The 288,358-nt window shown below is 46.2% G+C and overlaps 4 protein-coding genes across 5 annotated transcripts; 1 reads left to right on the forward strand and 3 right to left on the reverse strand.

Moving 5' to 3' along the window:
• Positions 1–9,029: 9,029 nt before the first annotated feature.
• On the reverse strand, positions 9,030–17,929 carry LOC142817487 (uncharacterized). Its single transcript, XM_075894503.1, has 3 exons — positions 17,917–17,929; positions 12,965–13,094; positions 9,030–9,750 (listed from the first exon to the last, which is right to left on the reverse strand). The coding sequence occupies exons 1-3, from the start codon at positions 17,927–17,929 to the stop codon at positions 9,372–9,374; spliced, it is 522 nt and encodes a 173-aa protein (XP_075750618.1). The 3' UTR covers positions 9,030–9,371.
• Positions 17,930–23,379: 5,450 nt separating this feature from the next.
• Positions 23,380–80,790, reverse strand: LOC119174482 (transport and Golgi organization protein 6 homolog). The gene is made up of 17 exons (XM_037425400.2): positions 80,564–80,790; positions 78,501–79,087; positions 77,808–77,901; positions 77,501–77,664; positions 68,347–68,470; positions 66,649–66,779; positions 59,364–59,529; positions 51,162–51,235; positions 47,946–48,055; positions 45,075–45,263; positions 42,490–42,601; positions 30,841–31,035; positions 30,650–30,766; positions 29,221–29,932; positions 27,119–27,270; positions 26,912–27,022; positions 23,380–23,635 (listed from the first exon to the last, which is right to left on the reverse strand). Exons 1-17 carry the CDS (start codon positions 80,649–80,651, stop codon positions 23,438–23,440), a joined length of 3,324 nt encoding a protein of 1,107 aa, XP_037281297.2. The 5' UTR covers positions 80,652–80,790; the 3' UTR covers positions 23,380–23,437.
• A 9,408-nt stretch (positions 80,791–90,198) lies between these two features.
• Positions 90,199–238,309, reverse strand: LOC119173837 (uncharacterized). 2 transcript variants are annotated; one of them, XM_075894330.1, is made up of 7 exons: positions 238,161–238,309; positions 237,084–237,212; positions 217,863–217,910; positions 162,660–162,702; positions 96,387–96,581; positions 92,499–92,766; positions 90,199–90,704 (listed from the first exon to the last, which is right to left on the reverse strand). In XM_075894330.1, the coding sequence occupies exons 5-7, from the start codon at positions 96,427–96,429 to the stop codon at positions 90,392–90,394; spliced, it is 624 nt and encodes a 207-aa protein (XP_075750445.1). In that variant the 5' UTR covers positions 96,430–96,581; positions 162,660–162,702; positions 217,863–217,910; positions 237,084–237,212; positions 238,161–238,309; the 3' UTR covers positions 90,199–90,391. The 2 variants fall into 2 exon arrangements, with proteins under 2 accessions (XP_075750445.1, XP_075750446.1); XM_075894331.1 differs by lacking the exon at positions 217,863–217,910.
• LOC142817273 (presenilin-1-like) lies at positions 103,924–106,146 on the forward strand. Its single transcript, XM_075894329.1, has 2 exons — positions 103,924–104,038; positions 104,797–106,146. The coding sequence occupies exons 1-2, from the start codon at positions 103,937–103,939 to the stop codon at positions 106,093–106,095; spliced, it is 1,401 nt and encodes a 466-aa protein (XP_075750444.1). The 5' UTR covers positions 103,924–103,936; the 3' UTR covers positions 106,096–106,146.
• Positions 238,310–288,358: the final 50,049 nt, after the last annotated feature.

Below are 288,358 nucleotides of genomic sequence, written 5' to 3' on the forward strand. Positions count from 1 at the left end.
TCTGTCTGCGATTGCTTGTTGTGCGCTTCATTAGTTTTGTACTGGCTGGTTTAATTCGCGTAAATGTGACACGACCAATTGTTGGAGTATATATCAATATAGCATGCCGATTCGTGCTTTTAGAAAGCGCACCTTTGTTGGTGTACAAGTTGCTGCCTATTGTACAACCGTATTCATTTGTTACCGGTCTACCAGTGTCATTTATTGATGGATTTCGTTCAGATTCGGGGAAAGTCTTGTTTCGCGAAATTTCAGTAGCAGAGTAAATTTCAGAAACAATTGATTCCGGCCTAAAGTCGTTAGAAATGCCCAATGTTGTTGCATCATGAAGGCTTGTTTCGCTGCTCCATCTGGTTTGTGTACCACCATCTGCTTCGTCAACATCATTTCCCCTAACAGTATGGTTTCCTGCGGTAGCAACCATACGGACATTGTTCGTACTTCTGTTGCCAGTGCCTGGGCTTCTGGACTTTTCAGTTGAACTTTCGTTTGTGATATCGTGAAAATTAGTTAGGCCGCTAGCACGTGAGACGGTTCCTGCGATTTCACTAACGGAGCCGCCGGTCTCCCGATGCCCGATATGATCATCGTAATTAGCTGAATTTTTGCTGATAACCACATTTGTGCTACCAGAAGCAGAACTTTGATATTGGCTTGGACTTGATGACGTAGCATTGACTGGACGGATCGTATTGTCGATCGTTTCGTTGATTATAAACGTTTTGATGTGGGAAGTGACACCGGATGTTGCCGGTCCAGTACTGCTGAAAAGGGCTCTAGAGCGAAATTGGCCTTTCGGTATCGCGCTGTAGCCTTCTATGATCATATGAGCTGTGACCATTTTCCCAGGCGTTTCCGTTGTCATGGTTGTCTCTAAGCGCGCGCGTCTTTCCAACGTCGCGCTTGTGAGCACCAATTTGGCTGTCACGTCCATCGTTCCCGTAGTGCTTTCCTGCGGTTGTTCGGACGCCTTCATTGGCGTACTTCTAGCCAACGGCGCAGCTGTTCTCACTGGCACCAACGCTTGCTGTATCACTGCTGGCTCCACCGGTGTGATCGCTGTTGACGTAGTGCCTATCGGTGTCCCCGTACTCTCAGTATCACTGTTTGTTTCCGCTCGAGTGATTACCAGGCGTGACACAGGATTGACGATATATGTCTGATCTATCGTGCTGATGAAGGCGCTCCGGTTTTGGGTTGTGTGAACTTCGGTGGTTGCGGTTGCAACCAAGATGTCATCGTCGATCAACGGAACGTCGAAGAGAGTAGCTCCTTGCAAAACGGTGGTGGATGATGGGGCACGGGATGTCCCGTTGAAATAGCCTGCAGGGGATGGACCCGTCCCGTTTTGGGCTGCGTCAACGTTGGTGGTTGCGGTTCCGACCAAGATGTCGTCGTCGATCGGCGGAACGTCGAAAAGACTAGCTGCCTGCAAAACAGTGGTGTGCGTTGGAGTGCGGGATGTCTCGTTCAAATAGCCTGTGGAGAATGGTCCCGTGCCTCCGTCCCAATTGTTGTAGGGATCGAAGTGTCCAGTGAAGGCGCCAGACGTGCTCCATCCTGCAGGTTCAGCACCATCACGAACACCTTTAGCGGGTCTGACCGATATGCCAGAAGGTTTGGCACTCCCGGAGACGGCGATTTCGTGACCTTCCGCGCCGGTGACATCCCCCATCTTTGTTTCAGCGGCAGTGCGGAGGGAAGCCATTTTCCAGAAAGCGTCCATTCTTTCTGTTCCTGCAACAATGATATCAGGTGGTCGACGCTAAACGCAATCATTTTCCGAATTTCCCCCTACGTTTATTATTTCCAACAAGAACATCTAAAGCCCGATTTGGATGACTGAAATCATATATAATAAGCAACAAAGAGGACAAAATGACGCCATCTGTCGATCAACGACGTTCTTGCTCTTACGGTCTTTTTTTTTTCATTCTACTATTTTTTTAATTCTACGCTTTAGCTATGAACCGAATAGCTCAGTTAAATACTACAGTGAAATCTACGGTGCGGGGTTGAGGGTGTTCCCAGCCCGTTCTCGCTTGATAGCAAGCGATGCAAATGTGCCAGAAACAGGGAAATGTGCACGTGCAGCTCACGAGTGTGTCAAGGTGATGTGCATAAACATGTCAGATTTTACGAGTAGCCAACAAAAACAAAGACGCAATGTTCTGCATGAATACAGGCATGGATTGAAGCAGGAACAAGTCACCCGTAATGTGAAAACGAAATGCAATAAGCACTAGCGGACTGAAACGTCTGAAAAACCTCCCCCTCCCCTCCCCCCCAAAAAAAGACAAAAAGTGTTGCCCAAGCATTTCGTACACAAATCGTTAAACACCGAATGCTGAAACGTGCTGCCCCGGTGTTTAGCAGTGGGTTCATACCGACGTGTCACTGAAGCGTTTCCCAATTACTGGTTGCATGTTCGTGCTTCTTGATGAGATAAGACACACCTTTCGCTCGGGTTTACCACAGCGTTTATTTCACCTGCCGCACATTGTGTCTGGCATGATCATGGAGGAATGTGATGAGCGGTTAAATGCATTTCGCAATGAGGTAATCACGGCGCTTGTTCTCGAACCAAAGGCGGTTACAGACGTCGCCGCCAAAGCCAATGTGCCGCTGGAGAAACTCCCGCCGAAAGCGGCGTTCGCCCAGGCGAACACGCTCCCGCAATCATCACATTGGCACAGCAACGCCGCGTTGTTACAAGTGTCTGACATCGTGAGCCAACTCGGCGGGGATGGGAGCTTTCAGAAACTGTTGCGCGCGGGCTCGGCGCCACGGCTGCGACGACGTCACTGAAAACGCAGCCAATGGCGACCGTGCTTGGGAACGACGTAACTGATAACACAGCCAATGGAGAGCGCTTATGACACCACTGCCAGCCGGTTTTTCGTTTCTCCTAGCCATAAAGCTTTGGCTGCAAAAAAAAATATATATATGCGGAAAATTACTGATATAAACGTTACATAGGACGTATACAGTTATGTCTTGGTCTGTTTATAAGTGTCGTATTAGAAAAGCAATGTTCGATAAACTCATTCCGAGTTAGTTTAAATAACGTCTTTAATATCCTAAAATACAGTGTCATAGTAATAATTTTAAGCGTTGTGTATTCCGAAATATTGCTTCATTTTGTTTAATTTCTACTTGGCTTCATAGGAACGCAATTCATGAACTCCCGACCTAACACGTCAGTTCCCAGGATGGCGCCTTTTGATGATAACTATACGAAGCGTTAACGGTCCATCAAACCCCCTATTATTGGAATATGTAAAATGTTCGACATTGATTACAGAATTCATTTCCTGAACAATACGAAATAATAACGAAGTATAGATGAATAGTCCTTTATACGTAATGATCGTTATACATCACCACTGCAGCTTGCTACAATAATTTTGAAAGTGCATGTGGTATACACTTGGGATACCTTTGCTATCGTAGTCTGTACGCGCCGATCCCATGGCACGAACTGTGGTGGTGCTCGTTGTAGCACTGTCGACGCCGATGGCCCTGCCGCGGTCATAGTCGTCGATGATAGTCACTAATTCGGCAGGCGTTACTGCGCCCTCCGGGTCAGAAGCACTTCGGGTGGTGCCCGGCGCAACCACATCGTCCGCAGGTGGTTCAGGGTAGTAGTCGTCCAGAATCTTGGGCGCTGTGGTAATAGACCGCCAACCGCCTCCGACACGGTGACCTTTGCGAACGTAGATTTCGACAAACACGGGAGCAGTGCCGCTTGCGACCAGCGACTGAGACGCGTTGAGTAGCGCGGCTGCGCTTAGCGGTGTCGTTTCGGCGGCTATCGCTATCGCCGCTTCAGACGTGGCCGTCGATTGGTGGGAAATGTTGAGCACTTCCACGTACGCGGTCGCTACCCTCTCCACTCTGCGAGCTTTGGCGCGTGCCACCATCCTCACGATGACGTGGCTGGCTATGAACGTCAGTAGGCCTAGCGAAACGAGGATCAGGGGAACGGAAAAGGAGAGAATGAAACGTTCCCGGATGGTCAGCTGGTTTGTTGTCGCACGCCGTGACGATGAGCGACGTGGCGACTGCCTGTCGGAGTCCGTACCATGCTTCTTGTCGGGCGGCGTCTTGATGGTGACTCGCATCGTTTTCCGAGCGGCAGGTTTGGTGCGCGGCTGTCGCTCCATCTCGGCCATTCACGTCAAGCGTGGCCGCGTACTGGCGCTTTAGGCTGCAGTGACGAAGTGCCGGCCACTGCAGACGAAACAGTAACGGTGGTGTCGGTGGCTTAACTTTGCGATTCGATGAACAGTAGAGCAGTGTAGAGATGAACAGAAGTGCTCAAAACGGGCGCAAGATTCTTCTTCTCTCTTTTCTCTTCAGCCCCAATATTTTATGCCCACAAGTAACTTCACGTGCTTTGTGCTGAGATATTCAATTTTTTTTCATTTACGCCTTTTTTCGTCCTAAATAAACAAAATTTAAGCGTTTACTTCATAGGTGTCTTTAAAAGCTAGCCAGTTTTTTTGGCGAATGCCCCAGCATGGGTACTCGAATATTCCTTGTATACTGCGATCATTAGCAAAAACTAAAAGTGTTATCTGTGATGGGGTTGCAGCTGGTCGCTGGACATGTTGCTGGACATGTTGCGGCTACATTCGTTGAAGTCGCCTCACATAATCGCTTTGGTCGTGGGGTCTTGCTCCACCCGATTCGCATTTCATCAGATAACAACAGATTACGTTTAGACTTCTACAGAGAGGGGTTTACACATGTCCAACTAACATTTTGGCATATATGGATAAATCTCCTGACTGCCCGAACTACAGCTATACATGTGTGTACATTTGAGCACATCATGTTGGACTGTCCCGCTTACCCAAATAACTCAAATCGAAAATCATCTCACGACGAGGCTTTTATTCCGCAATCAAAGGTGCGGATCGTCACCGTCACCATCGGGCAACTTAAGGGGTCCATGGTGCCGCGGACAGGTACTCCCTGCATGTTACCTCAGCATGGGAGTGGTCTGCAGAGTTTAGGGGGAGGGGTTCAACTTTACTTTTCACCCGCTCTTCAAAGTATATGTGTCTATAAAAAATGAATGGCCTTAATTTCAGGTCTGGCAGTCTCATGCAGCCAATTGCCCACAGGGTGGGTGCCCTTTCAAGCGACTATGAACTTCGTTCTGCCGAGCACCAGGCCAGAAGTGTGCTTGTATGTTTATCCAGTGCCTCCTCCAGCAGCGGCAGATGCTCAGCTATTTCACGAAGGCTGTGGCTGGTTAAGGTACGCCCAAGGGCCTTCGCAGAACATGATGGGGATACCTATCGAGATGATGATAATGATGACCTAGATAGCACCCAGAAACAACTGAAACAGCCAGAAACAGCACCCAGAAACAGCCAGGTCGGTGTACTCCTCTACCCGTTAAGAAAAACCGGTGGTTTCCCGGTTGGCACTAGGAAACGAGCCCGGTGCCTCCTGCATTTGAAGCGAACGCTCAAACTATGTAGCAAAAAAAAAAAAAAGAGAATGACCCTAATTTTAGGCCTGGTGGTCCCATGCCGCGACTTTTCCACGGGGTGGATGCTCTCACAAGCGACTTTAACATTTATATAATAGGTTATAACTTTTATTAAAAAAGAACACCCCCGCAGCAGTGGCTGCACGGCTAGAGCGTCCGCTTTCAATACGGGAGGTGCCGGGTTAGATTCTTAGTCTTAACCATGAACCCAGCGGATTTTCCCATTAGGTATATCTAACGGGAAAACCAGGTCAGTGTATACTTGTCTATAGAGAAGTACACCAACCTGGTGCTCGGTTGTTTATGGGTACTATCTAGGCCACCATCATCATCTCGAAAGGTATGGAGATTATGGCAATGATGATTGCGGACAACGACTGACTTATGCAGTCGATGATGTCTCGATATGTTCTACGATGCTTTTCGTATGACTGCAAGCAACCAGCAACCCAACCACCAGGAGAATGTGTCTTCTTACCCAGCTTCAGGCTAGATCCGATACTACAAAGCAGTAATATTGAAGGCGAAACTTAATCCACAACTGGACACAGCGTATTAGTTTTGACCAATAAATATTGTATGTAAATGTACACCCCTCGCAACTCACTCACATGCGTGAGTGGTTAATGTCACGGGTGATTTACGGCCACACCGAACGATCCCACCACTTCGTCTATACTAATCATCATTCACTTCGTGGGTGTGCCGTGATTTTTTTTTTCATCTTGGAACGCGCGGGGTACTTTCAGTGTGGTTGCGATCACACGCGCGGCGACACGACGGTATCTCGCGGCAGTCTTGATAACTACGCGACTGACGATGCTCGATTCGGCCGATGGCCGTGGACTTTGAGTTTGCAGCTCGGTCACTTCGGTTTATGACATCAATTTACGGGAGAAGAGAGCACGGCTTCTGGCTAATTTGAGAATTGGGTGATTCCACGAGAGATCAACACGGGTCCAAAAGTTGATATTTTAGATTTCATTGAGTATTTTATATTTCGTGCGCCTCTCACCAGGTAGCCCGAAAGTCAACTTCGTTTTATGATTAACGGCATAACTTACGAAAAAAAAAAATATCAAACTTCACCAACACGGAGGCACCAACTTCGTCACCTGTCATTTTCAAAAATTGCAGATGCTATAAAAATACAAATATTTTTGTTTCAAGGAAGATATTTTTCACCTGAAATGCATGTCTAATGAAGAATGAATTCATACGGTTTCGAGTTTGTATACCTTAAGAAAGTAGCTTTTAAAAATGTCTAATTTTGCGACAGTTTAAAATAAGTTTTGTATTCCCCCTTTTTTTTTTCCTCCGAAGGTAATGCAAGCAGCGTTTTCTATCTTGACACGTTTTAAGGATATAGTGTGTTCATTAGGTACATAACTTATTGCTGCCGTTGGGCAAATGTAAATTTTTATATATTGCCTCAATGTTCTCATATTGTCAGAAGTGTACTCCACTGAAGTTTGAATAATAAAAAGCCCCCATCTTCGAGTTTTCTTAAAATCTCGTAAATAGACAACCGAAGGCCATCATACAGCAATATAGAAAAACATGTTGCATTATTTTGTTTTTAGCAACAATATTCGTGGTACAAATCAGAGCTTTTCGAGAATGCGCTGATAAGTTGTGAAATCTAGAAAGCGGAACGGAAACGCGGCAATTAGCTTCAAACGCGAGTAAACGTGACCGCATTTGGTGAAGAAAGGCTGTTTTAGCAGATAGGAGTAACTATTTTGAACACGGTATTCTACAGTATGTGAATTGACTCTTATACGTAGAGCACTGAGACTTCTAACATGTGGTGCCTCTTCATTACTGACACACAGATGGAGCTGCTGTGACGGCCATGTGTTTGCAACACGTTGGGTAAGAGAATTGATTGTTGAATGAGTTCATAAACGATTCATAACAAATTTTTATCATTGGGGGCACGAAGACTGCCGCATTAGACTGAAGAACACGCTTTAGGGCAAGTTGTCATCCGTCGTCTGCTCTACAGATGAATTGCTGTGTGCCGCATCTCGGAGGCAATGCTTTAGATTATATGGTTCAAAGTAGGGACAAAGATTACGCCTCCCGTGATTTTATCGACAAAAACATTGTGAAATTCGTTTTAACGCACTATACTTCAGTTTTGCATTCGCACTGTGTATACTTGCGCACAAAAATCCACAGGATATGGATAAAACGAAGTTGACTTTCGGGCTACCTGGTGAGAGGTGCACGAAATATAAAATACTCGATGAAATCTAAAATATCAACTCTTGGACCCGTATCGATATCTCGTGGAATCACACAATTGCAAATTGCAAGCCTTGTGCTGCGCTATAACATCTGGCTCATATGTACTCAGTCACCTCGACTACCAATCACCAGCGTTTTGTGGGCATGCTGGAAAAGTGTAGCAGGGACCCTTTGATTCAGTTGGTGGTTTGACTTCCAATCACGGCTGCACTTCCATACTACCTGGCATCTCCAAATGTGCCCCGTGTACCATTATAAAAGGAGGAGGAGAAATCAAAAGCGTGGTGAACGTCTCGGAACTGAAGTAATGAAGAGCAGGTGGGCGCACATGTGTTTGTACGTCGTTACCATAAGCGTGCGCAGGGCTCCCCTTCAAGTGGGGGTGAAGGACGGTTGGCGTGAACACGAGTGACACAACAATAGGATTCGCTCGGAGGATTTCAAGCTGGACGGTTGTGCCCTCGCGATCTCCGACTTCAGCGTAGCTCCCGCCGACTGGTTCGCCCTCCGCGGTCTCCTGACGCCGTGTAGCTCTCGCATTGTGGCACCCCGCCCTTGGACTGCTTCGACCGGATCCCCACTTTCCTATCTCCTTCTTTTTTCCTCTCGTTGGCTGTCTTCTTCTGCTTCTACTTTCCTTCTATTCTTTTTATCCCTTCTTCCCCCCACCCCTATAAGGCACTGCGCCGTGTCGCCTGAAGGCAGACAGAAATTAGGTGCCTTTTTCCTCTCCATTGTAACCACCACTGACACAACAATAATCATCGCATATGTTGACGTAATATGGTGTGGCGTCATGATAACGTCCCACATTGCCAGCATTTTGACTATCAGGTCACGTGACGTGACGTCATCAGACAACATCGTCACTTGGTAAAAGGTGTGTGGGTCACGGAGTCCATGCAAAAATATAGCTGATGTGCAGGAGGCTTTCAGAAAGGGGCGGGGTGGATCAATACATCGACCGAGATGAAAAAGAAAGCTTTAGCCTTTCAAATGTCATATAGGCGAATACATAAGGAACCCTGTGAAGTCTGTAATCAATCTTAACTGTTTATCATTCTTAAAGAATTACAGAAATTTTACCAATGGTCTACCTAATCTTTAGCAGGTCCCACTGAGGACCTCGGTGTTAATTTATTTGCTGTTATCACGTTCATAACGAGAGACGGCAGCAGCCAAATGCCGCCAATCACGAGAGGGTAATTCTCACACCACTGTTTTAAAACATTAGTAAATGTATAATATGGATCAGTGACTACATAATATATACTACCTGAAATAATTATTTTTATTTCACTTAATTAGAAACCCGTGCACGAACCTCTACGTAATGGGTGGACGGGCCTCCTATGCCCCGCGACAATGAGTTCTAGGCTCTATCGTACAGCATTGCATACACTGTCGTATTACCATCTACGAAAGTAGACAAGTCGCTGTATGTTACATTTTATGATCATCAGTACGGATCGTACATTGAACATAATAAACAACGAGAAAACGCAGCGGTGTTTGGAGGCCTGATCGCCCGCGACGGTGATGAAACAACTTCTCGTGCACACGCAACCGCAGAACTGCGATATCATCTCTCTAGAGTCGAATACGGCGTCCGCTACGAGGGCGACTCGTAGCCGGATTGCGCGTTCGCCTCGTAACTGCCGTTGAGCGCCACCACGTTTCGGTCGCCCGCGTCGGCGGCTTCGGCACCGCCCACATCGGGCAGGTGGATCATCCGTGGCTCGGTCGTCGTGTCCGAGTCGGTGGTGATGTTGAACTGGTCTGCCTCACGCTGATGGGCGCCGGATGCCTTGTAGGCGTGTCGGAAGAACAGGAGGTATCCCAGCAGGCCGGTGGCGAGCAGCAGACACAGCACGAGCAGTGCGACGCACGCTGCCTGCACGGGGCTCCACTTGCGCTGCTCGCGCGACGACCGTTTCCCTGGCTTATTATGACCGCCCTCGATTTCAGCGTGTGAATACAATTCTGCATACCTGCGAATAGCAGGGGAACAGCGGCTGTGAGAAATCTGTGGTTGATGTGAGAGTAGTACTATAGCAAGCGTTGTTTAGTCGGAGAAATCTATATGTACAGATGGAGCAAAGGTGTTGGTGGTAGTGGTTAGAAGATGAGAAAAGGCACCAAATTTCTGCAGCCCGGTCGGGAGCACGGCGCAGTGCCTATAGGAGCAAAGGGTGGTGGTGGTAGTGGTTAGAAGATCAGAAAAGGCACCTAATTTCTGCAACCCGGACGGGAGCACGGCGCAGTGCCTATAGGAGCAAATGGTGGTGGTAGTAGTGGTTAGAAGATGCGAAAAGGCACCTAATTTCTGCAACCCGGTCGGGAGCACGGCGCAGTGCCTATAGAAGCAAAGGGTGGTGGTGGTAGTGGTTAGAAGATCAGAAAAGGCACCTAATTTCTGCAACCCGGATGGGAGCACGGCGCAGTGCCTATAGGAGCAAAGGGTGGTGGTGGTAGTGGTTAGAAGATCAGAAAAGGCACCTAATTTCTGCAACCCGGATGGGAGCACGGCGCAGTGCTTATGGGAGCAATGGGTAGTGGTGGTAGTGGTTAGAAGATCAGAAAAGGCACCTAACTTCTGCAACCCGGTCGGGAGCACGGCGCAGTGCTTATAGGAGCAAAGGGTGGTGGTGGTAGTGGTTAAAATATCAGAAAAGGCACCTAATTTCTGCAACCCGGTCGGGAGCACGGCGCAGTGCCTATAGGAGCAAATGGTGGTGGTGGTAGTGGTTAGAAGATGAGAAAAGGCACCTAATTTCTGCAACCCGGTCGGGAGCACGGCGCAGTGCCTATAGGAGCAAAGGGTGGTGGTAGTAGTGGTTAGAAGATCAGAAAAGGCACCTAATTTCTGCAACCCGGTCGGGAGCACGGCGCAGTGCCTATAGGGGCAAAGGGTATTGGTGGTAGTGGTTAGAAGATGAGAAAAGGCACCTAATTTCTGCAACCCGGTCGGGAGCACGGCGCAGTGCCTATAGGAGCAAAGTGTGGTGGTGGTAGTGGTTAGAAGATGAGAAAAGGCACCTAATTTCTGCAACCCGGTCGGGAGCATGGCGCAGTGCCTATGGGAGCAAAGGGTAGTGGTGGTAGTGGTTAGAAGATCAGAAAAGGCACCTAATTTCTGCAACCCGGTCGGGAGAACGGCGCAGTGCCTATAGGAGCAAATGGTGGTGGTAGTAGTGGTTAGAAGATAAGAAAAGGCACCTAATTTCTGCAACCCGGTCGGGAGCACGGCGCAGTGCCTATAGAAGCAAAGGGTGGTGGTGGTAGTGGTTAGAAGATGAGAAAAGGCACCTAATTTCTGCAGCCCGGTCGGGAGCACGGCGCAGTGTCTATAGGAGCAAAGGGTGGTGGTGGTAGTGGTTAGAAGATGAGAAAAGGCACCTAATTTCTGCAACCCGGATGGGAGCACGGCGCAGTGCCTATAGGAGCAAATGGTGGTGGTAGTCGTGGTTAGAAGATGAGAAAAGGCACCTAATTTCTGCAACCCGGTCGGGAGCACGGCGCAGTGCCTATAGGAGCAAAGGGTGGTGGTGGTAGTGGTTAGAAGATGAGAAAAGGCACCTAATTTCTGCAACCCGGATGGGAGCACGGCGCAGTGCCTATAGGAGCAAATGGTGGTGGTAGTAGTGGTTAGAAGATAAGAAAGGGCACCTAATTTCTGCAACCCGGTCGGGAGCACGGCTCAGTGCCTATAGGAGCAAAGGGTGGTGGTGGTAGTGGTTAGAAGATGAGAAAAGGCACCTAATTTCTGCAGCCCGGTCGGGAGCACGGCGCAGTGTCTATAGGAGCAAAGGGTGGTGGTGGTAGTGGTTAGAAGATGAGAAAGGCACCTAATTTCTGCAACCCGGATGGGAGCACGGCGCAGTGCCTATAGGAGCAAATGGTGGTGGTAGTCGTGGTTAGAAGGTGAGAAAAGGCACCTAATTTCTGCAACCCGGTCGGGAGCACGGCGCAGTGCCTAAGAGCAAATGAAGAGGAAACTGGTTGCTAGCTCTCTTGCAGCTCGGGGCCTGTCTCTCCTCACCCCAAACAAAAAAAATAGCTTTCGTTCTCTCGTTGGCTGCTCGCTGCGTCTCGTCTCTCACCAAACGAAGAAGCTGACGGATGCTGCATAAAAAAAAGACGTCGTAGCGACGCCCTTTGTTTCGGACCAGATGAGAGACAAGGTGTCACCTTTCTTGCGAATTCAGTCTAACCTATGCGTCCTAGACACGCTTTATCTTCATCTCATCTTAATCTGAAGTGGTCTTTATCTTTTTTTTTCGTTAACAAAATGCCGTTTTAGATGTGTAATGAAATTATCTCAATATTACTGTTACTAAACTTCCTCATTCATCCATTAACGGCACGCAAGCACGCTTGCAGCACATGCATACACCTTTGCAACTTCTCTAGATAAATATAAATAAATAAATAAAGCCTCCACTGCTGGGCCACTGGATACGGCAGTTAATAATATTCGATACGATCAGCGTGACACCAGCTTTGTGAACACGTGATCACACAGATAAGGCTGACCGCTCTTATACATCTCTAAGCAAACTGCGTGGCAGAAAGCACTGCCGCACAAGTATGTAGGCTCTCTGCGCTTGAGCATCACGTAGGAAATCTTACTTGTTGCGCATACTATAAGCGCCACTTTATACAGCGGCCAGTGTTCGCGCCATATTATTGATTGCAGACGTGTACGATGAAATCCCGCAAACACTTTGTTCAAGTCTCCGCGCTTGATGTTTAGCACTAAGACTAACTTTTTATTTTCTTATTTTTTGGTCAACATTTTTATGACGGAAGGAAAGCGGACACATTATTTCTTAGTCAAAAGTGTCCTACAATTACTGATCTGAATAAAAGGATCGAGTTACTGATTACAGTGAAAAGTAATTTGTTGCTGCAGTGTCAGCGTTGTAATTTCATCACGGCCAGCCACGGGTAATCTAGCGGTTGTAGTGCTCCACCCGAAGTTCATGCGATGGATTCCTGGCCCGTGTGCTTAAATTTAGGCGCGCGTGAAAAAAAAAACCCTTGCTGGTTAAGATTTCTTCCGCTCCCGGTAAATGCCTCTTTCGTGCTCATATCCTGGTTTTGCGTCGCAAAACCGCAACCGTTATTATTATGGAATTTCGCTGTAAACTGCCCAGTCTGCTCAACGCTATTTCGTGCAGCATGTCTGTTATGTCGGCTCACCTCTGATCGCCGCCGGCCGTTGGCGGCTTGCCGGGCTGGGCCGCGCCTTGAGCGTTCCGTCCTGCGCCACAAAAGAGCCGACAGATGAGCACACCGGGGTGGAAGAGCGCGCGGTGGACGAAGCGAGCGCCTTAGTTGCGCCGATGGCCGCCTTTACTGGCATGGCGGTACACTCCAAGAAAAGAACCGCAGTACGTGCGACTCCTTATGAGTATAGTCCTGACTAGCCCCGTATGACACTCTCTTAAAAGGTACGTTAACATTCTTGTTGGTGACAAGATTCTCGGAAGCGAATATAATGACCCCCCATAGAGATTTGACGTGCCTCTCGGAAGGCCACCTCCGGTGATTTTAGGAGGTCAATAGATCTCTGTGAAATTCACTGGGTACGTTCATTTGCACGTTTGCGATATGCATGCCAATTTGCAGACTAGCGAGTTACGCATATTCTTTTCGAATTACTTTTACACATTGCCTCCAAACGGTCACCTCGCTTGCCACAATTAATGGCAATATTGTGTGCGTGACGTAACTATTGCAAGGCAGAAGTGACGGAACTGATATACCACTGCCGCGTCTCCTGTGGGTTGTGTGCATAGAGCTTTCTAATATACACTAGAGGGAACTCTGGCGCTAGTGTCCATGGAAGCTGCAACGCACGGCGCTTCAGCGAGCATAGGAATGATGCGTAGTATGCGTATTTGTCTAATCTTCGTACTTCTGGCCTGCTTCTGGCTCCGTGTGTGTTCGTGTGGCTTGGAGCAGTTATCTCACGAAACAAAAATAAGCAAATGTTCAGCGGTTGCGCTTCACCATTTTATTTTTTTAGGCTTACCATTTCGAATCAGGTCATGAAATTCGCTGAACTCAATTCGTCATGTAATCACCATAATAGCGTAAGCGTTTTAGCCGATCGCTGCAGGCACAAACTTGGACGGCCTGGACAAGCAGTGCCATCAGGCATAACAGTCCCTCTTGTCTCTGTGTCGTCGTTTTGTTCTCGCGCTATAACTATCGTCATGCCATACCAACTAGCACAAGCTGCCACACTCCTAAGCACAGTGCCATCTGGAACCTGCCTGGTTGTGCCATCTGGCGAAACCGGGCAGGTTCTGGCAAAGTATTGCGCCATACGTAGAAGCACACATGGTTGGGTTTCAGTTTTGGTATATATTGCGTTTTTTTTTGCTAATTAATTTTATTTTTTACTTGTTGAGCATATCAGCTATCGGGCGTGCGACAAGGGTGTTTCAAGAACATAAAATCACAATTACCATGACATGATTGAAAAATCGCAAAAGTTGGCCTCTAAAGACAGTCATCATTTGGAAGCCAGAACTCTTGAAATTAAAAACAAATGACTCTTTTATTTGGTATTTTTCTTGGAGAGTACTAGTAGGTGACGAACTCTATTTCTGAGGTGGATGCGAGGGCTTTGGCGGAGGCTGACCTGTGGGGCAGGCCAGCTATAAGTGCGCTAGCTGTCACGACTCGAACACTCAGACCAAAATGCTAATAGCATGTTCATCCCCCAATCGATCCTAGTTCTCATAATCATCAGTGTGACTACGCCTATCGTATGGGATAGAGGCATCTGCCATGTCTCGCCAATGAAGTCGTTCCTGTACTTTCTGCGGCCACGTTATTCCCGCAAGCACCTTAGAGGGGTCATGCATGACTTTTTCAAGTAACCACTATACTGCTTTATTTAAAGGAGGTTATTACCTTACAAATTCACTGCGGCAAAATCTCTAAAGGGGCCCTGCAACATTTTTTCAGCATGGTCAGAAAATGCTGCCGATTGGTAGTAGAGGCTCCTGACAACACGCGAGCCAAATGTTATAGCACAGCACGCGGCCTGGAATTCACAATAAATTATCAAAGTCAGCTAAAATTGCTTTCTTTTCTCTTGACAAATGGCGGAATATGCACAAAAATCACACGTGAATTCCCCATCTATCAGCCATTGGGTATGCCTGGAACGTGGCTCTCTCTTCAATTGAGAGCTTGCTGCCAGCACTAAATCTTGGAGGCTATGGCTCTACCCCGCGTGTTGCGACCGCTCGCCTCCAAACCGCTCTGTCACGTGATATTACCGTATTGCTCTGTCACGTGACATCACAGCTGCTTGGAGAGCATTGCTGTGTTCGCAGGGGGCGATCGCCACAGGCGTTCGCCTCCGTACCAGAAGGGGAGTGCCAGGCATAATTTTTCTAGGAGGCATTGTTTGAACTTGGCACGCTCACTCGCTCGTTACAGAGATCGCCGCGGGAGGCCGCGACTTGTCCACGCGTGCGCGCGCGATCACACCAAAAAAGCGGCTAATTCGAAAGAAAAAGAAAAAGATAAAAGTGCTCAAGGCCACGAGGCGCGTGTGACGTTTTTCTGTGGCCCTGCCATGCCTCCCTGCTTCGCTTCTAGCGCTATCGTCGGGACGAGAGGAGAGATAATGCAATTGCAGCATGCGACAAACCTTTGTAACTCTACTTCGTACTGGACGGATTTTTAAAAACTTTGCGGCATTGAATTCATGGGGCAATAAGCTTTTTCAGTGAATTTATTCCGTGGTTACTTGACAAAGCGTTTCAGGGCCCCTTTGAAATGCGTTACATAGATATGTCGCATGCTTCAAACTCTCTCTCGCTCCTTTCGCGCCAGTGAGTGCGCTGAAATCTACGCAGAGAAAACGACGAAGGGGCAAGAGGGCAGTTTCGTTCGTTTGCGCGCGTCCTGACCTTGAATTTTTTTTTCATACGTGCGCTTTACTTTCAGTGATACATCGCGTGAGAGGCGCTGGCTCGTTGCATCATCCCCCGGAAGCCGCTGTAAATAGGCAGCGCACGATGCTCACAAGGCTTGTAATTTGTTTAACTTCAGTAAATGTGCCGTTTCATTCGTTCTCACTGAAGATTTGCCTCGGTGATCTTTGCCTCAGCATCTGTACAGAGCTGCCCTGTAATACATTAATTTTACACATTGATGTCGGCATACAATGATTTCCCGTTGATAAGCACCACATGATCCGTGCGTTTCGTATTCATAATTATGATTCATGCGGAATCTTGCCTGAGGTGTTATATGTTTCGATGTGTAAACCGACGCGGCAACGTTCGATTAGGGTACTTGCACGCGGACGTTCTTTCTGGGCAGGGTTACTCAACCCCTTATACTTTTAGTTGACTAACATGCTTCACCGTACCTTTTGCTGCTTGATTGGAAGGCGCTGCCATAACGTCGACCTCTGTCAAGGTAGCATTGATCCGCAAAAATAGATGCCAGGAGGTTGAATAAAACTGGAAACAGAAGAGCAGCGGGCAAACAACGCGGGCGGTGCGTTATTTTTCTTCTTCTTCTTCTTCCGACGAGGGGAACGTGCCCCGAAATCGGGCAATAAGATACGCTTGGAGAGATGTAACCAGGTATGTTAAGGCGAAAACCTTAAGTGGTTATGTTGGTGCGACTCTTTGCGAAATTCTGCGAGACTTCTGTGGCCATGTGGTTTCGCAAATATCTCGCCAAAAACCCACGTAATTAACCCTTCCCGGGCGATGACCTGACATCGTGACGTCTGAGATAACCGATATTTTCCGCGCGATGACCAAAAGATAAATATATAGTCAACATTCCATCACTATGACTAGCGAGTCAAGTCTCGAACGAGGGTCCGTACTTCGCTCGCTGCACTTCCGGCCCACGCAAACAAAGGGAGAATATGGCTTCAAAGAAGCATACGCTAAATTTGAAAATTCTGTACATTTCATCAAAATTATGAGTTACCTCTGTGCCACGTGCCACAACCCTTTCCTTAGCAGCCACGATTATGATGATGGCGATGATTGTGTTGATGATGATGACCTACATCACTGACTCACACGCACGCTGGGGTACAGTGTAGCTGGGGGAATGGCCAAGAAGCGAACAAACTTTAGGGAAAAAAATGGCCACGTGCGCATTTTACGGCTACTGAGGAATTATGTAATAATGAACATAAAAAGAATGGCTTATGTAATCTTTGTTCTTCTTTTACCCTCCCCCTTCCCTTTTCATCACTACCTGGCTCGACTGGATCGGTGCTGAATGCGAAGAACAGCGTCGACTGGTCGCGCATGCAGGAGGTTGAAATGCTGGGCCTTTAGTTTGTGGCTGAAAATAAAAGTCTATTACTACTGCTACTCCTCCTTCTTCTCCTCTTCTCGTGGCTTCTGTTCAAGATCGATAACTTTTTTTTAACTCAAACAGCCAAATCTGGCAATAAAGTCGCGGTCTTTCAAGGAATGTTAATTTTAGTGCTTATCCCTCATAGAACATGACCTGCGAAAAATTGTCAGGCATATGCGCGGAACACGCAGCACTGTCACGGCCATAGAGTTTCTCACAAACTTGCGGTCACAGCAAAAACTACAGAACACCGGCCTTTAGATGTAAACTCTTTTGGAGGTGCCAAGTACAATGGCAGCTGCCGACTGCTCCATACATCCAATTTTCCACCCGACCACCTCTCTCCACTTAAAGAGCTAACTTATTCCGTCATTTTCATGATTAAGCATGCAGGACAAGGAGGATTGGCTCAATGTTCCTCCCCAATATGACGAGCAGTCACTGCTTGCTGTTCTCGCTAGCCAGTAGTAAAAGGGTAACCATTGTCATCGTTACCTGTATCTGCGACCCATTGTCAGGTCAAACGATGCACGCAACTGCCACGGCGCCTCGGGGAGGAGCTGTGAGCCAGTGCTGACCGTCTCGCACGCGTAATCGTGTGAACCACAATTGAACTTAACACCAGGGTCCCTTGGAGCACAGACATGCTAGAAATTTTTTTTCATGTGGGGCAGTGTACAAATGCGACTGCCTCCAACTTCGCACTACAAACACGCCCGCTTGCTGCAGCCACTAAAAAAGTTAGTTATTATATCTGTTAATTATGCAGCTAATAGTAGTAATTATTATCTCACTTTGTGTCCCCATGGATATAGCTCCAAAGGTGGTTTTCATGTTCTTCATAGTGCTGAATTTTAAGAAAACAATAAAGTTTAATTTTGAACACCATGTATAACCCATTTTTAACAATAAAGAACTTACATAAGTCCTACCAGCTTTCATCAAAATCCATGATATCATAGTGAGCTGGTGTAGGAACTTCAAGGTAGTGGCAACATTTATCTTTCCTATACACCCCTCTTCTGGCTTATTAATAATCTAATCACACCAACAATGGTTTTCATCATATTGGAGAATGGTAATCTACCAAGACAGCTGCACTCATTGGTGTCTTTAAACTTTTTCTTCCACCACACCGTGCTATTGATTGTTTGTGATGCCGTTTTCTAATCATTTCATGCCGTTAATAGACACACTGCTCCATTTGTCATGAAAGAAAATAAATATAGCTTTCTTCTTTGTGTAGGCTGTTTCTTTCTTGCGTGGTTTTAATTTTTCGATGCGCTCCAAAGTAAGTGAAAACCGAACGAAGCCACCACCGGGTGCAGCACATGCACGCGCTTCGAAAAGATCGCAGATGTTGGCATTGCGGTGTGTTTGCAGCTAATCTTGTTGATTTCACGAGCTAGAGGGAGTCTGAGTGTGCTACTTTTTGTTCGGACTTCGACTCTGAGAGCGGGGACGATGCAAACCAGCCCGCAACGTCGTTCATTCACTTTTTGCTTTGAGCCATCTCAGTTTGCCTTTCAGCACCAGTCTGGCATAATGGAAACTCAGGCTATTTTGTTATTTCTCCCCATACTAATTATTTATTCATTTTAATTACCTATTTTTAATTATGGGCTAGAGACTCACAATATGAACACTGATATGTAGAGCACTTTCAGAAACCACTGACAAAATTGTTTCCTTTACGATACGTCTAGGGCTGTTATCTTTTCCGCGTTGTATAGAAAGCCTATAGCAGCACAATAGCAGTGCACTCGCTGTTCGTCCCACGGCTTCTTTTCACGTTTCGCGGGCTTTCTTTACAACGTGGAAAAAATAACAGCGTGAGACGTACTGCACAGGAAACAATTTAGTCGGCTGTTTCTGAAAGTGCTCTACATCTCAGTGTTCATATTTTAGGTTTCCAGCCCATAATTTAAAAAAATACGTAATTAATAATTATGAATTAATTATTATGGACAGACATAAAAAATGCCGCCATATCCACGAAGTGAATGATGATGAGTGGGCGAAGCTCAGGAGGTAAACCTGGTAAACAATGAATCCTCCGTACATTTTGCCCACTCGATTTTATTGCAACGCTCCTCCTAGCGTACGTCGCCGCACTATATCGAACGATGACACGCGCCATATGTGGCATCATTCCTATTTTATAACACCTCGCATCTTTCATAATCAACTACACGAACCGCCGTCTAGTTTATAACATCTTGCATCTTTTGGACGGACGGACGGACGGATGGACGGACGGACGGATGGACGGATGGATGGATGGATGGATGGATGGATGGATGGATGGATGGACGGACGGACGGACGGACGGACGGACGGACGGACGGACGGATGGATGGATGGATGGATGGATGGATGGATGGATGGATGGATGGATGGATGGATGGATGGATGGATGGACGGACGGACGGACGGACGGATGGATGGATGGATGGATGGATGGATGGATGGACGGACGGACGGACGGATGGACAGATGGATATGGCCGTACCCTTTAGATCGGGCGGTGGCTAGCGTAATACTTAGAACTGAACGAGAGGTGGCTACATACAGGGGACGCACAGCCCACGTCTTAAGGAGCTTCGCTCCTAAAATGGCCTGAGTACCTACAGGCAAGTAGTATGTGTTTTGTTCAATTCGCCTACTAAGTGCCTTTCACTTTCAAATTCCTGGCTCATGTTTTGTGGGACACCCTGTATACACACACCCACTCAGAGTATTTTACTATGTGTGTATGAGTAAAAGTGCGTTAATTCGACACCTGCTAATTCTGAAAATAGGATAACTTGGGCATATTCTGTGGTTTCTGCAAGCATATGTATTGCTTATTGGCATCAAACTTTCGGTAACTTGGTCATAGTTGGTCACAACCTAATGTCTTGGTGGTGTACTAGTTCATGTCCCTTAATACCTATCTGCTCGAGCTCCCAGAAAGACCCAGGCTGAGCTGATATTTCTTTACCATTTTAGGGGCGAAGCTCCTTAGGGCGTAGGTCTGCCCATCCTCCGTCGTTGTCTTACGTAGCAAGCGGGATGCGAGATGAGACATCACGGTATTTGGAGTGTTCATTAGATGGATGCACAGACGGACGCATGGACAGATGGGCAGACACACTAGCAGACGGAGGGACGGACGAACGGACGCGCGGAGTGGGTATATACCACAGGGGATGCAAGATGGCGGTACTTGGAGTGTTCACTAGATGGACGCACAGATGGACGGACAGACAGACTAGAAGACGGACGGACAGACAGACGGACGCATGGATGGACGCACGGATGGTCGTGCGGACGGACGGAAGCAAGAACAAATGGACGGACGGAAGCACTAACGGGCTGACGGACGCTTCGTCCCACTCATGATCATTCACTCCGTAAATATTCTGTGATTTTTTCTTGCTCATTGGAACAGACTCCTGTTGACTTTATTTTAATGACCTGGCCCTCGACTGTCCATTTGAATACAATCTCTCCTGTCATCAGTTTGGAGATCAGGCACTTAGTGGATCTGGACAGTATCTCCTAATAATGATCAGCCGTAATCACAAGGTCAGTGTTTCTGCGTTTACCACCCTGCACAGTGTCTACGACTTGCAAGTCAAAGTTCCAAATTTAAAGCAGAATTGACTTCAGAAGAGTATCCATGGTATCTACACAAAACTGACTTCGAAGAAGTAGCCATGGTATCTGTACAAATGCAGTGAGCTTACAGAGCTTCCACTTATAACCTTTTTCCGTCATACTGGCTTCAGACCCGCAGCTTAACACGAGGCATCTCAGAGCGTGTTGTAGCTAACATGTAGCTGAAGGCAAAAATTTGAAATTTTTCTTCTTCAAGCACCTTTAACTACAGTGTTTTGGATAGACTGTGGTGAATAAATGTAATAACAACAATAATAATAATATCTCAGGTTTAACGTCCCAAAACCACAATATTACCGCAAGCTTAACCGTGTGACAAAGAAAGACGTATACTCATTACCCCGCATCAATGATTCACTCGACAGGCTGAGATATGCACGCTACTTTTCGTCAATGGACCTCAAAAGTGGGTATTGGCAAATTGAGGTCGACGAGCGAGATAGAGAAAAAACGGCTTTTGTAACGCCTGACGGGCTTTATGAATTTAAAGTCTTGCCATTCGGATTGTGCTCAGCCCCCGCAACATTTCAGAGACTGATGGATACCGTTCTGTCAGGCCTTAAGTGGCAGACATGTCTGGTCTATCTGGACGACGTCATTGTTTTTTTCAAAAACATTTGAGGAACACCTGAGCAGGCTGCTATCGGTATTCAGGGAAATAAGGTCTGCCGGCCTGACACTGAAACCCGAGAAGTGTCATTTCGGTTACAAGGAGCTCCAATTTTCAGTCCATGTGGTGAGCCATGAAGGTGTTCGACCTGATCCCGATAAGATTGCGGCCGTCAGAAACTTTCCAGTGGCAAAAGACAAGAAAGCAGTCAGGCGTTTCCTTGGCCTATGCGGATACTAGCGAAGGTTTATTGCCATTGTGACAATATGATTATGAGAGACGCTGTAGCGGAGGGCTCCAGCAAGTTTCACCATCTGGTGTTCTTTAATGTGCACTGACATTGTACAGTACAAGGACCTTTGTCATTTTGTCTCCATCGAAACGTGACCGTTGTGGTCAGGATCAAACCCGCGACCTTTGGGTCAGCAGCCGAGCACCATAACCAGTAGACCACTGCAGCGGACGATGAATAAATGTTCTCTAACTACCACCATTGAAGAGATGCCTGACAATTGTGCTTTTGTGTGGACCTTCTGCCTGAGCTCGTGCCGTCTGTAGGAGCAAGTGCTACCTTACAGTGCACATCGAGTTCTCTTCCGAGCCTAAGGAAAACTCTACACTGTAGCTTGCTCAGACACAGGTGAAGATGGTGCGTTTCATTGACAAATGCAACACTGTCATCTGAGATGAGTGTCACACATAGTCACCAGGTGGCTCCCAATACATTGATTGATATGTGGGGTTTAACGTCCCAAAACCACCAAATGATTATGAGAGACGCCGTAGTGGAGGGCTCCGGAAATTTCGACCACCTGGGGTTCTTTAACGTGCACCCAAATCTGAGCACACGGGCCTACAACATTTCCGCCTCCATCGGAAATGCAGCCGCCGCAGCCGGGATTCGAACCCGCGACCTGCGGGTCAGTAGCCGAGTACCTTAGCCACTAGACCACCACGGCGGGGCGTGGCTCCCAATACAATGGGCACACTTGAGCCATTTGACTTTGCGGCATTTTCTTGACGCACATGCCCCCTTTTTGTGCACCAGAATCATTGATTTTCACGCTCATTCATTTCACTATCAGCATTTCCATCTTATTTGCTACTAACATTTTTTTATCACAGTTACAGAGCAAGCATTTGGTGCCTTCTTTACAGCAGCAAATTACATTATATTAGCAATGCTTCAGCAATTTTCTACAGGCAAGTTGAAATTTCAGTCCCGTGGTGCTCTGGCCCATTGTATGAATTCTCATGCTTGAACCTCGATTCTCCAAAAGCACGAAAACGCTTCCAACTCATTTCCCCCAGTCACAGAATCCTTTTTTCTGCAGCATTCGAGACAAAAGTCAGCAAGATAGACAAGAATAGTATTACTACACTATATTAACACTGAAAAATTTTTGATCATTATAATTATATGATGACACACTCCGAGTCCGAAATACTATTTCAATGTGACTTCTTATCTATATCCCCTCCAGGCACGCATTATGATGCACTACCCATGAATGTGTAGAATTCCCAAGCTATAATTCTAAGGCACTCAATATTAGATTCCAAGAAAAAAAAAATAATGTGTTGTATTGAGTGAGCCTTAGTAATTATTTGCAGTAATTAACATGTAACTGAATATTTCATTATTCTTCAGTAAGACATGTTTCATTTTAATATTAAAAAACAAAAGTATAGACTCCCAATGTGTGCACACTTAGTTTTTGGTTGCATTCATTTCGAGATAATACTTTTGACCTTGTTCCTGGAGTGTGACATGAATGACCTGTCGAACATCATAGTGCCCTCATCGAACTGACGGGTAACTGAGGTTAAGTGACAACATACTGACTATGCAGAAGGTTCAAATCATCCAATAGGCATTGTATCTTGTTATATATTGGCCACAGGTTGACACAAGTAGCATAAACAAAACACGTACACATACGTAGCCACCACTGCTGAAGAGATTATAACAATGATGCAAAGGTTTCCATTCCAAGCAGTTTATTGACACTCAAATAATTTATATAAAGGCACATAACTAATCAGCTTCCACTGGGGCTGCACAAATCCAGTATTTGAATACGCTTTTCCATACGAGGTTGGGAGCGTAAAAATTTCTGTGTTGCAGCATTGAGGTTTTCGATAGCCAACTGCGCTTGTAATTTTGTCACACTGTCGGGCGTAGTTGAGTACAAATGCTTCAGATCTCGATAGATGTCTTTCACTTCATCGGGCATTACCTGTAAGATGCAATTGAGATGTCACACAAATGAGAGCTCTGTGTAACATTTCCTGACGTTTTACAATCTGATGGAAGGCTCATGAAACAATAAAAAATAGTACCTAAAATATGTCTTAGTCTTTCTGAAGGCAGTGAAGCAGGCCGATGTGAACCGGCTTAGGCAAAGTGCCACACATGTACTTTCAGCACTTCCAGGGCAATACACATGTGTATTGGATTTTGCAGAGTGAACGAACCTAATATATAGTTTGCAGCTTGTAAACCGAGAATAACTCAGAAGTAGCCTGTAACTCAGAGTAGCTTGTAGTGCCTGAAGATTCTGCAGGATTTGTCATCGCAAGTTGCACAGTAAAAGCTTGTTAATTCAAACTGACTTCTGGTCCGGGCACAGTGTCACAGTGCAATGTTTTCTTATGGGGGGGGGGGGGACGACTTTCCCGATAATCAGAAGGCGTCCGTAACTACAACGGTTCATTCGAACTGGGAGCGCTCGGGCTTTCATCTCTCCTCGCAGAAATCAGCCCAGGATGATCACAAATCAAGCCAGAACGATCACTCAAATTATTCATTACTTTAATCTGTGTAAAACAAGTGTAGCGATTGACTTCCATGCATGCTTTTATGGTTGTAAATGTGTGCTGGTTCTGCTGAATGAGTGGCGCAGGCCAGTCATGCATTATTTGCTTTTAGCCATGTCTCCTTGGACTATTTCAATATCGTTCTATAAACAAGTTAAGACAGAAAGACTATATTTTTATTACTACTTCAATGTCGCTTGTAAATGAACGTGTTTTAGAGCACAAATAACTTATTTTGACACTAAGGCTCGCTGTTCATGTGAATGCAAGTTGCTGCTTGTTTCTGGCATATGACTGAGTGATCAATAAATTCTGTTTGCTGTTAGAGCATGCACTTAATTTATGAAATTATCTGCCACAAATGAGTAGTATCACCTAATTTGTTTGAATCAGACCAGAGGTGGCTTCTCTGCCTCCTGTCCACACAGTGTGGCATGAAGTCTGTTCATTCTAGCGCCCGTTCGCTAATTTGAAGAATTTTATATTCCTCTTCGAGTTTAAATTAGTGAGCTTTCACTATACATTACAAATGGATAGCACAAATGTCTTTTACAAATGCAACACTGCATGCGCTTGTAGCTCCTTATTTTTTCTGCACATAAACTACGAACATTTATAAAACTGGCATAGGAACTGTTTAAATCTGAAGGCTCCATCAGGGTCTCTATGAAGGGTGATTACCAAAAAAGAGGGTTGCTAGCACAGAAAACATTTTATCCATAAATATAAACTGCACAATATGTCAGTAGTCTGCTAGTGAACAATATCAGCATCAATTTCATTGAAGAACGTCCAATGACATAGATGCAAGCGTGCACAGTTGTCGAAGAGCATTTTGAAGTCTTTTACATATTTGGGAACATGACACATTCAAAGATTAGACAAATGTCGTCTATGTACTATCAACAGCAAAAGTGTGCGGGACGCAAAATGCTTGATCAAGCTGAATTCCCGCTTTGTCTAGAAATGTAATTTCGAAATAAATGTTCTATACTGCACTTGGGATTCCGACCTATACAGTCACCAGCTTGATTACAAGCATTACGTACTGATATAGCAGAAATTTGCATTTACTCTGGATTTAACGTCCCGCGAACTTTTGCTGTTGTACAAAAATCTGCCATGTATGACGAGTGAGACTATGTGACTTGTCTTCTATTCTTCAGGCCATCTTCACAGGATATGTGGGGAAGACGTAACAGTTCTCTATACACCCACTCATCTAAGTTCCACAAGGCACAATATGGCAAACGCCGGAAAAGGGCAAGAATCCCCTCACACTCATCCTTGGTAAATGAAAATTCCATGCAGCAATTAGAAGAGATGGATGTGTCATTGGCACAAAACTCTTCTGCAGCACTCATGCCTTGTTGCTTCCAGAAGAGATTTAGGACGATGAATGGCAAGCAGTGTTTATGAAATGTTTGCAGACCGTGCACAGTGCTCCATATGTCAGGCAGCGGCTTTGGTAACGAGTGAAGTGAAACATTGTCGTCTGCTGAGGCACCAGCCCATTCACACAATGCCGCATTTTCCTTTACAAAATGAAACCTTTCCTTTGCAAATGATTTTCCTTTGCAAATGAAAGATTGCAGTAAAAAAGGTATATCATATTCAAAGCCTGTCTTAAAAGTTCCCAGAAATTTTTTTCTTATAATTTATTTACAATCAGTTTAAAATCTTTTGAGAACTTCCTTAAGTACTTTTCCCCTGCTTTGATGCACCATTTGCCAATGCTTTATCCAATCACTGAAGGCACCCTCGAATCCGTCAAAGGGAACCTCTTTCAGCGAGGTTGTCGCAGATGCCTTTACTATCTCCAGCATGCCATGCCAAATTCCCTTCAGAGCACTTTTGATCACTGGCAAAAAAAGAAAATCGAGTAGTGTCAGATTGAGGCTGTTCATTGGCTGGGGCAGTGTTGCCATGCCCATCTTGGCCGGCAGCAATTAGAAGACAATAAGCACGGTGTGGCTTTTCCTTAATGCCGCTCATCAGGACTTCTAGAATCCTTTTAGAGCAGACTTTCCTCCTTTAAAGATCCTCCATCAAAACATGATGAATAGGTGCTTCAATCATTTAACACTCTTCTGCGATCGTCCAAACACTTAACCACCGATTCTTGTCCAAAACATGATCCACTTTTTGCACAGAGCCGTCCATTTATGATTTCGATGGGTGCCCTGAGTGAACGTCATCGTTGACCAACTCCAGACATTCCCAGAAACTCGTTCCGTATGAAAGTCTGGCTTTGTTTTATAGCATTGTAACCGTAGGCTTTCTGAAGCGTTCTTAAGTGTCTGTCCCATTTTAACTCACTTGCACCAAAGAATACTTGATTGCATAATGCTGCTCCAAAAACTGGTAATTTTTTAAAAATAAGGTTGCAGTAGATACCTCTGTGAAAAGTGTTACCTGCATGAACAGCCCACATGCAGCCGAAACCAGACTCGCTTTGAAGCATGTATTATCCACTAACTTCTCCAGCCGAAGCACCATTCAGCCAGGCGGTGCTGCCAACTACTGGAGAAAATTCTGAGAACTTTTACAGACCCTGTATGCAATTTTATGCAGGAACCAAATGACTAGTTCTTTTTACTTTCAGATCTCTGTGGATTTCAGCAGCCCCAGCTGAAGCAGAACACAAACACTGCTGTGAGTAATAATGCAGGATATCACTTAATACGAATACTCACTTGAAATATCTTTTGACCCATTCCTTCAATAATACGCCCTAGAGCCAAGACAGAAGCATGGCAAACCATAGCATCAGGATCCCTGGTGAGGCCACGAAGACAATTAAGGATCTGGCAGAAGAGGAAAGAGGGAAGTTTAAGTACTTAAAACTAATCATTTTTTTAAAGGAATGTAAAAGGAAAGTGCTATGCACGAACAGCCTTTACCTCCTGTGTGATTGGCACAAATGAGTAACCAAGTTTTCCACACAATTCGCCCAAATTAGATACTGCTGAACATCTGATGACTTGGTCAGAGTGCTTTGCAGCACACAAAAAGCTATTAAGCAACAAGTTCCTGTACTTTGGAGCAATGTCACCTAGAAATAAAATGCAAATACATTCTGATGTGAAAAAAGCACAACAGAAATAAAGCATGTCACTAAGTTCTTCAATACAATAGACTCTGAGTAATTTGAATCTCTTAAATGAGACTGGTACCTAAAATGGAAGAACTGCCTCTGATACGACTGCTTTTATAATAATAATAATTGTCTGTATTTTTGTACGCTTTTGTATTAAAATTCCAGCCTCTTATTCACCTCCCAGTAAAGAGAACTCCTGCTGAACGGAAAGTATTTTCATGGTTCCTTCAGGTTCTGTTTAATGAGAACCTACCACATAGGCATTACAACAATGGGAGCAGAAATGTTTGTCCTTAAAAATAGTGCATGAGCAAAAACTTATTCCATATTGCAAAAACAAGTTTCAGATAGGTTAAATAAATGCACAGCAACAGCACAATCCCGACATATATCGTAATGCTACACCTACAGAGCTACAATACCCAATTTTCTGATCATACAAAAATGTTAAAATGTAAAAGCCAGTACAACTTTACTGAACAAGAGTAGGCAGCAACAGAGAACACGTTACTGTAGTTATAAAGAGAAACAAAAATGCAAGCCTCCTCTACAACTTCTATCTCTGCTCAAAAAAAAAAACAGTTCTTTGAAGTACTTATGTTGATCATGAGTGGTCTTCTAGTAGTCCCTGCAATTTCAAAACGTTATAAAAATTCCGAAGTCATTCTGAGACGGCTTCTATTCCACCTGGTCGAACAAGGAGTTCTGTTTAAACCACCAAATTTCAAGAGAACTTAAACAAACATGAACAAACAGCCAAAAAAAATGACTAAATATGGTGAATCACAGTACCTATGACGGATCCTGTCACAGTCACCAGCCTCAGGAATGACTCCATTGCCTATGCAATTTAACCTTCCCGGAAGTGCATTTCTGTCTCCCCAGACATTACTCTTGTTATACCATGATGCCAGAAAGGTTGCCATGTGTCTTAGGCCATAAATAGATGACATTCAGCTCGCATGCATGACTTGTAAGCTGAGCTCTCTTATGGGCCATCCTTATTCGCTCGATGTCAATTTTCTATTTTCCCTGACTCCCCTCATATTTGACAGTACTATTCATGACAGTTTTATTGCTCCTTCTAGAAATCCAAATTTTATTCACTCACTTCTCTAACTTTCTAAACATCTAACATGTAAGAATTTTACATTTACAATATGTCATGGGATTATTGTAATATAAGTGTGTGTCAACAAAAATATAACAAGATTGCTGTTTATGAAACCTTCAGAAAATATTCATGAATCTGCTGGAGTTGCATTCAAAAGTATGAAAGTATGTTTCCTCCATTTGCTTCACTTGTTTCACAATTGTCTATATTACACGTACAGCCTGTTTACATCTCGAAATACTTATAGTCCCTATTCAACATGATTATAAATCTATTGCACGTGAATACCACTACTGTATATCATGAAAGAAAGAAAGTTCATTGGCCAAATAAAAGGTTTTGAAAAATGTTTCGGCTTTCATTTGTTGATAATGAGTCCAATCTCATTGTGAACAAGTGTCTCAAATATAAATTTCAGCATGTGGGGCAAGTGTTGTGCGTAAGACCATAGAAGGTTTCTATCACTGAAATTAAGTGTGTGCCTGGTAGAAGTATCCCCAAGACTCGAGATCCCATCATCCTTTTTTTCATCATGTCTGATCCCAACCAGGTGAGTTTCAGTCAAACTTTAAATGTCGCTAATCCATTCCTTATGTTGTGCCTTTTTTATTAGGAGCCTTTAAGGTAATAAAATGAATTAAATGTGCAAACATGTGTTTTTTGCGTTACAAAATGGCCAACCTTGCAAATAAATCATTCAGGAACAGCAGACTTCTTTAACTATTTAACTATGAGATGAGAAAAGATACACTGCCACGTACAAATTGAAAGCATGCAGTGTGAGCACTCACCAATGTCTTTAGTGACCCGCAAAAGGACCTCTCCCAAGTTGAGGCGCGCCTCCACGGAGAGCTGCTCTAAGGATAGCTGTTCTGCCAGCCATGGAAGTAGATGATCCAGGTCTCTTTCAACAAGAACCGACAGAGCTTGAATGGCACTGAGATACACATAAGAATCTTCATCTTGAATGCCAACATGGCAAGCTTCAAGCAACTTGTCTCGCTGCTGCCATAGTTCTGCACTATTCTCCAGAAGCCTTCGGCGCAATTGTATGAATGCATGGCCACGAATGGGTGTCATTCCATCGTGCAGCTCACACCATAACTGCTCAAATTCTGTGCTTCCAGTAGCTAATGGGACACCCGATGATTGTGCCGCCATCCCAGCAGTTTCCTCTCCAAGCCGCTGTCGAGAGGCTACAGCAGCCTCTGCTTCACAGCCAAGGCTATCATCAATAGACAGAATGTTAAAACCAGCCGCAATAGCGGCCAACTTCTTCTGACGTTCAGCTCTGGCTTGCTTGTCGTCTGCCACCTGTGGTGCAGAGCAGCCGGCATTACTTGTGGCACCCATCTTCTGTGGTGGTGCTGCCACCCCTTGACTTGCTACCGACACCTGCAATTGGTGTGCTAAGTTCCTTATTTCAGTGCTGCTGTGGCTGCCTGCCAAGGATGCCAGGCACTTGTAGCACTGTTGCCACACTTCTTTATTTTCTCCTGCAGCCTTGAGAAGGAAAAAATGTAACAGTCAATACAATAGTTGAGTGCAATCCTTCTTTTAGATATGCTCCTAATATGCATATATGTAGTAAAGCTTCATCCTATTTTCTAAATTTACTCACAGGAGTAAAATACTTTAGTAATAACTTGCGCTTCAGCTTCAGCTGTACCCGTGATGCTATATGCTATGTACATATATGGTTATATCAGCTTGCAGCTATAGAAACTTGCTGCAACACAAAATTGGAGCCAGGAGAGTGTTCTGCGAACATCCACATGGCGCTCGATATTGATAAAAAACTTCTATATAAAAATAAAGAGCAAAAATAAATAAATGAATATCCTAATAGTTTTCTCATATACTTTTTTTTCTGCATGGTATTTTGCATTAGAACGATTGGAAAGTGGGTAATGGTTTTGTACTGCAAAGTGTTGAATGCGTGCAGGTGTACAGTCAAACTTTTCAACCTTGTTGAATGTGAGTCTACAGAATAAAAGAGGTTTGTTGTGTACAAATAAATATAAGTTTTCCATGTTTGCAATTTTCCCTTCATACCCATCTACTTTTCCTCCTCTCGTTAAGTTAGATACACCATTCCACGACAGCATCCTTCACAGTGAGCACCTTGGGTTTGCCAATCCTCATCAAATATTTTCCTTGAGCACATGCGGCTATTCAGTACCTGCCAATCACTTATAAACAGAGTCAACATGAACGTACCATGTCTTCTGTGGAGATCAGGAGGCTCAGAAGTGTAAGGCAAAATATGGTTGATTGCAAGACCAAACTGTCCATTTCAGTACTTTTTGATAGCTGGGTAACTCGATTTAATGTTTCCTAATAGAGCACAGCAAGAAATAGAAACATTTATTATCTTTTTTGTCACTGCGCATATTAGGCAACATACTTACCACAACAAATTCTAGGAGAGAAAGGTTATTTTCTAAAAGAGTTTCAGACAGTAAATCAGCAAAGTTTTCAACGAGGTGCAGGAGCAGTAGGTTATCCTTAACTTCCTGTGAGTTGAGCTTATTATGTGATGCTGCAGGTGACAAAACTGAGTCATTTGTGCCTCCTGGCAGGTCTCCAATGGCCCTAGTCAGTTTCTGCAACAAATTGTGCAAGATGATCACAGTTTAACATTATTTTAACAAACAGGCCACACACAGTTAAAGCTGAAGATGTTACTAAGTATATATGGCTCTGCAAATGCAACCATCATCATGATGTGTTAGTGTATGCTATCCACAAAGAAAGATAAACATATTACAGTGAAAGCTCATTAATTCACGCCACATTAATTCGAAATTTTGGGTAATTCGAAATGGTCGCTGCAGTCCGGTCCGCAGTGCATAGGAGACCATGTGTAAAACGATTCGTTAATTCGAACAGAAATTGCTGCCTCTACGGATAATTCGAAGCGCGCGCCGCCGAGCGTCATCATCCTCAAACACTAGTGGAAGCTTTTACGGTCGAACAATAGGTGGCACGACCAGTTTTTTTTTAGCTTCAAGTGGCCTCCGAGCGAAGGGCGAGCAAAGTATGCCCTCCAAAATTCAGGGAGCAATTATTTTTTTTTTTTTCGAAGCCCTCCCGCTATCTCAGCGCCTGGCGCCACTTGTACGCGGGACCCACGGGACGCTGAGGAGTCGGCGGAGTAGTCCTAGCAGTCCTAGGCCGCTCCCGGCAGCGTCACTTTGTTCCTCGAGCACGTTGTTCGTTCACGCCGTCAAGCCGTCTTATTCCGCATCGAAGTTGCAAGATCCCGCGGGGAAACTACTCGCGAAGACTGTCAAGGAGAAGGTGGAGATTTTGTGAAAGGTTGACCAAGGGAACTCGAGCAAATACGAAATTGCGAGGAAGCACGGCATACCTCCGAGCACGTTGTCAACCTACATACGCAACAAGACGGCCATTGAAAACGCCTATGAAGCCGAGGATTTTGGCGCCAGTCGAAAAAGACTAAGGACAGCGAAGTTCCCGGAACTCGAGTCAGCTTTGATTATCTGGTTTAAAAAAATGAGAGCCCAGAGTATCGCATTGAGCGGCCCTATCATCGTGGCCAAGGCAGCCGATTTCGCCCTGCGCTCGGACATTAAAGACTTTGTCGCCTCCAAGGGATGGTTTCATCGTTTCAGGGAGCGGCACAATCTCGTATTCCGCACGTTATCCGGCGAGGCAAAGGAAGTGGACGCCGAAACATGCGCTACTAGGAGAAGCGACACCCTGCAGCAGTACTTGGAGAGCTACTCACCACAGGATGTGTTTAACGCTGACGAGACAGCGTTATTTTTTAAGTTGCAGCAAGACAAGACGATCACCTACAAGGGAGACAGCTGTGCGGGCGGCAAGCGCAGCAAAGAGCGTGCCACTGTTCTGGTTGCCGCAAATATGACCGGTGCGGAAAAGGTCCCCCTTTTTGTGATTGGCAAAGCACTCCAGCCACGGTGCTTCAAAAACATTCGCTCACTGCCGACGGAGTACGCCGCAAACAAGAAAGCCTGGATGACAGGTGACCTATTCAGGAAATGGCTACTGAAATTCGACAGGCGAATGAAACTGGGCGGCAGACGCGTTCTTCTTGTCGTCGACAACTGTTCGGCGCACAAAGTCGACATTGAGCTGAGAGCAACTAAGTTGGTGTTCCTTCCGGCAAATACGACTGCGGCCCTACAGCCAATGGACCAGGGTGTGATAAGGAACATTAAGTGCTTTTATAGGCGTCACGTGCTGGAGAGAATAATTTTGTGCGCGGGCGACAGGAAGGACTTCGGCATTACGCTGCTCACTGCCATGCACATGTTGGTGCGCGCATGGGAACAGGTGACCGCGACCACAATCGCTAACTGTTTCAGCCACAGTGGATTTGCAGCTGGAAGTGCGCAGGATAGTTGTGACGTCGACGTGGATGGGGCTGAGGAGCTCATGCCAGCGGCGTTGCGTGACACTCTTCGGGGCGTACGTTTTGCCGATTATGTTGAAGTTCACACCGGTGCATCGGTGTGTGGTGCCCTGACTGATGAGGACATTATCGCTCAAGTAGCCGGTGCGCAGCCTGATGCTGAAGAGCCAGAAGGTGAGGAAGACGAAAATGACAAAGCGCCTGTGCGCCCATCAGCTTCTGCGGTGATGGAGGCACTTAATGTGGCGCGTCTCTTCTTCAGCATTGAAGAGGGTGAAAAGGATTCCCTGCGCCGCGTCTGCGCGCTGGAACAGGGAGCCGCAGCTGTGGCATTCAAAGAAAAGAAGCAGATGGTCATCACCGACTTTTTTGGCCAATAATTATTTTTCGTGCCCCCACCCCCGAAATCCACCCATTTTATCTCACTTTCATTATTTCGAATTTTGTTTAATTCGAAATTGCTCAGCGTTCCCGTGGAATTCGAATTAACGACCTTTTACTGTACTAGCACAAAGCTGCACATCACCAACTCGGATGTAGCTACCTGTGCAAACACAGGTAGCTAAATCCAAGTTTACTAAGGCAATAAGACATGTTACATTATTCATTATAGAAGACATGGCCGGCTCATTTACAATTTTCTTCCCGAAAATATAAAAGTTGACCTTTGCCCCTTCCAAAAAGTTTGTTCTAGAAATGCAGTCTTTTAGACATGGACCACTTACCTTGGAGAAAAAAAGAAAATTTCTATAACACACCAAGTCATTTGGCTCAAGAGCTAATTTATACAAAAATAAGTATGGGTACGCATAGAGTAGCTTTTAAGACCAAATTTAATGTCAAGTAGTCTTTAAACAATTTATGAAGAGTTTATACATTATATGAATCACAATTTCTTGAAAGCACAGACAAATAATTGGGAGCAACAACTTGAAAATTCAGGTCCTAGAGTACCTGGTAAAAAATGAAAGGGAGCCATACTGGCCACGTGTGTAACTTAAAAAAAAAAAAAAAGAGATGCATGATATCTGCAGCAATTGCTGGCTAAAAAAATGAATACAGTGGAATCTTGTTGATACGCTTTTCACGAGAACCAGAAAATAGATGTATGATGCTAGAATCGTATTAACCAAAGAGGTTGGCCAGGAACAAAATTTTTTATTATTATTTTTTGGTTAGAGATACTGCAATCTGGTACCAAATCTTAGCAGGGTGGTTATACACCAAAAAGTACAAGCAATTTAGAAAATACAAATTGTAGAGGTCGCCACCCTTCAGTCATTTAGTTCGGATGCCACTAGCATGTGGCGCCCCTGAGATTGTATATATTCTGCCCCGAATAAAGTGGGAGGGGCCCTTTTTCGTTAGCTGAGCAGCTGTCGTGCGTATCGTCTCTCTCCGCTCGTGCTCCGGCACGCTACCGTGGCACCAGTCACAAGACATGGTGTCAGAAGTGGCTGCGTAACGCCCCCTCATCCCGAACTCGCCCGTACCGCACGACGATGGCCCTCGACAGAGTGGCGCCGAAAAAGCTCAGTCTCAACCTCCAGCCGCCAGCACCGTTCCACTTTGTGAACCCGGGAACCTGGCCAGCATGGCTCAGCCGCTACGAGGACTACGCCGTCGTTTCCGGCCTGACTCAAGCATCCGGCGACATGCAGGTACGCTCGTTGTTGTACTGCATGGGGCCGGAGGCCCGCCCATTTCTTGAGACGTTCTCGCTCGACACCGCATCACTCGCCTCATTTCAAGCGGTTGCCGCCAGCTTCACCGACCACTTCGTGCATCCGGCGAATGAACTGTACGAGTCGTCGCGTTTTCGCCGGCGTGTTCAGTTACCCGACGAGAGCGTCGACGCCTACTACGCCGAACTGTGTAGAATGGTGAAGCAGTGCAACTATCCGTCAGCTGAGGTGGAGCAAAGGCTTGTACGCGATAGATTCGTCGTCGGCCTCCGCGACTCGCGCCTTTCAGACCAGCTTTGCCGGAACGCGAAGTTGACGCTCAAAGAAGCATGGATGCAGGCCCGTCAATCATAAGACGCCGACAAAAAAAAAACGTTGCCTCAAAACTGCACAGAGCACTCCCGCGAGCTACACCTCGACGCCGTAAGAGATAAGAAGTTCGCCTCTCGCCGCCGCAACTACGATAAGCGGCCTTCGCCCCCTCGGAAAGCAGAGCGCTCCTGCCAGCCGTCAACATGTGAATTCTGCGGCCGCGCGCCACATCCACGTTCTAACTGCCCTGCTCGAAGCTCCGTCTGCAACTCCTGCAAAAAGAAAGGACACTTTGCGGAAGTGTGCCGCGCGCGGCAGGCAAAACAGAAGCTCGGCTCCATTCAGCTACACGCTGTCGGGACGCTCGCCGCGGCAAAGTTTGTCGACATCACTGTTGACAACTACACAGCGCAGTTCAAGGTCGATTCTGGAGCCGAGGTGTCCGCCGTTCCGAGCGACTTCCCTGCATTGCCGGCCAAGCTCGACCCCGTCAACAGCCTGCTCACCGGACCTGGCGGTCAGCCGCTGCGCGTGCTGGGTTCGTACACGGCGAGACTTCGGTGGCACGGGAAAATGAGCTCTCAGCGTTTGTACGTGATCCAGTCTCTCACCGTACCTCTCCTTGGACTGCCGACGCTTCAAGCTCTGGAAGTTGTAAAGTTTCTCGATGAACTTCAGACTCCGAAAGCAACATTGCGTGCTGAGCTCTTCCAGGGATTGGGCACCCTCAAGGACGAGTACACTATCCTTCTGAGACCTGGCGCCGTACCCTTCTCCCTAAGTGTGCCTCGCAGGATTCCCATCCCGCTACGCGGGGTCGTCCGTCACGAGCTTGACAAACTGGAGGAAGGAGGCGTGATTCGCAGGGTCGACAACCCAACCCCGTGGTGCTCTGGTCTCGTTGTAGTACAAAAAAACGATGGTTCCTACCGGCTGTGCGTTGACTTGACTCAGCTGAACAAGGTTGTCCTTCGGGAACGCCACATCCTACCAACTGTAGAGCAAGTCCTTGGCCTCCTTGGCGACGCAACAGTTTTCTCCAAGCTGGATGCAACAGCCAGTTTTCATCAGGTTAAACTATCTGTAGTCTCCCAAGAGCTCACAACGTTCACCACCCCATTTGGCCGATACTGCTTCTGCCGGCTCCCCTTTGGCATCACCTCCGCGCCGGAGTACTTCCAAAAACAGATGGCCAGGATCCTGGAGGGCCAGGAAGGAGTAGCCAATATGATAGACGACATTCTGGTCTTTGGGCGCACCCGCGAGGAGCACGATGTCAGACTGAGCCAGGCGCTGTCTCGCCTTGCAAAAGCAGGCATCACGTTGAACCAAGACAAGTGTCGTTTTGGTGTCTCCGAAGTCTCCTTCCTAGGAGTCATCGTTTCAGCACAAGGCATCAGGCCAAGTCCAGACAAGGTCGAAGCAATCAAAGCCATGGAGGCTCCAACCGACATCGCAGGTGTCCAGCGACTGCTCGGAATGGTGAACCATCTTGCCCGGTTTTTGCCTTGCATCTCAGAGGTCACAGCTCCCATCAGAGCACTTCTAAACAAGTCTGCGACTTGGGTGTGGCAGCATGAACAAAATGCTGCATTCGAGAAAATCAAGGAACTCTTGACATCAGACCGTTGCATGGCCAAGTACCATCCATCATACGCCACCACAGTTTCGGCTGACGCAAGCTCATTCGGACTGGGCGCAGTCTTGCTGCAGACACAGCCCTCTGGAGAGCGCCACCCAGTAGCGTTTGCTTCGAGATCAATGACCGAGACAGAGCAGCGTTACAGCCAGACAGAAAAGTAAGCGTTGGCAACAACATGGGCTATCCAACGGTTTGACGAATTCGTCCGCGGCATCACCTTCGATGTTGAGACCGATCACCTACCACTCGTTTCTCTCTTCGGCAAGATGGAGCTGGACATGCTGCCGCCTCGCATACAGAGGCTCAGGTTAAAGACCATGCGATACCAGTTCTGAATGCTCCACGTGCCAGGAAAGCTGTTAGCTACTGCAGATACCTTGTCACGCATCACCCAAAAATCGTCCCTTCCCCTGGACACCGTGGAATTGTTTGCAGCTCAAGTGGTCAGCGGCATGTCAGAAGCCTTGCCACTAAGCCCAGAGGACGTGCGACAAGCACAAGAGTCCGATGGCGAATGCAGAGCCCTCACCTCCTTCTGCCAGAATGGTTGGCCACAGAAGTCCAAACTGCCACTGCACCTCTCCCAGTATGCCTCAGCAGCAGATGAGCTCTCTGTCTGCGACGGTGTTCTACTGAAAGGCGCCAAGATGGTCATCCCGCATTCTCTTCGGCCGGCTGTTTTGACGCTGCTGCATGAAGGACACCAAGGCATCAACAGGACGAAAGCTCTCGCTCGAGAGTCCATTTGGTGGCCTGGCATTTCGGCAGACATTACCTCTCTGGTAACTAACTGCGAGCAATGTGCTTCCACTCGGTGAACCTTGCAGAGCCCCTGGTCTCCACGGTCCTACCTGGACGTCCCTGGGAACTTGTCGACGTGGACCTGTTCCACCTCCACAGCCAGACATTCATCTTGGTGGTGGACTACCACTCCAGGTACCCTGAAGTTGTAACCTTGCGGAGCACAACGGCTCAGGCAGTCACCGACGTTCTCAAAAGCATCTTTGCCCGGCATGGGATTCCGCAAGAAGTCAGATCAGACAACGGTCCACCGTTCTCTTCACGCGAGTTTGCAGCATTGGGGGCATCTTACGGCTTTGACCACGTCACCAGCAGCCCGCACTATGCGCAATCGAACGGAGAGGCGGAGAGAATGGTCAGGACCATCAAGGAGTTGTTTCGCAAAGCAACAGACCCTCATCTGGCCTTGCTCAGCTACCGGGACACCCCCGGAGTCGATGGCTTCAGCCCGGCCCAGCTCTTGATGGGACGACAACTCCGAACCAAAGTGCCGAAACAGGACTCCCAGTTATGTCCTCACTGGCCGTCGAGGAAAGACGTGAGGAGAAAAGATGCAGCCTACAAGCAGAAACAGGCCGCTGACTTTAACAGGCATCACAGAGCTCAAGATCTGTCATCGCTCCGAACAAGCCAGTGTGTCTGGGTACGACCTGATCAGGTCAAAGCTACAGTGCTTGTTCTAGAAATGCAGTCTTTTAAACATGGATCACTTACCTTGGAGAAAAAAAGAAAATTTCAATAACACACCGAGTCATTTGGCTCAAGAGCTAATTTATACAAAAATAAGTATGGGTACGCATAGAGTAGCTTTTAAGACCAAATTTAATGTCAAATAGTCTTTAAACAATTTATGAAGAGTTTATACATTATATGAATCACAATTTCTTGAAAGCACAGACAAATAATTGGGAGCAACAACTTGAAAATTCAGGTCCTAGAGTACCTGGTAAAAAAATGAAAGGGAGCCGTACTGGCCACGTGTGTAAATTCAAGAAAAAAAATGAGTTGCATGATATCTGCAGCAATCGCTGGCTAAAAAAATGAATACAGTGGAATCTTGTTGATACGCTTTTGACGAGAACCAGAAAATAGATGTATGATGCTAGAATCGTAATAGCCAAAGAGGTTGGCCAGGAACAAAATTTCTTCTTATTTTTTGTTATAGATACTGCGATATGGTACCAAATCTTAGCAGGGTGGTTATACACCAAAAAGTACAAACAATTTAGAACATACAAATTACAGGCATTTGTAAGAAAACACTGAAAGGAACAAATAAAATAACACAACAAATTCATAACATATTCAGATGTTTTTCAGGTATTGCTAAAGATTATTGAGAAACAATTTCGGTATTAAGATTATACCAGTCCGTTATAGTCCTACGGAAAAAGGAATACTTAAAACAGTTATTCCTTATGGTAAAGAGAACTATGGTTAGAGCATGTATTTGCCTTGTTTGATTACCTGGCAAGTAAAAAAATAATTTGAAGTGTCGACGTTGTAATGACCATTGACAAGGTGAAATAAAAATTTTAATCAGCTGACACGGTTGCGCTCCATCACCGTGGGTAGTCCACTGCACTTAATTAGCGCACTCACATATAGATGTGTGGCCGTAGTATTTGAAAATAAACCGGACTAGCTGTAGACGTTCAAGTTTTTTTACTTTCTTTAAAGCGAATGGGTCCCAGATAATCGCTGCGCATTACAACAATGGTCGAATGTATAAATTGTATGTATAGAAACGAACAGTAGGTGTAGATGACTTCAATGTGCGTCTCAAGAAAAACAGTTTCTGCAAGGAACTACAAACAACAGTACCTATGTGCTTATTCCAAGAAAAATTATTACTGATCTCCAGGACCTAATATTTGTACTCAGTCACTTCTAATAGTGATACACCATTCACACCATATGCATAATGAAAAGGTATTTTTTTGTTAGTAATTCTCATGTAAACAGTTTTATCAAAATTAATTACCATTTGCCATTTTTCGTACCATGCAATGACATCTGTCAGATCATTATTTAGATGCACTTCATACTTTTATATATAATATATAGTCATTGCATAAAGTTTCACACAAACAGAAAGTTTTGCTGCAATGTAATTAATAAATAATAAAAATAAAAATGGTGTTAAAACTGATCCCTGGGGGACACCCGAAACAACCTCAAAATTTTCAGAAGAAGCATTGTTTGAGGCCACGAATTGGCGTCTGTCAGATAAGTAGGCCGTAATGCAAGTAAGTATCTGGTCATTTTTTTATACAATAACATAATTTATGAATTAATTTATTATGGGACACATTGTCAAATTCCTAGCAGAAATCCATGAATATGTTTGCTTTGCTTCATTAATTGACAGTGGGAAGTTATGCACAGTTTCAACTGATTGAGTACATGTAGAAAATCCATGCCTAAAATCATGTTCAGAAAGTTAATACATGTTTACGAATTATGTGTTCCGAAATTTGACACAAAGTAGAAGTTAGTGATATGGGTCGGTAGTTCTCAATGTATGATTTTTTGCCTGACTTGTGCAGAGGTTCGATTTCCAGTAAAGTCATCCGGTAAAGAACCATCACTTAAACGATCTGGTGAACACAACATGCAAGTATTTAGCACACCATTCCGCATATCAGTTCAAAAACGCGTTTGGAATGCCATCATGTCCCGGTGGCTTTTTCGTATCAAGGTTTGAGAGTAAATTACATACACCACTCTCGGAAATAACAACATCAGATATTCAAGAAAGCGATAAAGAAAAATTGTGAATGAAACCATTATCCCTTGTGAATACCGACTAGAAAAAATCGTTAAAAGCAGAACTGCTGACGCTCTCATTTTTTTTTTTTTTTTTTTTGCACACCTGCCACCTATCATCAGCTTACTAGTGGCAGAAGATTTAGGGGTTATTTGGCACTAGAATCTTTAAGAAGCCATTTGAATTAATGGAGGCAATAGTGTACCAAAATATTTTTCCTTGTCAAAAATTATTTCCGTCTTAACTTTTACGGAAGTTTCTTCAATGGAGGTTTTAACGCTATACTTGTTCTTGATTTTTTTTTTCCTTTTGAGCCTTCCTTGCAGTTACAACATCTCGCTGGAAGTCCATGAATTATGTTATACTGATTTTTTCACAATAATGGGCACAAAGCGCTGTGTTCACTCAAAGACAATATTTTTAAAGGAAAGTCATAAGTTATTCACCGAACAAGTACTGCTTTTGAAATAACCTAAGTATAAATCGAGCATATCTATAATAATTTATCATCAGCACGAGGAAAATTTGCAAATGAATGTATGGTCTTCTGGCGGTAAAAGCAAATGTTCAAAAAACACAACAGGACCGCTTTATGATCAGAAATGCCATTAGTGGCTTCACAGGTTATGTGACTTTGAATGTCACCACTTACAAAAAATACGTCCGAAATTGACCCTGCAATTCCCTCCACTCTCGTGGGGTTATCAACCATTTGCAACAATTAAAATGTTAACCTGACGTCCAACATTGTGTTTCCATCAGCATTCGATGAATGCGATGAGCAGCTCTGCCAATCAACGTTAGTAAATTGAAGTGCCCTGCTGATATTAAGTGATCGTCTGTCCTTACATGACACTGTAAGTATTCCCAGAAGTTTTCAAGGACCGCTACAGAGGAGCTAGGAGGCCTACAAAAAACCCCACAAACAAAGCGAACTTTGTTTATGTATGCTTTACAGAAGACAGAATCAATGCATTGTGCATCAGATATTCTAAAAAAATGTATTGACGATTTAAACAAAATAGTCACACCTCTACCTATTCTGTCATGGTCGCCATCAAAGACCTTATAGCCCTGAGAGACGCTATCAAATATTTTGCAGCTCAGCCAGGTCAATGTGAGCATGGCAACGTCTACGTCATGGGAAAACAGCATGCCCTCAAGTTCTACAGCTTTATTAACAATGCTACAACAATTTATGTTCAGGATCTCGAATACGCGATTTCTGTTATTCTGGTGTCATTTTTCGTTATTTGGAAACTTATACCTGAAGTTCAAACATATTATGCCCAAGACCGTATTATGCAGAATCGCATCAATGAGATTCCACTGTAATAATAATCAAGCATAATTTTTAATTCAAATAGTACTAGCAGATGATGCCACACTGCACAGAGTATGTTGCAATAAAGTATTTTTATATTTATTTTGATAAAAAAGCAAAGCCTACAAATAAAAAATATTACCTAAAACAATAATACCGATTGGCCGAATGAAAATTAACCAACATTTCAGATCGAATAGAGTAGCTCCCTGAGTGACACAGTATGCTCCCCCAGTTATGTACAAGGTGGGATTAAACTTTATTGCACTCATGTTTCGATTTCATTTTTTATGATGTATGAGAGATGAAAAAGTATTTTAAAGGCCATTGCAAGATTATTCAGGCTCTAAATTACTAATTGGTTAATGGATCAAAATCTAATAGTAAAAATATTCTTGTCATAATTGGGGATTTTCAAATATTACCAAACCGTGAGAAATAGGCAAATAACACCTCAACTTAAGTCTAACATCAATTACAATTTCACCTACATTTTACGTACTAAGACATTCAAAATTGGAAGCTACAAAAACAATATTTTCAGGTTTCTTCTAGCCCCTCGTACTTACGTTGAACTTCAATGCACACTCATTTTAGAGCTTTGAAAAATTGTACTCCAATATAATAGTATCTGGGGTTTTACATCCCAAAATCACGATATGATTATGAGAGAAACCGTAGTGAAGGGCTTCAGCAATTTCGACCATCTCGTGTTCTTTAACGTGAGCTGACATTGTGTAGCACACAGGCCTCTACTATTTCACATTGTAGTCTTTAAAGCAGGGGTCTTTAAACGACATCCTGCGGGGAACATTAGACCAGCCTGTGGTGAACCTTTTGATGATATACCACCATTATAGCTCCAAAAAGCCTCCGCTGCACTCTGCCCTGTGTGTAGCATTTCTTTATTCATGAAACGTGAAGAAAGCCAAGAAAAATGAGCTAAAATACCATGCCTTATGATGGCCTTCTTAAAATTGTTACACTATTCTACAGAGAACGACGCAAACAGTTGATATTATAGCTCCATTAAAAATAATGCAGTTCGAGAGATGAAAAAAAATTATAAATTTTCTTCTATCTAAACAGTGATAGGTGCTCACACAATCAACAGAGACACTTACCTTCAGCAGAGATATGAAAAACCTAGTGCATGACTCTTTCAAGCTGCCATGCTGGAAAACAGAGGAAGCAGCTAGGAAAGCTTGATCTATCCATTTTAGCCATTCATCATTGCTGAAACATGACACCAAATTATCTTATCACAGCACATCATTATAAAACTTGCATATCAATGCAATTTGGCACGCCACAAGTACAACAACTACAAGGCCGTACATACTTCATTTCATGGGCCCAGCAGCACTTTCCTAGAATGTCATGAAATGAAGTCACCAAAGGAGAGTATTGCCTCTTGAATTCACCGCCGCGAAAATTTCCACAATCCCTCCCTTACGAGTGGAGTTACGAAGAATTTGTCGCAAGCTGCAATCGCATTCTCTCGTCTTGGCGAAAGCCCTGCAAGCTAAGCAGGGAGGAATGGCACGGGGGAGGCAAATGCGTCACACATGCCTCGTGACCTCGAGCACTTCTTTCCTCTCTCTCTCTTTTCTTCCTTTGAGCATGGCGTGGCTTTTCAGTGCGATTGCACACACACGCGTGGACAAGTTACGGCCTTCCGCAGTGGCCCCAGTAACGACTGATCGCACGAAGCTTAAGTCAGTCAAAAGCTGATACCAGGCCTGAGACGCAGTGATTTTGAGCCCATAGCGTCATTTGTGGAGAGAAGAAAAAGCAATTTTTAGCTGACTTTGAAAATTTATTTTGAATTACAGGCTGCATGCTGCGTTATAATATTTGACACGTGTTCTCGGAAGCCTCGATTACCAATCGGCACCATTTGCTGACATGCTCGAAAAGCGTTGCAGGACACCCTTAAATACTGCAAAAAAAAATATATATATATATATATATATATATATATATATATATATATATATATATATATATATATATGTCGCAATTTATGCGCTACGCGGAAACAAAGGCTTTGTCAAGTGGCACCGCCGTTGAAACCGCACGATTCTTCATAGAAAATATCGACCCGAAGCACGGTGCTTTGACAATCATAATAACGGATCAAGGTACCGCTTTCACGGCCACGCTCCTGAAGACAGTGCTTGAGCTCAGTGGAATAGCCCATCGGAAAACCACTTCCTATCATACACAAACAAATGGCTTAACAGAACGCCTCAGTAAGACTATGCCGGCATGTTGAGTATGTACATTGACGTGGATCACAAGAACTGGGACGACATTCTACCAACATCACGTTCGCCTATAACACAGCGCAGCAAGAAACTACACGAAGAACGCCGTTCAGTCTACTTCATGGCCGTGAAGTAACGACGATGCTTGACGCCATGTTACTACATGACTGCAATGACATTGATTTGGACGCTGCATCTTTTACCCAACGAGCAAAAGAAGTGAGGCAGCTTGCACGCGTCCGAATCACCCAGCAACAAAATTACGACGCCCAACGTTATAATCTGCGACACCGACATGTCGTCTATCGGCCAGGCGAGAAAGTCTGGGCATGGAGTCCTATCCGCCGCCGGGGACTGTCTGAAAAATTGCTGAAGAGGTGTTTTGGGCCCTACATAGTTTTACAATGCCTGAGTGACGTTAATTACGTGATCGTTCCTGACAGCCCCTCGACAACTTGCCTGCAAAAACCAGAAATCGTGCCCGTTGTGCGAATGAAGCCCTATTTTTCGGACTGATTTGCACCATACATCTACTGCACCATCTTTTGTAGAAGAGCATCGGAACGCTGCTCTCTGGAGGTGGGCAAATTCCACATTGAATATACAGCACCAAGAGAGCAACAAAGAGCACGTGCAGCGAGAGAGAAAGACGAGGTTCTCATCTGAATCAGTTTGCCAGTGTTCTGGTACAATTAAAGAGAGTTGTCCTGTATTCAACTGCTGCTATTTCTGCATTGCAACACTGATGGAGGCGCTGGGTACATGTTCGGGATGCCTGACAACAGCCCTGCATCAAGTCCAGAAAGACTTCCGCACATCGACAGTCCCGTTCACCGCAGCAGCCGCCGCCTGTTAGGCCTCAGCCTGGAGTTCGCTCCATTGCCGGAAAGCGTGACCGTGCCAGAAAGCATGACGGCACCTGGAAGCACTGGCCACAACATGTCCAGCCCAAGCACGACACAGGTGACTGTTTTGAACACTCGACTTCCGGTTGACTTCCTCAGAAACACATATGAGGACACACATGGCTGGCTCGAGGAATTCGAGCTCACAGTGAATGTTAACGAGTGGAACACCACACAGAAATTGGGCTACGTGTATTTTCCGCTTCAAGAAAGAGCCCGAAATCGCTTTACGAATCGCGTGAGGTGGCCTATAAACCTGTTTGTTTTCCGTATCCTCTTGTCAGCGTTCGTTTCCTCCACCCGGTTACACCGCGCTACTACAAGAGACCGGGTAGACCCCCATCCCTAACAACTGGTGGCAGCGGTGGGATCCGAACCCACGCCTTTATCAGACTGGTAATAGTTGTTATAGTCAAGTCATGAGATAAAAAATATTGGAATGGCAATTAAATTTGCAAGGTTGGCAGCATGACTGAAAGTAAAAACACTCGGATCGACAAACAAGAAGCCTGCAAAGAGAGTACTACTGCTCACCTCATTGGTGACGATCGATGTATTGCTTCTACACCACCACCACTACCAAGCACAAAGGCAATGTCGTCACGCAATGTGGCAAGTGGAAGGTGATTTGTACCTTTGAAGAGACACCAGTGTAATAATTCCATTGCTGTTGTAGATGGCTGGCTGTGGTACACTGCACACAAGACTTCTTCACAAGGCTTCCTGAAACAAGTATCACAGTATCGATATCTTTCACCAAATTCCTTGACGAGGCTTGTGTAGCACACTTGGTACTCTTAAGACAAGCAGGCTGAAAAGCACCATTTGCCTTATACAGTCGAGCCCCTTTATAAGAGACAGTAATAGAAGAGAAACAGGTATGAGACACCAGTGTGCCTACAGTAAAATACGAGTTGGTAAAACGCATACGAGGTACCCTGCTCATAAGAGACATTCCATATAAAAGACAAGAAATGCTGCCTAGAGCATGCCTCTTAAAGGGGTTCAACTGTATAGAGCTTTAAAACTATATAAATCCTAGAACAGCTGTACTGTGTGACCAAACGACAGATTCAGTCGGGCTTGCAGCTGCTTTTAAATTGTTACAAATGTCACACGGACATTATGACTGATGAATTTTTTCAATACATATGCAGTAATTTATGAATACTCATAAAGCAAGTCTCAGTCAGACTGACATTATGTAAAAGGTGAGATTTTTACCAATGTGCATCTGTGCATAACTACTGCAATGGCACTTGTGACATACGTGACAGCAGACCAAAAACACAAGTTATATCACACTGAGATTGTCTACAAAAAGAAACCCACAGCAAACCCCATATACACATCAAATAATAATCAATCTACAACAAAATAATCGTTACGGCTTACTTCCACATTATGTTATATCGAAAAATGCCACCCGAATTATGCAGAGCAAGATGTCTATGTTATATTCTCTGCCAACCTTTCCTTCATTACAATAGCTAAAAGCTGCCTGCATACAGCAATGTTCAAATGATGCTAATAAATTTCACAGCAATTTCACTCGTCAGGCACCACTAAAGGAGACTGCAAGATTTTTAGATATTTGCTGAGGGCGTGGAGGGGGGAAACAACAGAAAAGCAAAATTGTGATATCTCGTTTTCTGTCCTAATTTGAAATTTGCCATTTTGGCAGCTCTCATAGATACAGTAGTTGTATGGCCTTTGACCACCACAATTCGCCTATTAATGTGCTTCTGAGTTTGGAATAAACAAAACTGCCACCTTCTGTATGAAATGACAAGAGGAAGCTTTTTTTTCCCTCCCTTCTACATTTAAGTCCTGCAAAGCTTAACACAGACATTTATATTGTATAATAGGTGCTTTAATTATTTGTGGTGGTCTCGTGAAATACATACATCATACCGTAATTATGGCAGTGAATAACTACCAAAATAAGCAAAATAGGCAAGACAAAAATTTGTGTGACAGTACCACTTTATCATCAAATAAGGAGTAGACAAATTGTGGAGAGGACACATACCATTATAAATCTTTGCCAGAAATACTGCTTTTGAATATCCAGCAAAGACAAACTTATCTTTCTTTAGAAGTCTGCAATTAATTTGTTTCTTTTAAGGTCATGAAATCCACACTCCGGAAGTACTACAAACACTTATTGTTTTTTCAGCTGCAGTAGCAACCTTAAAAACAAGACAATTACTATACGATTAACATTTAGGCAACAGCAAAATAACCGAAAATGTGAAAAAAAAAAAGTCGGCAGATCCCACATACCTTGGGAATCGATGTTATGCGAAGCATGCAGATGGAAGCTGATTGTGTTGTCATTTTTTATTGAGCGAAACATTATGAAGTGGCACTAAAGATATGCACGAGTGCACGCACAGACATGCATTAACAGCTGCACTTGTTTTACATAACAAGTTCCTTACAGTTGTGTAACAATGCTAACAGCAACATAGATATTCGCAACACCAGAAGTGCTAAGGTGATATGAAGCGCTGGTGCTCGCGAGGATGGTAGCCCTGAACACTGCTACATAAATATACTTCTGCAGATGGTGCCTAACTACAACTGACATTGACCCAAAATGAAGCCTGCGCCATAGGAGTATGTATATATACGATGTTTATAAAATTAGACACCAAGCACTGCAACCACAATTGATGTTTCACGAACGTTAGGGTCTATTACTTGAAAAGTAGTTCCAAAACCTGGCGTGGCTTTGTGGTAAATACTTGATTGCCATGCCGAATGCTGGGGTCCGCTTCCTGGTAGGACCCTGACATTTATTCCTTGCATTCGTGGGGTCAACGTTGCTGCCGATGTCAACTTTTTCTTAACGATCACGCGTAAAAATTACCCATGTGAGTTCCCGCCGTTCCTGGGTAGACATAAACTGTCAATCACCTGCGGCATATGCCCACATACCGATGGCACATGTGCACTCGCCATTCCTGGGTAGATATAAACTGTAAGTCATTTGTGGCATATGCCCGCATATCAGTGGCACATACCTACTCATGCGCATGTGTCACTGTCTGGCGGAAAGTGTTTGACAAGTATGCGACAAGATTGTGACATCATTCATGCCATAACAGCAAGTCATATTTGTCATTCATGAAACCATCTTACCCGCCCATACTAATTTTTTTTTACCCCACCTTAAGGGGTGATCACGAGAGCACCCGAATGTAGACGGCTGTCTGTCTCTGCAGACAGACAGACAGATGGGCGGACGGATAACAGACAGACACTGAAAGTGCCTGCAGTACACAAAGAAATGCCTCTCGCATTTCAAACATCAACAGGAAGTATACGGTGTAGCTTTTTAATGCCATAAAAGAAACAATGCTGCCCACTATCCCTTCAAGTAAAGCAGTACAAACTCACCGTAGGTAGGACACTGTGTTTTCAGTGCAGACGGCAATCTCAAAAATTACTGGAAAAACTGGAAGCATTGCTTCAAGAATTGGATGATTGGGGTCAAGGCAGGACACAATCTAAAAGAAGTAATCAAAGTTGGGTGTGCCAAAATTGGTATTTATGCAAGCAGTGACATGATTGACAAAAGCTGCTTCGGGGCTGCTTTTGAAGCGGCTGAAACTTTCTCACTAATACGTGAATACAAAGAGTGTCCTAAGGTCTAGCTAGGGCAGCAGTGCATGTTACCACATCTCCGAAAACATCAGCATGTGCACCCACACATGCATATAGACTATCCCAGAGGATAAAAGTGACTTACTGATTTTCATTTTCTAGTCAAGAGCCCCAAGTTTTTTCGCGTCATAAACTTACCTGTCTTAAAGTAATAAAAAAAATTACCAATACCTTTAATATCTATATGTCATACATGGAAAGCTTCTCCTATGCTTTATATGCAGTGTTTTTGGCCAGAATAGAAATTGATTTGAAGCAAGAGCTGCAATACTGAAAACATGGCATAAACTTCTGAGGGGTTATTTTTCGTAAGGAAGGTAACCTTCCTGATGATGTTACATGCAGGGCTGGGCAGTATTGCGACATGAGAGTATCATGGTAGTATTTCAGAGATACTTCTGAGTATCTGTACTGCTGTACCGAGATACTTTTCAAAAATGCATTTGTATCTCAGTAGTGAAATACTTTTACAATGTATCGCCCGCATCACGATACTATCCAGGACATGGGTATTTTTGTTACTTTTTTTTTTTTTTCGGAAATGAGCTGGAACCTTGACAGTCCACGGTGAGATATGTAAAAAACATTTCCACATTCCTGCTCAGGTCGGAACTGACACCTACCTTCTTGAAAGCAACCTAGTCGCTTTGCGACCAGCATCTCATCATGCACCTTCAGGCAGCACTGGAATGTGTTTGAATGATCGCCTGCTCGAACTTGCATACAATGTTATACTGCCATTTTGAATTCCAGCAGCGATATTTTTAATTGTGAGGAGCATTTTATACTACACAATGGGAGCCAGCCCACAGCGCCATTTTTAATATGTGTTCCCTCATGCCAATTGAACAGGCAGTGGTTTTATTTATTTCTCATTTTTTTTCCTCGTTTTTTTGCGGTCCCCATTAGAAAAACCGAAGCTCTTATCACGGAAGCAACAAACCACCCAAAGAATTCAGTGTGGTGCCGTGTGCCATCAACGATACTTCTTTCTCCAAAGCATTTATGGAAGACATTAGCGTGGCCAGGAGGTCTTTTTGTGTTTTCTATCACATTTCTTGCTTTGTGCGTTTCTTCTTTCTGGTTTCTCTATGTTTCTAGGAAGCACTAAACCTTCAACTGGAAGTAAGCGCTGGTATTCATTGTTCATGTGTTCCCCTCCTGCTTCACGCTAGGCCACTTTAGCAAAACTGGAAACCAACTGGCCTGAACCGCTAGTCTACTAAGTAGAAGGTCGTTGAAGTAAGCGCCGCCATTACAGCCGCTGCAAGGAATTCAGGAGCCTTACTTTCTGTTTTTTAAATCAGGCTGACTGCTATGATTAAAAGCATACCTTTTCTCAATTCCTTTGTTTATGGTTCCAGCGCTTCGCTTGAACTATGCTACTTCTAGCATAGCTAATACTGTTGCCGCCAAGTATACCGATTTTGGTGTACAATGTGTGTGACTCTTCCTCTCATACAGCATAGCTTTTTATTGCAACTGATATCTGTAAATATGTCATTAACAATTACTTGCAGTGTAAGCCTCCTTTGTAATGCCTTAATGGCACTTAGAGCATGATGATAAAATAATGAATAAATATAATTCCAAGTTTCAATGCGCTGCGCGTTTTAAATATTATGCTGCACATAACAAATGTCTGTACGGAGTATGACTATCGCCAACATAGAGAAAAGTATTTCAGTATCTGTATTGCTGTATCTGTATTCCGAAATAATTTTTTCGTCCTTTAGCAAAAGCTTCTCTGAGATATCCCCTTACATCAATTACAAATGTATCTCAGTATCTGTGTTTTAGTCTTCCAAACCATGTATTTCGATATCTGTATTCCGGAATACTTTTTCGAATATCTCTGCCCAGTCCCGATTACATGCTTTCAGTACAAGTTGGGTATTGGTACCCTTGCTATTAGCATGATATGATGTTCACACACACGTCTTTGTAGCACAGCTGCATGTTTGCAACACGTAATGATACCTTTCTACACAGTGTAAGTGGTAATTAGGCATACGATTATGATAAGCTGTGATCGTCAATATGCGACAAGTGTGATTTAACTGCTTATCACCATCTTAATCCAATAATGCTACAGTTGCACCAACATGAAGAATTAGTTGAAGTAGAAATAACCTTCATATTGCCGAAAAAAAAATGCTGTTCACACTTTTGTACTTAACATTTAATTTAAAAACTAGAACAGAGAATGAGTCACCTAAAGCCACCAAATTATATACCTAAATGGACTGGATCACGAGTGCATAATTAGGGAATACCAGATCAGCAAGAACCTCAAGGCAAGTTGTTTTTTTGTAGAAGCCATTGCTCAGTGGAATCAAAAAGTCACCTGAGCAAGCGTGTGGTGTCACTGAAGACATACTCTTTCAAGCTTGTAAACCCTTACTATAACAGCTTTGGGATAAGTGACGAAGTGTCTTGATAAACAATAAAAAATAAATGCCTTCTGTGCAGTACAATTATTGGTCATCAGATCCTTTCTTTTTCATTTTTCTTTCATCCCAGTACACTTTCGAATGACTGCCACAACTAATTCCAAGCACACGTCTTCTTTTTCTCAAACACACGCACATACAGGCACATACAAATGATGTATTAACCCAACAATAGAGCAAAATTATGCAACTGCAGCCCAAATGTATCCCGGTGCTGGAGGTTTTTCCTCTGGGTGCGATTTGGCCCAGCAATGTCACTTGGCATGGTAGCCATGCAAACATCGTGTAGCTACATTTTAGCTATAATTACAAATAGATATGTTAGTCAAGTATCTTGTGAAAAGTTTAAGCAATTTAACAGCATATAGCATTAAAATACAAAATAAGACATGTAAATACTGGTGGGCACTGCACAAAATTAGCTTTCATTTTTTCAAGTTTGGTCGAGTCTTACTAAATAAGTACCATATAGATGAAGGGTGTCTTCGGACTTTACCTTGTGAGTTAACTCAATGCAGTTCCCCAAATCCTCTTCCGATGCAATTATACCATTAGATTTCAAGGCACCACCTGGATCAGACAGAATATGATGTTTAGTCTCGCTCGACTCAAATAGCTAATATGCTGTAAGTGTTGTATTTTTCGCAAAATCAATCTTCTTCATTTGACTTCAGTGCTAGAATTACTGAATTACTCATTGACAGTAAACATTGTACAGCAATCATGTCACCAGAAGGATGCTCATATGTAAGAAATGATCATAAAAATGTTTGCAGTACCATTTAAGCACAAATTTTAAGTTGCTAACAAACAGAAATATGAATGCAGTGAACCATGAAGTTTGAAGTTGCCATGACATGGTCACCCAACAATTAACAGTTTTCAGCAAAAAATGAAGGGAGAGGGTTAAATATGCCTCTACATGTCTGAAAACTGGACTGAAAAAGATTATTATTTTAGTCCAAAATAAGCCGTACAAGGCATGCTGCAAACTACGCTCACCACCGATGAGCGCCATTTTGCCATGGCGTATGCGCCGTCACAAGCCGCAAGGAGCAGTGCCGTCATCTGCTACTGAACAGCACGTTCCGCACGCAGTCAGTGTGTTCACTGCATTGCTTGCCACATAGTCTGCACGTGTCAGTGTATCGCAAGTGCTGCGGCGTGTTGACGTACTATCCTTATGTTGTCGGCCCCATCATCACCTCACGATTCCGACAGCGGTTCATCAAGCAACAGAAGCAGCGACGATATCGTGTACGCTGCGCATTTTGCCTTCAATCCCATCGCCACTAACTCAAGCGTCCAAGAAAGCGTCAAAGATGAGGCGAACCCAGATTCCAATGACCTCAGCGTTGAGGCAGATGTTGCAGACTGTCTTCCGCAATGATAAGTAGCTTTATTTCAAGCATGCCAGGTTAACAAGTTAGTTCGTGAAATAGGGGTCTGCTGCATTAGCAAGCAAGTGTTGTTTTGCACAATGAAATTGGTAAAGCGTGCTAGCATACGTGCATGCATGCTTTTCAGTGCTGAACATAATAAATAGGTGGTTGTAAGAATGAAGCGAGTTGGGATCGTTGTTTTTCCATCAGTTGTGTGTGGCATATGTACACATTAGCCGAAGCACCAGAATTACTCATTATATACATTTTGGCCTAATCTTTGCTTGAACTCTGTTGATTGCTTTCAATTCTGGTAAAAAATAGCAAGTGTGGCTTAACCATGACACTGCCTGCGAAAAGTTTGAATAAATATTTATTCGTATTGGCAAACGAAATACGTGTTGCCCATTCACAGGACACTTATCGACCTCAGAAAGATTGACAAAAGTTGTTTGCTGCATGTACCAATGCTACTTGAGCGACGCTACACACAGCGCTACATGGGGAATGCGGTGGCAGTGTTTAAACCACTGCGAGTCATTCAGTTTCAATGGCTAGTTGAACACAAAAAAAGCTCGATTCCAAGTGCAGCTGACCATGGGACACAATCGTCCTCTGGAAGGCAGACCGTCCAGCAGCTCGCCCAGCAAGCGGCTCGTTACACTCATGGCCCACCATAAATCCATTTTTTTCTGTTTGCCAATTTTCAGAAATGATTGGCACTTTCGCATGGCCGTTCGATGGCACGCCGTGGTGACATCACAGTGCATTTCGAAGCTAGTGCGGTGTCTGGGATACGCAGCCGATGCAGCGACCGGCAGAGCGACGAAACGGACATAAGCGACTGTTCGTGATAAATGTGTACTGCGATGTGCTACTTGGAGAACACAGACACAGCATTTCTGAGACGCAGTGCGGTCGCAAGGAGCCGATCGTCTACTGGCTAGTACATCTACTTGGCAGGCACACCATGCCAAGTAGGATCGTCTACTTGGCAGGAACATCATGCCAAGTCGTTTGTGCACACTCCGCTTCAGACGGCGCACAGATGCAGCGAGAAAACTATTACGTTAACATGATGATGCGAGCTTTATGGAGCGGTGCTCTAGCAGTCCTGGCAGAAGACTGAAACGCGTTTGGGTTGTCGCCTTACGAAAGCTCACGTCCACACTTTTTTACGACTCATCTGGCATAGTTCTTTTTCTTTCCTTCTTTTTGTTTCTAGTTCTGAAGTGAGTTCAATTGTATTGATTTCTTCAACGCAGTTAATTTTGTGCACAAATTGTGCTAAATATTTTGTGGTATCACTATCTTCTGTATTGTTACAATGTATGCCTTTAGTTCTTTATCACTTGTGTACTAAAGTATTTGCAGCAATTTAGCATTTATTGTCATGTGTATTTAATTCGATAAAATATACCTTAAAAGCTACCCTGTCATTGAATTTGTGTATAGATTCATAATCATATTAACTGCACCTCTGCTCCTGACATGTAATAAAATAATCATGTAATAGATTGGACCACTGACTAGCCACACAGGCTAATGGTCCAAATACTTTTGTAACCATGTTTTTGTAAAAAAAAAAAAAAAGCGCGCTAAACTTGCTGTTTCAGTACCCGTGATCGACAACGTGAGCGACTGTTATTTCTGAAAAGCGGTTCACGCTGAACACAGTCCCGTACAATGATCGAGGGGGCAGTGATCGACGCCCCTGTGAGCTCAGGTATTTGCAGCTATTAAAAGTGTGCAGTAGGCTTAAAGCGGCGCTATGCCACACCCATAGCATTTTCATCGGCGATGTTATACTGGTGCACTTTTCGGTGGTAGCCACATCGTCTTTGTTCTTTGCCAGTGGTTACCAGAAAAAGCATTGCCCCAATTGTGCAGAAGTGAGAATAATTGTTTGGCCAATGCCTTGCTCTTGCAGCAGCGCAAGTGTACAAGACAGCGACCATCACGTAATGTCAGCCCATATACAAGCTGTCAATGTTAATTTCGGTTCCAAAACCACCTTGTAGCACAGAAATGGCACAAGTCAGACAGAAAAGACTTTTCTGAAGCACTATGGCGCAGTAATTTCCAGTTGGTGCAGGTTGGCACAGGTTTCTCACCACTGCTGCAGAAAAAATCAAAAAAGCCTGAGAAACTAGAGGCTAGAGCAATGCGTTCGGTTTATTTCACTTCTGATGAGCCTTTCATTTTTAAGGTGTGTGATCAATTTATGTGGAACAATTTGTTTGTTCAAATATAAAAAAATCGTTGAACAGGCAAAGTTGCTAGAGCCGTAGCTTTGACAAATGAATCTGACACGACAAGTGCCTTCTTGCAGAATGTTTTTTGTCCCTTGATCCCTCCCCTCCAACCTCGCCAGTCGCAAGGAGATTTAGGAACTTCTCTTCCTGCCCTATCTATATCCCTGTGATGTTAACACTGGAAGGAAGTAATTTCATAGGTTGTGAAGGCAAGCTCAGGAGTGGCCAGTCAGAGGTCACCTCCTTGTCTTCCTTTTTATTTCTACCTTGCAGCGACCAGCACGTGCACTTTTTTTTTTGTCGTTGTCCATATGCGCAACAATATATGCTTTTACTCTCATTTCACAGCCACAGACTACACAAGTTCTCAGACTTGTGCTCCTCTACGATGTCCTCAATGTGTAGTGAGTGTGTATCATGATTTGCTCCTTGATAGGCTTGTGCAAATAGTGAATTAGGTTCGAAGTGAATAGTGATTTTGGTCGAATGACTCTGAATGGAATTCGAATAGTATATACCTATTCGAGACAGACATATTATATAGTGAGACAGACAAGATGGGTGTTGTGGGTGTCTCACTCACTACAATGACGCAGTTCAACAACTGAACCTTGCGGCTGAAGCCACCTGTACGTGTCCTTGCAGGTAGTCGGCAGCGCGGGCTTTTCCACCCAGGAATGCCGTCCACGCTTCCTTGGCGATGGAGTCACCAACCCGACCACTGCTTCAGCTGCCCATAAGATCATCAGTGGACAATGTCAATGCCTCCCCTGCGGTACCAGGGCACGACCTAATAGACACCATGCTACAGCTTCGCCGCAGGAACATGCGCGGGCTCCTCTCCTTTGGGAATAACGTCCATGCTTCCCGTGGCCTGTGTTCCGTTCCCGATACTCTGCCCACATTCGAGCCAGCAAGAAAAGTCATCCAGGCTTACTTGCTATTGGATCTCAACAGAGTGCGTGCTGAAACGGCTGCATACTCAGAGGCTGCGATCGCCGACTCTTCGAGCTTCTCACCCGACAGCGTCGCAAACCTGTGGCATACCATCCCATAACTCTGCATTGAGACTAACGAACTAACAGCATCAATCACTGAGTGAGCTCCTCCCATGTTGCCAGCACTGCATGCCAATAACACAGCCGCCTCACCTCCTATGTGGCTCCTCCCATGTTGCCAGCCCACCCGAGCAACTTTGAGAGCATTGGTTTTCTGTCATCCAACTCTCACACCAGCTGGGTTGCTCTGTGCCGATGAGCTCTGCATTGCCACCTGCCACCCCACCATCACCAGCCTTCTACGGACTACCGGAATTACATGGACTCCAGAAGAATGCCGACAGCTGGGTGGCAATAGTCAACACGCTAGCAGTTCGTGAGGTCTAGATAGAGTCTTAGAGATGGTCCATAGCCATCGAACACTTTTGAAAACGGCGCCGTGGCGTGGCAACGGTATGAAGGCATGCGGTAGCAGTCCTGGGTAGAGTGGTGCAATAAGCTCATAGCTGCCTTTGGACAGACACTATGACCATGCTGCTACCATACAGTCTACGCTGACCGCAACCGAGGATGGAGCTCAGGAGGAGCACTACCTCGAGACTGCAACTGTGCATTCCAGCTCACCTTTAGAGAGTGTCGCAACCTGCCCAGGGACACAAACACAACTGAGCCCTTTTTCATGATTTCAGACCACATCTCATTCGCAGCCATTAGAGAAGCGATTCCGAAACTCGCCATCAGATGAGCATGCCCCTGCTACCATTTTGCAACAGTGACAGTCAGAGGAGCGGTCTTCACTTCTAGCACAGTCACACCGGCAACCTGACCTGCCTGTGAATTCCAGGAAAGAGGAGCTGGTCATGCAAAAGCATGGTCCTCAGCTGTTAATGCAGCTATTGGCCGCATGTGCAGACTCTCAGCTACTGTTGAGTGACACACCGCTAAAAGAAGTCAAAGCGACAGACGATGTCACATCCGTCAAGGATCAGCCCCTTTCATTCGGCGGGTATCATTGCATGACTGAGCTTACACCTCAGCCAGAAGTTGATATACATCAGCCCTGCCCCCTACCATGTGAGCTTATTCCCTACCAGAACCAGCTCATTCAGACTGCCACTAAAAGGAATGTGGACAACGACAGAGTGCTTTGTTGCACCGTATCCGTCACTGGTTGATCGGGCAGCGACAAGTTCGAAGGGAGAAACAGTGAGATCGAGATGGCTTTGGACAACTGCAATAATCTATATATATCATGACCTAACGAATCTGCACAATATATTTTACAAATTAAAATAATGCCTCTGTAAAAATGCTTTTTTTTAGTTCAAAGGCAGCTTAAACAATTTCCAGTAGTCGCATTTGGCTTTCGGCAGAATGCTAGTGGATGACCTGTAAAATATGTAAGAGTTAAAATTTACTATCCTTAGAGCTTATAAACTGGCATACCAAGCTTTTTAACTTAAAAAAGTTATGAATCAATTTGAGGGTAATATATTAATTTAAAGGAGCCCTGCAACACTTCTTCATGTAGCCATAAAATGTATTCACTAAAGGAGCTTTATTGCCTCATGAGTTCATAGCTGCAAATATTTTTAGAATCTGTCCGGTACGAGTGGAGTTACAAAGATTTGCACACACTGCGATTGCATTTTCTTTTCTCTCATCCCGACAAAAGCACTGGAAGCTAAGCAGAGAGGGCTGGCATGGGTAAAGAAAATACATCACACGCACCTCATGACCTTGAGCCCTCTTTCTCTTTTTTTTTTTTCTTCGAATATGCGGCTTTTCGTGCAATTGCGCATGCACGTATAAACAAGTCGCGGCCTCCCATGGTGACTTAAGAAACGACTGAGCAAGCCTTGCTCAAATTACTCAATGGCTAATACAATGGCTGCGACAAGCAATTTTTAAGCTTGTAGCATCACTTGTCGAGAGAAGAGAAAGCAAATTTTGGCTGACTTTGAAAATTTATTGTGAATTGCAGATCGCATGCTGCGCTATAATAATTGCCTCGCGTGTTCTTGGTAGCCTCGAATACCGATCAGCAGCATTTTCTGACCCTGCCCAAAAAGTGTTGCAGGGTCTCGTTTAACTTTACAACAATGCCGATTTCCCCTGAATAAATATGTGTTTTCATGGCTTAGCACTAGTGCACTGCAGTGAAACCACCTCTACAGGATGTTACATGCGAACTAATATACATTTATTCGTTCGTTGCGAATACTTTGAAACTTTCGATAATTTAAATACGAATTGAAGCGAATTCGAATACTCTACTATTCATTCAAATATTCAAAGCATTTGAATATTCGCACAAGCCTACTCCTTAATGAACACACTGCCAAAGGAAGGTGCTCGATACTTGTACATGGTCCTGTACACTGCATGCATAGGCAGCAATGCATAAAAAAATACGCAGGACTTGCACAAGTACAGACCTGTGATCACTCCAAATGTGTGTAGCATGACGATAGTTATAGCGCGAGAACAAAACGACGACACAGTGACAAGAAGGACACGAAAGACACGAGCAAGAAGGACACGAAAGACACGAGCGCTCGTGTCTTTCGTGTCCTTCTTGTCTCTGTGTCGTCGTTTTGTTCTCGCGCTATAACTATCGTCATGCCATACCAACTAGCCCAAGCTGCCACACTTCTAAGTGTGTAGCATGGCTGCCCAGAGCATATCTCACTCCAAGGCATGTCATGAAGGGTTTCGTGCTTCAATACTATGCTCGCTGTGTTCCTTCCATAAATCTGCACAATCCATACCTCCTTGTGCCTCTTTTGCGTGACAGGTATCACCAGACGTTCATTGCAAATGAATTGTTCTTTTAGAATTCTGGGTACAACCGCTCCTTTAATACACTACTTGAATGCTCCCATGGGAGAAAGCATGCGTGCACTGTAGTACCCTCGTATTTATCATAACCCTGTCCTACTGGCACTTAAAAGTCTTCTTCAGAACAGACTTCTCCCTAAAAGGAGATCTTGACAGCAGACACAAGGCAGAGAGTGAACTTCTTTTCAAAAGCAGTCTTTTTCGTAAACTGAGTTTATCTTTTTTGCGGTGTAGAATGAGTAGCCTGGGCGTCAGCCATTTCCAAGTCAAGAAAAAAAAAAGTGTATGCTTGTTTTTCTGTCATCAAGGCTCTTTATAAAAACCAATTTCATACCCTGCAGAAGATATAATGAACCCTTTACATGGTTATTTCCTTTTCTACTGTCTTGAGCATCTAGAACAAATCAGTGACATCACGTGGTAATGCTCCCCCTCGTGCCGTTTTGCACCAGCAGGAAAGGCGTGCTCGGCAGTCACGTGTGTACTCGGTAATCCAGTAGTCTGAGCGTCTATGGTCAACCCCGGGGACCGAGCAGCCGGCAGCGCCCGAAAAAAGCAGCGTCTACAATGGTAGGAGGTGGGCACCTGGAGTTTAATCAGACTATGGGACGGTGACCTGGACTCATTACACACACTGAAGCACAACGGCGAAGTGTACGCCAGCAGCGCCTGCCGCACTTTCCACAGCGAGAATGCAGGCCATAAGACTTGCGATTCTCGCTTTTTCTTAGGTATGATCGCCCATAACATGTCGAGAGCACCAAAACACAAATATAATAAATAAAAGCACAGTAATGCCAGACGGACGTGTACACGAAACTAGTTATAAAATGCTTCCTTAACTAATGCAACAAACCTTCACACTTCGGTTTCATCATCTGTTATTCTTAACGTGATTTGCAGAAACAAGCAAAACAACAAGTTTTACTTTTTGTATACCGCTACCTCGTTTTATTTTCATTGCTTCTCTTTTGACTGCTAGCATCACACTTCCAGTAGTCTTCGACGTAAAAAACTAAAAGGAGATTGTTGATGCCATGCACCTGTGCCACAACGCCTTTTCCTCAAGTCTTTCAACTTCGTAAAAGACCACTTATGGAAGACTTTTTGCACACCCTTGTGACACAGGCATTAGGTAACAGCTGACATGACCCTGCTATTTGCCTAGTGGTTGATACTCCTGCAAGTACGATTATGGTATGCAGATAGGGTTTTAGCTTACCCTGCTGGCAGGTGCAGATGTAAAGTGGTCTAAAGACCTTGCTGAAAACAAAGCTAGATGTTTTTTGGGGCTGCTCTTCCAGCATGGCACCCACGATAGCACATGTGACTCGAAGGATGATCTTGTCCATTATAGAGCCTTGTGGCCGAAATAGAAGCTGCACCACCTGTAATGATTGCATGTAATATCAGTCAGTCAAATGGCAAGCATTTCTACACAAGTATAAACCATGTTAAAAACTAATCTTGATTAAAACGTCTGAAAGGCCCACTTCACAAAAATACTAAATAGGTCGAGACAAACAGACTATTTTTGAAAGCTTCCCAAGCACCTGTTCTGGAGAAAAGAATAAAGTAAGACAGATATTGTTCACACTCCACCTAAGTCGCACTGGAAAGAGTTGTAGGCTCTTAGCACTCGCACTCACAGAAAGTGTTTTTGCAAATATCCAAGGCATTGTACCTCAATGCTTGGACGCTGAGACCACAATAAATGCATGTAGAAACACAAGGACTGCCAATCTACTTTATACCAGCACCATCAGGAGGCCACACAACTAAAGTGAATTTCTTTGAGAGAGCAGCTGCCTTGATTTCTCGCTAGAAGAGTCCCTCACCACCTACAACTTACTATGTCACAACACATTTGTTTAACAATTCACAATGTGACACCGCCTGATATGTGGAAGAGACACGCTATATACGCTGTGGGCTTTGAATACCAGCAGATATATGGGTGAAGTGCTACCAAGCCATGCTTCATGAAAGCTTTCATGCCTGGTCATTTAGTATTTGTGAATACTGAGCACCCACACAATAGGCCATCATGTATAAGGTGGTAGGTGTGGTTAATGGGATTTAACGTCTCCAAACAACTAAGGCTACGAGAGATGTTGTAGTGAAGGCATGCAGATAATTTCAACCATCGTGGGTTGAAACACAGTACCAGAGGTGTAGCCAGAAATTTTTTTTGGGGGGGGGAGGGGGGGGGGGTGTCACATCGACCCGACGGGGGGGGAGGGACAGGCATCAGCTTTCACCTGTGACGTTACTATCGGCAGTAGTTTAAACAGATGGCGTACATATATATCAAGTCCTGAGCTTTTTCCTCTCCCCATGCGTATGGTTCTGAAGAGAGCAAGTAAAAGTACTGTAAGAATGATTGATTGAAATGTGGGGTATAACGTCCCAAAACCACCATATGATTATGAGAGACGATGTAGTGGAGGGTTCCGGAAATGTAGACCACCTGGGGTTCTTTAACGTGCACCCCAAATCTGAGCACATGGGCCTACAGCATTTTTGCCTCCATTGAAAATGCAGCCACTGCAGCCGGGATTCGATCGCGAGACCTGTGAGTCAGCATCAGAGTACCTTCGCTACTAGACCACGAAGGCGGGGCAGTACTGTAAGAAGTAATCTAAATACAGTAAACGAGAGGTACAGTGACCATTTGGAGCAATGGCCTCTCGTCGCACCATTGAATGGACTAGTCTTAGAAAATGCGTTATTGCGATGATGCGCCCCATCGGAGAAAACATCGTTAATCACTAATTTCTATTAAGCGTAGATGGCCTAGTCGTCGTCGGGGCAAAGTGCGTTTCACAGATCAAGGAGGGTCTCGCTTACAAGGACTGAGAGGTATACGTAGCATATTTTTGTGCATTCGTAACTACATTTTGGTGTTGCTTACTTTGCTGAGTGAATTTCTTACTGCCGATGTCTGTGACTTCATGCCTATGGGAATGATTTCATGTTAATCTCTGTATGTCAAGCAGCCCTGACGCAGTAGTAGCTTTTAGTAAACATTTTTTCGCAATAAGTAATTTTTTTGTAAGATATGCTGCACGTTGGCAACACAATTCTTCACACGTTATTTTCAGGCAGACTTTAGTTGCACTGCGACTTTTGATAGCAATGAAGTACTCCAACCATAGAGGTTTTATTGAGCTATCTGCGAGGGCAAGGTAATCAGTGATGAGAAATGTTCACTTCGTCTCAATCAAAAGTGCATGTGCGACTGAACTATACCTACTCACATAAAACTAGCTTGGTCACTGCGTATATGGGGTAAAGCATTTGAATACGTGCAGAAAACTCGGAATGATATCATTTTTTTTTTGTAATTTTCGTCACTCGAATTCTTGAAACGATAGCATTGTGGCAAGGTGTCTTCCGTTGTTTGCAAGCATGCAGCTCACTTTTCCCTTTTCGTCAACAGATTCAAAACTGTACAGCATATTTCACTGCGCAGCTTATGTGCGTTCATGTTTCCAGCACTGACACCGGTGTGAACAGGAACACCCTAAAACCACCCAAAATTTTCAGTGATCAGTTCACCAGTGATGGAGAAATCAACTCCGCAATTGTTCAGGGCATAGTGCACCATAATCCATTTCTCAGAACGTGTGAACTCCGATGAGAACTGCTAGCACATGCAACACAAGTTTACGTATATGCTCTACTGTGCACCGTCCATGTCTGCTGGTTGTCTGTTTCGGGCATTCCGATGCGAGTCACTGGAATTTCACTGCTGCCATCAACTCCTTCGCATTCATTCACGTTTGTGGTATTTCATTATGACACGACGGAAACTACGAGCCTTTTGTATGGGTGCAATCACAAACGTGAGACATCTCGCGCGCTGAGTAAGATTCTTGGCGAGGGCAACCTTACTGGCACCTGAAGGGAAGCGAAGGAAATGTATACCCTCAAATCTTTCCACCAGGCAAGAAACGCACGCTAGTGTTTAAGGCGGCACTTTACCAGCCGACATGTATCGTCGCTAAAGTTCTCGTTTCTCGCACTCAGGGTCACTGCCCAAACATTGCTGAGCTCGTTGCTTCCTAAGAATCACCCCCTTGAAATATGCTGCCTACACGTATTGCTAAGTAGTTCATGTCTTGGGTAGATCAGCGCCTTTCTATGACACTAGATGGTCGCGCCGAAATGCCGTACTGTACAATACTTGATGATTATTTCTCGAAAGGCGACGCTGCTCCCAGTGCACACTTGACAACTGGCGAAAATGAGGATGCCGCTTGTCAGGCAGCTTCATCGAAGTAACGTACCAGTTGCTAGCTTTGAAGAGCACTTCAGGCTTTCAGTATTTCTGGCCTTTTCTGGACTATTTAATGGACTAGTCAAAACAGTGCTTTAAGGCATCGGCCCACCTTGAAGATTCTTTCTTCGCTTCTCACACAGAATATTCTCGAATCTGTCACTCTTCCCACTGCCGAAAAGTTTGCTGCCGTGCACTGGAACATCATCTATACTTTGGCATTGCAAGGAGAGTTAGCAGTATGGGCTGCGAAATAAAAGCGAGAAACACTGAGCGGGTATGTGATGCAAGCAGTTGGCAATCGCCCAGAGTATTCTGTGAGAATGTGAGAATTCTGCCGGTGAACACAGCTGAAGCAGAACGCTTTTTTTCATCGCTGAGGCGCCTAAAGTTGTACCTGAGGGCTACAACAACAAATGAAAGATTGTTTGGCATCGCTCTCTGAACATTCACCAAGAAATAAGAGTCCACCGGGAAGACATTCTCTCTGTTCTTTACAGGAACCTTGACGGCTTCAGCTGAATGTGTGTGTAATATCAACTATAGGTGCCTGCTAAAAATTAAGAAAGTCAACTGAAGTTATTATTGCTTTAAGATTTTCTGAAAAACAGAAGTAAAAACACGGCTGTTAATGATCAAGTGCTGGTGTTTAACAACCCAAAACCACGATATGATTAAGAGACGCCGTAGTGGGGCGCTCCGGGAACTTTACCACTTTGGTTCTTTAACTTGCATCTAAACCAAAGTGCACGAGCCTCAAGCATTTTCGCCTACAACGAAAATACAACAGGGATGCGAACCCAATACCTGCGGGTCAGCAATGTAGCACCATAACCACTGGACCACCCTGGCGGGTAGTAAAAAAGGCGGTTTTGGTTAAATCAGAATGCGCAACTTTTCGTCCAGATGTAAGGAAGCAAGTTCATCTGTATAAGACATGTTGCTGAAAATCACTCTGACAGCATGACAGGGTGATTCAGTTCTCTCCCTTTGCCTATTTATTGCTCTTCAGTGGCTCCTTTCATTTGCTGACGCGGTTAGCAGATACAAAATGGTCAACTAGCCAAACTTGCATGTGGCAATTCTCGCAAATTTTGGGTAACATATGGGGCATTTATTATGACATGTAACATGCAAGATAATCTTTGTGTCAAATGAAAAAAGATAATCAACAGCATTTCGCTATGTGATGTGTCTGTTTGCTGTGCGAGACATCGCTTGCACAGGCTCTCTTTCATTTATTCTAAAAAAATATAGTTGCTATGTACATTGCTCGTAACTTTACGCAATAACATGCCTACTCATGTTTCTTCATTCTCTGCATTTCTTATCCTGCGTCATGTTGCTAGTTGCAGAAATTACATTACACTAGTTACACTGACATGCTCTTCTAGTCATGTCAATGTAAAGAAACGAACAGATGAAGCGAATCAATATATATCATTTGTTGTATATTTTTTCAGTTTAATGTTCTTTATTCTTGTGCTATTTGCCACGGTGCAGAACAATAAAGCTTGTGCTCACTACAGCTGCCCACACTGCTTTTTCCATTGCACTGCTTCAGGGTTATGACCACCATCTTTTTATTTATGAGCCTAAGTTACATGAGGCCCTTTTAAGGCTCTAATTGGCCTGCACGTTTTGTACACTCGCATACAAGCCAAGTTAGGTGTATAAACCGAATATTCTGTTGCGCGTGTGTGCATGAGTGTTAAGATGTTAGCAGAACATACGAAGATTCAATAGCAATGTTATTTTCTGGCTTGAGTATATCTTAAAACGCGTACGAAGAGTCACACTATAATATGCTCAAACGTGGCCTATCAGACCTTGGAACCGTGTCTGAATTTTTCCAACAAAACGAACCTCTGCCTACTGAAAATTATCGTAGTGATCGACTCCGGCGAGATCTGTTCTGGCGGGTACAAGTATGACCACTGCTTAAGCATTAATCCTGTCGCCAAGCCAACTTAAAACACTCGCGGCTGAGATTCCTGCCCAAAATCTCACAGAGTGCGAAGCCCTGAAAAACACCGCGACAGGTTTTTCCGTATGCAGACATTATTCATTGTAAAAGCATCGAGGAATCATATTGTGATAGTAGCAGAACTTAGTTTCTTAATCATGTCAGCGCGAAGCGACAAAAAAAATTAACTTGGATAAGTGGCAAAGAGGGGTGTTGGACAAAAAATTTCAGGGGAGGGGTTTGAACCCGCCTTGGCTACGCCACTGCACAGTACACAGGCCACTAGCTTTTTTCACCTATAGAAATGAAACTGTTGTAGCTGGGATCAAATACACATTTTTCAGGTCAGCAGCTGTGCACCATAACCACTGAACCCTGAACCACAGCAGCAGCTTGCGTCCCAGTTGGTGAGCATAATAGTAACTTAAACTTTTTTTTTATTGAGTGCCAAATACTGTAGTAGCGGCATAACAGGGCTAAAATAATGTATAGGGCTACAGTGAAAAAAAAACACATCACAAAGCACTACACTATGCGCACTCTTTTATTTTGTAGTTATAATTCTGTCACAATGCTAAACCACCACACCAAGCAACCTACAATATTATGCTAGTACCAATAGCTAGTTGGAACTTCATTGAGTGGTTCAGAGAAAATATGTAAGGTCAGCAACTGAGAATAAAGAAAGCTTTATGGAAACACAGCAGCATATTTACCCAGGATACATGTAGCTGAATATACACAAGAGGAAACTGACGATGGCATAAACTACTATTTTTTCAGTGTTTGTGGATTATACATCATTTTTAAAACAAAAACAGAGTATTTCTTGCAAAAAGAGCTGCAACTGTGAACCAAAGATAAGGAAGTGAAATTGCAAGTTTGTAAGCTTGCGTTATTTACACACCAATCAGAGTACTGAAGATGTTCTCTGAATGTTAGCTAAGACACGTAAGAGAACAACATCTTTCAGGCAAGAGCCACAGTCAACAGGAGTTCTTTTCTCAAGCATCACTTGCAAAATAAATAAAACCTCGACAATCTCCGAGCATCGTGCCTAATAATAGTGATGCCGAGCATCATGCATAATTTTTTACATGAAAGAGCTGTTTTGGGATCTCATAGTGGTCTTCTCGTATGTCTCACTTTTTCACAGTTTTTTAGCAGATCAGACAACTTATTTCAGCAATGGTGACTACAGTATTTACTCAGTTCTAACACACCCTTTATTTTTACACGTGTGCCAACTTTTGTAGACCAAACTATTTTTTGGATTACTTAGTTTCAAAATGAAACTAGTTTATCATGAAAGTGGTAGCTACTAAGTGCCATGGCAACAGTAAATGTAATTCAAAATAGTTACCAATTAGACGGCACTGAAATGTGCATTACAAACTGAAGAAGAGTAGGTTTTATTGCTTTCAGACAAGAGATGTGCAGTAAATTTCTGTCACAAATATCCCATGGAGAAACAAACCTAAGCAGTGGAGAGAAATGACACAGCATTACCACCAACCACCGCATCTAAGCCTCTTGATGCACCAAGGGTGTCCCATAGCATCTTGTATCTCATAGAGTTAGTTGGTGTATGCAGAGGAACACAGACAGAAAGTTGTCTAGGCCAAGTGCCCTTACTGAATAAATTACAAAAACAAAAGTGGAGAGACAGATCCAAGGAAAGTTAAAAATTAAAACAGGAGCCACAAAGAATGGTTTAGGAAAGAAATAATGCTTTTGACAGCATATATTTTTATATCGAAGTACTGAGGTAGCGCTAGTCACTGAATTCCATATAAAAGAGAACCAGCGAGTGATGCATCTGTAGCTATCGCAGAGATGGCTGTAAAGAGCTGCCGACTCAACATGTGCTTCGCAGGAAACCCCGAGAAAAGCTGCCTCTGCGTTAAAATGGAAACACCAGATTTTTCTGTAATGTAGCAAGGTCAGTGATTTCTTGTCAAGCTTTGAGGCTGCTATAGGTAAGATTTAGACCACTATAGTACAAGGATGTAGAATAATGAATAAACTCTATCGCTCACTGGAACTACAGTATCATAAATCGGGAACTTTGAGATTAAAAGCCGAGATCCAAGATTGGGATGCCGCATGTGAGATGTAGATACAGTGTAATAAATTGCAATTTTAGTTCTGTATTTGGCTCAGGCTTTTGGAATATTTTTTTTAAACACTGAATTTAATTCTCATGCAGCTCTATCTAAAGCACAAACTATTCGCACAGGTATGTCCTCATTAACTCACCTGGTCAGATATCCTATCATAATAGCTTTCCACAGTAACAACCTTGGTGCTTGGCATCCTGGCAACAATCTTGGCAAATGTTTCACATTTCTTCCAGTCTTTCTCAGACACCACACCACCAGTGTCATCCACTGAAAACCAAGGCATACAGCAGATCTACATTCAAATCCAGATACCATACAATATCGAAAAGGAGTAGAAAATATTTGCATGTGTCTTAATTTCACATCTAAACACCTACTGCTCATCAGTTAACTTTCCTGTCACGAGACCTAAATAATCTACTGACATGATACACAGCTTGTCAACATGCTGCCAAACAATGACTGTATAATTTGACAACTAATGCAATGCAAGTGAAGGCTGCGTCAAGAAGTTCATGCTCCCGGTGAATCTATATACGAACTTTAGAGCAGAAATTACAAAGAACATTAACAATTTACACAATGAAAATTATAACTGATGCTTCCAGAAATAAAAAATTAAAACATAAACACACCGAAAATTAGCATACTTTCTGCTGTAAAACATGAAAAGTTTTCGCTTTTGCCCCCTGGTTTTTTGTCATTAGTAAGATGCCACAGATTCCACATTAACAGATTCAAGACAAATAAGTTGTAGCAGTTTGAGTGGCAAAACATGAAACAGCATGTTTGCACTTGCCATGGCATTTAAATTACACTCTAGCATTGAAGAGATCATTCACATAGCATTGGTGTGCATGTACCACTTATATAAACTTAGGACGCATGTCAAAGGTTTCATAATACCGTTGTACTACTCACATAATCTGGAGCCGAACAATGAGGGGATTTATAATGGCAACTACAACAAGATGGAAGTACAATGAAATCTCATAGATAGTTCTGTACAATACCTCTTTCCAGATGATATGTTTTTTCTTTTCCTCGCAAATGTAATTCCCCACAGGAGCAATACGGTTATATAAATCACATTTTCACCTAATATTGGATAATATGATTACAGAAGTGGGCTTCTACAGGCATTTCTAACAATCTACAGCTGTACACTCCAGAGGACTGGCTCAAACAACATTTCAACAACCCACAAACAACATGTTACACACCAGCATCTATGCAGATTTTGCAGTAACAGTGCTGATAAATTCCCATCAGAAGAGAGCACAGAGAGCGACATTTTGAAATGCCACCAAGTACGCCCATTTTCATACTTCTTGGAGCATTGTCTAGGCTAATACAGTTCAGAATGACATGCTTTATTTACCAGTTCTGCAAAGATCATATCAATGAGAATTCATTATAACTAATGTTCCACGTAAAGCCATGGTACTAGTACTACATATACAAAGATACAGAGCAATATGAAATTATTTATTGAAAATTTTCATTTAAACAACTAAGGTAAACTACTTACAAAGATAACTGAACGTGCCCCTGGTTACTCAGAAACAAGTCTACCTGTGCAAGAAGTGATTCTGGTCCCCCAGAACAGCGAGAGTGCAACAAAAATCTTCTGAGAAAGTGCATCTTATGAGCACTGCCAGTGCTGCACTGCCAACGTATAAACTGCACTGCCAACCTATATTAGCAAGAATATAGACATCCACCACTTTTCTCCATTGCTGACCCTTTTTATCTTGCTATGGCTAGATAATTCGATTTAATTAAAAATTTGTGCACCAGGATTCTTTCCTCTAAAATGATACTTTTTCCTCACCGCTCCATGCATCGAATATGCCAAGAATAACTTGTGCGAGGCCTCCTTCGTGCAGCAGGCATTCTGTGAGGAGTTGCCCACAAACGCCTTTTAGCCAATGTGGAGTGTTTTTAGCACCTGAAACCTAGAGAATGCAAATGCTATCAGCATCACTTTCCAGTATAAACATATTTGCTATGACAAAAGTCATAAATATCAATCATTTCTCAAAAAATAGCAAAGGATCAATGGAGCAGGTACGTCAATATTTCATATGAGTGTGCAAATATTCAAAAATTTTGAATAACAAATCGCATAGTGCATGTTTAAACTACCAAGTACTTTTCCAATAATAAGTACAGACAGCAAAACCCCGAACTAACAAAACCTTTGAAGAGTAAGAGATCATCTTTTCTTATTTTAAATCTTGCATTACCAAGATGCATGCCACCAAGCTCGTAGGGAATATTGACGTTATATTGATCACTGGATAAATACATTTTTGACATGTTGCCAATCCACTACCATCACCATGAGATCGGTCATGGGACAGTGGAGATCGCAGCTGCATTTGGATTCGGAAGTGCAGTTTTTCAACATGCTTATATGACTAACAATAGATGCAAATGTTAAGTTGATGTCAATTATTTTGCAGGTGGGATAATCAACATTGATGGCGTATTCGGTTGGCCACTCTGGTCCTCTGGCACAGAGTCGCCAGATGCAGAGGCAGCTCGCAATCGAAGCGCGAGAGGCAGTGTACCAACCGAATACATCGCCGATCTCAGAGCGCTTAGAGCAGAGCGCCCGTAGCACCACCACGCAACCAGCGCGGGAAGCTGCCGGGTAAACATTGCTGCACCACGTCAACAAATGGTGCCGATCAGTTCAGTGGACATCACTGACATCTCTGACCTTTCTTATGCTCTTTCTTTCTCTCTCTCTCTCTGATATGTCTGGACATAGCAAAAGCCTTCTGAGCTTAGCATATAAATTTGGCCATCGTCCTCATCTGAACTGCTATCTTCAAGGCGGGCTGTCTGCGAGCTGCTGTAACGACAGCATTGACGTTTCCTTCACCTTTGCTAGCCGCCTCGTTATTGACATGGAGCATTCATGACTTTATAGATGTGAATTAGCCCCACACGCGCGCAAAATCACCATTAAAACGCACAGGCATAAACTATTACACGCCCGGCGATTCCCTCATCCGAAATGCATGCTCGGGCTCCTCACTTCACCTCGTTTACCTGCCGGCAGCCACGTGATTGGCCGGCTTGTGTCATGTGATTCGTCCTCTTGGTCAGATCGCGCCACGCTCCCACTTCGAAGTCAGAGCGGTCGGCAGCTCTCCGAGTCAGAGGCTAACGCTCTGAAATAGCCAACCGAAGGTAGTCCGAGTGCTCAAATGCTACCAACCGAAGGCGCATCAACTTTTCAGAGCGCTCTAGAGCGCTTGAAAACGCCCAACCGAATACGCCATGATATTTTCCTGCCTTTGGTACTAAGGCCCGTGATAATGATACAAGTCATGAATACACCATAAAGGCAACGAAGATGACGATTAAACAAAAGCTCGTGTTGTTGTTGCCACTCCCCCATCTTGGTTCAAGGACACTGTGTACTCCGCGCACAATCTGTAAATATAATTCTACCCTCTGCCTACTCTAACCCCGTGACATTTTGGTGGTGGTGCGGGGTAACAAGACGGAGCTACGCAGCGGCCGACGCTTGGTTTCTTCCACGATGGCACAAGAGGATCCAGCTCAAGCTTCCGCAGCGGCCACCGCAAAGACGACAGTTGTTCTGCCCCAGCTGAAACACCCTGGCACATTCTGCGGGACCGACAATGTTGACATTGAAGAATGGTTGCCGCTGTACGAGCGAACAAGCAGGAATTATTGCTGCGACCAAACGCTCATGCTGGCGAACATCCTATTTTACCTGAAGGGGACAGCCAAAGTGTGGTTTGAGAACCATGAAGTGGAAATTGGCAGCTGGGATGCGTGCAAAGAAAAGGCGCGTGCACTGTTCGGCAAATCGACTGGCAGGAAGACAGCGGCCAAGAAGGAGCTGACATCTCACGCTCAAACGTCATCGGAGTCATACCTGTCTTACATACAGGACATGCTCGCCCTTTGCCACAAAGCAGACGACGACATGGAGGAGTCCAAGAAGGTAGCGCACATATTAAAAGGCATTCCCGATGACGCAATTAATCTGCTCATGTGCAAGGACTGTGACACAGTAGATGCCATTATCCGAGAGTGACAGGGTTTTGAGGCTGCCAAGAGACGATGTATTTCCCATCACTTCGCTTGGCTTACCAACACTGCAGTAACATGGTCGTGCGAAGACATGCCTGTACCACAGGCACCGCTGACTGCAGAGCACGTCACGAAGATCATCCGTCAAGAACTTGAAGCTATGTCTCCCGCTTCTACTTTCTCTCGTGCCTGTGAGCCCAGCTCCCAACTGGTGTCTTTAGCGCATGCCATCGTTCACCAAGAGCTTTCGAATGTTGGCCTGGAATCTGTATGCACCGCCGCCCCCTCCCGACCGACTGACCGTTGTCCGCCAGTTTCCTACGCCCAAGGCCAGAGGCTCCCAGCGCGCTCTCGCAATCCCACTGAGGGGAGGACTGCTAATGGCCGGCCCATTTGCTTTAACTGTCATCGTGTTGGTCACATGGCCCGCTATTACAATAGCAGGTGGTATTGGTGTCAGCCTTCCTATGGCTACAACCGCCGCGCAGAGGCAGATTATGGCCACTTCGGAACTCGCCGTAAGTCGCCTCGGCCAGCCGGTGGTGACGGTTCGTCGACGGTGCGTTGTCGGTCACCATCCCCTCCCGGCCAACAGTCCTTCTCAGCGCTGTCTCGTCGCCCATCGTCGCACTCACCCCAATTTCGCCGTCCTCCTTCGCCGACTGCACATCTGGCTCGGGAAAACTAGACGATGCAGCTCCCAGAGGTGATGCCGCATTGACGATTCGCCAGCCAAATCATCTGACTATGCTGACACAACGCAACCTCATAGACGTTTAAGTAGACGATGCACTTGTTGTTGCCCTTGTAGACACAGAGTCCCACATTTCAGTGATGAACTCGGAGCTTCGCCGCCGCCTTAAAAAGGTTTTAACACCGCTGACAGTGCTGCTCATCCATGTCGCCGACGGCATCCTTCAGGGACATCTTTGACTTGGGCGACAGCCCTTAACGTCAGACGTCAGTTGTTACTCACAGGATCAACACTGGAGACGCCAGCCCAATCTGACGACGTCCTTATCACGTTTGACATGCAGAGCGACAAGTCATCCAACGTGAAGTTGATAAAATGCTCACAAAAGATGTCACTGAACCATCTTGCAGTCCATGGGCCTCACCAGTCATTCTAGTGAAAAAGAAGGATGGAAAGTGGTGCTTCTGCGTCGACTACCGTCACTTAAACAAGGTCACGCGCAAGGATGTCTACCTACTGCCTCGGATTCACGATGCCCTCAACTGCCTGCACAGGTCTGGTTACTTCTCCTATATAGACCTGCGTTCAGAATACTGGGAGATTTCCGTCGACAATTTACACCGTGAAAAGACTGCATTTGTTACACCGGATGGACTTTTCCAGTTTAAGGTAATGCCCTTTGACTTTGCAATGTCCCCGCTACATTTGAGAGAATTATGGACTCCCTGCTACGGGGTTACAAATGGTCAACGTGCCTCTGTTATCTCAATGACATTATTGTATTCTCACCGTCATTCAAAAGTAACTTTAGCTGTCTGTCAGCTGTTCTGGAAGTTTTCAGAAGGGCAGGCCTACAGCTCAAGTCCTCCAAGTGCCGATTCGGCCGCCGAACAATTACTGTGCTAGGCCATCTTGTCAGTGCTAAAGGCGTGCAACCCGATCGCGACGAAATTCGCGTCATCAAAGATTTCCCCGCACCAAGTTCCACGAAAGATGAACGGAGCTTTGTCGGCCTCTGTTCCTATTTCCGGCGTTTTGTCCACAACTTCGCCGACATTGCCCATCCTTTGACACAGCTATTGAAGAAGGGCACGCCGTTTTCTTGGGGTCCCCAGCAAGCCAATTCGTTTCGCCGACTTACTGCGTTGCTCACTTCCCCGCCCATCTTAGGTCATTTTGATCCTTCAGCTCCCACTGAAGTTCGCACAGATGCCAGCGGACACGGTATTGGCGCTGTCCTCGCCCAGCGGAAACAGGGTCAAAATTGTGTGATCGCCTACGCAAGTCACCTCCTCTCCCCATCCGAGTGCAAGTTTTCCATCACTGAGCACGAGTGCCTCGCTCTTGTATGGGCAGTTGGAAAATTCCGACCATACTTGTTCGGCTGCCACTTTTCGGTCATCGCGGATCACCACACCCTGTGCTGGTTGTCCTCCCTCAAAGATCCTTCTGGACGCCTGGGTCGTTGGGCTTTAAAGCTACAGGAATATAGCTTTGATGTGACCTACAGGTCTGGCCGAATGCACCAGGATGGCGACTGTCTATCTCGCCATCCCGTCGATCCCCATGACCTGTCAGTGCACGATTCTGATGCCTGTGTCTTCGCCATTTCTGATTTCACGGACATACGTAGGGAACAACTCAGTGATGCCAATTTTCTATCATACGCCATGTAGCTTCTGACACCTCGGATCCTTACCTTCGCCTGTTCACGTTACATACCAGAATTTTCTATCGGCGCAACACAAGCACCGAAGGCCCAGAACTACTTCTGGTAGTTCCTGCAACGCTCTGTTCCACTGTGCTCAAACAACTTCATGATGCCCCAACTGCTGGACGTCTCGGAGCAGCCCGCACGTATCACCGCGAACGGCATCGATTCTTCTGGCCCGGCCTTTACCGCTCAGTGCGCCGATAAGTTGCATCTTGTGAGTCTTGCCAGCGCCGCAAGCATCCTTTATTGGCACCACCTGGGCCACTTCAGCTTATCGACATTCTAACAGACCCCTTCTACCGCGTCAGCCTCAATCTCATTGGACCATTTCCGTCTCTGAGTGGGACATGCTTTGTCATTACGTGAGCGCTACCAACAAGCTGTGCTACTGATGTCGCGGACTTTCTCCTTCATGACGTTATTCTCCAACATGAAGCGCCGCGTCAACTGCTGACCGACCTGGTCGTTCATTTCTCTCCAAGGTCGTGGACGACATTCTTCGCTCTTGTTCCACACATCATAAACTCACCACTGCCTACCACCCGCAAACAAATGGACTCACGGAGCGCCTTAACCACACACTGACGACAATGCTATCAATGTATGTCTCCACAGATCATCGTGATTGGGATGCCACTTTGCCTTTCGCGACGTTTGCCTACAACTCGTCACGACACGACACCGCTGGCTTTTCTCCCTTCTATCTCTTGTACGGCCGTCACCCCACTTTGCCTTTTGACACTCTTCTGCCGTCGCATACTGACACTCCTACCAAGTACGCTCGCGATGCAACTACTCGGGCTCGAGCGGCCCGCCAGACTGCCCGGGACCGCCTTTCTGCCTCGCAAATATCTCAAAAATAACGCTACGACAGCTGTCACAGAGTTGTCTCTTACTCCCCAGGATCGTTGGTCTTGCTCTGGACTCCCTCCCGTCTCGTTGGCCTGTCCAAGTTCCTCGCTCCCTACAACGGGCCTTACAAAGTCTTACGCCAACTGACCGAGGTCACCTATGAAATCGCCCCCTTGGACACTACATCATCGTCTCTGCCGTCCACTAGTATTGTACACGTCTCCCACCTCAAGCCGTACTTCTCTGCCTAGGATCGCACACTTTCTTGAGCGCTGAGACGGCGCTTTCACCAGCAGCGGCTATATAATACAAGTCATCATTAACATCAACGAATGCACCATAAAGGTGACGAAGATGACGATTAAACAAAAGCTCGTGTTGTTGTTGCCACTCCGCCATCTTGGTTCAAGGACACTGTGTACTCCGTGTACAATCTGTAAATATATTTCTAACCTCTGCCTACTCTTACCCCGTGACAATATAATAACTGGTTGATGTTTTTTTTTTCATTGTTTATCTGCATGTGCAGTGTACAGTTCAACATTGCTTAATTACTATGCCTCAGTTTTATTCAAAGGCTCACAACAAAGAGCCACTGTGCATAATGTAGTCGTTTCTGTATTTCAATGTATAGCAATGTATAGCCACAAATCATACTAAGTGCTCTAGTTGGCAATGCATATGACTTTACCTTATGAATAGATAATTGTACACAAAACTAAACATATATATATATATATATATATATATATATATATATATATATCTAAGATTGATTGATATGTGGGATTTAACGTCCCAAAACCACTATATGATTATGAGAGACGCCGTAGTGGAGGGCTCCGGAAATTTAGACCACCTGGGGTTCTTTAACGTGCACCCAAATCTGAGCACACGGGCCTACAACATTTCCGCCTCCATCGGAAATGCAGCCGCCGCAGCCGGGATTCGAACCCGCGCCCTGCGGGTCAGCAGCCGAGTACCTTAGCCACTAGATCACCGCGGCGGGGCCTATATATATATATAAGAAGCTTATACATACATTTGTATACATACATATTCAAAAGTACAAAACAAAATTATAACACAATGCACATTAAAGAAACTGAAAAGTACACGTCAACCACATGATCACAAGTTTTACAGTGCAGGTAGAGAATTCCATTCTGAAATGGTCCATGGAAAAGAGTAAAACTTGTATGTGTCTGTTGTAACATAGATAGGTGTTAGTGCATCAGAGTGACGGCGCTGAGTCTGCATTGTGGAAAAAGGGCTTAAAAGAAGTATAGGATCAAGGATGAACTTGTGGTAAATCATATTATGTAAAAAATCAAAAAAGTACTTGTCTTCTAAGTTTAAGAGAAGGAATCCGATTAGCCAACATTAGTTGTGATGGGAGAGTCTATACATTTGTATTTAGAAATGAAAGGAACCAACTTTTTTATATTCTATAAAAATCATTTTTTGTATACAGATACCATGCGACACAGGCATATTATAGTTTTGGGCAGATATAAGTTAGGTAGATGAGAAACTTAACGTTTGATGGGAAATTTCTCAGTATGTGTCCCAGATAAACTTGTCTGCAGCATGCAGCAGAGTATTTTCAATATGACGGTTTCATAAAAAATTGTTAAGGAAGGATACGCCAAGGTACTTATAACTCTCAATTTGTTTTAATAGAACAGACCCCCTTTTACACCACATAACTAAGGCGATTCTTTTTATGGGTTATGAGAAGAGAGAAAATTTTTTTTAGTATTTGCAGCCATACCCCGTTTTTTGGATCTTCGGCGAGTCGTCGGAATAGCTGGAGGGCAACATGCGCTCACCTAAAGACGAACACGCCATTTTGACTGTGAGGTGCACGTACAACGTGCGACATTTTCAGATGCTCAAAACTGCGAAATTACTCTTGAGAAAGCAATAACAAATATGAATATCTCCTTGGTGCATGCAGTGTCTCTTTAGAAACATAATCCAGCAAAAAATAATGTTATTCTTTTTCATTATTTTCCCGCCAAAAACAGGGACACATTTGTGGCACTATATTCTACAGCGGTGGCACACGGACACTTTGGCTACGTAGCCTTCCCTTTGTTGCCACAGAAAGTTGCACCCGAGTAGAGTTCCCTCTGATTTTACATAGACTTAATGGTACAAAACACGATGCAATCATCTATAAACCACCTTACTTGCGTATAAAAGAATGAGCAATTTAAAGACACTACCCTGGGGAACACTTGAAATGACTGGCAGATAGCACAAGCTGTGACTATCAATCATAACACACCTTTCTTATTTATAAATGATCACTTTTCTTAAAGACTTGGACAACTCGAGCCGTGCTCCAATCACTACTGACTGTTGGACATAACGAAGACTCTGAACAACAAAACCAAGAATTTGGCAATACTTTTGGCCTATTGCCTAGGGAATACACTTGGAAAGTTACCAGGGCTAGGAGTTGCATTAGCTTTTAAATTTAAGAACAGAGACACAATGCCGTCTCATGAGATGAAGTTTGCTACATGGTGTTGAAGCACTCCAGAGTCGAAAGATAATCCTGAACTTGCATTAGTAAATATATGATGAAAATAGTTAAAATTTGTGATGGCATTTAAATTGTTAATAATGGTTCTATTAATTGAGATCTTCATGACATACTTCTTGCTTTCACTATGGTGTCCCCGAAACTTATTCAGCATGTTTTTTCATAATGTTGGGCAATGTTGTAGTGAAATACAAACCTTTTGAATCACGTTCACCACATGCTAGCTTTATTTTGTATTTCACTGACAATCCCTGTACAAACATGCTTCTTTATTCATTTGATTGTGTACTTCAATTGGATTATACCATGTGTCATCCAAAGCTTACCTTTAGTGACTTCCTTAGATTTAGTGGGTATGAAGATATTTACTGCAAAACACCGCATCCCCCCTTCAGCAACGGATAATTCGACCAGATTTGAGAAGGGGCGCTTGCTTTGTCCTGGACCGAAATTCAAGAGGGCGGCGGGAAAGCCACCGAAAGTAAAAAACATGCCTGTCTATGTTTGTAATGTAATGCTACATTTATTTACTGTTTTTATTCCCTCTCTTCACTGGTAAACTCATGAAATGACTCCTCAGAGTCAGACACAAACAGAAACAATCACACTGATACAGTCAATATTTTTTCTTAATAATGTCAAAGAAGTTAAACTGACGCAAATGTCACCATTGAAGCAGCAACTGCTTTGACTGATATACAACCAGCCACATGACAATTTGATGAACAACTTAAGCTAATCGCTCGCAATATGTTGTTGCCAACAATTACAGCTCACTTTCTCCTCCTGTTACTAATAATGTGCCCCAGAGCTCTGCGTTTCGCCCTTCCCTTTTCCTTATATAGGGTAATAATTTACCCGATGATGTAACCTCTTTGATTCACTTTTTTGGAGATGACTGTGTTGTTCACAAAGAAATCCCCAGTGACTTCGACGGTAGTTCTTTGGAAACTGACATGACTAATATTGCTAGCTGGTGCAGGATTTGGTAGATAGACCTCAACACTAACACATGTAAAGTTTTGTGTATTTCACATACTACCAAAACTCCACTACTATTTGCAAACAATAAATTTCAGCACTGCTATACTTACGCTTTCTACCTTTGGTTTGGTTGCATTTGAAAGTAAAAGCAGAAGCTCTCGAACAATCAAAGGTTGATACGTATTTCTCAGCAGGTACTGCAAGTCAGCGGAGAGGCACTCTCGATCTGCCAGCATTTCTTGAATTAAACTGGCATCATCAGGTGGTGCGCCAGCTACAACAAGCACAAAAACAAGATGTCGACAATAATAATCTTTACATGCAGAGAAGGTCGTCAGACATTATGAATTTACAATTAAGTGTGCCAGAGGTAAAACTCAGGGTATAAAAATGAGCTCACAAAGTGTGATGACATACCTCTACATTTTGTCAATGATGAATTCAGATCATCATAAGTAGAAGGAGAGCTTTCCATACTGGAATGTGGTTTATTGTTTTTGTCACTGGCAATCTGCAATTTACAAAACATATATGGTACACAGAATTTTTATTCTGTGAAGAGGTGGACGCCAAGATGCCATAAGAAAAATATGCACCGGATTAATTTTATACTTTACTAATCATATACTGTGCCAGTAATACACCTGGTCAAAGCGAAGGTGAAAAACTATGCCTTAAAGTACTGAATATTTAAGTTGAACTAAGTAGATTTGGAGAGCTTCATGGAAGTGGTGCACCTCATTTGGTAAACACACTAGCCCAATGAGCAAATTTGCAAGCACAATTGGCCTTTATTAGTGCTGTGAAATAATGTGACATTACATGCATTACAACAAAAGAACTATCATAATATGAGAAATATAACCAGCATCATTTTCCTTTCTTTTTGTTTGAAGCTATATTTATAAACAGCTCCTTAAATAGGAAAGCTTAGAACATGCAAACAAAGCTTTTATTCTTCCATACTTAAAGCTCTAACTATCTTCATAAGCCGGCATTACTTTATTCATGTACATTCTACGACAGCTGCTGTACACTACCTACAGGTGTAAGTGTTGCTATGCAAGTACTGGAAATCCTGTACAAAGAATAGCACATCATTTAACTTACTTTGCGGATTGGTGCATAGCAGAGTTGTAGCAATGCTGCCAGAATATCAACAAGGTGATGGTGCAAAACCATGCTAGAAAGCACTGGGCTCCTTATGCACACCAGAAGTGCTCGCACAGAGGCTACTAGCAATCTATGTCTTTCCCATGGAAGCAAACATGTGCTGCATTCTGGCACGACACTGACTGTCCGTCGTTCCAACGCCAGTCCCACTCCTGGTAAGAGATTCGGATTAATCCCGAGGGCCACTACAAACTGGAGGAGGCTTTGCACAGTCTTCTGCTGCAGAGCGCCAAGGCAGGTAGGAGGCGCCGGTGGAGCGTGGCATTGCTGAGAAGAGCCTTGAAGTTGTGATGGCGTTTTGGCCATTGACGCTGTGTCTATACAATTTTTCAGAAGCATTAACAGCGAAATGCAGTGATCAAGAAAGAAACAATACAAGTTCTCACTGCCACAAGGCTGGAGTAAATGGGGTGCATTCTCAAAGAGAACTCTTGAAAGGTTGCTGTCAGCTGTGACTTTTTCGGTAAAATGGTGAAGCCTCTGCTTTAGAAGTAAGTCAAGGCTTCCAACTTGAGCATTGACATCTGAAAAGTACAGGTCATTTAAATGAGATCCAAAGCAAGCTTTTCCAAAGATGAGACAAAATACGAGCACCCCATTAGAGCTAGCATTTCACCTTGCCTTAATTGCAAGTGGTCCAATGCACCATTAAAGCAGCATGTTATAAGAAGCTTACTTCTTTTGTAAGCACTGCTGGTTATGTGCTCTTTTAGTACAGTTTTGCCCATTAAACCATGAAATGTTGGCAAGAATATCCTTAATAGCTATGGATAACAAAGCCGACACACACAAGCCTGAGGTTGTGTAGCTGCCATAGATGGAAAAAGTATTAAGTGTGAACTGCTCTTCTAATGGGAAAAGCCATATGAAGCAGACAGGTAATGAAGGCATTTTTTTTGTTCATAAATATACATCTATTTAAGTTATAAGTACATATTAATTAGGAAATATAAATAATGCTCATATGCTTTTCTAGTCTTCACATGCATCTCTGATAAAGGCTGACCCATGAATCACTTTTACTTGGGTAAAACTGAGTTCACATTGCTTCACATATTGTGCACTTGAAAACTGCATTTAAATTTGCTGTTCTCCTATGCCAGTGAGAGTGAATGGCTTGAAGATAAATACAGAAATTTGGTTTAGTTGAAGTGATGATGCATTAAGGGCAACGAGGGAGGGAAGCCTAATGGCTAGCAGACTCGGTCATAAAATGACCTTGTTGAATCTGATATGTAGATTTTCGAGCCAAGTCCCAAACTACTAACTCAACACTACCCCCCCCCCCACCTTTCCTTTTTTTATTTTAGCTTGTGATGTCCGAAGTCCCCCAACTGTATCCTTCTCTTCCAGACGCCCTTCACAGAGAAATAGGCGCATTATTCATGAAATTTCACGCAAAATTGACTTAAAAAACGCTAAACTTTAGTGCCGCACATTAACTGGTTTTCCTGCTTACTGTAGTGTGGAAAGTGTTCACAATATGTCCTCGAAATTCGTATGGCTCCAAGAAGGCATTTAATGATGAAAAATTTGTGAGCCACAACAGGGCTCGAAGCTTGCGATCAGAAAAAATATCAGTAAAACATGACCTATCACAAAAATTGTGCACGCAGATTGAAATTGCTACACTAGATAAAAAAGATGTTTAAGAGCATCTGTTAGAAGGCAAAGCGCAAAGAAATCCGTCCCAGCAAGAACACATCACCTCGAAATGAAGACTGCAGCGAGGCTTCTATCAAATAAGTCATCCTACGGACAGTTCCTGTGATCAGAAAGTGCGAGTCTAAGTGCGGCTCACAACCTTTTCTCACATCTAATGATTCCACGCAGAAATTAAAATCTTCAGATCACGTAGTGAACAATTCCCACGTTGACAGTAAGCAGGCAAGCGATGTGAACGTAGGACACACATTTCCCAGATTACCATGAAGCAAAGCTCATACTGTTAACGAAACGTCTATGATCGAGAGAGTCGGAACACAAGAACGGCAACTTACTCATGCGCTTCGTCGAGATCAGCAGTTCAATAATGTAGATAATCGCCTTTAGATCTTCCTCTGCCATATCAGCACCTCCACTGGACATGTTTAATCAAGACTAAAGACACTGACAACGACCATTGCGCTTCAACCATGCACACGCACTCGTGACCATGCCGTTGTCAGATAGGAAGGAAACGCGGCGCCGAAGGCGCTTTGTCTCAGAGTCGCACATAACTCATCAATCCATCATCATCCACACGACTGTCCCGGCATGTCTTCCCCCGCAGGGTCGTGTGAGGGGGAAGTTTGCCCACCATAACGTAAGTAACATGTAAACACCTTCCTCCATGCATGTAAACCACAGAACACATTGTAAACAATAACAGAGCCAGTATACTGGGCTGGATTGGATTGAATTGATATGGCTGTACCACAGAACACCTACACACCTACCGCACTTTAGATGAGTATATAGACAGATTGATGTGGCTTTACCCTTTAGATTGGGCGGCGGCTACCGCCACCTGGCCGTAATACTTGGTGAAGCATGGTACCACCAACTAAATTTATCCTGTTTTTTTCCTTTAAATAGTGAAGTATAGGACTGGTACTTTGCAGTGAATGGTTTAATTTTCACTCGTTCCTTGACTTAAGCCACCAATCAGATAACCTCCTTCTAGTTAATTCTACCCGCTTAAAGTCTATTTTGCCCTCACTGTCTCTAAAGTTCTATGAAAAACCCTGTGCCATCATCCTTAATGGGTTAAGCCATTTACAGAACATTTTCAAGTGTTCGGCAGTTTCCTCCTCCTCTCCGCATGCACTGCATACCATGTCTACCCCTTCGTATTCGGCCCGGTATGTCTTGGTTTGCAATACCCCTGTCCTGGTCTCAAACAGTAGAGAACTACCACGGGTATTATCATAGATCCTTTCCTTGGCGATTTCCTGCTTAAAAGTTTGATAGATCTCTAGTGCGGACTTCTTAATCATGCCAATTCTCCACATGTCAGTCTCTGTTTCCTTCCCCTTCTTCTTAACCGATAGTTCTTTTTGGTTTGGCCACCTGCTGTTTTCTAAGTATTTACCCGTCAATTTTCAGGTTCGCTTCCTCCATTTTGTATAGACATTGCGAGTCGTAGCGTTGAATTACTCCCGTGTAGGCGCGATCATGTTTGTGCAGACATACTTCCGGATGAGATTTAGGGTCTGACGCACTGTACTGACAACACCGCTGTCACACGGGTTCTTGTTTCCTATGCCGTACCCTTTTATATCGCAGTTAGATGACGGCTGCACCGTACTTGATCTGATTAGATTGGGCAGTTAGTGGTGACTAATACTGGTGTCACTCGAATACTTCTGATCGTGATCGACATGTCTGTCGCTGCTGCGCCGGATCGAGTTTGGCGCAGACGCCCTAGCTGATTGCAATCAAAAGTGCCCACGTGACACCGGTATGATTGCACGTGCCATTTGTTACTTTTTAATTGACAATCGCACAGCTATGAACGCTAAACCTTGAGCAATATTGGTGGGCGCTGCGTATAGGGTTAGCCGTTTGGTGCCGTTTCAGGTATCATTAGGGCAGACAAATGTACAGACAGACATCCACACCAAAATTTTTCCGTCGAAGGTCCCCAAGAAAAACTACCGTCTTTAAAAAAAGCCGGTGGTGGGTGTGACCATCCCTTCGATCACGAGAGTTGGCCCGCCATGCAAGCTGCCTAACCCTCGAGCTGCGCCATGCGCTGAGACGACGAGGAGTATTTCGAGAGTCGTACATATTCAGAAACGATCTTGAATTTATCTTGACTTGCCACAGCCTCCAATGCAGCACAAACGCGTCTCGAACCTGGTTTCTTAACTCGTTGCCAAGGCAGGAATCACAAACGCGTTCCAAACGCGCTGCATTGAAGGCGGCGACAAGTCAAGTTCAAGACAAAAAACAATCCTGAATACGGGGGAAAGATAGTGCACAATTTATTTTCTATTTACTTTGGCGGTGTTCAGCTTCTTGCGAATGCCGCCACGTAAATTCGACGCTTTGCTCGAGCTGCTGCGCCCCGCCATGGTGCCACAGAACCAGAGGAACGCGCTCGTTTGTATCTGGCGGCAGAAAACCAGCGCAATAAAAAAAAGACAAAGAAAAAAAATGGAGCATTGTTGATTGGTTTTAGCCGCGCGACTGAAAAATCGCCCAGGAAGCGACTAGTCAAAGCAGTCGCTTTGCGACCGTTTGCGACCGTTCGCGACTGTTTGCGACCAGTCGCAAATGGCCGTGTGACCGCTGGTAGTCGCCAGTGTGCCCAGTGTGACCGCTGGTAGTCGCCAGTCGCCAGTGTAGTCGCCTTAACATTTCCAGCTTCAGCGGGACTAACCCTTCTTGCATCTTCAATGGTAACTCTTCTTTTCCCAAAGCAGAAGTGGTAGAGGGCCTGACTGTTTCTGTGGATTCATCATTCTGCTCAGATAAATAGAGTTCTTTTTGCCGAGACAGCTCATGCTCAGTGAGCTGCTTACATATATGAGCCTCTACTTTACTGACTTCTTTTTTTCATTTCGCGTAGTGTTCCCTTTAGCGCGTGTATAAGCTCGTGTACTTGGGCTGTGCGACTTTCTTTGAATTTAGTTCCCACGTCATTAAGCATGCGGCCCATTAGCTGCGACTGCGCACGCACATCTTCAAAAATGAATGCGTGCGCATATCGCGCGCACGCATTCACTTTGGGTGTCGCTAATTTCGTGTACCACTTCCTGCATGTTGCAGGTGTCATGATGCCTTGAATGTTCAACGAGTTCATTCATTTGGCTCTGAAGTGATGACAGCTGATCACTTAAGGGGTCTCTGATAAGCATCTTCACTTCTTCCAGGCCAGCTTTCATTTGTCGAGTTATCGAGATGATATCCGACTCTATGCTTTTGATTCCAGCCTTGAATGTTCAACGAGTTCATTCGTTTGGCTCTGAAGTGATGACTGCTGATCATTGAAGGGGTCTCTGACAAGCATCTTCACTTCTTCTAGGCCAGCTTTCATTTGTCGAGTTATCGAGATGATATCCGACTCTATGCTTTTGATTCCAGCCTTGAATGTTCAACGAGTTCATTCATTTGGCTCTGAAGTGATGACTGCTGATCATTTAAGGGGTCTCTGACAAGCATCTTCACTTCTTCCAGGCCAGCTTTCATTTGTCGAGTTATCGAGATGATATCCGACTTTATGATTTTGATTCCACTCAGACAACTACTTTCAAGTGCACTGAGTGCACGGGTGATGATGTTATGGAGAATAAAGTATACACAATGAATATACTGGCGAGCAAATGCGTACAACGCTGCTGCACTCCGAGCACGTTCCCCTCAGCACTACGTCGTCGTCATCCTCAGGCATCTACTTAGCCCGCGACATTACCCGCCGGCGGCAGAAGCACCGTCCCGGTGCGATCAATTCTCGGGGCGTGAGTAGTATGCTCTAAGCCGTGAGACGTGCACTATATCAGTCGGGACTGAAGCTGGTACTGACGTGGTATGGAGTGGAGCTATCTCGTAGGTCACTCTGGTGACCTTGCGTATGACGCGGAAGGGGCCAACGTAACGGGACATCAGTTTTTCGCAGAGACCAACACGACGCGATGGTAACCACAGCAAGACGAGCGACCCAGGAGAGTATTGTACGTCGCGGTGCCGGCGATCGTAAGCACTTCTTTGGTTAAGCTGCGAGGCACATAACCGATCCCGGGCGACTTGGCAGGCGATGTCAGCTCGGGCCAGGGCATCACGAGCATAAGCAGTCGATGAGGGGGCGTCAGATTGGAGCATGGTGTCCATGAGCAAAGGCGGGTCATAACCAAACAGTAGGTAAAAAGGTGAAAATCCAGCTGTATCGTGACGTGAACTGTTGTATGCGAAGGTAACGAAAGGTAAGTGGATGTCCCAATCTTTGTGATCCTTGGAGACGTACATCGCTAACATATTCGTCAGGGTACGGTTGAGGCATTCCGTGAGGCTGTTGGTTTGTGGGTGGTACACTGTAGTGAACTTGTGGTGGGTAGAGCAGGATCGCAGGAGCTCGTCGACTACTTTAGATAGAAAACAGCGGCCGCGAATGGTGATCAACTGACGAGGAGCACCATGACGCAGAATGATGTCATGAAGAAGGAAATCGGCTACATCAGTAGCGCAGCTGGTGGGGAGGGCGCGTGTAACGGCATAGCGCGTTGCGTAGTCGGTAGCAATAGCAATCCACTTATTACCGGTGACCGACACGGGAAAAGGTCCTAGAAGATCGAGGCCGACTCGGAAAAATGGCTCATCTGTTACTTCAATGGGCTGGAGGGTACCAGCAGGTCCCAGAGCAGGTGTCTTGCGGCGCTGGCAGAGGTCGCATGCCACAACGTACTGTCGCACAGAACGGTAGAGGCCAGGCCAAAAGAATCAGCGGTGAACGCGGTCATACGTGCGTGACACCCCTAGGTGTCCAGCGGAGGGGGCATCATGGAGCTGGGACAAAACGTCTGAGCGAAGATGCGCAGGAACAACGAGTAAAAGCTCAGCACCATCTGGGCGGGCGTTGTAGCGGTGCAAGATGTCGTTGTGAAGAACGAACACTTGTAAGGAGTGGTCAGGGTGGGGGGAGTGCAGACCATTGATAATAGCACGCCAAGAGGGGTCGCGGCATTGTTCAGCAGCTATGTCGGTGAAGTCAGTAATTGAAAGAACGAGGACCTCTTGTCCATCTTCCATCATGTCAGGGGGATCGACTGGGTAACGGGACAATCAAGCAGTCGGCATCCTTGTGAAGTTGTCCGGATTTATAGGATACAGAAAAAGTGTACTCTTGTAAGCGCAGCACCCAGCGACCAAGGCGTCCCGTAGGGTCCTTGAGTGAGGAGAGCCAGCAAAGCGCATGGTGGTCCGTAATAACTGAGAATGGTCGGCCATAGAGGTACGGTCGGAATTTCGCAATTGCCCAGACGTTGCCTGCTCTGCCAGTAGCCTGAGCGAAGGTCTATTGAAGAGAAATATTTGGCACCGTGTAAGCAATCGAGTGCATCATCTATGCGTGGTAGGGGATATACATCTTTCTTGGTAATATGGTTGAGATGGCGGTAATCAACACAGAATCTCAAGCTATTGTCCTTTTTTTAACAAGTACAACGGGTGAGGACCAGGGACTAGATGAGGGTTTGATTATGACCTTATGAAGCATTTTATCGACTTCTCGCTGTATAATAGCACGCTACGGGGCTGACACACGGTAGGGCCATCGGCGAATGGGCCGAGCGTCACCGGTGTCGATGCGATGGGCTACCACGGATGTCTGGCCCAAATTACGGTCACCGAAGTCAAAGATCTCCCAATAAGAAGCAAGCACACGGCAGAGAGCAGAGACTTGTTCAGAGGTGAGCTTGTCAGATAGCATTGGCTTGAAAAGGTCGGAACCGGAACGTGACGAGAGCGACGTTGATGAAAAATCGGGTGGCGGATCAGTGGTTAGGGCGGAAACTGTGTGGTCGACCAGTGGTGTCAGATGCGCAAGTGACATGCCGCGAGGAATAACTTGCGCCGAAAAGCCAAAATTGAGGACGGGAAATGAAGTTCGGTTGTCCTTAACGGTAACCACCGTGTTGGGGAATGCAACACTACGTGTCATGGTGTCACAAGTCCCGATAATTAGGGAGGCGATCGCCGGGCTAATTCTAAGGGCCGGAATTCTAAGGCCCCCCCCGAACCGCACCACGAAAGCGTGGACAATTTAGAAGTGGTCCTTTTTGGCGCGCCAGCGGACGCCGGCTGTGGCCCAAAGAACAAGTCAGAGCCGAGAGTTGATAAACAAACGAAATTATATTCTCAATAATGGCAGATCAAAGCAACACACAAGTATGCACACTCCACAATAGTTGCATACAATATGTCACCAATCAAACAACATACTACACAGTACAATCAGCCACACTCGAAACAACGGACACAGACAACAATACGCACTACAATGCAGTCGCATGCATTGAACAAGCAAGACACTTAAAGACTAATGAGATAGAAAAACCTATTCAGTCCAAAGTTCTTGGAACATAAGTCTGGATGTGACTCTTCCGAGAATCACTCACTCAATGTCCAGTGTTGTTAACGTTCCGCTGCCCCCGAAGTTTCTCTTCCAGGAAACCTCGCCGAAGTTTCTCTTCCAGGAAACCTCGCCGAAGTTTCTCTTTCAGGAAACCTCGCGTCTTCAATTGGCCACTCTCCAAGCTTCAAACTTCTTCGCCGGAAACACGTCGGCTTAACACTCGCAGCAGTTGCCACGCGTCTTCGCTCGATAGCGTTAGACACACACTCTTGCCTGTAGCTCGAGTCGTCACCCCTCAGGTGGAAATCCTCTTCTTCTCCTGCTTTGTCACTATGGACAAAACCTTCACCGACAGACGCGGCGGGATACCCTACGCACACGGGCGTTAACTTCCTTCTTCTCCTGATCTCCCATCTCGGCTGCTCGATTAAATACCTTCCGCGAGAGATTCCAGAAAGTTCTCATCATTTCATCGGCGCGATACGCAGCGAAGGCTGGGGGAAAGGGCAAGACGATACGGGGGCCGTCCGCGATGGATGACTCGACCCGGCATCACCACGCCCCTTTCCATCGAGAAATTTCGAGGGCTTGGTCGGCCACCGATGTGGGGTGAGGAGGTTCGTCGGCGAACCTACGCTTCCGAGGGGAGAGGGACGCGTGCCCGGGGAGTCTTTGGATGCTTGTTTTCTTTTCTTTTTATCGTTGACCTCGCGGCGTCACTCCGGCGTTTCGTCGCGAGAATTTGGCGGCGCGCCCTTTTTTGAGCGCTCGTTTTGTGACACATGGCCACGTCAGAAATTGGGGCAGCAACATAATCACCATCGGGTACTGGAGGATATGGTGAGAGTTGGACTTGGACTGCGGCTTGCGGCGGAAGTCTGAGGAAATCAACAGAGCGTAGACGAGGTGGGCTGGTAGAGACGGTCTCTGAGAAGGATGGTAGTTCGAGCCGAAAAAGACCTTTGGAACAGTCAATGAGCGCAGCGTGTGAAGTCAGAAAGTCGAGTCCAACGATGAGGTCATGAGGGCAATTTTCCAGTACAGCAAACAGAACTGAAGTTTGATGCTCAGAAATCGTTATTCGCGCAGTGCACATTCCAAGGACAGCAGGAGTACTCCCATCCGCTGTACGAACGGTAGGTGCAATCGCAGGCGTGAGAACTTTATGGAGGCGGCGGCGGAGGTCTGAGCTCATCACAGACATTTGCGCACCGGTATCAATAAGAGCAGTTACAGGTAAACCATCAACGAGAATTGTAATAAGGTTGCACCGCTGGTCGGGAGTAATCAGAGGATTTGATGTCCGAGTCGTGTATGCAGCGTCAACTCCGGGGGTTGCACCAGCTAGTTTTCCTAGCGACGGTCGTAGGGAGACCGAGAACGGCGGGGTTGGGGCGAGCGGGACTGACGACGCACGGGCGATGGTTAGCGGCTGGTCCGACGTTCTGGATTATGCTCTGCACCTGTCTCAGCACGGTAGGACGGGACATAAGGTGCACGTTCGGAGCGAGGTCCCCAATCATAGAAGCTCGGTCGAGGTGATAAGGTCCAACGGCTGCGGCAATGGCGAGCGATGTGTCCTATCCAATGGCACGTGAAACATATGGGCCGATCATCATGAGTGCGCCATTCAGCTGGGTTTTGTCTTGGCGAGAACGTGCGGTTCGGAGTGGCAGCCTAAACGACTGAAGCCGAGCTGGAAGTAGCAGGGGCATTTTGATGAGGTGGCAAAATGCCCATATTCGCGATCTCTTGGTGAACCACGGCCTGTATCATTGAAACAGCATCGAGGTTGTGTCCTGGCGCGCTGACGCTAAACATAGCGGGTGCCATAGCCTCGAGTTCCCGACGAATTATTCTGGTGACGTTTTCCGGCGCTGGCGGTTGATGTAGTGTGGGCAAATCTTCGCAAGAGGACGTAGCCGTCGTGTTGGGAAGGCGGTCAAATCGGTGAACTATGCGCCTACTTTTCGCCTGTTCGAAGCGACGACATGCTTCGATGACCGACTCCACCACCGAGCAGTCCTTGCGTAGCAGAAAATTGAAGGCGTCATCGGCAATTCCTTTCAGGATGTGTCCAACTTTGTCCTCGTCGAGCATGTCCTTGTCGACCTTGCGGCACAAAGCCAACACGTCCTGGATTTACGCGATGTACGGCTCTGTGGATGTCTGGGCACGAGTCGCAAGCTCTTTCTTTGCGGCCACTTGACGTCCGATGGTTTTCCCAAATAGATAGCGCAATTTCTGCTTACAGATGTCCCAGCTGGTCAACTCTTCTTAATGTGTCTCGTACCAGAGTTTTGCCGTGCCATGCAAGTAGAAGATGATGTTCGCCAACATAAGCGTCGGATCCCAATGGTTGCTGCTGCTTACACGCTCATATAGAACCAGCCAGTCATCGACGTCTTTGCCATTTGTGCCGTTGAATGGGCCTGGGTCACGAGGTTGCGCAACAACGATCGGTTGCGGGGCTGACGGATCTTGTTGACATTGAGTAGCCTGGTCAGTCATCGTGGTAGCTGCAATGTGGCGTCCGCTGCGAAGATCCAGCTCGTGGGTCTGCATAGCGAGTTGCACCCAGCACCTCCACCAATGATGTTGCGGGGAATAAAGTATACACAATGAATGTACTGGTGAGCAAATGCGTACAACGCTGCTGCAGTCCGAGCACGTTCCCACAGCACTTCGTTGTCGTCATCCTAAGGCATCTACTTAGCCCGTGACAATATTATCGAAAAGCGCGTGTTCCGAATTTGCGGAGAGTCCGGACGCTTAACTCTCATAGGAAGACAACTTTCTCAATGTTGCATTCTCGTAACAACTGGTAGATGAACTGCCTTGCAAGTTCTGCTGAGCACCGCTAGCAGTATCAGCATCCAGGGAGCACCCAGCAACATGGTGCTCTGCAATGCCGGCGCGTAATACTCTTTGCTCGCAACGTCGACACTGGAGGGCGTGGAACGCGCAGTCTTCGTCGAAATGCTGCAGAATTGCTTCTATATGGTTCGCACAAACCTTGCAGCTTCGGACAAACCCCGTACGTGTTGTGTAAGCACAACAAGAGAGCCAATCAAATAATCGTTGTTCTACGGTTTCTGTCAAATTAATATTATAGCAAATCTGTATCATTTTTATGAACGAGAAGTTCGCGTAAAAAAAAAGATGAGAAAACGTATTAAACATCATCTTCAAGCTCATTTTGGCATATGTTGATATTTTTTCCGCCTTGCTTGTTTCGCTGACAAAATGATTTCCGAGAAGTATAGATTTTGCGATTAAGATTCGTACTTAGATAATGGCGAACAGACATCGCAAATTTAAAAGCGAGCCCATCTGTGCCGAGGGCATTGGCGGAAACGTCACTAAACTTGTTAATTTCGCGTGCGCCGAATCAAGCGTTAGATGGCAACGCCTGGTATACCTAGTATATTAGTATATCTGTTAATTTAACATCACGATCGTTGCGCCTAGTTATCTCAAGATGTCTCCCGCACCTGCTACCCTATTATAAGCAGGTTCGTTAACTCGTAAACATGGTTGGGCGCAGTTCTTCTGACTGTTTGTGCTATGAATGATACAGTGTCCTCGACAATTCTTTATTTCGGTGAAATTCAAACGACGTAAAAGTAAACTATGTCAAATAAGTTACATAACTGCTCTTTTTTTCTCTTAACTTAACTACTCCTTTTTTCGTCCCGCAGAGGCGGCGACGAGCTTGCGAAGCGCTCAGGCAACGCTCGCATTCATTCTCAAATATGCGCGTTTCCACTATACACTACGCGCCAGTCCCATTCGGATAGTCCGGCGGGGCGGGTGGCAGGGGAAACCACTGGGTCGTGTCTTCGCGGTCGGCGGTCACCGTCGGCCCGTGGAGGTGCGCGGCCGTGGCCTTGCGCTTGTCCTCGACGCGCAGCAGGACGTAGGCCAGCAGGGCGATCATGAGGAGCCCGGTGAGCAGGGTGAGCACGAAGCACACGGTCTGCATCATGGGGTTGCCGACGGCGCGCAGAATTTCCCACTTGCGCTTCTCCCGGTCCGTCGTCGGCGACCTGGCGCCGGGGTGGTCCGAGTCGCTCAAAGAGTGATGGCTGCGGGGCAAACAAGGGCCGTTGTGGTATGAACGGTATAAAGGAACATAGGAGTACAGTAGTGCGAAGTGAAGATCATATCCCCTACAGCTAGGGGTGGTGAATGTAATCGTACACAGGAACTATACGGAGGTGCGCGCGTCATGCAACTACAAGTTGTTGTTGTTGTTGTTGTTGTTGTTGTTGTTGTTCGCTTTGTTTTGTATTTTCTTTAAGATGGCTTTAAACGTAGTGGCAACATTTGAATGGGCTCCCCGAGTGGAGAACCAGTGGTGATTCAACTTCATCTTGCTGCGTTAACCCTTATATGCCTAAACTTAGGAAAATTAACAAAACTAATTTATTCCCCAAAATGATTGCTTCAACGACTTCAGAAAACAGAATAAGGCTTTTTTTACTCATTTAAATAGTGGTTTTGGAGCTGTCCTATATGTAGGACACCAATGTTGGACACACCATGAACAAAAAAAAAACATTAGCACCAATCACTGTCATACGTAAATTACTGCACACCCAATAAGTGACGAACAATTGACAAATATATCAGCAGCATCGAGAACAATTTGGCACTATATTACTTATATTTTGTTTTTCGTGGTACGACGCTCAGTTACACGCACGAGAAATAGCCATTTCGTGACTGCAAGCACGTGGTTATTTGTAGCCCAGCGATCAGCTAGAATTGCATGTGACGAGCACAGGGCATCATAAACACACCTTAAACACACACAAAAAAAATTCGAGTTACACTGAAAAGTTTCACCGTCCTACATGTAGGACACTATAGGCATATGGGATAACTTCAAAGTTATCAAAAACCGTCTTGTTACGCAGCCTATAGCAGAAGATCCTTGAAGACTGACTATGGAATATAGATAGAGTCCATCACTTTACTGAACTTGGTTACGTAGTGTGATGCCATCGTGCGTGCGAGTCCTCAAAATTAGAGTATGTATATTATTATCAAGTCACGCTCAATTATGCGCTGCCTATACGATGTAGAAGGCGTACCACGGTGGAAAGCGGCGCTGCCGTCGTGGCCGCCAGTGAAACAAGTCGAGCCATGGCGCATGCGCAATAGAACACCACACTCGAACGCGAACCCTCCGCACGCTCACTGTTTGCGCCATGTGAGCATACGACTTTCATATTCGCTGTAGATAGGAAAAGCTCTGAATACAAGTGTCTCGCGCCATTTTTCACTTTATCATTCCGGAATCTGATTCACTTACGGGTGAGACTTCCTTCATGCTAAGAAAAATAGTCACCATTGAAAACAGCTCTCGGTCTCTTCAAGCAGCAATGCTGGGGAAGCTAAGTGCTTGTATAGTGCGAACACTGCGGAAACAGTGGAGCTATTTAGTGTTCTAGTTAATGCAGCACAGCACGCGCTGTGACGCATTAACTATATATACTATACAAGGCAATGTTATGCAATTGGCCCTTCTTTTGCTTTCTCATCACCCTCACATAACCACTCACCACAGTCTTGCTTCCCTTTCCCATTTCCTTGCTATACCTTAACTATACGCATGAATATGCTAAGCTATATAGAAGTTACTTGGACCCCACCCGCTTTCCGTGGTGCATAATCATCGAGTTTTGTGCGGTCGACATACTTAATCACCCCAAGCTTAAACGGCTCCACGATTCATAGCTGCTGACTGCTTCCTGGAGTCAGCAACATAAGCTTCGCTCACGCTGTCGTAAAGCCCGTCGGTGTATTTTCAGTCTGTGCAGAGTTAGCTGGGCCACCCCGTGTATATATTCTGACAAAATGCCAAAATACCGCACCTGTGATGGCCCGCCGTGGCTTTTGACGACTCCTCCGACGCCGGCTTCTGGTCTTCGCTCTTTTCGCCGATCATCGGGCGCTTCGTGAAGAATCCCACCGTGGTCGCCGCGGCGCTGACGGCGGTCGACGCCACAGTCGACGCTGCGCCCACAGCGCCCCGCACTGCGCCGGCGGCGGTGTCAACTCCCCGCGTACGAGACGGCGGCAGAGCCTCGGGAGGAGGCGAAGGTTTGAGCACCGAGTGCAGCTGCGGCTTCGGGCCGTCCTCTTGGTTAGGAGAGACGAGCACAAATGAATCATACGAGCATCTTTTGCTGAGGTAAGTATTCAATGTAACGCCCCAAAGCCATGATTGATTATTAGGGACACCTTAGTGTAGGGCTCCAGAAATGCCAACCACCTACTTTAAAGCGCACCTCAGTATAAGACAGGTACTTACGACAGGTATACTTAGGTCATGCGTAGACTGCGTAGTCGAACCACGAGATTGAAATAGCTAAAAGAATAAGAATGGGGTGGAGCATATTCTTGAAGCATCCTCAAATCATTAATGGTATATTGCCGCTGCCACTCAAGAGGAAGGTATATAACAGCTGCATCTTACTGGTACTTGCCTACAGAACAGAAACCTGGAGGATTACAAAGAGGGTTCAACTTAAGTTTAAGACGACGCAGCAAGCGATGGAAAGAAAAATGATAGGTGTAACGCTAAGGGACAAGAAGAGAGCAGAGTGTATTAGGGAACAAACGTGTGTTGAAAACATCATAGCCCAAATCAAGAAGAAATGGTCATGGGCAGGGTACGCAGCGCGAAGACAAGATAACCGCCGGTTATTAAGGACCACAGACTGGATTCCAAGAGAAGGAGAGCTGTTGAAGGGGAGACAAAGTTAGGTGGGCAGATCAGATTAGGAAGTCTGAGGGTGTATACAGTGGCAGCAGCAAGCACAGGACCGAGTTGACTGGCGGAACATGGGAGAATGCCTTTGTCCTGCAGTGGGCGCAGCAAGGCTTATGATAATGATGATGATGTAATGCTAGACATGTCCTTGTACTGAAAGGTGTCAGCGTAAGTTGAACACATATGGTCGAAATTTCTGGAGCCATCCCCAACGGCGTATCCTAATACTCCTGTCGCACTGGAGGTGTGAATGCCATTAGGTTCAAATGTCATTTGGAACAATGAATGCCATTCGATCCCTGGTGGTGCTAGACAGGAAATAGTAGTGTCATTTGTTCATGATGTATTTTGTCAGTAATACAGAAAAAAAGAACTGGCTGAAGATGTTGAGCATCGTATACATGTAGAGTGATAGAAAAGTGAAGTTATTCGTCTTAGAAGACATGCGGGAAGTCAGTTCGCTAAATAAATATTTACGCATAGAAATTATATAACACGGAATATATGGCCATCCTATATAAGCCAAAACGATTCGCTAGCCAGTAGTCACAGCCGATAAAGACATGCGCGGCATGACGGGAGAAAAAAAATTGCCCGCAGCTTCCCTCGGGGGAACACTGAGGAGGATGCGGACCATATAATTGGTTAACGGGGTGTTAAAGTGCGACTTACTTGGGTCGATGGCTAAATTGGTTAACGTGGTTGTGAAATGGGGTGTTAAATTGCGACTTACTTGGGTCGATGGCTAAGTTGGTTAACGTGGTTGTAGGAGGGGGTGTTAAATGAGTGAACACGTACACACGTATGCGAAAGGGCGGCGCTGGTCGAAGGGACGTCGATCATTGTGTTTGTGGATTCGTTGGAATTCATCTCACCGCGACCTTGGACGTCGACGCGCCGTACAAATCAACCGACGAGCGGCAACTGAGCGAGCGAGCGCCGACCTTGAGTATATATACAGCACGACGGCGCATGCACTGTCAGCTGTTGAATGTTCTCGAAGCGCGACGCCACATGCGCGTCCACTGGAGAATCAGGAGAATTGTAGATGTCGAACGCGGTGTGTAGGGGAGGAAGGGTGCACAGATGGTGGAGGAGTGAAGCGCGCGCGGTGTGTAGAGGAGGAAGGGATGCACAGATGGTGGAAGAGTGGGCGACGGCGCGACGGCGCATGCGCGTGCGTCAGCTGTCGAATGTTCGAGAAGCGGTGCGGACGGCGCGGACGGCGCGGACGGCGCACTACAAGGCGCGAGTATAAGATGCTCCGCATCTAAAAGAAAACGGGTGAAGAAACGTATACGTCTTTATCTGGGTTTTCTAGAACGCGAAGTAACAGATGCACGCGTGGTATAGTTTGCGGTGCGAGCGCACACTTAGAAACCCACAGCGTTCCGCGTTTGTTCGCTTTAAAGTACAGTCTCTCATGCGTCCGTGTGGGTAAACAGCTTGCAACGGAATGACCGTAGCCCTATGAGAGCAAACGTCTCCACCGGTTCCTTGCACTCGTGAAGCCGGTGCTATCGCTGCAGATACAGGCATACACGGGCAATACGGGCTCAGAGGCGTCTGCTTGCTTACATCATTGCTGACAGCGCCCAGACGCCACTGAGGTAAACAGTAAAGACATTTCGCGACAGCCTTCTGTATTCCTATATATCCTCGTTAAAATGAGAAATGCCTTTTAAAAATCAGCATATATATAGCGTGTTTCCATGAATTCAGGTCATATTGAGAATGCCGAGTGCCACCTTTCATGTAGTCTCTTGGGTAGACAGAATGTATTTAGTTCAACTGCAACGGCGAATGTGTTTCTCAAACTCATTCGATTTCTTAAGTCAGTCGATTCAAATGACATGATGTACCGATGTGTAGAAGCCGCAAAATGTCATTATATGCGAATGTCATTCCAATCGAATGAAATTAAAACGCCCAGTGCGACAATACAAATCACATGTTGACTTTTGCACTTAAAACCCCATACATTATTATTGTCCTAATTTGCGCCTATAATTTCACAGTTACATCAAAGCATCAGAAAATTAGTGCCTTCAAAAAAGTAACTGATGTAGTCGTGTGCAGGTATGCCTTCATAGCTCATGTTGTAGGGTTGGTAACATACACACCGCGAAATGCGTGCGAGAAGAATAAGGGCTGAGGAATAGTTGCCACTGCAGTGCTTGTGCGTTTTCAAGGTTAAACATGGTTAATCGGGTATGTTCGCTTGAGCTACATAATTCTGCAATTTTTCTGCCTCAGTAAGTGAACACGTATTTGGACGAATGCTTGATTTATCCACACTTTCGCGATGTTCTTTAGCCACATTATAGACTCTGAACCATGAAAGACCGCACACGTCAGTGGCATTACAGCTCCTATGGAAATACGGTAATCATTCGCATGCCTTGGAGACATCTGTACATGCATGTCATCTTTCGGTGGCGGCAACAGCGCCCTGGCAAAACTGAATAGGAAATAGGCTAAAAAACTCATACCTGACGGAAAAATGTACCTATCAAGAGCCACTCCCAGATATCTACCTCAGAAAGCCTCTGGGGACACTCTGGTAAGATATAAGTACCCCGCTACAGAGCCTATGGCTTCCTAGGACAATTGAACACCGCCCATTGGAAACGCATAGACCCCCCGTTATTGAATAATAAGCACTCTGGGAAGCCACACAGTTTTTTAGTGCGACACTGCGATTTTTCGAGAAGATTCCAGTGGGTCTCTGCTGCCCATAACCAGGACTTGTTCTTGATAGCTAGCTTTTTTAGTGAGATATGACTTTTTTCGCCTCTTTCCCCTTCAGTTAAAATAGGCCACCGCTGTCGCCTATGAGAGATGGCCCTATGTGCCTATGTGTCCTAGGGAGCCTACATGAACGGCCGTCTTTAAAAACGGCCGTTCATGTAGGCTCCCTAATGCGTCCGAATCCTGGCCATGAATTTCATTTTCGTCTTGCATAACGTGCTGACGGAACGCTTACCATTCTCCACTATGATCGGGACGAGATATGATCGCTTAGGCATTTCTCCTGGCGACTCTTGGAGGTGGCGGGGACGCGTCGTCTCTTCGCCTCGGCGGTTCTTCTTCTGCTCACGTGCGTCGCGTGCTGAAGTTGGTCGGTTTGTTGGATCCCAGAAGAAGGGCTCTGCCCACAACGGGGGATAGGTCACGATGCCTGCGGCAGTGTAGTGAAAAAACAAAGAAAATGAATGCGTGAAATAGTCATTGATAGCAAAACAATTATATTGGAGGTTACATTTATTTATTTATGAAATGCTAATAAACGAGTGTCAGTGACGAATTAAATAAATAAATACAGGCAATTTAAATAAATGAACGAAATGATATTACTTACAGGATCAACATGGCAGACTCTGTTTATTTTTATATAGTTAAATACGGCAAAATATATGCCCATGTTGCATTGTCACCAGTGCCGACGCGACTCGGGAGAATAATGGCGATTTTGAAAGCTCTAGGCCAGCTTTTCGAAAAGGTGGTTTTCAGAAAATCTTGTTGTATCGCGCGTCGGACGCGACGCACGGAAAACAAAAAGAGGTCCGGCGCCCGAAGCGCCGGCCGAGAAGGAGGAAGTGGCACAACCGAGACCCGGGTGGAAAACTCTTCTTTACTATACTTACAGCGTCAAGCCTCGGTGGCAGCCGAGATATTGTGGCCGAGATACACTGAAGCAACTGCATATGGACAGTTACTGTAATACACAATTGTACAACGCCCTCTAGGGGGGCCAGAGAACTGGTTCCCAGACCAGAACTAGAACCGAAACTCCGACACCACAATGATAATGGTGATGATCCACCTCATGCATGACCCGTGCCTACAGTGAAATAATATCCAGACAATCGGTGGCCGGAAAAGGCATATTCACAGTCAGGAATATTGTACCGATGTCAAATTGGTTGAAAGCAAAACGGGAATCAAATAGAACGGGAGCAAATAGAACGTTAAGATAGACAAATACAGAAGCCAGTGAGAGTCTTTGTAAATAGGTTAGAACGCCAGGAAGTTGAACCGATTGGTATGACAAAGGAATTTTAGGCATGCTAGAACACTTTCTTGGCCAAATCCCCAGATTTGGCTCGAGCCATACATATAGCCCCTGATCTTCATCATCAGACACAAGGGAAGAGATTGACGCAGCAAAACACCGCGTTATATGCGTTGTATTGATCTCTTGCGTCTCGGTCGGCACGCTCGCCTTATTTTATAAAGGTGAAAGCCTTAGATGCCTAATTAAACGCGAAAAGTTACCGTCAGCTTATATATGGGTGATGCAAAAAAATTCATCATGTGGTGACGACACGTTGTCGCGTCATCTTGACGTCACAGGTAGCCAGAATTTGCGACGCTGTTAGATAAACATCGTCACTTTGTAGAAGGTGAGCCGGTCTCGGAGGCAGCGTTAAACCAGAAAAGGTGCAGAAAGCCTGCAATGCCTCTGATCTCAGAGGCATTGCACAACCACATTTGGTGCAGGAAGCTTTCGGAGGGGGGCGGAGTAATAAATTGAGAGGAAAAATAATAAGGAGGTCTTCACTTTCAAGTCGTCCTAGGCGAACGCATAAGGGACCCTTTCACGTTTAGCGTTTTTGGGGGGTCGTCCCTTCATAGTAATCGAGCGACAAAAGCAAAAACAAAAGTAGACCGTCTGTGTGAGAATAGTTGACTCCAGCGAGAACTGACAACGCTCAACGCCCCGCCCCCTCCCCACATGAAATGAGCTCATAACAAAAAAGAAATTTACGATATCTTCCCAAAGGGAAACCTGGTGGGATACGAAGCAGCCGCGTTGCGCACGGGTGGCGTCACGGGTTGAACGGCGCTAACGCGCGGGCTGTGGTGAGCGCTGGATGATTCCTTTAAAGCGATGAGCCAAAAGACTGTTGGCTTGATGTGCGCTCGAACGTTGCGAGCGGTGGAGGGTTAAGTGAGAGAGGTGACACGCGGTGAGTGGCGACAGGGTAGTGTAAGAGATGGGAAGGAAGAAGTTGCAGGTGATGGCATCCCACCGCTGCCACCAGTTGTTAAGGTTCGGAAGGAAGGACGCTGGAGGATACGGAAAACAAAACAGGTTTATGGCATTAGTTACACATATTTACAGCAAAGAAAGCTTAGTGGATTCCCAAACCACGAGCATGGTGGTTGAACGTTACATAGTTCAGAGCGACGTCCAGCACTCTGCGGCGTCGTTTTAAGCCCTGTCGGGCTCCTCCTCTCCGAGTGGAGCCCCAATCACACACACACAGGTGAGGGGGACGAGCATGCACGGTCCACGTGAACACTGCACTGCAAGGTGGCGCCAGCAGGGCTCTTCCTCGTCGTGTGTGTGCCGCTAGTCGAGAGTTCCCACGATCCTGGCAGCATACTTGAAAGGGTCCGCCGATTTGTTCGCTTCATTAGCGGGGTGATTTGCGGTGGCCGCCGTGGTCTCTTCCAGGAAGTTGCTGTCTTTGTTGGCTTCTCTCGAACGGTTAACGGCGTCTTGGCGACACGACGTCTCGTCCTCCGGCTAGCACGTACAATGCCTGACGAGCAGAGGCAGTCGGCCGGTCGGCTTGGTGATTGGGGATTAAAAAGGAGCGCCGCTCTCCTGTCAGCTCTGGCTCCGGTCACAACAGCTTCCCCGTCGCCAGATGAATCACCGAGGTCATCAGGCACGCTGCTGCTTGAAGGGACGACAAATGGGTCCGCATTTGAAGGACGGGAACTCGCCTTTGCTTGCTGCTTGGTCTGGATAATTGCTCAAATCTTCGACAGCGTCTGTCAGGCTGGGCGCCGAAGGCATTGAGAGCCTCCCCTGTGGATCGGCTTACGCACAAAGGCGTCTGCCCAGACGAATTTCCAGGCCAAACTTAACAGCTGGGAGATAGTGACGTCAACGAACGCGCACTGCGAGGGAAGGCGTGACCTACTTGGCACCGCCCTAACACTTGCGGCTAGGGGAGCATGGTGCGGATGGAAGGACAGCGTTACACGGGCTAGTCAAAGAGCTGCTTTGCATCTAAAAAACAAACATGCTTTGATATGCGCACCAACCTGTCCGAAGCGTGCTACGTTCAGGTTTGGGATGACCACTAAAATAATATGCGCGAAAACTGTTGAAGTACAAAGTTATCCTCTGTATTTGTTCCCTCAAACTCTATGAGACTGTATCTTGTTGCCGTAAGAATACGTTTCTGTACTAGTGTCACACAGGTCCCGTTAATTCGGGAGGCGATCGCCGGGCTAAGTCCAAGGGCCGAAGTATGGGCCCACCGAACCGCACCACGAAAGCGTGGACAATTTAGAAGTGGTCCTTTTTGGCGCGCCAGCGGACGCCGGCTGTGGCCCAAAAAACAAGTCAGAGCCGAGAGTCGATAAACAAAATAAAATTATATTCTCAATAATGGCAGATCCAAAACAATACACAAGTATGCACACTACACAATAGTTGAGTACAATGTCACCAATCAAACAACGTATTACACAGTACAATCAGCCACACTCGAAACAACGGACACAGACAACAATACGCACTACAATGCAGTCGCATGCATTGAACAACCAAGACACTTAAAGACTAAAGAGATAGAAAACCTATTCAGTCAAAGTTCTTGGAACAAAAGTCTGGATGATACTCTTCTGAGAATCACTCACTCAAAGTCCAGCGTTGTTGTCGTTCCGCTGCCCCCGAAGTTTCTCTTCCAGGAAACCTCTGTCGTTCCAATGCCCCGAAGTTTCTCTTCCAGGAAACCTCACGTCTTCACTTGGCCGCTCTCCAAGCTTCAACCTTCTTCGCCGGAAACACGTTGGCTTCACACACGCAGCTGTTGCCAGGCGTCTTCGCTCGATAGTGGTAAACACACACTCTTGCCTGTAGCTCGAGTCGTCACCCCTCAGGTGGAGATCATCTTCTTCTCCTGCTTTGTCTCCACGGACAAAACCTTCACCGACTACACGGCGGAATCCCTACGCGCTCTGGCGCTAAGTTCCGTCTTCTCCTGATCTTTCGTCTTGGCTGCTCGATTAAATACCTTCCGCGCGAGATTCCAGAATGTTCTCCTCATTTCATCGGCGCGATACGCAACGAAGGCTGGGGAGAGGGCGAGACGGTTCGAATGCCGTTCGCGACGGATGACTCAACCCAGCATGACCACGCCCCTCTCCATCTAGAAATTTCGAGGGCTTGCTCGGCCGCCGATGTGGGGTGAGGAGGTTCGTCGGCGAATCTACGCTTCCGAGGGAGAGAGTCGCGCCCGGGGAGTCTGGATGTTTGTTTTCTTTTTTTTATCGTTGACCTCGCAGCGTCACTCCGGCGTTTCGTCGCGAGGAGTTGGCGGCGCGCTCTTTTTGAGCGCTCTTTCTGTGACAACTAGGCATTCATGATTTTTATCCCCGACTGTGTTAATGATAACTTATTATTGTCTCATTTTGTTTGAAATTTCTGTTACCTTTAAGAATGTTATCATGTGTTTCACTTATTTTTAGCGTTGTTTTATGTAGTTCATTAAATTACTGCAATAAAATGTCACGCGTAGTGCTCAAACTATGCCCCCTGCCACAATACCTTCGAGGCAACGCGTATATCCACACGCGTTTCTTATTTTTTTTCTCTTGTTCCGTCCAGTTTCCGCCCACAAAACCTGTCAGGAATACTCAGCGCAAACGGTGCCTCCTTGATCAGGAAGGTTGGCGATTATTGTATATTGATCGTTCTGCTAAGATTGCTCGTAAGACGCGAACACACGAGATTATGGTAGAGCTTGCGCGCTGACCAGTGATAAAGCTGGAATATTCGACGTCACATTTATAAGTGCCGACGCGTTTCGTCGCTTGACAATTAAATTGATCGACAGCCGACGCTCTGTTCGCCGCTGCCAGTGCCACTGCCTTGCTGTAATCCGACTTTCCTTTTACGTAGCCACAAGTTCGGCCAAATAAACCATTTAGTCTGAACATCCAGTCTGGGTCCTGCGGCCACGTCACGACCCCGTGACAATATGTTCTGTAAACAAGCAAACAAACTAACAAACAAGCAAACAAATGGGTTACCATAATGGTCCTTTGTTGGGTGGATTTGTTCACGCTAACAAAATATATCATGAAAATTCTGCGCCTTTCTGCAGCAGTTTCATCACTATTCGATGTCACCTCTCTGGCATCTGCTACACAGTTTGGCTATAGTGATCCTCCTTCACAGTGTGAAATGGTGCTGATGGTGGTGATAATGATGATGATGATGAAGGTGATGTTCTTTCACATTTGACTCGTACCAACATTGGGGGATCGACCAAGAACTTCTTTCATATGAAACTTCAAGGGGGCGCATTGGCCAAGAATTGTTTATAAGAAATCTCAAACATCCGGAGTATTTAACAGGAAATAACTAGAAAGGGTAAACAGTAGAGAAAAGCGAACGTATCAAGTGAAATGGCTCGGTGTTATCTTTCTTCGTTTTCATTGTTACCATCACGGTATAACTGTCATCACTGTTATCACGAAGTGGTGTCACCGGGAGACAAGAAGAGAAAGAGAGCGAGGAAAGAGAAAGGTCGCATTGTCTGCTTTCTTCGGCGAGGCTTTGCAAAATGTCCGGAAGCGTCGAAAAAGCGGAGACACCGGAGGCTATTGGGCGGCGTTCGCCTGCAGCCACCACTCCTCCTTTGCCCGGGGCCGAAATGGACGCCGACGACGTCCGACGCCTTCTGCTGAAGCTGTACGATCACCTTATGCGCCAGGTAAACTTGCCAGGCGGCCGAAGTGGTTTCTCGCAGTGGCTGGTTCTTGTGTAGTAGGTGGAACAGCGCCTATTTTCTGAAACCCACGGGAGAATACGACGCATATAGTCGTTGTGTGAAGGGAACGCATGAAAAATGAAGGGGGCGAAAGATGAGTGGACACAACACGGAGCATGGTTATGGACAACACCAAGCGCTCGTCTGTCTCTTTTGTCTTTCATTATATGCGTACCGTCTACTGAACAGTTTGCTAGACCATTAACATAACACGAAGATGAAGTAGCTCTCTCCCCGTTAGAATAGAAATAATAATAAAAACTCTGCATGGATGCCAGACGTCATTGAAGATATAACCCAGAGCCTCAACCATCGGAGGCAGATTCTCAACCACTTGGCAACTGCTTAGTTCAACTGGTTGCCGTTAACGTGGCGAAATGTCTGATGACCTACACTAATCTTCATTCGCCGCAAAGGTACAATCACATTTTAGCGGGACACATTTTTGCTCTCCCATAGTTGAGTACGAATGACTCAAAATCGTTAAACATTTTTTTCTAAACACAGACCGATCAACAGGGGCACTTCATAGTTTCTAACAAATGTGTTTGAACCGCGTAGCATTTCATTATGCGTATAGTTATACAGACGCAATGCAGTGTGGCTCTGAAGTAAGAACGAAATAAACATGCGACAGATCCTCCTCCCGTAGTATACGTTCGTGAGCAATATGGAAGTGAACAGCTGACTCGTGTTTCAGCAACGATTACGTGCGACGCATTTATACCATTTTTACGCACTTAGTTTCAAAAGGTGAGATCAAGATACAGGAGAAGGTGGGGGTTTCAGTGATTTCCGAGAGGTACATTTACACTTGAACGCTTATGTTATGAACATGTTCATGCTTGACAAGTATACGTTTGCTTACGCAGTCTTAAGAAAATATCACTTCAATTTTCTATTTCACATAGCTCACGACTGTATCTTCAGTAGTAGTCACACCGGGATGACCCTCTTCCACTTCATTGAACTTGATATTCGACGCCATTCCATTCCACTGTGCCTGTTCCAATTGGCTTCTGTGGTGCCTTGCACGTTACACCCATGCTTACGTCGAAGTTGTGTAACTGATTTTAGCAATCATCCAAGTGCAGATACTTAAGTTGTCAAGTTGAAGTTTCTTATATGCTGCAGCAGCACAACACACAAGGGCTAAGTGGAGTGAGGCACTGCTTATTGGAAAGCGCAACAGTATTCGGCTGAGCCCGCGCTTAGCAGGCATTACAGTAAACATCTACAGTTCTTTGTACTGTGAAACTTTATGTTATATAACGACAAAGTTATTATTCCATGAGCACTTCCTGTCTTATGTATACAGTGCGCCGGTACATTCCTCCTGGTATGCTACTGGCATTCACACCTTCGAAGCATGAGTGCATTGGGCATGCGCAGGAGGGAGAAAGAAACGGCTGAATCAGTGATGCCGATGACAGAACTAAATTATGACCTAAAAGTATGCAAATTTTTTAAGATTCGTAGCTCAGTCGGTGCTGCATCATAATGGAAGATTGCCGCAAGCCCTTCGCCATTGGGAGGAACCGTTTTAACAATATACTGGTGTCAAAGCATTATGCCTGCATATGTTACGCAGGTTATCACGATCATCACGGCCGTCTCCATCTGCATGCTGAGCGTGAGCGTGCTCACCCGCATGCTGCGAGAGAGCCACAACGAGAACCAGCAGTTGGGCTTCTGGGGCTTCCCGGACAGCGCCGGCGCCGAGACCGTCGTGCTCATGAACTCCTTCGAGAACGCCTTCAGCTTTCTCATGATGATCGTGATCGTCAACTGCGCCCTGGTGTTTCTCTACAAAGGAGGCTATTACAGCATCATCCAGGTAAGCTGGCGTGGCCGTCCATGCAATGAGGTAGAATGGCTGCATATATACCTCGTGCCTAGCACAGAAAATCGTGAATTAGTTTCTGTAACATAGATAGTAGGCATTGCCATGAACGTGCAGGGTTATCCGTCAGGGGGGGGGGGGGGCGCAGATTTGTCTCAGCGCGCCCCCCTGCCCTATTATGTCAATGTATGGGGCTGGTAATGCACCCCCCTCCCCTCCCCGAGTCGCAGAGCAACCCTCTCTATTATGTGAATTTAGAGGGCTGGCTTGGCACCTCGTCCCTTTCTAGGCGACCAGTGTGAGCGGCCGCCACACTTGCTCTATAACCCCGCACACTTATATGCATTATCAAGCGCTAACGATAAACATCGTGCCTCAGAATGCTTCGAATCCTCTGTAGAAAGTACTATTTTTACAAAAAGCTAGGTTACTCATTTACACTGAAGTCCTGAAACCACTCTGGGTAGGACAGCTCAAACGCTGGTGTGCTTACTAGATTCCTCACCACTTAAACGTTTAGCAGAAAACCGACGTTTGCGAATAGCTTCTCATGTCGTACAGGAATTTACAAGAACGTTAGTAACAGCTAACACTTATTGCAGAGATGCGGTTTTCGGAAGTCGCCGACGCACGGGAAACGTATATAGTGCACACAGCGTAAAACTTCGCGACACATCACTTCAAGCCTCAACGCGGCCACGCGTAGCCATTCGCTCGTTCCGTGTACATGGAGATTTTGTGCTCGTATGCAGGCATGGATGGTAAGCGGCAGCGGCGCCCTTCTCTTCTTGACGGGCTACTACTACATGGGCCGAGTTGCGACCTATTTCAACGCCCCAATGGACTACGTCACTTGCTCGTTCATCATATGGAATGTTGGCGTGACCGGCATCACAGCGCTCTACCGCGATGGACCATTCTTGATGAAGCAGGGCTTCCTCGTCTACATATCCGTGCTCTTGGCTGTCACCCTGGAGGAGTCCTTCCCAGAGTGGACGTCGTGGATTCTTCTGGTGCTCGTCTCGGCCTGGGACATATTCGCGGTGCTCTGCGTCCTTGGCCCACTCCGAATCCTGCTGGAGACGGCCAAGGAGCGAGACGAGCCCCTGTTCCCGGCGCTGGTCTTCTCCACTTCGTCCGCCTGGTGCTACGCCATCAGGAGGAGCTCCGTGAGCTTGACGCGCGTCCGTTCCTCTTGTGAGGCTATTAGCGGTAGGGATAAAGAGCTGCCACAGTCAGATCTGGCGTTCGGGAATTCGGCTTTTAGCGGAGAGATGACTTCGAAACACGCCGGTCATGTGAGACAACCTGCGCCCTCTGTCCAATCTGGGCTCGCGTTGGCTGCGGATGAAGCACGAGCAAGCTCAGCTTCCCGGGTGAACGAGGAGTCGACGGTTTCGTACGAAGTTACATGGCTACGATTAAGCGTACCAAACGAAGCAACGGATCCACGTTATTCAAACGATAAGGCGAAAGAATGCTGGAACGAGTTCAACGTCACAACTGCTGCAGAGTCGACGGACGGCAAAGGGTCGACTCCGACTCTTGCGGCCACTGACACAGCCGTCCGGGAAGACCACGGAGGGTTGCACCTAATACAGCCGGTCAGTTACCACGACGCAGGTGGCGCCACCGTAGACAGGCAACCGCTGCAGGGCGCTGGGTTATCGGCGACGCCTCCGACTGCCCTCTCCCACCGCTGTCCCCCCGATGGAAGACCTCACCATCGACGCCCAGTCATCAGGAGCCAGGTGGAGCGGGAGTTGAGTGACGAGATGTCGGGCGACCGGGGCATGAAGATGGGTCTAGGAGACTTCATCTTCTACAGCGTGCTCGTGGGCAAGGCATCGCGGCACGGCACTGCGTTGACGGTGATCGCCTGCTACGTGTCCATAATCGTTGGCATCCTGCTCACCCTCTCTCTGCTGGTGTATCTGCAGAAGCCGCTTCCCGCGTTGCCTTTCTCGATAAGCCTGGGTATCGCGGCCTATTTTTCCAGTTCTTTTCTCACCGAGCCTTTCATCAGAGACATGGACGCGATAGTTTTCTGACTACGCATATAGCTGTCGCATTTGCCTGTCACAGCGTGCCAACAAGGCAGTTGTGCGACGACGGTTAACATCAAAAACAATTTAAAAACGAATTCTTTTCCCGTGAAAGAAACCACGCATGCACTGCACTTTATGCACGCCTGTATATACTCATATAAGGAGTCTGCACATCCAATTCTTTAAAAGAACGAACTGTATATGCGTAGCAGTGGCACGACTACTGCGCCTATATTTGCCACTTTGATACAAATCGGAGTGTGCGCCAAGCTGAGCCAAAACTGCGAAAATTGTCGGAATTGCGCCACAGTGCGCAAAAATGCCCTACTAGCCTCGTATTACTCATGCGCGCTAATATTGCAAGAAGTGAAGGCCCCTTGGGCCACCTGCGGTTTGGTAAGCATACAATCTATTCAACAGTGGCAGAAAAGGCGTCGACGAGTTTGTAAGAAACTGTATATGGGCGCTGGCGTTCTTTTTGTTGGGTGCCCGAAAACTTTATTTTCCTGCAGATTTCAATGCTGCTCTACAAAAAGATTTGAAAACTTTAAAGCGGAAAACTCGCGACAAGAAAATGATAGCGGGACATTGGGGGAATTCGACGGAAAGAGTGGGCATTTAATTGCCCTGCAAACTCGCAAACTCACGCGATCTCACGAATTATACAGGAAAAGCTGTTATGAGAATACAAAAGCCGCTTTTCGCGCCTCAGTTGCCCGCTGCCATATCGCCGGTGTCCGTAACCTTTATCGTGCGAAATAGAAGAAAAAAAAAACAAAATAAATAAGAAAATGCCCAGGATAGAACAGTAGGATATTATTTTCGGCTCACAGACTTGCCTGACCGCTTGTTCGTGTAGCAATTTCATGCATTATTTCCGACTTGTTTTTTTGTTTTTTACTTAAATTTCATTGCATGCTTTCAGATACATAACCCACTAACTTGAGGATGCTACCGCCCGGTTCTTGGCTGATCCCCTGTCGGCGAGTGCCAGCAATATGAAATGACCATCATCATCATCATCACGATTATTGTCATCGTCATCGTCGTCGCCATCATCATCATCATCATTCAAATCTGGGACCTCAGAGCGGCAGCCCGCATTTTTCTACAGGGCGATTCCACTGCTTGAAACTCCTTAGCAAAAATACCCTATGTACAGGCTTCATGCCGGGAAGAAATGGCGTTAACATATACAGCGTTGCAGAAGAGCAACATAGAAAGCAGCCGTCACACAATTTTAATTGTGTAGCCAGACAATCCGAATTGCGTCACTAGTTGGTCGTTGAATGCTTCAAACCCACTGTAAAGGGATCAGCCATAATTGTTAATCCTCATCAGCTGCTGCATCACGCAAGTGCACGTCCTGTCTGGCAAGTGTGCCACAGGTACCACAGTTCTCCCACAATGTCGAATAATGGCATAATGAATGCTTCCACACTTCACTAAAGTCATGGCTTATATCATAGTGGGTACCTTGCTATAGTGTATACTTACATTAGTACTTGCCAAGAAAGCCCATAAGGCCCCTGTGGTCCGTTTCCTCAGGATAACAATAATTTATTTCTCTCTCTCTCGTGTTATTACAAGTAAGACATTTTATTTTCTAATTTTACCCTTCCTGCCTGGACCCTGTGGGCCTGCAGCGTGTTGTAAATAAAGCATTCAACCCTTAACAAATGGCTCAGCCATAATTCCACATTGTCACCAGCCACCAAACAAAGTGCATTTAGTGATTTGCAGATGTGTAGCGGGCATCTCGCTTCTCCGTATAGTGACCAATAATAGCGTAATAGGTGTCTCTGAACTAGGAAAAAAAAAATGTGATTTATGGCGTACTCATGGGTACTTTGTAAGTGCATGCTTGTAATAGTCTTCCCAAGATAGTTCCTAAGGCGGGCTCTACATATCGAAATGCCGCTCTTCTATAGCTTTCTGCGGCGACTGTGCTGTGCTTTCCGCGCGGGCATGGTGTTCGTTCTTTTTATCGAACCTCCGTATTGGACATATGTCCATAATTCACCCGATAAAACGCCCTAAATCCATCGCGAAATAAAAAATCAAGAAAGAAAAGGGATAATTATTCTCCAATTTTCTGACCTTTATTCTCGCGTGAAGCACACATTTTTGAGCCACCTTCGCCGCAGTACATTGGTGCCTTCTGAAAACACGTACTAAGATTTCGATTGGTCAACAGCACTAGCTGATGCGGAATACAGCTCACTTTCTCGACTTCTCATACGTGCACACGCCGTATAATTACAAGAGCTAGTATGACTGCAAACGTCTAAAATATTACTGGCACTCATTCAAAACTGTGCATGACGTTTTTGCAGCGCTGAAAAAAAAACGGTGAATTATAAAACGTACGTTACTCTTCTGATTGCGCCAGCACAACTCACTCCTGCTTTACGAATTTTCCAAACTCCAAAATCACCAGATTGTCAGGTACACATTAGCATTTGCGGCGACTGTTAAATGATTCGACAGGCGCTGGAAATGCTAATGTGAACTTATTCATTGTTTGCACACTGGTGTGGTTCAACACACTGATTTCATTGGAATAGCGGTGCTCACAGTCTCTGTGTACTAGTTAGCTTGTGTTGAGTGGTTTGTAAATAGTTTAGTTTCATTGACTAGAAGTTATCTGGTTTTGTTATACTGCTCCAGATTTGAGCTGACAAATGGAAGCTTTTTTTTTTTCGTAACGTGTTGTCTTTGGTCGCAGTTATCACAGAATTCGATGCAAGCTCGTTACATCATGTGGCCCTCAACATGCCGCTGCAGCATACATGCACGAATTCTTCGTTGAAGAGTATATATAGTTGTATCGCCGAGCACGACGCGAAAGATGAAGACATGGCTTCTCTGCTAATGAAATACATCAAACGTTGATTATAACAGAAATTCTATAGGGCGTTATCTGTAAGGTATGGCGGGCGTAGCGTTGTTCTCGTAAACGGAATATCGATGGGCATATGTATTAATAATAGCCTCCGAGTCAAAGGCGATCAAAGGTGGGCCTTCTACATCAGTATCCGCTCGTTCACGATCGGTTTGTAAGTGGTTCCGTAGTAAAGTATCCTCCGTTTCGTGGCCTGACGCTTCGGTCTTCGAGCGTTGCGTCCATTCACTAAGTAGGCTGCTGATGTCGCCGAACGAGGGAGCGTCGAATTCTGCGTTCACGTCGGCAGTATCCACTCTGCTGAAGTTCGTGATGAGGTCGCATGACTCGTTCGCCATTTCCGTGTACATGACGAGGTCGGTCTGGTCTTCAGCAGTAACTGAGACTTCCGCGCTGTCCGCAGGCGTCGCTGTACTTTCGTTCCCAGGTTCTGGAAACACGGTGGGATCACTCGCAGGTTGGGGCATGATGCTCGTTGAATCGTTGTCGGCAGCTGTTGGCGGCGCGGTGCTTTCTTCGGCCGTCGTGAGGTTCTCTTGCGTCGCATTGCCATGCGTAGACGACGCATCGTCGGTCGCTGTGGGCTGAAGGGAGGATTCGTCCGTGGGGATGGCTGCGCTGCTCGCATTGCCCTCTGGGTACGTGTCGCTTCCTCCTTCGGGCTGAGTGGACGCGAGCGCGCTCGGCGTGGAAATTGCGTGCGCGGTCCAGTGCGTGGTACCATCGTGAGGCGTCGTGTCGCTTACCGCATCGGGAGTAACGGCGGTCGATGAGGCACTGACACTGCGGTCTTCGGCGAGCATGTACAAGACGTACAGCAGGACGCCCACTAGCAGGATCGCGCACACGGCGAGCAGAGAGACAAGAACGGCCACGGCGGACGAGCCATTGTACGCACTCAGCTTTTGAAGCAGTCCGTTGCTCTGGCTCCTCGTCGAGGCTGAGGACTCGTTCGTAGAGGTCGTGCTCCTGGCCATGTTTGCGCCGGGTCTCGCGGCGCTGAGCCCGGAGGCTCTGTAACCGCCGGAGAGGCTGTTCTTGGAGGTAACCGGAACCGAGACGCTGTGGTTGATGGGGAGATGGGACCTTCACAGTTGCGCTCAGGTCGCCTTCTCCGCGGATAACCTTCATACGTTTTGAGGGGGTCGCGCAGAATCGATCCTTGATTCCGGGCTATACGCGCAGGCTTCTTCCCCTTCTTTTTCTCTTCTTCTACAGGCTTCGGTCACTGTCGTGGAAGATCCGCCTCAACGGAAACTCGCGTGTAGTTGTAGTGATAGGTGTTGAAACTGCCGTGGGGCCTATACAGCAACTTCCGTACTGTGTATACATTTATGTATATATTGTTACCTGTGTAAACTTACGTGCAGCTCACGAGTCACAGTGGTCATGCGCTAACTTTCTAGAAACGCTAAGACTACAATCATCATCATCAATACCATCGTCGCCGTCGTTGGCGCCGTCATCGTAAGAGTGACAACGCCGAGACGCACACGAGAGAGGTTTCGGACAACTTGAGTGGAAACAATTGAATTAATTGACCAAATCTGGAAAAATGAGCGCGGCTGCACATCAGTGAAGCAGAGACTGAGCAATCAGGGAAGCTGGCGATTCTTTTTTTTCTCTCCGCATCACCTTCACTTCCCTTCATGGCTATTCCTTGCTTATATTACAACATACGCTTTTGGCACGTGTGTCAGCTTTATTTCGTCGCATTCCTGTTTCGCCCACAAAGGCTGCCAGCAATGCTATGTGCAGACCACGCCGCAGTGTTTCAGAAATTTCGCGATTGTTTCACATCAATCTGTTAATGTTACGCTTATTCCGGAGCTAGCGCGGTCACCAACGAAGAACTTTGAACCTTCTGTGCCACGTGTACAGATGCCGGTGCTCCTCACCGACCGCATTGTATGAATTATTAGTTCGACGCTATATCGTTATACCTTCTTCTTGACGGATAGTGGCAATCTACCTGTCATAGTTTGAGAGTGCTTGCCAAATGTGCTCCACCCCATTCTTATTCTTCTAGTTACTTCAATCCCACGGTTCGGCTTCGCGGTTGTTACCTGTCCTAAGTAAACAAGAGGAAGGTATATGACAGCTGTATCTTTCCGATACTTAGCTACGGAGAGAAAACCTGGAGAGTTACAAAGAGGGCTCAGCTTAAATTGAGGACGAAGCAGCGAGCAATGGAAAGAAAAATGGTAGGTGCAACCTACCATTTTTCAAGACAAGAAGAGAGCAGAGTGGATTAGAGAACAAACGGGGTTTAAGGATATCATAGTTGAAATCAAGAAGAGGAAATGAGCATGGGCCGGGCATGTAGCACGTAGACAGGATAGCCGCAGGTCATTAAGGGTAACTAACTGGATTCCTAGAGAAGGCAAGGGGGTTAGGGGGAGACAGAAGGTTAGGTGGACAGATGAGATTAAGAAGTTAGCGGGTATAAATTGGCAGCAGCAAGCACAGGACCGAGTTAACTGGCGGAACATAGGAGAGGCCTTTGTCCTGCAGTAGACTTAGTCAGGCTGGTGTTGGTGGTGTTGGTGTTGGTGGTGGTGTTGGTGGGTTTGGTGGTGGTGGTGGTGGTGGTGATGATGATGATGATGTTCGTAGACAGCGTGTATCGCTTGCGCTTTTTTTCGTTTCCCCAAATAAAGTCTTGTCTTGAAGACGCCGAGTGCTTTTCTCAACGTCATGACCATGTGACAATATATGCTTCAACCTGTTCCCTCCTCCTAACCTTGTATAGCGTTCCTTTCCCGCCGATTACTAATATTATACTAGTACTAATAAGGTATACTAATATGGCTATTATATACTTCATACTTTTCTCTCCTCCTTACCCTTAATTCTCTCTCCCGATTCCTCTGTATACTATACCATGACTATACTATGCGTGATGGTAATGACGATGATGAAGCTTCTAAGCTGGCTCATATCCACTCAAAGGGTTTGGCCAAGAATTGATTATATAAAATTTTTAGTCATTTCAAGTAATAAATATTGATACCGAAATTAAGAAATACGTATATAAAAACGGTAAGGGTACAATAGTTTTTTTTTACCCATTCATATCAGACACTGTACTCACTACCTTGAGTACAAATTAGTGATAGAAAAAAATACGAAAGTTTCTCCGTTTAATTTCTAAGTGAACAGTAGATGCGCTGTTTGGTGCGTTTGTTTCGGTGTCGCCCCTCAAATGAGCCCAATTTTATCGCCCCGCCATGATTGCTAGTGGCCGCCTTTTAGAAATATCTAAGTGGCTAAGAACTATTCGTGGGAAGGACTTGAACTATCCCATTTGACTAGTGCCCTTATTTCCACGAGTTAAAAGGACACTAAAGTAAAATAATAATTTACGTCAGAGTGAAAGCTCAACGTATGACAACACCTAAAACGACAATATTATCCACAATAGTGCCTTACTTACAGAGAAATTAAGCTAAATGCACAAGAACACAAGCTCCACAGTAGGTCATTTTCAAAATGATCCCGATGGCATCAGACGGACCGCCTACAATTAATCACTAGTAATCAATCTAACTGCACTAAATAAACAACTTTCCCTGCATCAAGACACGCAATAAAATGCTGCTTGTTCGTTTCTGTTTGATTCATGGAAAAAAGAACCGCCGGACGTTACTATGGGGAATGGCGCGAGTGGTTCAAAAATTGAATTTCGCGTGGTTACATGGGACAGGTAGTGCCGTCTAGCGGGGCGCAATTGAAACAAAGGCGTCTTCAATCTCGGAATCAATGGAGGGAAATTGATCAATGGTCATTTTTGCTGCTGTGGCTCGCGCTGCTTTCGGTATGCTGCTACTAGCGCAATAAAGCCGGGCAACGTTGTGCACGGCAACAATGACGTGAGGCGGACCGGTTGGTCCGCTTCTTGAGGCGGGTAAGTACGCTAACCCGATGTGGGACATTAACAGGTGATTTCATTTCAAAATAAGCCCTTCCTTGGTACAAAAGTAACACTACGATGTTTCTGGATCACCATTTCAACAATGAACGTCGATAGTTGACTTTAGTGGCCCTTTATAAAGTTAATTTTTAATTTCAATAATTACTGTCACAATTAGTGTTTTTACGCATCAGAAGGTGCTTTCAGCGAACGTAAAGGAAAAGCCCCAGGTAGCACGCGGATACCTACTTTATGTAATTTTACAATAGTGGTGGACGCATTTCTTGATTTGATTGATGATTGGGGTTGAACATTCCAAAACCACCATATGATTATGAGAGACACTGTAGTGGAGGGCTCCAGAAATTTTGACCACCTGGAGTTCTTTAACGTGCATCCAAATCTTATCCCATGGGCATACAACACTTCCGCCTCCATCGGAAATGCAGCCGCCGGACACATTTCTTAAAACACCGTGTACATAAAAGGCTGTGCATGGTATAAAAAAACTAATTGCATCTGCAATCATAAATCATAATAATGAAAATCGTTATAGATACTATCGGCGCAACTCAGTAATTTATTTCGTTGACCATAATGAAGCTTAGTAATTGAAGAAATCCTACATCATAAAAAAGCATGTTGTATTACGGTAAATTATATCGTTTGGCCGAAGTCCGTCATTTCGAAAAGTTATAAGGCACGAGTAAAATATTGCGACAACCAATGTAATTCATCACATGTTCATGATGATTACTGGAAAACCCACGTCTCTAAGATTAGCTGTTTAGAAGAGTTGAAGTCACAAATTCACGATCTCACTAGGCACTGTGTGAATTATCTCCGTGAGATGAGTCCGAGTTCTCATCGGAGACAAGTTGAGTTAGGACTGTCCAAGCGATGGGTACTCCTAGATGCGGAGTGCCCATCGCGCAAGGCGGCCAGAAGGGTCTTTCAAAGTGGAGAGCCAACAAAGCGCGTGGTGATCAGTTACTAGATCGAACGGGCGGCCGTATATGTATGGCCGGAATTTTCCAAGGGCCCACACCAGAGCCAAACACTCTTTTTCTGTCACGCTGTAATTAGTTTCGGCTTTCGTCAGAGTGCGGCTAGCGTAGGCTACAACGTATTCTGAATAGACAGCGCCTAGCCCGACGCCGCTGGCGTCGGTGTGCACTTCGGTAGGAGCCGTCGGGTCGAAGTGGCGAAGAATAGGTGGGGAGGTGAGTAGACGGCGTAGAGTAGTGAAGGCAACGTCACATGCAAGGGACCAGGAGGAGAGGTTCACGTCACCGCGAAGAAGCTGGGTTAATGGTGACATGATAGATGCAAAATTGCGAACAGAGCGCCGGAAATACGAGCATAGGCCTACAAAACTACGAAGTTATTTCATGGTCGTCAGCTTGGGAAATTCTGCGACTGCTCGAAGTTTTGCCGGGTCAGGTAATACGCCGTGTTTGGACACGATGTGGCCTAGTATGACGAGCTCGCGTGCAGCGAAGCGGCATTTTTTCAGGTTAAGCTGCAGACCAGCGTTGGTCAGGCAAGTCAAAACGGGCTTGAGGCAAAGGAGGTGCGTAGGAAAATCATGCGAGAAAACCACGACATCGTCGAGGTAACAGAGGCACATATTCCACTTGAGGCCACGTAGCGTATTATCCATAAGACGTTCAAACGTGGCAGGCGCGTTACAAAGCCCAAAGGGCATGACGTTAAACTCGTATAGTCCGTCTGGTGTAATAAATGCCGTTTTTTGGCGATCGGCTTCAGCCATTGGGACTTGCCAATAGCCAGACCGCAAATCTAGCGACGAGAAAAATTTCGCTCCGTGAAGGGTGTTGATGGCGTCATCTGTGCGCGGCAAAGGATAGACGTCCTTGCGGGTTATCTTGTTCAAACGACAATAGTCCACGCAAAATCGGATAGATTCGTCTTTCTTACGCACGAGGACGACAGGAGACGCCCAGGGACTGTGAGATGGTCTAATGACGTCTCTACGAAGCATATCTTCGACTTGATTGTTGATGACGCGGCGCTCTTCAGCGGAGGCACGGTATGGTCTTTGACGCAGTGGCTGGTGTAGGCCGGTTTCTACATGATGTTTGACTTGTGACGTGCGGCCCAGTTGAGGCTGCGACACATCGAAAGAACTCCTAAACTCTTGCAGGTGATCCAGCAGGTCGGCATGTTCGGTGGGAGTGAGAGTGTCGGCAATGGCGTTAGAAAACGTATCCTTGGACGACTCCTCGAGTGCCGACAGTGATTTTGGGTGGTCGCAGTAGTCATCCGGGACATCAACCAAAGCCGAAGGGTCGAGATCCAGCACGCGGCCGAGACATTCCCCCGCAAGCAAAGTGACAGGTTTGGAAAGCGGATTGCTTACGAACATGTTGCTTCTTCCGGCGGCAAGGTCAATTGTTGCAAAAGGCAGCGGCAGAGCTCGACGACTCTTGAAGATATCGGAAGGCATAAAAAGGCATGTAGCGTCAGTGTATAGGCGTTGCATGAAACGGGAACAAGGGCAAAATTTCCAGGTGGAATATCGGTATCTTCATGAACGAGCAACTTCGCCGGCTGATGAAGAGCGTCAAGTAATGGGACATCACACAAGGGTGAAAACACAACTTCGGCGCGAGCGCAGTCGATGACGGCATTATGGCGGGATAGGAAGTCCCACCCGAGGATGACGTCATGCGAACAGACAGCGAGAACAATAAATTCCACGATGTAAAGATTGCCTTCGATGGACACTCTTGCAGTGCAGGCTGCGAGAGGCGTTACTTGCTGTGCGCTTGTGGTGTGGAGCGACAGTCCCGAGAGCGGCGTCGAGACTTTGCGCAATAAACGGCAGAGATTAGCGGAAATAACAGAAACAGCTGCGCCGGTGTCCACAAGGGCGAAAGTACAATAACCTTCAACAGTTACTGCGACCACGTTAGCAGGAGAGGGGCGAGGGCTTAGACAGTTCGAAAATGGCGCAGTTCTTGCCTCTTGAACTGCGGTGCTTGGTTTTCCTATTCGGAAGGTCCGGGCCGGTGACGCATGGGGAAGGGCGATCGCCGTCGAGGAGACGGTGCGCGCTGCGGCTGGAAGTCAAGGTGGTCAGTAGGGGCACAGCGAGGTGACGAGACCAGCCCGTATTGGTCGAAGGGTTGGCTGCTGGGTTGCGACGACCGGGCATAGTTGCCGAACGTCTGAGGTCGACGGCGGCAGTAGCGGGCAACGTGTCCGGGAGTGAAGCAGGCGTAGCAAATCGGTCGGTTATCGGGAGTCCTCCATAGATTGGCGACTGGTGGTGCCGCCCAAGCTGTAGTATAAGCAGCAGGGTGTGCGTGCTGTGAGCGCGTAGTGTAGGGCGGTTGCGGAAGCCTACGCACAGCGTCTGCATATGTGAGCGGGGCGGCTACGGGCTGCATCTCTTGCGAACAGGCGACAGGAGGAGCCACAGGCTGCGCTGCATACGTTAGGGGCACGGCCACAGGCTGAATCGCTGGCGGATAGGCGACAGGGGCACCTACCGGCTGTGCGACACGCAGGCAGTGGACACGGCTAGATAGAGGTGGCTCGTAGTGCGCAAGGAGAACAGCTTGTCCAACCTCTTCCGATAGAGCAGTGCGAAGCGGGGCGGGTAGACGGGCGGTGGTCTCGTGAGCAAAAGGCACTAGGGAAAGTTGGCGGGCGACTTCCTCACGGACGAAGGCTCGGACTTGCTGAAGCAATGGTGAATTGTCAGGCATGGTGTCGAAACTGGACAGCGACTCACCACCACGCTGAGGTCGTCGAGTCAGAGAGCGTTGCTTCTTCAACTCGTCGTAGCTCTGACATAAGCTGACGACTTCAGAAACTGTGTTCGGATTTCTAGCCAAGAGCATTTGAAATGCGCCATCGTCTATGCCCTTCAGGATGTGTTTGACCTTGTCCGACTCGGGCATGGTGTCATTCACGCGTTGACAGAGGTCGACGACATCCTCAATATAGCTGGTGAAACTTTCGCCAGTCTACTGAGAGCAGACGCGCAAGCGCTGTTCTGCCCGCTGCTTGCGGACAGCCGGCCGACCAAACACTTCAGCACATGACGTCTTGAAGACGCTCCATGTGGGGATGTTGTGTTTGTGGTTGTTAAACCACAATTTTGCGACGCCGGTGAGATAAAATATGACATGGCCGAGCTTGTCGGCTTCATCCCACTTGTTATTGGCGCTCACCAGCTCGTAGTGCTCAAGCCAGTCTTCCACGTCGGTCCCATCCGCACCGCTGAAGACCTTCGGGTCCCGTAGCCTAGGATGGCTGGGGCAGTTGAACTGGGGCGACGATGCCGATGGGTTGGCGTTGTCAGTCATGACGGGCGGTAGCGTGCGGCTTCGCAGTTTCAGGGTGTAGCGACGGGGATGAACAGCACTCTCCACCAAATGTGACGAGGTGTATTAGTCAATACCGACAACGGCAAGACAGCGTGAAGAACCGTCCAGCAGAGATCAGCACAGCAGCGAGGCGAAGCACGAGCCGAGAGAGCCGGGCGTTGGCGATGCTGCTCGCCACAGGCACACCTTTTTCTTCACAAAACCATCATAACAAGCTTAATAAAATGAAGGATTGATTTGAGGGTAAGAAGTTCCTTTAAAGGGGCCCTAACACTTTTTCAAATATCCATGGAGCCAGTAAGCATGCTTGTCGCCTCACAAATTTACCGCCGCAAAGTTTTTGGAATCAGTCCAGTACGAGCGAAGTTCCAAAAATTTGTCGCATGCTGCAATTGCATTTTCCATTCTCGACCCGTCAAAAGAGCTGGAAGCTAAGTAGGGAAGGATGGCACGGGAAAAGAAAAAATTATCATGAGCGCCTAGTGAACTTGCCCATTTTTTCTTTCTCTTTTTTCCTCGAATACGAGGCCTTTGAGTGTGATCCTGCACGTATTTGTGGACAAGCTGCAGCCTCACGCGGTGGTCCGATAATGACGAATGTGTCATGCTCAAATCAGCCAATGACTGGGACCAGAGCCGTATTTTCTTTCTTGGCTGTGACATGTAATTTTTGAGCTAGTAGTGTCATTTGCCGAGGTAAGAGAGCAATTTTTAGCTTTGAAAATTCGTTGTGAATTTCAGGCCGCGTGCTACGCTATAATACTTGCCTCGCGTGTTCTCAATGGCCTCGACTACCGATCGGCAGCGTTTTCTGACCGTGCTCAGTAAGTGTTGCAGGGCCCCTTTAAATCTGAAGAAGGGCTTTCCGGCAAAGCAAATTTCTCTTGAGTAGATGTTATCACGATTTTGCATTACTACATTGAAATGAAACCACTTCTACAGACGGACTAATGTGCATTTATTTGTTTACTGTGATTACTTCGAAAATATTCGATAATTTAAATTCGAATCGAAGCGAATTCGAATACTCACCTATTCGTTCGAATATTCGAAGCATTCGAATATTCGCACAAGCCTAGAGTTAATTATTCCCCGTAGCTTCGTTTTGTCGCCGTCATTCACTTCGTAGATATGCTGTGATTTTTTTTATCTATTTTTTCACTTAGCGCCTGCTCTCTATCTTCAGTGGGGTTCGGCTCTCCTGATTTTCAATTCTCATACAGAAGCTTTTGCGCACTTAGGATGGACAAATTCTGGTTTCGCCTAACCGCACACCGCTTCGCTGCAATAGCAAGCAGCAGAATACGCGGTTCGGGGAAGGCCTGCGTTCGCCTTTCTTTTATTTTTCTCGTAAGTTTCTGTGTGCGTGCACCACTGTAGCGCTCAGGTATACGCCTCCGGCAGTCACTGCGTGTACCACATCACATGGTTTCCGCTTTCTGTTTCACACACGCACACATACACGCGCGCACGCACGTGCACACAAACACACACGCACGAGCGCACATGTGTGCGCTTTTTTTATTTTTATATGTGGTTCGCTGGTTCTAAAAGAGAGGTTTACTGCGCTTATTGCTCTTTAGTCGGGCAGATGATTGGAACTTCTTATTTGTTCGGCAAACAAAACCACACCACTCTTATTTTTTTTTTCCATCACCATGTGCAACAAACGACACGATCAAACAGACGGGCCGTCACTGCATGGTACTTGCGCGCTGCTCTGACAGGCGTAGTAAAATCTCGCACTTACGTCAAGCGTGTCCCGAGAAAGGATTACACAGTCAAACGCAAGCACATTTCCGGTGCAGGGTCAGCGTTGCTAATTTTCGAGCCCACAATCTAAACAGCTAGCACCTATAGAGTATACTTATCACACGCACCCCCCTTTCCCAATCGAGATCTTAAATGCACCGTGTACGAACAAACATTTGATTCCACGTGCGATTAGACACACATAAAAATGGCTCGCTCCGTCTGTCGCTCCAATAATCACAAGGGCTGCCGTAAATGACGTACTGCGACGCACCATTGTCTTTTGCCTGCTGCTGAAATGTATTTGCTCTGTTCACCCTAGTACGGGGCCTCTGCTATAGTAGATCGTGATGCCCCCCCCATCTCAACACTTGACTGCTCCTTACATTAATTCAATCACAGTTTTGTGCGCTTTTTTTCTAACGGAAGAACTGTAAGCACGAAATTCCAGGGCCAACCTAAGTCAATGTTTGAAGTTCCGACGTAGACGGTAATGGGACGGTAAATTTAATCTGGCGTTGTTTTATTGATTGAAGAGCACACCGAACTTTCACGCGTGCTTCGAATAGGGCTTCAGATTGGAGCCGCCAAGACTGCCACGCATCTGACAGCTAGAATGATTGTGAGTGGCGATTTTGGACCAGCACTTTTTGAACAAAAACACGTGGAACTACATGGTGTACACGCCCAAAAGTGTAAGACCTCTGAGGCCAGAAGCCCATGGCAGAGGTTGTAAAAATTGCTTCTCAATCACGGAGGTTAAAGTGTTAAGGGCTATATTAAGAAACAAGAAAGCACATAATTGCTTCACAGATTCGAGCAAAAGAATGAACAGACGTAACGGTTTCTGGTAATTCTCTGTTCAAATTATAAAATCACTGCCCTAACCTACAATGTTCTCCAAGCTAGGCTTCTTGTCCTAAAACACTGCTTTTTAAGCCATTTATATAAACTTCTCAAGCCTATAAATATACATGTATTTGCCTGAGCTTCCCTCTTAATTTATCACGTGTATGTTTCATCTTCAAGCCCGTCACCAAGCTGTGGTAATCAGCAATTATCATCCCTTTCCGTGCCCCACGCCTCCTGAAGCCTCTTTCTACCAAAAGTAACGCACAACATCCGCCTGACCAGGCCACACTTCCCAGCCGAGCACTCTCCTCACTTGCCACACCCTGCCTCCATTTCTTTACTGAAATAGTCCCTGCCTGCAAGGTTGGTCCCGAAAGTGATATGGCACTGATTAAAAAAATTGTGCCTAGTTCTGACTCACAGAACTAATAGTTTTCAAAATACACCCATTCTGCATCAGCGACGCATTTCCAGCAACTCTGCCAATCAATGAAGGCTCCCTGCAACGCAGAAATTGAAATGCTCTTAGCCCCCACGTTATGGCCTTTTAAATGGCGTAGATGGAGTCGTAGTGGCATCCTTTCATGATCCTTTTTTTTTGTCGAGGACAAACGAAGAAGTCGAATCAAAGTGACATCAGGCCTTAGGGTGTCTGGGAAGCTCTGTGATGTCATGCTTTGTCAGGAAATGCGTTAGAGGAATGCAGCTAGTGCGCATTCATCTGACTTTGCTAAAACATTGTCGTGACTTCTTGCCGTCGAACGGCGACGTGACCATTGCTCCCCTTCAACTTGCTCTATTCCGTCCAGAAACAAGTTGCGCGACTCCACAACACTTGACCGACACATGGCGTCACTCCCATGAGTTGTCTCAATCCTTTGCTGCGTCTCACGCGCTGTTTTACCCAGTTTCCGTGAAACTTCTCCGCGGAACGCTGCTCCAGCAAAACTCACTGTAGGGCTGACAAGGCGCCTTGATAAAGGTTCACCTTAATCTTGACGTACACTACGCTCCGCGAGGACTCGGGGACGTTTTGGCGACTGGTGCGCTGCTAAGTCCCTCCACCACCCAACCGGCACAGGAACACCTCCCTCTTTCACTAGTTTCGGCGGGGACAAAAATCAGAGCTAATACGTTCCGGACAAAGCCCGTATGTATCTGTTCACTGGTTTTACCAAACCAATGAATCAAACTTCCCAGTAGAGCGAGTTTACGATTCCGCCGATTTACTGCCGCCACCTGCTCAAAGCCTCCTAAAGCTAGTATGGTCGAGTTATTTGGTCGCTCTAGAGTTAACTGAATATCCGATGAAACGCTCGAGCAGAAGAGGCGTGTGTTAAGAAACACCTTGTTGTTGTGCAAAGAAACACCTAGTGCTTGAGTGACCCTCTTAGACCAGTGACGTTTTAGCACTCGAAAGAGAAGAGAAATGTGAAGGGCCTCAAAACAATGAGTCACGCTTCTTCCATCTATCTTCTCGACGCCAAAGCCACCACGCGTAATCGGCTAGCTATGCCACCTTGTGCCTCTCTTTTTCTAAGCCGAATTGATAGCTTCCCACTATACAACGAAAAAATCGGGGAGAGAGAAAGTATGGAAAAGCGGCCTTATGTGCTAGATCTTTAGCCCGATTCTGTGCTTCTTCAAGCACTTGAAGTTCCACGTAAGTCCATCGACTCGAGTGGATCCTCGCTTGTTCAACTATAGCGCACTGATGGCGCGTGCTTGAGTGGCGTGTCTTTTTTACCCCTTTTTCTTGCTTTCCCCTTCTCTCTCCCTTTTTTATTCCCTTATTTCCTCTTTGCCTCCCCTCTCCGAAGGAGCAGGCGGGCGTTGTGCCCCTGTAGGCAGCAGTTGTCAGCCTGTTCCCTCCCTATTTCCTCTGTCTTCGTGTTTTCTATGTACTCAAACCAAATAAATAAATAAATAAATAAATAAATAAATAAATAAATAAATAAATAAATAAATAAATAAATAAATAAATATCTCAGTCCTTTTCTGAACGACATTTCGACCACTTGTAGCACACTAAAGAAATCCGCACTGTTTTCTCAGGGCTATACACCGCGGGGCAAACAAATTCATGAAATTCATTCCGCGCAATACGCGAAACAAGCCTTCTTCGTTTTTGTTTGTGTGAATATTTTTATTGCACACTTAAACACAGCGGTCGCGTTTCAAGCGCGGCAGGTGCGATCATTTTCGATATTGCTGTTACAATTCCTTCCTGAATATTGAAAGTCGTGGGGAAATTTTTGTCATTTCTAAAACACAGGTAAGCCATAAATTGTCAAGCACTACAACTTTGAACGCGGTACCGTTAAGAAGCTCGTTTCACAAGTTCCTGAGTCGGTGTGGTTGTTTGTGAGCGAAAAATGATCTTTCCGGGACCTGAAAATCAAGAGAGATGCACATAAAAAAATAAAATAACTCACAAATTCTAGATCTCCGTGGGGATCAAACCCGGCTTGCTTGCGTGGCAAGCGAGTGTCCTACCACACAGCCACACCTCTTATTTTCTTTTTTTTTTCATTGTACTTATTCAACGTTAAACATGGCTGTAATGCAAATACACACAAGGGACTGATATGTTCATTATTCCTCTATTGTGACACAATAGTGAGCACACGACACCCATGAGCTTAACATCTCTAGAACAAATACATCTACAACAACCTTTCCGAACATACCGTAGAATAGGGGTAAAGATAAACACCTCAAAAATACAGCACACTATTCTGGCTGAAGCATCATTTCTTCGTATACATTGCAAGCTGAGTTACCATTTAAATAAAGTGCATTGCTTAGGATACCACTGGCTCAGCATTATTTTGCAACATGCACGTCTTACAAAGAATGCATGCGCATTCCAACAAATAGAAACCTGTCGAGTGGTACACATCATTGTACCTCGCTGGCCGCAGATATCACACGAAATGTGAATTTAGCGCGCGTCTCTGCTTGTGAATACAGTGAAAATAACTTCCTCTATTTGGAAGGGCTGTGAAAATAGCTTTCATGTCTTACAAATACATGCATCCTCTATATACATGCTTCACAATACAACATGAAATATTGCCGTAGTAATGCGTCGTAAGAGTGTACATTGCCATCGTGGGTCAAAACATGGGATTATCATAATGACTTCATAGTTTAAGGCCAGCCACCCACTACTAAAGGAAAACATGCTACTGCACTTTTAAGGGCGTGGTGCATAGCAAGTTCGGAAAGCTTTCATAGGCTAAGCGTTTGAAGTACGCATAGGAACAAAATATTGTTATCACGTTGAACTACTAACGGCGAAGCTTAAGGGTCACCCAATTTTTTTTCTTGTACAAATTGCCATCAACTTGACATATATGTTGGTAATAAGTTTTTGATAATTAGTAGCTTCAGGAATTTCAGCTACGGTAAAATATTTTCACCTCGACGTAGGTTTCGTGTGTCGAAACAACTGGGGCCTTCCTGTCAGTATTAGGGGCGAAGCTCCTTATGGCGTGGCTTGGGCGTCCCTCGTATGTAACCACCAGTGGCACATACCCGAAATAGGTGTAACACTTGACCTCCAAGGTGGTGCCAGTGAGAGATTTCTTCTGTGCGTTGTTTAACAATAAAAAATAGTGCTCAATGTACATGCCAATGGCTGCTAATGGGGAATGAGAGACATGAGCATTCGGCATTTAGTCAACGCGCACGCTGCGATCCCCATTAGCAGCCATTGGCATGTACATTGAGCACTATCGGACAAGAAAGGGATGCTACATTATACTCGCTGGGTGTAACCTCCTTAGCTTTAGAAAGGTTTAGCGAGCGTTAAGCCGCAGTGCTATGAATACAATGAACTTGTATATACCATGAATGAACTCAAGGTGGTTAAAAATGAGAAGTAGATACGAAGCGCAAGCCGTAAGAAAGTAAAAGCCGAATTCTCCTGTCTCTCATTTCTCATTAGCAGCCATTGGCATGTAAATTGAGCCCTATCTGACAGGGAAAGGTTGCTACGTTATACTCGCTGGGCGTAACCTCCTTGGTTTTCGAAAGGTTTAGCGAGCGTTTGGTCACAGTGCCATGAATACAGTGAACTAGAATATACCATGAACTCGAGGTGGTTAAAGGTGGGAAGTGGACCCAAAGCGCAGGCCGTAAGAAAGTGTGCGTGTGCCACCTCTCGTTTAGTCCTTGGAATGTCCGCTTGATGGCGGTGCTTCTATATGGGGAATATATGATAAAAAGATGCGAGATGGTGGGACTTGGAGTGTTGAATAGATGAACGAACGGACACACAAACAGATGCATGGATGGACGCATGAACGGACGCAGGGGCGGATGCATGAAAGAACGCAGGGACGGGCGCACAAACAGACGCATGGACGGTCACACAGACGGACGCATGGACGGACGAATGCTTCGCCCCACTCTCCATCATTCACTCCGTGGATATGCTGCCATTTTTTATGTATATATCTAATAGAAAAACGCCTGCCCATCACCTGATATGCCACAAAGGAAGCCTGTTAGACAAGATCAAGTTTACTTAAACATTATATCATTCGTTTTTGACCCACCATTACCTGTGTCTCAAATTGCATCTGATAGCCTGAATCGATCCCTGCTGAGATATACTCCTTTTTCGATTTTTGGCGTTTCTGTCAATATAATTTTTTTCAGTCCAAAATTACTTTGTTTGAAAAACTATAGGCCTTTCACTTCAGATCCGACCGCCCGGTTCTTGGCTGATCCCCCTTTGTGGGTGTGCGCCAGAGTAACAAGGATCATCATCATCATCATCATCATCATCATCATCATCATCATCATCATCATCATCATAATTGTCAAACATATGCGTTTATTTCGCATATTTTCCACCAAGAGCCGCATGAGTTTTATCTTTTTGAATCTCGCGCGAAGCCCTCTTTCTTTCCTTTTTTTTTATTGCGTTGCAATAAAAAAAGGAAAGAAAAATGGTCCAGGACACGCAGCTTTACGACCTGACTTGGTTCCGCCACTCGCCTTTAACGGCGACAAAGATAAGACCTCTGAGTTGGAATGTTAAGGGCGTCAAGTCATTCTCCGTTTATTACGTAAACTCATACTACGCTTCAAAAAAAGAAAAATGAAAACAGCACTTGACTGCATCAGAGATTTTGAAAGGGCAGGTAAACGCATCCAACTACTTCCTTATTCAATGTATTTTAGGGCGGAGCTCCTGAAGGCGTGGGTCTGTCTTAGTGGGTATGTATACGTGACCGCCTATAGTTCCACCTTTGCGTTCTGCCCACTACTTCGTCCTTGCAAACATTCCACAACGCCCCGTCACGGATCAACCACTTCATCGACCATCAAGCAAATACTGTTGAGAAGTGGCCAATATGAAATGCAAGATGGTCGTGTACTTGTATCCAGGTGCCCGTTAGAAAATCATAGATTGTCCCATTGTGTCAATCCCTTGTTAGTACGTGACCACCTATAGTTCCACCTCTGCAAACAGCCTACTACTTCGTCCTTGCAAACATCCCACTACGCCCCAACACCGATCCACCACTTCGCAGACCATAAAGACGTTAATATGAATGGAGAACGGAAGCGACGTATAGCTACCACTTACCAATAATAAAATTTCTTGTATAAATATATACAGTGTTTGTCACGTCTCTGATGATGTATTGGGCGATATTCGTCGTAGGTTCTCGGTTTAGCGACGAAACCTATATACAGCGCTTCGCCCCCCTCATCACCATTCACTCCATGGATATGCTGCGATTTTTTTTCTTTTTTACAGAATAGCTGTTACGCGCGCTGTTTGTCCGATTAGCGAGCAAGAAACCGATCTGATGGTCCGAACTTGTTCATTGGGTGTTTGAATTTTTTCGATGTTTTTTTTTATTTTTCAAATGCTCTTTTTTATGCCTTCAATGGTTTCAACCTCAAACATCGTTCCGCCTGGTTCTAGGCCCATTCAACATTTTGGGTGGTCACAATCAAGTTGAGAACACCACCATCATCATCGAATGCCCTTCCGTGGAGCAGAGTTACTTTGGATTTGGCTAAAGCGTACGATAGGGTTGAGCATTCAATTTTATGAAAACAGATGGCATATCACCACTTTCCCAACTACATCACTGCGTGGGTGTCGGAGTTTTTAAGAGGGAGAAAATATTACTGCTTTAAAGATGGGTACTCATCGAATAGATATAAGCAGACACGTGGCGTACCACAGGGGGCTTTCCTGTCGCCAGTTTTATTTGACATTTTGTTAAGCTCCATTCCATCAACTTAGATATTCAGTTATATGTGTAGGCGGACGATATTGCTTTCTTCGCAAGTAATACCGACCTTCAATCATTATACGAGAGTCTACAAAATTATCTCAATATGATATAAAGATAGCTTAAAAATATTCATATGACCCTGAACGTAAAGAAAAGTGTGCTCTTTGCATTCTCTTTTCTGCAGCCTATCAACATCTCGTTAATGTACAGTAATGAGCTCATTCCGCCGGCGAATTCCCTTAAATATTTGGGCATTATATATAATGACACATTAAATTGGAGAAGTCAGATTGATGATGTGTACTCCAAGGCAACACGGGCCATGGGGTGGCTACGGAATCTTGCAAACCGTAAAGCGGGGTTAAGAAGAGATGTGCTAATAATGATATATAAACTTTATGTGCAGCCCATCATGGAATTCGGATGTGTACTATTTTCTGGCAGCGCAGCCTATAAAATGAGACCCCTAATACTGCTGGAAAGAGAAGCGTTGCGTTTGTGTCTGGGTCTACCAAAGTTTGTTGCAAATAACGTGTTGTATATGGAAGCTCGCCTACCTTCTCTGCTAAATAGGTTTAAAATTCTTACTGTGCAAGCATTCTTAAAGATATACAGTTCACACCAAAGACTCTCATTTTACGCTTTCATTCAAGAACCGACTTTATTTTTCGAAACCCATTGGTCGCGACTACACACCCCGAAAATAGTATTTGCACAAGCGCTACTAAAGCAACTGAATGTAAAAATTAGACATATTGGTCCAATACACAACCTACAGTCAATGCTTAGCATACAATTCCATGATATAATTCCTCATAACGCGAAACAATTGGCATATAGGTATATAAATGACCAGTTAGTAAATTATCTAGCCCACCTAGAGATAAGCAATATCATAGCGACTGATGCATCTGTGTCAAAAGAAAAAGCGGGGGTTGGCATCTTCTCTCCTTCTTTGGACTGGTCTTTTTCGATTCGACTCCCAGATTATACCCCGGTATTCATGGCAGAATTATTGGCCATTGTTCTTGCCCTACGCAAATTACCCTCAAGCGAATCATTAGCAGTTATCATTACAGATTCGTTATCAGTTTGTAATGCACTTTCTACGGCAGTAAATTCAGAGCTGATGAATACGTTTCGGCATTTAGTACCGAAAAACGTAAAAAAACTGCATTTGTTATGGGTACCAGGCCACCGCGGATTATATTTGAATGAAATGGCGGACTCTTTAGCAGCAGTATCCTTGAGTGGGCCCACCATCCCACTTTTGCGAGATACGGCTTGTATACGTGACAGCACTAACGTTTCGAAATGCTTGTTTGCGATGGGGACTAGGTAATTTGGATAAATCTAAAGATTTCGAGCAGTTGGGGTATTGCTGGAATAAACAGTGATGTGTATCTCGCCAGTTAGAGGTCACTTATACTAGATTGTGCTGTGCAGTTCCACAACTATAGATTATTACCTTAACAAAGCTCGACTCAAGGGGTCACCGCTGTGCATTTTTTGCAACGAAATCGAAACAATTGAACATTTCTTTTTATTCTGTCATCGTTATTCTTATCAGAGAAAAAGATTTTTAGTAGCCCCATTACAAAAGCTGGGAAAACAAGTAAATTTACCAGTAATTTTATCACTTGGCGGAACTTCATTTGGTTACTGCCACAGGGATGTATGCTCCGCTGTGTTTGATTACATCAACGCAACTAAAAGATTACCATGCTAGTGAACCACTACCTTTTCAGATCTTTAGTTTAAAATTCGTAGTTATGTCTTTCAAAAACAAAAGATGGTTTGACCGCTTGCTCAGCACACATTTTTGTTTTTTGGTAGTATTATTTTAAGCTACTTTTTCAGATTGGCTTCATTTTCAGTTTAGTTTCATTTAAGTATCCTGCCGCCCGGTTCTTGGCCCATCCCCCTTTGTGGGTAAGCGCCATCCATCAAAGGTCATCAGCATCAGCATCAACAAGCAACAAAGGTCGGCCGGTCAGTAGATCTGTTCAGCGCTTCGTTTAGCCTGCTGAAGTTTGTGTTCTCAGCGTCGCACACACGTCGTACCACGGGCCAGCAAGGCCGATAATATGGACGCCTACAAAAACTACAAGGATGACGTCGCGTTGGTGAAAGGGCAAGCTTCCCATGACGGCACACCTCATGGCGGAGCCGAGCATTACGGTGGTGCCACGCGCTACAGTGGCGCAACGCCATATAGTGCCGATCCGGCGGCTCCATACCCCGATGCATATTATCCTGAGGATGTCCCACTGGCGAACCCGGGAGCGTTTGGTGTGGTCGGCGTCACTCCCGCGGCTGCCGACCCCACCTTGGCTGATGGCAACCAGGACGACTCCGACGATCACTGGTTCGCCATAGCGTGCTGTTGTCTCGTCCTACTTCTCTTCTTCACTATACTGCTCATGCTGCTCCTTGGAGTACTAGGCATCGAGTTCGGTCCCAAGGATGACTATGACAGCACCACAACGATCGCCTACAGCCCCTATCGAAAATTCAAGACCCCCAGTCGACAGCCTATCACGCGGGCATCACTTCCGACAACAACCACGACTACAGAGGACAGCTGGCATTACAGCCAAGACTACACGCAACAAATCTGGACCTACCTGCACAAATATTTATGTCCCTTCTGGGCAGACAAGCAGGGGTTCCTCAGTCATCGCCGCACATACGGCATCGCATTCTTTCCGTACATGTTTTGCCACTACGCCATGTACTGCTGCTATTCCCTTGACGACAACATGGAGCTGCAGCCAGAGCTGCCACATGTGGACCTCCCGCCGAGAGACGCCGTGCACCGCTTGGCCAATTTCAAGGCGGAGAACCCGTACCTGGAGGTGTGGCTCGTTGTTCGGGGCCGCGACTCAGTGTTTTACAAGCTGCTGGCGAATGCCAACAACGAAAAGGCCACATTTCAAAACAACGCGATCGCCTGGATGAGAGCCAACAACTACGACGCCATCCGCGTGTGGTGGACCAATGCGCCCGACGCTCTCAATGGCAGTATGGCAGAGTTTTATAATGAGACCAACGACGCATTCATGCAGCACAATTACACGTTCGGCTTCCTCTTTCCGTACGGCTACTACGAGCGGGCATCTTACAACACGAGCAAACTGGCGCACAGACGGGCTTACCACACCATCGTGTTGTACCAAGAGTATCCACGCAAAATCAGCAACCGTACCAAGGCGACGACTTACACAATTCAGGAAATGAGGACCTACTCAAGAAAACTGAACCAAACAGACCGCCCTGCCTTTTGCCACCTCTTTCCATTCGTGGCACTGACATACAAGATCGACCCTGCGAAGTGTGAGAACACCAGTATTGCCAACGTCAAGCCATACAACATCCGTCCCCTGGGATACGGGCCTCCAGGACCACTGACCAAGATGGCGGGCATACTGTCACTGCCCGAGGTGTGCGACATACTGGACTCGTCGTGGAACCAGACCAGTGTCCTGACGGACAGTGCCAATACTCGTCCAAGTTTCCATTTCGCCTGTAAAGGAGAAGACGCAATCGCTTACACCACTGCCGACGACGCTTATGACAACATAGTCGCTCTGGACCATGAGTATGAGGAAGAAGTATTCGGTGTAATGAACCCGGAGTATGACGACTTCCCAGGCGTTTGTTCTCCACCCGTCGGGTCAAACGATAACTATCCCATTATTAAGGGTACATTTCGTTTAATAAAGCACTGATTGTGTGATCGTTAAGAACGTAATAGCTGTAGCTGACCTATGAAAAAGATTCCTACTGTTTGCCTAACGTTTCTTGAGTCCAGGTCCTTGTGATTCAGAGGCATGTTGGATATCTATCCATCCATGCACCTGTCTGTCCCTCCGTCCGTCCGTCACCCATTCATCCGTCCGTCCACACACACACACACACACACACACACACACACACACACACACACACACACACGCACACGCACACACACGCACACACACACACACACGCACGCACACACACACACACACACACACACAAACACACACACACACAACCATTCATAACTTCCATCCATCCATTCCATACCTATCATTCCATCCATCCGTCGCATTTCATTCCATCCATTCCATTTCATACATACATCCATCCATCTAGCCAGCCGCCTACTTGTGGCTGATCTCGTGACAACCTTTTTTACTTAGATTGTTCGAAAGGGTAAAAAATTTCAGTAATAAGACCTTCTGGCCACGACATGACCAGAGTGAAAATATTGTTGCGTACGCCGTCAATTCCTTTTCTCCAGACACGTGTGACAGATATTTCTTCATCGCGGGTTGCGGTGCGTGCATGTGCGCCACAGGTTATTGAAAGTTTACATCTACTCCTGAACGGCGAGGACGGACATAAGTAACTTGAATGTGATAGCAATAATAAAAAAAGATCACCGCTCATGCGCTCCGTACACGTCCAGTGAAACTTAAATTTGCGGCCTCATGGGCTTGCAGACGTAGCAGCCGAAGCTGCGCGAAAATATCCCGGCCAAAGCGTGTGTAAGCCCTGGTGAAAACGTCAAGGCGTTAACGTCAATGATTACCTTGCTGACGTTTGTCTGCTGCAACCCTGTTTTCCTGGCTCACCGTTGTCGCATGCATTCGGCTCAGAAGTAGACCTGTGCGCCGGTACCGAAATCGGCGGTGGCGGCAGCGCCGGTGTTTCCGCCGTTGGCGGCTGCGCGTTCTACGACCGTAACATTATTGAAGTTTTTCGGGCTTTGTGAACGGGACGAAAGTATTTCGACGCATTCCAAGCAAGAGCGTGCCGTCAAGATGGTTTGAATTCCTCTCGGCAAAACCGGAACGAGGAGTTAGGGACTTGTTCGCGCAAAGGAAACGCATCAGCCAAGAGAGGTCATTGTGAGCTCGACTCAAAAAAGGCCATTGTGTTGCCAGAATAATCTTGGAAACCATTATCATCGGACGTGCGCGAAACTTGGTGACGTGTGCGAAAACGTCGGTGCAGTGCGTTTGTGACCACATTTGGGCATCGTGTAGACTGTGCCCTCTCCGTATGCATTGTGTGGTGTCTTTCCTCTCCTTCGTGGGTGGAGCACCTAGACCATGGAGCACCCTATTGGCGGAAGCCACTGACAATACGCCCAGGGTTGGCGAAGAGGCGCTATATAAGCCGAAGACTTTCCTGTATTTGAAGTTCTACAATTCAACTGCTCTCATGTACATATTTTTACTTCTCGTTCTCCTTTCTAAGTTACTAACCATGTAAATAAATTGTCGTTATTGCGAGCGCCTCATCTGACTTCTTCGACGATGGGCCCTAGGACGGGGGCCCAATACCAAACTGAGACCCGCAGGATCCGGAGTCGCAACAGCGTCAACGGCGCGGGGTTCATGTAACAGGCGTTACTTCCGCCATTACTCCACGGTCAGAAATCTTCGTCAAAGCTTTAGCCTCCAGAACATTTATTAGCTATATTATAAAACTCATATTCATATGTCACGTTATAGTTGTCACTCAAACAAAAATTTAAACCAAAATACTAATTCAAAGTGATTTGCATGAACAGGGGGTATCTTTGCAGCATTAAATTGACCTAAAGTTGCCTTGTACCCTGTTGCACATGAAGAAGCTATTTGAAGGGTTGGTTCAATAGGTACAAAGTGATCGATTCCTCTAACTATGCTGTGCGATATCGCTGAACCAGCTTGCAGTAATTACGGTGGCTAACTTCTACTTAAATATATACACACAACTTTGTAGCAATTAAAAAATGCTGAAATTACATAAATCGATCGAAAAGCAATTTAACACATCGCAGGTGAAATTGCAAAAAAAAAGAATGGGCAGATCCCACGTACAGTAGCAATCGATATGCGAATCACGAATGAGAATTGTTGATATGTCAATTTAAAATCAGCACAACGTTACGAGGTGAAGGTAAACGATGCCGTACATCACTTCCGTGTCATGATTATTATGTCTGGATGTGTCGTTTACCTTCGTCATCTATTCACATCACGTGACACCAAATTAAGTATATGTGGAGCTATAGCGAAACGGTCGCGAGCACGCTATGAGCGTGGTATGTTGTCATGCTCTTACACGACACGCGTGTCAGAATTATCATGTTTGCACCAGTCATATATTTCATCGTCTATTTACGTCACGTAACACCAAATTTGGTGTATGTGGAGCTTGCAAAACGGCCGCGAGCGCATCATGAATGGCCCAATATATTCCAATGTAGCGCTGACGCGCGCGCACGCTAAGAAGAGCGACGCTACGTAAGCAAAACGCGAACACTCTATGGCCTGACTTCAGGCGCAACCAGCGTCCGTCGGCGCGGCCCGACGGTAACCGGCGCGAAATGCGACATGCTGCATTTCGCGCCGATGCGTTACGCAAACAATACTTCGTATCCATTTTTTTTTTTTGTGACGGAGGGAGGCCGGACGCGCTGAAACGTGCATGCGTCAAAGCAGCGCAGCGCGGCGCGCGCCTGCGAGTATATGGCAAGACCGGAACCTGGCGTGGCAATGCCGGCGTGACGCGACGAAATGAACGCCGGCGAGCACGTGCACCGCGTCACGTCGAAATGTATTGGCGCCTTGACTGTGGTATGCAGTCATGTTCTGACAAGACACGCATCTCATGGTTATCATGTTTGCACCAGTCACATACCTTCGTCATCCATTGGCGTCACGTAATACCAAATTTGGTATAAGTGAAGCTAGCGAAACGGCCGCCAGCGCATCAGGAGCGTGGCATGTAGTGATGCTGTTACATGACAAACTTCTCATGATTATCATGTTTGCACCGGTAACATACCTTCGTCATTCGTTCACGTACTGTAATACCAAATTTGGTATATGTGACGCTAGCGAAACGGCCGCGAGCGCATCATGAGCGTGGCATGTAGTCATGTTGTTACATGACACGCATGTCATAATTCTCATGTTAGGGTCTGTCGCTTGTGTTCGCCATGCAATCATGCCATACCATACCAGTTTTGCAACATGCCATGGGAACGAAAGCACCGCAAGAGCTACAGGACCATTAATAGTAAATCATGACATTCATGGCATACATGTAATGATTTTCATGTTATCACTAGTCAAATATGGTCTTCATACAGTCATGTTATGCCATACCAAGTTTGGTATCGATACCATTATCGAAACGGCCAGGAGAGCTAAAAGTCGTTTGTGGCTAGCTAGATGGATACGCTCAATGTCGCCGAAGTTCGCTAAGAAATGCTTCGCATTTATTTAAAAGCAACTTGCAAGTTTCTTGACTTTCTTTTTTTTTTACCAGTACAATTCACCGCAAATACTGCGATGGCGTATGTTCAAGGTCAGCTTTGCTTTCTCAAGATTTAAAGATATGTAGGGGTCGTTGAAAACTAGAAAGTGTGATGAGGTTTATTAGTCGATAACGACAACGGCAAGACAGCGTGAAGAACCGTCCAGCAAAGATCAGCACAGCAGCGAGACGAAGCACGAGCCGAGAGAGCCGGGCGTTGGTGATGCTGCTCGCCGCAGGCACATCTTCTTCTTCACAATCGCCCCCGCTGAAAAAGGAGCCATCCTGGCGACTTAAGAAGTTTCAGACAGAGGCTCATGGTATGGTTTCAGTCGGGAAACATGGACGATGTCACGTGCGCGCTGGTGCATGTCGTCCGATCTGGAAACTGGCTGAATTAGGAAATTAACCGGAAAGGTTTTCTCCAAAACGGTGTAAGGCCCTTCGTACCGTGGGACAAGTTTCGAGGAGAGTCCCGGTGTTTGGTATGGGATGGCAAGCCACACAAGAGACCCTGGGGCATAGCTGGGATCCGGAAGAGAGGTGCTACGGGTTTCTTTCTGGCGTTGTTGCTCTTCCGAGGTGAACGCACGGGCGAGCTGGCGGCACTCTTCGGCTTGTCTAGCAGCATCGGAGATAGGTGGACACTCGGAAGCATCAGGACGGTAAGGAAGTAGGGTATCAATTGTATGGGAAGGCTCACGTCCGTAAAGAAGAAAGAAAGGTGAGAATCCCGTGGTGGTTTGTATTGCGGTGTTATATGCGAACGTGACGTATGGGAGAACACGGTCCCAGTTGCTATGATCAGATGCCACGTACATTGAGAGCATATCACCTAGCGTGCAGTTGAACCGTTCCGTTAGTCCGTTAGTCTGCGGGTGGTATGCTGTCGTTTTCCGATGAATGACGTGGCATTCCGAAAGCAGAGTTTCGACGACCTCGGAAAGGAAAGCGCGGCCTCGGTCACTAAGGAACTCTCGAGGTGCACCATGTCGAAGGATAAAGCGTTGCAAAATGAAAGAGGCGACATCCTGAGCTGTAGCGCTCGGCAAAGCGGCTGTTTCGGCGTAGCGTGTCAGGTGGTCAACCGCCACTATAATCCACCGATTACCATCTGGTGACAATGGAAGGGGACCGTAGAGGTCAACGCCGACGCGATCAAATGGCTTGGCAGTGCATGGAAGTGGCTGCAATGCGCCAGTAGCACGTAGCGGTGTTGATTTGCGTCGCTGGCAGTCAGGACAGCACTGCACGAATTTGCGTACAAAATTGTACATGCCGCGCGAGTAATAGCGATGGCGAAGGCGTTCATATGTTTTGAAAACCCCGGCGTGGCCACATTGCGAATCGTCGTGAAGAGAGGCACATACTTGTAATCGTAAAGTGCGTGGAATGACCAGTAGCCACCGGCGGCCATCGGGAGCGTAGTTGCGTCGATGAAGGAGTTGATCGCGGATGGCGAAATGGAAAGCTTGACGTCGGAGGGATCGAGATACTGGAAGGTTGGGCGTGCCAGATAGATATTCGATAAGAGATGCGATCCACGGGTCACGACGTTGTTCGGTGGCAATCGAGTCGAGATTTTGCGATGACAAGGTCTCGAGGCGAGTGTTTCCGCACGTCGGATCTGGTGATAAAGGTGAGCGGGACAGGGCATCAGCGTCAGAGTATTTGCGTCCGCAGCGGTATACGATGCGAATGTCGTACTCCTGGATGCGGAGTGCTCATCACGCAAGGCGGCCAGAAGGGTCTTTCAAAGTGGAGAGCCAGCAAAGCGCGTGGTGATCAGTTACTAGATCGAATGGGCGGCCGTATAAGTATGGCCGGAATTTTCCAAGCGCCCACACCAGAGCCAAACACTCTTTTTCTGTCACGCTGTAATTAGTTTCGGCTTTCGTCAGAGTGCGGCTAGCGTAGGCTACAACGTATTTTGAATAGCCGGGCTTTCGTTGAGCGAGGACAGCGCCTAGCCCGATGCCGCTGGCGTTGGTGTGCACTTCGGAAGGAGCCGTCAGGTCGAAGTGGCGAAGAATATGTGGGGAGGTGAGCAGACGGCGTAGAGTAGTGAAGGCAACGTCACATGCAGTGGACCAGGAGGAGAGGTTCACGTCACCGCGAAGAAGCTGGGTTAATGGTGACATGATAGATGCAAAATTGCGAAGAAAGCGCCGGAAATACGAGCATAGGCCTACAAAACTGCGAAGTTTTTTGATGGTCGTCGGCTTGGGAAATTCTGCGACTGCTCGAAGTTTTGCCGGGTCAGGTACTACGCCGTGTTTGGACGCGATGTGGCCTAGTATGACGAGCTCGCGTGCAGCGAAGCGGCATTTTTTCAGGTTAAGCTGCAGGCCAGCGTTGGTCAGGCAAGTCAAAACGTGCCTGAGGCGAAGAAGGTGCGTAGGCAAATCATGGGAGAAAACCACGACATCGTCGAGGTAACAGAGGCACATATTCCACTTGAGGCCACGTAGCGTATTATCCATAAGACGTTCAAACGTGGCAGGCGCGTTACAAAGCTCAAAGGGCATGACGTTAAACTCGTATAGTCCGTCCGGTCTAATAAATGCCGTTTTTTGGCGATCGGCTTCAGCCATTGAGACTTGCCAATAGCCAGACCGCAAATCTAATTTTCAGTACGAAGTTTACGTCGAGTGCTTCAGTAATGAAGCAGCTTCCTGGTGTAACTACAAGCCACCAAAATCAAGCAATAGGTTCATTTCAAAGCTTCAATCGGACAGCTTGGCTCGCTTATTATCAAACGCGTCCTCATCTACACTGAATGGAAGATAAATGGACGCACAAGATATGGCGCTGCTGTATCCAGTTCAGGAAGAGCTGGTAAAGGTGTGCAATGTTTTCCTTGAGCCCAGTGATGACGACGTCATGGGACACCAATGGTACCAAGACTGCTGCTTATCTTTAGGTGGCGATTATGTTCAAAAGATATTTGCGAAGAAGTCATCCTTTATTGTTCTGGTATCTAGATGTCCGCAAGCAGAACAGATCTCGACAGCTCACTCTAGAAGATTGCAATGTCCGCATTGTGAATCACTTCATTGACGAAAACTATAACATTGACAAAAAAACTATAGAAAACCCATTAAAATTTTCAGCTATTCGCTCCCCATATATATATATATATATATATATATATATATATATATATATATATATATATATATATATATATATATATATATATATATATATATATATATATATATATATATATATATATATATATATATATATATATATATATATTTATATATATATATATGGTGAGCAGTTTCGTGCAGTTTTCATCTGCATTCGTCAAATGAAATCTTAGACTGCCATATTAAAAAATAGGATACTAATTGTTTAGGTAAAAGAAAAAATACTGATCATAAATGGAATATACTGTAGAGAGTAGCGGTATGAATGCGCACATGCAATAACTCTTCAACCTGTCATATCTTCGTGATGCGATTTGAAATTTCCCGAACCCTGAACTACGGTGCCCCTCATAATCAAATCGTGGCTCTGGAACGTTAAATCCGAGATTTTATTACACGAACAAAACTTGTGCTCCAAGACAATATTTTCCGTGCAGCGTGAATCGAACAAAAATGCACACTCTAAAATGCGAAAACCATTCCATTCACGCTCCCTGAAATTTGATGAATCAGAACATAAAGAATGCTACCGCATTTCGATTTATTTATTGGGCAACATTAGCAAACGTCGTGAACGTGCGTTTGCCCTATTTTTTATACATGAGATTTTTTCCAGCAGTAGCTCCGAATCCAAGCCCCGCTGCGGTAGTCTAGTGGCTAAGGCACTCGGCTGCTGACCCGCGGGTCATGGAATAGAATCCCGGCTGTGGCGGCTGCATTTCTGATGGAGGCGGAAAAGCTGTAGGCCCGTGTGCTCAGATTTGGGTGTACGTTAAAGAACCACAGGTGGTCGAAATTTCCGGAGCCCTCTACTACAGCGTCTTTCATAATCATATGGTAGTTTTGGGACGTCAAACCCCACATATCAATCAATTAACTCCGAATCTAAACGTGAAAGGTGCGTATAAGCTGTCGTACGCAATGGTTCATTGTGCAGATAAGTACACGTCAACGAACGCCACGTGTGCGCGCGTTAACGTACACGACTGAAACGTGGCGAAAACGGGATGCCAAGTGAGTGCATTCAACCTTCTGAAAGATTGGAAAGAGAAATTTACTAGGGAAACCAACGTGCGCTACATCCATCGTTAACTGCAGCAAGCATGCCATTTTCAACACTTGGCGGCGCTTAGCACAGTCTAAGCGAGCCAATGCCACGCATCGTAGCGTTTGAGCTAAAGGTGCGAAGCCGTGCGAGATTTTATTCAACAGTTGAAGAGATTAACTTAATATTCTAAACACCAAAACTTCTCAGTTGACCAATGTAGGCTACAGAAAAATTCTCTGTGATATCAATCATGTATTGTTGTTTCAGTAGGAACTGATTCATTCAATCTTTTTTTTTTCTCCAGAATAATTTTGAAAAACATCAATACTCGTACAGAACCAAAAATTATTCTTTTTGCCAGGATATAAATAAATAGTTTGAGTTTGAATTTAATATATATAAATTCCTTTTAAAGCTAACCTAGTTTTGGCAAAATCGCCCAGGGTGAGTGTGAGCCGAAAAGCTTTTACATCTACATCTAGGTGATGACGGATGCACACGCATCAAAATCGAAGTACACTAAAGTTTTCACCTCCTCCGAGTGCTAGAGCATGGCCTCTGAGATTGCGGGCATGTGCAGTGCACGCCCGCGATCTCGGAGGCCATGGCTAGAGACGCGGTCAACATCAAACCCATGTCCTTTGGATCAGCAGCCAAGCACCATGACCTGCGAGCGTAATTCTGTGGGGGAAAAAAAAGAAAAAAAATGACCCGTGTCTTCGTGTTTTTTTGGAAACATCGTCGAAAGACGATAGTATTGCGCCTGGAGAGAGTGAACGAAACGTTTATTTGATGTTATGTGCGAAAAAAATGGTGAATTGTATTCTGGAGACGCTGCGTTAGAGTCTCGATCCGTGCAGCGAAAGCGAACAAGTGCATCGAGGCACGTGAGACACGAGCGCTCTCTGACAGTTGTTTTCGAAACAAAGGAAGGCCTTCGCACCAGTCTTGGAGGTGATAAAGCGTAGAACGCAAAGCGATGGACAGGTGCCACCACCATGTCGTCTCATAGCAAAGCGATAGAAACACTTGCCTTTTTGAGCATCGCATTACACTGTCAGCGCACCGTGATAAACGCTAGGGTCGTTAGAATTACTTATGTATGCCTTCTCTAGTATAAAGACACATACAAAATAATGACGTGTGGTTATGGTGTTTCAAATATGCGCAATAATTGCTTTTTGATTGACAATCACACAAAGATGAGTGCTGAAACTTGAGCAATATTGGTGGGCTCTGCGTGATGGGGTTGGCGTTCGGCTTATTTTTTGGGGCCGTTTGAGGTATCGTTACGGTGGGCAAACAGACAATGTACGTACAGACAAAGAGACAGACCAAATTTTTTGCGTCAAGGTACCCTAAGAAACACTATCATCTTTAAAAGCCAAAAAAGCAGAACAAAATTATACGCAATTCGAAAGGCACCACGCCGACCACATAAGCGCTGCCACTTCGGACGCTCCACCAACTCAACCATAATGCCCACCGGGAGCGCAATGATAAGATGGGCGTTATCAAAATACTATGGTCCAATACGCGAGTCGAATAAGCAATCGTGTTGTAGAAAATTGCGTTTTGGAACGTGTATTTCGTCACGCAGAAACATGAATGCGAGCTCAAATGAAACCTTCGTTTTCGTACTACTTACATATCCGCGAAATCGGCAGGTTCCCGTTTTTTTGTTTTTTTTTTTTCAGGCGGCCCATTCTCATCCGATTTAGGTTGCTTTCATTGCAGTTTATTTACACCTTATTTCTCGTGGGAACAGAATGCGACGCCTCCATGTCAACGATTCTGCATTCATGTATTACACTACAGCTCCTATATGTATATAATATATATAAAACATGCCCCTTGAACAAGTTTTGGAATTAGCGGCTCTATCATACTTAACGCCGAAAAATGACCCTGTCCCACTGAAAACGTTAGAGCTTTCAGCCATGGCCGCTAGGAGCGCCGATCATTCAGTGTACCTGAAAGCAGAGTATGCCCATCTGGTCAGCATATCTGATCTTTTGTTCGTAGAGCGTTTCGATTTCTTCGGTGTTTTTTTTATCCTTACTTTTTCTCGTGTTCTTTTTTATGCCTTCATAGGTTTTGACCTCAAACATCTTGGCGCCCGGTTCTTGGCCCATCCCCATTTTCGGGTGGTCACCAACAGGTAGAAAACATCATCATCATCATCAAATGTCCTTCTGTGAAGCAGAAAAGCAACGAAGGTCGGCCGGTCAGTAAATCTGTTGAGCGCTTCCTTTCGCCCGCTAAGACTCGTGTTCTCAGTGTCACACACACGTCGTGCCTCAGACCAAGAAGGCTGATAGTATGGACGCCTACAAAAACTACAAGGATGACGTCGCGTTGGTGAACAAGCAAGCTTACGATGCGACCAGGCCTTACGTTGGTGCCGAGCCGTACGGTGGAGCCACGCCCTATGGTGGTGCCACGCCTCACGCAACAGTGTATGGTGCTGAACCGGCCGCTCCCAACCCTGACGCATATTATCCATACGGGGATGTACCGTTGGCGAACCCGGGAGCTTTTGGTGCGGTCGGCGTCGCTCCCGGTTCAGCCGAACCCATCTTGGCTAGTGGCAACCAGGACGACTCTGGCAATCGATGGTTCGCCATGGCGTGCTGTTGTCTCGTCCTACTCCTATTCGTCACTATGCTGTTCATGCTGCTCCTGGGCATATTAGGCAGGGAGTCCGATCCAGACGATGACTATGACAGCACCACAGAGGTCACCTACAGGCCCTTTGGGGGAGCCCAGCTACCCACTCAGCAGCTTACCACTCGGTCATCACCTCCAACCACAACCACAACTACAGAGGACAGCTGGCATTACAGCCAAGACTACACGCAACAAATCTGGACCTACCTGCACAAATACTTGTGTCCCTTCTGGGCAGAGAAGCAGGGGTTCCTCAGTCATCGCCGCACATACGGCATCGCCTTCTTCCCGTACATGTTTTGTCACTATGCCATGTACTGCTGCTATTCCCTTGACGAAAACATGGAGCTGCAGCCAGAGCTGCCGCACGTGGACCTCCCGCCGAGAGACGCCGTGCACCGCTTGGCCAACTTCAAGGCGGAGAACCCGTACCTGGAGGTGTGGCTCGTTGTTCGGGGCCGCGACTCAGTGTTTTACAAGCTGCTGGCGAACGCCAACAACGAAAAGGCCACATTCCAAAACAACGCGATCGCCTGGATGAGAGCCAACAACTACGACGCCATCCGCGTGTGGTGGACTAATGCGCCCGACGCACTCAATGGCAGTATGGCAGAGTTTTATAATGAGACCAACGACGCATTTATGCAGCACAATTACACGTTCGGTTTCCTCTTCCCGTACGGCTTCTACGTGCGGGCATCTTACAACACAAGCAAACTGGCGCACAGGCGGGCTTACCACACCATCGTGTTGTACCAGGAGTACCCACGCAAAATCAGCAACCGTACCAAGGCGACTACTTACACGATTCAGGAAATGAAGACCTACTCAACAAAGCTTAACCAAACAGACCGCCCTGCCTTTTGCCACCTCTTTCCATTCGTGGCACTGACATACAAGATCGACCCTGCCAAGTGCGAGAACGCCAGCATTGCCAACGTCAAGCCATACAACATCCATCCACTGGGATACGGGCCTCCAGGACCCCTGACCAAGATGGCGGGCATACTGTCGCTGCCCGAGGTGTGCGACATACTGGACTCCTCGTGGAACCAGACCAGAGTCCTGACGGACAGCGCCAATACTCGTCCAAGTTTCCATTTCGCCTGCAAAGGGGAGGACGCAATCGCATACACCACTGCCGACGACGCTTATGACAACATAGTCGCTCTGGACCATGAGTACGAGGAAGAAGTATTCGGTGTTATGAACCCGGAGTACGACGACTTCCCAGGCGTTTGTTCTCCACCCGTCGGGTCAAACGATAACTATCCCATTATTAAGGGTACATTTCGATTAATAAAGCACTGATTGTGTGATCGTTGAGAACGCCATAGATAAAGCTGACTTATGAAAAAGATTCCTACTGCTTGCCCAACCTTTCCTTAAGTTTCTGTGAAGATGTCCTTGTGAATCAAACCCACGTCCGTACGTCCATCCGTCTGTCTGTCTGTTCAAACATACACACACACAAACACACACACACACACACCCGTTCATCCGTCCGTCCGTCTGATCGTTCACCCACCTTCCACACACCCCCACACACACCCCCGCCCACACACACACACACCCGCCCACACACACACACACACACACACACACACACACGCCCTCCCCCACACACACACACCGTGCTCCTGATCAAGCACCAGTTCATACAGGTTAGCCCAATGCATACGAGAGTGCTCCTAGGTCTCGACGTCGAAAAAGCTTTTGACCGCATAGAGCATAAGGCCATCCTCGAGGTCCTATCCATGCTGGGTCTGGGTGAGAGGCTGTTCCGCATAGTCAAGTCGTTTCTTAGTGGTAGACAAGCGAGCCTCACACTAGGAGAACTAAAATCTAAGTTGGGGGCACTGGGCAACACAGGCACCCCACGAGGAGTTGTGCTCTCACCCATGTTATATAATTTAGCAATGACCAGAGTTGCGAGAGATTTGGAGCGGATAGAAGGTATACACTTCGCAACGTATGCCAACGATATAACCTTATGGAGTGCCAACGGAAACATAGGCCAAACGGAGGCTAGACTTCAGGAGAGTGTAGACATCGTGGAAAGCACTCTCGGCGAAATAGGGCTAAATTGTTCGGCGGTGAAGTCAGAATTTTTGGTTATAAAAAATCGAGGTAGTGGTTGAAGACCCAAGGGCTATGTCCCAGGTGAGGAACCCAAAATTATCTTGCGCTGTCAGGACGGATCCGCGATCAAGCAGTTCGAAAAAATAAAAGTTCTAGGAATCTGCGTAGAAGCGGGAGGTAGCAACCTCACTGCCATTCAGCATATTTCCAAAAAAACTGACCAAATACTCAGGCTTCTAAGGAGAATCACCAACCGACACTAATAAAAGCATTAAGTAACGGGCCTGAACCAACACAAAGAAAGGTTACTGAAGAAAATTGTGACAAATTCTGGATTAAGTGCAAGTTATTATTCAAAATTTACAAAATAAAAAAAAACTAGAAAAAAGTGGACCGTAATTTTCGCCGTTAAACTTCTAGAACGCTGCTCTGTTGAATGCCAACATGTTTTCTTCTTTGTTTCTGGATCTCCTGGCGCAATTTCGACAAAACTTTATAGAGGGCACTAGCAGATGTCCAAAATATTGGACAACTGGTTTTTGAGGAAGAAAGCATGCTGAGATCTTTGTAGTGATAGAGTATTTGATGTCCAATATATTGGAGCAATCACCATTGCTGAAACTCAGGAGGGTATCAAGGAACCGCTCGTTTCATGGTCGATACCCTATGGTGGATTACGCCACGTTAGTAGCCAACCAACGAACTCCAAATTTGCCCTTAACTATCCATGGTCTCCCAGGTTCACGTATTCTGAAACATTTTTAGTGTGGAACTCGCGAAAATTTAGTGGCCGTTTACTGAATTATTCACACGAGAACTTTTTAAAATAATAAGAAGCAAGGACATAAAAAGCTACGTGAAAGTGAACAGAAATATATCAAATACTCAATAAAGTGTTGTGCATAGCTGTAGGTTGCTGTACATCTTCATCAAACTATTTTCCCTAAATATCGCCAAATCAAACTGCACGTATAGGTAAGCCCACATTTCCCATTATGACGTTCCGTAAGGGTAGGTAATTTTTTTCTCTAAATTTCGTTTTTAACCTGGTAATTCAGTTCCATTTTAAATACTGTAATGTATGTGTGTGTGTGTGTGTGTGTGTGTGTGTGTGTGTGTGTGTGTGTGTGTGTGTGTGTGTGTGTGTGTGTGTGTGCGTGTGTGTGTGTGTGTGTGTGTGTGCGTGTGTGTTAGATCTCATCATATATATATGATGAGCTCTCAGGCAATAACGCAAGGAAAGTATAAGGAAAGATATTAAACCTCATTGTAATGTACATATTGTTACGGTGAGATGCCTTTATTTACAAGAGATGATGAATGCGAGAGTGCAGGGATCTGGCAGATCACCTTTCGTGCCAACCTCGTTCTCCTCTTTTTCCACGCGTCCCTTCAGTATCGTAGCTATTCCCCTTTTGCAGACGATACCCGCCGGGCGAGTTAGGCTTCATTGCGATGATGATACCGTTTTAGACGGGCAACATGAACGACGTTGGTTTTGCTTGATCGGCGGCCAGTTGACAACAGCTGAAATACCACGTACGTGACATCGCTGAGACGTTCCAGGGCAACAAATGGACCAGTGTAGTGGGCCAGAAACTTTTGGCAGAGGCGCTTGCGAAGCGGCATCCAAAGCCACAACAAATCCCCTTTCTCAAACAATACGTGCCGGTGACTTCTGTCGTAACGTTTCTTAGAGCGTTTCTGGTAGACAAAAGTTCGAAGACAGGCGATGCGCCGGGCCTCTTCTGGGCGGCAAATGGTTTCGGCGAGAGTAGGTTGATCAGTCTCGAAAAAGGAAGAATAGTGTCAAGAGCTGTGCGGGGTTCGCGTGCGTAGAGCAGATAAAATGGACTGTATTTCGTTGTTTCGTGCTGTGCAGTGTTGTAGGCGAAAGTTATAAACGGTGTTGAGAAACGGCGGACCGATCCCGCCGAAGCCACCACTGTTGCGAAAGACGGCGACGCCAACACGGCCCCGGAGGCGCCACTGCTTTCGACTCCGCCGGGAAGGTCACCAGCCGTTTGGTAGCGTATGTTTCTCAGCTCGCGACTGCTTCTGCGCAGAGCTGAGGAGACGAGCGGACGAGACGACGGTGAGTTAAACAAGGTTTATGTACAGCATATATACAGAGGCGTTACAATTTCGGCACTGGGGCCGGCAGAGACTCGAAGAGCCGAGCTCCTCTCTCTAACACATAGGTCAGCCTTTCGCCTTAAACCGCTGACTCACACACATGTCGGTACTCCGACACGGGGACTCCTCTCCTAGGATCTCCGATCGCGACGCGCCGCAGGGCTTCTTTTATTTACACCGGGCCCAACTAAAATGTCCAATCAGAAGCGCCGCTGGTCTTCCGAGCAGGCTCCTCCAATGGGGTTCGCCGCGCGATGCGTCAGGCCACCAGACATGAGGACGCCGGCTCGCTGTCACGTGCGCAACTGACTCATTGCACGTGGGCCACAGATGCGCCGCGCGTGTTCACGCCGTGGAGTTGTTCGCGCCCGGCGGAGTGCGGGCTGGCCTTGACCCAGATTGCCTGTTTCAGAGGCACGGACGTTTGACGAGGACTCGCTGGCATAACAGCACCCCCGCCGCCAGACAATGCACCGGAAAGACGAGCTGCTTCCACGGGGCTCGGATGTCAGGTGCGCTCGTTCGCCAGGTCCCTCCAGGTTCGCCTCCAGGGCCATGGGGAGAATACAGCTCCAGACTGTTCCGGGAACACATCCCATTTTTGACGACGGATCCCAGCTCCACTGGCTTGTCGCCACAACTTGTCGACCAGCTTCACTCGTCTCTTCTGACCATCTTCGGTTTCAGCCCTTGTCGATGGTTCTGCAACTTGCTAAGAACGGTTCGACAACAGACAACACACGACACAAGCAAGTGCCCTCGGTCACCCAACAGAACACCAGACAAAGTATAGTACAAGATATACCTATCTACGTGTTTATCGGAATTTTGTTCCCTCTACATCAAGAGGCACATGTGGGACAAAAGACCCCTAAAATGACAACTCAATTTTTTTTTTCCACGTACAACAACGTAACGGATTAGAATACCACATAAAGTTGGCCCCTTGAGATCACTCTGAACGAGAGCGCTCAGCCCAGGTCGTGATGAGGTCAAAATTTTGCCCCGAATCGCCAGCCAGAAACCGAAAGGTTAAGAAGTTACTAGCTGGAACGCACTGCTCAATGCACCTGCATTAGCGTATAGCTTTCTCTTTTTTTTTTTTAGCGAACGTCAAAGTTGCCCTGCCGGAGTACCACGCTCCATCTCAGTAACCGGTCACTTTTAGGCGACGATACCTATGCGGTACCAAGAGCGGCTCACACTTGCGACGTTCCACAGGAGAACAACGATACGGCTTGCTATGGATTGGCTCCTCACCGCTTAGCTCGATATCGTGTTCGATCACCCTCGTGTTTCCGGGGCGGTCCGAAAACACGTCTTCAAACTCGGAACCAATCTTTCTCAGGTCCTCTTTCTCAGGTCCTCCTTCACTTAAGCTAGGCTCTAGGTTTATCTGCTCCCGGATTACTTTCGATCCCCCTTCGATTACTTCACTAGAACTCAAATTTTCTGCTTCCTCTTCCTCCGAAGCCTTCAACAGCTGATTTACGACCGCTTGATGTTGAACATTGGGTTTCATCAAGTTGTAAATTTTGTTCTGCCGCCTTCCTACTTGCACCTCATAAGTTGTATCGCAAGGCTTCGATAATACTGTGGCGGGCCCTTCCCAATCAACCTCAAGCTTGTTCCTTTTTGGTGGCTGCAGCCGCATTACCTGATTATCAACTTCAAAAGCGCGCTTCTTCCCCGATTTCTCGTAGTGCTCCTTCGACAGCACTTTTGCCGCGTTTTTCTGGCTTTCCACGAGCGCTTCAATTTGGCTTTCCACTAGCGCTTCAATCGAGAGATCCTCACTCTGCCCTCGAATGAGCGTCTCTCGATCAACTCTCGGCAGCTCGCTCCAACTTTCCGCTACAGGCGAGAGCGTTGCAACCCTCTCGCTCTGACTCAATGGCGCCACGTCGTCTCCCCCAGCGCATACCGCGCCGGCCGCTCCCGCGACGGGCCGCTCGCGTGACTGCTCACATGACTCATGCGGAAACTTTCCTTTCTGGGGTTCCGTCGACCCGCCGACAAGGTCACTTGAGGGTTCACCGCATTGAACCAGATCAAGCTGCCGCGATAGCTTCCGCGCTTGCGATCGCGTGAGAGCCATGCACGCTAAGTTGGGGAAGAACGATTTGCCCTGCTCTTTGAGAAGCTGCTCCGAGTTGTTGGAGAAAAGATAAGAAAAACGACCATTCAGCGCGGCAGACACAGCCGCTTCGGTGCAAAGCTTACCGAACGGGCCTTCAATGACAACGGTGGCGATTGGTAAGCGAACACTCTGCTCCTCGGCGACTTGCCTGATCCACGCGCATTCTCCTGTGAAGTCATCCGGAGACACCAATGAAGGATGGACAACGTCCATGGTTGCCGCTGAGTCTCTAAGTGCTCGGCACGTTTTCTCATTGACCCTAATTTCTTGGAGATACGGCTCCAACAACCGAATGTTTTTTTCTGATTCTCGGATCGTTGCGAAGGCCAACTTTTCCTGACAGTTTCTCGCGATGTGCCCTTCCTTTTTACAGTTGTAGCAGATTAGCGGCTTCCGTTTGTTTTCCGATTCAAATGGCTGTGTGGTAGAAACCTCACTCGATTTCTCCGCTTCTGCTTGCCCTTCCCCTACACTGTCCTTAGTAAGAGACGGGTCCTTTTTGAAATTACGGTGCGGAACGGGTTTCCGTTGATCAGGTTTCCTTGAAAAGCCCTCTTTTCTCTCCTCTTTTTCAACGCGCACTGCCCTGCTGTGCAACGTTCGGCGAGTATAATACTCCTCAGCTAACTCTGCTGCCTTGTTTAGCTGTACTTCACTAAGTCTGTCCTGCAGCCAAAGTCTGACATTATCCTCGATGCAGCGGTAGAATTGCTCCAATGCAACGCATTCCACCACTTTATCGCGATCATCATAAACACCTTCGCCCTTGAGCCATTCAATTAAATCGGCTTTAAGACGAAACGCGAAGTCAACGTGTGACTCATTCCCCTTTTCAGCATACCGGAACCTTTGCCTGAAAGCCTCAGGTGACAACTTATAACGTCTCAAGAGCACTTCCTTAACCTCGTCATAGCTCTCAAACGCTTCCCTAGACAAGCAAGTTATCGCGTCGGACACTTCGCCGGGAAGAAGAGCTAACAGGTTCTGCGCCCAAAGAGACCGCTCCAAAGCGTTTCGCTCACAGACGTGTTCAAACTTGACGAGATACTTCGCTATGTCCTCGCCTACTACGAACGGTGGCAGTTGGTCCCGAATTCTAAAACCGCTGACCTGAACTGTTGGAGAAGCTACGCTAGGCGCCTGCGAACACTGTAGGATTGCCAATTCTAGTCGTTTCAACTCGAGACGCTCCTGTCTCTCGGCCTCCTCGCGACGTTCGCGCCTTTCAGCTTCTTCACGTTCGCGAGCTTCGCGCCTTTCAGCTTCTTCGCGAGCTTCGCGCCTTTCAGCCTCCTCACGTTCGCGAGCTTCTCGCCTTTCTTCACGTTCGCGAGCTTCGCGCCTTTCTTCACGTTCGCGAGCTTCGCGCCTTTCAGCCTCCTCACGTTCGCGAGCTTCTACTTCTCGCCTTTCAGCCTCCTCACGGCGTGCTTTGATATCCACCCAGGCCTCATCGACTTCCTCAGCCGACACTCCCTCATCCTTCATGATCTCAAGGATCGCTTGCTTTCGTTTCGCACGGCCCAAAGTAATGCCGAGTTCCTCACAAATTTCGATGAGTTCCTTCACTTTAAGGTTCTCCATCGTTCACACTAGCCTCTTGCTGTTTGCCCCTGTTAAGAATCTACTTGCCGTACCCACTATAAGCCTACTAGCAAGACGCGCAAGCAATTTTTCACCCTCCCGTGTTTACCACCTCCGCATTAACTTTGGTTTCAAAGCACTTCAACTTGGCTTGAAACGATCAAAGCTCACTTCAATGCTTCACACAGCCCTTTCTCTAAACTACTACAACCTGAGCTAGAGTAGTCTGGTGAACTGAGGGGAAAACATCAGGCACTCACCGCATCGATGTCGCTGACGCCGGCCGATCCCGCAGCTGCCAACCACTGTTGAGAAACGGCGGACCGATCCCGCCGAAGCCACCACTGTTGCGAAAGACGGCGACGCCAACACGGCCCCGGAGGCGCCACTGCTTTCGACTCCGCCGGGAAGGTCACCAGCCGTTTGGTAGCGTATGTTTCTCAGCTCGCGACTGCTTCTGCGCAGAGCTGAGGAGACGAGCGGACGAGACGACGGTGAGTTAAACAAGGTTTATGTACAGCATATATACAGAGGCGTTACAATTTCGGCACTGGGGCCGGCAGAGACTCGAAGAGCCGAGCTCCTCTCTCTAACACATAGGTCAGCCTTTCGCCTTAAACCGCTGACTCACACACATGTCGGTACTCCGACACGGGGACTCCTCTCCTAGGATCTCCGATCGCGACGCGCCGCAGGGCTTCTTTTATTTACACCGGGCCCAACTAAAATGTCCAATCAGAAGCGCCGCTGGTCTTCCGAGCAGGCTCCTCCAATGGGGTTCGCCGCGCGATGCGTCAGGCCACCAGACATGAGGACGCCGGCTCGCTGTCACGTGCGCAACTGACTCATTGCACGTGGGCCACAGATGCGCCGCGCGTGTTCACGCCGTGGAGTTGTTCGCGCCCGGCGGAGTGCGGGCTGGCCTTGACCCAGATTGCCTGTTTCAGAGGCACGGACGTTTGACGAGGACTCGCTGGCATAACAACGGCAAGATCGCCTCGCATGTTTTGTGTCCGGAATCAACATACATCGAAATCATGTTGACGAAAGTCCTATTAGTTCGTTCCGTCAAACCATTAGCCTGCGGGTGATACGGGGTATAGTGTGACGAAAATGGGACGAAGCAAGACGATGGAGGTCTTCAACTACATCGGCAACAAATTGCCGCCCGCGATCACTGATGATAACACGGGTGGATCCATGGCGTAATATAACGTGTGACAGCATGAACTGTGAAACTTGAGTGGCCGTTGCCGCAGCAATCGCCGCAGTTTCGGCGTAGCATGTGAGGTGGTCAACGCCCACAATAACCCATCGGTTGCCGTTCGTTGATCGCGGAAAAGGGCTGAGCAAGTCCACACCTACGACGTCAAATGGTGAATCCGGGGGTGCTACGGGATGAAGTTGTCCGGCTGGCGGAGTTGTAGGACGCTTGCGGCGTTGACATTGCTCACAGCTCGCAACGCATACAGTCACACTTTTACGCATCTTCGGCCAGAAGAAGCGTTCTTGCGTGCGATAAAATGTCCTAGAAAACCCATATGGCCAGATGTTGGGTAGTCATGCATTGCTCGAAGTACGTGTTGTCGCAGAATTGTAGGCACACTGACTAGAAGTAGGCGAGGGCCAACGCCGGAATAATTCTTTTTGTAAAGAACGCCATCAATTACGACGAAACCACGTTGACCATTCGTTTCGGAAATAAAGAAACAAGCGAGACTGTTGTCGCTGCGTTGCTCTGCTCGCAGTGACAACGAAAAATTTGTTAGGTCAGGAAACAGAGCATCCATTACTGCCAAATATTTATCAAAGTTGTCAGCGTTACATTCGGTTGTCAGAAGGGGAAGCCATGAAAGGCAATCGGCGTCGGCATGACGACGGCCGCTCTTGTAACAGACTTCAAAGTCGTGTTCTTGCAATCGTAACGCCCAACGAGCAAGATGACCACATGGGTCCCGTAGTCCAGTGAGCCAACATAAAGAATGGTGGTCTGTGATGATCAAGAATAGGTGCCCATAGATATAAGGGCGAAACTTGTGCACGGCGAATATGACCGCGAGACTTTCCTGTTCTGTGACAGTATAGTTTCGCTCTGGTTTACTTGAACAGCGACTGGCGTAGGCAACGACGTGTTCAGCAGCTCCATGGCGTTGGACCAAGACGGTGCCAATACGTACACCACTGCCGTCGGTACGAACTTCTGTGGCAGCAGATGGGTCATAGTGGCGAAGTACGGGCCCTGACGTGAGAACAAACTTGAGTTGCGAAAAAGACGACTCGCATTCCGCTGACCACCGAAAAGGTGCATTCTTGTTGAGTAAGGACGTGAAAGGGTAAGCGAGGTCGGCGAATTTGGGCACAGAGCGACGGAAGTACGAGCATAGGCCCAAAAATATTCGCAACTCTCGTACCGACTGAGGTTGTTCGAAGCTGCTGACTGCAGCGACTTTCTGGGAGTAGGGTCGAACGCGATGCCTGTCCACCAGGCGACCGAGAACGAAAGTCTCACGGCTGGCGAAGTGAGACTTCAAAGAGTTCTGAGTGAGCTTAGCTCTCTCAACGCAGGTGAGAACAATGTCTAGACAATGGTTGTGCTCATCGAATGTACGGGAAAAAATTATAAGGTCATCCACGTAGCAAAGACAACCTTCCCACTTATATAGTCCACGTAATATAGATGCCATGAAGCGCTCAAACGTGGCTGGAGCGTTGCATAGGCCAAAAGGCACTACATTTATTTCAAATAGACCATCTGAGGTTATAAAGGCCGTTTTCTCTTTGTCATTCGGGTGCATGGGGCAGTGCCAATAACCAGATCTCACATCTACCGAGAAGAAGTGAGATGCTGAATGTAAACAATCGATGACGTCATCAATCCTGGGAAGGGGGTACACATGCTTTTTAGTAACAGAGTTGAGCTGTCTGTAGTCCACACAGAATCACTATGTACCATCCTTCTTTCGGACAAGAATCACAGGGGCCGCCCAAGGGCTACACGACTCTTGTATGATCCTTTTCTTTAACATCTTTTCTACTTGTTGAGCAATGACCTTGCGCTCCACAGATTAGACACGGTATGTTTTCTGCTGAATAGGGTGAGCGAATCCTGTGTCAATCCCGTGGCGAGTACGCCACTCGGGTACACTTATTTGCTCTTCATTCTGCGCAAGGTCAAATATAGTAGCGCGCTTCGCAGGGACTTTGACCAAAGCTTGACGTTATTCTGACGATAGCGACTTGTTTACCATACTCAGAAAGTTGGCTTCTGTATAGTGCGTTGCACGAATAGGATCTACGCTCTCGTCGCTTAAAGATGCTATAAAACTGTTCGCATTTTGCTCGAAGAGGGTGAGTCGCAATCCGTTGGGTAGCATGACAGGTTCATTTGAATAGTTCGATACCCATAAGGCCGATCGCCTATCAATGATCGACAGAACTCAATGTGGAACAAGCACATTCTTTTGGTGCATTAGGGAGAAATGGGCTCCACAAGAACATCAAACGTGCCAGCGTCCGAGGCACAGGCGTCTACGCGTACGTTCTTCATCGAGTTGGGCCGCAAGACAACATCCTCAATGACGGTGACAGATCCTGGACAGCGCCTGGGATCGTCAGTAAATGCCGATAGCATAATCTCGCCAGCACCGCAATCTACAGTAGCACCGCACTCGCGTAGAAAATCGATCCCCAAGATGATGTCATGGGTGGAGCTGGTCAGGACAGCGAATTCTGCCTCGAACACCTTGTCACCCTAAGTGACACTAACAACACACACACACCAGTCGGGCACAACGTCTCCCCACTCACTGCTGTTAAGGGTCGGAAGGAAGGTCGCAGGAGGAAATTGCTGATGGCATCACACCGCTGCCACCAGTTGTAGCGAATGGGGGTCTACCCGGTCTCTTTTGGTAGCGTGGTGTTACCGGGTGGAGGAAATGAACGCTGACAAGAAGAGGATACGAAAAACAAACAGGTTTATGGCACTATTTACACATATTTATAGCAAAGAAAGGTACGGGGTTTCACAAGCCACGAGCGTGGTGGTTGAACCGTTACATGGTTCAGAGCGCCGTCCAGCACTCTGCGACGTCGTTTTAAGCCCTGTCGGGCTTCTCTTCTCCGAGTGGAACACCAATCACACACACACACAACAGGTAAGGGGGACGAACGTGCACGGCCCACATGCACGTCCAATATTGAGTCGTGATCACTGCACTGCAAGGTGGCGCCAGCAGGGCTCTTCCTCGTCATGTGTGTGCCGCTAGTCGAGAGGTCCCAAGATCCTGACAGCATACATCAAAGGGTCCGCCGGTCTGTTCGCTCAATTAGCGGGGTGATTTGCGGCGGCCGCCATGGTCTCTTCCAAGGAAGATGCTGTCTTTGTTGTCCTCTCTGGAACGATTTACGGCATCTTGGCGACACGACATCTCATCCTCCGGTTAGCAGGGACTATGCCTGACGAGCATAGGCAGCTGGCCGGTCGGCTACTTGACTGAGGATTAAAAGAGCGCCGCTCCCCTGTCAGCTCTAGCGCCGGTCACAACAGCTTCCCCCTCGCTAGATGAGTCGCCAAGGTCACCAGGCACCGCTGCTGCCCGAAAGGACGACGAAAAGGTCCGCATTTGAAAGTCAGGAGCTTGCCTTTGCATGCCGCATGGTCTGGGTAATTGCCGAAATCTTACAGCGTCTGGCACACTGGGCACCGAAGGAGTTGAGAGCCTCCCCAGTAGACCGGCTTACGCACAATGGCGTCTGCCCAGACGAATCGCCGGGCCAAACGTAGCACTGCACGAAATGATGCACAACAGTCTCAGTGAAATATTACTTTATGTCCTAGCCGCAATTTGAAGCTAAGACTCATCACTGAAACAGCTGATCCAGTATCTATCAAAGTCATCGTAGGAAGTCCATCATTAAGCACGGGGACCTAATTTTGCGTCATAAAAATAGGTGGAGCATAGGTGGATGTAGTGAAAAATGTTCGGGGACCTCACCTCCATTGGTGGCACTACCTAGTTTCCCGGAGGCGGGGAGGTGACGCGTCGACCAGGAGATGGGGAACGGAAACGGTGTGTAACGGGGGGCGTCAAGCTTCGCACGGAGGAAGGCGAGTCATTGCGTAAATTCCCGTGAAAATTCCGTCCCACATGTGTATCACTGTAGGTGGTTTGCTGGAAGCCGTCCCCAATGTATACGCGTCCCGCATCGAGCGCATACCACCGCGCCAGCGGTTTTGTCGTTAAGCTAATGATCCCTCGTAATAACACTGCTGGGGGCGACGCCTCTGACCATAGAATCGAGACACATTTCCACGGAAACCACAGTTATAGCACACAGGGGCCTCACGCACGTCGCCAAACCTTCCACGAGGTGCCATGTACCCATGATTGTCCCCCGAAGACACCATCGTAGGTGGTTGGCGGGAAGCATTCTGGAAACCACGGCGATGATGTAGGTTGTCGGTTGGGGGCTCTGGTGCTTTTGATTGGGGCACATCATACAGCGTGGCATCAATGGCAACACACATTGCGTCGTATGGCGGGGAGGCGTTGGTAGCATCTGTCCTCGGCGGGTTGAGAACATCACGTCTTCCAAGTTCTTCGCGTACGATTTTCCGGATCATTGAGGCAAGATCACAGGATGATGCTGGAGAAACGCCGACACTTGCAACGGTGGTGACGTTGGCATGTCTACCAAATTCGGGAGTGATGCGCTTAGCCTTCAGAGTCTCAAACGTGTGGCAGTGTTGGATTACTTCCGCTACAGACGCCAAGGTGTCCTTGCCGATGAGAATATTGTAGACATCCTCAGCAACCCCTTTGAGGAGATGCCCAACCTTGCCATCTTCTTTCATGCGTGGGTCTACAGACTTGCACAATTTCAGAACCTTTTCAATATAATTTCACGGAATGTAATTTCACGCACATATAATTTGTGCGTCTCTCATAATCATATGGTGGTTTTGGGACGTTAAACCCCACAAATCAATCATAATTTGTGCATGTTTCACCAGGGACTTGAGCACGCTGCATCAAAGTTGGCTCAGCGCGCTTCTTCTTCATCGATGGGTCCCCGAAGCAGCTCGCTATTTCTTTCTCAAACGCTTCTCAGGTCGTTATTGTTTCTTCGTGGTTTTCAAACCACACCAATGCCGTCCCTTGAAGAAACAATCCGACGTTGGACAACCGCGAGGCCGCATCCCAACAATTGCATTTACTCACACAGTTGATGTGTTTCAGCCATTCGTCGACATCTTCTCCGACCCTCCCAGAGAAGCTTCGTGGTACCATGTGTCGGGGCCACGTAGCGCCAGACGAAGAGTGCAAGGCGTCGCCGTCAGCAACCGGATCCATAGAGAGCGGTGGTAGGCCAGCCAGTCGGCGGCTTCGGCGTAGTTCTTGAGGTAGCGCTTCCGTGATCGTTCGCCTGGGATCGCTCCGCTGTACCCCGCAACTTCCACCAATCTTGTTACGGTAAGACGCCTTTATTTGTTGTTGTTGTTGTTGTTCTCCTATTGTTACAAGATTGGTGGAATTTACAAGAGGTTATGAATGTGAGAGACAGGGATGATGATGATGATGATGACGATGATGATGATAATGATGATCCTTGTTACCCTGGCGCACAACCACAAAGGGGGATCGGCCAAGAACCGGGTGGCAGGATCTTAAGTAAAAGGCTTATGGTTTTTCAAACACAAAGTAATTTTGGACTGACAAAATTTATATAGTAAGAAAAGCCGAAAATCGAAAAAGCAGTATATCTGAGCAGGGATCGATGCAGGCTATCAGATGCAATTCGAAACAGAGGTAATGGTGGGTCTAAAACAAATTATATATATATATATATATATATATATATATATATATATATATATATATATATATATATATATATATATATATATATATATATATATATATATATATATATATATATATATATATACAAAATGTGTATACCTAAGGGCTCGTTTTTTCGCGTTTTTTACACAATATTAATGAGATCTAACAGACAACAATGCCAAGGAAAGTATAGGGGGAGATATTAGACTAAATTGTAATGTAAATATAAAGAAAAGCAGGTGAAAAGATAACTTTCCGTGATCTCCTGCCCACGGCAAGTTATCTTTTCAGCCACTTTTCTTCATAATTACATTACAATTTGGTCTAATATCTTCCCCTATACTTTCCTTGGCACTATTGTCTGTTAGATCTCATATATATACATGTGTGTGTGTGTGTGTGTGTGTGTGTGTGTGTGTGTGTGTGTGTGTGTGTGTGCGTGTGTGTGTGTGTGTGTGTGTGTATGTGTGTGTGTGTGTTTGTGTGTGTGTGTGTGTGTGTAACTCGTCACAGTTTTCATACTATAGCGTTCTGCTTAAAATTAACCGCAATGCTCCTTTGCAATGTTGATCCACGAATATTTGTTTCAATGGCAACGTGGACTTATAAGAGTGTTCTAGCCGTTTCCTTAATACTCAAAAACTATTCTTTTAGTATTCTCTTCTTAATCCATTTGGTGTGATAACGCAATATTCGCACTTTCCCTATTATTCACAGTTATGTGTTGATCGAAATGCACCGCGTACTTTTCAGTAAGGTCACTATAACCTTCCGCCTCTACGTCGCAATTGCATCAACATGCGGGCAGCCCCCCTCCGGAGCTGGAATAATCATTTGCCCCATATCAATATGCTAATATCTGTCGGGAACTGCACGGCAAAGCCGCGCATTCATACCATTACGACGAGATAAGGGTCTGCAATTGTTCAAGCTTCTTTCTCTTCTTCTTTTGTTATCTCGGCAGCCCGACAAACACCACTGAACTCCCCAATTCATCTCGCAGCAACGTCTATCATAAAAAAAAATTCCGCCATATCCACGAAGTGAATGATGATGAGTGGGCGAAGCTCCGGAGGTAAACCTGGTAAACCATGAATCCTCTGTACATTTTGCCCACTCGATTTTATTACATTGCTCCCCCTAGCGTACGTCGCCGCACTAAATCGAACGATTGCCTTCAACCAATGACACGCGCCATATGTGACATCATTCCTATTTTATAAGATCTCGCGTCTTTCATCAACTACAAGTACCGCTTTCTAGTTTATAACATCTTGCATCTTTTCATCATCAGCTACAAGTTCCACCATCTAGTAAACACTACAAGAACTAAACGAGAGGTGGCTACATTCAGGAGACGGTACCGCCATCTAGTGAACACTGCAAGAACTAAACTAGAGGTGGCTACATACAGGCTACAGGAGACGCACAGCCCACGCCCTAAAGAGCTTCGCCCCTAAAAGGACGCAGGCGCAGAAAGCACGTGCAAAGAAACCACAAAAAACAAGAAAACTGCACAGTCGTTCGAACCATCACGACTTTAATGAACATTCGCTGGCGTCCACCATCAACTTTGCTGCTCGCTTGCGGCGAACACAACTCGCTAATGGCCTTCGCCGCTGAATACGTAGGAGCGTTTTCTTTCGACGAGAATGGAGAGCAGTGACTTACAATGCTTCTTCCACAATGTCTTTGTCTCGTGCTATCTCTACGGTCCTCCCGCTGGATGTCGGCAGTGTGTATCGTGCTTCGGAAGCGGGAGCTGCACAAAAGACCTCGAACGACTCTATAACGAGAGTTTGCCTTAGCTAACGTGCGTTATATAACTTTTTTTGGACTAACGTTAACCAATTGGACTATTTTATTAATTACATTTTTCATATGATAAAAGTAATTACTACAGACTGTATATCTTACTTTGACAGAAAAGTATCGATGACCGAACGACTTGGATGACTCATAACCGTACATAGCGCGATCTCTTTCCTCTTTATGTTTTACGCAACCAAGAGCACCCGGAAACCGCGCTGCTCAGCTCTGCCTTCGACGACCAACAGACTAAGGGCTCAGACTGTTGGTCCGAGCACTTGGACTTACATTCCCAAACCGCCACAGCTCGACTGCTCGGTGCCGACGCCTAGGCCCAAATCCCCGAGGAAGTTTCCGGACCTTTCAATAATGATGTTTCTCCATCTGTGGCAGGGTTCTTAATTAGGGGAGGGAGAGGAGGGAGGGCAAGTGCAGCTGTAGCAACCTATCCCTTCCAATTCCTTGGCGTCCTATACATGTGCAAGATTGACAAACTCCGATTCCCGAACAAATGAAGGGACCGTTGAAGTAAGCAGTTAGCAGTACATTGATACTCTTTCGCAGGAAAGGCGATGATTATTATTCTATATAGGAAAACTTCACGAAGGGGCCTCGATCGGTGGTATGTCGGAATTCGTACTTTACAAAAGACGATAACGACCCGTCCACTATCATCCACGTTGTTCTTATGAAAGCAATTCCCAGTAAGTCTCGGGCAGCCAGTTTACTACTATTATTATTATTATTATTATTATTATTATTATTATTATTATTATTATTATTATTATTATTATTATTATTATTAACCTTCTTGGGATCACTACTTTCAATACGTGCCTTTTCAACATGTTTGACTTGTTTTCCAAAACATCTATTTACCTATTTATTTTTGTTGATTTATTTTCTTACTTATTATATATTTAAAGCAACGCAGCTGCAACAGCATTCAAAGAAGAAAACATAAAGGCACCAGGTAGCATCCGAAACACAATACATGCGGATATGGGTGGCGTGAGCCGTTTACAATCGCACCACAAACATATCACACTGTATCACACTTGCTCACTGCATACAGCCACAACTTACACTATCTGTCGTTATTGAGAGGATCAGGGCCTGGTCGCGCAGGGCGCCGACCTCTTGGCTTGCCGCTTAACAGAGGAAACAAACAGCGTCAAGCACCCTCGTGGATAACTCCCGGGCATATAAGTGCTGAGAAAGACAACGCCTGCATCCACGTCAGCTTTCTATACAGCGCGCAAAAACCAAAATACGATTGCTTTTTCGCAAATGGTCCGCGTATGTCTTCGTGTGGTGCAGGCGCCTTTCTTGAAGGGACGCTAAACTGCAGTATTAGGTTGAACTGTGTAAGCATGCTGTTTGGAAAAAAAAAAGAGTTCAAGTGGGAATAATAATCATTGAAACAACAGACTTTCGATGCCTCGCATCTCATTAGGTGCCAGTTGATCTATAGTACTCGTTAATGTGTGTAACTTGTGGGTGCGTAGAAATAAGCAGACAGTGTTGCGTTGTTCTATTTTTTTCTAAGCGCAGCTCTTAGCAAAGTCGGACTGGAAAGCAGCGCGAGAGTTTATTATAAACTTGTTCTTCCCTTGTGCAGTCATGTAACAGGTTTTGGATCTCAGGGAGCAGAGTTCTCTCCTTAGAGACAGAGAAAAAAATGAAGCGTTTTAGTTGATTGATTGATTGATTGATTGATTGATTGATTGATTGATATGTGGGGTTTAACGTCCCAAAACCACCATATTATTATGAGAGACGCCATAGTGGAGGGCTCCGGAAATTTCGGTCACATGGGGTTCTTAAACGTGCGCCCAAATCTAAGTACACGGGCCCACATTTCCGCCTCCACCGGAAATGCAGCCGCCGCAGCCGGGATTCAATCCCGCGACCTGCGGGTCAGCAGCCGAGTACCTTAGCCACTAGAGCACCACGGCAGGGCAGAGTTTGTATTACGACAGCATTTGTCAGTGTATTGCGTGAATATCAATAGCCTGTTATAAGACTTACGTACTGAATATGTATAAATATATTTATTAGGTGCACAAAACACACCTTCTACACTTGCTGAAATTCCAAGAAAAGTAGCATTTGCGTCTGCAAATCTCCAAAGTTGGATGGCTCATTTGTAAGCCACGACACTGTCCACATTTCTTCTAGCGCACCTCTGTTGGCAATGGAACGCAGACGATAACTGCATTTCCTTTTCGGTTGCTTTATCGATAGAACCAAGTTCGCCGTCAACAACGCAGGTCAGTGGGCTTGGGCTGAGGATTACACTTGCAGGAGCGTCATGCCGCGTGAGTTGTGTGGGTGAAAAGCTGGTGGAGATCAATAACTTCGAAAAAATTATAAAGTTGAAAATAACACTTTTTAGTAACTTCTGCTATTTTTATCTAATAAGTGGAGCTTTTAAATGAAGTGCCGTGCGTATTTTTAGTCCGAGCATCCAGTCAAGTTTTTTGACGCTGCATACAGAGCTTTTCTTTTAATTTCTCGAGTTTTTCTCAGACTATCTTCTGTACCTTCAGCGCCTAAGTTATTTTCAATTAGTAGCATGTCAAACAGGCCACCAGCACATATTTTGTTTGTGCCCTTTGAAATTGCCATTTCCACAAAAAAAAACAAAAAATCAAATGTGTCAACTCTATTCAATGTTGCTCGCGCGAGAAGTCCTCTATGAATTTCTATACATATAAAAGACATTATTTTCAGATTTACGTCACTTCGTTAGCTCACCGCAAATATGAATTTATTAAGTACATTTTGAAAACGTCTTTTGAAAAAAAAATGTCTTTAACGTCTTCTAGAGACCAGTCGAGGGGAAACCTATTGCCAACAGAAATAAACGAGCAGGACGAGTTTCGCACTTCGACAGACATGCGGATTTTTTTTTTTCAGCCATATTCGTGCAGGTCGGATCAACGCTCGTCGATTTGACATGAAATGACCCTGCGCTGGAGTGGCGTCACCATTCCCGTCGATGGCGTAATCGAGCAAATGAATATGTGCCACAAAATTATGGCAAGTCCCATTACCGTGTGCAGCAGGTGCAAGTATGAAATCAAAATTAACAGGTGAAAATGAGAGTGAGGGAGAGTGTGGAGAGAAATAAAGGGAAGAAAGCGATAAACATATTCGAAGAGACCAAAAAGAGTACCAGAGAAAGAGAGACAAAGAAGCAGAAACTGTGAGCGTGATAGAAACGACGGCCAAACACAGAAAGATGAACAAATGGACATGGAGAGATACAGACACGCAGAAGAGAATGAAAAGTCAAAGAGCGAGATAAAAATAACAAGATATATTAGGGGGAAAGAAAGCAAAGTAGTAGAGAAAGAAGGAGAGAGAAAAATAAAAAAGGAAGGAACAAAACAAGGACGAAAGGGCACATGCAAGGGTATAGAATTATGTATTGCGAATCATTCTAAGATATTTGAGAAATCTTATTGTTTCTTTATTTTTATTATTTTTACTCTACGTGCCAAAATTACCATGTGCTATTAGAAACAAAGTAATCACCTTTTCTTTTAAGCCTGCGGAGTCCTAAATTGTTCACTTGCATTAACCGCCGGCTTCTTCGCCAATTAATTGATTGATTGATATGTGGGGTTTAACGTATGAAAACCACCATATGATTTTGAGAGACGCCGTAGTGGAGGGCTCCGGAAATTTCCACCACCTGGGGTTCTTTAACGTGCACCTAAATCTGAGCACGTGGGCCTACACCATTTCCACCTCCATCAGAAATGCAGCCGCCGCAGCCGGGATCCGAACCCGCGACCTGCGGGTCAGTAGCCGAGTACCTTAGCCACTAGACCACCGCGGCGGGGCAATATGTACGGGATGTTACATTGCTATCTGCTTATAGCGCAAATTTCAAACAATTGACGTTGCTGAAATATCTAACTGCGCTCGTGATTCCTATTATGGAGTGTCGCATTCGCCGACAAACTTTTATTTTATTTTCTTTGCTCTTCGTTTTTAAATGTGAAGCATTTCTTAGCGAACTTTGGCGACATTGAGCGTATCTATCTATCTATCTATCTATCTATCTATCTATCTATCTATCTATCTATCTATCTATCTATCTATCTATCTATCTATCTATCTATCTATCTATCTATCTATCTATCTATCTATCTATCTATCTATCTATCTATCTATCTGAGCCGCCTACGACATTTAGCTCTCCTGGCCGTTTCGATAATGGTATCAATACCAAACTTGGTATGGCATAACATGACTGTATGAAAAACATATTTGAGTAGTCACAACATGAAACCATGACATACATGTCATGAATGTCATGATTTACATTTCACGGTCCTGCAGCTCTTGCGGTGGTTTCGTTCACATGGCATGTTGCAAAACTGGTATGGTATGACATGATTTCATGCCGAACACGAGCGACCAACCCTAACATGAAAATGATGACATGCGTGTCACGTAACGACACGACTAAATGCCACACTCAAGATGCGCTCGCGGCAATTTCGCTAGCGTCACATACACCAAACTTGGTATTGCGGTATGCGAATGGATGACGAAGGTACGTGACTGGTGCAAACACGATAGTCATGAGATGGGTGTCATGTAACAACATGACCACCCACCACGCTCTAGATGTGCTCGCGGCCGTTTCGCTAGTTTCACATGTACCCAACTCGGTATTACGGGACGCGAATGGACGGCATAGGTAAATGGCACATCCAAACATGATAATCGTGACATGCGTGTAATGCGACAACATGACTACATGCTACACTCATGATGCGCTCGCAGCCGTTTCGCTAGCTTCACATATGCCAAATTTGGTATTACGTGACGTCAATGTATTATGAAGGTATGTGACTGGTGCAAACCCGATAAGCATGACATGCGTGTCATGTGAGAGCATGACTACCTGCCACAGTCAAGGCGCCAATACGTTTCGAATTGACGTGGTGCGCGTGCTCGCTGGCGTTCATTTTGTCGCGTCATGCCGGCATTTCCACGCCAGGCACCGGTCCTGCTATATACTCGCAGGCGCGTGCCGCGCTGCGTTGTTTTGACGCATGCGCGTTTCAGCGCGTCCAGCGTCCCTCCATCACGATAGAGGGAGACGCAGTGTTGTCTGGGTAACGCACTGGCGCGAGCATATCGCATTTCGCGCCGGTCGGGCCGCGCCGCTCGCGCCGGGCGTCAGACTACAGAGTGCTTGCGTTTTGCTAACGTAGCGTCGCTGTTCCCAGAGTGCACGTGCGTCAACGCTACATCGGAGTATATTGGGCCCTTCATAATGTGCTCCCGGCTGTTTTGCTAACTCCACATATAGCAAGTTTGGTGTTACGTGACGTCAATGAATGACTAAAGTATATGACTGGTACAAACATGATAATGGTGAGCGTGTCATTTAAGAAAATGACAATCTACCACGCTCCTAGCATGCTCGTGGCCATTCGTTTCGCTATCTCCATATATACTAAATTTGGTATCATGTGACGTGAATAGATGACGGGAGTAAACGACACATCCAAACATGATAATTATGGCACGTAAGTCATGTATGGCATAATTTACGTCCACCTCGTAAAATGCGCTGACTTTAGAGTGAAATATTAGCCTCCATCATTCGTGCTTCACATATAATTGATTCCCACTGCACGTGGGATCCGCCAATTTTTTTTCTAACATATCTTTTCTAATATCAGGTGACGTGATAGAGTTAAAGAGCTCACCTCAGGGAATTTATGGCGTTGGCATAGACGTTGGTGTCTTTGGCTGTAAACGAAAAATCACCGTTAACCACGGCCATAAAATATAGAAAAATATGTGAATGAAAATTAATGGAAACCACTTCAAATGAATATCAAACATACGCTTTCTGCCTGGCAAGCAGGTGTTCTACTGCCGAGCTTGAAACGGCATTGATAAAAAAATTCTAAATAATAATAATAATAATAATTTGCTAACTGCTACGTCCCAAAATCATAATATTAGGAGACAGCAAGTAGTGGAGGGCTCCAGAAGTTTCTACGATCTGCTGCTCTGAAAAGAAAAATAATAAGTTGGTCACGTCAAGAATCTTACCTTTTCGGAAAAAGGCCAGCTGAATTTTCAATTTATAAGGCAAAACGCTGTTATGAAATTTCGACAAGCCTTAAGTGTTTCCAGTTATTTTGACGCATACGCTTTTTCTCTATCAACTTCCGTTACACACGCTGATACTGATCGAGACATTGCCGTTTAATTCATTCGGTTACGTGAATCTTTCCAACTAAGCGAAAAATCCAAAACTTTAGATTATCAAATATTTTCCTTGCGTACTCCAAACCCATCCTTAATTAAACCAGCCAATGAAACCACATGTATTTCTCGTTTAAAAAAACTAGTAAAACAACTTCTCATGTATCCCACAAATGTACAAGTTTTCAATAATCATAAAATGCTGATGTTTTGTTTACCATTTGGTTTGTATTGTATGTGCTTCATATGCAAAGATATTTACTTTCTCTATTACAGTTTGTAAAAAAGTTTTCCCTATACGCATATCAAAGTGTTTCTTTTATTTTGATTTGCGTACTCTGTAATGAAGACTAAATTATTTCTTTTCTCTGACATTTTTTTCACTGCTTTTGTTTCTAACTTTTGTTCCTAGTGGTAAAAGTTCCGTCAGGAGACATATGAGTCTAGTTTTGCCTTACATCGTGGACATATTTCTCTTGTATATATGTCTGAGATAAACTAATTGAATTAAATTGAAATAAAAAAGTACAAAGTGAGGTCAGCATCCCCGATTTCAGTAAACTAAACAGGCTGAGCACTCCCCTGGTCACCTATGCTTGTAAACCAAGGCGTTCCAGCTTTCCAAGCGTTTTAATATTTAGGGTCGTTCACTGTTGCATTAGTTTGTAAATCGTTTACTGGACGTAATGATGTTTGCTAAGACCCTTGACGTCGGCTGCACAACGAGATTGCTTGAAAACCCACGTATGGAGGGAATCCACTCAAGTACTGTTCATGGTGGGGATTAATTATTCTAGGAGTTGCCCCGGCCGGCTATCACGTAGAGAAACAGCGCTTCTTGCGGTGTTTCTTAATACCACAGTCAACCCACGCACTTCTGGACAACGAGGTTAGTTTAAAACCCACGCATGAAGAGAATACACTTAAGTACTGTCCATGGTGGGGATGAAATATTCAAGGAGTGCCCCCGAGTAGCTACTAAGTAAAAAACAGCGCTGCTTGCAGTGTTTCTCAATACCATAGTCAATCTACGGGGTGTTTAAAGGTGGCAGCGAATGAAAGCAGCGTTTTAGGTTTACACTGAATGGCATCGAACGTTATCCAACTATCCCATTTCCTGAGTTACACCTCCTAGACGCACATTTATGCATTGAGCACTTGAATTTAGCGTCTACGCTAACGCTTCTTATTGTTAGTCAAATGTTTCTCTCAAGTAATAATGCCACGAAATCTCATGACATTAAACTTGGTAGATATACGTGTTGTAATAGCGAAAAGTTAGCGTTGTGCATTGTTTTAGCACGACTAGTATAATACCAACGCGTGGGGTGAAATAGAGGGCTGCTGCCCAGGTGTGCGAAGACCAGCCTTGCTTCTAAGGACTGCCTAAGTGCAACTTATAAACGTGAATAATTTAGAATATACGCGTTACATTTACCGGAGCCTTATTTTGCCCGACGTACGCCTCGATGGTACAGCGGCTGTGATGCTTGACTGTGACAGTCTCCGATTCAATCCTGGCCGCAGTGGTCGAATTTTGACGAAATGAAAATGCTAGACGCCCGAGTACCATGTGATGCCAGTGCACATTAAAGAATACCATATTGTCGAAAACAGCATACCTCATATATTGACACACCGAAGCCTTGATATTACAATCAGTATAGTTATTTTCTCCGATGGCAGTTGTTCTGGTGCACTTTCGTCCGGACGTAGAGACTGGACGTATACAGTCTCGTCCTCAGAAGCAAACGTGAAACGTTTGCGTCAATATAGCAGTATCACGTCTATATATATATATATATATATATATATATATATATATATATATATATATATATATATATATATATATATATATATATATATATATATATATATATATATATATATATATATATATATATATATATATGAGATCTAACAGACAGTAATGCCAAGGAATGTACAGGGGAAGTTATTTCTAAGTTAGTTCTAATAACTTCCCCTGTGCATTCCTTGGCATTACTATCTGTTAGATCTCACTAATATTGTCTCAAAACACGGAAAAACGAGCCCTTAGGTATGCACTTCTTTCCCATATATATATATATATATATATATATATATATATATATATATATATATATATATATATATATATATATATATATATATATATATATATATATATATATATATATATATATATATATATATATATATATATATATATATATATATATATATATATATATATATATATATATATATATATATATATATATATATCACATCTTGGTATCTTTTTTTAGTCCAACGTGTTCTATTTTGACATGAGTACATATACCTACTGTGAAAGAGACCACTCGCCTCCATTCGACTGACGTCATTGAGAAGGCTCAGAAAAGCAATGCATCAGCTTGAAACTGGATCTGCGCTAAGGCTATTCTAGTCACCGAACAAAAATGTACTCGTGACAAATCGCGCGTCTGTACATACGATCCATATCTTACGCGCATAGCTGCGAGTTCAGGCTGTTGATCATAAAGCAACTGAGGGAGCCGCAGAGCAGGACACAAAGACCATCCTGCTTTACGCACGCGTGGGCATGGGACCCCAACGAAGAATGACGTTTTCCCCCAAGCATCTGCCTCGGAGCACAGAGATCTCTGCCGATTCAAAGTCGTCTTCGAGACAATCATTTGTCATGTGGCCAGAAGATACACAACTTCGACGTCTTGCACTTGGCTAGGCAGAAAGCCCCGCTGGATATTCGGGAGGGAGGAGCATTCGAAACGAAAAAAATGCTGAATCCAGGTCAATCCAGTTCATACGGCCGCGACGCTGAAGTCACTGCACTCGTTCGTTCAATAACGTAACATCGATGATCTTTTGTACAGCGAGAGCTGTTATGAGATCACAGCTCGTGTCACGCGCGGCGCTGCACTTGTCCGCCGCCGCCCATTACCACTTCGCACAAAATAAGAGGAAAAAAACTAGCACCAAAAACACAGTGGAGCTCGAATCCGGGTCCGCTGTGTGCCAGCCCAGTTTTTTTTACCACTGAGCCACGCTGGGGCTTCAGAGTTGTCCGCAAACTTGCCTTAAGCAGGCTTGATGTCGGGAAAGGAATCGCGTTAATGCGCTTATGAAAAGTTTTAAAAACAGCGAAAAAAAACAACTAGTCATCGCGTAGTGCGAATAGCGTAACGAATGGGTCGTTCAATGCTCCAACCCATTACAAAGGCCTGTTCTTTTTCCCCTATTAACTGTGGCGCACCCACTTCAGTCACAATTCCTCATCGTCTTCAGCCACTGCATGAGCCATTGGCACAAAATTTCTTAAAAGTGTTTAGCGCATATCACACTTATCAGAAGAATAACGAAAATAGCATAGCGAATGCTGGCTTACTACCAAAAAATGTATTAATAATACCTTAGTGGGTATCAAGCATGTGTACTTGCAGTAGTTACCCAACGACTGTCTAGAAAAGGCTATGAAAGGCCGCTCTTCTAGCTTTCGCTTTGACTGTGCGGCGCCTTCCACGCAGCCCTGGCGTGCTTTTCTCCCCCCCCTCCTCTCTCTCGGCGTAGTTTCTCAGTGAACAGTGATCTTTTATCAGAGCAGCTGTCACCTTCAGACACTTCATTATATAAACGTTTTGTATCGTTGACACGGAGAAGTATTATCCAGCAGTTAACGTCTCTGATTCATTTAGCCTACTAATTTCGTTTCAGGGGCGAAGCTCCTTACGCCGGTGGTCGGATGTCCCGTGTCGTCGTATCTAGTTGCATTGTATTGCATGTCAATTAAAACGGTGCCACAACATATCCACGGAGTGAATGATGATGAGTGGGGCGAAGCGTCCATCAGTCCATTTGTGCTTCCGTGTGTCCATCCGTCCATCTGTTCGTCCGCTTTGCCCCACTCGTCATCATTCACCTCGTGAATATGCTGTGTTTTTTTTTCTTGTTTTTGTTCACACCTTCTCTGAAGAAACTAGATCATTCTGATTCAGCTCCAATCAGCACATATAAAAGCAGGGAATGTTAGGCCTTTCGTTTCCTCCGAAAGATAACAGCTTCAGTGCACTGCAAGTGCTTACGGGGCAACAGCGATAAGATTCCAATAATTTAATATCTAGTGTTTTGCGTACCAAGACCACAGTATCATTACTGACGCATGCCAAAGTGGAAGGGCTCCGGATGTTTCAACCATCTGGTATTCTTTAACATGCACTGACATCGCACAGCAGGTGGGTATCTACCATTGGTGAGTATCTGGCCTCCGTGGGTATTTGGGTATCTGGCCTCCGTGGGTATGTTGGCATCTGGCCTCCGTCGAAATGCAACCGCCGCTGCCGTGATTGAGCCCGGTACATTGTATCAGTTACGCGACCTATAGGATTCAAAAGAGTTCGTGACAGCCTCCCTTCGTGAAACATTTCAATTTGTTGCTATAACATTAATTGCTGCGGCAACCAATGTGTGGCCCATATATACCCATGCGGTGAAACTATTCCTGCGTGAGGAAAATAGTGTCAACCGAAAGGTGATGAGAAGTACGTCGAAAACACTATCAGCGTGATGGCGAGGGGGCTGAGGTAGTGACGTCTGACGGTAAACAGGAAGTAACAACGAGTGTTTAAGGTGAAAAGAGATGCCCGTGATTTCATTCTACCAAAAAAAGAAGACGTCGCAAAATAAAATGTCGGTTAAGTATACGTGTTGCAGTGGAGCGCTTATTCATATGACAACCTGTAATTCTCTCGCTGTGGTATAACTCTCGCGAATGAGGTAGCCCATTTATTTACTGCGTCAGGCTTTGACCTCGCTTGCGCCCGACGTTACGTGATCTGTAACCACTTTAAAGCATGGGAAAGTAGCGTGCTTCCACGAAACTGCCAGCGCCTTTCTGTTTTCTTCTTTCTGGCTTTCTTTGGAGACGTTTAGGTTGATACCCTCTAGAATATTTCACATCTATTAGCATTTCAATGCTAGCTCTAAATCAACTACAAATTCTCTCTTTAGAAAGCTTCACCTCTGAGGTAGTCACGGCAACAAGGGTGCTCGTGGTAAGTGTGCGCAGTAAAAGAAGACTTTAGCGCAGAAATCGGTAAAGTATACCAGAAATTCATGTAGTACTATGTTTTCCGGAAAACATATATAACGTTTTTCGCCATACCTTATTTCGTTATCAATCTCCGCGGCTTTGAAAAGCATGCATTGAATCGCTGTCGTGGTAAAAAGCACTATTAATGAAGAATAAATTGACTGCAGCTTGCCATTTCAGAACCTGTAAGCTTACCAAAAAAGATATAAACGCGGTATACGCGAAGATCCCAACTCTGAGTCAATAAAGTCATTCGAGTAAACCGACACCCCACGCGTAACTCCGGAGACTGAAAGTTCACATAGCACACAAAGCGTATACTACACTTAGGACATGAACCATGGCCTTTCGACGACTTCGTTAGCGGCACCACGTCATTTGTCTGTCGGCTTCGCCGTATAACTATACCACCATATCGAAACTACACGTCGTCATACAATAGTACACTATCTGTGCCAGTTCCTTCTTTGGCCCTTTCTGGCGTCGTTCACGTCGAAATAAATGGATTAGAAACGAAAAGCACGTGTTTTTTTCCGCTCCAGTTCATTTCTTTGGGCGTAGAAGAAAGAATTGACCGGCATAATGGCGCAAGACGACAGTTGTCCCTTGGCTGTGAAAAGCTACAGGAAGGCAGAAGAATGGCCTGAGCGATGTGTAGGCCTAATCCGTTGCCAACGCATAGCTGGTGCCGCAAATCGTATGACTGAAAACGGGTATACAGGAAACAGCCGATCGAGTGCCCCGAAAGCTGCTCACGGAGCGTACAGATAGATAATCGTTATCCCTTGCGGAGCGGGAACTGCTCCACGGCCTTTGTGTAACACTTGCAAATGTGGAAAGAGCCGTGATGAATACCAGAAATAAGAAAACTTTCTACGCTGGTTGTTGGGACTGTTTTTCAGAAGTGTTTTTGGTCCTTACATTGCACGTGCACAGTGCTTCTGATTACACTATCTCGTTTCACATTCCTCTAAAGCTTCACCTTGTCACGGAGCCGCCGCGTGTGAAACTACGAATGTTCGAGTGTTAAAGCCGGTGTAAAATGAAAATCTCTTGGACATGTCGTGTTCCTATAGAGCAAGTGTTTTCATAATTGATCTTGCCTTCTTCAAGGCTGAAACTTGAAGAATGGGCAGGATACCATCTGCCCCCAAATTTCTAGTTTTCTTGGAAAGCCTTTATAACGATACATGCACACATTGTAGCCTCGACATTTACCACGCGCACTAAGTCGGACAGACGATTTTGTGTGATATCAAGAGAAGCTCTGAGCACGTATACGCAGCCAGCCGTTTCCATTGGCTGGCTGCCTGATGAATGAATGAATGAATGAATGAATGAATGAATGAATGAATGAGTGAGTGAGTGAGTGAGTGAGTGAGTGAGTGAGTGAGTGAGTGGGCACTCCCGCTGGTCAACTAAAACTGAAGCAAGCAACAGCTAGCCCTCCTACAAAGGCTGAAAAGCGATGCCTGTGAGCCGGAGACCTCGCGTACGTACAACAAGAGCATACAAGATGACGGGAAAGGCAACGGCGAGGAGATCCCGAAGCGATATTGTAGGCTTACGCAATTGTAGGCTTACGAAGCGATATTGTAGGCTTACGAAAAGGTTGGGACGCCGAATATATCGTTTCAGTCGAGAGACGTGGGCGATCTCGGTGTGGTGGCGACGACGATCAGAAGCCGCGTTGACAGGAGCAACGCGATAGTTGACTTCAGATGTTCGTTCCAGGACGGTGTATGGACCGAGATACCGGTGAAGGAATTTTTCGCAGAGCCCAGGTACACGAACAGGTGTCCACAAAAGGACTTCGTCGCCTGGGCGGAACACAACAACTCGACGCTTCGCATCAATGTCGATTTTTCTCTTGTCCTGAATGGTAGCAGTGTTGGCGCGGGCGATTTCACGGCAGCGGGCGACGCGAGCGGCGAACTCTTCCGGGAGAGATGAAGATGGATTGGAAGATGTGGACAAAAAGGTGGTGTCCAGAACAAAAGTCGGTACACGGCCATACACGAGAAAAAAAGGGCTGAAATTCGTTGTACGCTGTATGGCAGTGTTATATGCGAACGTGACAAAAGGAAGTATTGTGTCCCAGTTTTTGTGATCTGGTTGCACGTACATAGAGATCATGTCGGACAAAGTTCGGTGAAAACGCTCAGTCAGACCATTAGTTTCTGGGTGATACGCTGATGTGGTCTTGTGGATGGTGTTAGAGGCCTTTAAGACTTCAGCAAGGACATGTGAAAGAAATGTCTTGCCACGGTCACTAAGTAGCACACGCGGTGCGCCATGTCGTAAAATAATGGCGCGAAGGAAAAAATCGGCTACTTCAGAGGTAGCACCAGATGAAAGAGCTGCCGTCTCCGCGTAGCGAGTAAGGTGGTCTACGGCAGTAACAATCGAGCGGTGACCGGCTGGCGTAAGCGGAAGAGGTCCGTATAAGTCTATGCCCACAAATTCAAAGGGAGTGGACGGGCACGGCAGTGGTTGCAGTGGCCCCGCGGGAAGAGACGTGGTACGTTTTCGATGCTGGCATGACGCGCAGGAAGCGACGTACTTGGCGACAAAAGTGGAGAGGCCAGGCCAAAAGCAGCGAGTCCTGAGGCGGTCGTAGGTCTTGTGGAACCCTAAGTGGCCAGCTGTCGCATCGTCATGAAACGCTTGTAGAACTTCCAGACGAAGTGAGCGAGGAATGACGGGAACCCATTGGTTACCGAGAGGATGGTAAATTTGTCGACATAATGTTCCCTCTTGAAGCTTGAAACGGGCAAGTTGTCGTCTTAGGCGGCTGTTTGGAGCACGCGATAAGCCAGTGAGCCGATCGATGATTGTGCGGCAGTAGGTATCGGCATGTTGGAGCGAGGCGAGATCTGTGGACGAAAGAAGGTCCGCCGAGGCAACTAACTGTTTCGAAGGAGCAGCCGTCTGTTTGGTCACTTTGGCAGGCGGTGACGAACAGATGGAAGGTGACACTTCGGCGCTTTGGGAGAGCGGGCAACGGGACAAAGCGTCGGCATCTTGGTGCTCTGGGCCCGACCTATATGTGACGCTGTAGTCATACTCTTGCAATCGTAGTACCTGACGGCCAAGGCGTCCTGACAAATTTTTGAGAGACGATAACCAACACAGAGCATGATGGTCAGTCACTATTGTGAAATGCCGGCCGTATAAGTAAGGACGAAACTTTTGTATGAACCACACGATGGCGAGACATTCTTGCTCAGTGATGCTGTAGTTTCGCTCAGCACGTGACAGAGTACGGCTCGCGTAGGCCACGACTTGTTCTTCGGAAGCTTGGTTCCGCTGAAGAAGGACAGCACCGATGCCAAGTCCACTTGCGTCAGTGTGTAGCACAGTAGGTGCTGCTGGGTCGAAATGGCGAAGCACTGGCCGTGATGTGAGGCATCGCTTGAGGGTGTGAAAAGTGGCTTCGCAGTCATCCGACCAGACAAAGGGTGCACTCGTGGTCAGAAGTTTGTGCAGAGGAGCCGCAATAGTAGCGAAATCACGTACAAAGCGGCGGAAATACGACGCTAAGCCAAGGAAGCTGCGGAGGTCTTTCTGTGTGGTTGGTGTAGGAAAGTGCAGCACCGCGGCAACCTTGTCGGGATCGGGCTCAACGCCATGTTTACTGACGACATGACCTAATACCTTGATGCTGTGACTGGCAAACCGACACTTCTTAGTGTTGAGCTGGAGACCGGCCTTAGCTAAACACGTGAGGACTTCGTCTAGCCATTCCAGGTGCTGTGAGAAGCTCGATGAAAAAATGACAATGTCGTCCAGGTAGCAAAGGCAGGTCTTCCATTTTAATCCCCGCAGTACCGTGTCTATCATCCGTTCGAATGTGGCTGGGGCATTGCACAGGCCGAAAGGCATTACATTGAATTCAAAGAGCCCATCTGGCGTAGCAAACGCAGTCTTCTCTTTATCAGACTCATGCATTGGAATCTGCCAATAACCGGAGCGCAAGTCGAGACTTGAAAAGTACTCGGCACCTTGTAAAGTATCAAGAGCGTCGTCAATGCGAGGCATTGGGTAGACGTCCTTACGAGTGATTTTGTTGAGTGATCTGTAATCAATGCAAAACCGTACCGAGCCATCCTTTTTTTTCACTAGTACGACAGGAGAAGACCATGCGCTTGTCGAAGGCCTGATGACGTTGCGCGCGAGCATGTCGTTGACTTGTTCTTCTATAAGCTTGCGCTCAGAAGCCGACACACGGTAAGGGCGGCGGCGAATCACACGGGATCCGTCGGTGTCGATACGATGGGCGGTCACTGTTGTTTGACCCAGACCTTCGGAACAAACGTCAAAGCAAGTTTTGTGCTTCATTAATAACGCTAGCAAGGCATCCGTTTGCGTTTGGTTGAGATGTTCACACAAAGTGGCCTTGAGAGCAGGAAATGCATCTTCCGCTGGCATACACTTTGAGAATGACGAAGCAGATGAACCAGTGACGACACAAAGCGGTGCTTCTTCGGTAATGCTGGCAACAGTGGTCCCCTCAGGCAAAAGAAGTGGTTCTGGCGTCGTGTTGCAGGCCGTGATGCTTGCATAACCACGGGAAAACCGCACTAAACAAGATGCGATGGTGATCCCTCGAAAAATGCAGCGTTGGCAAGGAGCAACCAGAGCGTCACCATCTAGAATGTCACGTGACTTGATCGTAAGGACACGTTCTCGTCCGGGAGGCAGGAGGATATCCGCAGCTGTCATAAGGTTGGGCGACAAAAGGTCGGCAGCCGAAGAAAGCTCAGTGTCCGTAATACGAATGAGGGGCTGACCACACGAAATTACAGCAGACGCCGCTGACAAGAAGTCCCAGCCTAAGATTATCTGATGAGCGCACGAAGACAGCACAGCCAATTGTATGTGATGACGGATTCCATTGATGAGAATACGAGCAGTGCACAACCCGGTCGGGCGAATTGGACTGTCATTAGCACCGCATAACATGGGACCGGCATAAGGAGTTTGCACTTTATGCAGGCGAAAACAGAATTCACGATCAATTACCGAAATTGCGGCTCCAGTGTCTATAAGGGCGTCAACAAAAACACCTTCCACAGAAACAGGCAGTAAATTAGCTGGACGAGACGGAGGAGTTGTAGCGTTCCGACGACAAGCAGTTTCCCCTCCAAAAACTGCACCTTCTAGTTTTCCGAGTCTCGAGAGATTGGAGCGGGACGCAAGGGTGATGACGTACGCCGAAACGGTGACGGAGAACGGCGGTGAGATGAACGAGACGGATGAGGCCCAGCATGAGACCGTGGAGGGGAGGGCGACTGACGGTAGGTGGATGGATACGGTGCGGGATCGTATTCATCGGGTCTCGGGGAAAAGTCTCTCTCGTAAGCTGAGTAACCACGTCGTTCATCCTGCTGACGGTGGCGGCAGAAACGGGATATATGACCCCTTATGCCACAATAGAAGCAGATGGGGCGGGGAGGACGCCATGTAGAATAGTGGCGTAGCCTTGGCGCTTGCGTTGTCATCGCAGCCACATGGTCGCATTCGACGTCCGCAGGCACGGTTGGAACTGGTGCAGGGACCCGCGATGCAACATCTGCGTACGAAGGCACTGGGAAGCGCACAGGAGACGGGGCATGTGCAGCGCTTGTCATTGATGCCAGTTCGTCCTTGATTATCTCTCGCAGGTTTGGAGGAGGTGTGTGGAGAGACGCAACGGTAGGGTTGCCTGGAATAAGGCCGTGAAGTTCTTCTCTGACAATTGTGCGGATAAGGGCCCGCAATTCATGCTCTTTGGTAAAGCGAGCGTCGCAGGAGGCGTGTGGAAGGCGCATGGAATGAAGCGCGTCCAGGCGTTGGCATGTAGTGATGACGTCCCGGACGGTAGTCGGGTTCTGTATCACGAGAGCATTGAAGGCCACAGAGTTGATGCCTTTCAGTAGATGTCGGACGCGATCGGCCTCCGTCATGTCATTTTGTGCTCGGCGACAGAGAGCCAGAATATCTTCAATGTAGGACGTATACGATTCGTCGTCCCCTTGACTGCGGGTTGCAAGCTTCTGTTTTGCTACTACAGAACATCCTGCAGACGTGCCAAATACCTGACGGAGATGCCCCGTGAAGGCCGACCAATTGGAGAAGTCGCTCTCATGGTTGTAATACCAGGTTTTAGCGACGCCATCGAGGTAAAAAGGAACGTAGCGCAGTTTGCGCGCCTCGTCCCAATAATTACAAACGCTGGTTCGATCATAACTGTCGAGCCTTTCTTCGACGTCTTCGTTGCGAAGGCCGGAAAATACCGGAGGGTCTCGATAAGAGGTACTCACGGTGTAGTGAAGCCTAAGTGGCTGAGAAGGAGCGGTTGCAGCAGTGGGCGGGTTGGGTTCTGCCATTGCTGTTGCTTGAGGGCACAACCGTCGACCAGACCGGAGCTCCAGGGGTGACGGGTAGAGCAGGAGGACGTGGGAACCAAAGCACGCTCCACCACTTATGAGACCACGTCCGGTACGGCAGCAACCAGGTTATCCTTTTTTTAATCCAGGCGCACGAGCCAGAGAGCCAGCCCGCGTGACATACGATGATGATCACTACAATGGTTTGGTCATGCAGATGAAGATGAAGTACATAGTCAGCGTCACAATATATATATATATATATATATATATATATAATATATATATATATATATATATATAACATTTTTATCATCGATCAAACAAGGACAGTTCAGAAACAATGATATCGTGCGCAAGTCGTCAGCCACTACAACTGCTTCTCTAACTCAAACAAGTTGTGCTTGTTGAAATCGTGATTCTTATATCTTGTTTGTTTTCTCTACGGACAAGCGTACTGAATGTACAAGCTTAAAACGCAGTACCGCCATCAGTACCTTAGTTTTGATAAACTTAAGCTTGAGGAAAGTGTATCGAGTTCTTTTTCACGGAGGTTGAAAGTGGGGTCCAAATGTACTTGTAGCAAGTCAAGTGCGCTACGGTTGCGTTGGCTTTAACAATTCAATTTGCTTATTTTTTGGTTTCTCAATTCTATTAAGATCCTTAAAATGAAAAAAAAAAGATTGAGATGTTGCAAAGCTATTTGTCTCTGCCAACGGCACTTCAGCTGCTTTCAAAGAAAAAACGATGGCCGGAGTCTAGACACAATCTTCGAGCTTCAGGGGAAATTTGGAGACGAATGTCACAAACGGCACGAACAGAGCTACACGATGCTAAGAGCAATCGCCGTTTGCAACAGGATGTATTTGTTCGCGAGCTCCCTCGTAAGTACCTACGTAATGGATGAAGTCGTGAAGACAGTATACGGCTGAAAAGGCAAGTCGAGTGAACTAGGAAACCAACAACATATTTTCTGATAGCATAGGTAATAATAACATATGGAGTTTTGCGTCCCAAAACCAAGATATGATTCCGAGAGAGACAATTAAATAGACGGCTCCAGAAATTCCAACCAGTGATATCAAGCACTGGCATATCACACAGAACGCCAACCTCCCCCATTTCTCCTCCATCGAAATGCGATTTCCGCGGCCGGGTTCAAACCCGTGGCACTCGGCTCAGCAGCCTAGCGCTGTATACCCGCTGTTCCACCGAGGTGGACGGAAAATCGGAATGCAAATGGACTGATGTTTTTCGCTGTCTCACGTCTCTTTATCAATCGACATTCCCTCTTCACGCGGCTTTCCTCGTCTTCGGCGCATTCCGCGAGAAACTTTTGCCTCCATCAGTGGAACAAGCCCAACGAAACCAGTAAAGACCAGTTTTCGTATCACTCAAGCATGTCTGTATTCGCAACGCATGCAGAATTACGAATAGCGCGTTCCGCACCGTCTCCGAGCCAGGTTTGCAGTACGATTCATCACGGTGTCTTTATTGATATGTGGGGTTTAAACGGCCCTGTGTGCTTCAATCAAGCTGTCAGGATATGAGTGCTTTATGTCCTCCACTCACAGAGACTGCAGCAAAGTTATTGTATTCATGCGCCATGACCTCACTTACGTTCACCACAGAGTCTCGCCTGATGAAGGGAATCAGTATGTGTGCCTTACTGTGAAGAAGGATAAGGTTGCTTTCACGATTATCGGAGCTTACTTATCTCCATCAAGCCGCCTTGACTGCGAGCGCTTACGCGGTATTCTGACATTGACTCCAAGGCCATGGGTGATCACTGGCGACTTCAATGCCCACCATTTCCAATGGGGAAGCTCCAGGGACAACTCTAGAGGAAGAAAATTGGTGTCCCTAGCCTCGGAGTATGAACTCTGCGTTTGTAACGATGGAAGCCCTACATATTTACGCGGATCAGCCTATAGCAGCTGCCTGAACCTTACATTGGTTTCTCGCTCACTTACCAGGAAAGTGCACTGGTTTTCGGATCTGGAAACGCGGGGCAGCGACCATATACCAACTTACCTGTGTATAGAAGGTTTCACCAGCTCCAAGTCCTCAAGAGGCCTCAAGTACACTGATTGGCGGAAATTCAAAATGTTAATGGAAGACTGCTGTACCGACGGCTCATCATATAACCTAGAGGACTCGATAAAGGATGTCCTGCAGAATACCACGCATACACATTTGACTAGTCACAAGCGCACCGATTTCGACATCGACCTTGAGAAACTTCGCGCAGTACGCCGTCGTGCAGAAGGAAGGTACCGACGGACAAAGTGCATGGATGATTTGAGGCTGGCTAGACGCATTCAAAAGAAAATGCAGCGGCACATGGATAAACTGGCTAGGCGACGTTGGACATCCTTTTGTGAGTCGTTGGATCCACGAAAGCCCCTATCACTGATATGGCGAACTGTCCGGGGTCTTAGCACAACCTTGGGTCAGCGACACCCGTTTACATCTCTGGCACTTCACCTTCGATGCAGAGAGATTGACGTCGCAGAATCTTTCTGTAGAAGAATTGCTGGTGATTCCGATTTCACAGTATCAATAACGGGAACATTTGACAACCCACCGCCCTCACGTGATCCCCGTATGGAATGCCAGTTTTCTATGTATGAGCTAGAGGCGGCACTAGCTCTGTGCAGACGTTCTTCAGCACCCGGACCTGACGGCATTACCTATCGTGCCCTTTGTAATCTTGGAGACGAAACTCGAAAGGCACTCTTACGCCTATACAACGACTCCTGGCAGACTGGTACGGTTCCCCAGGCATGGAAGTCAAGTCGCCTCATTCCACTTCTAAAGGCTGGTAAATCTCCTTTGGATATTGCCTCATACCGTCCTATCTCACTTGCCAGTTGTGTGGAAAAACGATGGAACGAATGATTCTAACACGATTGGAGTGGTATTTAGAGCACTACGAAATCTATCCAGTATCCATGACTGGATTCAGGCGCGGCCATTCGTCAATTGACAACGTTGTTGATCTGGTGACATATGTTCAACACCAGAAAGCCTGTAAGAGACTGTGCGCCGCCCTGTTTCTAGACGTTAAGGGGGCTTACGACAATGTCACCCATGAAGACATTCTTAGTGCTTTGGAAACAGTAGGTCTTGGTGGCAAGATGTATATGTGGGTGTACAGCTACTTACAGCTGAGATCATTTTACGTGATGACAGCGAATGGCCCAACACCTGATTATTACAGCAGCCGAGGAATTCCTCAGGGAAGAGTGCTAAGCCCTACCCTTTTCAACCTAACTCTCATTGGTCTAGTCGAGCTGCTACCCAGCACTGTAGAACTTTCTGTCTATGCTGATGACATCTGCATTTGGACATCAGGTGTGACAAGGCCTCAGCTTCGCGCCCGCCTTCAGAAGGCTGCTACAACGACGTCATGCTATCTTCGTAAACAAGGCCTCGAGGTGTCCTGCGGAAAATGTGCAGTGGTAGCGTTCACGCGGAAACCAATGTCTGATTACAGTAAATCAATTAATGAAGAATACATATTGTTCAGCAGAAGCCACAGGTTCTTGGGAGTCATAATAGATATAAACCTGTCGTGGACTCCACACGTAAACTATGTGAAGAAGCGGCTGATCGCAACATGCCACATGTTCAAATTCCTTGCAGGAAAGAATTGGGGAGTGCCCATACCATCCATGCTACAACTGTACGGAGTGCTGTTTATCGGATTCTTACGGTACAGCTTACCTGCAATATCTAACACCGGCAAGACCAACCTGCGCGCGATTCAGAGCATTCAAGCCTAAGCACTAAAGATATGCCTTGGATTACCCCGCAGGGCTTCGACGGCTGAAACCATTGCCATCGCTCAAGATCACTCGATAAATACGCATATTATTACCGAGACAATGCGCATGCACCTCAGGCATTATGCCAGGACCCCTTCTTACCACCTGGCGAGCCTAGCTGCTGAAAGGCCCCGCACGACATACGGCACTACTGTCTACAAGCATCGTTCATCGTTTGCTGAGACATACGCACCTGCATCAAAACCACTGCATCCTCCTTGGAGCTTGAGCCGGCCGCGAGTTCACTTAATGATTCCAGGAATTAGGAGAAAATCGGACTTACCGACACATGCCCTGAAAGAACCGAGTCTATTCCTAATGGAACAAAACTACAGTAACCATGTGCACATTTATACGGATGACTCTACTACGCCGTCTAGTTCAGGTGGAGCAGTGGTTATACCATCACAAGGGGTAACTCGGTGTTTTAAGACTTCACATGTGACAACTTCAACGACGGCAGAACTCGAGGCTCTGCGCAATGCCTATACAACACATCAATTCAGAACACATCAATTCAGAAGAAAGACCAGGTAAATGGGCTGTGTTTTCTGATTTCTGACTCAAAACCAGCGTTACAGTGCCTGATATCAGTTCTCCGATGCGGATGCCACGACCAGTTGACCTACCAAACCGTGAAACTTCACCACCTTTTAATACAAAAAGGCCATGACATCGTCTTTCAGTGGTTACATGGGCATTGTGGTATAGGCGGCAATGATTCTGCAGATCATGCTGCTCGCACGTCACATAAAGAAGCGAACAGCGTTCTGATTCCGCTTTCAAGAGCGGATGCGGCGAGGCAGATTCGTCAACTGGCCCGCAGTCTCACACTGACTGAGTGGAACACACCAAGCATACGACGTACAAGACTGCACGAGCTCGACCCTTCACTACAACTCCGGCCTCCGTCCGGCCTACATCGACGTGCAGCTTCGCTTCTCTATCGCCTTTGGCTGGGAGTTGCTTTCACGAAGGTTATAGCACGTTAATCGGAATTACTGACAGTGCGGTGTGCGATGTTTGCGGCACCGACGAAAATATCGAACACCTGCTGTGCCATTGTTCTCGATTTGCCTCTGATAGACAAATACTTGCCAACGCAATGCGGCGACTGGATGATCGGCCTCTTTCTGTGCAGGTGCTATTACAGCAACGTCCACATGCCTCGACAGCCCACAAGGCAGTGAAAGCCCTGCTGTGTTTCCTGAGAAAGACAGGCTTGTGTGAACGCCTCTGACATGCGGTAGAGTTCTACACGCTGCAGTGAAATTACTGTCAGTCTCTCCCCCACCTTTTTTTCTTTTCCCTCTCTTCTCTCTTTCTCATCTTTCTTGTCCCCTTCCCTAATCCCCCAGTGTAGGGTAGCCAACCGGATGTCTTTCTGGTTAACCTCCCTGCCTTCTTCCTTTTTGTTGCTTCCTTCCTCCTAAACGTCCCAAAACCACCATATGATTAAGAGAGACGCCGAAGTGGAGGGCTCCGGAAATTTCGGCCACCTGGGGTTCTTTAACGTGCACCCAAATCTAAGCACACGGGCCTACAACGTTTCCGCCTCTACCGGAAATGCAGCCGCCGCAGCCGGGATTTGATCCCGCGACCTGCGGGACAGCAGCCGAGTACCTTAGCCACTGGACCACCGCGGCGGGGCTCATCGCGGTGTCTACAATGTCGGCCGCCGGGCCGCTAGGGCTAGGTCGCTCCTCAGTTCCGCCGCTGCCACCCCTGAACTTGTGGCGTTCGTTGACGCAGCACAGTATCCCGGCACATCCAATTTCGTGGCTGTGGTCACTGACTTTCACGGTAAAATCCTCACAGCAGCATCTCTTCGAGATACCATGCCGGCTAGGGCAGAGCAGGCTGCTATAGCAATGGCCTTGACGATTCCCATGCGCACGCGCATTTTCACTGATTCTCGAGCTGCTGCACGAGCGTTCATGACCGGGTCAGTCTGTGAGCAGGCGGCCCATCTTCTTACCAAAAGACCACATTGCACCGAAATCGACGGCCACATGGGCAAGCATGTCAACCCTGTTATCCCCAATGCCATTGAGCTTGCCCATGCCCGAGCACGCGAACTGTCCCACCGTGACGGGCAATCGGCATCTAATTCTGGGGATGGCATTCGGCAGCTTGATTCGCTCCTCACCTTTAACGAAATTTGCAAAAATTATCAATTGGCCAGGCGTAGGTTTCCGCTCCCGCACCCGCAACTCTCTAGGGCCCAGTCAGTCACTTTAAGAATGCTGCAAACGGGTACTTACCCGTCGCCTTTAGTGTACAGCAAGTTTATCGACAGCATAAAGCCGCAATGCCCTCATTGCGAAGAGAGACGTTGCACGTTACCCCACATGCTCTGGCAATGCGCGGCGCTGCGCGATGGCGAGCCTCTCAGCACAGAAGCTGCCTGGAGGACGGATTACCAGCTCGGACCAAGAGGTCCAAATCCGGGCTGTCCAGAGGGCCCGCAATTTGGCGGAGGGGCTCGCTCTTCCTGTCCCCACGTGGGTGCGGCCCGCAGCCGACCCTCCCTCTTGAGGGGAATCGGCTCCTCAGGACAATTTGTAAATAAAGTTCATTGACTGACTGACTGTCGCGGTGTCTCGTATACGATGTTCTATGCATTTCAGGGGTGAAACTCCTTATAGCGGCGCTCGTTCGTTTCCCGTAGTATGTAACAAGTATAACATTTTGACCTCCAAGGTGGTGCAGGTGAGAGACTTCTTCTGTGCGTTGTTGAACAACAAAAAATAGTGCTCAATGTACATGTCAATGGCTGCTAATGGGGAATGAGAGACAGGAGCATTCGGCTTTTAGTTAACGTGCAGGCTGCGATCACCATTAGCAGCCGTTGGCATGTGCATTGAGCACTATCTGACAAGAAAGGGTTGCTACGTTACACTCGCTGGGTGTAACCTCCTTAGCTTTAGAAAGGTTTAGCGAGCGTTGAGCCGCAGTGCCATGAATACAATGAACTTGTATATACCATGAATGAACTCGAGGTGGTTAAAAATGGGAAGTAGATACGAAGCGCAAGCCGTAAGAAAGAAAAAGCCGAATTCTCCGCCTCTCATTTCCCATTAGCAGCCATTGGCATGTCCATTGAGCACTATCTGACTGAAAAAGTTTGCTACGTCATACTCCCTGGGCGTAACATCCTTGGTTTTCGAAAGGTTTAGCGAGCGTTCGGCCGCAGTGCCATGAATACAGTGAACTAGTATATAACATAAACTCAAAGTGGTTAAAGGTGGGAAGTGGACACTGTTACGACCGGCCCCAGCATTGGGATTCTTCGAAGGTTTGCGAACCCCTCTGGGAGATCGTCAACGCATTCCGGGGTAGCCTGCACCTGAGACGGCCTTGCAGCCAAGCGAGAACAAAGGTCAACGCACTGGTTTTGCGCTAAGGGACCGAGCAAGAGGAGTTGCGGGGAGAACTGGTTCCTGACCGACTGTGTCGTCGACCCCCACCTCCCTATTCAGACTCTTCCCCCTCGTCGGGAGAATTCCGGAATCTGCTGTGTGAAACGCATTGGAGCTGTGCGTTCATGACCATGTTTGGGCATCTTTAGGGCGTAGTGACCATATTTGGGCATCGTGTTAGGTTGTGCCACTCCATGTGTTGTGTGGTGTATTTCCCCTCCCGTGTGGCCGAGGTGCCGGAGCCACCGTATTGGCTGAAGATGCGGACAATGCGCCCAGTGTTGGCAACGCGGCGCTATAAAATGCCGAAGATGTTTTGTATGTCTCTCTCTCTTCTCTCTTTGGATCAGTTGATCACTTTGCAACATGTAAATAAATCTCTGCCGTTCGTTCGGGCGCCTTTTATCGCTGAATTGTCGGACAATGGATCCTGCAACGGGGCCAGCTACCGAAAACGAGACCGGCAGGACCCGGAGTCCGAACAGCTGGATGGCAGTGGCGGGATGCTGATAACCCCGAAAGCGACCACTGGACGGAGTTAGCCCGAAGTCCAACAACGAGACGACAGGAGAAGAATGACACGAGCTCATCGACTTCCAGAGGGAATCGAACAGCACTTCTGAGAGAGGCACGACGCCGGAGACATGACTGCGAACTGGGTGAGTGCCGGCTTTCTCTGTTAAATTTTACCAGGCATTTACTCTATGTGTTAAGTAAAAGCTGGTAGAGAGGGGCTGTCTTGGTCATTGGGTTAACAGGTAACTTGCGTCAGGCAGAAATTGTGTGATAGCTTGGTTAAGCTCTTTCTGTCAGTGGCGTCAAGGTTAACAGTGGCAGGGCAGGATTCCGTATAAGAGCTTTTTGAAGGTTTATTTGAAGACTAAGTTAACGGAAAACTTGAGGCAAGGCAGGAATCTAGAGCTGTCGTTGCCGTCAAGGTTAATTAGTTGCAGGACAGGAATCTTTGTGGAGCAGAGACAGTGGTACTGGAGGCAGCCATGAATCTGAAATCCCCTGGAGTCCATGTTGTTGCTACTTGCAAGGGAGTTGAATCTGGAGGTGTCGGACTCTCAAATAAAGCCAGAGCTGACAGAGGCGATTCTCGCATTTGGGGCGGAGGATGACGAGCTGTCAGAATGTGTCAAGGAAATTCAGGAGAGTGTCACAGAACGAGCGCTAAAAAAGAGCGCGCCGCCAAATCCTTGCGACAGGAGTATCGGGAGTGTTCCGATAGACCGATTTAGGCAGATACTTTTTGCACGCGGCAAGGTTTTATTTGCGAGTTGCGAGACACCATGGATCTCGAAAAGTTAGTTGCTCTGGGTGAGAAGATGGGTCTTTCTGGCGCCGAACTACGGAAGTAGGTCACCCAGAAGGAAAAAGAAGAAAAAGAGAGAGCCAAGGAAGAAAAAGCAGCCGAGCTGGAAAAAGAGAGGTTGGCGGTGGAAAGAGCCAAAGCGGAAAAAGAAGCTGAGTTTGAGAGAGAGAGAGGTTGGCAGCTGAAAGGGCGAGAGAAGAAAGAGAAGCAAAAGAGCGACAGCTGAAAGAAGAAAGAGAGCTGCAATTGAAGTTGGAGCTGGAGAAAGAAAGACTGGCAGCTGAGAGGGCGAAAGAAGAAAGAGAGGAAAGGGAACGGCAGCGACAGCACGAGATAGAACTCGAGCGGCTCCGTTTGCAACAGCGAAGTGAAACTCCGGTCCAAGCTAGAGTTGAAAGCAGCGAACGAGAGGATCACGGCTTCCGCTTGAACCCAAGCAAGCTGCTCGTAGCGTTTGATGAAAGGAAGGACGACCTAGACGCGTACCTCCACCGATTTGAGACGATTGCGAAGAGCCAGAATTGGCCGGAACATCAATGGGCAACTGCTTTGAGTACTTGCTTAAGTGGTGAAGCGCTCAGTGTGTACGGTAGGCTGACGCCGACCGATGCAGCCAACTATGCAAAGGTGAAAGCTGCTTTGTTGAAGCGATTTAGATTCACTGTGGAAGGATTCCGGGACAGATTTCGGACAGGAAAGCCAGCTGATGGGGAGACGGCTACGCAGTATGCCGCCCGACTTTGCCATTATTTCGACAGATGGATTGAACTTTCAGGGACAGCACAGGAGTACGATGAGCTTAGAGAGCTGCTAATTAGAGAACAATTTCTTACTAGTTGCCACCCAAGCCTGTCGCTGTATTTGAAAGAGAGGAAGGCTGAGTCACTTGAAGGAATGCTTGAATTGGCTGATCAATTCTTGGAAGCGCAAGGTGGCACTAATTTGGCCAAGGTCAAGAAGGATTGTCCCGATGATTCGAAGAAATTGGCTCCCGAAGAAAAGAAGCGTGCACCAGAGAGCATTCCGCGATGTTTTCTGTGCAACCGAGTGGGTCATCGCGCGAAAAACTGTCGAACCATCTTTACGAGCCCTACGGCAGTAAAATGTTTCAAGTGTGGTCAGACTGGGCACAAAGCAGATGCATGTCGGAACGGAGTGAGTCAAACTCACCAGGTATCCTGTGTGCAAGCAGCACCGAAATCTGATAATAATGCCGTCACTGATGGATTCGTAGAATTGAAAAATGGGGAGAAAATTCCTATTGTTGGTGCTGTAATGTCAAAACAGCCAACCGGTGCTTCGAAGGGAATGCCAACGCTGCCTGGAAAAGTTGCCGACAAAAAGATTACGGTGTTAAGAGATACCGGTAGCTCCACTGTTATCGTGCGGAGAGATTTGGTACGGGAAAGGGAGTTAACAGGCAAAACGAAACCGGTTTGCTTAATTGACCGTACAGTTCAGATGCTTCCCGAAGCAGAAATTGAGGTTGAAACCCCGTACTTCAGCGGGAAGGTTACTGCTCTATGCATGACGACCCCCCTGTACGACCTTGTCATCGGAAACATCGCCGGGGCGCGAGGACCGAATGATCCGGAATGTTTGGGAGAAGGCCCGAAGATAGAGCCCTCGCCAACCCAGCGACTGCGAGATACAGTTGAGGAGCATCCCGTGACGGATCTCACTAGAGCCCAAGGTGAAGCTGCGGCGCAAGAAACAGCGAAGAAGAAGACGATCGTGTCGAATAAGTTCGCGGGCCGAGCAACCGGACTTACGTCGGCACGACCTCAACCGACCGACAGTGTAAAGGAGACGGAGTTGGCCAGCCGGGCAAGATGTAGAGGCATCATCAAACGGGTAAATAAACAGACAGGACTCGTCGAATGTAATGACGCATTAACGGTGTCGGAAGAGACAACGATGGCTGAGACAACGCCTCAGATATCGTCGTTGGAAAGGGCTCGCCGAAAAAGAACGTGGAAGCACAAGAAGAGATCGAGCGAGCACCGCAAAAAGGGGCGCAAGCGCTGTTCGAAGTACTCAAGATAGGTGCTGAGGTGGAATCAGAATGTGTTTGGCAGGGCTGAGTGACATATGTTGTGTTAATGTTCTTGTTATCCTGTGTCACAAGTGTCGAAGTGTTGTGCTGTGATGTGATGTATAGTGTTGTATAATTGTTGTAATGAGAGAACTTTGTACGTTTGTATTGTTTGGAATGTGTGATGAAGTGTTGTAATCATGTGCCTGTGGTTATATTTCATGTGCTGTGGAACTGAACTACAATGTAAGATTGTATTGCGTGATATATTGTGAATGTGACGTGTCACGAGCGACGGATTGTGTTACAGTCTGTGAGAGAGTGTGGTGACTTTTCGCGCTCGTTTGTGTGGTTTTGAATATTATGAGATAATATTCTTAAAGTGGGGGGCAGTGTCACAGAACGTGCGCTAAAAAAGAGCGCGCCGCCAAATCCTTGCGACAACGGGCGGAAGAAACGCCGCAAGGTAAAAAAGAAAAAAAAAAGAAAGCAAACATCCAAGGCTCCCGGGCGCGCGCTCTCCCCGCAGAAGCACGGCTTCGCAGACGATCCTCCTCACCCCACATCGGCGGCCGAGATAGCCCGCGATGTTTCTAGAACGAAGGAGGCGGGGTCAGACCGAGTGAATCATCCTCCGGAGAGGGCAGTCGAACCGTCTCGTGCCTCTCCCCAGCCTTCGCTGCGCGTCGCGCCGACGAAATGAGGAGAAACATCTGGAAAGTCGCGCGCAAGGTATTTAACCGAGCAGCCGAGACGAGAAATCAGGAGAAGACAGAAAGTTAGCGCCGGAGCGCGTAGGAATTCCGCCGTGTAGTCGGCGAAGGTTCTGCCCGTAGTGACGGAACAGGAGGAGACGGAAGTGAGCGCCAGAGTGCGTAGAGATTAAGCCGTGTAGTCGGCGAAGTTTTGGTCCGTAGGGACGGCTCGAGCTACAGGCAAGAGCATGGGTTTACCGCTATCGAGCGAAGACGCGGGCAACAGCTGCGTGTGTGAAGCCGACGGATTTCCGGCGAAGAAGTTTGAAGCTTGGAGAGTGGCCATTTGAGGACGCGAGGTTTCCTGGAAGAGAAACTTCGAGAGCTACGGAACGACAACAACGCTGGACTTTGAGTGAGTGATTCTCGGAAGACTATCATTCAGACCTTTGTTCCAAGGACTTTGGACTGAATAGGTTTTCTATCGCTTTAGTCCTTAAGTGTCTTGGTTGTTCAATGCATGCGACTGCATTGTAGTGCGTATTGTTGTCCGTGTCCGTTGTTTCAAGTGTGGCTGATTGTATTGTGTAGTACGTTGATTGATTGGTTTGACTGGTGACATATTGCATGTAACTAGTGTGGAGTGTGCATTTTTGTGTGTTATTTTCGATCTGCCATTATTGAGAATATAATTTGTTTGTTTATCAACTCTCGGCTCTGTCTTGTTCTTTGGGCCACAGCCGGCGTCCGCTGGCGCACCAATAAGGACCACTTCTAAATTGTCCACGCTTTCGTGGTGCGGTTCGGGGGGCCGATACTTCGGCTCTTGGAATTAGCCCGGCGATCGCCTCCCTAATAAACGGGACATGTGTGACAGAGAGGCAAGCGGCAGAGGCCGAAAGAAAGGCAGCGGAGGCCGAAAGGAAAGCGACAGAAGCCGAGGCAGATAAGATACGAAAGCACGAGCTTGAAATGAAGCGCCTCGAGCCAGAGATTAGCCATAATAGTATAGCGGGAGGTAGTGAGGCATCCGGTACAGCAGAGCGGGTGAGGTTAAAAATGACGGACCTAATGAGATCGTACAAGCTAGGGGAGGACATTGGGCTGTTCCTCGTCAACTTTGAGAGAACTTGCGAAAGGCAAGGTTTTGACCACGAGACACAGCCCCAACGCTTGTTGTCCCTACTTCCGGGGGAGGCATCTGAAGTAATCGCGCGCCTGACGAAAGAAGAGGCCGACGAATATAGTCAAGTAAAATCGAGCCTTTTTAAGAAATATAGGTTGTCGGCTGAAGGCTTCCGGCAAAAGTTCCGAGATGCCGTAAAAGAGAAAAGTGAGTCGTACCCGGAATTTGCCTACAAGTTAATGGCCAACATGGGGGAATGGCTTAAGAAGGCGAAGGCGTATGGGGATCATGACAGGGTGCTTGAGTGTGTTGGTCTGGAACAATTCTACCATAGATTGCCAGAAAATATGAGGTTCTGGGTACAGGACAGACCAGACGTGAACACTGTGGCGAAAGCCGCCGACCTCGCGGAAGAATTCGTTACGCGCCGCGCTCTCGGGGCAAGCGTAGAGCCTAGATGGGAACTGAAGGGAAGATTTCAACGGCCAAAGGCGGCGTCATTCTGAGAGGAGCCGACCAGCCTCGCGGAAACTTCTAAGAATGAGGGTAACAGGGTACCTCACCATGGGGCGTCGGCAGAGGCCAAGAAGAGGTTTGAGGCGAGGAAATCGGGAGCTTGCTTCAATTGCCAGGATACAGGGCACTTTGCGGTCCATTGCACGAAGCCAAAAGTGGTTTTCTTCTCCTTAAATGAAGGCGACGAGAACGTGAAACTGTTGGAGCCCTATATGTACGACCTCACCGTGAACGACAAGCAGTGTCGGGTTCTTAGAGACTCCGCAGCCACTATGGACGTCATTAATCCGTCATTTGTGCAACCCGGACAGTTTTCCGGAGACTGTGCCTGGGTTAGGCAAGCCTTTGAGGCAAACAGTCAGTACCTTCCCGTAGGTAAAGTGGTCCTTACAGGTGCATTTGGCACGTTGGAGACGGAAGCCGCAGTGTCGCCCAATCTCCCACCTCAGTATCCTTACTTGTTCTCAAATAAGTCGGATCAAATGCTTAAAAAGAATAGCTTCACATTGGGAGAGGGCATAGTACAGACACTAACCAGATCAAAGGCGAGAGAACTGGCCACAAAAGCCACAGTCACGGAGGCAACCGAGCCTCACACCGACAATGAACCCAGTCCAGAGTTAAACGTTGAGGTTGACACCCCGATGATAGAGCAACTAGAGATCGCCGTTGCAACAGAGCCATTTCCTAGTAGCACAGAGGATAGCACAGAGGGTGACTTACAGGTGGAAGAAAATCAAAGGAGTTGTGAGTCACGCCAATATCGGATAGCTTAAATCGGCTGCTGGGCGTGAGCACTTCCTCCTTATTAGCGGAACAAAAGGGTGATCTAACTCTAAAGAATTTCCAAGACAGTTCGAAAGAAGGGGTCGCTAAACGGAACGTAAAATTCCAATAAAGGGGCGGCATACTCTATCGGAAATATCTGGACAGGAGAGGAGTGGAGTTTGATCAGCTAGTTGTACCTCAGGCGTATCGCCCGGACCTACTTTATTCGGTGCATGGAGGATCATGGTCAAACCACTTAGGAGTACTTGTTTTGTTATCGGTATTCATACCCTGTATCGATTTCAAGTTTTATGTCTCCTCCCCCCTACTGTAATGCCCAAATTGGACGCTGTAGGTACTCGAATAAATAAATAAATAAATAAAAGAAGACAAAAGTCGTCTCTTGCAGGAGTACTATTGGCCCAGATGTTTTAAGGATGTAGAAATATTTGTAAAATCTTGTGATGCTTGTCAGCGAATGGGTAAGCCAGGGGATAAGGCGAAGTTTCCAATGAAGCTGGTGCCCGTAATCAAGGAGCCCTTTCGTCGGCTGGTTATTGACACCGTAGGTCCCTTGCCCAAGACAATCTCGGCCTACCGTCATATGCTGACAGTAATCTGCCCAGCTACTAAATTTCCGGAGGCGGTCCTACTAAAAGAGCTAAGTTCCGTAGAAATAGTAAACGCACTTCTGTCCGTGTTTGCCCGTGTAGGCTTTCCTGCAGAGATACAGTCGGACCAGGACACCGTTTTCACTAGTGCCTTAACTACAACCTTCCTAGAGAAGTGTGGTATAAAGTTAATACACAGTTCAGTCTACCATACACAATCAAACTCGGTAGAGAAGCTTCACTTCGTGGTGAAACGAGTGCTGAGAGCCTTATGTTTTGAACAAAAAACTGACTGGGAAATGTGCTTACCTTCAACGATGTTTGCACTAAGAACTGCAACACATGAAACAACAGGGTTTACGCCAGCGGAACTTGTTTACGGCCGCAGGCTGCGATATCCTTTTTGTATGCTGAGAGAGTCGTGGGAAGGTCAGGATGATGATCCTGTAGTAGTGGAATATGTCCTCACCTCTTTGGATCGTCTAACAAAAGCCCAAGAACTGACCGAGAGTGCGATGACCAAAGCACAGCAGAAGGCTAAGCTTTACTACGATCGAACAGCTAAAGCGCGACACTTTGCTGTAGGAGACAGGGTCATGTTGTTGAGGCCCTCCCAAAAGAATAAGCTTGAAGTGCAATGGGTCGGCCCGGCCGAAATTACTCAAAAGTTGTCTGACACCAACTATGTGGTAAAATTACCAGGAAGACGTAAGGTGCACCATGTGTATCACAGCAATTTGCTCAAGCCGTATAAAGAACGGGAGGCAATCGTGAACATGATGTTGAATGTTCCGGAACAAGTTCCACTAGAATTTCCTTAATTGGCTTCAGAATCTGGTGAAGTCAGGGTCGAGCAAAAGATCGATGACTTAGTACTGAAGGCGCAGCTGACGACGGAGCAAAAACAGGAATTGCATGCTCTCTTGACCGAGTTTCAGGACAGATTTGTAAGCGAGCCAGGCCGGACGTCCGTCCTCACTCATGACATAGAGCTTACCTCGTCGGAACCGGTAAGATCTAAGACGTATCGTGTGTCACCTCGCTGGCTTGAGCTAATAAAAGCAGAGGTTAACAGGATGCTGGAATCGGGCGTGGTTGAACTGTGTGAAAGTGATTACACTTCCCCGTTAATTCTTGTGGAGGTACCCGGCAAAGATTCGCGTCCTTGCATAGACTGTCGTAAGTTAAACCTCATCACCAAGGATCAGATATACCCAATACCCCACATTGAGGAACGCGTCGAGAGGGTAAGCAGCGCGCAATTTATCTCAACGCTAGACCTAGTGAGAGGTTACTGGCAGGTGCCGCTCACCGAGAGGGCGAGCCGGTACGCTGCATTTATTTCACCATTGGGGCCATTCCGCCCTAAAGTGTTGAATTTCGGCCTAAAGAACGTGCCTTACTGTTTTTCAAACTTAATGGATAAGGTTTTGCGGGGTCAAGTGGACTTCGCATTGCCTTACTTGGACGACGTAGCCGTGTTTTCCTCGTCCTGGCCAGAACACTTGGCGCATTTGAGAGGAGTACTGACACGCCTACGCGAAGCAGCTTTAACGGTAAAGGCGCCCAAGTGTCAGCTAGCACAAGCAGAGGTACTCTATCTCGGGCATGTTATCGGTCGAGGGTATCGCCGTCCCTCTGAAATGAAAGTGGCAGCTATTTGAGACTTTCCCCAGCCCCGAACGAAAACCGATATTCGGGCTTTTCTTGGAATAGCTGGTTACTATCGTAGGTACATCCCTAGATATTCCGACATTGCCAGTGCTCTTACTGACGCGTTGCGCAAGACCGAGCCTCAAATGGTCGACTGCGATGAGGAGAAAGAAAAGGCTTTCCGCGTTTTGAAAGTGGCCTTGTCGAGCCAACCTTTGCTTAGTTCACCGGACTACTCGAGGCCTTTCATAGTCCAATGCGACGCTAGTGATAGAGGCATGGGGGCAGTTCTTAGTCAAAGGGATGAGGGAGATGAAGAGCATCCCGTCCTCTATGTTAGCCGGCAACTCACCCTTCGCGAGCAGGATTACAGTGCTAGCGAAAAGGAATGTGCGTGCTTGGTTTGGGCAGTCCAGAAACTGGCTTGTTATATTGCCGGAAGCAAGTTCACTGTGGAAGTGGGCCATTGTCCTCTCACCTGGCTACAGACCATGTCTTCTAAGAACGCCCGCCTCCTGCGTTGGAGCCTCCTTTTGCAACAATATACATTTGACATACGCTACCAAAAGGGTGTACTTCATGGCAACGCTGATGGCTTGAGTCGATGCCCCTGACGCGAGAGGATGTCTCGAGAACTCTGGCATATTTTTTTTCCTGACCTAGACAAGGGCTAGTGATTGTTTTTTTTACTCTTTTAGGTGTACTTGTTTGAAAATGTTGAAGACACGGCTATCCAGGGTTTCGGGTTTGGAGTGCTTCCAGTGTTGTTGTTGTGTGTCACCTTAACGTATGAGTAACATTTTGAATAAATTTTGTATTTCCTTTAATATCAGTTAAAGGGGAAAATTGCCTGGTGTAGTTTGGCGGAATTGTGCGGCGCTCACCGGCTGAGTAGTTGTGTTTTCATGTGCGTATGTGATGTCTGTTCAGCCCACAATGAAGCAGGTGGTGCACTCTACTTCATCAAAGACGGTCGTCACCAAACCAACTGCCGGTGCTGATCTCTCCGGACTGTGGCTGCAAACCTCAGCCCATCGAGATCTTTACCTCCCCCCCCCCTCCTGGCGAGAAACTGTTACGACCGGCCCCAGCATTGGGATTCTTCGAAGGTTTGCGAACCCCTCTGGGAGATCGTCGACGCATTCCCGGGGTAGCCTGCACCTGAGACGGCCTTGCAGCCAAGCGAGAACAAAGGTCAACGCACTGGTTTTGCGCTAAGGGACCGAGCAAGAGGAGTTGCGGGGAGAACTGGTTCCTGTCCGACTGTCGTCTTCCTCCACCTCCCCATTGAGACTCTTCCCCCTCGCCGGGAGAATTCCGGAATCTGCTGTGTGAAACGCATTGGGTTGTGCGTTCATGACCATGTTTGGGCATCTTTAGGGCGTCGTGACCATATTTGGGCATCGTGTTAGGTTGTGTCCCTCCATGTGTTGTGTGGTGTATTTCCCCTTCCTCGTGGCCGAGGTGCCGGGGCCACCGTATTGGCTGACGATGCGGACAATGCGCCCAGTGTTGGAAACGCGGCGCTATAAAATGCCGAAGACGTTTTGTATGTCTCTCTCTCTTCTCTCTTTGGATCAGTTGATCACTTCTCAACATGTAAATAAATCTCTGTCGTTCGTTCGGGTGCCTCTTCTCGCTGAATTGTCGGACGATGGATTCTGCGACGGGGCCAGCTACCGAAAACGAGACCGGCAGGACTCGGAGTCCCAACGACACGAAGCGCAAGCCGTAAGAAAGTGTGCGTGTGCCACCTCTCGTTTAGTCTTTGGAATGCCCGCTGGATGGCGGTGCTTCTATATGGGAAATATATGATGAAAAGATGCGAGATGGTGGTACTTGGAGTGTTCAATAGATGGACGAACGGACACATAGACAGATGCATGGATGGACGCATGAACGGACGCAGGAGCGGCTGCATGGACGAACGCAGGGACAGACGCACGAACAGACGCACGCGTGGACGGGCTGATGGACGCATGGACGGTCACACTGACGGACGCATGGACAGACGGAAGCAAGAACGAATGGACGGACGAATTCTTCACCCCACTCTCCATCGTTCACTCCGTGGATATGCTGCCATTTTTTTTTACCAAAAAAGGGCTTTTCACAGCGTTTTCCTTTCCTTTCTCGGCCAGTCGCTACTATGCTTTCTTTTTTGTTGCTATACGCCAAACACATCAAGAACAAAATTGGTTGTAATAGCAGGTGTCGTGAATGCGCACTGACCACGCTGTCTCGCTTATAAGAAATGCTGATGGCTCGTGACCATGCACAGTGTCTCACCGCGTAAAAGTTGCTCTCTTGGTACAGAAGGTTGCAAGATGGAGACCCCGGAAACACTGTACAACAGCCTAGCAATGCGATATCTTATACCACATCCATGAAACAGGAAGAACTGTTCGATGAGCTCGTTTTTTTTTTTAATCTAATAGACAGTTAGGGCATAGGACCCATTATATGTTCTTTTTGCGTACACAGTGAACCTCATGGTGCCTTCGGGATGGTTTTACCATGTCTATAACTAACACACTCACAGCCTAGAAAAAAAAAGCATTCATAAAAATCAAACACCCGAATCAGGGGGTTTATCAATCTTTTAAAAGCTTTTTTACCGGAACACAGAAAAAAATGGAGGGTATTTGTTAGGCAAGGCCCGATTGCTTCAGCTTCGAAGGATAGCATAACCCGCTTATAGACGCAACCGAAGATTCAGATAAAGCATTGTAAAACACGACGTGGATTGAGCAGCATATAACAAATATTTTGTACAAATCACCCCACTATATTTAGCCATCGCTCAGTGTTGGTGGGGATATTTCTGTCCTGAAAAAATGCATCGCTAAACATTCACAGAATACACGTCAATTTTAGGTGGGCTTACGGATAGTCGTTAAATGTAGCGAACTATCAATCAGAAGCCGCATTATATTTAACGTCTGCTTAATTGGCCAAATTTTAATTATCAGCTGGCGCTTATGTCGTATTGGCCACAGGTGCTTCAGCAACACATACCATCCTCAGCTGGTAAAAGATGTTTTAAGTAACACCTTCCCGTTAACGCAAATCAAGAGTTGATTAGAAAAGGAAAACAACCTAACATTTTGGAGCATTGTTTTTGCTTATTCTGGTTAGACAAAAGCGTGTGTCGGTTGCTTAAAACCACTTTATCCGTGCAAAGTATCCTACGATTGCGTGTTATTGATAGAATTATTGAAATAAATTCTTTAGAGCAAATGTACGTCCAACAATTTAGAGTACAATGTGTTCAACTATGAGAGCTCTAGAACAATAAGCAGTCGAAGCCCCTTCGTTTACGATACCTTAGCAAGGTACCTGGAATAACAATGTTTAAAAAACGTTTTTAACAATATAGAGCACTCGTTACTCTAATGGGGAGAGCAGAAGGCCGTTCCAGCAAGAGATGTAAAATTGCCAGTCCCTTAGGCCCCCTTCTCTAAAAGGCACTGCGCACCGTACGTACAGCGTACCGGAACGAGGCATGTGTTTAGAAAAAGTTATTAACGATTCAGAGTACTTGGTACTCTGCTATGGGAGAGCTGAAAGCCGTCCCTTGGAGCCTGTACTTGGCGCAGAGAGGGGGGGGGGGGTTAGAAAAAGGGGGTAACGATTTGGAGCACAGAGTACTCTACTATGGGAGAGCTTAAAGCCGTCCCGAGGGGGCCCGAAATCACGTAAAGTGGATGCTCAGAACGTGAAATGAGTCATACCATATTTAAGAAATAAAGGTTGATGACGGCTAAAGCAGCGCATCTGATCAATACCCATGGCCTCCTGTATTGGTCTGGTTAACAGCTTTGTGTTTTGTTCTTGTTAACCTTATGCTCTGTTGTGTGATTTTGTAGATGGATGGCTAAATGCCAATGTGTCGTTATATTTCGACCTTTTATTTTGCTTGTCCTGCTTAACAGCATTTTGGTAGCCTTTTTTTTTACATATGCTTCAGATAGTTCACTTGCATATGCGCCAGATTGGCCGTACACAACGGCGACACTTGGGCACAGTGGTTTTCAGATGCTTCGCTACTGAAGGAAGGAAGGAAAATAGGAGGAAAAGAATGGCAGGGAGGTTAACCAGCCTATAGGCAGCCGCTTGGCTACCCTGCGCATGGGAGGGGGTTGGGGGAGATGCGAAAGATAGAGAGCAGAGAGGGAAGAGAGACAAACACAGTACATTCGGCAGCACACGCACGCACACTCAGTCGTAATCCAGTCTTGTCTTTCGCGGTGTGGGACATTGCTGTTACAGCCGCTTATTCAAGTTCATGTCGCGTAGGAATTTCAACAGAGCTTTTGTCGCCTTCTGTTGCAATGTCTTCTCTCAGGCACTTCACAGAATAGTGTCCACAGATATTTGGCTGTTGTCGATGCGCGCAAGAACGGACGCCAGTGACTGTCTCTATATGTCATACAACGGACAGTCGCACAGGATGTGGTGTAGTGTCTCTTCACAATGACAGGAATCACAGAGAGCGTTGTCGGCCATTCATATGGCAAAGGAATAAGATTTTGTAAGTGCCACTCCTAGCCATAAGCGATGAAGAAGTGTGGCTTCTCTTCGGTCGAGACCAGTGGGCGTGTGGAGAGCCATCAAAAAGGACAGGTGGTGTTGACGATTCGTCTCGTTGCTTTGTGTTCACCATAGGGAAAACGTGATTTCACGCGCAAGTCGTCGAATATTAGTGGCTGCATCGGTCCGCGAAAGGGGTATGGCTTCTTCTCGTGTTCCAACAAGAGCTGCCCGCGCGGCAGTATCGGCATGTTCGTTCCATATGACGCCACAGTGACTTGGCAGCCACTGAAACGTCACATGATGCCCTTTCTCGTGTGAACTGTGGAGAAGGCATCGAATTTCGAAAAGAAGCTGTTCGTACGGCCCGCGACGCAGTGCTGAGAGCACAGATTGTAGGGCAGCCCTTGAGTCACTGAAAATCGACCATTGTTGCGGTGGTTCCCGATTGACCACACAAAGTGCAGCGCGCAAAGCAGCTAGTTCCGCTGCTGTATGTGCTTTGGAGTGGTCAGTCCTAAAGCTGATGGTAACACTTCTTGCTGGGACAACTACTGCACCTGACGAACACTGGCGCCATCGGTATACATATATATATATGTACACTGTCTGAATATTTCTCGTGCAAAAGAAGAAGAGACAGTTTCAGCACGAGCGATGAAAGCTCAGATTTCCTCCGTATCCCTGGTACACTAAGATGCACTGTGGGTCGAATAAGACACCAAGGGGGTATCGATGGTTTAGATGCAGGAGTGAAGCCCGAGGGAAGTTTCTCGTTGTACTTCACAATCATTTTGGCGAACGATGCTTGGTGCCTCTCTGAAGGCAATAGTGCAAGGTGATGACAGGGAGCACGTGCGAAGTGTCTGATGTGCGTTCTGAGGACTTCTACAACAATGTGAGTTTGTATCAGATATTCACCAGCAATTGCAATTGTTGCCTCTGTTGACGTACATCTGGGTAGACCAAGGCACACTCTCAGTGCTTGGGCTTGTACTGCCTGGAGAACACGAGCATTGGTCTTGCAGGTATTGCTAAGCACGGGCAAGCTATATCTCAGGAAACCGAGAAACAGGGCTCTGTAGAGTTCCATCATTGCGTCTACTGACATCCCCCACGTCTTTCCTGCCAGGAACTTGAAAAATTCGGAAATAGCGGTCAGGCGCTTCTTTATATAGGACCCATGCGGACTCCAACATAGGTCCCTATCAATAATGATGCCCAGCAACCGGTGGGTTCTGGCGAAATAAATCGGTCACCCGCTGATTGAGATGACATAAGGGGTCATTGCTTTGCGAGGGAAGGCCACCAGCACGCATTTTTCTGGTGATATGCTGAGATCTTGTTTTAACAAGTAGTTGTCAATCATAGCTGCTGCTCTTTGAAGCCGGGAACGTATCTGAGGACGTGTGACTGCCGAAGTCCACACACAGATGTCGTCTACGTATATTGATAGTTTAATGGTACTTAACAAGTATTCAGCAAGGCCAATGAGTGCAAGATTGAATAGCGTCGGGCGAAGAACTCCGCCTTGAGGAACACCCCTGCAAGTACAGCATCGCGTAGTTGGGCCATCTTCTGTTAACACAAAGAATGATCTTGCAGCCAGGTAACTCGCAATCCTCCGAAAGACTCGACCCCCAATGCCAACCACCGCAAGAGCACCCAAAATGGCTTTATATAGTACATTATCATACGCGCCTTAAAATGCCCTTTCGGTCAAGGAGATAAGCGCTCGGAACTTTCGAACTCACTGATTCGCTCGGAAGATTTCAAGCTGAATGGTCGTGCCGCCGCGATCCCCAATGACAGCGTAGCTTCCGCCGACTGGTTCGCCCTCTGCGGTCTCCTGGCGCCATGAAGCTCTCGCATTGTGGTGCCCCGTCCTTATACCCCTGTCACACGGGCACCCATGAAGACCATTTAAATCCCTCGTCTTTACGACAACGATGATGCGGTCAGTGTCACACGGCCACCCTTACGCAAACGAAGGTGAACGGAGCATTTCGCAAAGGACGTTCAACGATCTCACTTCGCAGCGAAACGAGGTACTCTCGTCCTCAGCAGTCTAGAGGTCGGAGAAAAATTTCGAGCAATAAGTGGCCGCAGTGAAAGAATAATACATTTTAGCAATATTAAACGTTCTTTCGTTGTAGTACCCATTCGCAACGCGTGTTTGTTTACATATATTTACGCTCACCAGAGTTCACTTACTCTCAACACCGATGCCCTACACACCGTGCCTCGCGAGTCGGGCCGGCCGGCGCCAGCCGATCAACGTCATTACCAGCGCAATATCGCACCACTTCCTCACGTCGTCCGTTCTGTCACTCATGGCTGAAGAACACAAAATGTGTGCTCAGGAGGCAAGGAAGCATAAGAACTTTTGTACCGGGCATGTACACAGGCAACAAAACAACTAAAAGCACAATGTGGCCAGCGTCACTAGCAGCATCGCTACATTTAGCAAATGCGTTTTTATTTGAAATTATTTTAATGGTTTGTTAGTCGCGTACTTACTTAATAGTGCTTTTTTGTAAAAATTGCATAACGAGGATTCACAAAAAATCAATACAGATGAAGTTATAATACTTTTCCGAAAATCAAACATTGCCCGCTGAGCCCCCTCGCGGCAACTGTTACAACCTTGTCGCTGCCGTGTGACACTGCCACAACTCCTTCTCCGTCGAACCCCCTAGGGGAGATTTACGTTGACGGTGTTCAACGGAGTTTGGTGGTGACCGTGTGACAGGGGTATTAGACTGCTTCAACCGGATCCCAAATTTTCATATCTCATTCTTTCAAAGACGATAGTCTTTTTTGGGGGAGATACGCCCGATACGCGCTAAGCACGTCCTGCAGGACTGAAATAAAGTATTTTCATTCCATTCCATTTCTTGGGGACCTTCCACAAAAAAATTTTCGTCTGTCTGTCCGTCTATCTGTCTGTTCATTTGTCTGTTTGTCCGCCTTTAACGATACATCAAACGGCATCAAACGGCCAACCCCATCCACAGCGCCCACCAATATTGCTCAAGATTCAGCGTTCATACTTGTGTGATTGTCAATTAAAAAGTAACTATTGCGCATATCTGAGGCACCATAACAACACGTCGATGCTTTTTTTATGTGTGCCTTTATACTACAGAAGGCAAAAACAAGTAACTCTAAGGACTGTAGCGTTTATCGCGCTGCGCTGACAGTGCAACGTGATGCTCAAAAAGGTAACTGTTTCCAGCGCTTTGCTACGACGACATGGTGGGGGCACCTGCTTGTCGCTTTGCGTTCTCCACCTTATCATCTCCGAGACAGGCGCGCATCTTTCCCCTTGGCCGGGCACGCCTTCGTTTTCGAAGATAACTGCCATTGGCCCTCGTGTCTAACGTGCCTCTATGCGCTCGTTCGCCTCCGCTACACCCTTGAGGCAATCTAACGCAGTGCCTCCAGAATACCATTCACCACGGATTTTCTTGCGCAGAACATCAAACAAACAATTTTTTCACTCTCTCTATAGACGCAAGACTATCGTCTTTTGACGAAATTTGTAGGGTAACATGCAGATTCGGGGCCAACTTTTTTCTCTTCCTTGCTTCCATTTTCTCTTTTATTTCTCTTCTTATTTTGCTATATCTTTACTATATTCTTTTACACCCCCTCCCATCCTCTACAAGACGCTGCGTCATGCTCCCTTAAGGACTGCAGAAATAAGCGCCTTTTTTCCTTTCTTCAATGAACCACTACCACCACCAAGTTTGTTTTCACAAGCTGCTCATATAAAGACCATGCCGCATCGAAGCTATTCACTTCAGGGCTCTTCAAATGCTCACGTTCGGGGCGACAGGTAAAATCGTGAGTAAGAGCGTGATGACTGCCAAGTATCTCCTTCGTTCTGCCCGAAGGCACGGATGAAATGTGCATGAGAGAATACACAAAATGTACAGCGTGCAGCCCGCATTGCCAATAGACCTCCCAATATCGGTGATGCGGCGCGCGCGTTTCGCTGCCTTTCTTGCAAAAACCAGTCGCTCGCCAGAGACCCGCTCAAGTTTGCCCACTGACGCCAGCACTTGCCTTTCCCCTGCCAAAAAAAGCGCACAACAGTAGCGTCTTCTGACCCTTCCGCTCCCTTTGGCTTCCACGCATTTGTGAAGCACGAGCTGCACGTGAAACGTCCCTCGTTCCGCGATGTCACCCCAACAGAAAGGGGGGAACTATTGCGGCGTCGTCAACTGTCACAATAACCATGCAAACACGAAGGGCTCGACTCCACCAGTGAAATTCTACTGATTCCCAAACCGATGGTACGAAACAAGCAGACGACAGGAATGGATTCAAGCAGTGCGCCGAAAAAAGTAAGAAAACATTTTTGAAATAAAATTAGCACGCGCACAATGCATTCATCATAACGGGTGTTAATTCCTGCGTCACCGTTCCTCTTATATATTGAGTTACTGGGAGATGCGCATCCCCATTTTAAAAGTATAAATAACCATAACACTTTCAACTTCCGTCTTTACAGCAATGTTATAAAATTGCGAAGGAATGTATTTAAGCTGCTACTATTATTGGATATTGTAGGGGACGTAGTAGTTGAAGCTGTGTACACATGTGGTATTGCTGATGTGTAGTTATATATACTTTTATATCTACGCAGCGCCAACGGAAGTGTGTTGTTGCCAAAAGCTTGGACAATGATTTGTAGCAGACATTTTGTGGGAAACTGCACAAACTAATGTTTAACACGCGGTATAACGTCGAACACTTTACGCGTAGTCCGTAATTAGCTATATTATCAAAATGTCCTTCCGTCAGCTCTCGTATGTACGAGACCACCGCATGTAATACATATCACTAACGATGCTACATTCTACGCAATGAAACTGAATGAAGTTGAGTTAAATTGACATTAAAATAAATGTAGTTACAGTTTTCTGTGCATGTATTCAGCTTGTTATTCCAAATATTTAATTCTTACTGCTAAACGCCAAGAGTGTTAAAGCGTGTTTCCTGAGGAACGCGACTCCAGTTCGTTGACCTCGTCAGTGATTTCTCGGGCACCTGCGGCACCCACGCATGCGCACCTGTCACCGTGCTGCCCGAGTCGCACAGGATGAACTCCCGCATTTGTATGCGACGTGCCAACCAGAAAATTCTCGAGCTGCTTCTCTTTGTTAAAGGATTTATAAAACGTAGTAGTGTGCTCTTTCATATCTGTCTTCCTTCTGAGACGTTTTCTATACGCACTAAGAAAGTATACATATATATTTTAAATATGCAATGCCAAGCAGGCCAAGTATAGCCACTATTTTGCAGAACGTTCGCTCGCATGGCTTTTGCAGCACGCCCACACACACCCTCGTGTCGTTAACGTTGGCAGCGTTCGATCTCCGTTGTGCGCAAACAGACGTCGCCGACACAACGCGAGGTTACCGCATACACCCGTCTAAGGTCCTCGTAAGTTCTTCAGGCGCGAGTCGTTAGACAGCTCTGCATAAATGTGCCCGGTTTATTCAGCAGTTTCGAATGTACCGGCTACTTTGTCGCAGAAGAATAGAGTAATGTGATAGGATTAAATTCATTTCTTTTTTTTAACGCATTACCAAAGGATAAAGTTAAAATATATACTTACTAACGCAATAGCGTTAAAGAGCTCGTTTCACGGAAATTCCGCTGTCGGCGTCACCGCCGGTCTCGTTGATTGTGTACGAGAAATCTGCGCTCCGAGTCATTGAGAGAAACATCGAAAAGGATGGTAAATGAATAAATAGATAATAAAAGTATTTCGTTCGGACGATAGTGGAATCCCGGACTTTGTGGTAAGCAGATGCTTTAGCACAAAGCCAAGTCATTGCATGAAACTACGTTGGAAATACATGCTATTTGAATATAAGGTAGCAGGGTGATTGACCTAGACTAATGAAATACGTGGCAGAGACGTAATGTCTTACCAGGCGTCAAGACATGTGAGCTGAGAAGCGAGATCTTGGTTTAAAGGCTACTAATTACAAATTGCTTGGGCGTAATTAATCACCATCAGCAGCAGCAACAGCACCAGCAACATGTGCAGCAGCGCAGGTGCGCCTGCCACCTTGCGGACGCATTGGGTACCTCGCCAACTCTCAAAAGGAAATAGGGGAAGTAATTTTGCGCCGATTGTTATCTAGACGCGAATGGACGAAGGGGACACACACGCAGGCGCGCTAACTGTGTGCACTTCTTGGTCTTGTCCCGCCTCAGTAAATCTAAGCTATAAGCCACTTCAGGTATGTCGTACCAACAAGGCCAGAAGTATAAGGAAAGTTATGTCATAGTGGGCACTTCGCAGCTCTGCTTACAGTATATTCGTACCAGGATAGTTTGAGATAACCAGCTTAGACGTGCATGGAAGTCCCGTTCCTTGTGACATGATTGACTTGCTCACGAGGTCCTCTCGCGTTTGACACTTGAAGGCGGAGCTCAAGCGTCTAAAAGCGTCTTGCGTTCACACTGTATATCTTGTTCCACTACCAGTTTAGCCGAGAAAAGTGTTCTAGGCCCCACTCGACAAATTTCACAGTGAATCACCGAAAAAAAAATTGGCAGATCACACGTACAGTGGGAACCGATGATATGCGAAGTACGAAGGAGAAATATTAATATGTGACTTCAAAATCAGCACAACGTTACGAGGCACCGGTAAATTATGCTGTGAATTCCATGTGAAGATTATCATATTTGCGCGTGTCATTTACCTTTGCCATCTATTCACGTAGCTTCATACCAAATTTGGTATATGTGAAGCGAGCGAAATGGCCGTGAGCGCGCTATGATAGCAACATGTAGACATGTTTTACATGACACGCATATCATGATTACCATGTTTGCACCTGTCTATTACATTCTTCGTCCTTTCACTTCACTTAAAAAATTTGGTGTACGTGGAGCTATTGAAATGGCTGGCCGCAAGCACATTATGATCGTAGCATGTAGTCATGCTTTACATGACACGCATATCGTGATTATCACGTTTGAACGCGTCATTTACGTTCGTCGTCTATTCGCAACTTTCACCGCCTAGAGAGGGCACCAGTGCAAGCCCAGCATGGCTTTCGTTTGGGGGACCGTGCAGCCGGAATGCCAGCAGCCGCCGCCGGTGTGCCCGTCACTTCGAACTGATAGTATTTTCGGCTGCAGCCACCGTGTTGTCAAGGCTTTGTAGAGAAGGTCATTCACTCTGGTATGTAATATATCCCACACTGCATGTTGAGAAACGCGTGTGCGGTGTATATTGAAGAAAAAGAATTTTTGAATGCCGAGTGCATCGTCTGCTACGGTGTGGAGGAATGCACGTACAGCTTTGTGAACGCTGCTCGTGCCACGGCCGGGGAAGATCGAGCAGCCGTGCTCCTGCAAAGCAGGAAACCTCGCTTTTGACTGCATGGCGTCCGCACAGCGGCATCCAACATATTTCGCTATTTTTAGCTCAGCAAGCAAACAATGAGTAAATCATTGCTACTACGACTCGCAGTACCCGTCCGACTTCTGTAGTTCACTACCGAATTCCGAATAACAGTAATAGAAATTACCAGCGACTAAATATAAAGCACCAGTGAAACGCCAAAGTGAGGCCGGCTCAACGATGACATGGGCTAGCTGCGAGGGCATCCCCCAAACGACAGTTACGATAAATGCCGCATGGCGACGCCACCATCTGTGAAGGTTGCGAGTTCACGTCACGTGATATCAAATTTGGTGTATGTGGAGCTAGTGAAACAGCCACGAGCGCATTGTGAGCGTGGTATGTTGTCATGTTCTTACATGGTACGCGTGTCATGATTATCATGCTTGCACCAGTCATATAGTTTCGCCATTCAGTAATGACACGTAACACCAAACTTGGTATATTTGGAGATAGCAAAACGGCCGCGAGCGCATCATGAAGTGCCCAATGCACTCCGACCTAACGTTTACGAGCGCGCACGCTGGGCGCAGGGACGCTGAGCTAGCAAAACAGACGCCCGGGGCGACCAGCGTCCGTAAGCGCTGCCCGGCAGAAATCGGCGCGAAATGCAACATGCTGCATTTCACGCCGATGATGTTACCCAGCTCTACCCAGACAGCACTGCGTCTGCTTTTCTTCGTCATGAAGGGTGCCGGGCGCGATCAAACGAGCATGCGTCAAAGCAACGTGGCGCGGCGCGCTTCTGCAAGTAAGATCGGCGCCTGGCGTGGCATCGGTGGCGTGACGCGACGAAACGAACGCTGGTGCACCCGCCCGCCGGGTCACGTCGAAGTGTATTCGCGCCTTGAGTATGACATGTAGTCATATTGTTACATGACACGCCTCTCATGATTATCATGTATGCACCAGTCACACACATTCGTCATCCATTCACGTGACGTAATACCGAATTTGGCATATGTGAAGCTAGCGAAACGGCAGCAGCGCATCATGAGTGTGGCATGTAGTCATGTTGTTACGTGACATGCATGTCATGGTTATCATGTTTGGACGGGTTCTTCGCCTATGTCGTCCATTCGCGTCACGTAATTCCAAATTTGCTACATGAGACGCTTGCGAAACGGCCGCGAGCGCATCATGAGCGTGGCATGAAGTCGTGTTACATGACACGCCCCTGCACTGATGATTATCATGTTTGCACCAGCCACATACCTTCGTTATTCATTCACGTCTCGTAATACCAAACTTGGTAGATGCGAAGCTAGCGAAACGGCCGCGAGTGTATCTTAAGCACGGCATTTAGTCATGACTAGTCATAACATAAAAAACATGACATACATGTCATATTTTCTACGTTAGGGCTTGTCAGTTATGTTCGTTATGCAGTCATGTCATACCATGTCAGTTTTGCAACATGCCATGTGAAAGAAACCACCGCAAGAGCTGCAGGGTCATAAATTGTAAATTATAACATTCATGACATACATGTCATGATTTTCATGTTATGACTGGTCAAATGTGTTCTTAATACATTCACGTTATGACTAGTCAAATGCGTTCTTAATACATTCACGTTATGACTGGTCAAATTCGTTCTTCGTACATTCAAGTTATGACTAGTCAAATGCGTTCTTCGTACATTCACGTTATGACTAGTCAAATGCGTTCTTCGTACATTCACGTTATGACTAGTCAAATGCGTTCTTCATACATTCACGTTATGACTAGTCAAATGCGTCCTTCATACATTCACCTTAAGACTAGTCAAATGCGTTCTTCATACATTCACCTTTAAGACTAGTCAAATGCGTTCTTCATACACTCACCTTAAGACTAGTCAAATGCGTTCTTCATACATTCACCTTAAGACTAGTCAAATGCGTTCTTCATACATTCACCTTAAGACTAGTCAAATGCGTTCTTCATACATTCACGTTATGGCATACCAAGTTTGGTATCGATACCATTAATGAAACAGCCAGGAAAGCTAAAAGTCGTAAGCTGATTAGACAGACAGACAGACAGATATATGGATATATATATATATATATATATATATATATATATATATATATATATATATATATATATATAGATAGATAGATAGATAGATAGATAGATAGATAGATAGATAGATAGATAGATAGATAGATAGATAGATAGATAGATAGATAGATAGATAGATAGATAGATAGATAGATAGATCTTCCCCGATAAGGGGAAGCAATGAACGCGACAGCAACTAATTGGAAGGTCACGCGAAGAGTGGCAAGCAGATTGAAACGTGCTGCGCGTATAACACGCACAAATGCCGCACGAAACATACTCACAGGTACGGATGAACGAGAATAAATATGTCTCAGTTTTTACTTCGGTGTCTCTGGAAAGCGCGCTCTTTTCGCAAACGGAGACTTTGCAACGAGTGCAGTAAACTTTGTGCGCCTTAACGTAAAAGTAGTGCGAAAAAAAAACAACACGGGAAAGAAAGGGTACACCGCAAGCGCTTACTCACAGCTGAAAGCTTTAGTGCTTGAACCAAAAATATTCAACACTTGTGTGCCCGGTAACTACAACAGAATCTGTTTGGAGAAAGCCCAAGGCGTGCGATTGTCCCCACCATAAGCGAGTCCACGCGTGAGCGTCCGCTCTACGGGGGGTACGCGTGGGAGATAAGGAGCCTTGTTTATTTATTCATTTATTTATTTATTTATTTATTTATTTATTTATCATTTATTTATTTATGCGCCGAATTAATTTTCAAAGCGGCTACGCTGTGCTTGTGTTATTTCTTTCGCATCTATTGTACCATTAGTCTTTATTCACGTGCGAATGCAAAGCAGGTCGATTAACCTCGCTTGTCCTACGCCTTTTCATTGCCCTCTTTGTATTAAGTTTCAAGAAATTGGAACATGTATTTGCTTTATTAAATGTATGTAACGGGAGGTTGGTGCGAGTGGCTAGAGTGCCGGCTAATAATCTCCTGTTGCAGAGCAGTAGAGCAAGGTATAGAACAAACCCAAAACTAAATAAAGGCGCATAAAATAACACTTACACAATAAGTCGCAGTTTTTCCATACAAAAAAAAAGATACATAACTTTGGAAGTACCACTGTAACAGGAGGTTCCTGACCCGACATAGTAATTATAGAACCAATTATGCAAATGCAACTAACTCAATCAGGTTCAGCCAAAAGGTTCGTACCTCATAGAAAGATTAGCGTCCCTGCAACCTAAGAAGCTAGTAACTATTTCCGCGTATGCTGAAAACGTTGGCGCTGACGTTATTTACACGATAACCAATTCCGGAAAAATAGATTTAAAAAATCGAAACAGAACAGCGCAGATGACACGCCATTAGTGGACAAACGTTGGTTGCACGACCACCGTCACATTTACAACATTCAAGCATGACGTCACTGGAACCACGTCCTTTCATTCGAAAACTTCATTACCAGGACTTACGTAATTGCCTAGTTTCATAATAATGCAGTCGTTTTAGAAAGTGTAACTCAGCGTTAAGAGTAAAAGCAGAGCTGGTAGTTACCTAATCTTGCGTACGTTTAATCTTGCCTCTCATAAAACATCCGCTACAAGTATACGGTAAAACAATCCGTGCATCGATGTCATATCTAATGTGGCTGGAACTCCACGCGCATAGGGCGACCACTGTATACGCTGGCAAATGAGTTCAAGCAGTGTTTAGTTCTTTCCGGAAATAAAACAAAGGCTGGGTACACAGTTTTCTAAATCCCCAATATGTTATTTCTAAACAGTGTTTTCTATATATCATTTAGAATCGCAATACACTCTAGTGTTGTTCGAGTGGGCATTACGTAATAACTAAAAATAAATTACGCTTGCCGTGGTGACCTATATATATATATGGTCAAAGCGCCTGACTGTTGACTCAAAAGTCGCGGGGTTGAATCCCGACCCCGGCAGCCGCCTTTCGACGGAATAAAATGATAGACGCCCGTGTGCTGCACAGATGTCGGTACACGTTGAAGAAACCCAGCTGGTCGCAATTTCCAGAGCCTTTTACTACGGCGTCTCTCTTAATCGTATCGTGGTTTTGGAACGTAAAATCTCGACAACTATCATATCATGAAAAAAAATTTTTGTTGCGGACTACAGACGGAGAGAATTTCTTTCGTGCTTCGTTGTCAATGCCTCGCCTCTGCCACATTAAAATATTTTCTTGTTGCCATGAATATGAACAGTAAGTAGTTAGAAGTTTCTCTGCTAATTTGTATTTCAACAAACACGTGGTCGATCCAGTTCTTTTTTTTTCGTTTGCCATGGTACACAATCCTGCCGAATAACCTACCGCACCACGTGGAAGTGACATCGAGGAAGGTTGGAACCAAAAAGACAGCGAGCATCATTTTTCCTTTTTCTGTAGCACATGTCACCAAGCGATAACCTTCGAAGAGGATGCTCCTAGCTTTTTTCGTTAAATGCGTTACGTCAGATAAAAGTCAATACTCTTTGCGTATCCGTAGAATAGCACTGATATATGGGGTTTCCCATGCCAAAGCCACGGTGTCGTCATGATGTACGTCGTAATAGAAGGCTTCGAAATTTTTCAACATCTGGAAGGAAAATAGGAGGAAACGAACGGCAGGGAGCTTAACCAGTTATAGGCAGCCGGTTTGCTACCCTGCGCATGGGAAGGGGATGGGGGAGTTGAAAGATAGAGAGCAGAGTGTTCTTTAACGTGCAATGGCATCGTACAGCACAAGCGCCTCAGGCATTTCACTTCCATCTATAAGTGTGACCCCCACGACCGGGATCGCAACCGCGACATTGGATCAATAGCCGAGCACTACGTGTGACCGCTAGACCACCCAATGCAGGCTGCAGCAGAGTGCGTAGCCGTAGCATGTAGTCAATGCATGTGCACACTTAATTTGACATTCTTAGCAACGCCTGTCCAAACCAAACGCTGCTGAGTACCCAATTTCCCAACGACTTTAGCAAACTCCATGGGACATTCATGTTCATTCACCTATGAAACCCATAATTGGGCATTCATGTTCATTGATTTATGAAGCCCATTATTTGGAAGCATTGTAGGGTCTAAGAGAGACGGTCATTGTTGTGTTCCAGTAGACTAATGCTGTGATTGTGTGAGAAGGCTTCGAAAATTTTGAATATCTGGTGTTCTTAAACGTGCAGTGGCATCGCACAGCAAGCACACGTGCCTCAGGCATTTTGCTTCCATCTGTAAGTGCGACCACCACGAACGGGAATCTCTAAACGATCTCAATCGCATATCCATCACAATTACCAACTAAAGAGTTATGTAAGCCAAGTTTGTTACAAATTTCAGCCTAACGTGTGTCAGTAAGGGAAGGTATTAAGTCGCACAACTACCTGCTAGTAAACCATCGTACATGAACAAAGCAAGTGCTGCGCGAACAAGAAACAAACGAACGACGTGTAATGGTGCTTTAATTGTTGGTTTCGGTGTTGCTTTTTTGGCTATGCTTCCTTTGTTCAATAAACGTTACATTGGTATCAACCGTTTCATCTATTAGTATCACTCAGGCAAGACACTCGTGATTTATTTTAGCACTTTGCTGGGCTCAATCGATACTTTGCTCGGGAGTTATCTGGTGGCTGTCGGTTTGTTCTTCTCTCCATGACTTGCTGCTAAAGAGTACGGGTTTATGACCCCTAGGGGACTCCATTTCTATAAGTTATGAGGTTAAAAAAATGAAATCGTAACCCCCCCCCCCCCCCAAAAAAAAAAAGAAAACTGTGCAGGTACAACAGATGTACAGCTCACTGAAACAAATAAAGTCAATAACATGGTAATGGAGAGTTCGCTTGCGGGAGTTCACTTTGCAGTATAGTCTCGCTTGAATCGCTGAATTCAGCCTTCCACGGCCCACGCGAATCGCCGAGTTCAGCCGTGTACGACCCACGCGTGTTTCCTCGCTCTTTCGGGGGGGGGGGGGGGGGGGGGGGATTAGAAAGGGCCATCGTTGCTCGAGAAGCGGGAACATGGGTGACAAGCGCAAACAAAGTTCCGCACGCCCACGCCGTCCCACTGCGCACGTTTTCCTTTTCTTGTTTCATTTTTTTTATTATAGCTAAAAAAAATGTTACCAGCACTGTAAGTCGCGTTCTGCTTCTTATTTCGCGGTTATGCGGCGAAATGTTCTGTCCGCACGCCTTTCGCGGCACCCACGCAGTTCTCTCGGCTACACCTGAACCTCGCTTCCTCCTAAAAGGTGGTCGTAGTACTTGTTCGTGGAGAAGGTATGTTTCTTTTTTAAACGCAAAGCATTTCTTAGTGAACTTCGGCGTCTTTGAGCGTATCTATCTATCTATCTATCTATCTATCTATCTATCTATCTATCTATCTATCTATCTATCTATCTATCTATCTATCTATCTATCTATCTATCTATCTATCTATCTATCTATCTATCTATCTATCTATCTATCTATCTATCTATCTATCTATCTATCTATCTATCTATCCATATATTCCATATATCCATCTGTCTATCTATCCATCTATCTGTCTATCAATCTATCAATAAATATTTATCTATTCGCCTACGACTTGTAGTTGTCCTGGTCGTTTCGATAATGGTATCGATACCAAACTTCGTATGGCATAACATTACTGTATGAAGAACATATCTGATTAGTCCTAACATGAAAATCATGACATGTATGTCATGAATGTCATCATTTACATTTATTGGTCCTGCAGCTCTTGCGGTGGTTTCGTTCACATGGCTTGTTGCAAAACTGGAATGGTACGGCATGATTGCATGGCGAACACAAGCGCCAGACACTAACATGAAAATCATGCCGCACTTCGTCGGTTGGTCCAAGGTTGGTCATGACCGCAACGACGACCCTTCGTGATAGTTGGCGACTTCAACGTCGACGTCATCAAGGACGATTGGGTGGTCGACTACATGGAGTCGCGGCACTCGCTGAAACGAGCAACGCACGACGGCAAACATCATCCGACCACGGTTCGCGGGACGTGCATCGACTACGTCTTTGCAAATTTCGACCTTCGACCGCTGCAACAAGACCCACTCAGCCTTCACTTTACGGACCATAAAGCCATCTTGCTCAAAATACCCAAAGCGTCTCATGAATAAACATAGTCTTTCGCAGCATACGTGCGTGCGTGTTCACTCATGTTCACTCATAACACACGCTTGTCGTAAATTACAAACCACATTTATCGCAGTTCAACATATATGCTCCAGTGTTCCCACTCGGGAAACTGCAGTCATTTTTTCTTTGACGACAGAAAACTTCATTATCAGCAGATACAAGCTATTCCCCGCTTCGATGTCCACTCCATAAAGATGGCTGCTCATATTAAAGATATCGAATAAAAAATCATCGCTGCGGAAGAAACACATTGCCTTTTTGCTCAAGGTTTGCAGTATAGCTGAAAGGTGAAAAACACTTTAGAGAATCGTAGTTATGTTAGCTGGTCGTATGGCAAGGCCCTGAAAAGAAGAATGCAGACTGTTTACTGAATAAACGTGCACTTAATGTATACTTACGTGCAAGATCTGGTTCTTTTTTTTAAAGCAACAAGATGACACTTTATTAGTGTCAGACGAACGTGGGCAGACCCATGGGACGGCTTTCAGCTCTCCCATATAGTCGAGTACCATTACTCTAAATCGTTCACCACTTTTTCCAAGCACACAAGTGTTGAATTTTTTTTTCGCCATGTCCACTCGACCTGTCCTGGCATAGATATGTTGAACAACCACGTAGTTGAGACAACTGCTGCTTTTTTGCTTCAGTTGGTTCCTCCAGCCCGCCATGCTCGCTCTGGTCCGGCGTCTTGGACCACGTTAACGGCTTCTTTTCTGCCTAGGCACCTCCGAGAATTCACGTGGCACCTAGTAGGGGGTGTGCTTCCCGCTCTCGACCACCTCGAAAGGTGGAGAATGGTCCAGTCAGCAACATGCCCGAACTGCTCCCTTCGGGAAACAAATCAACATTGGTCGTTTTTTTTTTTTTTGAGAGCCGCACATGCTTGATTTCGCTGCCTCGGAGTAAATCGCTTCGTTTCTTCTGAGCGTCATTCTCGAGGCGGCTTTGCTTGTCTTCTCATTGTTGCCGGTTCTTTCTGCCTCTGGCGCAACCACCGCGGGGTGGTTACAGCGGGACACCGGCGCCGCGCGCTCTTCCCGATAATAGAGCGACTGTACTCCGAGTTGTTGTGTTTTGTCGGAGGAGCTCTTCTTTCTCGGTGAAGAGGAATTCCTTCGGCACTGGTCTTGCCCTTTTGTGTCGGCCTGTGACGAACGAGTGAAAGTTGTCTTTCGGCAAGCCTGGTAATGGTAGGCTGATGTACCGATACAACCGATGAAATGGCATGCCAACATATAAATATGCGAAATGGGCATATTCATGTTTTATTCGCGCCTCTTATTCACCTTGCAATATTCATGTGTGTATCTGTCTTTTTGCGACGCATTTTTGTGTGCCTGTGTGTGTGAAACATCGAATGTGTATGTTCCTTCCCCGTCATCTCATATTTATGTTCATGTAAATGAAGTCTGTTTTGTCATCATTTTTAATGTATGTCTAACAAAAACATGTTTTGTTGAAATGTTATTGACGTCTCCGACATTATTTTTAACGCAGACTCATGACGGCTTCGCACAATTAGTGATCGTTTGAATTGTGAGAACATATTGCTCTCCTATAGTAGAGTGCATCGTACTCTGAATTGTTTAACATTTGTTCTAAGCATCATGTGCATCATTTTCATAGTGCAAGCAATAGTGACTTGAGTAATTAACATGTTTTAAGTGCGGAGAACGTTTGGGGCCTGGTCTGTGGTTGCTTGGCGACACACTCAAACTACCAAAATACCGCAAATACCTCTACGACAGACATAAAAAAAACTTTATTAGCAAGTGTGTTTGGACTCCCCTTTGTCCCTGGATCACCGCGTGGGCCCCCGCCATGTCTGCACGGCCATGCCTCTCGCCGCGATGGCATCGGTAGCCCGAGTCATCGCAGCAAGCTGCAAAGCCGGATCCTCCGATGAGAGCAGGACCTCCAAGCTTGAGATGACAGGCTATCCCTGCGTGGGAAGATCTGCAGGGCAGCCGAATACGATGGAGGAGCTTGTTCGGAACTGATCGGGAGAACCCGTGAATCCTCTGTACAATCCTCTGCACAAGTCCTCTACCATCATATAAAGACGTGACGTATTATAGGGGTGATTGTATATACACCTACATATACACGAGATGTATTCATTTACATATCGATGCATTTATGTATGTATACAATGATTACACTACAAACTACACAGCTGTAGGACGCGTTTTATTTTAAGGATTACGATCTAGTGATCCATGAAGTATGTGGCGAGGTGATCTTGAATTAGAGGTTGGAGTTTAAAGTTGGAAAAGGCAATGCCGATACAGTTCCCAAGTCCTCCTCAGCTTCGGGGTCCGCCTGTCGACGAGCCTTCGCAGCGGCGGAAAGTGCACATATTGCCCTACAGGCGTGTAGTGGGTGCCTCGCTTGTCAGCAGAATGACAGTGAGTGCTTTCCTTCTTCATAAAAGTTCCAGTGGGCGTGTAATGGCTGCATTGCACAGATGCGCCTCAAACGTACACTCTAAGGGACCCGCCCCGAGAATAAAAAGCTTGGCGAGCAAGCTCCAAGCCCCTACCTAAAAGAGGCGCTGCAGGTCAACTCAATCAAAATAAGGTGCCTGTATGGTTTTCTTTCCCACTAAGGACGTCGAGCATCCTGCAGGTTCCAAATGCCAGCCTCTCCGAAGACTAAATCGTTCTGTCCGAACCAACGAAGCTAAAGCAATTTTAAAGGTACCAACAACCATTTTTTATGGTGCCTATTTTCTTTAGCGCAACGGAAAGCTTACCGCTAGGGGAGTCTCATCAAGAAATGGTAGATTGTAAAACGCCGCAAAACATTGGTAATCAGAGTTTTTCTATCTGCAGCAAATATGAAGTCCTATACTCTATACAGTTTCCTAAATATACACTAGAGGGAACTCTGGCGTTAGCGTCCATGGGAGCTGCAACGCATGGTGCTTTAGCGAGCATGGGAATGGACACGGATTTGTCTAATCTTCGTACTTCTGGCTCCGTACGTCTTCGCGTACGTGGCTTGAAGCTGCTTTGTCATGAAACAACAACCGACAAATGTTCAGTAGTTGCGCTTCACCAGCTTAATCATTTAGGCCTACCATTTCGAATGGGGTTACGAAGATCAAAAGGGTTAGTTTTTTTTTTCTTCGAAACGAAACCTAAACACAGCCATAAAAGAAGCCCCAAGTGCGATACGCCGCCCGCAAGTACGAATACTATATAGGCAAATCCGTGTACGATACCCATCATTCCCGTGGTCGCTGAACGATCGCAGCGCCGGAGTCCCCTCTAGTTGATTTTAGGAAACTGTATGGTATACCCTTATGTTGCAAACACTTCGTGCGGGAGCGCTAAGTGTTCCAGCGTGGTCGTTTACTGCGCACGAGTGTACAATGTCCGCATGCGCCGTGGCTCTACTTAGTTGATCTTGGTAGGAGGCGGCCAGCTTTTACATTGGAACACACGACCCAAGCGCTTCGCTTGTATCATGTGTTCCTGTGTAAAACTTGGGCGTACAGACGCACGACGTAAGCGCTTGTGTCGTGTGTTCCTGTGTAATAGCTGGGCGCTTCCTACCAGGATCGATTCATACCAACTGGCCTGTTATAATTGTTTACCGACTCTGTGCACGGGCGGCCGCAACGGCAGCGTCGCTTCTCACCATGAAACTCCTTTTATGTCGTAAGCAGCCCAGAATCAAGCCCCGGGGCTTGATACTATTATAAACGCTCCAACTTCGAGGACTGGTGCGTATGACAGCATTAGACTACTCAAGAACGTACTATCAGCGTCAAATTAAACCCGACCACCGGCAAGAGTTCACGATGGTATAGTGCGCGCCGGTTTTTGGCACGCATCTTTCGCGCCTGCGCTTTGACTGTGCACGGCACTCGAACGTACTGAAGCCGGATGGACGTCGCGGGGGACCAAAGAGCTTCGCTCCTAAAACAGGTTTACCTTCGGATCCAGTACCAACCAGCCCAAGCAGCTAAGCTTTTTCAAACACACACACACACACACACACACACACACACAATATATATATATATATATATATATATATATATATATATATATATATATATATATATATATATATATATATATATATATATATATATATATATATATGTTAACCACAAAATGAAATATGTACAGTAACATATTCCTGATATTCCTGGCGAGATATAGGTATCTTCGAGCCGACCCGAAATGTCATATACTGTGGGCTAGGCAAATTAATATTCAAGAAAGAATCGTTTCCAAAAAAAACTTTTAGCTACACACCAGCTCATAACCTGCAAACGTCATAAATGGAAGCTTTCAGAGAGCTTGTCCATGTGAAACACAGAGGACACGATTAAAAGTGAAGCAGCGTGCAAGACTACTTCGAAGACAGGCGGGCTTTCGGTTTCTCGTCGAGCGTCATTCGCAATAGCTGCGCTCGCAATAACTGTCAGTGCCGACAGAGTTCGCGGATCAGGAGTGCCGTTCGCGCGTAAGTGCACCTTATCTATATAAATGACAGCATCGGAGAAGACTTGGACACGGCGGGAACGCTATTTGGCAGCTCTGAATTTAACGTTCATTTATTGCCTCTTCACTTGTCTCCCAGCAGCAGCTACCCAATGGCCGATGTGGCTTTCTTTTCGCTCTGTTTTTTTCACGTCATTTCTTGCGTAGGCGCGAAATAATTGGTCGCGCTCGGCGCAAGCCCTTTTCAGTTTCGTTCTCTTGGAGACATTCGCACCGAGTATTTCATACTGTATGAATGGCTTAAGGTTATTGCAGCTGTGCCAGATTTCTCTCGACCGTGCTTTCTTAATCACATCCAGCCTAAAGTTCTAGATGTAGACAGAACACTGAACCAGCACTAATTAGGATTCTTAACAAGCTTCTGCTTTCTCGACATCACATTGTCCTACAACGCACCTACAGATGAAGCAATATTTTTCATCGCATACATTTTTGACCATGGAGGGACCTAATACATTAAAAAAAATCATGAAATCTTACTTTAATAGGAATTCGCCACATCAAAGCTCACATTAAAGAATTAGTTTCCTACGCTTTCATCTACAACGTCATAAATGCACCACCTTAGTAGCTGTTTTGCAATGATCATATTTTAGTTTGTTTTGTAGCTCACAGAAAAGAAACCTGCACATATACCACCGGTCTTCATGATATGCAATTGCTTTGTCCGTGCAGTTTTAAAAAACTCTCAAATGACATATTCTGTGGTTCGCGTGTCGTGTTGGTTACTGTGCATTGTGCTTACTGCGCATGATCTTCAGATCTATTCTTTCTTGCAAATGTCTGTGCCAGGGGGTGTTACCACCAGCTTTAGGACTGACCCCTCCACGGTCTACAGCAGCGGAACAAAATGCTTTGCGCGCTGCACTTTGTGTGGTCAACCGGGAACCACCGCAACAATGGTCGATTTTCAGCGACTCAAGGGCTGCCCTATAATGTGTGCTCTCAGCACTGCGTCGCGGGCCGTACGAACAGCTTGTTTTTGAAATTCGATGCCTTCTCTACACTTCACACGAGAAAGGGCATCATGTGAGAATTCAGTGGCTGCCAAGTCACTGCGGCGTCATTGGGAACGAACATGCCGATACTGCCGCGCGGGCAGCTCTTGAAGCAACACGAGAAGAAGCCATACCACTTTCACGGACCGATGCAGCCAGTAATCTTCGACGACTTGCGCGTGAAATCACGTTTTCACTATGGTGCCCACCAAGCAACGAGACGAATCGTCAACACCACCTGTCCTCTTTGATGGCTCTCCGCACGCGCACTGGGCTCGACCGAAGAGAGCCCGCACTTGTTCATCGCTTATGGCTAGGAGTGGCATTTAAAAAATCTTATTCCTTTGTCATAGGAATGGCCGACAACGCTCTCTGTGATGCCTGTCATTGGGAAGAGACGCTACACGACATCCTGTGCGACTGTCTGTTGTAGGACATCCAGAGACAGACACTGGCGTCCGTTCTTGCGCGCATCGACAACACCCAAATGTCCGTGGACACTATTCTGTTAAGTGCCCGAGAGAAGACATTGCAACAGAAGGCGAAAAAAGCTCTGTTGAAATTCCTACGCGACATGAACAAGCGGCTGTAACAGCAATGTCACACACCGCGAAAGACAAGACTGGACTATGACTGAGTGTGCGCACGCGTGCTGCCGAACGTGCTGTGTTTATCTCTCTTCCCTTTCTCCTCTCTCTTTCATCTCCCCCATCCCGCTCCCATGCGCAGGGTTCCTTCCTTCCTTCCTTTCTTCCTTTCTTCCTTTCAGGACCACTTACAGAAGGCCCTAGCACCTTGGCCGACGGTCTGGAAAGCGCTCAAAGCCACCAAGTCTCTTATGTGCTTCTTAAAGACCACCGGACTTCCCGAGTGCCCGTGCAAAAACCGCGTGAGACCATGCTGTTTAGTCTCGAGCTGACTATTTATCTATCTCCTTCTTACTCTTCTTCTTTCCTCTATCTCTTTCTTCTCTTTTACTTGTTTCCCCCCATCCCAAGTGTAGGGTAGCCAACCGAGCCAAGTTTGGTTAACCTCTCTGCCTGTTCGGTCCATTTTTCTCTGTGTGTGTGACGCAATAACTGATGTCATCTGAGAGTGTTTGCGGTCGTCATTCCTCCGTCGCAACAACTAGCCCGTCAATGCATTGTGTTGTTTTGTTCTACAGGAAAGATACTTGCGCTTTGTGAAAGCGCTATTGATGTTGAACAGACCAACACTTTTTTCTCTTTCTCCAGGAAGACTTGCTCGCCTAAATGGTCTGCGTATAATATTGGATGCCATTTTACCACGATGTTGATTTTCATTTCTTTTTTCCACTTTTTTTCGTGCAGTGCTTCCCTCGGGTATATACCTCGAGCCATGAACACGGGTCAGAGGAGAACCGGCTGGGTCGTTAATTTCGCCGGACCAAAAAGCTAACTGTAGTTGGTGGATTTTTACAGCCAAGCCCCGAGTAATCAATCGCTTTGATAAGAGTTGGCGACTAATCATCGGTTAGCTTATATAGGTGAAATGGTTTTACACAGTATAGAGAAAAATAACGCTGCATTTGAGTTCATTAGCACTGCATTTAGAAAAGCCCCGTGGTCTCTTGTACTTTTGCTAAAGACGACCGCGAAGGTGAAATCCATAATCCACTTCTCGTTTCTATGTTTAGTCGATTGTATTCATCAAGTACGATGATTGATTTGTGGGGTTTAACGTCCCAAAACCACCATATGATTATGAGAGACGCCGTAGTGGAGGGCTCCGGAAATTTTGACCACCTGGGGTTCTTTAACGTGCACCCAAATCTGTCATCAAGTACGATGAATCAAGTACGAACGTAGGGGCCGGAATTTGTCGCAGGCATCAAGCGCTTTCTGTCTTACTTCGTACGAACGAGCGCGCTAAAAACTACAGATGAAGGAAGCAGGGATGACAAAGGAACAGGAAGTTACGTCCGTTTTAGAACGTGCTACTCTCTGTGTGATCACGAGTGAACGCGCGGGCATGTGGCGGGCTCCCGTGGTGGCCACGGCAACTACGTAGCTCACGATGGCCCTCAAATCAGCCAATGGCCGTGAACCTTGTCTTTTCAGCCCTACCTTGCTCTGCAATTATATAATGTATGTTGGTTCTTAGTCAATTTAATTGCATTCTACTGATCTGAGAAATCAACTCCACTGTATGTTTTGTGTTTTGCGAATGTCGCAACCATGCACGGTATTCCTGTCTCTATTCCCTGCTGTGCTAGGATTTCCAAGGTATCCTTTCTTATCAGACCTACTTACTAGCTTTTGGCTACAGGTACAAGTGTTTATCCGAGTCTGTATGTAATATGAAATAAAATGCTTCTTATTCTTCTGTGTCTTCTTATTCTTTTTCTTTATTGCGCGGTCATTGGAGTTTATGGCATCATTTGCCAAGAATCGACAGAGCTATTTCTTTTAGAATAAATTGCAAATTCCAAGCCTGATGCTGAGCTGAAGTGTCTGGTTCGCATGGTCTCGGGAGCCTCGACTTCCGACCAGCAGCGTTTTTTCACCATTCTGGAATAACGTTGCCGGCCCTCTCTAATAAGACCTAGGGTGCTTAAGGCAATTAAGACGCTGCACGCAAAAGAACTCACCCTTCTTCACATCATCGTAGCCGGCACGCCATGGAGGTCAGGAATCTCCTGCATTTCGCATGAAAGTAATTGGATATATCAAGTCAAGATGCACTCGCTTAAGCTCCTCATGGGAAGCCGGAATTTAAGTGGCTCCTGAGAGGGGCCTTTCGTATTCATCCCGGGTACGAGAGAAAAAAAAAAAGGTTGATGGTAAGGCAACCTCATTAACGGTACACCACTTAAAGCAAGCGATAACGATCGATAATTAATTAAGGAGGAGCCCGTCTGTGCACTTGATATGTGGCACCTTGAAAAGAAAAAAAAAGCCATATACAACGGGCACCGCAAACAAAAAATATTTCATGTTGAGAGGTAAACACTTGCAGTGAGCAAATAAAACCGGCTTTGGTTTAGTATTCAGTCGCGTGGCGTTTTTACACAAGTATTGCTACACATGAAATAGTAACGTAAGTGTTTATTTGTTCATGTTATTTTTTCGATTATACAGTACAGTAAACACCTACATATAGAGACCACTAGGCCTCAAAAAGAAGATATAGAAATAAGCGTATAACCTCCAAAACCGTGTTCTGAGCAAGGCCCATGTCACCCTAAGGTTGTTCCTAGTGGTTCGCAACTGTATGTTCGGCCTACCTCCATAGCCCTTGTTAGCGCTTTAGCACGTTTTAGAACAGGTCGGAACACTGCTTTGGTGCCGTGAATATATATTCACGGCACCAAAGCAGTGTGAATATTCAGCTCTGCATATTTTCTTGTGATCCCTTAACCTTTGCCGATAAGTGGGTGCTTCCTCAAGCATGTGGCTCAGCGGAGACAATTTTCCTTCTCTGCGAGTGTCCTGCTCGCATCTTGTGTCCGTCGTGTCGTCGCCACCGCCACCGCCATTCACTTATACATACATACATACACACACAAATATATATATATATATATATATATATATATATATATATATATATATATATATATATATATATATATATATATATATATATATATATATGAGAAAGACGTGGATACTTAAGGGCTCGTTTCCCCGTGCTTTGATTTGACGGAATATTAATAAAATATAACAGACACTAATGCCAAAGAAAGTATAGAGGAGGTTACTAAACCGAATTGTAAGGTAAATGTGAAGAAAGGTTTTACCAATGCCTCTAACAGCCTTGTATACGAGGTACATAAGTGTGCTATGAATACTTTACCGGTACAGTTCCGCCACCAGATCTCGCTTGGAGGCCGAACTGTTCCTTCGAAGCTGACAAAGGGCGTCCCGTGACGCACGTCCGATGACTCGCAGCTCACGAAGCACAGCCACAAATATTCCGTGTTCTCGTCACCACATGGTTGTGCCACTTCGGTACGGTGACCTTTCTCTCTCTCTCTCTCTCTCTCTCTCTCTCTCTCTCTCTCTCTCTCTCTCTTTTGGTACAGATGTAAAAGAGTTTATATTAAGGCGGAGTGAATGACTGTGCAGCACCTCGGTACGCGGCACCTGTCAAAGAAGTTGGCATTCGGTCGCGCGGCGTGTGCTGGGCAAGAATTAAAAAAAAGTCTGTTCGAAACTCAACGCTGTCGGGACTGGTTCTTTCTCATGTTAGCGCTGACAGTTAATGGAGACCCGGGCGTGATTTTTTTTTTTAGGGGCGAAGCTCCTTAAAGCGGCACCCGTTCGTCCCTCGTCATAGTGCGTAAACAGTCTTACGCTTTGACCTACAAGGTGGTGCCGGTGGGAGATTTCTTCTGTGCGTTGTTGAACAATAAAAAATTCGCAGCGTGCGCGTTAAGTAAAAGCCGAATTCTCCTGTCTCTCATTCCCAATTAGCAGCCATTGGCATGTATATTGAGCACTATCTGACAAGAAAGGGCTGCTAGGTTATATTCGCTGGTCGTAACCTCCTTGGTTAAATTTAGAGAGGTTTGGCGAGTGGCCGCAGTGCCATGAATACAGTGTATATACAATGAACTCGAGGTGGTTAAAGGTGGGAAGTAGACACGAATCGCAAGCCGTAAGAAAGTGTGCGTGTGCCACCTCTTGTTTAGTCCTTGGAATGTCCGCTGGATGGCGGTGCTTCTATGTGCGGAATATATGATGAAAAGATGCGAGATGGTGGTACTTGGAGTGTAGACTAGATGGACGAACGGACGCACAGACAGATGCATGGATGGGCGCACGGATGGCTGCATGGACGGATGGACGCATGAACGGACGCAGGGGCGGATGCATGGACGAACGGAGGGACGGACGCATAGATGGACGTGTGAACGCACGAACAGACGCACGCACGGACGGGCCGATGGACGCAGGACGGTCACACAGACGGACGCATATATGATGAAAAGATGCGAGATGGTGGTACTTGGAATTTTGACTAGATGGACGAAGGGACACACAGACAGATGCATGGACGGACGCATAGATGGCTGCACGGACGGATGGACGCATTTTTCTTTCCTTTTGTCATTGCCGCTTAATTTTCATTCGCCGACTGGCCTAGGAGGCAATTCAGGTCAATCTCGCGTACCGGCTGTCAGTGTTCCGCATACGGGACACTGTGACGTCACGAAGTAATTGGTCACGCGAGGATCCTTAAAAGCAAATTTGCGGAGGGATAAAAAGGGGTCGTCTTGGTTCGCGCTTCCTAAACAAACGTCATTCGGTGTATTCCCGTCGCACACTTTTTACACGCGCGATCCTTTCATACTTCATGCATGCTCATCGTAAAATGCGTAGTTATGATTCCTCAACTTACGCATAAATATCGCTATTCATAGCTCCTCGTGTCTCATATTTTCGTACAGCGAAGAAGCAATCAAGGAATTCAAACATCTCTTCCCGTTGGCAGTGAGGAAAAGACTGTCTTCTACAACTTCAATTGCAGCGAACTGGTAAATACTGTAATTGCGTTAATTGCCTTATTCACTTCTTTAGGTAATCGGTAGTATCAAAGCAGTATGATTAGAATGACTGTGATTGGACGCGTGCGCACCAACACATCGCGTTATGGAAGTGCCCTTGACCAGTGAGAATCGACCACTTTTTTTTTAATGACCAAGCGATACCACCGCTGTCTTTAATGCTTCTAATTTTAAGAGAGTATATAATTCTTTGTCGGCCAGTGAAGAAGATGTGGGAACGCGAAGAAGACGAGTTTAATTTACGAATAAATGAAACGTTCTTTAATTAATAACTGCTAAACTTCAACTTCTCTACCACAAGAAAGTTGGAACGAAAGTGCCTGTTCGGAGAAATATTCCTCACCACTTATGCCGAATGAAGTTATCAACCATACGAAGTTACTAGCGTTTTATAGCTAGAAGAAAAGGTACGAAAACGAAAACCTGCAGCGAAGCGAATCGCACGAAGAGCTTTCGTATGTTTTTATACTTTGAAGAATATCAGACACGATGCCGCGAACAATTCCCTCTGTCTAGGCGCTCCGTAAAACGTATCTTCACTTGGTGTTGACAATACAACAACACCTATTTTTGGAGCACGTTGGAGATCAGGTATAATAAATAACCTACAGTCTCATATAAGAGTGCCGTTTTAAAACGTAATACCCCACAATTTAAATAGTTGGCTGCAATCTATAGAGGAGAATTATTGCTTCTCAACGAGACTCCGCTACCAAGGAGGAAAGAAGTATAAGTTTAAGGGTTCGTTTTCTTTGCTAGACACGAAATTATTGAAAACTAATAGACAATGATGCCAAGAGAAGTACACGGGATGTTATTAGGAGTAATTGAAATGCAAACGAGCAGAAATAAAGGTGAACAAAAAGATAGCTTGCTCTCTGCCAGGATCTTGCCGGTAGCAAGCTATCTTTTCGCCCACTTTTTCTTTCTTCACGTGTATATTACAATTACTTCTAATAACATCCCCTGTACTTTTATTTGCATCATTGTCAGTTAGTTTTCAATAATACTGCGAGAGAAATAATTTTAAGCAAATGCTGTGACTTTAAATCTCGGTGCGCGAGTTGTCTTTATTTTATCGTCAAGGCGCTAGAACTGTATGCTTTTCTTGGGTGTTTACAAGCTGTCTGACACATCCTGTGCACATAAAGCAGAAAACAGTTTTCTTGCACTCACTACGCTACACGTAACTTATCCAACGCAAACAGTGGCAACGTAGCCCTTTAGCCGAACCTCTTTTTGCTCAAAGCACTTGCTGCACAATGAGTGCCAGACACGCTCATAACGCGACACCGTCTAGCGCCTGACGAGGGCATGGACAACATTGGCCGTAGACGACGCAAGCGTTAGCTTTCTCCGTGCGTAATGACACGTTAAGTTAACCACTACAGAGGAGGCACTGCTACCACGTGTTCCCGAATACGCGAGCAAGGGGCGACTGTGCTTTCGTCTGCAAGGCCAGCCTGGGCGTAGCTTTGGGTGTCGTTCGCGTAGAATTGGCACGTGTCATTAGACTATACCACGTGACACCCCCTTCTGAGAGTCCTCCGCGAAGTCTATGGCATGAATCTATGATTAAAAGTGGTCCCATCATGCGTAGTAGCGATCTTGCTGGGCGCGAACAAGTGGTACAATTTTCACCCGCGTAAGCCCGTCTCTCCACACGTTCACGGAAAAAGACATCAGAATGCGCGTGCTAAAACAACAGTGTCCTCCAACGTCACAAATATGTGGACACACGCGACAGGGTGTCTAGAACGTCTCATAAACAACGCTTCGGTTTATCCTCGGCCAGCACACTGCGCCGTGGCACGGTATAGACTCGATCAGAGGCCAGAGCTGTCATTACACGTGTCTGAGTATCGACGCAGGGCGCCTGGCTTGTTCGTGTGGCCTCAATAGTAGCTTTAGCTCGTTTTTTTTCCTCTTTCTGCACTTACTTTTCTTCCTGCCTAATTCCTGTGCCCATTTACTTGTTTTGTGCAGTTGCTGTCACCGACATGGGCCTGTAACTCGCGTTGCACGCTGTACAACTTGACGGCGCGCGCACATTGCCATCGGCCCCCTTGTCGAGCCCGTTGTCTCAGACTTTTGTCTGATACGATGATTTTTCAGAGCACTATTGCTGCATCTGGTCAAAGAGCGCTATTGAACTTTTTTCTACCAACGTTTACGTACAATGGTCCTTCCTTCAAAAGTTTATCATAAGAGTAACTCCCGGTTGCTTTTGAGCACACTACGTATTACGGAAATACGTTTTACGGCGCATGACAATTACAGAACCGTGCCGCACATCGCGTTTATATTCATGACACATTTGTTGTGGGTGGATGGCTCCTTAAACTACACACGGTTTGCGATAAAGGTCATATATCAGCACATGTACATGTTTGTTCTCTGCGAGTCATTTCGTTTTTTATGATGAATTGCCTCAGTAAGAGTTTAGGTATTGCCTAATCGTTCTATGCTCTGTTAACACTTTCAAATGAATCCCCACAAACTTGCCCAAGCGCCAGACCTTTCAAAGTGTTACCTCATTTCGCGCACACATTGGCGTAGCCTCGAATATTGGTCTTTGCAGCTCTTCCACGTACATGTAGAAGAGCTGGCCATTTCAATGAGATAAGAGTATGCGTTCGTGAAGGCCACTCCAAGCAACAGGCGTCATAGAAGAGTCTCCTCAGCTAGAGATATCCCTGAGGGAAGACGAAGCTGCAGATAGGGATCCAAGTCATGCAGGCGCACGTTTGTGAATTCTGTTGAGTTCCACTGTACTGTAGTGTGAGATCACGTGCAAGCGAACGAAGTCTTGTAACTACGTCGGTTCTTCAGCACGGGTTTGCTGTGTATTTATTACCGTCATTTGCAGATCTAGCGGCCTCATCTGCGCGGTCATTGCCATATAAACCGCAATGACCTTGTATCCATTGATGCACTGTGCTGTACTGTTTCTCGATTACTTGGTGATGAAGAAGCCTTATTTCAGCTACTAACTGTCAATTAGGTCCATGGCGAAAGGGTGACATAAGACATTGAAGAGCTGCCTTCGAGTCCGAGAAGATAGACAAAGTTCCCGAAGGTTCTTCAACTATAAACTTGAGATGTGCACGTATGGCGGCGAGTTCTGCAGCTGTCGACGATGTCTGATGCGAGACTACGGGGCTTATGGTAATCGGCTGCTCACCTGAAGGTCATGCGATAGAATCCCGGCGACAGCGGTCGCATTTTCAATAGAGGTGAAAATGCTTGAGGCCCGTGCTTAGATTTCAGGGACTGTTAATGTACCCAGACAGTCGAAATGTACCCAGGCAGTCGAAAGGCAATCGACAAGGGCGTCCCTGATAATAAAGTCGTGGTTTTGTGACGTTAAGCCCAAACAATTATTTTCCTCCCCTCTCCTTCCTCCTGCTCCCGTGTTGGGTAGCAAATCGGACGTGAAATGGTCAGCCTCCCAGCATCTCTTTTGTGTTCCTCTTTCTCTCTCTTTTACGATCATTGCTTACACAGCTGCTTCATTATACATGTTTAAAACATAATAGTAAACATAGTCGAAAGGCAATCGACAAGGGCGTCCCTGATAATAAAGTCGTGGTTTTGTGACGTTAAGCCCAAACAATTATTTTCCTCCCCTCTCCTTCCTCCTGCTCCCGTGTTGGGTAGCAAATCGGACGTGAAATGGTCAGCCTCCCAGCATCTCTTTTGTGTTCCTCTTTCTCTCTCTTTTACGATCATTGCTTACACAGCTGCTTCATTATACATGTTTAAAACATAATAGTAAACATAATAGTACGATATCTTGAAATTTATTCTGAGGAGAGTACACACGGGATGTATCAAGGTTTTTTTTTTTTCAATGTTCAAAATGTCAGCTGATCTGCTTTCTGATTTGATCTGTGGGGTTTAACGTCCCAATATCACCATGTGATTACGAGAGATGCCGTAGTGGAAAGCTCTGGAAATTTCCACCACCTGAGGTTCTTTAACGTGCACCCAAATCTGAGCACACGGGCCTACAACACTTCCGCCTTCATCGGAAATGCAGCTGCCGCAGCCGGGATTCGATCCCGCTACCTGTGGGTCAGCAGCCAAGTACCTTAGCCACTAGACCACCACGGTAGGGCTGATCTGCTTTCTCTTGCCTTAGTGTGGTCACATTTGTGTGAAAATTTTTTTTTCTTTTCAATTCATGTTTTTTTTATTATTGAAAAGTTCAGCTTTGAATATGCACTGTGGTTTGTCCCTTTTTTTTCTTGTGTCCGCGTAGTCGTGCGTTGTGGTAAATTATGGTCAATTGCCCCACTAAAATGTTCGTCAGGAAGATGTTCATCTTTTTCTGAAAAGTGGCTTCATGCTGTTTACGAGAATAATTTTTCTTCACAGCAGCCGGGTATCACGCATGAACCCGAAAAAACAAAAACATGTACAACGCGGTGCAGCAATACACGATAAGGGTTCGCGAAATTCACGCGAAAAATATGTTATTTTTCGCCAAAAAAATAAAACTATACCCCGTGACATCCAAGTGAAGTTTCGAGTGGAATCGATTGAGCGGGTCACATCCCAAAAATTTCTCGGTATCATTTTTCATGAAACACTCGACTGGACATATCACATAAACAAAGTTCGCACCAATCTTTCGCACTCAATTGGTGTAATTGGGAAAATGAGATGTTTTTTGCCAGTTTGAATAACGAAGCAACTGTACTATTCCTTAGTTTACCTGCGTATAAATTACTGTTTATTATTATGGGTTAACACTACAAACACAAACAAAGAATGTGTTTATAAACTACAGAAACAAATAGTTCGGATAATTGAAGGCGTTCGACTTAGAACACATTGCACTCCACTTTTCAACAAACACGACATATTAAAGTTTGAAAACATCTTAAATAAAGAGATAGCCATGATCATATGGGATAAATTAAAATCTGACCCAGTCGCTTTTCATGATGCATATTCGCAAAGACAACATACATACAGCTTTATACGCATAACATACTGCAGCGAAAGAATAAAGACTAACTACGGCTCGCAAAAGCTAGCGCATATGATCACTAAACTATTAAATGCGCATCCCGCAATTACCACCATAGTGCAAGAGAGCCGCTCATTAATGCACTTAAAAAAAAGATGCACACATATCTAGTAGGGCCCAAAGAATAATTTTTCCTCTTTCTGCGGTATCACACAGGTTGTATTTCTAATTGAAGTGTATACACTCGTGACATATTCATTAATGAGTACTAATAAATTGGTTTGTTATTCGATAAATTTGTGTTTCTTTCCATATCCCTTGCTTTGTTTGCTATAAACTCATTCTTGCAGACAGGTCTGTACCTAATAAAATTTTCATTTAACATTTTTTTTAAGTTCTTATAAAAAATTTGTAAATGCGGCTGCTTCTTTGTTAAAACATTTAAATTATGTGTACATTACTGCTTTTTTTGGCGCTTTATAGTCTGGGACGGGTTACGGCACCTTGTCAGGCATTAATTTGCCTTTGTGCCAACCCTGCCCCTTACTTGTGTCTACTGTACTTTGTGTACTGTACTTTGTATATTAAATTTCAAATTTCAAACTAGACCGTATATGACCAACACCTAAAAAAAGTTTGAGTTGATCCCTTCGGTCTCCCCAGGGGCAGCGTTGAGGCGATGCTATATTGAAATTAAGGCTAACATGCTTCATTATGTCGAAACTGAACGTACATGTTCCATGGACATGAACGAATAAAAACTAACATACTTCGTAATGTCGTGGATACTGTTGTATTGAACTTTGGTGTATCGAGGCGAAAAATATCAAAACCACAAAATCAACAAAAGAAATCGGCGCAGGAAGAAACTCATAGTTTTACTAAACTGATATTTCACCTTCCGTTGTATAGAAGAGGCTATGTGAAAGGCCGCAGAGGAAGATTGCAGAGTGTTTCATGATAAAGTCTGCCACCTGTCTGACTTCGCACATGCACTAAAGGCACGAGCAGTCATCCCCTTCACTGTCGGAACTACGCCGCTGCTAGAAATCGAACCTGCGCCCTTTTATATGTAGAGGTGAGGAACAGCGCTGTTTACTTTTCAAAGGAAACTGACATATGCTAATTGCTGAAGAAGCCATGCTAGTTGATTCGGGCAACTTTTAAAAAGCGGTTGTAAAAAAGCCCAACCCCCCCCCCCCCCCAAATGATAAAACGATTCTTCGAAACCGTAATTTATGGTTTAAACACCTTACTCAAGGCAATATTAATTGATGATCGACGCCATTGAAGACATAAATTTCTTGTTATTTTGCCTCGTGGCCAGTCAGCGGGTCGTTTGAACACAAATGTATAGGCTACATCCTAACTTCTTCGCGGTTAGTAACAGGAACAACATATCGAATAGCTCGCATCATGTACACCCAGCGTTAAATGACTAGCAATAAAAGAGTGCGTGTAATTAGCGCGGGCTTTTAACAATCGCTACTGCGCTTCTCCGGTCACTGGTTTGCATAACTACCATCCTCGTTGCACATAACGGCATCCTTCCGACCCATATACAGCACACGTTTACTGTTTGGACCAGTGCCTTTCCCCGCTCCTGCTGGCGCAGTTATCAGAAAGATCGAGTTTGACCTCGCTTCACCTCTTTATGTGTGCGGTGTACTGGTAGGCCGTGTTCCATAACTTCATCGATTTCTCGCTTTATGACCCATCATTACATTTCTGATCCATTCTCATTGAAGTAGCGTGTTCTATACAGCGGCCAGAACGCAAGACTGGCAACGAGCGATCACTACTTAGCGCACCGAGTTGCCTCAAAGGGCCCCTCACCTACGCTTTTCGGCCTTATGACTAAGATCAAAGTGAAGCCTTTCGCACACACACGTACACAAAAGTGCGCGTTATTCTCCCCTGGCGTTTCTCATTTTCATGGCGCACTTCGCGACGCAAGAACAGTGATTCCTGTGACGTCTAAAGAGTGCACTTTTCTGGATTGGTCCATATGGGCAGAATATCAGATGTCAGTTGTCTCCTGCCCTGATTTGCCTTGCAGCCGCCCACGCATTACTCGTTGTCTCGCCTGAATACCATACGCGATCGACTGATCTCACTTCACTTTGTGTGTGTCCGACTGTGCAGGTGGAGATAAAAGCCGACAAGCGTGAAATCTTCATAGGCTCAACATTTAGTGCCGGCTTTGTGCCCTGGTCTCACGAAAGGATAAGTGGCGAGAAGGTAATATCACCGATGGTGTGGGTAGCAAAGGCAAGGATAGAAACAACCTTCTCGTCATTGAACGCGGGTTGGTGAGGGGACCCTTTGAAAGGAAAGATAACGCATAATGCCGTAAGGCCAAGCGGGCGGGACCTTCCCAGCACAAGCTCACTTAAAGCTCACTTGACTTACGCAGAGCCCCTACTGTGAAGTCTATTCGCCTTATTTGTAAAATGTCGAAGCCGAATACATTGGTCACACGTGTATGGTGCCTATTGATATTATAAGAACATCGACAGCGTAAACACATTAGAGGTGCATATTTTTTATTTTTATGTTAGGAAATTTCAGCGCTTTTAGTAGTAATAGCTACTCCATCTAACAGATAATATATAATATTCGTAAAAATCACAGCAATGAAAAAAAAAGAATGCATAAAGGGTGCATCCATGGCGATTTCACGTAAATCATGTCAAGCGTTGAACAGACCCTGGCCAGCGTTACCAGCGCCTGTCCCGCGCCAATGATTTTTTGTCCTCATACCGTGTGTGCAGCTTCAATAAAAAAAGAAGAAAAGCAAAGGGTATAGCCCTGTGCAAGGGCTATACCTTCCACAGTGGAAAGGGAAGGAAAGTTAAAGAACGGGAGAGAAAGTTCGTTGTTGCAGTTGGTGTAACAGCAGTTTCGCTTTCGACATCACACGCAACTAGTCAGTCCCGTAGCCTAAACTATAGCTTGTTTATGCAAGTTGTACGTGCCGTCCCATGCACCCAAAATTTTGTCGATGGTAAAGTCATGATGGTGCTCCCAGCGTCCTCTATCAGTGGGCTTGTAAAAGGTTTCGAGAACTGGAGCGACGGTGTCTAGCAGTTGCGACCCGCTGCGAGCTATCGGTGTCTGTATTTTGCTCAGCAGCCCGCGAATAACACTTAGTAATGTAAATAAGCTTCTTAAAAATAGCTTCGATAACTTGAAGGTGAACAGCTTGCTTGCCACGCTATTGGCGACATGCACGCAAATTCGCACTCATGCAGCCATGCCGCGAGTAATCTTCAATCGCCTCGATGTGCACCATATCCCGTGGGCGGTGAGAGGGCGCGCGCACTCTTAGGCTGACACGTCAAGAAAGGTTCATATAAGGCAGTGTATTTTACCTTCAAGTACTAAGATAAATGATTACCTAGTGCGTCAGAACAATAATAATTTATTTATTTTATTTATTACATACTGCCGGCCTCATATAGAGGCCTTAGGCAGGAGTGGGGCATAAATACACAACACAGAACAAGCTCGAATTGAATTGAACTGCACAAACAAAAAAGGAATACATGACTTAGTATTCTGCAAATCAACGGCATTGGCAAACTGTGCAAAAGCAGCGAAAGGGAACAAATTGCATGGCAGTTAGTACTCGCATAGCACAAGGTACTCACAAAATAATAATAATAATAATAATAATAATAATAATAACATGAGGGGTTTTACGTCCCAGAACCACAATATCATATGAGAGACCCCGTAGCAGAAGGCTCCGGAAATTTCGACGATCTGGTGTTCCTAACCTGCACTGACGTCGAATAGTACATAGGCCTCTACCACTTCGCCTCAATCGAAATGCAACCACCGCAACTTAGATTGAACCTGCGACCTTCGGGGGGGTCAGCCCCCCTGCAACCTATAGCTACTGGTTTATCTGAGCTGACGTGCGTCAGAGTAGAAATTGAAAAGTAGCCAGGAAGTAGCCATGCATGGAGCCAGCTTGTAATGCTCGTCGCCAGAGGGGGTCGCAAAGTAGCCAGTTTGGCGCAATGTAGCCACCAACGGCCACCCAGCTCTAAATGCAACATCAGTGGTGCTCGCTCGCCATTATTGCTAAGAAGAATGAGTTGCCAGAATTTCGCACATCAAAAGTCATGAGAAATGTCTGACTGGGTAGAGGTATGAGTGGAGAAATGGCGCCCCCTTTTATATGATTAGGGGGATATCCTCCCCCCCCCCCCTCCTGCTCATCGATAAAGACTTATGTAAGTGTCCAAGTCAAACTGGGATGCCACAAAAATGAAGGCGAAGGCAAGAAAAGTACGAGCCCTATATTGTTCCATATAAGTCCGTGAGGACTGTAGATCATGGATTACAATCACCCGCTATAGGGACAGTGTTCTTCAAGAACGGCAGTAGCTCACTTTCTGCGCAAGCGACAATTATGACTAATGTGAAGCTGCTTTTTTTTAGGAAATGTAAAACCTATACCTCTTCAATTAAGCTCGGTCTGTAAGTAGAGGCGCTGAACGACGCACTCAACGCGATACGCATCGCAATCTTTCTTCGGCTATGGCAGATACCACGGGAAAAAACGGAAAGGATAGAAAGAAAGAGTGCGCGTCCGTCCTCGTTGCCCCTGTTTATCCTGCATCGAGCTCGTGCCGGTCGCCGACCGCTTGCTAACACCAACCCTCCCTGGACCGTATTGCGTGCATAGATCACCCACCGAGTGCTGCCATCACTTGCGCGTCTCTATGCCACCGTCGCAATCTCCGTTAGCTTGCACAAACACAAACACACAAACACAAACACGGCCCTTGCACAAACAGCACCGTGATCGGAGTTTGCTGGTTCGAGCAGTGTCGACTCCTGTATCACCAAGCATTCTTGGTTTATTATTACGATTATTTTACCGGTGGTGCACTAGCGTGGAACGTGAAACGTACGTATGATCGACCTGTCATTTCCTGCTCTGGCTGACCGGCCTTACTTTCTCGCAGCCTCACAGTTGACATGTGCTTCAGACCGCGCCCAACTAGCCGTGACAGTTCTGTAAATCCACCGTTTTACCCTAGGGCAAAAGGAAAACATTTATCATAAAGTTGACAGCACAAGGAGTTGGCTTCGTAAATTTTCTGGTAGATATAAGAGTTATAAGATATTTCATTAAAGTATATGTCTAAGCATTTCTGCTAAGTCTCTTACTGCACGTATAGCGGAGAAGATACCTAGTAAGGAAATTGTTCTGACATGCTATCAGACTGTAAGGACGGAGTAGAGCAGGGAGTGTTGTGGTGATAGGTTTGAGCGTATCAGGAACAACAATTAATCAAACTGCAAGTATGCAATTCGCAAGAAGTTTGGTTAGCAATAATGTGTAAGGTTACCCGTAGTTATTAAGTGAATGGTGACAGTCAATAATCGGATTGGGGCTAAACAAAGTCAATGTTTCTGTGTAAACAGCGAGCAGCCAATTAAATGACATTTGTTAATACGTAGCCAACACTAATCAGCATTAGCGATCATTTAGCCATGCAGGAAGGATAAACTCAAGAAGCCGCGTTGTGCAACGTTACTGAGGCCAACTGCGTCGACTAAACACGTGATCAAAACGTCAGTGCAGGCTGTAGGTTTTCGCGCTCTTTTCAATTCTCCTTTGGAGGCCGCGCATGTATAGAACAAGCATACCTGGATTAAAACAAACAGGGCACCCAGTCACGAAAAATTGCCTTTCTCGTGCGACCATGACGTCCACGGTCACATCACATGTTGAGCCCATTGTGATAGCTTCACCGAGCGTTCGTTTGTCTAGGCGGGTTGCGTGACGTAATGCTCCAGCTCCAAACTCATTTCTCTCCCTCCATGCATTTAGCTATTTTTAGCCAACCACTATTAGATATACCGAATCAGCATTAGCCCGTTCAAAACAGTTCCAAAGGCAGACGAGTGACTACAAGAGACGGTACTTGAACTCCTTGAGGGAAATTTATCTTAGCCCGTCGCACAACGCAGACAGAACCACACAAGACATAGCCTTTGAAAAAAGAATACGAGACTTCATTTGGCTTTCAGTATTAGAAGCATGGCGAATGTCGTAAAATAGCACAACGCCATTATGCAAGAAAATGTATGCGAGGGGAACGAGCAACTAAACGGACCGCTCCAGGGAGAAGCGGTTGCAGGTTCGAATAGCAGTCTCACTTGAACCGAAATTATTAAATTATTGGCAGCGCGAACTCACCGGACGAAAAAAAAAAGATCAACAAGGGCAGACAGAAACTCGGGCATATTTAAAGACGATAACTATTACCGGTAACACGTGGAGGTAAAGGAAAAAATACAAGAGGGACATTCTCACAGTGATCAACTGTTGTCCAGAAACACTTCGTTTGTTTGTGTGTGTGTGTGTGTGTGTGTGTGTGTGTGTGTGTGTGTGTGTGTGTGTGTGTGTGTGTGTGTGTGTGTGTGTGTGTGTGTGTGTGTGTGTGTGTGTGTGTGTGTGTGTGTGTGTGTGTGTGTGTGTGTGTGTGTGTGTGTGTGTGTGTGTGTGTGTGTGTGTGTGTGTGTGTGTGTGTGTGTGTGTGTGTGTGTGTGTGTGTGTGTGTGTGTGTGTGTGTGTGTGTGTGTGTGTGTGTGTGTGTGTGTGTGTGTGTGTGTGTGTGTGTGTGCATGCGTGCGTGCGTGTGCGTGTCTGGTATATCAAAACGTCAGTTTTCACAGTTTTCTCAGAAGAGAATGTATTCTTCTGTGAAAAAACCCAAGTTTAACTCTCCTCTTATTGGTCCCCTATTTCAGCATTCTATTAGCATGCACTAATAGTGTGATCTATTAGTCTAAACCTATACCGGCTAGCCCGTTTTTCAACCCTGCAGAAACCGAAAATACTTTATTATTTCTTTATCTGCAACTACCTCTGATTGTCGCTTGCAGAGGATACTGACATTTCGCTCACACCGCCAGCGACCCCGGAATATCTGTGAAACGAACTATCGAGTTCAAATGAGCGCCAAGAAATATCGGCCCCCACCTCGGGGCCAGTCAAAGCACGGAACAAGTAGGCGTACTTTCGCCACCTGCCAGCAGAGAGGATAAGCTAAGTCGCCAGAAAATTTGTTTTGATTTGTTCTTTCGGCACGAGAGGGCGCTTTTGCTTGCACCACTCTCAGTTCCTATTAGCATCTTCGTGGTAGCACGCTTCGAATTATATTTCTCAAAAACATTTTCAAATTATTTTCTCATTACGTTTGGATCTTTCTGTGTCAGGGTGTACAAAGCTTGTTGTTATTGCTGCAATTTCAAGCAGAAGTACACGAAGGCAGGCAAGCTACATCTGTACCGATAGCTGTTGCTTGCTAACTGCGACAAAATGTGAAATTGTACTGCTAAATAGGTGTCATAAAAAAGTGAGTCCTTCTACACTGTGAAGGTGCATAATCACCAAAGCTGTGTTGGAAACACATTCACTCACTTCATTTATTTTATAATTTCTCAATTCAACTTACCTCGATTTGTTGGGCCACAAGTGTCACAAGATGGTTATTTATTTATTTATTTATTTATTTATTATTTGTTTATATTATTTTTATTTATTTTAGTGCACTGGTGATACGTCGGGGATAAGCTCAACTTGCGCAGCTCATATGCCTTCCCGTGCTATAGTCGGTAATCGTCGTCGCGAAGTTCACGGACTTGCCCTCTTCATGCCGGGTCGTTGATAAAGTTGTTTCACTCACTCATGCCCCTGACACACGGGCCCCCTGAAGTCCTTTAGACAAGGGGACATCTTCCGGAAAGGCGTTCGGGCGCAGTGACCCACGACAAAGAAGAAACTCCTTTCCGGCAAAGATCCTTTTCGCAAAAGCAGATCCCGCGTCTACTTTTCTGGCAGGAAGGGAGTACTCTCGCATACAGTGCATAATTCATCAATAGAAGAAAACGTGTCGCAACACTGCGGTGCCCTGTCAGAATTTTTTTTTTTTGCGCTGAGAAAATGTTTTCATTTTCAGCAGCAGTGCGATTTGTTGAAAAGTGAAGGCCTATAGTCTGTCCATACTCTCAAACGCCTGCATTACGTCACTAGCGCGATCATGTTATGGTTGGCAGCGGCAGTTGCTGTGTCGGTGACGTAGTATTTTGTAACAGTGGAGTCGGCTCAGTCGGTGAAGAAAAAACCGCGCGTCCAGTGGACTGAAAAGGAGACCTGGGCGCTGATACAGCTATGGGAGGACCATTTGGATGCCTTGCAAGGGCAAAAGCACAGCGGTGGAGTGTACCAGGCGATTGCCGAGAGCCTAACCGACGCCGGTATTCCCCGTACACGGGCGCAAATTCACAGCAAAATTGCCTTCGCAGCGTTTAGCTCATCTTCGATGGAGCCGAGGGTGACAAGAGTCAGGCCCACCTCAACTGTTGCTTTATCTCTGTCTCTGCGCTGAGAGATAGCAGGACCACGATGAAACGCGGCACGCCGTCACTGACCCAGCTGAACGCAGCCATATAAAAAGCACGTCAAAAAAAAAACAAAAACAGCAACACACCGACTGTTCACAGTTGCCAGACGAACTTAAGTTGCTGCTAAAAACGCAAAAAAGCGAAAGAAAATTACAGGTATGCGCATTATTAGCCACCAGACAATAAAAAAAAACGGTTTTATGCTCCGGCGTCGCTGAATGGGATGTACATGCGCAGATTCTTTTTAATGTTTGCAATCTTGCTGCATCCACAAACAGCGCCATTGTTTCTGCAGCGTTCTTCTGAGACACCGCCTAAAGCAGTAGTCCGGTGCCGTGTGTCATCAGCGCCACTTCTTTCTGCAAATGGTCCCCTTAGGCGACAAAAGGGGTTTACTTCAAAGTACTTTACTTTTGCCCGTGTGTCACGGGTATTACACACTCAATGACAGAACATGTTAACATTTCCTATTCCTCTCAGAGTCGCAGTCACGTCAACCGATTCGCCCATTTTCTGTTATCGTTGGAGCTCAGTCAGGGTGGCCATGATCACTTATATTAAAAGCTGAAGATAAAAGCCGCTCATCATGACAATTTTCTGTTAGGTAAGTAACTGGTCGCAGAGCTGGGAATGGCCAATGTATGGATGCTTCGCTGCGGAATCAGAGCTCGGAGTAAGGAAAATATGTATGTATGTATGTTTGTATACATGCATGCGTGCGTGCGTGCGTGCATATATGTATGTATGTGCGTGGTTTCGGGTGGACGCGTGTGTGGGGTGGGGAAAGAGGGAGAGATCCCTCATCCAACATGATGTACAGTTGGGGTTGATCCATATTCATACTTGAGCGCATCATGTTTTTTTGCGCTTCACTTTGTGTATATATATATATATATATATATATATATATATATATAGAGAGAGAGAGAGAGAGAGAGAGAGAGAGAGAGAGAATGTCCTATACTATAAGTGCTAGATAGCCGACCGACCTATCACAAACCGCTAAAGAATGATGTACGCATTTAAGACTAATTCGCTCATATACATGTGCGCATGGTCTCGAAACACGTGTTCCGGTAACGCGTCTACTCACACTCGCAAACCTGACAAGTACGTTACCATTGATTTCTAGTGTCGTTAAACTGTATACACGCTTGCTGCGGCACTTATTCCTTTTAATAATTACCAATATTGTTTAAAGCCCGCACGGCAACCTATACGCTAGCGAATAAATGTCACGAAACGTCAAGTGAGGTGCCCAACGCACCACTGCAGAAGGTGGCGCTCTGCGTCGCGCAAAAAAGGTCAATTAATCGCACCAGAGCCATTAGCGTCGGAAGTTGGCGTTTGAGGGCTTCCCTTTTCGTCTGAATTCATCAGGGCACAATTTCTGCGCACGATTTCTTAACCGTTAACGCCGTGCACTGAACCAGATATAGAGACTGTTGTGGAAGAGGCAGGGATAGGGAGGCAGATATCTTTCAAAGATAACTTCTTCGGCGAGTTGTGCACGGTTCTTCATCGGCAAATGTGGGCACCCAAACTTATAAATACTAAGAAATAGACTAATCACCAATGCGGGGGCTCGATTCCCCACCACGGCGACCGCAGTGCGGTTGGGTCGAAGAGGAAAGAAAACTCGTGCGATTATATTAAGGTATATGGTGAGAAAATCCATGTGGTCAACGTTTATCCGGGTTCCCGTTACGCCTCACAAGTACCCCAGTTTTGGCACGTGCATTTCTAGCAATTATTACTTTAGAGCAGAGTAGCAAAATATAATAAACAACGAGAAAGGTGCAGGAAACTGTCCCTGCGTCAGGAGAGAGAGAGAGAGAATAAAATGAGGGAACATTTCTCCTGCGTCAGGAGAAATGTTCTATGATTTAGAGCCAGATAAACTTTACTATGCGGCATGTTTAAGCTGTCCTGGTACAGGCGCACAGTCAAAGAACACAGATAATGACTACGTTGTACTACACGTTTGGCCTGTGAACACACGTGCGGCCCGTGAACACACGGGCTCAAGCGTGAACGTTGTTTCGACAGTTCTATCCGCGTTGGTGGAGAAGGCGCCACGGAACGATGCCTTCTCCGATGCCAATGCTTATTGCGTTGGGACAGCAGTCAGCGCGACGGCCTGTCTTCGTTAAGAACGCGATCAGCACGCCGCTACAACGTTTGGTGATAAGAGCAACACAGCATAAAACATGAGGCACCGCTCCGCGATAGCATCACTGCAGCAGTGGCCGTGACAGTGACTTTCGCTGCTGCTGTGGTAAGCTTTGATCGTTGAGCGAAGCGGTCCGCGCTTTACACGCGTGTAGTCTCTTTTCACAAGCTCGTCACCTACATCCTCGTTTTCACCGAGAATTTGACGCGACAACGTTAGCCTCGGGGTGCGCACGCGCTAACACTACGGTTCTGTCACGGCCGGTAACAATTTATCACCTTTTGAAATAAAACGGGAGCGAGCATTCCTAAAAGGATCCACCAGAACAGGGTACAGGGGCATGCCGCCGTTGGCGTCGTCTGCTCCCGTATCCTGTCAAATCTGTTGCCGTGACCGCTTAGGCGTTGGAGTCAGCGCGCGACTGCGGAAGCTCCCAACGTATTCGCGATGCCTACATTTAAATACACGAAGGTGACTGCACGTGGAACAACCACGATACCGCTCACGCGCAGCTAGCTAAGCGGTGATAACAATTAAACTCGCATGGCTTTTTATTTATTTATTTTTTGCTTTTCACACCCCCTCTCGGGAACAATCGGCGACACTAAGTACCGTCACGACTTGCTGTAAAGAGAGAGAAAGGAGCAGAGCAGAGTGCGACGAAGTAGCTCGCTTGCGAGCAAGACAAATTGATGTTAAAGCGAAAATGTCTCACCTCGTGGCACGCAGGTCGTTCGCGGTAGTTGTCATTAACCAAGTAAGTCACGATCTCGCTGCTTTCCTTAAGGAACACGTTTTCGCAACGCCAGCCATTTGTCGTCGCACAGACGCTGTGTGTGTGTGCCTGCGCACATGGAGATAGAGATGAAGAGTAAATAATAAAAAAAGGGACGGCGTTGTTTCCGATTTGTAAGCAAGTACTACAAACACGAGGGAAAATTAGAACTATTTCCCACTCCCGTTTCTGTCGTAATGAATCACTGTATTATAGTTAGAGTAACTGATAATTTCAGGGCAACTTCATTTCTCAAGGTAAGCGCGAAGTTACCGTCGTTGATGTTCTGAAGGAAGTTACGACAGATAATCTATTGCAGAGAATAAATGTCACAACCTCTGGCATCACCAGGTTTGGTTGAAAGGGTGTTCAACCTCCTGTCGGTTGTGTCTAATTTTGTATGCATATATGAAAGCACACGTAGAAACTCACGCAGGAACATATACAGAGTATGAGAAAACACCCCCCCCCCCCCGAAACAAATAGTCTGGCAATGGAATAATAATCACGACCACTTATTGCAGTCCAACTAAACACTCTAGCCAAGTTCTCTAGTGTTGACCATTAAACGCAACTCAATGTAAAAAAAAAACGAAAACTGCCGTTGCGGTAACAAATTAAATGGCACGCATGATTCTGCGAGTATCGAATAATCGCGTACGTGGGCCACAACAGAAGGACGATAGTCACTAGTTTGGACTAAGAGGTCCAAATCTTGGCTGTCGAGAGGGCCCAAAATTTCGGGGAGGGGAATACTCTTCATGTGCCAACGTGGGCACAAAGAGCATTTCTATGACGTGGGTGCGGCCCGCAGTCGACCCGCCCTCTTGAGGGGCATCGGCTGCTCAGGACAATTTACGAATAAAGTTCGTTGGCTGAATGTACTTACCATGTGACAGCAGCCATTAGTAATTCAGCCCTGAACACACGCGATGCGGTCACATAAGAACGCACTCTTCAAAGTTACTGAGCGTATACGTTCGTGCAGATAGGAAATAAGGAGCTGTGGTGACTTACCATGGATGCTACACTGACCACGTGGTGAGGACGGCACATTGTCACACAGCGAAAGAAGCAAACTGGACCGCGCTGCGCGCCAACTTAGCAATGGGAAGAGGTGCTACATTATCAGGCCGAAGCGCAACTTTGATCCGCTGAGAATGTAGTTTCACATATAGCTGCGCGTGTGACACGCCAACGTCCCGGGCGGTAGATTTAGCCCGCGCCGATAAGCCGGACTCACGCTCAGCTTATCGGCCGTCATCGCTTTCGTTTTGCTTACATCATCCCGGTACGCTCGCTGTCAGCTCCCGAGCGTCTAAGCTCGAGTCGAGATAGTGGTATGGCATATTGAAAGTCGTGTTTAAACGCTACTGTGCTGCTTGTGCATGGACTTTCTGCGCGAGAAACACAGACATTCGTAATCAATCGACATATTTAGTTGCGCGTCCGAAAAAGCTGTACGGACGCAGCCTATAGCAATTTTATGTCAGGCCGCGTCCTTATGGCTGCTGCGGACACGCAACTCAATCCGCCTAATATTAATAAATTCCGGTGGTTTACGTGCCACAAGCCCAACATGTGGCATGGTGCCGTGTCCGATGCCAGTGCCTTTCATGATATTCCCGCTTGGCCAGTAGTCACCCCGCCACGTTATTCTAGTGGCTAATATATGCTACTCGGCTGCTGACCTGCAGGTCGCGGGATGCGTAAATGCTGGAGGCAAAAATGCTGGCGAGAATAGGGGCAAAAATGCTGAGACCCGTGGGCTCAGATTTGGGTGCACGTGAAAGAATCCCAGGTGGTCGAAATTTCCGGAGCCCTTCACTACGGCGTCTCTCGTGATCATATGGTGGTTTTGGGACGTTAAATCTCACGTATGAATCAATGGGCAGTGGTCCGTCCGCGTTATCAACGTGATCATAAAACCACGAGTGGAGGAAGTATGGCACAGCATAAGGCATCGCTTCGCGATAGCACCCATAGATGATTGTACCGATGTGGGAAAGCCCGCTGCGCGCTGACACGATGAAGCGTTTAGTCCATCCGTAGACGCCACCCCTAAAGGTAGCTTGTACATCGCGGATAGATTGGTGGATACAGGAATACTGTATATAGTAATCCTGCATCCATCAATCAACCCTTTCTGTACAGTGGCGAGTTCAGGCAATTTTGTTTACCGTCCTTTGATGTTCAGGTATGTACATTTATATGTACGTGGCGTAATAATAAATGCGAAGCATTTCTTAGCGAACTTCGGCGACTTTGAGCGTATCTATCTATCTATCTATCTATCTATCTATCTATCTATCTATCTATCTATCTATCTATCTATCTATCTATCTATCTATCTATCTATCTATCTATCTATCTATCTATCTATCTATCTATCTATCTATCTATCTATCTATCTAGCCGCCTACGACTTTTAGCTCTCGTGGCTGTTTTGATAATGGTATCGATACCAAACTTCGTATGGCGTAACCTGATTGCATGAAGAACACATTCGACTAGTCATGACGTAAATCATGACATGTGTGTATGAATGTCATGGTTTACAATTCATAGTCCTACAGCTGTTGCGCTGGTTTCGTTCACATGGCATGTTGCAAAACTGGTAAGGTATGACATGATTGCATGGCGAACACAAGTGACGTACCCTAACATGAAAACCATGATATGCGTGTCATGTGACAACATGACTACATGCCACGCTCATTATGCGCTCACGGCCGTTTCGCTAGCGTCACATAGACCAAATTTGGTATTACGGTAAGTGAATGGTCGACGAAGGTATGTGACTGGTGCAAACACGATAGTCATTAGATGCGTGTCACGCAACAACATGACTACATGCCACACTCATGATGAGCTGGCGGCCGTTTCACTAGCTTCACTTACATCAAATTTCGTATTACGGGACGTGAATGGATGACGAAGGTATGATACTGGTGCAAACATGATAAACACGAGATGCGTGTCATGTAACAACATGACCACGGGCAACACTCATTATGCGCTCACGGCCATTGCGCTAGCTTCAAATATCCCGAATTTGGTATTACGTGACGTCAATGGATGATGAAGGTGTGTAACTGGTGCAAACCTGATAAGCATGACATGCGTGTCATGTGAGAACATGACTACATGGCACAATCGAGGCGCCAATACATTTCGACTTGCTCACCGGCGTTCATTTTGTCGCGTCACGCCGGCATTTCCACGCCACACACCGTTCCTGCTATATACTCGCAGTCACGCGCTGCGCTGCGTTATTTTGACGCATGCGCGTTTCAGCGCGTCCGGCGTCCCTCCGTCACGAAAAGAGGGAGACGCAGTGTTGTTTGGGGCATCGGCGTGAAACGGAGCATGTCGCATTTCGCGCCAGTTGCCATCGGGCCGCGTCGACGGACGCTGGTCGCGCCTGGCGTCAGACTATAGAGTGCTCGCGTTTTGCTAACGTAGCGTCGCTGTGCCCACCGTTCTCGCGTGTCAACGTTACGTTGTAGTAAATTGGGCCCTTCATGATGCGCTCGCCGCTATTTCGCTAGCTCCATATATAATATACAAAATTGGGTGTTACGTGACGTCAACGGACAAGGAAGCAGCTCCACATATACTAAATTTGGTATCACGTGACACGAACAGATGACAAAGGCAAACGACACATCCAAACATGATAATCATGACACGGAAGTTATGTACGACATAATTTACCTCAACCTTTTAAATTTGTGCCGATTTTAAAGTGACATATGAACCTTCCTCATTTGTGCTTCACATATTATCGATTCCCACTGGACGTGAGATCTGCCATTTTTTTTTCTGCGTTTCTCGCCATCGAATCGCGGCCATCCTGGTGCAGCATCGAATCCACGTTCTCACTTGAGCAGTCCCTCACAACCACATGGCGGTTACAGCTAGGCGTTGTCTGGTATATCGAGGCGAATTCACACTACGGACGTCCGCCTCGGTGGATCAGTGGCTATATGGTTGCTCGGCTGCTGACCCGATGGTCGCGGGTTCGATCCCGACAGCGGCGATCGCATTTCGGTGGAGGCGAAATTGTGGATGCCCGTGTACTCTACGATGTCAGTGCACGTTAAACAGCACCAAATGGTCCGAATTTCCGCAGTCCTCCACTACTGCGTCTCTGATAAACCTATCGTGGTTTGGGAAACTAACCCCCTCCCTTCCCTTTATGATTATCACACTGCGGGCGGTATTCCCGGGCTATCGCATTCGGAGGTGATTTCGGTGAAGCAATAGCGCCGCAACCGGCTCGGCCCGTCCTAACGTACACGGGACCCCGTCGGTCTGGCACTGTGCGAAGTCTGCTTGCTGTGACAGTGTCAGCAATGCGCGCGGTCATACGCGCCGACGTGCCTGGCGGGAAATCACTCTGAGAGGGTCAAATCTTAACAAATTAGCAATGGCTGCGGACGAGAAACGCTAGCTTTCAATTTCATGTATAAAAAAACGAAATGAGAGCCTTTAGAAGATTTGTCAGTCACAAGCACCGGACAGAGCATAATATTCTTTGTTTTCTGACGATACAATAGACTATTAGGTTGCCTCCGGCACCCTGCCCAGGTGATATGACATACGACGCTTACTCCATTCATCGTGCCAGTGTCACCGACTCAGGGAACTACGTATAGACTATTTTACGGATGCCTTTCAGTGCCCTTATATCAGCCTGTTGAAATTGCCGCTTTTTGTGTTTTTAACAAGTACTCTAACATTGAGTGACGGTACGGAAATGATTTGGTTGCTGCGTTGGACGGTTCTGCGACCTTCTTGATTTCACAACACAGGGAAGCGCGATGAAATTCCGCAAGCAAGTGTTAGGCTCCGTGCTTCGCAGTTCGCCTATAATCGCAAAACGCGGAGCATTGCTAAGCTCAACTTTAAGACTTTCCACTTCTTAAAAGGACCGCAAATGCGTCCTTCTCGTGCGCACTCAGAAACCTTTGTCGTGCGTGGCGGCGCGTCGCCTTAAATGCTAGTCCGCTCCTGTATCAGCAAACCAGAAAGTTCTAAGCCCTCGTTTCTGCGTATTATACATTACCCCCATCGGCTTGCCCTCTCAAAAAACTTTCCTCCATTATTTAAGCTCAAATACAGGGTTTACTTTTTTGCGATGCCTAAGTTGCTGCCATCATGCCTTTCTATGCGCTCCCGACAATACTCGACGGTTGGTTGATGACACGCTTGCGAGAATCAACCACTCCACCAAACATTTGGGATCACTTGAGATAAGTACAATGCTTGACAACTCGCGAAAAGCGAAAGTCATTCATGTTCTTGTTTCTCTTGATTGATTTGTGGGGTTTAACGTCCCAAAACCACTATTTATTATGAGAGACGCCGTAGTGGAGGGCTCCGGAAATTTCGACCACCTGAGGTTCTTTAACGTGCACCCAAATCTGAGTACATGGGCCTACAACATTTTCGCCTCCATCGGAAATGCAGCCGCCACAGCCGGGATTTGATCCCGCGACCTGCGGGTCAGCAGCCGAGTACCTTAGCAACTAGACAACCGTGGCGGAGCATTCTTGTTTCTCTTATCAAATTATTTCTGCATTGTCAGCAGTTCGACGTATCGTTGTGCTGTGTAAGCCATTTTCTTTTATTCCCCACATACATACATACATACATACATACATACATACATACATACATACATACATACATACATACATACATACATACATACATACATACATACATACATACATACATACATACATACATACATACATACATACATACATACATACATGCATACATACATACATACATACATACATACATACATACATACATACATACATACATACATACATACATACATACATACATACATACATACATACATACATACACATACACACATACATACATACATACATACATACATACACACATACATACATACATACATACATACATACATACATACATACATACATACATACATACATACATACATACATACATACATACATACATACGTTGAATTCAGCAGTACTATGTTTCTTCAGGCGGTATCAATTCGTCCATACTCTGGGACACTCTATATATACTTTACCAAGCCCGAAGATAGCCTCCTTTTACTTTTCTTTCGGATTATTTCATTTTTGAAATGTATTCAGTTCGAACTGTACGTACAACCTTTGCGGCCCCAATACAACCAGGTGACACGTGGAACAGTGCGTCCATCGAACGAATACCGTTGCGTGACGATTGTTTGGCGTGTTACGGGGCGATGCAATGAGAAAGACTTCGGGGGAAAAAATAGTGCGATAGAACCACTTCACGAGTAGCTGGGAACCCCTACTTCATCGTGACAAAGGACACTTCACTGAATTCCACCTCCACCACATGCTTCAAAAAAAAGAAAAAGAAAGAAAAAAAGAAAGAAATGCGGTGCATAATCACTGCAGCCTTACTTCAGCCGCAACAAGCACGCACCCTCGCGGGTGTGTATCATCTCCTCACTACAACCACCAGCGGCAGCAGGTCGCCTATCCTTCGACGAACTCCCCACAGTGCTTATTTCTCGCCCCTCGAACCGAAGCGGGAAATAATCGAAGAACCCGTTGCCGCAGCATCAAGTAGCCCGGCTACGTGAATCCCGCACGACATCCAGAGATAACGAAAAAGAAAAACAACAAGAATAATAATAATGCACGCGCATTATTCGTATGATTTAGTCGAGTCTCGAAGTGCGAGGCGTTGGCCAACCAGGAGGCGGTTGTCTTACGCACGTGTTGCGGTCTCATGGTGCGATTTAACCGAAACTGGAGACGTGGCGGACCTCTTCGACAGAGAAGGGCGTGTCGCCTCGTCTTCGGGTCTTGGGTGAAGTAAGCCAAGTGTGGCGCGCACTGGCAAGCGCGGCCACGGCTCTCGTGTTGTATACGTGAATGCGCATGACGAGCACGTAAGTATATGCTGAGAAGCTTATAAAGGCCTTTGGTTAAGGAAAAATCGATTTGCGGACGCAGGACTCAACGGTGACAAAAAGGCGAGCCTTCGAAACGCCCGTCAAAGAGTTCGTAACAGTGATGGTACAAGTTTGGTAAGCACGTCAAAAGCGCGGTATTTGTGTTTTTTTAATGTTTACCTTAAAACAGGTGTTTCGAAGATCAATCGCATAAGTTGCTCTCAAGTGAAGCAGTGCTGTGATTTATTTTCCCTTTTGAAAGGTCACCCCGTCGAATGCTGAGAGCAAGTAGTCTTTCCGCATTGCAGCGTACTTTCCAAGTTAGACTAAACGCAGCAGTATCTGGTCACTCGCAGATACGTGATGTAGGCCTAGAGGATAACCTCGTAACAATATCGCAGGAACACTTCTGGAGCGTTCAGTCTAAATTTGTTATATAACAGTTTACAAATCGCACTCTTCTCAAATCTACTTTTTTCTTCAATGATAGAACAGCGTTAAAGAATATGCAGATACAAGAAAATCGTAATTTCGTATATATAACCGACTAAAATTTCAATTGGATTTTGAATTCATTATTCCCGTAACTAAGTAAATTTAAAAACCATCCAACTAAGCGCCCCGTGATACGTTACCACAATAGTTTCCGCCCTCAAAGTCACATGACATGTTCATTGTTGACATCCAAACGAGGCTAATGCTCTTTTTTCGCTAGCCCATTTAGCAACTGGTAGATAAATCCGCATAACGATTGTATGTGAATGTGCATTTGAAGTTCGAGACATGCACAGTTCGTCTGTCCTTCTCACTTATCTTGAGACAGAGTCGACCTACACGATTTCCCCTCCCTGTGCTTTCCTGCAAGCTTATACTTCGCGTCTTGTATGGATGTATGTGAATTAAGTGTTATCAGGAACTTCAGCGGACGCAAAATGCTATTGATCTGATTCTACGACGTCATATCGGAGAAGCTCGAAGAGCACGCTCCGGGTTAATTCTCCTGCGATGGAACTTCTCCTCGACACCTAAGCTGCGTCCTTGTTCCAACTTCCCTCATTAAGCACATTTCCCGGTAAATTGACCTTGCGAGTGAACCTCTCCCAGTGTGCTTGAGTTTTCAGAGATTCCCAGCGGTTTTCTTCCTGAGCGGAGAAATGAAACACGCTAAACGAGGCGTGCCTGGTACCGCTAGGTTTCGTAACCATCGTGTTCTGCCCCAAAGCCGAATGCACGAGCGTATCGTGCCGATCCTGGCGGCAGTCTTGCTCGTTTCTGGCACACCCACCAACAGCCCCTTCAAGTACAAAATAGGTAAGTGCCATCTCACTGATCTGAATTCACTTCGCACGGCTCATATGAACATGCACATCAATACCAGGGGCGTTATCAAGGGCGAAAAGGGGAAGGGAGTTCAAACCACCCCCGAGTTTTTTTTTTTTTTTGTAAATTTTGCTTGCTTATATATACGGCCACACGAACACACATAAGTACAGTCCCCCCCCCCCCCCCTTCCACCACCGAAAAGGATTTCTGGCTACGCCCCTGATCTGCAGTACTTTGGTTTTGACTGAGCGATCGTGCTTAGGAAAAACACAAAGACCATTTACACAACTGTGTGCTGTACCACGAGAGGTCTGTAAGCTCTCCCTAACCACGCATCAACTGTAAACCATAAAACGCGAACAGGCTATATGTGTGTGTTCAAAATGATAGTTGATAGTTTATATGATGGTCCGCCTCGGTGGATCAGAGCCTATAGGTTGCTTGGCTGCTGACCCCAAGGTCACAAGTTTTATCTCGGCCGTGGCGGTCGCATTTCAATGGAGGTGAACTGGTGTAGAGTTCCGAGTAGTGTGCGATTTCAATGCACGTTACAGAACACCAGATGGTCAAATTTCCGAAGCCCTCCACTACGGCGTCTATCATAATCGTATCGTGGTTTTAGGACATAAAACCTTGCATATATATAATAAATATAGGTGTATATGGTTATTATGGTGATTATACTGATTATGGTGGTGGTGATGATGATGATGATGATGATAGTTGGTGTTTCACACAAGGACGACACTAACAGGTTATCTTTTTCGGTTAGTAACTCGCTAAATAATGAAGCTTTTCCTTCGACACTTATCTCTGAAGGAGGCTGGAAACTTTTCTATCACCAATATTCTTTGAGTGCTTACTAACATTCGGTAGCACCGTTTAACTTCAAAATCCTTAATACCTAGTTGTAGGAAGCATCAGCGATGATGTGGTTGCGGGAACAAGTGTTTCGACAGCACCTGTCCCACTTTGTGTGTGTGTGTGGGGGGGGGGGGGGGGGCTCGCTGCATCATAGACGCTGTTTTCAATATAATCTTTTAATTGATAATCCACACATAATTTATTCTTGTTTTTTTAATCCCCTTCCATATGAATGATGAACTTTGAGAGAAGAATGGGTACGAAATAAAAAGAAAAAAAGTAAATATGTATTCGTTATCTCCTTTAGTAGGACGCTATAAGAGGATCATAGGTTAAAAATTGATAACGTGCTTTTGAATCTCTCGATTCACTTTCGATTGTGGTATTAACGATAAAATAAACATCAAGTGGGCGATTAGTTTCAAAATAAAAGTAAACATGTTGCTTAGAAATGCTGTAGGTGATTTGTTTAATAGTAGTAATTGCAGGAAAATTGCAGCGGCGGCGATGGCGTAGTGGTTAGAGCATCCGCCTCGCATGCAAAAGGTCCGTAGCTCGAATCCCGGTGCCACGCAGCTCCCAACCGGATAAAAAAACATGCGCGTGGTGAAACTGCATTATGAGGCCTGGGGTGCGGCCTCACCGGAAAACACCGCCGGTGACGCACTCCCTCCCCTGAAAAGGATTGGCCACCCTGGTGCAGTAACTGGCCACTACCTCCCACATGCATACGTAAATTAACTCACGGCCCTCAGTCCCCAGCAGCTGCGAAGCAGCTGACCACGGCGGCGGTCAGATCTGCAACGCAGCAGAGGGTGCTGAGAATCTCTGAATCCGTACAGGCCGCCATTGTAACCTAAACTTGGCAACGTTTAACGCTAGAACCTTATCTAGTGAGGGAAGTCTAGCTGTATACTATTCGAGGAGCTAGAGGGTGTTAAATGGGATATAATAGGGCTCAGTGAGGTTAGGAGGACAGATGAGGCCTATATGGTGCTACAGAATGGGCACGTCCTTTGCTATCGGGGCTTGGCTGATAGAAGAGAACTGGGAGTGGGGTTCCTAATTCACAGTAGCATCACTGGCAACATAGAGGAATACTTAAGCATTAATGAAAGGGTGGTAGGCGTCGTAATTAAACTGAATAAGAAATACAAGATGAAGGTGATACAGACTTACGCGCCTACATTTAGCCATGATGACGCTTCAGTTGAAAGCTTCTATGAAGACGTGGAATCGGCAATGAGCAACGTAAAGACACAGTATACTATACTGATGGGAGACTTTAATGCAAAGGTTGGGAAGAAGCAGGCTGGGGACCGGGCAGTAGGAGATTATGGCATTGGCACTAAAAAGGCCAGAGGAGAGCTACTAGTAGAATTTGCAGAACGCAATAATTTATGGATTTTGAATACCTTCTAACGAAAACGAGGAAACCGCAAGTGGACATGGAGGAGCCCAAATGGCCAAAATAAGAACGTAATAGAATTTTTAATGAGTGCACACCCAGGTATCGTGCAGGATGTGGAGGTGCTTGGCAAGGTACGATGTAGTGACCATAGAATGGTGCGGTCTCTAATTCACCTAGACTTGAAAAGGAACGACAGAGACTGATACGCCAGGAGCCAATCAATGAGCTAGCACTGAGAAGAAATGTATAGGAATTCAGAGCCTCATTCAGTACAGGTACTCGGCTCTTAGTGAGGAATCCAACCTTAGCGTAGATACAATGAATGATAATCTGAAGAGTATCATTACGGAATGTGCAGTGCAACCTGGAGGCAGGGTAGTAAGACAGGACACTGGCAAGCTTTCCCAGGAAACTAAGAATCTCATTAAGAAGCGTCAAATAATGAAAGTCTCAAGTATGACAGACAAAATAGAACTGGCAGAGCTTTGAAAGTTGATTGATAGGCGTAAGATATGCGATGTAAGAAGGTATAACATGAAGAGAAATGAACACGCTCTTAAAAACGGAGAAAGCGTCAAAGCAGTGAAGAGGAAACTTGGGATAGGCAAAAATCGGATGTATGCACTAAGGGACAAAGAAGGCAAATAACTACCAATATGGATAGAATAGTTAAAATAGCGGAGGAGTTTTACAGAGATCTGTACAGTAGCCGGGACAGCCACGACCTTAATACTATAAGAACTAGCAGTAACCCAGATGACACCCCACCAGTCAGAAAAAGTCAGAAAAGCTTTGGAGAGCATGCAAAGAGGCAAAGCTGCTGTTGAGGATTAGGTAACATCAGATCTGCTGAAAGATGGAGGACAGATGTGTCTCCTGACGGGAAGAGTACCAGAGTCTTGGAAGAATGCTAACATCATCTTAATACATAAGAAACGAGATGACACGGACATGAAGAATTACAGGCCGATCAGCTTGCTCTCTACAGTATACAAGTTATTTACAAAGGTAATTGCTAAGAAAGTAAAGAAAACATTAGAATTTAATCAACCAAAGGAACAAGCAGGATTGAGAACAGGCTACTCAACAATCAACCAGATTCACACTGTCAATCAGGTAATAGAGAAATGCTCAGAATATAACCAACCACTATACATAACCTTCATAGATTACGAGAAGGCGTTTGATTCAGTGGAAATATCAGCCGTCATGCAGACAATGCGGAATCAGGGCGTCGATGAAGTATTTATAAACATCCAGCAAAAAATGTACAGGGGATCAACTGCTACCATAGTGCTTCATAAAAAAAGCAACAGAATACCAATCAAGAAGGGTGTAAGGCAGGGATTTACCGCGTGCTTACAGGAGGTTTTCAGAAGCCTAGAATGGGAACAGTAAGGGATAAGAGTTAATGGAGAGTACCTTAGTAACCTGCGCTTCGCCGATGACATTGCATTGCTGAGTAACTCAGGGGACGAATTGCAACTCATGATTATGGAGCTAGACAAGGAGAGCAGAAAGGTGGGTCTTAAAATTAATCTGCAGAAAACGATAGTAATGTACAACAACCTCGGAAAAGAGCAGCGCTTCTAGATAGGTAATAGTGCACTTCAAGATGTAAAAAACTATGTCTACTTAGGGCAGGTAATAACCGCGGAGACGAACCACGAGATTGAAGTAACTAGAAGAATAAGAATGGTGTGGAGCGAATTTGGCAAGCACTCTCAAATTATGACAGGTAGATTGCCACTATATCCCTCAAGAGGAAGGTATATAACAGCTGTATCTTGCCGACAACTATCTACGGAGCAGAAACCTGGAGACTTACAAAGAGGGTTCAGCTCAAATTGAGGGCGACGCAGCTAGCAATGTAAAGAAAAATGGTAGGTGTAACCTTAAGAGACAAGAAGAGAGCAGAGTGGATTAGGGAACAAACGGGGGTTAAGGATATCAGTTGAAATCAAGAAGAGGAAATGGACATGGGCCGGGCATGTAGCGCGTAGACAGGATAACCGCTGGTCATTAAGGGTAACTAACTGTATTCTCAAAGAAGGCAAGCGGGCTAAGGGGAGACAGAAGGTTACGTGGGCAGATGAGATTAAGAAGTTTGCGGGTATAAATTGGCAGCAGCAAGCACAGGACCGGGTTAACTGGTGGAACATGGGTGGAGGCCTTTGTCCTGCAGTGGACGTAGTCAGGATGATGATGATGATGATGATGATGATGATGATGATGATGAATTGCAAGAAAATTTTGTTCATTTATGCAGCCCGTAAGGAAGCGCAGCGTAGACGATTACTCTACTCCATACACGCATTAAAAATATTAAGCAGTTTATCCATAAGCGCTAGAGGCGTTTATACACTAAATGATTATAACTGGAGTCAGCATTATTCATACAAATGCCAGACGCAATGACACACAAACTGACAAAGAGGGAAGAGAGAGCTCTTTGCTGAAAGGCAGTGAATTCAGTACCCGTCGCATTGAAATCGCCCACGCTATCCTGCGTGGGAAAGAGATTTGCGGAGAAACATAAAGGAGGAGATAGGCGCAAAAATATAAAGAATGTTAAAATACAACAAATAAATATCATAACGGGGTTTCCGGCTCTCAGGCAGGGGCATGCGCTGGCAGTGTTTCGTTGCGTGCTTGCAAGGCGCAACTAAAGTTTGTTGAGCTGCAGCTCCGATACTACCTGAACATGTAAAGAGAAACTTCATCGCACGCATCTGTTACGAGAGGCAGGCAAAAGAGCCTAAGACACAGACAAAGAATAAAGTTCCTTGTGTGGTGTACTAAAAGGTTGTATATCGCGTTAATAGAATTCACGCTCAACGGCTTAAGCTCGACATTCAAAGAAAATGTGTTTTACAGTTTCGGTTGAGCCACAGTTGTAGCATGCAATGCCGCTTGTGCGAAATGATATCTTATGCCGTGTCCATGGAAAGTGTTTAGATGAGTCCGATGAAGCAGAGTTTCCAAATATTGGGAGATTCTGAATGGGAGTCTTCATGTCAGGTGCTGGTCGACTGAATAAAGATAGAATAACGCTGTGTCGGGAGGTACCAAAGCCTCTTCCTTCCTTCAGAAGCTAGTCGTTTAGCAAGCCGGGAAGCATCATATGTGGGGAAATAAATTAGCTCATAATTTTTCTCGGTGTTGAAGTACTTTGCATACTGCTTCACCTGCTTCTCCGTTGGCCAGAATACCGCACTGAACCAGCATCCACTGAAATGAAACGTAGTAACCTGCGGTAATATTCAAGTGGTTTAAGTAAGATGTGTCGAATGAAACGAGCTGATTATTAGTTTTCCTTAACAGGTTGAACAATACTTGTAGGGCTCATTTGGAGCCGGTGTGTTCACTTAAGAAAAACTTCAGTACCTCGTAATCTGCTATACAGCAGCAAACCGTCCCAGATATCATTAACGACGAGGTAACGAATGGACGTTTATTGAATACTAGTCAGAAGAGTTTCGGTCACTACAACTGACTGATCCTGACTAAGTTTAATAATCTATTTTCATAACACCATTCAACCTTCTACAAGATAGGTCACTTTATCATACAAAATACCAATTCGGGTCACTGGTAGTAGACCGTAAACATGAACCTCTTAGCAAACTTCATCAAGAAAACTTATATCAAAGCTCATTCAGACGCAATAAACGTACTAGAAGGCACCAGGGTTTTTTTACGGCATGCGCTGCAGAGTTTTTTGCACTACTGCAATGTTCAACGTGGCCTTCATAGAAAGATAGATATGCTGCTTTGACATGGCCAACCATAGCCTCACTGTGAAAAGCACTTGCAACCCTTTCTCCTTGAACAGGTATTGCATTGCGATCTTACCGGCAGCGTCACCTTTCAGGGAGCAACTGGGAAGAGAAAGCGCAGTTTCTGGCAGCCTACATGGCGACGGCCTACATGTACCGGAAGGACGTGGTTCCCATGGGTATTCACTGGATCAACAGTTCGGCTGATATTGACCGTAAGATTTCGCGATGGCGAAGAAAGTGGAACAGCCACGCGCCATTCTTTGTTATTTACTTTCTTGAACTTATGATGTTGTGTCGCTCCGCTCCAGCGCCTCAACACTCGCTCATCTGAATATTTTCGCAATGTTTTTTTTTTTCATCTGCGTGTCACTATTCGTTGATCATCGACGTTGACACACCGGCGAAGCAAAACAATGTCACGCTAACAAGTGGTTAAGAAAATTTAAAAGCGCGAGAATGCAAGCGAATTGGTACGCATCCGCATTTAAGAACACTGCCATGTAAACACGGAAAAAATATACACTAGGATAGTGCTAAATACCAACTCCTTGGTTTATCACGCACATTTGCGTGTTTTCACAATAAACAGAGCAGTTCGCACTCAGCACTAGCCCTGTGTGCATCTTGTCCACGTTTACCCGGCGCTGTTCTGAACTGTGCTTACGAACTACGAGATTCTGTTATGAACGTTATACGTATCATAGAAATGTGCACGATAGACTCAGCTGAGCTCTGGCAAACGTCTAAAAAAAAAAAAGCTTTCTTGATGATGGGCGCCGGAAGTGTCATTTTCCGACTTAGTGTAATTTCAATACAACACGAGCAGATCTGGTTTATCGCAGACCGACGCATATCTCGGGAGTGCCTCATACGCACAGGCCTATTCAGTTCAGGTGCTGCAACATCCTTGTTCAACGAAGACGCTGTAGCTGCTGTTGGCTCATTCTTTTATATGTTTGCCCAGACAGGGAAAATTAAAAAAAACATGAAGGAGAGAGAAAGAAGATTGAGCAATTAGAAATTCTTTCATCCCCATCATACTAACCATAGAGTTTCCTAACATACAGTAGAGGGAGTGGCGCTAGTGTCTATGGGAGCTGCAACGCACGGCGCTTCAGCGAACATAGGAATGATGGGTAGTACGCACATTTGTCTAATCTTTGTACTTCTGGCCACCTTTTGACTCTGTGTGTGTTCGTGTGGCTTGGAGTTGTTTTCTCACAAAACAAAAAGTAGCAAATGTTCAGCGGTTGCGACCACCTTGTTCTTTTAGGCTTACCTCTCCAAATCGGGTCACGAAGTTGAAAAGGGTTGAATCTTTCTTTCAAAACAAAACCTAGACGCAGCAATAGACGCCGCCGCAAGTACGATTCGCCGCCCGCAAGTACGAAGACTAGGCAAATGTGTGTACTACCCATCATTCCCGTGGTCGCTGAACGATCGCAGCGACGGAGTCCCCTCTAGTTAATTTTAGGAAACTGTGTGATACTAATCACCGGTTTAATGCCCAGTCACCCGCCCCGGCGCGGTGTTCTAGTGGCTAAGGTACTCGGCTGCTGACCCGCAAGTCGCGGGTTTGAATCCCGGCTGCGGTGGCTGCATTTCCGATGAAGGCGGAAATGTTGTAGGCCCGTGTGCTCAGATTTGGGTGCACGTTAAAGAACCCCGGGAGGTAGAAATTTCCGGAGCCCTCCACTACGGCGTCTCTCATAATCATATGGTGGTTTCTGGACGTTAAACCTCACATATCAATCAATGCCCAGTCCCCCGTATTGGGTAAGAGCCAATTTAAATACGCACAAACAAGCAAGCAAGCAAGGAGGCGTCAACCAAATTTATTGTGGCTTTGATAAGGTTCAAAGATTGAGACTTTATGAGCTGCGCATGCGTGTACCTTCCTCCTGACGAAAAGCCGATTCTCTTGATGGCGTTACCACTTCAATCGTAACTGCCGTTATTTTTATTCCGCGCACTAGCGTGCGCAGTCCGTATACTGTTTCAATATACAAACCGATTCAGTGGCAGAAATAAATCCCTTCAAAATTCGCTTCTCTCCTGTCTCTTTTTTTTTATTCTGTTTCGTGTTTCCGTGTTTTCCTCTATCTCTCTTTAAGCAGTGATACTCAAGTAATGAATAAAGGTAATTTCGAAGCTGCTCTTTATTGAACGAAACCTCTTTACCTAAATAGATCACGTACTCCTTGCAGAGAGAGAGAGCTCTTTCAAAGTATCTACTCAACGTATTGGTCAACAGCGTGACGCTCATGTTGAAACTTTTGCTTCCTTTTCCGCCGTGACGCCAGTGTGCGAGCTCCGGAAAGACGGCGTGGTTGCCCTGCTCGTGTCGAACGGGTGCGCAGCAACGGCGGCCCTGGCCCGGAAAGCGCGGGAGGCCCGTTTGCCCTTCCTGGCCGTGCTCAACCGCGGCTGCAGCAGGCAGTGGGTGCTCCGCGAGGCCTACGGCAATGAATCCGTAGCGGGGGAGCAGCCGGAGGAACAGCCGGACGATGACCCGCCGGAGATCGAAGAGCCCGCGGGAACGCTTCTGGTGCCGTATTACGAGGAGTTCGACACCCGCGTCGTGTTGGCCAAGATGGAGGCCATGCGCGTGAACCGGGCACTGGTCGTCTACGACGACGTGTTCGGTACGCGCACGCTGCTATCGTTATCGGTTCGTGGTCTCAAAGGTGCGCTAAAGGTCCTGAGAAGACGAGAATGCCCCCGTCAAGGGGTACCGTCTGGGGCCCCCAGACGGTACCCCCTGACGGGGGCATTCTCGTCTTCTCAGGACCAAATAAAGTTCTTTGACTCACTGACTGACTGACTAAATCAGAAAGTCGATAGTTGAACTTCTTTGATAATTGGCCGTCTTCAATACCAATACAGCTACGCTGAAAAATCACGCTCCCTTACGCATCTGCCTAAGATGGCGAAAAGGTGAAAGCAGTCTCCGTTTTATCTTCTTAGTCGATTGTATTGATACCCTCAAAGCTTTATGCACCTATTTTACTCATTTTTAAAGGGCAGCACACCAGCACTCCACGAAAAAAGTTCGTCAGGCTTGGCAATCCATGCCTGTCGAGTGACGAGAGCAAATAGGCACGTCTGCGCAGCGAAACACACCGGTCTAAACAGAGTTTCATCAGAACGTGTTGCAGAAACAGTGAGAAGGCCTAAATTATTTAGGTGGCATTCCCTGTACCGCCCTTAGCAATGCACTGCAAGGAGTGCACTTGCCAGCCTAAACTTTCTCATACACACTTAATTGATAAGCACAAGAAGTGGAAGACGAGAGAAATAGCGAAAGCGTATCGAATCAAGAAAAGAGGTGACAAGTGCGTCCGTCTGGCGTCTGTTCCGCTTACAGTTTGTGAGTTTGCGTTTTTGGACGTAGCTTGACTCCATGCATTTCATTTCTTGGTTTTTTTTTTGTTGTTGTTGTTGGGTGGGGAGGGTGCGTCCTTCTTGTTTTTTGTGGTTGTATGCCATCTTTTATTGGAATGGTCTTTCGTTATTTCCCGTTGTTCTTAATGATGGGGGTGCCTTATGGTGACGTGCATGCGTGTTACGCATATACAGATATATAGGAGTGTTCGTATCGAAATAAAATTTTCATTTGCTAGTAAACGCTCGTCCTAAGTCCCTTCTGAGTGTTCGTACTTATTGGCGCTTGTTTCATGGTGTGCTATCATATTACTTTGCCTTTATTTCCTTCTTTCTTTTCTTATTTCTTATTCCCATTTCCCCCCCGTAAGGTTGCTAACCGGGAGCAACCTGGTTAACCTCCCTGCCTTTCCTTTGCTTCTCTCTCTTCCTGTGCCAAGAAAAGTGTTGCAGGGTCCATTTAAGAGAGCGCCTTCAAGTCCGTCGTTTTCATTTCGACGCTGCGCGTTTGCAGCCACGTACGCCATGGACACGTTCCGGCATCAGACGGAGCGGCTCAACCTGACGCTGGCGTTCGTGCCGCTCGAAGCGAACCGCACGCGGGTGCTGGAGGCCATCAACCACACGCTGAGGCGCATGTCGAGGAAGAACACCTTCTACACCTCGTTCGTCATGCTCGTCTTCGCAAACTTCACGCTCGCCGAACGGCTTGAAGCCGAGGTGAGTGTTCGTGCGGAACAACCTCAACGGACATGTGGGAAGGAAGGAAAATAGGAGGAAAAGAACGGCAGGGAGGTTAACCAGCCTATAGGCAGCCGACTTGCTACCCTGCGCATGGGAAGGGGGTGGGGAGGGGGATAGAGAGCAGAGAGGAAAGAGAGATAAACACAGCACATTCGGCAGCACACGCGCGCACACGGGCATGTGGGAGTACATAAGTAACTAATGAGTGTGCGACGCAACTTGGCTGCTCACTTCATAATATTATATTTTATTGCACACTATAACTGAGGGTGTACGAAATGGGAAGCGTGAAAATATATATATATATATATATATATATATATATATATAATATATATATATATATATATATATATATATATATATATATATATATATATATATATATATATATACACGAAAACAATACAACACAGCAACGGTGCCTTGGTAATAAGGCTTAATTTGTATGTCAATTGAATCCACAAGAAATGACCCATGCTATGGCTTAACTAAACTTTAAGTCTTCTTTTTTGTATAGCAGACACTAAATCTCTTGGGAATCAACTGCACTGGGAAGGGTGTTCTGTTTCTGATTGCTCCTGAAATTAAGGATTTATTACAGATTATGGTTTGCCACAAAATTATTCCAACCTTATGATTACGACTAAGACAAGAAAATATAGAGGTAGGAGATGATTTAATGTTAATGCATAGATGGGAATTGTGAAATTCAATTTATGCGAAATAAAGCAAGAAGGAAGCACTTGCATAAAGCTGAGGGTGGAGGAAGGAATGAGGTTTTTTTTTTATTTAAGTTATCAAACATGTGCGGCTATAATTGCTAGAAATGAAGCGCAAGGCGAGACATGTTTTATGCTGCACATCCTAAGCATGAAGGTTTAATTGTCTGAATTGCTACAACTAGCGGGCAGACTTTATATTCTCTCGTGCTCATTTATTCAGTTCTTACCAATCACGTATGGCACAACAGCCGGGTGCGTTGCTAACCTGTCCAACATCTCTGCTTATCTCTCTTGTATTATTCTCTACCTCACCTTCTAACAAAACGATCACCCCAATAAAAAAATGATTACCCCGTGGAAAACACAGACGTAGGGAATTTGACTAAAAAAGATTGACACTAGATGTAATGCAGCTTCTGACATGGGAAATAGAGTGAAATACAAATATAAGTTATATGCCACCATTCAGCTGCTCGCAGAAGTTCACGTGTGTTCACATCAAGCCTGTATATCACACGTAGGAATAAGAATAAACGGTAGCGAAATATTCCTGGACAAATGTAATATACTATTCCTATGTTTCATCACATTGGCGATGAAGCACGTTGAAATATTTGTGTTCTCGAATTTTATTATACATCTCATCGTCGGAACTAAATGTGATGCAATTCGATCTTATAGAGGTAACGCCAGCGTAGTCTGGAAGGGCTGGTAGACTACCCTACACTGGGGACAGGGATGAAGGAGTTTTAGAGATGGTTAGAGAAACAGAGAGGAGAGAGCAAGCGCACAAAGTCACACTTACCAGTCGTCATTGCATTATTAGTCTATACCCACCGGTCCAAGTCTGTTGGAAGAATCAGAGTGGAGTAAGTGACTCGGGAGCACAAACAGAGCACCATGACATCACAATAAACACAAGTTCCTCGCCGTCAGTTCTAGGTTTAGTCGTGGGAGAATGAGAAGTAAACTACTAGGGGAGAAAGTGCCACTGCATCAGAAATAAACGTTTCCGCTCCAGCCTTTAACGCTCAACAGTCTGAACGTATGGAACGCCAGTGTGCCCTTGCCCGTGAATGTGACTGTCACCAAAGGGGAGAGAGGATGAGTCACTGCTACATCCTTCCCACAGCTTTCACTTGCAGTGGAAATGCATACAACTTGTTATAATTGATTGCCCTGCTATGCTGATGTATGAATCTGTCAGGTTCTGCAAATGTCAAGTTCTCTACATACTGCAATGTGTTGCTACGATTGAACGAGTTAGTGGTAAATATATCAAGCGGCAAAGAACTATCGGCCGTACTCAAGTTCAGTGCTAACACGAGTTATGCATAATACGTGCATGTGGTGGCGTAAATATACGACGTAATAACGATGTCGCCAATCGTCAATTTTTGTGACGTCTTCATGACTTCATGTGATGCCATCACATAACATCGTTGCTTGGTCAAGTGTCTGTGGAGCTTATGCAAAATAAAGGCAATGTTGTGCAGCTCGTCACGCACATCGGACTGAACCCGAACATGCGGTTACTGCTTTTCTACAACGGCTGGGACAAGAGTCTAGGACGCTGGTACTACCAGCACGAGATCACGTGCACGTTCGAGAAGCAGATTTACGTCATCACGCGAGCGCACATCGGTGACACCAGGGACATCATGATGACAGCCAGTGCCAACTGGGGCTCACATGATCACGTGGTAAGACACCGCAAAATGATGTTAAAGCTTCAGTGCACTGTGAGAGCAAGTTTTGGTAAATGACGATAACCCGTGTATATAGCCCACAGTTACTCAGTCTCACGGGCGGACGCAAAGCATAATGTATGTTTATAAATAAAAATTACCCCTGTAAAACAAGCAGGATAAGTGGTCTGTGGAACGTATTATCTGTATGACGAATGACCCGAGTCATATCTAAGCGTTGTCCCTCTTTAGGACATTTTCGCTTATAGAAAGACATTACCGAAAGATATAGGAAGGTTATTCAGAAAGATCAACAATGTGTCTAGTTGGCAGTGTGTGCTATAGTCATCTTCGCGCAAAAGCTTTTTGAACAAGGGACAAATTGAGCGCGACAAACAGAAGGGCTAATTCTAACAAGACCCATCGAGGTTCATCAAGTTGAGCCTGGTTGCCAACTTGACAACCCTGCCCTGGAGAAAGGGTACAGGGAAGGTGGATGGTAGTGTTCACACTTTGAACTTTCCTCCCCGAAGGTCAGAGTGGTGGTCATAAAAAAACTTTCAATCGCAGAAGTTGCCTGCGACGTACGATTGACTTTGCGACAAGGTTCAGCCCGACAACTTTTCCGCACGTAGACAGGTATAGCTGTGGCCATCAGTTTTGTTTGAATGTACCTCTTTCTCTTATGCAGTTCACAATGCCGGATATTTCCACACTAGTGTTCATCCACTACGTCATCCTTTACACGTCTCACCAAGCTCGTAATCTGCCAGAATCGACTGCATGCGGAACACCCATGGACGACGTCCTCGAAGGCATGAAGCAGAATATTACGGTAAGAATTGAAAGCGAAACTTCGTTTGATGCTTAGAAAGAAATCAAGCATACCGCTCTTGTATGATTTTAACTCCGTAACTATAGCGTTTGCGGCCAAATAGCTGTTCTCCACATCGAGCAATCCCGTTGCAGTCCGCGTCAAACGTTTAGAGACCACTAGGTCGGCGAAAACTTTGAATATCTAATAATAATTAGGACTAACATATTGTAACTAACATATTGTAACCAACATATTGTAAATGTGAAGAAAGAAAAGCGGACGAAAAGATAACTTGCCGTCGGCAAGATCTGAACCTGCGACCTTCAATAACGTGTCCGATGCTCTACCACTGAGCTACAGCGTCGGTCATGGCCTCTTTCCGAATTATTGGCTACGGGAGTTCTTTTTTTTTAGGCAATACAAATAGTTTCTCAAAATACTATAACAGGTAGGCACTTCTCATTTCCGCGGTCAATTTATAAGCTGGGGCGGAAAGATTTTGCCTCTAATTAAATCACTCAGAAACGAATAACTAACAAAATCAGTTCAATAAACTTCTTTGTTGTCAATTTTAGGGCTGTTGTTTATGTGGCGAAGTTGTTCTACGTCACAAACTATGGTGACCATAGTCATTAAATATTGAAAATATTGCGCGTAGTCTCAGTGATCTGTAGTCAATTCTCCAGACCACGCTGCCGGAGAAACCAATACTGAACGCACTGGGTACCCCGGAAGGGCTGTTTTTGTGCTGCGTCATGCAACTTCCCTTTACGTAATTCGAATGTAGAAGCGTCGCGCGAGAGACGTGTCATGCTAGCAGAGCCTATCGACCATTAATCCGTTACGCGTGATGTGCGGTGGTTACCTGATTCAACTTCTGAAAGGTGACAGGATCGAATATTAAGCCTCTAATGTCTCATACGCGCGATGGCCGGTGGCCGGTCTCTTGGCACGGTGCCAGCTATAGCACCTACCCCTCACGCCCCAGAATAAATGAGCTTTATGAGTGCTTGAACGCGGATGGACTCTCCACGATGTGCAAAGTGCGAGAATACGAGCGCATGTGAAATGGAGGCAGATTGGAGTCGTGTCTCACTGCGATTGCGTAATATCCTGCGGTGCACTTTTTAGATGCGGAAGCATCTTATACTCGCGCCTTGTAGTGCGCCGTCCGCGCCGTCCGCGCCGTCCGCACCGCTTCTCGAACATTCGACAGCTGACGCGCGCGCATGCGCCGTCGCGCCGTCGCCCACTCTTCCACCATCTGTGCATCCCTTCCTCCTCTACACACCGCGCGCGCTTCACTCCTCCACCATCTGTGCACCCTTCCTCCTCTACACACCGCGTTCGACATCTACAATTCTCCTGATTCTCCAGTGGACACGCATGTGGCGTCGCGCTTTGAGAACATTCAACAGCTGACAGTGCATGCGCCGTCGTGCTGTATATATACTCAAGGTCGGCGCTCGCTCGCTCAGTTGCCGCTCGTCGGTTGGTTTGTACGGCGCGTCGACGTCCAAGGTCGCGGTGAAATGAATTCCAACGAATCCACAAACACAATGATCGACGTCCCTTCGACCAGCGCCGCCCTTTCGCATACGTGTGTACGTGTTCACTCATTTAACACCCCCTCCTACAACCACGTTAACCAATTTAGCCATCGACCCAAGTAAGTCGCAATTTAACACCCCATTTCACAACCACGTTAACCAATTTAGCCATCGACCCAAGTAAGTCGCACTTTAACACCCCGTTAACCAATTATATGCTCCGCATCCTCCTCAGTGTTCCCCCGAGGGAAGCTGCGGGCAATTTTTTTATACTAGAAAAGGCATACATACATAAGTAAGTCTAAGAACTAAAGTGTTCATTACGCTGCGCTGCCAATGCGACGCTATACCCGAAAAGGCGGTCGAGTTTCCTACGCTTTCCTAAGAGGATATACGGTTCTGTAACCTACCTTAAAATCTACAAAATATGGCCTCCAAAATTTGTGCACGCACGCTGCGCGCTCTCTGTAACGGAGGCCATGGTTTCGTTTTTTGAGATTACCGCCAGATGGTGCTCATGTCTTACGCAGTGCCTCCAGAAACCCATTTACCAATTTTCTCGCGCAAAACATCAAATAAATCTTTTATTCTATTTAATATTTTGAGATAGAAGACTACGGTCTTTTGATGACACTTGCATTTAAACACGCAGATACGGGGCCAATGTTTTGTGGAAGCTCTGCGTAGAATATTTTACGGAATTTTTGTGGCACATACGCATTTATGATAGTTTTCTGACAGGCCACACAGACGTCTGTCGCACACCCGTTTGTTGGGCCAGTATTTCCCAAATGTCTGCGGCGCATACCGTTTATGATGCCTACCTACGTCACCACGGATTCCGGACATGAAATACTCGGCTTAGAGCAGCTTCGCTGTTGAATGAAGCTGAATATTGCCGTATTGTGTTGGGGAAACGGATAAGCGTACCGATAGGCACGTGCACGGGGGAGGGGGGAACGTGAAAATTATTTCCTCCCATTGAACTAATAGAAAGGAGGGCGCTGCGGCTTCAAGGCGCGGGGCAGGGGGGGGGGGGGGGAGGCAATGTCGGCTTCATATATATACCGTGACAAAATAGTGAGTGGAGCACTGCGACATATCTTCGCCCCTCCCTATAGGGGAACCCTGGCACCGTGAGCATGCCTATAAGAGAACTTATGAGCTGTTTTGCCACCAAGATCTGTAGTATGTCATTCGCACTCGTGACCAGAACACAGCGCGACACGTACGTCATCGGACGTGAACTTAAATATGTTGATGTAGAACCCGTAATTTATGTATAATGTGGTTATTCCACAGAAATAGACGTACATCACAGGCATTGCTAAGTGTACCGAAAATTTGCGCAACTACAGTAAGGGTTCCGCAATCCTGCTGTCCGTCACCGAATGGTTGCAGTTATCGAGTACGCCTTAATCCACTCAAGCTTTTTTTTTTAATGTTTAAACCTATATGCCGCGTACCAGCGACACGTCGAAAGCAGCTACTCAGGATGTCACGTTGCCACAGCATTTTTTTGTTCCCATTTCTTATATTTACGCAGCTTCGCCTTTAATGCATATATGAAACCGTGTTTGCAGCGAATGCTATAAAATGGTTATGTAATGGTTTGTTCACTTCTGTGCGATCCGCTGTAATAACAGCCCTGATGAGAAAATATGTTGAGCAAGCGATACACGTATGTCTATGTGTATCGAACCTTCTACATGTGAACCTGAAACCTTGATTTTGTCTTCTTAGCAGTAAAAGTAAATGAAATGCAATAGCTGGGTGCATGCAGTGTAAGTTCGCAGTAATACCTCATGACTTGACCTCTGTTATTTCAGACCGAGGTCAAGAGGCTTTCGGTACACAGAAGCACGGCCAGGTATCGCACGTTTTTTCTGGCACCTGTTACTTCGAAGGAGTATCGCCTAAAACTCATCGAGAACTGGATATTAAACAACACATCCCTGGAGCGCACGGTTCTTCTTGATGAAGTGGACGGGTACCTAAGAAACCGGACAATCAACGTGGCTATCTTGGAGGTATGTGTAGGCTATTGGGGATTGAACATGCACTAGCGTAGGGTGTGTGCAGTCGGCGCTAAAATTTTTTACGCCGTGGGAAGAAGAACTGGCATTCCGAGTTTGTATGACGCTACATACTATGCCACAAATTTTCCTGTAAAGCAAGTTTCGGCCAACCCTACTGCATGTAAGGCGCATTAGTGAATCCAGCCAATCAATGATAAAGAGCACTTACAAGCAGAGAGCTTTGTGTAATTGTCACCAAGGCCTCAAGCCTATATATATACAGTATGCAAGAACAGTGTGCATTCTAGGGATAGTTAACTACTGGTTACAATAAACCAACTGAGAAGTCAAGTGGTTTCCAAAAATTTGTGACTTATGTGATACGTCTCGCTTGCGAAACGATATAACCGGAGCAAGAAACGTGTGTAAGTTTGCGATAAGTGTGAGTTAACGGGTTAAGTGAACAACTATAAGAATTAATGAAACCAGCAGACGATTAAGCTAAGCAAAATATTGTGGCTTTGCCTCTTTTTTTTAGGGGTGGGGGGGGGGAGGGCTTAACTGTCTGTCGGTTTCATAAGTTGTGCATAACAATTAAGCCCATCGAACGATTTCGCTTCTTTATAGCACTCGTGCATTGATTTTCTCATCAATGTGCTCGTTCGAACGGGCATCAAACGCCCAAATAGACTTGTGTAATATGCGTATGCAGATTTCTTTGGGGTGAGGGTTAAATGGGGAAGCTTCCCCACAGCGCTATTCCACTCCTCCCGGTATCTCGCTATTGAGGCACTTTTATACCCAGTGCAAAGAGGACATACTTGGGGTGTAGGGAGTACCTTTATTTCATCAAGAGTTTCGAGCAAATGGCACGCCATGAATCGAGTTGGCACGCCGTGGATCGAATTCCTATGGCGTTAGGAATTGTCGGTTGGCGAAGAGAAGAGAAAATTGGGGAAAAAAATCACAGCATATCTACGGAGTGCATGATGATGAGTGGGGCGAAGCAACCGTCATTGCGTCCGCGCTTCAGTCCATTTGTTCGTTCTTGCTTCTGTCCATCCGTGCGTCCGTCTGTCCGACCATCCGTGCTACCATCCGTCCATCCATGCGCCCATCTGTGCGTCCATCCATTCATTCGTGACTCCCTACATCTATCCATCCATTCGTCCATGCATCTGTCTGTGCATTCGTCCGTGCATTTGATGTCTTCGTCTGTCCATCCGTCCATCCATCTAGTGAACACTCCAAGTGCTGCCATCTCGCATCTTTTCCTCATATGTTCATCAAATAGAAGTACCGCTATTCAGTGTACATTTCAAGGACTAAAAGAGAGGTGGTACGGCCGGACTAGAGGAGCAGTGCACCCGCACTTTCTTACGGCCAGCACTTCATGTCTGTCTAGTTCCTATACCTTTCACCACAGCTAATTCAAGGCACTGCGGGCACACCCTCCCTAAACCTTTATAAAAATAAGGAGGTTACGCCCAGCGAGTTTAACGTGGCAACCCTTTCTGGTCAGAAAGGGCTCAAAGTGCGTCCTTTTCATGTTTTATTTTTTAGTAAGCATCAAATTCAAGGCAATTTTTATTGAATATTAAGTCACCGATTGTTGTCTCAATAGGTTATTTTATCAGAAATAACTATCTTTTTATTTATGATTAACTTGCGCGGGTTTCCTCCTCAATTGAAAACGGTGCGCGCGTGCCGCTCCTTCAGTCCGGCCGTGGAGTTGGCTACCTACTACTACTACTACTACTACTACTACTACTACTACTACTACTACTACTACTACTACTACTACTACTACTACCACTACTACTACGACTACTACATACATCGCGGGCGCACGACTTGCGGCTTAAGAAGCTTCGCCTCTAGAAAAAAAAAGGCGTTGAAGCAGCGTTGGCCATGAGCGAAATTTTGAGATAGAAGCAATAAAATGGAAGCCGGGTGTGTTTGCACTTCGCCTCTCCTTGCGGCACGCATTACGGAGAAGAGAGAATCGAAGGCAGGCCAGTCTTTGATAAGATAATAGTGTGAATGCGTGCGTGCGTGCGTACGTGTGTGTGTGTGTGTGTGTGTGTGTGTGTGCGTGTGCGTGCGTGTGTGTGTGTGTGTGTGTGTGTGTGTGTGTGTGTGTGTGCGTGTGTGTGTGTGCGTGCGTGCGTGTGTGTGTGTGTGTGTGTGTTCGTGCGTGCGTGCGTGCGTGCGTGTGGATATCGCTGTCGCGTTCAGCTCTCAAAGACAAAGGTTATGGGTACACGAATTTTTTACGCACGCAAATATGGCCGTTTATTTTATTTTACTTTAAGGAACCAAGATTTTCTAAATATTATCACACCGGATATATTCCTTCTTTTTCGCAGTTCCCACCATATGCCATCTACCATAAGGAACAAGGAGGGTCAATCACCTGCAATGGCACGTTTCATCACTTTATGAACTACTTGCAGGAGATATTCGGATTCAAGTGAGTGAATCTTTTTTTAAGCGACACTAACGCCTTCCTGCAAATACAAGTCCACTTGTTTATTTCATACTACTAGCTTAATATACAAGCCCTCGACAAGAGCGAGTTATGCAAATGAAAATGTTTGATAAAATTAAAGCATCTGAAACAAAAAAGGAATATCTAATAAAATACATTTGATACATTAGCTGACGATATTGGCAGTAAATTCAAAGATAACACGAAAAAATAACGGCAATGTTGAACAACTAAAAATAAAAAGATGGATGCTTACACCCCTCAATCGCTACCGTTTACAGACGCACATAATTACAAGCAAAAGTGCCATGTGAATTGCTCGTCATATACTTGTGGGGATTAGGCTTTTTTTTAACACAAAACTATTTCATGCCAGGGTTCACCACGGCTCCACTGACGTATTGCCGTCACGGCTATGACGTTGTACAATGTGCTCTAACAAACGACAAAGAAAAACTTAAACGTAAAAAGTCACGGTTTTGCCGCAAAGGTGAAGCAATGAACGCGATAGCAACAAATTGAAAGGTCACTAACAGAATGGCAAGCAAATCAAAACATGCCCTCTCGCGCACAAATGATGCACGAAACGTACTCACAGGTACAGATGAACGCGAGTAAGCGTCAGTTCTTACTTCGCTGTGTCTGAAGAGCGCACCCTTTTCGCAAACGAAGACTGCGCAACGATTGCCGTGACCTTTGTGCGCCCGGTAACTACCACAGAATCGTTCCGGTGAAAGCCCCAAGCCCGGCAAGACGTGCGTTTGTCCTCAGCGCGAAATAAGCGCACGCGTGAGGTCCAGCCTGTCCCTTCTTCATGGGTCAAAGTACGCGTGGGAGACGATGGCGATTCGGTGTCGCGTGCTCATTGCGCCAACTTGCCGGTAATGCTGAAAACACGATAGGTCTCTCCGAGATGCCCGTCACCAGCGGTAAGTGGTCCGTTTGAACGTTGAAAGAGGAGTTCCTTCGTGGCTCAGTCACTAACGCCTCGCACTCACAATTCAGAGGTCCCACGTTCGAAACCGCGCGCCGGAGTCTTTTTCTGGATTACTTTTCTTTTTTCCGTTTTCATTCATATACATGCGTATACATATACGGTGAGTAACGGCGACGCCGGCGGCAAAATCCAGCCGAGAGTCCATATAATTGCTATCGCAATAATAAACGTTCTGTCTCCGAGACTTGAACCTATACGACCTTTCGCTCCGCAGCGCTCGGCGCGAAACGACTCGGCCATAGACCAAATTATCTTTAGCGTGGCATTACAGTTTGTTGCTATAGTATTCATTCCTTCGTCCTTGTGTCAAAACAGTGCGCAACAAATGCTGAACTACTTCTGCGAAGTCACATTTCACTTTCGTGCAATACCGCGATTCCCATGACAAAAGGATCAGTGGTGTTTTCTTTTTCTGCCCCTTTGGATAGAAATATAGAAAAAACAGATGAAGGAGAAAACAGGGAGGCTAAACGGCATCTAATATTGTAGTTCGCTGCCCTACACATCTAAAAAGGAAAAGGAGGAAAAGGAGACTGAATGAGGGGCTGCGTCAAAAAGCAGAATTGCGTAAAGAGAAACAAGGTCAGAAAAAAGAGAACTAAATGCTCTCTTATAAATAGGCCATTGTCGCGAAAAACATCAACGTATCGTCAACGATGTAAGCTGGGCCGCCTCTCCAACAGATTTGTTTGTTTTAAATAACTGTTTATGAATGTTATGAATTCGTCAATATTGGTGAAGCGCCAGAAAAGATTTATAGTGTTAATAGACACGGACGACAGACACAACGGAACAACCGCTAACATTCAACTAGGTTTTTATTATCTGAAACAAGTGTACGTAGATGCTTACACGAAAGGGGCTCAATCAAATTAAATGGACGCCTGCGGCGTCCGGATGCGTTTAATAATTAGCCTGTACAGTCGTTTTGCCAAACGTGCCGCACAATATTTTAGTTTTTTCCGAATGAGCGACATAAACCATCCAACAAGCCCGCAAGCAAACAGGGCCTCCGGTCCTCCTCAGGGGCGGCCTATAGGCCCAGGCCCCGAATTTGCCGGAGTTGTTAATAAAGTTGTTACCTCCACCACCAAAAACCAGCTGGCTAAGCTGTAGTCGCACGACGGACGGGATCGCGGATGGATCAGTCACGTGACATGTGACGTAGTTCGAATTTCTCCGCAGCCGCCATTCATACATCAGGAGAGAATTCATGCTACAAGCGAGGATTTCCGCGTTGATCCCGAGGATATATACCCACAGTGATTTGGGCTTCCGTCGTTTTACGAATCGGTCCGCGCGGAGCGAAGCGAGAACGCGGGACCGGCTGACATATGGTGACGTGGTTCGCAATCTGCTGCAGGCTCGAATCGCATTTCGGTCTGCCATGTGAATACAGCTTCATGCGACAAAAAAATGTGAGCGTGACTTTCCTGCGAGAGTATCTCGGAACTGCGCAAACTTTGTTACGGTGACGCATCTTTGTCGCTGAGATGAGATTCGTTGATATATGTAAACAAGTCGTTGTTTATGGAACAACGCTGTTTATCTAAAGCAACACTATTGAAATAATTAAAGGGTCCCTAAACAGCCTCTCAAACTACCAAAGAGCAGCGCGTTATTCTCTCCTGTCGTTTCCCACCCATACGGCACATTTCGTGACGTCAATAGTTCACTCATATGTGACGTCACGAGCTATCGATTGGTCGATATACGAGAGATATGTTTTGAATTGTTTCCTAGCCTAATTTGTCGTGCAGCGTATGCCCGTATTTTTTTCCTCGCATGGCTATCGCGCGTGATGAATCCGTGACTGCGCAGACGGAGACAGCGGTGTGCGGTTGGAAAGCGTAAAATCCTGAGTTGCTTAACGATTAGTGCGGACAATCAGCGTGTTTATGAATAAATAAGTGGTGAAGAGAAAATAGCGCTCATAGGAAGGGTATGTGAAAGCGAGAAAGACGCTACTTTCTCGCCTTCGAACTCGGTGTGGTTTAGAGTGTCTTTAAAGCTTCAAACACGGTATCAATACATCACTTATAACATATACTGAAACCGTGCCATCCATAATGCAACCTGATTCCTCCACAGGATGTGATTTCGCTCAAGCATAGGTGTACGTATAACTGCTCGCCATTCTGCAAAAGGTTTCCATAAGTGCACCTGCGTATACAGTTATTAAAAGAAAAATTGGCCCCGTATCTGCATGTAATCTGCAAATGTCGTCGAAAGACAATAGTGTTGCGTGTGGAAAGAGTGAACCAAACATTTATTTGATGCTCTGCGCAAGAAAATCGGTGAATGGTATTCCGGAGGCACTGCGTTAGAGTGCCTCGAGCGTGTAGCGGAGGCGAACGAGCACATCAAGTCACGTCCCACGTGAGACATGAGCGCCATCTGGCAGTTTCTTTTGGAAAACAAAGCGCGTGGTCGTGCGCGCCCGTCTCAGAGGTGATAAGCTGTAGAACGCGAGGCGACGGGTAGGTGCCACCACCATGTCGTCTTAGCAAAGCGTTGGAAACACTCCCCGTTCCGTGCAAGCGTTGCATGGTAAGCGCAGCGTGATAAGCGCTACGGTCCTTAAAATTACTTATGTGTGCGTTTTCTAGTAAGAGATGCATATGCAGAATATATGCGTGTTGTTATGGTGCCCCAGACATGTGCGATAATTGTTTTTAATTGACAATTGCACAAGCATGAACGCTCAACCTTGAGCAACATTGGTGGTCGCTGCGGATGGAGTCGGCCATTTCAAGTACCCGATGCCGGTAAGAGTGGACAAACAGACAAATGTACAGACAGACAGACAGACAGACAGACAGACAGACAGACAGACAGGCAGGCAGGCAGGCAGGCGGGCAGGCGGGCAGGCAGGCAGGCAGGCAGGCAGGCAGACCAAAATTTTTGCGTCGAAGGTCCCTAAGAAAGACTATCGTCTTTAAAATAGCTTGTGTGCAACCGTTCTTATGACATCGAAGAAGGACAATTGCAAAGTTTCCGTGCTCTACAATTGTTCTCAGATCTCCGAGAGTGTCACAAACGAGCACTCTGAAAAAGTGCGCGCCGCCGAATTCTGGCGACAACGACGATACCAAGAGCTAGAGAGACGCCTCAAGGCCAAAGCTAAAGAAGAAAACAAGCATCCAGATTTCCCGGGCGTGCAGCCTCTCCCACTCGGAAGCGTAATTTCGCCGACCAACCTCCTCACATCAGCCGCCGAGCAAGCCCTGGAAAGATTTGGAAGGAAAGGGGCGTGGTTATGTAGAGTTGCGTCATGAGTCGCGGACGGTCCTCGAAACGTCTCGCCTTTTCCCCAGCCTTGACTGTGCATCCCGCCGACGAAATGATTAGAATGTTCTGGAATCTAGCGCGAAAGTTATTCAAGAAAACAGCGGAGGATGGAAATCAGGAGACGAAGACAGTTTACACCAGCGTGCGTAGGCAGGAGATGAAGAAAGTTTTGCGCAAGTGTATGTAGGGTTATTCCGCCGTGTCGGCGAAGGCTTTTGCCGTCAGTGACAACGCAGGTGATGAAGAGGATTTACGCCTGAAGGGTGAAGGCTGGTGCTACCAGCAGAAGAAGAAGAGTGTGTCTACCGCTAGAGAGCGAAGACGCGTCCTGCAATCGCAACGCGTGGGAAGCCGACGTGTTACCGGCGAGAAAGTTTGGTGCTTGGAGAGCGGCCAATTGAAGACGCGAGGTTTCCTGGAAGAGAACCTTCGGGGGCAGCGGATCGACAACAACGCTGGACTTTGAGTGAGTGATTCTTGGAGGAGTATCATTCAGACTCCGTTCCAAGGACTTTGGACTGAACAGGGTTTCGAACTCTTTGATCTACTAAGTGTCTTGATTGTTCGATGCATGTGATTGCATTGTAGCGCCTATTGTTGTTTGTGTCCGTTGCTTCGAGTGTAGCTTATTGTACTATATATGTAGCACGTTGTTTGATTGGTGACATATCGTATTCAACTATTGTCGAGTGCGCATATTTGTGTATCGTTTGATCTGCCATATTTGAGAATATAATTTATTTTGTTTTGTTTATCAACTCTCGGCTCTGACTCGTTCTTTGGTCCACAGCCCGCGTCCGCTGGCGCGCCAAATAGGACCAATTCTAAATTGTCCGCGCTTTTATGGTGCAGTTTGGGGGGCCGATGCTTCGGCCCTTGGAATTATCCCAGCGATCGCCTCCTTAATTAACGGAACGTGTGACAGAGAGCCATCGTCAAAGTGCTTAATGAAGCTCGAACAAAGCGCACAAAGTTCTTGAGCACTTCGCATGATATATTGGCTATGGCGAGCCGTTTATGTTCCTTGCAGATGTAACAGTCCTTCTCTTTCCACTATATAAGCCCTTCATTATACCACTTAAATGTTTAAACAGCCGCATGCGTAAGCCCTCAAGCATAAATACAGGTACCTAACCTGCCACATAACGCTACATAACAGTTACTGCTGGGGGACAATTGTGTGATGGACGCACTCGCACGTACAAGCACACACACGTACTCAATCAAGCGTCTACACACATGCACAGTGCAGGATTTCACTGTAGGATGAAGGCTTATTGAGATGGAAAAGTCTTCAACAGGAAGTAGGTGTTGCTTCAGCCAATGCTTTGACAAGTGACTGTCTCTTCTTAAAGGCAGCAACTGCTTTGAAGAATAGAAAGCCACTTGAAACGTTGGCAATCTACAACCCACGTTCAAGGATGTTTAGTCTCATAGAACGTGGTGACTTTTTTTGTGCAGTGTGAGCTACCAGCTGGCTGAAAATGTCACGAGCCTCGGATACAAGCTGACACAGTCCAACTGGAATGGGTTGTTAGGCAACCTTAACAAAAGGGTGAGTTTGTGGCAAAGACACGTGTCACGATGCGCAGCCTCTTAGGTTTGGCGTGCTCCTCTCTGCGTAATCAACTGATTTCGCCACTGCGCGCTAACATGTATGTATGAGGCAGCAACTTGCCGTATTTTTCAGGTTGCTGTGATATAAAAAAACTCCTATTTTAAGGAGCGAAGCTCCTTAGGCCCGCACACCGCTGTTGAAGCTCCCCGCCCCTTCACCACTCCCCATAATGCTTGATCTCCGAAGTGGACGCGACGGCCGACGCAAGAAGTAGCAGCGTTGCAGTTTTATCTTACATCGTGCCTCGCACGTGCCTCACGAATCACGCATGGAATACGCAGAGAGCACACCGTGTGATAAAGCGAGCACGGAGAAAGCGCAGCGCGTTGCAAATGGCTACTCCTCGCGCGTCTCAGCTCGCTGCGAGGTGACAGAGAGGTGACAGTGGCACTAGCGGCCATGACAGTCACATCCCGTACGTAGCGCACTGTGGCGCGCCGATGATAACTTTTACTTCAGCTTTCCAGATTGTGTAGCCTGCAGAAGTCCGCACACATGAAGTGAAAGCAAAACAAGGCTGTTCAAGAGTGAAAACACCGCGGAGTCACCCTTAAAGACAACGCATCCAACCGCCAGCTTTCCTTCGCCAGAAGGAGGCAAGATCACGTGATCCAACCCTGCACGTGTACCGTGATCGCAGTGCTCCACAGGTTTGCGTTGCGCCTAATCGTAGACTTAGGACGTAAAATCAGAACAATTACTATTCAGCTTACGCGCAGTACGCCTAATCTCGTTGATTCGCGAGCTTACGCGTGCACCAGCGATAGGCACCGCACACTGACCAGAGTGAGCCGCATGGCTCACTCTACCCCGTCTCAAAGTCTTTGTCATTCGCCGTTGAAGCACGCAGAAAATAGACGCGTGCGCGCGTCCCCCATGTATCCCAGCCACAATCCACCGACAGATGCAAGGCGCTGGAGACGCACGTGTCGCGTTTCACTTTCACCGACGCCGTCTCAAGGTTGTTTTTTTTTTTTTTTCATCCGCTAGGCTATGTATTCTAGCGCTGCAGTCAGAGTGAAAACCTCGACTGAGCGGTGCCTATAGAATCAGTGCTGTAAAATACAAAACGCTTTCTGCCGACGATCAGATTACCGAAGGCCGACGACACTTAGCGCCGCTATCGGAGTACAGCACGCTTTGCTTGCACTATGAATTATTCAGATTCCTAGGCACAAGTTAGCTAATTAGGGAGTTTTATTTTTGCCGGAGTGAGTGCCGCTTCTTTCATAGTCAACACCACGTGACAATGCAATAGGTCTGAGGCTTTTCTGAGGTGCACATGTACTCTCTCTCTCTCTCAAGAAAATTGATTGCACGTTAGCGGGTATATCTAAAACAAGCGGTTTACTCCAGCACATGAAAATAAGAAAAGTAATAGCAACTTAATGTGCTCGATGTAGGCCTACCTACATTCACATGTCTGCCACGGTGGATCGGTGGCTAAGGCGCTCGGTTGCTGACCCGAAGGTCTCGTGGTTGATCCCGTTCGCGGTGGTCGCATTTCGGTGGAGGCAGAACGGTACAGCACCAAAAAAAAAAACGGAGGGGGGTTCAGCTTGTTGGCACTGCATGATAACCTACCTCTAACGCAAAATCTTTTTTGACAACAGACATCGCACTCGTCCGCGTTCTATCTGTTGTCAAAAAAAGTGGGTTATCATGGGTAAAGGCCCGTGTACTTCACGATGACAGTGCACGTTAAGAAACACCACACGGTCAGAATTTCCGGAGCCCTGTGTTACGGCGTCTATTATAATCACATCATGTATTTGGGACGTAACATTCTAGATATCATCGTTATATTGTGGCCTGTATACACAATGCTGCAAAGTTCTACAAAAATGTCACTTCCAGCGTTGTTTATTGGTGCTGTACACCAGTTATTATGGGCAAGATGAAACTGCACACTGGTATTAGCGCCATTGTGTGAAGGCTACTTATTGAACCTCGTGATTAGATGGCGATCCGCTAGCTAGTTGTCAATCTCTGCCGCAATTACAGAAAGGACAGGCTAGAACCGCTGCTAGGGAAGGGGAGCCATCCTATTAAGCAGCTAAATCAAAGGCTAAACATGTTCTGCGCAACTAAACTGATTTATTTTAGGACAAAACGTTTCAGGTACTAAGCGGTCGAATTTCACGGAGCCCTCCACTATGGCGTCTCTCATAATCATGGTGGTTTTGAGACCTTAAACCTCACATATCAATGAATTCGTTGTCAACCCGTTCATACCTCTAACCCGACTGATCCTGCAGGCGTAGTAGGTATATGAGTTGGCACCGCTAATAAAGAAACAGAACTGCTGAAGAATTGTTTCCTATGCCGATTGCACCCGTTGCAGGAAACGGACCTGGTGTCGTTCACGGACATAACGGAGGAACGCATGCACGCCTTCTCTCTCACCGACAGCATCATGAGTCACCCGGTGGCGATGCTGCTGCAGACGCCCAAGATCTTGTCCCGCAAGATGCTCTTCGTGCAGCCCTTCACCACGCAGGTATTGTGGGAGAGGCCCGTGGCGTGCACACACGTGTGTGTGTGTGTGTGTGTGTAAGCGCGCACTCGTGTGGCTGCTTATACTGTTGAAGCTCATCCGTGCTAAAATTGCCATAACACTGAACACTTCATACATGGGATAAATTAGCACCTTGTGCTTCTCCTTCACCTACTATATTGCAACCGCTATAGCTGTAGCTTCTTAACAAGAAGCGAGCTGAAACTGGGCACCAATGCGCAGGTTTGGGCTCTTCTCCTGATCAGCATCCCAGTCGTGAGCGTGGCACTCTGGTTGGTCTACAACTGGTCCCCCGAAGAAGCGCCTCGACGCCGAAAAGGGCGTGGTTTGTCAGAGCTCCACAACTGTGCGTGGTACGCTTACGGCGCTCTGTTGCAGCAAGGTATACACAGGCACCATCAATATACCACTTTGAACACTCGCCGAAGAAGCTCACCCTCGTGTAGTTTTGTTCGAAAGGCCCCTGCTTACATAATGAACAATGGCGTGTTTTCTGGAAAACTATGTGTCAATAATAATTTCATACACATTATTATAAAAGAAAGCTTGCAACCAAGCGTACACATAATATGCTAGCAGCATAGTGTCTTGGTTGCATTTGCTTCGTACGTTATTGCATTTCTCTTATGTCGTACCGTGTTTCTGTGCGTTATTTGTCAAGCTTGTTGTGCAGTCATCCGCAGAAGTTCACGAACCACGCAAGCACGGCCAACTGCCCCTTTACGACAGTTTTCGCTATACGTCAGTGGCGATCGCCAGCAACGCCATATGCCTAAAAAGCATCCCACGCTCAATAAATGGCCCAGCCACTTTCACACTCAGCACAATTAATTTCTATATTTACTTCTGTAACATGACGTGGTTCTGTCTCGAGAGCTGTTATATGAATGTAACTGTTTTCAGTCGCAACGCTATCGCAACCCATTTCAACCCTCAGATATGCACAATAAAGCATCCCTTGAGGTACTCCGTGATTTGTTTAATTATGCTACCAAATCATACAAATGGGATGACCTTACTGAAGGCGAGCAAACAACGAACTAATAAAGCTCTGCGCAGCAATTGAAGATTTGTATGTCAAGACAATAAAACCCATTGTCGGCCTAGTTCTGCGGTCGACGTTAGGTGGCACACCACCATGTGGCGTGGAAGGGCCGTTTAACATAGACTTACTGTATATGCGGCCTTTAGGTACAGTAACTCTAGCTTAACATGCACATTCACGTGGTCCGTAAATTTTCACAATCTATGCGCTACTAGACAGCTTTTGCAAACGTGGCGGCACCTGTGGCTCTCGCTTCAGCATAAATTCTCGTAATTGATGCCATCTGGGAAGTTCCAGTGACATTTCGCTTCATTAAAAACGACATAATAGTTGCCAATGAATTGTCTTGAATTAGCTGGATCGAAGCAACAGTGGGCTCAACTTTTAACATTTCATTACGTATGTGATCCCGCACGTTAAATTAAAGTTGTTGAACAGAAGCTTGCAGTAACGGCTCGCAAAAGTACTTGCGTTCAAAAGGAACGTGAAGTGACAAACGTTACTTGTGAAGTAGGCTGATTTTTAGTGTCCTCTTTTGAGCCAGATTTTCCTAATAGCTTGAAGATAAGCATTTCTTTGATCTATCAATGGGCCATAAACGACCACTGAAAATACGAAGCGCGTGCGCGTTACTCTGCCCCGGCAACACAATTCGTGACAACAACAGCCCGTAAACGTGACGTAAGTATGAAAGGCGCTCTCAATTGGTCGATGTGCGAGGGATATCTGCGGTGAATTGCCGACTGACCTGCTTTGCCAAGCATGCATGCCCACGCTGGTTTGTATCGCGTGACAATCACGAGGAATAAATCAATTATGCTGAGTTTTCTGCGTTTTTGCGAGTGCGCAAGCGGACGTGGCAACGTGTAGTCGGAAAGTTTGAAATCCCGACTATATCTCAGTGCTTAGTGCCGGCAGTCCTCGTGTTTTCTGAAAAAAAAAAAAATAAGTTGCCAGAGGAGACGGCGCTTGTAGAAAGAGTTGCCAGCTCAACTCGACTCTTCCCCCAACCCTAGCCTCAACTTGCGAGAAATGAGAGGCGGCCCTGCTCAGTCGCTCGAACCTTCAGGCCTCAGGGTCCTGGTCCGGAAGGATAAGATATAACGGTGGTTACCAAAGGGGTTCCGGAATAGACACTCCACCCATCGCAGAGCCCCTGAAAGACTGCACATCTTTTGTTTGTTTGTTTGTTTGTTTGTTTGTTTGTTTGTTTGTTTTGAAATAAATTATTTTCAATCAATCCGCACAGCTTCTGCGGACGCCCAACTAAATATTTCAAATACCACCGCACTCGAGTAGCAGTGTTTATTTACACTGATCTGCGCATGACTGTCCATTTTCATAACACGTTGTTTTCGCAGCAACAAACCTTCAGTCGCGAGTCAGCGCTCCAGTTGCGCCTTCTTTTCCGTCTTCCTTTGTTTTTCAGTTCACGCTCATATCAAAGAAAAATCAAAGCAAGTTACACTACAAGCGAAAGCTGTACGACAACTGCGGAGCATGATTGGCTCGTATTTCTCTCGTTTTTATCTGCTTTTTTTCTGTTACTTTAGTGCGATTATGTGATGTCATGTGTCACTTTTCTTACTCTTCCTGTGATTATTGAATTTGTTTGGCAATTATTTATTTTCCGTGCTGTAATCTCCTTCCTACTGTTTCTTTCCTGTCTGCTGTACCAAGCGCGGTGCGTCCAACCTCCGACGCTGACGTTTCGTTGCCGCTTCGCTGGCTAGGACATACGGACTGAAATTTCGGTGAAGATGGGGTTCCGAAAGTGCAAGCTGCTTAGTTTATGTGTATAAAAAATGTGGGATCTGCACGAAGCCAACGCGAGGCGCGTCACGACGACGGGGGCTATCTCTTCGACTGCCCCGCAGTTAATTTTCAATTCATGCCGACTCCACCATTCGGTTACGGCTTCTCTTCTTCGCCTTCAAACTCTGTAGGTGGAGTGCACCTGCCAGTTGGCACCTCTTCGCGCCTGGTGATGTGCGCCTGGTGGCTGTACGTGGTGATCGTGATGGCCTACTACAGCAGCAACCTGATCGCTTTCCTCACGGTCCCGAACCGCAGTGGGTCGTCTCCTCTTTTCGGGAAGCCGTGGCAAGAGAGGACATACACGTCTACATCCCTCACGGCACGGGTCTGCACCAGGAGATAATGGTACGCTGACACCTAAACTACTCGGCGTTCTAACATGAGAGAAATTCGAAAGCACTGTAAGAGGACAGCGTTAAAACGCTATACATCAATGACGCCGGTAAATGAGCTTTTTTTTAACTTTGCATTCCTTAAAAGAGGTCAAAATAATAATAATAATAATAATAATAATAATAATAATAATAATAATAATAATAATAATAATAATAATAATAATAGAACAGGGGTCATTGAAGTTTGCTCCATCTTATACACTTTTGGTATTGCAACCATCACTCGCCGCTTAGGCTATGAGTCCAAATATCTGTGTACGCATCTTCTATAGTATGGTCCAATAAAATTCCCGCTCGATTCATTGATAAGTTAGGTTGTAGACATTGTCATAATATATACGATTTTAGTGAGCACTGATTGGCTAGTTGCGAAAAGTTGGGTGGGGAGCAGACAAGCGAGATTTCTTCTCACACAAACCGGCACTGTCGCTGAAAGTGATCGTCTCAGATTACAATCCTTGCTGACTCTGAATGAAAGAGAAGGAAAACCGCTAGAAAATATAACTATAAAAAGTCGCAGTTTTGCCGCTAGGGCGCATCAACACACGTGGTCGCAAAAAAATTCTAATTTGCAAAGATAAGACAATAGCTCTTTCAATATGTGACCTGGAGTAACTCTACAAAACGTTGACATAAGGGAGTATGGCCGCTCAGGCGAGCTATTTGGTAGCGTGATGCCTGTCGCCAACGCGGAGTAAACACTGAGGTCACAGCGCGTACAAAGGCGTGAGCTGTTTACCGATTCGCTTTAGATATATACGGCCCGCACATCTGCAGGCGACCACCCCCTGTGAGTCAAAGTACACATTTCTTCCGGGAGGCACGCAGCCCCCACCCCTTGCGGTCAGCCATAGTATCGATCAATCAATTATAGACGATAGTCTTTCTTGGGGACCTTTGACGCAAAAAATTTGGTCTGTCTGCTTGTCTGTCTGTCTGTTGGTACATTCGTCTGTTTGTCCACTCTTACCGGCATCGGGTACTTGAAACGGCCGACCCCATCCGCAGCGACCACCAATGTTGCTCAAGGTTGAGCGTTCATGCTTGTACAATTGTCAATTAAAAAGCAATTATTGCGCATGTCTGGGGCACCATAACAACAGGCATATATTCTACATATGTATCTCTTACTAGAAAACGCATACGTAAGTAATTTTAAGGACCGTACCGCTTATCACGCTGCCCTTACCATGCAACGCTTGCACGAAAAAAAAATTGCCCGCAGCTTCCCTCGGGGGAACACTGAGGAGGATGCGGAGCATATAATTGGTTAACGGGGTGTTAAAGTGCGACTTACTTGGGTCGATGGCTAAATTGGTTAACGTGGTTGTGAAATGGGGTGTTAAATTGCGACTTACTTGGGTCGATGGCTAAATTGGTTAACGTGGTTGTAGGAGGGGGTGTTAAATGAGTGAACACGTACACACGTATGCGAAAGGGCGGCGCTGGTCGAAGGGACGTCGATCATTGTGTTTGTGGATTCGTTGGAATTCATTTCACCGCGACCTTGGACGTCGACGCGCCGTACAAACCAACCGACGAGCGGCAACTGAGCGAGCGAGCGCCGACCTTGAGTATATATACAGCTCGACGGCGCATGCACTGTCAGCTGTTGAATGTTCTCGAAGCGCGACGCCACATGCGCGTCCACTGGAGAATCGTCGAACGCGGTGTGTAGAGGAGGAAGGGTGCACAGATGGTGGAGGAGTGAAGCGCGCGCGGTGTGTAGAGGAGGAAGGGATGCACAGATGGTGGAAGAGTGGGCGACGGCGCGACGGCGCATGCGCGCGCGTCAGCTGTCGAATGTTTGAGAAGCGGTGCGGACGGCGCACTACAAGGCGCGAGTATAAGATGCTTCCGCATCTAAAAGCAAGTGTTTTCAACGCTTTGCTAAGACGAGATGGTGGTGGCACCTAACCGTCACCTTGCGTTCTACACCTTATCACCTCTGAGACGGGCGCGCACAGCCACGCACTTTGTTTTTCAAAATAAACTGCCAGGTGGCGCTCATGGCTCAAGTGTGACGTGACTTGATGCGCTCGTGAGCCTCCGCTGCACGCTCGAGGCACTCTAACGCAGCGCCTCCGGAATACCATTCACCGATTTTCTTGCGCAGAACATCAAATAAATGTTTTGTTCACTCTCTCCACACGCAAGACTATCGTCTTTTGACGACATTTGCAGATTACATGCAGATACGGGGCCATTTTTTTTATTTGGCACTCATTGAATGAACAAACATAAATGAGCTAAGTGTGCACCTGCGAAGGTATGGGTAGTACCATAGAGGCCCGTAGTGGGTGCATTCAAACTGCAGTCATAGCAGGCGCCTCAGGGAAATTCACAATGGCCAATTTCACATGCACAGATGTTCTTTTTCTCACGGCACTTTTGAGGTATACACAGAGAAACGAACAGTGGCAAGTAAAGCAGAATGCTGTGTGAACTTGGCCTGACAACTCTGTGGCGTCGTAGTCGAATTTTAAGTATCATCCGTGTATTTCAATGCGTTTACATCGCTCACTCACTCACTCCATAACCCTTAGATACCTCTTTCTTCTTACTTTGCTACATACCAGTTTACCCCATTGTTCCATCTATACCTAACACAGAAATCGTCCAATGAGCACTTCATAAGACTTCGGCGGCGACTGGGAGTAACTGCTACAGCGGTGCCTGATCTCAGAACTATCATCGATCGGGTTGCAACTGGAAAGGCCATACTTTTAGGTAAGTGAATTCCCCAAAGCGTGACGTATAGGTACGCCGTTCAAGGGCTCTCGGCAGCGTGTTCACCGTCTACTTTGTCCATGCGATACGCAGCTATAGACCTGTACGTGACCAATCACACGTAATTAGTTGCTCCAAATTATTTGTATTCATCGGTGATTTTGGGATAACTTGATCGCACTGTTCAGTCGGTAACACTCACTGTACCTCGTTTATTTTTATCAGTAATCGAGAACATACAAGCTAAATTATTAGCGAATTATTATGAGACCAACATAATTAGTTGTAGCATCAATGACGATAATTTTATCAGGCTACAAGAGGCTACGCATTTTTGACAGCTACGACAAAAGGAATTGAACAGCGTGAGTCCCACCTTTCTCTTGCGTACGTGGGAACAGTCTAACCAAACTGATCTCTGTTTTCTTTTTTAGGGGGGGGGGGGGGTTGTACATTACGCAGCTTACGCGTTAAGCACGACTTTTCGAGTGAAGTGCGCAGCAGTATGCTGACCTTGCTCGAAAGGACAACGTGCGGAAAGACCACCCGTCAATTTTCGTTGTTGTGATTTTGCGCGTACACAGCATTTCGCTGTCGAGAAATGCTAGAAGCAGTGAATGTGTTAGCGTCCACCGGGACTGGAAAATATTTGGTTGCCGCGAGAACTTCACTGTTGCGAGGTTTCTCTATTGCGGGTTTCGACTACGTTAATTAAGTAAATGAGTGATCCCCTGAGCTTAACCTTCGTTATTTGGCTTCATTCTGCAGCGGACAAACAGCTGCTGGAAGCACTTGTCATCGCGGATTACAAAAGCCAGCAAAAGCGGCGCTGTCGCGTCGCTATCTTCAACGACGACATCATGCTCATCACCATCGGAATCAGCGCTCGACGCGGGAGCCCCTTCGTTCAGGCCTTGAATCGACAGTGAGCGATGTTTTCCCTCTTATTTTTGTTTTTCTGCTTCAATGCACAAAGTCACGTGACTATGTACCGAGACATTGTACGTTTATCACGCCAAAAGTGATTTGATGCATTCACTGCTTTGTCACTTTGTCAAATACTGCTGTTAGAAGTCCCGCAGAATTGAGCAAATAGTAATGACATGAAGTCTTTTGTAGTTCCGTAGTAAAAGCTGTGGAAAATTAAACGCGGACAAGTAGGCGTGGGACTACCGCTGACTGCCAGCTGCTTTGGTTTAGTAAGGAAATTCTCTTCACAACTCAACGACCTTGTTCCGGCCTTAATACACAAAAGTTCTCACCTGGAAGTTCTTGCGCCATTCATCTTTCTGAACCGTAAAATATTGATGAGTGTAAAGGAGCCGCTGCAAAAACAGAGTTAATGATCAGAACAGTTGATCATCAAGAGCTGCGTCCTGCAAAACGTTTTCTACTTTTTTTATCTTCAGCCTGTCCCGCAACAAGCTGCTTCGAATGCATGTGTTCCTGTGGTCTTAACATCGCCTTATGTTATCAGCTAGCCCACTGGCGTATATAGTCTGAAACGTGTACAACAATGGCCTTTCTTTTATAGGTCTCCAGGCTCCTTTCTTATGTTTGTTTAATCTCCATACCATCCAGGTAAACGTATACTTCTCCACCCATTCAAGTGGGTTCTTCACAGATTTACCTTGCTGTACCACGTTACTACTCGTGTACCGTTCAAACTCTACCTTTTAATGTTATCATCACCCTGAGGTCGCGGAATCGAATCCCGGCTGCGGCAGTTGCATTACTGATGAAGGCGAAAATGCTGTAGGCCCATGTGCTCAGATTTGGGCGCACGTTAAAGAACCCTAGGAAGTCGAAATTTCCGGAGCCCTCCATTACGGCGTCTCTCATAATGATGTGATCGTTTTGGGACGTTAAACACCATCTATTAATCAATCAATCAATGTTATCATCACAACTCCCAGTCACCGCCATCACATGGATACTAGCAGAATCGACCAATCATGGACGATCAATGCAAGACCAGGAGATGTGGTCGCGCAAGTTGCTGGGCAGGTGAATCACCTTTGAAGTGACGGGCGAAATTCTGTAGATGGTTTCAAGATTGCAAGCGTTTTACTCCTAAAAACTTCCGGTCACCTCATTTACCAGCTCCAATTTCAAAACTGAAAGCACATTCTCTAGTTTTTTTTTTTTCAAGGGTAAAAAAGTATCTCTTTAGTTTTTCACATAAAAGAAACGCGCGCAAAGTTCAAGGGACTCTCTTATCATTTTCATGTAGCTCAAAAGATCATTTGTTTCAATAAAGGAGAGAGTAGAAAAATGAGCGGGATATTTTCTAAATCTCTTTTTGCCCAACAGTGCTATTAAGGGACATCGGTAGACGAACATCGCATGTCACCAAGGGTTTGTGTTTGTAAATAGTGAAAGAGTCTATTAAAAGCTGGGCGTCAAATGTGAACTTCACTTTTGAGCGTGAGTAAAACCTGTTATATAATGAGCTAATCTGCAAAAAAAATTCTGGAGTCATCATTATGGGTTCTTCTTAAAGACCCACAGGCACCACGTTCAACTCGAGTGGCGCGCATATCACTAAGCTCTGTTCGACCCGATTTCACGCAGTTTCTACCTGCTGCGGACTTCGGGCAACCTACGTTTCCTGCTAAAGAATCACCGCGAAAAACCGCACGAGTGCTTCCGCAACTACGGAGAGGACACGCGTGGCCTGTCTAAGCCCATCGGCCTGTCCGAAATGGAGAGCGCCTTCCTTCTGCTGCTGCTCGGCACCGCCATCTCCTTGATGACAGTGCCCGTAGAGTTCGTCGCGCACTGGGCTCGCTCTAGACGCAGAGCACGGATGCTGATGCCTTCGGGGACGACCTCGGGCCATGACAACGGTTGCTGGATTCCCGACGACAACAAGGTATGGCATAATACTTTGCTAAGAAATTCTATTACTGCTGTTAGGTCTAACCATGGCCATTTCTACATGTGAAGTGACTTACGCTCAATCCGGTGTGTGGCGCGACCACCTATGTGGGGGTGGTGGTAGTGGTTACAATGAAGAGGAAAAAGGCACCTAATTTCTGTCTGCCTTCAGGCGACACGGCGCAGTGCCTTATAGGGGTGGGGGGAAGGAGGGATAAAAAGAATAGAAGGAAAGTAGAAGCAGAAGAAGACAGCCAACGAGAGGAAAAAGAAGGAGATAGGAAAGTGGGGATCCGGTCGAAGCAGTCCAAGGGCGGGGTGCCACAATGCGAGAGCTACACGGCATCAGGAGACCGCGGAGGGCGAACCAGTCGGCGGGAGCTACGCTGAAGTCGGAGATCGCGAGGGCACAACCGTCCAGCTTGAAATCCTGCGAGCGAATCACGCGAAATCCACCTATGTGCTAGCATGCATGAACTCCTCTTCCGCTCTTGCTCCTCTCCTTCTCTCACCCTCTCTTTCGAGTCACCGGCGAAGGCAACGAAACGCCTCCTCAGCAGTGCGGCATCCACACCTCCGCTGCCCTCTCTCTCCTCTCATACGCCCTCCGTGGAAACGCATTCCACATTTCCGTGAGACATAGCGCGTCTGCGTTGTTCGTTGCCGTTCATCGCAGGCCCCCTCTTGCGCGGTTTGCACCCCCCCCCCCCCCTGGCAGCGTCGCATCACGTCATGGTCTTCTTTGGCGGGAGGTGGTGTGCTTTTGTGGGGTGAGCGAAGATCCCTAAGCCGTGGGTCGTGCGTCCGCGATGTGTGCAGTAGACGTCGTAGTAGTAGGTAGCCACCTCCACGGCAGGACTAGAAGAGCGGCACGCGCGCACCCTTTTGAATTGAGGAGGAAACCCGCGCACGTTACTCATAAATAAAGAGATAGCTGTTTCTTCTGTTGAAATAACCTGCATAGACGAGTATTGGTGACTTAATCAACAATAAAATTTGCCTTGAATTTGATGCTTACTAAAAAAACTAGTATCAGAAGTACGCACTTTGAGCACTATGTGGCCAGAAAGGGTAGCCATGTTAAACTCACTGTGCGCAACGTCATTGGTTTTAGCAAGGTATAGCGAAGGTTGGGCCGCAGTGACGTGAACAATAGCGGCGGTGAGAGGTGGAAACTAGAGACGAAGCGCAGGCCATGAAAGTGCGCATCTGCCGCTCCTCTAGTCCGGCCGCGCCACCTCTCGTTCAGTCCTTGGAATGTCCACTGGAAGGCAGTACTTTTATTTAATAATAATAATAATAATAATAATAATAATAATAACAATAATAATACCTTTTATTTCTTCAAATAAAACAGTGCATTTGACTAAGCCTGCCAAAGCCAATCGGTGGCTTGAGTGGCAGAGCCTGGCAGACAGCAGAAAACCGGACGCGTTACAAGATTGTAACTTATGGCCTAAGAGGGTTGACAGGACAAAAAACAACGTGCATAAAAGATTAGAAACAACAAAGCATATAAGCGATAGTTACAACCATTATACAATATTTACAGCAATTGAAAGTGAAAAGGTGTACAGGAAAAAAGAAAGAATTAGAGCAAATGCTTCTTAAGCAAAGTAACAGACTGGATAATTGTGCAGCATCGTGCTTGCGAATGAGTGTATATGAATTAACACACGATATGCATTTGATGCATTTGCTATGCATTTGATGAATATATGATGGAAAGATGCGAGATGGTGGTACTTGGAGTGTTCACTAGATGGACGGACGGATGGACAGGCGCACGAATAGACTGACAGACAGATGCGCGGTTGGACGGAAAGACGCATGGATGCACGCATGGGTGACGCACAGACGGACGGACGCTTGGACGGACGTAAGTGCGGACGGAGTGATGGACGCTTCGCCCCACTCATCATCATGCACTCCGTGTATATGCTGTTATCTTTCGTTGAATACAGTAGCGAGTGACACTGTGAGATTTTCGGTGAGCAGGAGGTAGCTAATAATATTCATGTCATGATTTAAATACGCAGTGTTGTTAAAATGATCATCGCCGCACGCTTGTGTAACGCCACAGTCAATGACACTACGATGCGCAAACTACAAACTCTCATCGACACTTGAATCTGTACCATGGATGCGCATACGGCATTCTATTCCTAACAACGCTTACACGGGGAGGAATGCGCAACGCTCGAGCATATGGTATTGGCATGCCCAAGGACACTACAACTCACACATTGCTGCCTTCCCAGCAAACAGCAACGGGAGCTTAACTAACATTTCGTAGCTGTACTCACTGGTTCATAATGTCAAGCACTGAAAAACGCTTGTCCAGTGCATTAGTGTTGTTTTAACGCGATAGCGTTAGAAAGCTCGTGTCCTGACCCGCAGGGCGCGGGTTCGAATCCCGGCTGCGGCGGCTGCATTTCCGATGGAGGCGGAAATGTTGTAGGCCCGTGTGCTCAGATTTGAGTGCACGTTAAAGAACCCCAGGTGGTCTAAATTTCCGGAGCCCTCCACTACGGCGTCTCTCATAACCATATAGTGGTTTTGGGACGTTAAACCCCACATATCAATCAATCAGAAAGCTCGTGTCGCAGAAATGCCGCCGGTGGTGTCGACCTCGTTGGTTGTGAGCGAAAAATTGTCTGTATGTCTGTGACCGAAAAATCTGGTTACAAATCGCCGTGGTAGGCCGCTACGTGTCCACGCGTGCGCACTCAATCACACTGAAAAACCAGCGCATTCGAAGAAAAAATAAGTGCTCAAGGTCACGAGGCGCGGTAGTTTCTTTGGCCCTGCCACCTCTCCCTGCTTAGCTTCCAGCGCTTTCGTCGGGACGAGAGAACAGATCATGCAATTGCAGCATGCGCAAACCTTTGTAACTCCACTCGCACTGGACGGATTCTTAAAGTTTTTGCAGCGTTGAATTTGTGAGGCATTAAGCTCTTCTAGTGAACTCATTTTATGGTTACTTGAAAAGGTGTTTCAGGGCCCCTTTGACGCATTTCGTTCGACAGGTTTCACGAGGAAAACTAGCCCGTTCGGTGATTTGTAGGCGCATTTTGGGAGCCTCAAATTACGTCAAAAATGTCGGGATAGTGCAGCCACCGCCACTAAAAACACACAGGAACTCTCAAACAGCTATAAAAATGGACAAATATGTACACCTAGCGGAAAATATATTATGCCTTTCCAGGGGCGTCAATAAAGCAAACAGCAAGTGCTAGATAGTGGGCTGCTATCTTTGAGGCATTGTGAGACTCTTTATGGCCTCCGACATGGCGAGCGTGCGGCGTGTGTCTTGGAGGCCATGTGATTCTTGCTTTAGATCAAAAACATGTATGTACCATTCACGTGCGCGCGCTGGTACGATCTACTGTGTGCGTGTGTGTGCGCGTGCGTGTGTGTGTGCATGCGTGTGTGTGTATGTAACACAACATATTAATAAGTATGCACTTAGTGATTGAAGGGTGCACTAGGGGCCGAATTTGGCTATCGCGTTGAACTCTTAAAGGCAAAGATTAAGGGTCCTCTCATTTTTTTGTGTGTGTCTATGATTTTATCCGATATTTAAGCAATGGGAGGCAGTGATGTCTAGCTCCAACTAGGTGGATCATCTATAATCTACCAACCCGGCGAAAAGAGCAGCTAAGGCTACGGGGGCTTTTATACTGAGAAGACCGCTTATAGCAATAAGTAAAGCACGTTGTATACGTATAGTGTCTCTAGAAGCTAGGGCAGTGCTCCACACTGCCATATGTCTATAATATATCATGATGCACAGTGCCTTCCGTAGTTCAGGCGAGGCGCTGTGGCTCACTCGACAAAGGGGACGAAAAGCTTTCAGTCCTCTAGCACTTGCTAATACGGGGGCTAGTATGGGTGTCACGAATAGAAGTTGAAGTCTTGATAATACTCGCCCACATGTTTGATGAGATTCACCCAAACTTTTGAAGTACTTGATGCTATCGTAACGTCAGGAGTTCGTGTAATGTCATGGCGACTCGTCGCCAGCACATTTTTGAGGATCGAATTCTTTTCTTTGCAGACTCGCCCTTTTATCAGCCTGCGACACGGCTGGAAGCGTGCTGATGAGGCTGTCTGGACCACAGTAGGTCCAGGAGGCCACGTCATCAGTGACTGCTATCCAGCGTTCGGCCAGTTCGGCCGTCGGCCCTTGTACGTGAATCATGCTCCACCCTTTCCCTTTTACCAACCCTGCTGGGGTGGAACAGCAGCCGCAGAGGAGCCGGTGCAAGGCAAGCGACGGGGACACGTCGTCATGGTCGGCAACTGGCCATGATTTGTGCGCGCTCACCGTCTAAGAAAGACCCTCATCACAGTAGCAGTATATATAGTGTTGTTCATGTAGCATATAGCTAAGTGTATTTGCTCACAGAAAGCTTGCATTCTAGCGAAGCTCAATTCCCCTTCAATACAACATGATAGCGTTCTTAGATCAGTTGAAAACCTTCGTACAATATCACATGCACAAGGCACCATCTTCACTGTAGTTTTGTCGCTTATTAGTTCAATAACTCGGCTAACTACGGGAGAGTATGCTGGCTTGAAAGCCGTACACCACAGCGGCATGCCTCGTCATTAATGAGTAGAATAGAACATAGAATTACGTATATATATAACGTATTCAAGCATTTCGTCACAACACTAAGTAAGCACTTAGAAGCCAATGAAACATGACATTTCTGTAAAGCCGTTTTTCGAGGTCTATCCTAATGTGTATGATGTACAGTGTAGAGATTTAATCACTGCCGAAAATGATTTTTCCCCCTGCAAGACGCTAAATTACAAAGGCACAAAGCACGTACAGTTGTTTTTCGTTCTTGAAACTTTTGTGATCGAAATTGATGAATTCTTTATTGTGACGTGGTTTTAAAAAGTTGCTTCGAATAAAAAAAAGATTTGCATACTGCGCCTGTCTGAATAAAATTATTAACCATCTCTTTGAAGAGAACCCTGGGGAGCTATTCACACGGTGTCCGATTCTTGGACATGTCCGATTCGCCGGAGCTCTTTCAGTTACGAAAAAAAAAGCGGTGACGTCATGGCCCGCTTGACCATGTCGGCGCACCGAACCTGCCAGCACATTCCCATTGTAAAAGTGGATGAAATGTAGAGTAACGAGACTATAAAACGAACTTGACAAGTTTGATCGTACGCATGAATGTGTTGAAGAGTTTGAAGAACGATTCAGGGAGTGCGTACAGTCCTTTCAAGGAGGTCAGGCGGGCGGCCTCATTAAACCTAATTCAAAGGCTAACGTGATAATAGTATGCACGGCGTCCGAGATGTGCGTTCAAAAGCGAATATCTGGGGGCAGCATTCATTGTGGCGAAACGCATTCCGTCATTTTAGTTTGTATATAGATTTGTCAAAGCTGCCTGGCGTCAAAATGACGTTGCGGAAGAAAGACCGGGAACAGATAGATAGATAGATAGATAGATAGATAGATAGATAGATAGATAGATAGATAGATAGATAGATAGATAGATAGATAGATAGATAGATAGATAGATAGATAGATAGATAGATAGATAGATAGATAGATAGATAGATAGATAGATAGATAGATAGATAGATAGATAGATAGATAGATAGATAGATAGATAGATAGATAGATAGATAGATAGATATGTGGGGGTTAACGTCCCAAAACCACCATATGATTGTGAGAGACGCCGTAGTGGAGGGCTTCGGAAATTTAGACCACTTGTGGTTCTTTAACGTGCGCCCAAATATGAGAACACGGGCCTAAAACATTTCCGCCTCCATGGGAAATGCAGTCGCCGCAGCCGGGATTCCAACCCGCGACCTGCATGTCAGCAGCCGAGTACCTTAGCCACTAGGCTACCGCGGCGGGGCAAGACCGGGAACAGGTGGCGCACTCCAGCCAATCAGAGGAGGCCAATTGTACATGTTCAAGGATCAGACACCGCGAGAATAGCTCCCCAGATGGGATGTAAAGCAGCAGCGGTGCGCACGGGTGTAAACGCGGGTGCTGTAAAAGCGGTTTGGAGCGAAACTCTGTGTAGCGTTTACTCTAGTAACCGTTTGTTTGAAACGCAATGACACAGGAGGCGGGTTGGGTTTCATGTAAGTTTCTTCGCACGTAAACTATCCGAAACAGCGTTTCCAGTAGAC

Source organism: Rhipicephalus microplus, chromosome 5 (assembly GCF_043290135.1).
Source record: "Rhipicephalus microplus isolate Deutch F79 chromosome 5, USDA_Rmic, whole genome shotgun sequence".
Taxonomy (NCBI): Eukaryota; Metazoa; Arthropoda; class Arachnida; order Ixodida; family Ixodidae; genus Rhipicephalus; species Rhipicephalus microplus.

Coding starts and splice junctions, on each gene's coding strand:
- LOC142817273 (XM_075894329.1), top strand. CDS start 103,937: ATGAACTCCTTCGAGAACGCCTTCAGCTTTCTCATGATGATCGTGATC. Junction 104,039..104,796: donor GCTATTACAGCATCATCCAG/GTAAGCTGGCGT, acceptor GCTCGTATGCAG/GCATGGATGGTAAGCGGCAG.
- LOC119174482 (XM_037425400.2), bottom strand. CDS start 80,651: ATGTCCAGTGGAGGTGCTGATATGGCAGAGGAAGATCTAAAGGCGATT. Junction 66,780..68,346: donor CATATTCGATGCATGGAGCG/GTGAGGAAAAAG, acceptor CTTGGTTTTCAG/TGGATGACACTGGTGGTGTG. Junction 42,602..45,074: donor CATCGATCGTCACCAATGAG/GTGAGCAGTAGT, acceptor GTCATGTTTCAG/CAATGATGAATGGCTAAAAT.
- LOC142817487 (XM_075894503.1), bottom strand. Junction 9,751..12,964: donor ACGGCCGGCGGCGATCAGAG/GTGAGCCGACAT, acceptor TGCTATTCGCAG/GTATGCAGAATTGTATTCAC.
- LOC119173837 (XM_075894331.1), bottom strand. CDS start 96,429: ATGCCTAAGCGATCATATCTCGTCCCGATCATAGTGGAGAATG. Junction 92,767..96,386: donor CCCGATCATAGTGGAGAATG/GTAAGCGTTCCG, acceptor CTCCTAACCAAG/AGGACGGCCCGAAGCCGCAG. Junction 90,705..92,498: donor GCCACGGCGGGCCATCACAG/GTGCGGTATTTT, acceptor TTTGCCCCGCAG/CCATCACTCTTTGAGCGACT.